Here is a 248,343-nt window from a genome sequence, read left to right as displayed (position 1 = left end):
TGGCTTGTCCTGAGTCTCTGGACATTATTTGTATTCCATTGTTTGTACAAAAGCCAAACTGGCAATAATTCTTAAAATGTTGAAAAGTTAAAGAACACTTATTAGTCCATGCATAAGGAATATTTATGAAAAATTCAGTTCTGTGGTAATGAACATGATCTCATTGTCCTCAATGTCCACATGGTCAAAAATATTTTCATTTCCTAAAATACTAAACGAAGTGACAGAAGTTCAAATTCACTGTTAAGAAAGGGAATCACAGATTCTTAAATGTCTGAGGGCTTTTCTCTCTTTTTAAACTTTTCTCCTGTCTTTCCTCTCTCTCTCTCTCTCTCTCTCTCTCTCTCTCTCTCTCTCTCTCTCTCTCTCTCTCTCAGTTTCTTTCTTTATATTATTCTTTTTCAGTGTACATGCTTCTGAATTTACTTTGAAATAGCTAAGTAGAAATAGGAAGGAAAAAATAAATTGTCATCAACTTAAAATGGAGCAAACACAAGGCAGAGAATTTTAGGCATTTCTTCCCATAATTCAAGAGAGAATAATGAACTCAAAGACTTCTTGTCTGGGCCATGTGTGTAATTGTTTAGTGTTTAGATTCACCTGCACCTTTAAAAGTATAATTTTATATGTTTATGTGTAATATCAATGTAACACATTCTAGAGGTTTTCTCGGAGTATATTTCTTCATGTGAAATACAAATTTTCCCCTAGAGTTTCATTGGCTAATTTACCCTGGAATTTTCTTCTCTGGAGACACATTTGAGCCTTCCAATTTTGATGGTGAAAGAATATAGAGGAAGGAGATTTAGAGATAATAGCTGAATTCCCTAGAAACTCTAATTCAGGGACTGCCAGGAGGGTGTTAAAACTTCCTGATAGAACACCAAGATTGTGACATTCTGGAAAATAGTATCCTGAGTTCAGACACAAATGAGGGAGAAACAGCTCAATTATCACTCTGACATTCTAGAAGAATTGAGAAGGCCTCTCTCTGAAGACAAGACCACAGGATTTAGGGCTTGAGATAGCTCTAGACCATGACCCTTACTGGGCCCTAGATTCTGGGTGGTAAGTTTCTCCTGGAGAAAAATAGGCCTATCCAAAAATATCTAGAATAATTCTCAAATCATTAAAAAGTCAGCTTTATCACTTCATGAAATATATACACTAAAGGAATAGCAATGATTTCTGAATATTTTCTTTAGTTTCATGTGTTGAATACGTTCACATAAATTTAGTTTTTTTTTAAACGCACATTATAGAAATGTTCATAGAACGCTGACGTGATGCCACTCTACAGTGATTTATATCAAGTTTTAGGATTTTTGTCTGCTTTTCATTGTCATTTATTTACAGTTTTATTAGTCCTAGAAAAATATGCTAAACATTAAAACATAAATCTGAATTAAGCTGGAAGTTAATTTTTTTAGGTTTTTATTTCAAAATTATTTCAAACTTTTATCTGGGTATGGTAATGAATACCTGTAATCTCAGTGGCTTAGGGGACTGAGGTAGGAGGATTTTGAATTCAAAGTCAACTTCAGCAACTTAGCTAGGCCTTAAGCAACTTAGTGAGATCCCCCTCCATAAATAAAACGTAAAAAAAAAGAGCTGGGAAAGTGGTTCAGTAGTTAGGTACCCTTGGGTTCAATCATATATATATATATATATATATATATATATATATATATATATATATATATATATATTTCAAACTCTTAAAGGAGATATTACAGTGGTACAAAAAACTCCCATATATCTTTTATTTATTAATTTTTATTATTTTCTTTCCTTGACTGCCACTTAGGTTTCCTGTATAGATACATGTTTTCCATTGAGACACACTTTTAGACCTCCTGTCCTGTTAACCCAACACATTTTAATATGGTTTCCTAGAAATAGTCATACTTTCATAAAACCACAGTTAGATTATATAATCTGGGAAATTTAACAATGACAAGACACTCATTTAAAATACAATCTGTTTATGATTTTATTTAATTGTCTTACTAAATCTCTTTTATGACATTTCCCCCCATGTTCCAAAAATTAAAGCTGAACCATACTTTGGGATATCTTTTCTTTTTTTTTTTTTTTTTTGTCTTGCTATTTCTTGACAATAGGGATACAACTTGTAAGCACATTTAATATTCAGCCAGGTTGGTTACACTCTCTTGACCATCAACCTCCAAGTTCAGTGAGCTAACAATAAGCAACCAAAGGGGGTTGGTGGTTTCAACAAAAAAATGCTGCATTTTAATGTGAATTATCAACTACTATCCGTCATGATAAAACAGAAAAGAATATTTATTTATTTTTATTGGTGCACTATAATTGTATATAATTTTGTTATATACATAATTTTGTTACATATTTGTATATTCACATAACATAATTTCATTCAAACAAAAATTTTATATACAGTGAAAAAATATGCCTTCTCCCTAAGACATTGTGGGGGAAAAATAGTTTTGTTTGCTTGAAAATATAGTATCTGTTTCTTGTAAATATTATCAAAGTATTGTCCTTTATATTTCATTTTCTAGCTTACTTATTTGAATACTTCTTTTAATAACAGATTGCCTGTATTCTAACGACATCTGGCGTGGCACTTTGGAATCAATCAGCTCCAAATCCCTTAGTCACATAGATATTATACTTTCCTTTCAAAGTGCAATTATGTTGGAAAGATCCTGACTTTTGGAGTCAAACAGTTGCTAAATCCCATTTCCACCACTCACTAGTGATATGATCTTAGCTTGATTATTAAACTTTTTTCATGGTGTAAATTATTCAGCAGATAATGGTGGCTGGTATTTGGGAAGCACAATCACATGGGCTCTTGGAACTCAGCAATCTGGTTTTCAATCCCTGTACTCACTGGCCTTTGGAATTTGGACAAATGACTCCACCTTTCTAGTTAGGATTCATTCATTTATAAAAAAAGAATGGATAATGATAGTTATCTAATTGGGTCATTCCATTAGATGAAATAATATTTGTGGAATGCTTAGCAACGTTTCTAGGATATAACAAGTGCCTGATACGTGTTGCTGATCTATATAATTATATTGGCACTAATAATTATTTTAACAAAAGTAATAGTTTCTTATAGACATCAAAGTTTTCCTCTTGACCTTGACATTGTATCTTCTTTCTGTATTCTCTTTTTCTCATTTTTCCTTTTACATGTTAGGCTAATCTCAGATCCCCAACATAATTGTAGTGTTTTGCCATGTTTTCCACATTTTTTGTTTAGTCCTTCTCTTCAGATAAAGGTTAAAATTCACTTTCAAAGAAAGAACAGGGTGGAGAAGAATGTGAGCCAAAAACTTGGCTTAAACTTGAGGTTAGAGATTCAAATACCTATAATACCAAAGTAGAGTTTGTTCTAATTAAATGAACCCAACTGCCTTTCACCGGAGTTACCAGTCATCACAATTAATCTTTAACCTAATAGTCAGAGACAGCAGGACTAAAGGAACACCAAACAGAAGAGGCCGGTTTCAAATGCAGCTCAGGAGGCCACAATGGTGCTGGTCACCCGCTGATTGATTCTGAGAGCCAGCCTAGGAGAATTCAATGGGAAGGATTAGGGGACTGAAAGGCACATGGCTTAGCATTTGTGCCCACTGTGCAGTCACCCGCATTCGTGTAACCACAAAATGTCAGAGCTTAAAAAGAACCAGGTATTCTTCTAGCCCAATAACTTCATTTTGCAGAGGCAAAGAGAAGTCAAGAGACACTTGAATGGTTACTAAATTATCAGTGACAGAGTCTGGTTAACACCCTTTGTTTTCCAAATCAGTTCTATGCTGTCTGCCTTTGTCCCATGTGATACTTCAGATATTTCCTTTAGAGTTGATTAAATATATAACATCCATTATTGCATTTTATTGGTGCATATTTTATTCATTATGTTTTATTCCTTTTGTCCAAAAAAAAGGAAAAGCAATGTAATACTCATTTTTGTATTTCATTTTTATGTATTTTAGTTCTTTAGATTTATTCATTTTGCCTAAAAAACTTAAATTATAGCTAATATAAACACTCAAATAATACAAATTAGCTTTGATCATTTACAAAGGAGTGTCTTGGTAATTTAGTTACAAAAATAAAAATCCACTTATTTATGTCATAGTGAGTGAAGAATCAAAATACTGTGGACAGAATACTGAGAACCATAAAAGAAACAATGTGTTTCAAGTCCTCATTATTCACAAGCATAATTGTAGATGTTCAGTGGTAAATTGCTTTACATAGAAATAAAAGGTACCACTTTCAGAATTCCTGAATCTATTCAAGAAGGTGAGAAGAACACACAAAACTTATAGAAATAAAAGACAAAATTCTCAGAGGGTAATAAGATTGATAGCAACAAAAATCAGCAAGTGTTTGGGGGAGGAAAATGGGCTAGAGTGATTTGAATGCCCTGGTCGGCATTGGCCTCACCTTTGATGCCAAGTAGGGCTTGAACATGTGCAGGTGAAGCAGGAAGGATATTGCAACCTGCAGATGAGGAGTAAAACTGGGAAGGGTTTATATAATGGAGGTCCCATTTGGTTGGAAGACAAGAACTAAACAGGCAGTTGAAGGTAAGATCATGGAAATCTTGAATTCAATGTCAAACCATAAAAACTTACTCAGACACAGAGGAATCTTAAGATTAATGATACATTTATTAAGGTTGATTTTTCACTAAAGTTTTACTTTTAGACAATTGCAGATTCATATGTAGTTATTAGAAATAACTAAAAAAAAATCCTATGAACATTTTACCCAGTTTCTCCCAGAGATAACATCTTGAAAAACACCAATAAAATGTCACAACTAGACCAGTAATGTTATTATAATCAAGATAAGAACATTTCTAGCATCACGAGGATTCCTTGATATTGTTGTTCTTTTATTGCCACACTCATCCCTCTTTCATACTCCCCCATTAACCCTCAATGATTGTCCTCCATTTCTAGAATTTTGTCATTTTAAGAATCATACAGTATGTAACCTTTCAAGATTAGTGGTTTTGTTTTCTGGGTTTTTTTCCACCTGCTCAGTATAATTCTGTAGAGATTTATTCAATTTGTTGTGTATTTTGAACCATAATACGGAGCCACACATGACTGTTTTTTAGTACTTGCAATGTAAATTGTCTTGCAGGTACAAAGACAGATATCTTTAGAGAATAGGTTCATTTTTTTTTTTCTTTAAGAACTTTTGGATAGAGTTGAAATGTCTTACCATGCCTGGCCAAGTATAATACAGAAAAACAATGCAGAGGCCCAGTCAGCAGAAGGAGAATCTGTTGGCAAAACATGGGATGTTCTATTTCTTCTGGAGTTCTGAGTTAGACGTGAAAAAACAAGACAGTTCTTTCAGCGTCCAGGTTAAAATGAAATGATGAAGCCTTGAATGTATGATATAGTGCAAGACCCCATGTCAGAGAGTGTGCCTTGTGTTCTTACAAGCACAGATGGATCTGGAAATTGTCAACCCTGGGTGTTTCTAAAAACTGCCTGAAGCAGGAAGCGTGTGACTTCTTCCCAGGGACCTTTTGACATAAGGATCCTTACCCTGCCAAACAGACTGATCCCTTTCAACATCTTCAACCAGACAAAGGTAGGTTTTCTCACAAGAACCTGGCTCTGTCTCCACTCACCCAGCTGATGAATTGGGCTAAGATGCTAGGGAAAACCCAGGGCATATCTGGAAGGGCTGACACAAGGGGAAACTTTTAAAGGCCAAAAGGAGAGACATGGGTAATTTTTTTTTTTTTAACAAAGAGAACAATAGTTAAAAGTGGTTTATCATAGAAGTTAATGCCTGGAAGAAGGCAGTGCTTTTGTGTATCTGGCTAATCTCCTTGTGACTTATGTAGCAAGTTGCAATTCAGAAAGTCCTTGAAAGAAGTCCTTGTGAACTTGGACAAGTCAGTAAAATTTTTAGAAGTTAAAAGATACAAGCATGCAGATGTTCTTCAGAGAGTCTTCATAATAGTTCTTATCATGAACATGGGCATGAAGGTCCTACGTTAAAACCTCCCAGATTTATTGTTATCTATTTTGTTAGTGTTTGGCATAAAAGTCGCTTCATTTAAAAAAAAAAAAAATCTGACAAACTTCATACTAGACATCAGGCCCAATGGAGCAATCACAAACCATAGAATATTATCAGCAAACCTTAATTTTGTTATTTTACATTCATTTTTCATAAAAAGTCATTTTGATTCTTCATATTTCGAGTATTTTATTTTTCTGCCCTTCTTTATATTTAAGTCCAGCTCTCTCAGAGAAGTCTGTCCTATTCTTACTGACCTCTGCAAGCAGAAAGATTCATAGCCAGCAACCTTGAAGGAAGGTAGACCCTTAAAATACAGAATCACTGGAGAAGACTTCCTGTCTCATTAGTGCCCATTTCCACAAAGGGGGAAACGGGAAGCTGTCATCTCCCTTATGCATTAGCCTGACCAGCCAAAAACTGACCCAAGTATTCCTCTGCAGTTGAGCAGTCACTTCCAGTCCCTGGTGCATCTCCCTTTTAGTTTTGAAAGTCCACACCAGTAAAACATTTATGGTGTTTTGAACATTTCAAAGCCTTTAAGATATTCTCTGCTGATTTTCAAATGGAGAGGGATTTTATTTGGGGCTTATTCAAAAGCCAAGGGATTGCCAGTTTTATAGCAGATCAGGTCTGGAGGAAAAGGGTACCAAAGCAGGTCCTTAGATTTAAGAGTTTTCTTATAGTTAAATTATGATTAAGGGAGAAAAATTAATCCAGAGTTTGGGGAAATAAGGAAGTCCTAAGAAGATTTCAAGCACATATAAAGAGGAAGAAAGAGGAAGAGGAGGAAAGGCGTTGGCAGTAAATGAAAAAGCAAAGGTGACATTTCAAAGGAAGACTACATGCTCACTGCTTCTGGAAATGAAGACCACATAACATCACTTTCAAAGAGTGCTCTATTTGCATATACTCTGCTTTCCATTCAAAAGTTCATGGTTAGAAGAAAAAAAAAAGTCCATAGTTTGACTTCCTAATCCTGATTTATTCTGTTACAATTTCAGTACTAAGCAGAATGTGGAGCAGGGCCGGTAGATATAGCCCAAGAATGGGGAATAGTGCTTGTCTATCACTCAGGGAGTTCCCTGCATGGGACTTGAAAATCTGATCCCAAATCCCTTTCTACCTAACAGATGGACAAAGACATCAAAAGAACATAAATAGTGAATCAGGTGGACCACTTCAGACATTATTGGATCTATCATCCAAATACTGGAAGTAAAATAATCACCATTAAAGAGCCACAGAGCCTCCCCAAATCAAGATTTATAGCTTTGAACATCCTGAAAGTAAAAGCATCAGACTTGCAGATCTGGGGACATTTGAATACAACTGAAAGCCAGAGGTCTGTCACATCCTGCCCCCAGGCACAAAGGGTTGTGGACAGACGAAAATGTTTAGTTACAAGATGCCTCTGGAATAATTGCATGTTCCAAACTACATCAAACAAAAAGACAGTCCTGACTTTACTGGCATGAAGTGCTATTAGGTTGTCATGAATCCTGTGATCTCACTCTGCAAGAATAGGCAGAAAATGGCTGTGTGGAGGATATTAAGGGATTGTAGATTATTCTCTTCATAGTTGCTTTTACTAGTTCTATTATCACCAATTTTATTTTCCCCAATCATTTGAGTTACATTCTTGGTGGGGGAAGAGAACTAGGTATGATTTTTCCCACAGGCAGATGCAATTTTTAGGTTTTGCTGGGTTTATGAAAGTCCCACTTGATCTTTTCCTCATCTAAAAGCATTTTTAAAGAAGCAAAAACATGTAGGCAGCTATGACATGATTATACCCAGCAGGTAAAAGTAAAGCTCTGAAATTACATTTCTATAAATCACCTTCATTTCAATTAACTTTCCAGGGCTTTGGTTATGACAGGTTGTTTTGCCATAGATTTAAGAAGGAAGTCAGAACAAAACGACCATGAAGCCAAACTCCTTCCTCTAGAAACATGCGAAGCCTTTCTATGCCTGCCATAACACTTATAAATGGGAAGGGATTTAGCGTGCATTTTGGCCCTATCTTTAAATAGATATTAAGGCTCTGAGAGGTTAAATGGGATAGCTGCATTCATGTAGCTGGTTAGCAGCAATGTTATGGCTGGGATCCAGGATTACTGATTTGTGGACCAAGACCTTTCCCAATATCCCAACATCTGTCATTTTTCTAAACATAAAGTGTTTGCAGCTCCAGGTTGGAAGTGACCTGAGCAATCCTAGCACACATGTTGTTGGTAGTTGTTTTGTCTTGTCAGCTTAACATATGTTTGAAGAACCAGCTTTTCTCTGTTCTCACTCCATATGGTTTGGGAAAGCCAGAACCCGCCCCCTCTAACTTCAGGGATGGGCATGTAATCCAGATCTGGCCAGAGTTCTTCGCTTGGCATGGGGATTGATGTAGGGTTAGTTAGGCACATATCCCAGCTAAGCCAGCCAGAACACTACCCAAGAGATTTTCTGGAACTATAATGAATCTAACATAGAAAATCAATTAGATATAAATGATCTAAATAGGTATATGGGTTTATTTTTCTCTTCTGTGTCAGCACTTCATATCCATGGCTTCCACATCCATAAATCTGGCCAACTATGGATTGAAAACATTCAATAATAAAAATACATCTGTACTTAACACATAAGACATTTTTTGTTATTATTATCTAAACAATATAGTTCAACAATGATTATAAGTAATCTAGAGATGATTTAAAATATACAAGGGTATGTATGCAAGTTCTATGTCAATGCTACATCATTTTATTATATAAGGGACCTAGGCATCGGCAGATTTGTTACCTGTGGGAAATGGCTGTATCTAGAAGGAGATGCTCTCTCCTGACTCAGTGTGAAAACACAATGACTTTTCCTAGAACCAGAGCTATGTCAGGCAAAAACATAAACTGTAGGAGTGAAAATAGGTCTTCTTCTTTTTTTTTTTTTCTCCAGTACATGGCTTTGCATCAGTTAGACAAAAAAAAAAAAAAAAAAAAAAAAAGTGTGCACACATGAAAGACCTTCAGAGGACTGAACAGGAAAATGACTATCTGCAAGCCTTGAAGAGAGGCTTCTGAAAAAAATAAACCTGATGACACCTTGATTACTGACTTTCATCATCTGCAACTTCCTTTACGCCACACAGCCTTTAGGATTCTGTTATGGCAGCCCTAGAAATTAATATGCGGTCCAAAGAAAACATTGACATACCATTGACACACCATTCCTCTTGTCCAGCTTGGGAAGTACAAACCTAAAGCAGTAGAACATATAATTTTGAATATAATTTCAAGGGAGTTACTCACTTCTGAAATATATTTATGAGATACAAAAGCTAATAACTTTGTAGATTGGACCTACTGACTTTCACTGACATCCTGAGCAAGGGAGGATGATTTTCTCTATTATTTTATATTTTTAAATCTAAGATGTTATCAAAATTTTATTAAGTGCTTATTATATGTCAGGAATTATGCAAAATACTTTGATTTTATATGAATTATCTCATTGATTCCTACCACATCTTCTGAAGTACATACTATTTTTATTCCTGTTTTACAAATGAGAGAGCAGGTTTAGTGGTATTATATAAAATCTGTGGCATACCCAGGTCAATGTCTCCAGGATGACATTATATTGCATTTCTTTAGGTATCCCCTTCTGTGAGTTTTTGTCACACGAGCGTTTATCTAATCTCCCTGATTAGTTTAATTAATCAGGAAAGAATATATTGTGCTGGCATCACAGATAAACTTCCAAATTTTGGTGGTTTGCACTGTGAAGGTTTACTTCTCTTTCACATAGAATCTCAAATGAGTATTGCAGCTTTTCTGCATCTTAGCCAAATGGAATATGTGGCCTTCAAGGTAGGAGCTGCCAATGGATAGAAAGAGAGGGGAAAGAGACACAATAGCTTTTACCAGTCCAGAAGAAATGCATTACATATACAATCTGCCTTATAGAACCTTAAGAAATCTTATCAGCTATGTAACTTTTGCTACCATTGCAGGAAAAGGCATATTTCAAAACCAGATCAAAGGAGACTAGTTTGCTAAATATTATATAAGCTCATCCATTTTTTGTATAATATTTTCCAATCCTCCCATTACTATAGTAACAACATCCCACAAAATACAGATAGAATTATCAAAAGAATTAGGAGAGGAAATCTTTTTATGACTCTAATTTGGAGTTCATTGGGTGTTCATTTCTTATTTTGAGGACTTGACTCCTCATGATGTATAATATCTACAGTGAACTCAAGAGAGATATATGTGTCTCCCTATATGATCAAGCTATGAAACTCCTTGTCATTTATCCTAAAGAATTAAAGTTATCATACTACAATGATATATGCACACCCATGTTTATAGCAGCACAAGTCACAATAGCCAAACTATGGAACCAACCTACATGTCCATCAATAGATGAATAGATAAAGAAAATGTGGTATATATGCACAATGGAGTTTTATTCACTCATAAAGAAAAAAGAAATTACGTCATTTTCAGGAAAATGGATGGAACTAGAGACCATTATATTGAATGTAGTAAGCTAGAGAGGAAAAAGGAAAAGAAAGGTGGAGGAACTGGGATCTCCTGAAAAATCAAGGGAAAATGACTAGACGAAAGGGACCAGGGGGTGGGACGATGGGGGAAGTGCTAGGGAATTATATTGACCAAATTATACTATCATATTGTATGCATGTACAAATATGTAACAGCAAATCCCATCATTATATACAACCATAATGCACCAATAAAAAAGCTGTAGAAGAAAAAAAGAGAGATTTATGTGTTTCTAATACCTTGACACCAAATAATGACACATAAATCCGAATAACCAGCCTCATGTTCAGCAGCGACATATCAAAATAATAAGAGTCTGTGAATCCCCTAAAGAAATCTAGGAAATGTTTTAAACTCGAACATCCTCTGAAGACAATAATCACAAAAAGATACTATCAAAAGCCCAAAGATGGGGGGTGGGAGGGAGAGACCATCAAATGTCAAATGACTCTATTTTTTAGTAAGAAAATACAGGATGTTGGAAAACTGCCTTATCAGAATGTAAGTGAAATGTTTTCCTAAAAATTGAAAATTATTTACTCATATTAATCCTGAGGGTTCTAATGCGATACCTATATCTATCTATCTATCTATCCTTCATTTTTTCCTTTTTCATACTGATTAACAACAATGTTCATTGACAAATAGGCATGGAACTAGGCTGTGCATGTGTGTGTGTGTGTGTGTGTGTGTGTGTGTGTATGTGTGCATATGTGTGTGTAGATACATATTCTAAACAATTTATAATCATTTTGGTAACATTACAAGGGAGTGAAGAATCTCTATTATATAATGAAGGAAACTGAAATCCAAGGAGGGCAAGTCATTCCTTCAAGTTCACAAGCGGAATAAGTTGTGAAACTAATATTCAACCAGATATGACTTCAAAGGAAGCTCCCTTCACCAGATTTCAGAGTTTGCACAAGACCTCCTCCAACACCTATTGAAACATTTATATAGCATATATCATGAACACATGTATAATATACATATATTTATCATATTATACAAACATGTATAACATAGATGTATACATAGAGGTAGGTAGGTAGGTAGGTCTGACGTTGTTTTATTTGTACCAGCTAATATGTGGTCAAAATAAGCAAAGAGAATGGGGTACAGATCTGTGGACATTTTTCTCCTTTCACAAAAGCCAGAAAAAGAAGCCAGGTTACTAAGGATGACACAATATATTATTTCTACCTTTGTGCACCTTCATTCCACCAACTAATTAATCCCTTTATTCATTCCCAGGTTTGTTTATTTATTAACTCTGCTTTCTTTTCTTTTGTTGTTTGCCTGATTTCTGAATGTTCTTCTGGTTGTTCCCTCCTTAGTCAAACCGCCACACCCACAAGAACTATATTCAACAGTATTCCTGCCTGGCCCTCTGAGTAATGAGGGTTCTGGACCCACACTACCGCACCCAGATCCCCAGATACTGTGACCACTGCTAGTTTTACAACAGGACAATAGGAAGAAACCAACTGGTAAAATAGCACTTGAAATTTTCCTTATTAAGAGATTGGAAACATTTCAATTGAAACTTTAAAGATGGGATGTATGCTTCTGTGCAAATCCTGGGTCTATTAGTTTTCATACTGCCATCTGGATCAAGTCATTTAAGTCCAAGGTTGTCACTTGTAATGTGGGCATAATGATGGTACCCAATACAAAGCCTGAGGAAGTTCAACAGGACCATATAGAACACACAGAACACACTCCAAGGCACATGCCTGTCACTGTTCTAGGTGTTAGAGACATGGAAAAGAAAGAAACTAGAAAATTTTATGCTCTTACTGAGCATAGGTTAAAATGTGTGTGGTGGAGATAAGAGAATAGAGTGGTAAATAATATATTGACTGGGGATAAAGACTAGGAAGAAACAGAAAGCAGAATATATAGTTAAGAGTAGCTAGAGAACAAATGGGTTACTCTTGAGGAAACACAAGGAAGAAAACTGGTCTTTTCCATCTACTACCTTAGGTTCATTAACTGGGGCCCCAGTTACAAGAGACAGATCATCAAGAAAAAACACCTAATTTTATTTAAGTTTTATGTGTCTTAGAAGTTTTCATTAGTAAATGGAGACTAAGAAACAATTAAAACTCTGTGTCTTAATAATAGGTTTGATAAAGAATGAACAATTGTGGAAAAAGGGGAGAAAAGAAAGAATTAGAAGCTAAGGGTAATAAAGTTGTGAAAAAGCAAAACCCATTAATCAGACTCCTCTTAGTGTCCCTAGTCTTGGAACTAAGAATGTTCTTTTCCTCCATGCATAGGAATGGCTTCTCTCATATGAGGGTCTTATCACCTCCATCAAGAGAGAAGGGCAGGGAAGCTCAGAGATACTGTCCTAAATGTACAGTTACTCTGATTTCTTTATCTTAAAGTATTTAATCTGTCAGTGTGTCAAATATTAGAGTAATTTGTTCTGGACTTCATCAGAAACATGAAGCAAGGTAATGCTAATACACCTGCTACCCATGTATGCCATTCCTAACTTAATTGCAAAGTCAGCTCTAACCATGCTTGCCCCAAACTGACAGGTCTTGTTGTAAAGGAGGGAGATTCAAAATCTTCATCATAAAATAAAGTAAAAGTTTGTATCAATCCCTGCTTGCTCCTTTCTTCCCATACAAAGAAGACTTCCTAACATCCCTGAATTTATCTGACTGGTTATTTTTGTTATATCCATTTCTGATCAAACTCACTCTTTTATCCATATTGATCAGTTTGCAGAACACAGAACACTTTCCTCATGGAAGGGTCTGGAGGGTGTGAGGCTTCATATTCATGTACTTTATTCTGATAACAAAGGCTACATCTGATAACAAACCAGAGCTAATACATTCTTAGGCCCATCCTTTCATACCAGGGGTGAAAGTGGCTTCCTTGGGTTTGTGGTCATTGAATAATGATAGTGAATTTGGGCTTTGCCCTACAGGGACCTACTCTAGTTAGAAAGACTCCAGAAGCACCTGACAACATCAGTGTCCACAATAAAAAGAAAAATATTTGGCACCTGTTCCCGTGGATTTCTTATGTCCTTCCAACCCTGATTTGTGGCTACTCACAAAGGGTCCTTTACTAAGAAAACACTCCATAATCTCTTTCCTCACTTTCTTGTGTGGGGGTACCATATAAGACAGAGATGTTCAGCCCTCACGTTCCCTTAGTGAGTCCCGAGGCCTCAGGAGTTACTAATATTTCTCCACATTGTATGTGTGGGCTCATATTCTCCCCCAGCCTTTATGAGGAAACCTGTGACCATACCAGCCTACTGCTCATACTAGTTGCCAACCGGAGGGGGAATGCTATTGGCATTTAGTGAGTCAAGACCAGGGAATTTTCAAAACATCCTCAAATGCACAGGATAGCTTCCAGCAACAACAACAACAAAAAAGAATCATCTGGTCCCAAATTTCAGTAGTGCCAAGATTGAGAAACCTTTCTTTAAAGAGAAGAAGTCAGGAAAGATAGTTTTGATAGCCATGTGCTCATCTTATAAAAGATTTAATTAGATTCCTGCTTGAAATTTTGTCATGTTGTTATAGTCTTTCCCGGAAATTGCACATTTTCTTTTCATCTCAATCTTGTCTTTTCATGATCCTAAGTGAAGGACCGATGTCAGCTAAAGGGCTGTCTCCTTTGATTTTTTTTAAATTATCATTTTTCTCCCGAAATAAGAAAGTCATGGTCTAAATATGTATGCAACAGGATGGGGAGGGGTTCTTTTTTTGAAGCAGAGCAGTCACTCAGGCATGTATAAAAGATTTCACTAAATTTTGGAATAATATCAACAACTCAAAATTGAATACCACCATGACAGTATTTAAAGTCCTTTTACAAAAAAAAAATGAACTTAACAACATACAAAATATATGTCAATGTGTTGCTTACCTCTTAGAAGTTGAGGGTGGGACAGCGATGATAGGAGACATTCATTTTCTACTTATAGATAATATAGACCTTAACTTTAACATGTTTTGCTTATCAGAGGAAAATTAAATGGAATCAACGAAATGATCCCTGGTAACCCAATCATCAGGAATATCTTATTTCTTCTTTACATAAATACCATCTTTTATTGGTGGTGATTGTTGATCGCTGGCCTACCCCAAGATTCTTACCTTGTCAGATTCCTTTATTTATGTATTTGTCCCTTCTTCCTTTCATTAGTAACCCAAATAGAATCCCCTGAACAGTACTTACAGAGCAACTGAGCTCCCACTCCCTCCCCATCCCTGTCACTGAATCCGTCTTAACATGTTCTGTCTAAGAGTATCATGAGTATGTTCTTTCAGTAAATAATTCTCTACCTTATATCTAGCAGGGAAGAATATATAAGCCCTTTAAAATTTCTTCCCTCTGTCTCTCTCTCTCTCTGTTCCTCCCTCTCTCTTTCTCTTTCTCATCCTTCTCCAAGTATATTAAAAACAATAGTAAAGAAATTTAATTTTTTTCTGATACAAATTATGGCACCCCTTTAGGGTTCAGTGATGATCACAATCAAGTTGACTTTCATGACTAAGTTTTTCATAGAGTTGACCTTCATCATGAAGTTGTTCTTAAGGAGATCAACTGCCAGAACAATTCCCTGTTGTTGTTTTTTTCCCACTGGACTTCAAAGAAGTTTTCATATTATTGATGGTAATGCCATAATTACTATCATTATCATTGAAGGTCAATGCTATGAGTCTCAATTTTTTTTTCTGAAATAAGGAAATCAAGGTCTGTTTCATCCATTAATACTATTTCTACTAAAGTGGATCTCACTTCATCTCACCCTATCTTTGTTGTTTTCTTCTCTCTGTTCTGCACCAATCCAAATATGGAGCTCATTAGGGAGGGGAGCCTTTCCTTTGTTTCCAAACACAACATTATTATATTCATTGAATGCAAACTATTATATATATTTATTTATTCTAAAACCTCTTAATAAGCACCAACTATATATAAGGAAAAGCACTCAGAAATGTGTAGGAGTTCAGGAGAAGCCACAGCAAAAAATGGTGCTTTGGTATGCTGTGTACCTTGAACTGTCTAGAAGACTTGAGTAATAGCAGATGAGAGCTGTATTATTCAACTTTCCATCACTTTAACAAAATACTTGAGGCAATTAACTTCTAAAGAGAAAAGAGTTACTTTGGCTCATGGTTCTGGAGGTTTCAATTCAAGATTAAAAGGCTCCTTCACTGTGGGCCTCTGGTGAGGCAGCACATCATGGTAGGAGAATGTTGGGGAGAAACCTACTCAAATCACGAGTGAGAAAGCAGAAGAGAATGACAGGAAGAGTCTGTATCCCCACAGTTCCCTTCAGGGGCACATCCCCAATGACCTAAGAACCTTCTACTAGACCTTACCTCCCAAGGATGAAGGAGCACATGGAACTTTGGAGCATACTTGCGCAAACAGCAGCATAAAGCAGAAGTGTTCTTTGAGTTCCCCTTTTTGCCTAAGGGTGGATCCTCCAACAGAAATTCATTTGTCATGAATCCTCTCCCTGGAATTTTACCAACCAGGGAAGATTAACTCAGGCCATACAGAGGAAACTGGAGGTTAGTACCACACCCAGAGATTACTAGCACCTATTCTGAAGGTTGCCTCGGGAAACTTTTATTACCAAGAGACTTTTTATGTGCATAACAAGACAAATGTCTCACCAAACGTTTAATCTGCTTACCACCCCCATATATAACTCCAGTCATCATCACCCCCTGGAAGCTCCATGTCCCTATTACTTTCTAGCTCAGGGTGCTGTGTTCATCATCAGTCATCTGACCCTGTACTTGTCTTCTAGGGTTGCAGTAACCAAGTACCACAAACTGGATGGTTCAAACAACAGAAATGTTTTATATCACAGTTCTACAGCCTGGAAATCCAAGATCCAAGCATTGGCACGTTGGTTCCTTCCGATGACCAGGAAGAGGAACCTGTTCCCGGCCCTTCTCCTAGTTTCTGGTAGCTTATTCACAATCTTTTGTTTTCCTTGGCTTGTAAATGCATCGCCCTGATCTCTGCTTTCATCCAAAGACACAGTCATATTGAATCAGGACCCACCCTAATGACCTCATCTAACTAAACACACTCTATTTCCAAGTAAGTTCTCATTCTCAAGTATGAGGGATTAGGATTTAAACATATGAATTGGGGGAGGGACACAATTCAACCCCCAATAGATGGGTTAAACTGAATATTACAGTTCTGTTTTTATAACATAGTAAATACAGCCCTTTGAAAGCCACAGAGGAGTGATACTTACCTCAGACATAATCCAGTGGGAAGAAGTATTCAGAGAAGACATCATAGCAAAGATGATCCCAAAACTGAGCTTCAAGATTCTGTCTGTTGGGTAAATAGAGACCTGTTTTGCAACAAACCCACCCCAGGGCCTTTGCATGAATCATTTTTTTTTTTTTCCCCTAAATGTTAGAATGTCTAACCTTCTTCATTTCCTTCAAGACTTTGTATAAATGTCACAATTTCAATAATGTCTACTCTGACAACCTAAATAAAATTATAAAAATCACCTCAGGTCATTCTGTTACCCTTTGCCCTATTCAGAATTTCCTTCATGGGATTTACTATACTTGCTATAGTTTGGATCTTTTTGTATTAAAGGACATCCTTTAATATCCTTCCATTTTGGAAGGTGGTGGAAGCTTTAATAGGTGGAGCTTACTAGTAGTAAGTCAGCCCCTTGGTGGCATGTCCTTAAAGAAAATTTTGAATCTCTGCCTCTTCTTCTTCTCCTCTTTGCTTCCTGGCCAACATGAGGTAAGCAGTTTCCTCCACCATGTGCTCCTGCCATGAGGTACTGTGCTGCCACCAGCCCAAAACAAGAGGACCAAGTGACCATAGACTGAAACCTTTGAATTCATGAGCCAAAATAAACCTTTCTTCCTTTTAAGTTGATTATCTTAGGAATTTTGTCATGGTAAAGTAAAGCTGACTAACTAGTACTTTATAAATTATTTAATTTGTTAATATTATTTACTTTTAAAGCTTATTATTTATTCATGTAAGCTTCAAAAGAAAAGAACTTGTTTTCTTTTTAAAATTTTTATTGGTGCATATTAATTACATAGATGAGGGTGTTCCATTGCGGCATATTTGTACACATACATGTTCACCCTCCAGTACTTCCACTTGTCCTCTCCTGCTCCCTCTCTCTGATCGTCTTCCTTTATCCTCATGGTCTCCCTTTTATTTTCTTGAAATACCCACTTTTTTCCACTCTTGCTTCCATGTATGAGGGAGACATGCAACACTTGTCTAAGGATGGCTTATTTCACTTCACATAATATTTTCCAGTTTCATCCATTTTCTTACAAATGACATAAGCCGTTCTTCTTTAGAGCTAAATAAAACTCCATTGTATGTGTGTGTGTGTGTGTGTGTGTGTGTGTGTGTGTGTGTATACTACCTTTTCTTTATGTATTTATCTGTTGATAAACATCTAGACTGGTTCTGTAAATAGGAGTGGTAGAGATGGATCATGTGGTAATTTCATTTTCAGTTTCTTGAGGAATCTCCATACTGATTTCTGTAGTGGGTATACTGATTGACATTCCCACTAACAGTGTGTAAGGATTCCCTGGAAACAGTGACACACTCCAGTCTTCTGCAGAAATAAAAACAATTTCCCATTCCTCTTACTCAATATTCTCTTTATATTTGGACACAGAACTCAACCCAGCCCAGAGTCCATCCTAAGGTAGGGGCAAGTGGGCTGACAGGGTTGTCTTTTAAGCTGTATCTCTGACCCTAACACACACACACACACACACACACTCTCTCTCTCTCTCTCTCTCTCTCTCTCTCTCTCTCTCTCACACACACACACACACACACACACACACTCACATACTCACACACACACACACACACACACACACACACACACACACAGTCTTATATTCCACGTGTGTACCTATGAAGTCTAAAGCTCCATCTCCCCGCCCCGAATGTTTGACATATATCACTTTTCAGTGTTTAAGCAGCTTCATGTATAATTTTTTTTAAGGGACAGGAGTAGGCAGTGACTATAATCATCACAATTTATTTTTCATTATCACATGAAAATAATATTTCTGGGATAATTCAATATTTTGAAACCTGGCCCAGAAACAAGAAAATACTATTAATGCCTTTTTCTACCAACAGGGTGACAAAAACAAGAATGTCCAAGTATTCTTTATAAATAAAGCTTTCACTTCAACTCATTGCTTTGGACTATAAGGAAAATATTTTAAAATGCCTCTCTTTGTCTTCGGCCTTCTTGTTTTGTGTCTTCCTACTACTCTCAGGAACAATGAATGAATAAGATGGAGTAGTGAAAAGGACAAGGGAGAGAACTATTTCTTTTCCTGGGTTCTTTGCCACTGAGATGAAGAGGTTGTAATAATAATTGTCAACCTTTATCAAATTCTGCTGAGCATATCACAGTTTCATGTAAACTTTCAGCATTCCACTTCACAGAGAGGACTGTGGCTGCGGAGGGCAGAGGAGGGAGAGGAACTTGGGTACATTGGTGGCATGTCCTACTTGCTGAAACTATTGTTTAAACTACAAACTTCCCACTATTTTAGGAATCCATTACAGAATCCCAGAATACATGTACTGTTATCAGTGTTGTTATAATTTTTGAAAGACACAAGTTAAGTGGTATGTGCAGGGCATAATTCAAACTGAGGTCTAACTCCTAAACACGTGTTCTGACTTCTGGACCACAAACACACTTCATCTTGTCGGGATGCGTGTTCTGAGCATTGGTCCAGAGTAAACAGTCACCATGCAATATCCACCATGTAGATTTAGCCCTTTACTATAGAGTTTTGAAAGGCAGTTTTTAAACACCCTTCAACAAGAATACACCAGGGCTTCTCTGGGAAGGCCTTGAGCTATACACTGTAGGCATGACTAGAAGACAGGTAACCCAGAATTTGCACTCCCCCCACCAAGAGCCCATAGACCAGGACAATGGGGGGAGAGGCAGAGAGTAAAGTGGAGAACATAGCACAAAGTCACATACTTACACAACACACACTCAGTAACAAAGAGGCCCACTAATTCCTAGATCAGGGCTTCTCAACCTTGCACTATTGACATTTGGGGCTGTATTAAGTCTTTGTTGTGGAGGCTGCTGGGGCATCGTGGAATGTTTTCAGCATCTCTGAATTCTACTCATTAGATGCCGGTAACACCCCTCCTCCCCCTGTGACAACCTAAAATATCTTCAGACATTGCCAAATGTTCCCCGGGGATGGGGAGCGAGGTCACCCCCAGCTGAGAATCTCTGCTCCAGAGGCATACCATGGCTGAGATAAGCAATGAAACAAAACCATGGGCCGTTAATAATGATACAAGATTTTAATAAGGGATTATTTACACACCGATTACTTTAGAAACCTGATCTTGTTCCATTCCCATAGTAATCTCATGGCGTATATAAACTGGAATGATGCCCATTTCATAGGCTGGGGCACTGAGGCACAAAGAGCCGAATTGACAGAGAGTTGCACAATAGTTACTGGTAGAGCTGGCATTTGAATCTTAGCCTGTTACTTTGATCAATGCACTAAGATATGAAAAGCATTTTCAAAATGTTGCTGGGCTCCCTCATTTTCTTTATGTGTACAAAGATTAAATCTAAAACCATCAGCAAAAGTGAGTAAAAATTTGTAATTTTATATGTAATGTTCTCCTTTTGTGACTATGGTCCATCCTGGAACTAATTTATCTAGTTAATTTTGGATGATTTGGTTTGTGAGAATGTTGCCCATATAGCCAAAGAAAATATCAATTAGTTTTCAGCATTGGGAAAGTTTTGTATCTTGATTTATTTTGGGGCAGTCTAACTGCTCTCTGTGTGGGTGCACATACACACACACACACACACACACACACACACAAATCTTAAAAATAATGAAATGCTTTTAGCTAAGACAAAATTCACTTACTTATTTCTATTGGAGTGTTATCATAAGAGATTTAAAAAAAAAAACCTCTGGATGCCTTCTTCCCCTTTAATAAATTCCAAGGGATTTAGGGATTAGTCGAAAGTTTTCATTTAAATTACTAGCTCTATCATTTATTCAGAAAACTTAAGCGGAACTTTGCCTTTATAGACAGGGTTTTTAAATGGTGCATTGGGGGGACTTAGATAGCTAGGATAAATAGTCATTATTTCTTATTCATTCTTTTACTCCACGAGGCTCCTTGTGACTCTTTTATCTATTGAGTACATTATCCCAAATCCAGTAAGTACATGAATATCAACATGGGGACCAGAATTGTCACTGACACACTTTACATCAATGGATTTCACTGTGGATAATTGTCTGTGCCATGGGTATGGGGGTGGGAGGAAACAGTCAGCCACACTGTGAATCAGAATGGCTGGCACACAAATTCATAAGTAGTCTGGTTTATATGAGTGGTCAGAGGGCATAAGAGGGGTATGTCAACCTCTGACAGTCAGCTGTGTATCAGTGTGCATCCTTATATCCCATACGCGTACCAAGTGGTGCGTTGTAGTCTCCATGACTTGATTTAAAAGAAAAGTAAATTGGACACTCTTTACAAGCTTGGCTCAAGCTTACTTTTGTTCCGTGGAGAGAGGCAGATCTGCTAGTTAAGAAACCTCCCACGAGAAACAGGGAGATTGGGCAATTTAAACAGAAGACAAATTATTTTCATTTGCTTGAAAATTGCATTAATAATAAGTATTGGGAAACATTGAACTCATAACGAATTGACAATTTCTACTTTCAATTACACATGAAGCAAATACAAAATTATCAGTCTGAAAGTAACTGAACTATATGCTTTTTTCACAGATATCTACAGTGCAGGTTTTTCAGTAATTCTGATAGGATTTCCCCCTTCATCACAAATGTGTCTCCCCTTTATTAAAGCAATAGGCTATTTAAATAATAAACTGAGTGCTCACTCATGCATAGGAAATGGAGTCATTCTTTGTTTCAAATCCTTTAGAACTGATCTGACCCATTCTCAATCTGGCAAACCATTGCTCATCCTTTTTAGGTCTATGCTTAAATGAAACTTTACAAATGTTCATTTCCTCACTTCTTACTAGTAATTAAGTTCCCACATTACAATCTCTCTTAAAAGCAGTACATTTTTATTCATAGTATTTATCATAATTTATAATCACAGGAGTGTGAGCTTATTTTATTCCTCACTTCACATTTAATGCCTGATCCTTCCCCTGTAAATCCAGGACCCAGAACTATAGTTGAGACTCCATGTATCTTTAATGAATGACTAAAACAGAAACAGAAATAAGAGTAACCAGTTGCTCCTTCAGAGAAGCAGAGAGCAGCCACTGCTCCCAGTCAGCTCTGGCTGTGTTTCATTTCTCCTTCAGAAATGTCTGTGATATTCCTGGTGTATATTTATAATAAAATTCTTTATTCTTGAGCCAGTTGGAATGAGTCTGCTCCTTGCAACCAAAGCATCCTAAATCCTAGCCAGAGAATGGGGGCACACGGACATAAGAGTCAAAGCAAATATGATGATAACAAGGTCACATTCCAGCAGGAACAGCTGAGGAAAGGAGTCCCCTCAGGAGGGCTTAACTTTTATTCCATCCTCCAATCTGAAACTGAAACCCTTCATCAAATTCACATCTTAAGTTTAACCCTTTAATAAACTGGCCTCTGACTCCACCTGGTGGAGATACATAACCTGTTAGAAATACACCAACCCAAATGAGGATTCAAGGGCAGCAGGCATCTTCCATGTTTCAAAAAAGAAAGACACCAGGATCCAAATAGATGAATTTCTGGAATGTGTTTTACTCACGAAGAAGCACTGCCTAAGAAACAGTTTGGGGAAAACATTTGCCTACTGCCCTGTTACATTCTGCCATGGATTTTAAGATTCCAAGGACAATGAATATTTCTTTTTCCTAACCAACTGGTTTCCCGTTAGTTTCTACTGGAAGTAGAATGAGAAGTACTGGCAGGAACTTAGAAGGCAGTACTGGAGAGAAGGTATTTATTCTAATTCCAGATTTCTATGGACATTTTCTAGCAGCAGTAGGCAGCTAGCTTTCCAATCTTCTTCCAGCATTTCCCGCACCCCCAGCAAGGAGTCCCATCACCTGCCAACCAGGCCTTTAGTCATCCCAGCATCTCTTGTAGGTGGAATTTCATTTGTAGTTTCAGAACTGGTCCAGGTAGTCACCTTCTCCATGATTCTGGACTCTTGTGACCCCATCACCTCCATTTACTCCTTTAATTAGAGAGGCTGTTGATGTTCCCAGCAGGTATTTAACATAGAATTACCTAAGTGTCCCCAAACTCCTGTATTAGATTCTTTCATTTGAAAACTTTAGAATAATTTCTGACCCACTTCTGTCTCAATGCCTGAATATCCTAATTCAGATGAATTTCATAAAATAAAAGAAAATAATTTGGTCAATAAAAATGTTAAATATTCTTTTTAGAAAACCATAATGAAAACAAAAACAACAGGAAGTGATCCATACACACATATATGTATATACAGGAACTGTAGAAGTGACATCATAAATAATGGCAAAAGATTGATATCTTTTCCTATATGGGTGTGTAAGCCTTGTAAATCTACATGATTTAATGTAATCCATTTAAAAACCCCAATGACTGTTCTTGCAGAAATAAAAAATCTATCCTAAAATGCATGTGAGATCTCAAAAGGACCTGAACAATTAAAACAATTTAAAAACAATTAAAACAAAAAAGTTGAAGCCTCACACTTCCTGATTTTAAAACTTATTAAAAGCTTCAATAATCAATAATGTATAATACTGATATAAAGACATACAGACCAGAGGACTAGAAATAGAAAACCCCAAAATAAACCTTCACATGTATAGTTGAATATTTTCAACAAGGGTGTCAAGATCATCCAAGGTAGAAATTTTTTAATAAATTCACATGCAAAACAATGATATTGTATCCCTACCTCACACCATACACAAAAATTAATTCAAAATGAATGAAAGACATAAGTGTCAGAGCTAGAACTACAAAACTCTTAGAGAATATATAGAGGGGAAATTTCAAGGTCAAATTTGGCAGTTTCCACTTGCTATTTTCAGACCATAATTGTCTATGGTAACTTGAATCTCAAAAAATAAAACCACAGATAGGGGAATTACTGTATATGTATATCATTAATGTCATTCAGCCTTGATAAGGAAGGACATTCTGACACATCCTATAACATACTTGAAATTTGAAAATACTGTTCTCAGTGAAATAATCCAATCACATAAAAAGCAAATACTGTAGCAAATACTTCTGTGAAGTACCTAGAAGAGTCAAATTCACATGGATTGAAAATATGCTAGGGGAGAACAAATAACCCAATCAACAAATGGGCCAAGGACCTGAACAGACACTTCTCAGAGGAGGATATACAATCAATCAACAAGTACATGAAAAAATGCTCACCATCTCTAGCAGTCAGAGAAATGCAAATCAAAACCACCCTAAGATATCATCTCACTCCAGTAAGATACTCAAACTAAAAAGTTTTCTCTCAACAAAAGAAACAATAAGAGAGATAAACAGGGAGCCTACATCCTGGGAACAAATCTTTACCCCACACACTTCAGATAGAGCCCTAATATCCAGAGTATACAAAGAACTCAAAAAATTAGATAATAAGATAACAAATAACCCAATCAACAAATGGGCCAAGGACCTGAACAGACACTTCTCAGAGGAGGACATACAATCAATCAACAAGTACATGAAAAAATGCTCAACATCACTAGCAGTCAGAGAAATGCAAATCAAAACCACCCTAAGATACCATCTCACTCCAGTAAGATTGGCAGCCATTAAGAAGTCCAACAACAACAAGTGCTGGCGAGGATGTGGGGAAATGGGTACACTTGTTCATTGTTGGTGGGACTGCAAAATGGTGCAGCCAATTTGGAAAGCAGTATGGAGATTTCTTGGAAAGCTGGGAATGGAACCACCATTTGACCCAGCTATTCCCCTTCTCGGTCTATTCACTAAAGACCTAACAAGAGCATGCTACAGGGACACTGCTATATCGATGTTCATAGCAGCACAATTCATGATAGCAAGATTGTGGAACCAACCTAGAAGCCCTTCAATAGATGAATGGATTTAAAAAAATGTGGCATTTATACACAATGGAGTATTACTCTGCAATAAGAAATGACAAAATCATAGAATTTGGAGGGAAATGGATGGCATTAGAGCAGATTATGCTAAGTGAAGCTAGCCAATCCTTAAAAAACAAATGTCAAATGTCTTCTTTGATATAAGGGGAGTAACCAAGGACAGGGTAGAGACGAAGAGCTGGAGAAGAAGATTAACATTAAACAGGGATGATAGGCGGGAGGGAAAGTGAGAGTTAAGGGAAATTGCATGGAATTGGAAGGTGAGCCTCAGGGTTATACACAATTACATATAAGAGGAAAGGAGGAGTAGGAGAAAAATTATATAAGTGGAAGAAATGATTTATAGTAGAGGGGATGGAGAGAGAGAAGGGGAGGGGAGGGGAGGGGAGGGGGGACAGTGGAGAATGGGATAGACAGCAGAATACATCAGTCACTAGAAAGGCAATTTGTAAATCAATGGAAATGTAACTGATGTGACACAGCAATCTGTATACCGGGTAAAAATGGGAGTTCATAACCCACGTGAATCAATCTGTGAAATATGGTATATTAAGAACTATGTAATGTTTTGAACAACCAACAATAAAATAATTAAAAAAAAAAAAAAGATTGGCAGCCACTATGAAGTCAAACAACAAGTGCTGGCGAGGATGTGGAGAAAAGGGTACACTTGTACATTGCTGGTGGGACTGAAAATTGGTGCGGCCAATTTGGAAAGCAGTTTGGAGATTCCTGGGAAAGCTGGGAATGGAACCACCATTTGACCCTGCTATTGCCCTTCTCAGACTATTCCCTGAAGACCTTAAAAGAGCATGCTACAGGGATACTGCCACATCGATGTTCATAGCAGCACAATTCACAATAGCTAGACTGTGGAACCAACCCAGATGCCCTTCAATAGATGAATGGATAAAAAAAAATGTGGCATCTATACACAATGGAGTACTATGCAGCAATAAAAAATGACAAAATCATAGAATTTGCAGGGAAATGGATGGCACTAGAGCAGATTATGCTTAGTGAAGCTAGCCAATCCCTAAAAAACAAATACCAAATGTCTTCTTTGATATAATGAGGGCAACTATGAACAGAGAAGGGAGGAAGAGCAGGAAGAAAAGATTAACATTAAACAGAGACATGAGATGGGAGGGAAAGGGAGAGAAATGGGAAATTGCATGGAAATGAAGGGAGACCCTCATTGCTATACAAAATTACATATAAGAGGTTGTGAGGGGAATGGGAAAATAAACAAGGAGAGAAATGAATTACAGTAGATGGGGTAGAGAGAGAAGATGGGAGGGGAGGGGAGGGGGGATAGTAGGGGATAGGAAAGGTAGCAGAATACAACAGTTACTAATAGGGCATTATGTAAAATTGTGGATGTGTAACCGACGTGATTCTGCAATCTGCATTTGGGGTAAAATTGGGGGTTCATAACCCACTTCAATCTAATGTATGAAATATGATATGTCAAGAGCTTTGTAATGTTGTGAACAACCAATAAAAAAAAAATTTAAAAAAAAGAAACCTGGGGACAAAATTGGCCTAATTCAAAAAAAAAGAAAATATGCTAGGGGGTTCAGGGAGAGAGAATAATGAGTCATGTTCTACATATTGTGGTGATAGTAGTATAATCATGTGAATGTACTTAGTGCCACTGAATTGTACACTTAAAAACGGTTATGATAATAATTTTTATGTTATATGTATCTTATCACAGTGAAATTTTTATTTGAAAAGTCCAGTAAAATAGTCAATTCATTATTTTAATATTTTATGATAGTTTTAAAAGAAATTTCAATGTAAAATTTGTTACTAGCCCGAAATATGAAGACATAACAATATTTTCCAATGCATATGAATGAAAGCCAGTATTTTTATAATTCCACAAAAATTTGCACTACTCATTTAAAAATAAGAAAAAAACAACAATTAAATATTTCAAATATAAGAAAAGCATAGAGACAGAGAAAGTAAAATGGATCCCTATTCAGAATGAACAAATGTTAACCTTCTGGAAAATTTATTCAGATCTTCTGGTTAATTTTTAAAAGAAATAAAATGTCAAATAAGTTGACATTTCACTCCTCTGTGTATTCCTTGTCATTTTTCCCAATAAGCAGCCATCATCTTTGGGTTGTTGTGACTCCTTCCCATCTACATTTCTATTGCTTTGCAGGCACATATAAATCAATAAAATTGTAATATTGCATTTTAAACTTATACAAATGATTTATTTATTACTATTTGTATCATTCATAAATTTGCATTTTCCCTTAACTGAAATTTATCTACGTTGACATTCATATTTTTTAGTACCACATCATTTGAAGTATAAGAATATTCCACAGGGTTACTCGCCGGGCTGGAGGTGGGGGCCGGTCTCCCACTGGGTTTGTGCGTTTTGCGCCCGCCGCAGCGGAGCCGAGCCCGCCGGCTTCTGATTGTCCTTTGCAGCTGCCTACTTGTCCCCGGGCTGTAGGGGCAAGAGCCAGCGCGTCTCCCTAAGACCACGGTTACCAGAGCAGAAAGGGCTCACATAACATATAAATCCTGGGCGACAGCGTGGCTGCAGGCAGTTGAACTGGAGCTCCCCGTGGCTTTCTGAGGCGTGAGTGTGTGGAGGGCGTTTCCTCACCCGCAGCCTGCATCATGCCAGCCCTGTCCACAGGATCTACTAGTGACACAGAAGTGAAATTTAGGAGATAGGGGAAGATGGCGGCGGGAAGTGAGTAAGCCGCTCTGAGCCCCGCGCCGCGGCGTCTGAAAAGATGAGGTAAAGATCATTAAAGGAGATCTGTCGACAAAAACCCAGCACCGTGTCAAGATAGGGGCCTAGGTGGAGTGAATCCGCCACTAATCCAGCCAAGGTGAAGGGAGTACAGCACGACTTCAGCGCGAGCAGTAAGGCTGCAGCCCGAGCCGCCCGGCTCCATCAGCCCCTTCTCCTTCTCCCTCCCCTTCTCCTCTCCGCCTTTCCACCTTGCTTCTTTCTCCCCAGCCGTCTCTCCTCCCAAGCTCAGTCTCTAAATTTAGATCTCAACTTCTTTCCCCCACCCCGCCCGCTCTCCTGCGTGTCCGGTACCCGGACCGCGCGGCCCTGAGGCGCCGCCTCCCCTCCCCCAACCCGCACCCCCTCCCCGGGGGTCCCGAAGGCCGCCGCCACTGCCGCCGCCGCTGCCGCCGCCTCCCACAGAGCACCACAGAGCAGACTCTTCACCGCGCAAATGAGCTGCCGAAGTATATGAAACAGCTGATAAGATGAGCGACAATTTAAAATCCAAGTGATCCGAGAACACGCACTGAGCTCTGGCCCGCTGAATTCAAACTCCCGGTCACCTGCTTCCCGCAGACAAACAGCTATGACTCGGCATTAATTCATCCCGCTGAAACAACTGGTCAGCCCTTCTCATCCTACGAAGGTAAATGCCTACCGAGCCTTCATAAGTAGTGGCCACAGGTTTGAAACGGGGCTTGGGAGAGAAGGACCCACCCGTTGAATTAGTCTCCCGGCAAAGGGAAACCGTGTCATCAGACTGCTGCGGAGGAGATAACTGCGTTGAAACAGGTGTGTGATCCCATAGCCTTGCCTCTCCACACATCGGGAAAACTCTAAGAGCCCCTCCCAGCTCTCCCGTAAGGGCACCTCCCAGCTCTCTTGTGAGTGCTTCAGCCAGCCCGAGGGAATCAGAGGTGGTGCGGGTCTCGCAAGCGGAAATACCGCTCCCACCAGGGCTGACTGCTGAGGCCTCTTGCACCACCTACGGGAAGTGGATACCAGAGGGCAAGTAAAAGCCGCTGAGGATTCTCAGCCCCAAACTCTACAAGCTTAGGGTCTGAGGGAATGGCAAACTGGAAGAGTGTGCCCAGTCGTTCATGAAAACAGGGCTCCCGGGAGCAGCAGACTTGGCGTGTAGCCAGTATTGTGGTGAGAGGGGCCTGGCTAGAGAAAAAGTGGGAAGTGACTAGACACAAGAGGAGGCCCTAGACACTCAGGATTGGAGACTCGCCCAGTCTGGGAAGAGCTTCTGCACAGTGATTGGTTCCCGCGTATTGACAGGAGAAACTTGACCTGGTGGGCACAGCGCCATCTACTGGAAGAGAAGTTAATCAAACTCTAAGACTGCATTTATTAGGTTTTCTTTTTCTTTTTCTTTTCTCCTTTTTTTTTTTTTTGATTTAGGTTTTTCTTTCATTTTCATTTTTTTCTTTCTTGTTGTTTTATTAATTTTTTTTTTACAAAATATTTTTTTAAATTTTTTTTTTCTACTAATTTTAACTTAAATTTTTTAATTATTATTATTATTATTTTTTAATCTTTTTCTTTTTTAGTTCCTATTCTTTTTCTTCTTTAGTCTTCTCATTTTTCTTATCCCCCCTTTTTTCTTGAATTCTACCTGCCTACTCTCATTCTCTTTAGAGACTTCTTCCCTTCCCTTCAAATACCTTTCCTCCCAAGCATCAAACTAATTTATAGGAGTAAACAGTAACTCAGCAGTCAAACAGAACAAGAAACAACATGAGCAGCTTCAAAAAACAAGGAAGAAAAGGAGTACAAACAACGCAGGACAGCCTAAATATTCAGGAGGACCTAGAGTCATCAGAAAAATGGTCATATAAAGAACTCAAGGAACACCTAAGACAGATGGAATGGAACCTTAAAGAGGATACAAGACAGCAAATTCAAGCAGCGAAAGAACACATTGAGAATGCATTTCACAAACAGATAAAAGAAGAAGTTAAGCATCTTTATCAGGAGATAGAGACTATAAAAAATAATCAAACAATAATTCTAGAAATGAAGGAAACGATAAACCAAATTAAAAACTCAATTGAGAGTATCACTAACAGAGTGGAGCAAGTAGAAACCAGAACATCAGATAATGAAGACAAAATACACCATCTTGAAAAGAGTCTAGCCAACTCAGAAAGGCTGGTAAAAAATCACGAGAAAAACATCCAAGAATTATGGGATAACATTAAGAAACCGAACTTACGAGTCATCGGGATAGAAGAAGGTGCAGAGATTCAAACCAAGGGAATGAGAAACTTGCTGAAGGAAATAATTACAGAAAACTTTCCAGAAATAAAAAAGGAAACAGATATACAAATTGAAGATGCATACAGGACACCGAGCACACAAAATCACAGTAGACCAACACCAAGACACATTGTTATGAAGATATCCAATATACAGAACAAAGAGAAAATATTAAAAGCTACAAGAGAAAGGAGACAGATTACATTTAGGGGTAAACCAATACGGTTAACCACGGATTTTTCATCACAGACACTGAAAGCAAGAAGGTCATGGAACAATGTATTTCAAACACTGAAAGACAATGGATGCCAACCAAGAATTCTGTATCCAGCAAAATTAAGCTTCAGGTATGACAAAGAAATAAAAATCGTTCATGATAAACAAAAGTTAAAAGAATTTGCAGCCAGAAAACCAGCATTGCAAAGCATTTTGAGCAAAACACTACACGAGGAAGAAATGAAAAACAATAACCAAAACCATCCATGGGAAGTGCCGCAGTAATGACAGAGGGCAAGGGGAAAGACAATCATGGAGAGACAAACTAAATTTTTTTTTTTTTTAAAAAAGGATAAACAATCAAACATGGATGGAAGTTCAAACCACATATCAATAGTAACTCTGAATGTTAATGGCTTAAACTCTCCAATAAAGCGACATAGGCTGGTATCATGGATTAAAAAAAACAAATCCAACAATATGCTGCCTCCAGGAGACACATCTGATGGGAAAAGACATACACAGGCTGAAGGTGAAAGGATGGGAAAAAATATACCACGCACATGGTCCTCGTAAGCAAGCAGGAGTGGCCATCCTCATATCGAATAAAATCGACTTCAAGACTAAGTTAATCAAAAGGGATAAAGAAGGTCATTATATACTGTTAAAAGGAACCATTCACCAACAAGACATAACAATTATCAATATTTACGCACCAAACAATGGTGCTGCGACATTCACAAAACAAATTCTCCTCAAATTCAAGAATCAAATAGACCACAACACAATAATTATGGGAGACTTCAACACACCTCTCTCACCATTGGACAGATCCTCCAAACAAAAGTTAAATAAAGAAACTATAGAACTCAATACCACAATCAATAACCTAGACTTAACTGACTTATATAGAATATATCAACCATCATCAAATGGATATACTTTCTTCTCAGCAGCACATGGATCCTTCTCAAAAATAGACCATATATTATGCCATAGGGCAAACCTCAGTAAATATAAAGGGGTGGGGATAATACCATGCATTTTATCTGATCATAATGGAATGAAACTGGAAATCAATGATAAAAGAAGGAAGGAAAAATCCTACATCACATGGAAAATGAACAATATGTTACTGAATGATCAATGGGTTACAGAAGACATAAAGGAGGAAATCAAAAAATTCTTAGAGATAAACGAAAATACAGACACAACATATCGGAATCTATGGGACACAATGAAAGCAGTTTTAAGAGGAAAGTTCATCGCCTGGTGGTCATTCCTCAAAAAAAGAAGAAACCAACAAATAAATGAGCTCACACTCCAACTCAAAGCCCTAGAAAAGGAAGAGCAAAACAACAGCAAATGTAGCAGAAGGCAAGAAATAATTAAAATCAGAGCGGAAATTAATGAAATTGAAACAAAAGAAACTATTGAAAAAATTAACAAAACTAAACGTTGGTTCTTCGAAAAAATAAATAAGATCGACAGACCTTTAGCCATGCTAACGAAGAGAAGAAGAGAGAGAACTCAAATTACTAACATACGGGATGAAAAAGGCAATATCACAACAGATGCTACAGAAATACAGAAGACAATTAGAAATTATTTTGAAAATCTATATTCCAATAAAATAGAGGATAGTGAAGACATCGATAAATTTCTTAAGTCATATGATTTGCCCAGACTGAGTCAGGAGGATATAGACAATCTGAACAGACCAATATCAATAGATGAAATTGAAGAAGCCATCAAAAGACTACCAACCAAGAAAAGCCCAGGACCGGATGGGTATACAGCGGAGTTTTACAAAACCTTTAAAGAAGAATTAATACCAATACTTTTCAAGTTATTTCAGGAAATAGAAAAAGAGGGAGCTCTTCCAAATTCATTCTATGAGGCCAACATCACCCTGATCCCGAAACCAGACAAAGACACCTCAAAGAAAGAAAACTACAGACCAATATCTCTAATGAACCTAGATGCAAAAATCCTCAATAAAATTCTGGCGAATCGAATACAAAAACACATCAAAAAAATAGTGCACCATGATCAAGTAGGATTCATCCCTGGGATGCAAGGATGGTTCAACATACGGAAATCAATAAATGTTATTCACCACATCAATAGACTTAAAGATAAGAACCATATGATCATCTCGATAGATGCAGAGAAAGCATTCGACAAAGTACAGCATGCCTTTATGTTCAAAACATTAGAAAAACTAGGGATAACAGGAACTTACCTTGACATTGTAAAAGCTATCTATGCTAAGCCTCAGGCTAGCATCATTCTGAATGGACAAAAGTTGAAGGCATTCCCTCTAAAATCCGGAACAAGACAGGGATGCCCTCTATCTCCACTTCTATTCAATATAGTTCTCGAAACACTGGCCAGAGCAATTAGACAGACGAAAGAAATTAAAGGCATAAAAATTGGAAAAGAAGAACTTAAATTATCACTATTTGCAGATGACATGATTCTATACCTAGAAGACCCAAAAGGGTCTACAAAGAAACTACTAGAACTAATAAATGAATTCAGCAAAGTGGCAGGATATAAAATCAACACGCATAAATCAAAGGCATTTCTGTATATCAGCAACAAAACTTCTGAAATGGAAATGAGGAAAAACACTCCATTCACAATATCCTCAAAAAAAATAAGATACTTGGGAATCAACCTAACAAAAGAGGTGAAAGATTTATACAATGAAAACTACAGAACCCTAAAGAGAGAAGTAGAAGAAGATCTTAGAAGATGGAAAAATATACCCTGTTCATGGATAGGCAGAACAAACATCATCAAAATGGCGATATTACCAAAAGTTCTTTATAGATTTAATGCAATGCCAATCAAAATCCCAACGGCATTTCTTGTAGAAATAGATAAAGCAATCATGAAATTCATATGGAAAAATAAAAGACCCAGAATAGCAAAAGCAATTCTAAGCAGAAAGAGTGAATCAGGCGGTATAGCGATACCAGATTTCAAACTATATTACAGAGCAATAGTGACAAAAACAGCATGGTACTGGTACCAAAACAGGCGGGTGGACCAATGGTATAAAATAGAGGACACAGAGACTAACCCACAAAGTTACAACTATCTTATATTTGATAAAGGGGCTATAAGCATGCAATGGAGGAAGGATAGCATCTTCAACAAATGGTGTTGGGAAAACTGGAAATCCATATGCAACAAAATGAAACTGAATCCCTTTCTCTCGCCATGCACAAAAGTTAACTCAAAATGGATCAAGGAGCTTGATATCAAATCAGAAACTCTGCGTCTGATAGAAGATAAAGTTGGCTCCGATCTACAGATTGTGGGGTCGGGCTCCAAATTCCTTAATAGGACACCCATAGCACAAGAGTTAACAACTAGAATCAACAAATGGGACTTAATTAAACTTAAAAGTTTTTTTTCAGCAAAAGAAACAATAAGAGAGGTAAATAGGGAGCCTACATCCTGGGAACTAATTTTTACGCCTCACACTTCAGATAGAGCCCTAATATCCAGAGTATACAAAGAACTCAAAAAACTAGACAATAAGATAACAAATAACCCAATCAACAAATGGGCCAAGGACCTGAACAGACACTTCTCAGAGGAGGATATACAATCAATCAACAAGTACATGAAAAAATGCTCTCCATCTCTAGCAGTCAGAGAAATGCAAATCAAAACCACCCTAAGATACCATCTCACTCCAGTAAGATTGGCAGCCACTATGAATTCAAACAACAACAAGTGCTGGCGAGGATGTGGAGAAAAGGGTACACTTGTACATTGCTGGTGGGACTGCAAATTGGTGCGGCCAATTTGGAAAGCAGTTTGGAGATTCCTGGGAAAGCTGGGAATGGAACCACCATTTGACCCTGCTATTGCCCTTCTCGGACTATTCCCTGAAGACCTTAAAAGAGCATGCTACAGGGACACTGCCACATCGATGTTCATAGCAGCACAATTCACAATAGCTAGACTGTGGAACCAACCCAGATGCCCTTCAATAGACGAATGGATAAAAAAAATGTGGCATCTATACACAATGGAGTACTATGCAGCAATAAAAAATGACAAAATCATAGAATTTTCAGGGAAATGGATGGCATTAGAGCAGATTATGCTTAGTGAAGCTAGCCAAACCCTAAAAAACAGATACCAAATGTCTTCTTTGATATAATGAGAGCAAGTATGAACAGAGCAGGGAGGAAGAGTAGGAAGAAAAGAGTAACATTAAACAGAGACTTGAGATGGGAGGGAAAGGGAGAGAAAAGGGAAATTGCATGGAAATGAAGGGAGACACTCATTGCTAAACAAAATTACATATAAGAGGTTGTGAGGGGAATGGGAAAATAAACAAAGAGAGAAATGAATTACAGTAGATGGGGTAGAGAGAGAAGATGGGAGGGGAGGGGAGGGGGGATAGTAGGGGATAGGAAAGGTAGCAGAATACAACAGTCACTAATATGGCATTATGTAAAATTGTGGATGTGTAACTGACGTGATTCTGCAATCTGCATTTGGGGTAAAATTGGGAGTTCATAACCCATGTCAATCTAATGTATGAAATATAATATGTCAAGAGCTTTGTAATGTTGTGAACAACCAATAAAAAAAATGTAAAAAAAAAAAAATAAATAAATAAATAAATAAATAAATGTAAATCCCAGAAGCGAGCCCCAGTATAAAACAAAACAAAACAAAACAAAACAAAAAAAAAAAAAAAACAAACAAACAAAAAAAAAAAAAGTACAAAAAGGGTTTAAGCTTAAGAAATTAAGTTTAATAAAGTGAAAATTGAAGTATGCATTTTCCATCATGGAACTAAAGGATCTATCAACATATACAACTCTTTCTGTAACATGCCAGACACAGATAGAATTATGTATTATGTATTTTTCATTGGAGCTAAGAGAAGGAACTGTCAGTACATTTATGTCTCCATGTACCAAATCTACAGATAATTAACTGCCAAAGACAGGAACCTAGTGGGCCTATGACTTCAGCTATATTAAGCTTCTTAGTATAGCCATGGGTTTTACATTTTATATTTTTAAGTTTTACCTATTGTTATATTTTTGAAGCTGATGGGGCATTGCAAACCTGAAAATCCAGTGCCATCTTGACTGAAATTTTCATGTATTGGATTTTTAAAATGTAAAGATATTTTTAAAGGCTTTCTCTTCTAATTAACCACACACTTATTTAGGCTTTATTTTTCTTTGCATGCTCAGGCTCTGACACATAGCAAATGTTCAATAAATATTTTTAAAGGATTTCCTGAGAAGGTAACATTCTGTAAATAATGTTTAAAAATATTGAAAAAGGAGTACAGAAGAGATAAACAGGCAGAGACCACAAATTCATATATTTAAGGATCATTTTTCATGATCATTCCTGCTAGTGAATCTTGTAAAGGCAATATGTAGCTGATTGGTTGAGAAACAGTGTCTTAAACATTTTTCAGAACAGTCTCACACTCTTTGTGGGTGGGGAAAATGCATCCAACACTGAGGCCTTTCTGGAAACATGGAAAACTCCTCTGGAGTCGGTCAGACTTGATTTATTTCCTCATACATTTCTGGGTAGTGAATGCTTTCCAGTCCATTGAACATCATCATGATGACTTTATTATCAAAGCTTTTGAATTTGAATTGAGTAATGACATTGACTTTGTGAGATAATTTAGCCCCCCCTTTTTAAAGAAGTGTATGATAGTACATTTTTTTTTTTATTTACCAATATATCAGACATATCCCTAAGTTCATACTAGTGTAATGATTAGTCAGGATTTAAAATAAATTTTACTTCTCAACTTTCTGATCACACCCCTTTGAATTCTAGATTCCATTTTTAAGCTGATGTGCCCTGTGGCTCAAGAGAGGAAGGATGCTTGTCATTAATCAATCATGTCATCATCTTTTGTGCTCCATATTGCCTTTTGATCTCCTGTTCTACAAAATTGATACCCAACCACTACACATGAATCCAAGTGTAACCAGTCCTGCTACCCCTTACTATTGTTGTTTCAAACTCTAAGATGCTCTTTCTCCTCAGCATCTATTTTTATGACTCTTATTCACACATGTCCTTGAATGAACCTTGAAATTCAACATTGCCACTGCTAGGGTTTAAATGTGTCCCCCAAAAAAGTTTATGTGCAAGTGTTGAGAGGTAGGGCATTTAAGAGGTCTTTTGTTCTCATTAATAAATTAATATCATGGTCATGAACGTGAGCTTGTTATCTCAAAGGTGAGATCTTTATAACAAATGAGTTTAGCCCCCTCTCACCCCTTGCTGTCTGTTTGATGCTTTCCGCCATGTTATAATGAAGCAAGAAGGCCCTCACCAGATGCAATCCCTGGATCTTGGAATTCCCAGCCTCCACAACCATGAGCCAAATAAATTTCTGTTCATTGCAAATTACCCAGCCAGTCATAGTCTCAGAAAAATATTATAAAAATATTTAGTCAAGGTATGTGCATTTAATATTTTGCTGTAGATATTACATAATTGTGGTAGATTGTTTATGAAGATGACCGCAAAGTTCTCCCATGTCCCTCTGCAGAATAACTTTACCATTTCTCACATTCAGAAGTGGTGCCTATTCACCCCTTGTCCATACTTTGGTTTAATATTTCAACTTCTTTTGACACGTTCCTGGCTTGGTAGCTTGGTAGGTATCCATTAGTAGATGAATAGATAAAGATAGTATGGTTATGTATACATGATAGAGTTTTATTCTTCCATAAAGAAGAACAAAATTATGCTATTTGCAAAAAAAATTGATGGAACTTGAGAGCACCTTGTGAAGCAAAATAAGCCAGATTCAGAAAATCAAATGCCATTTTTTTTTCTTGCATATGGAAGCTAGAAATTAAAGGGTGGGAGGGGACCAATTCAAGAATGGGATTTCATGAAAATAGGAGGAAGTCCAGTAAGTTAGAGGAAGGGGACCAGTGGGAGGGAAATGGGCATGAAAGGGAAAGTTCTGGAGAATGAAACTAAATGAACTGTGTTATGTGTGTAAATGAATGTCAAAACAAATCCCACTATTATGTATAATTATAATGCGCCAATAACAAATTTAAAGAAAAATCCAAAGCTTGGGCTTAAACATGTCATGAAGCTTTTTCTTTCATTTTCTTAGAACTCTGAGATCTCTATCCTGTGAAGAAGTCCAGTCTTGGTTACAGGAGGAGAAACCATGTGGAGTAGAATCAAGAATTTCCTGCACCCCAGCTGTCAAGCAGTTCCAACTGCCAGAGAGAGATGGATTCGATCCTGGACATTCCTGTGCAGCTTCCAGATGAATACAGCTGCTGGAGGGAATCTAGACCAGCAGAACTACTCAGACAATCCTCAGGGTCTTCTGAACTAATAAATCATTATAATTTCAAAACTACATTTTGGTGTGACTGTTTACACAGCAATAACATAAAGTCAACAAAGGTGGAGAAAATAATAATTTGAAAGAAAATTTTCAGTTGATTTAAATTTTCTCAACATACTTAAAGGGCAATGCAGACTTTGGAAAGAAATGAGAATATTTTTGTATCCCTTTCATTGGAGCTTCTAAGATCCTTCACAAAAGGAGTCAGAGAACGTGAAACATTGTCCCCTTCCTTCTTCTGTAAAACAAATAGATTGTGAGCTGTTTCCCTACCAGCAGATTTATGAAGTTTGTTTCTGTACCACTGAAGTAACTTTGTTGATATTTAGTTTTATTTCTCTCAGTACTGAACCTAAATCCACTGAAATCTTTCTCCATTTTGTCGATCACTAAATGTTGACTTGTAGACAAAATCAGAGTTTCCAATTGCATGTAAAAATATCAAACTTCTCCTATTTTGATAAAAATAAGAGTTCATTGCAAGGAAATTAAAGTTCACAAAATTAATAAGAGGCTTTCATTGTTTAATCCTCATTGTATAAGTATTGTCTTGGAAAATTAAAATGCTGGGTTTCAGGTAGCAAACAAATCTATAGCTTGCAATGCTCATTTGTCAACTGTGTGTAATGAACTATGAACATCCTCAGGCCAAGGATGTCTGCTATCCCATGCCTTTTCTTGTTGAGAGCCACAGTAGAGTTGGGATGGCACCTGGCATTGCCAGAAGGAGTGGTTGAGAGGTGATGCTGTTAAGATGATGATAATTATTTCTCTCCTTGTTTATTTTCCCATTCCCCTCACAGCCTCTTATATGTAATTTTGTAAAACAATGAGGATCTCCATTAGATGGGGTAGATAGAGAAGATGGGAGGGAAGGGGAGGGGGGATAGTATAGGATAGGAAAGGTAGCAGAATACAACAGTTACTAGTATGGCATTATGTAAAAATGTGGATGTGTAACTGATATGATTTTGCAATCTGTGTTTGGGGTAAAAATGGGAGTTCATAACTCACTCGAAGCTTATGTATGAAATATGATATGTCAAGAGCTTTGTAATGTTTTGAACAACCAATAAAAAAAGAAAAGAAAAAAAGATGATGATAATTAAATTAAGCTGTGTATAATTGCTGTGACTGGATGATGCTGGATTGAAACAGGCTGTGTATTCAGTTGTATATAGACCCCTGCTGTCCGGCAATAGGGTGGCTCCTGCTGCCTCAGGCGCCCACTACTTTTGAGTTCTCCCACGGAATTCCAGGTTGAGGGCCGAGAGAGTTCCTGGGGAGTGCGCGTGAGAGTTCAGCAATAAAGTAGTTCCTGTTTGAACCTACAAGTGCCTCGTGGCGGCTCGGTTATTTTGTGCCCAGCCAGACTGCGGCATTTTCTCATGAGAGAGTTAATTCATTCCTTCTTCCCCTACGATAAACCAAGGATGATAGAAACTTCTCTTGAGGGTGATAAAGGAAGGGCAGAGTGGGAGGGATTCTTCTCTCTCACTGATTTTGTTCCTTTAAAATGTTGATTATACATTAAACACAATGAAATATTACTTAGCATTAAAAGAGGATAAAATTATGGCATTTCAGGTAAATGGATAGAGTTGGTAAATATCATGCTAAGCAAAGTAAGCCAATCCCCAAAACCTAAAAGCTGAAAATTCTCTCTGAAAAGTGGATGCTGATCCATAATGGGGGTGGAGAAAAATGGAAAAACTGTGAATGGGCAAAGGAGAAGGTAGAGAGGGGAGGGAGCATGGGTATAGGAAAGATGGTGGAATGAGATGAACATCATTACCCTAGGTACATGTATGACTGCACATATGGTGTGACACTACGTCGTGTACAACCAGAGAAATGAAAAGTTGTGCTTCAATAGTGTATGATGAATCAAAAATGCATTCTGCTGTCATATATACCTAATTAAAATAAATAAAATTTTAAAAAGCGTTGAATATTCAAATTCTAATAACAAAGCAGTGAATGTCATAAAGAAATTAAGAGATGAAGATTCTGACAAACACCTGTTAACTGGAAGAGTGTAGGTCATGAGGAAGGTGTGAGCTTAGCAACTGTGAGCTTAGGAGATCTGAAGCAAAGAAAGTTGCCAACAGTTATATGGCCTGTCATTTCAATATCATAGAATAATGGAACCCAACATTTAATCAGAAAGTGCTGATTCATATGTTAAAGCAATTATTGCTATAAGAATGTTTCATTTTCATGTATAAAAAATAAAAATAAAAACCAAACCACTGGTGATCAAATTACCTCCCAGACACAAGCTAAAGAAACCACTTAATACCATTTCTCTTCTAAAGAACCTCCTTTGTCTCCAACTCTGCATTTGTAAGAGCCTCTACTTCTATCTGTAGTATAGCAATGAAGTTTGAAAATGGAAATGCTAAGCATATTTCAATTCAGTAGAAAGGATATGATCTTTCCCGGTCACACCAAAATCTAGCAATAACAGAATATATATTTTAAGGGATTCAGCCACACTGAAACATAAAATGGAGAACTTAAATGAGAAATTATGAGAAATTCTGGAAACACAAAAGGTCAACATCCTGGATTTATGAGGAAACTCATATTATGAGAAAAGTATGAGAACTTTCCAGCAGTAAAAGTGGGAATAGTACCCCAGACCTCCTATACTGACATTTCAATGTGGAAATCCTTTCCTCATTATTTCTTGGGAAATTCTCGTTTTTCAGAATCTCAAGAAAACCCCTTGAGAAATAAAGCAAAAAGGGAAAGCTATTCAATTTGTCTATGAGGATTGAAAACCAAAAATTATCTTAGCAAAAGTTAATAGGAGGTTCACAGGTTGTTTTAGTCAGCTTTTTCACTGCTTCAACTAAAAGACCTAACCAAAAAAATTGTAGAGAAGGAAAAGTTTATTTAAGGGCTCATGGTTTCAAGATCTTAGTCCATAGAAGGCTGGCTCTATTTTTCAGGTCTCAAGGTGAGGCAGACATCATGGTGGAAGAATATGGGGGGCGGAGGGAAGCAGCTCACGTCATGATCAGAAAGAGAGAGAGAGAGAGAGAGAGCTGTGTGGAAATATGTATCCCAAAGCCATGACCCAATTCCCACCTCCTCCAGCCACACCTTCTTACTTCAGTTACTACTCAGTTAATTTTTATCCATGGATTAATTCACTGATTGGGTTAATCCTTTCACAACCCAATCATTTCTCCTCTGAACCTTCTTGCACTGTCTTACATGTGAGCTTCTGGGGACACCTCACATCCAAACCATAACACAGATATTTGTTAGATATAAGAAAAGCAGAGCAAGGTTACTAGTCTTATTTTCTCATTATAAATTTTCCTGCTTATATTTACTATATATAAAGTTGTGGATTTTTTAAATTATTTTATTGTTGGTTGTTCAAAACATTACATAGTTCTTAATATACCATATTTCACAGATTGATTCAAGTGGGTTATGAACTCCCATTTTTACCCGGTATACAGATTGCTGTGTCACATCAGTTACATTTCCATTGATTTACAAATTGCCTTTCTAGTGACTGATGTATTCTGCTGTCTATCCCATTCTCCACTGTCCCCCCTCCCCTCCCCTCCCCTCCCCTTCTCTCTCTCCATCTCCTCTACTATAAATCGTTTCTTCCACTTATATAATTTTTCTCCTACTCCTCCTTTCCTCTTATATGTAGTTGTGTATAACCCTGAGGCTCACCTTCCAATTCCATGCAATTTCCCTTAACTCTCACTTTCCCTCCCGCCTATCATCCCTGTTTAATGTTAATCTTCTTCTCCAGCTCTTCGTCTCTACCCTGTCCTTGGTTACTCCCCTTATATCAAAGAAGACATTTGACATTTGTTTTTTAAGGATTGGCTAGCTTCACTTAGCATAATCTGCTCTAATGCCATCCATTTCCCTCCAAATTCTATGATTTTGTCATTTCTTATTGCAGAGTAATACTCCATTGTGTATAAATGCCACATTTTTTTAATCCATTCATCTATTGAAGGGCTTCTAGGTTGGTTCCACAATCTTGCTATCGTGAATTGTGCTGCTATGAACATCGATATAGCAGTGTCCCTGTAGCATGCTCTTGTTAGGTCTTTAGTGAATAGACCGAGAAGGGGAATAGCTGGGTCAAATGGTGGTTCCATTCCCAGCTTTCCAAGAAATCTCCATACTGCTTTCCAAATTGGCTGCACCATTTTGCAGTCCCACCAACAATGAACAAGTGTACCCATTTCCCCGCATCCTCGCCAGCACTTGTTGTTGTTGGACTTCTTAATGGCTGCCAATCTTACTGGAGTGAGATGGTATCTTAGGGTGGTTTTGATTTGCATTTCTCTGACTGCTAGCAATGTTGAGCATTTTTTCATGTACTTGTTGATTGATTGTATGTCCTCCTCTGAGAAGTGTCTTTACCCCACACACTTCAGATAGAGCCCTAATATCCAGAGTATACAAAGAACTCAAAAAATTAGATAATAAGATAACAAATAACCCAATCAACAAATGGGCTAAAGTTGTGTTTTTGTGTATGTGTTTGTGTGTGTGTGTGCGCACGCTCCAGCATTAGAAGGATATATCATATATGTATAAGTCAAGGTTTGTCTTATGAGTGCTAAATAATCCTCAAGATTCTTAAAAATTGGTGTTTTTATTAGTGCATTACAGGTTTACATATTTTTAGGGTTATATTCATAAATGTATATAACATAATATGCTCCATTTCAATCCCTATTCCCAATTACTACCCCCTTCACTCTCCACCACTCTCATCCTGATCCTTTTTCTCTACTCTGTTGGTCTTCCTTCTAATTTATTTTTAATAGATGTATAATAGTTACACATGAAAGTGCAATTCATTGGGATATCTTCAGACATGTTCATAGCATAATTTGGTCATTTTCATTCCACAGTTCCTATCCCTCCCCTGTACCCCTCCATTCCACTTTCTCTACTCTACTGTTTTATCTTCTATTTTCATGACAGTCCCACTTTTTAAAAAATTCTTTTATTTTTTTTCTGGCTTCCACATATGAAAGAAATTCCTGACACTTGACTATCTGAGTCTGGCTTATTTCACTTAGCATTATATTTTCCAGTTCCATTCATTTACAAGCAAATGACATAATTTCATTCTTCATTCTGGCTAGTAAAATTCCATTGTGTATGTATGCCACATTTCCTTGATCCATTCAACTATTGAATTCCTTAAAGATTCTTTACTCAAAACATAATTGACAGTAAAATACTAATAATTTCACTAGGCATTTTTTGAAAGTTTAGAAAACTGTCTTAAGAACTACGATATTTCTTGTAGAAATAGATAAAGCAATTATGAAATTCATATGGAAAAATAAAAGACCCAGAATAGCAAAAGCAATTCTAAGCAGGAAGTGTGAATCAGGCGGTATAGCGATACCAGATTTCAAACTATATTACAGAGCAATAGTGACAAAAACAGCATGGTACTGGTACCAAAACAGGCGGGTGGACCAATGGTATAGAATAGAGGACACAGAGACTAATCCACAAAGTTACAACTATCTTATATTTGATAAAGGGGCTAAAAGCATGCAATGGAGGAAGGATAGCATCTTCAACAAATGGTGTTGGGAAAACTGGAAATCCATATGCAACAAAATGAAACTGAATCCCTTTCTCTCGCCATGCACAAAAGTTAACTCAAAATGGATCAAGGAGCTTGATATCAAATCAGAGACTCTGCGTCTGATAGAAGAAAAAGTTGGCTCCGATCTACATATTGTGGGGTCAGGCTCCAAATTCCTTAATAGGACACCCATAGCACAAGAGTTAATAACAAGAATCAACAAATGGGACTTACTTAAACTAAAAAGTTTTTTCTCAGCAAGAGAAACAATAAGAGAGGTAAATAGGGAGCCTACATCCTGGGAACAAATTTTTACTCCTCACACTTCAGATAGAGCCCTAATATCCAGAGTATACAAAGAACTCAAAAAATTAGACAATAAGATAACAAATAACCCAATCAACAAATGGGCCAAGGACCTGAACAGACACTTCTCAGAGGAGGATATACAATCAATCAACAAGTACATGAAAAAATGCTCTCCATCTCTAGCAGTCAGAGAAATGCAAATCAAAACCACCCTAAGATACCATCTCACTCCAGTAAGATTGGCAGCCACTATGAAGTCAAACAACAAGTAGTGCTGGCGAGGATGTGGAGAAAAGGGTACACTTGTACATTGCTGGTGGGACTGCAAATTGGTGCGGCCAATTTGGAAAGCAGTTTGGAGATTCCTGGGAAAGATGGGAATGGAACCACCATTTGACCCTGCTATTGCTCTTCTCAGACTATTCCCTGAAGACCTTAAAAGAGCATGCTACAGGGATACTGCCACATCGATGTTCATAGCAGCACAATTCACAATAGCTAGACTGTGGAACCAACCCAGATGCCCTTCAATAGATGAATGGATAAAAAAAATGTGGCATCTATACACAATGGAGTACTATGCAGCAATAAAAAATGACAAAATCATAGAATTTGCAGGGAAATGGATGGCACTAGAGCAGATTATGCTTAGTGAAGCTAGCCAACCCCTAAAAAACAAATACCAAATGTCTTCTTTGATATAATGAGAGCAACTATGAACAGAGCAGGGAGGAAGAGCAGGAAGAAAAGATTAACATTAAACAGAGACATGAGATGGGAGGGAAAGGGAGAGAAACGGGAAATTGCATGGAAATGAAGGGAGACCCTCATTGCTATACAAAATTACATATAAGAGGTTGTGAGGGGAATGGGAAAATAAACAAGGAGAGAAATGAATTACAGTAGATGGGGTAGAGAGAGAAGATGGGAGGGGAGGGGAGGGGGGATAGTAGGGGATAGGAAAGGTAGCAGAATACAACAGTTACTAATAGGGCATTATGTAAAATTGTGGATGTGTAACCGACGTGATTCTGCAATCTGCATTTGGGGTAAAATTGGGGGTTCATAACCCACTTCAATCTAATGTATGAAATATGATATGTCAAGAGCTTTGTAATGTTGTGAACAACCAATAAAAAAATTAAAATTAAAATTAAAAAAAGAAACCAAAAATAAATAAATAAAAAATAAATTAAAAAAAGAACTACGATATACTTGTATATAAGTCTCATGAATACTAATTCAACAAGATTCATCCTTATCAAATGTCACCTGTACTAATTCTTAGCACACCGAGTTCCAGGGGCCAGATCCGAAACCAAATATCTCACGGATTTCAACTCACCACACACAAAATATTTGGTGCCAGGGGGGAGTATTGTCTTTCTCCAGGCTTTACAAGGAAGGTCATGCTTTACAGAGGAGGTCACAAAGGATAAAAGACAGTACACAGTAGATATTCCACCTTGACCTTGGCCTCTGGATTCTATTTATTTCACCATTGCTTTGTGGCACCTGCTTCTGTGCTGTGTGGAAAGCTTCAGCACTGGCCCCAGCTCATACAGTGACAAGACTTAGCCTCTGACCTTCAGGAGCTCAAATTCTAGCAGGGCAAATAGATACATAAATACTGTGATAATAATAAGTTATAAATACTCAGACAAGGCCATGAAACATGTATGCAAAATTTTAGGGAGGCATGGTAGCCTAGCAGATAAGAACACAGACTGGACCCAGCTGGTCCTCAGCTCCAGGGCAGCTACAGAGACTTGTCCCTGTCAGCCTCTCCCCCTCAAGGGCCTCACCAGTAAAACAAGGATGCTCCTCATGCAAGTTCAGGACTGGTGTGGGCTCTTAATGAGGGAATCTGTGCCAGGTGTTCATAACAGTGCCTGTGGTAGAGGAAGCCTAATTTAGTGTTATTATGATCACAGAAGAATAGATTATTAACCATGGCAGAAAAGATTTGGAAAAATTTATTTAAAAGGCTTTGGATTTCACCTGAATCTGGAAACAAAAGTTATTATTTGAAGACAAAATTTTCGAAACAACCTATAGTCTGGGTGCACCTAACAAAGCACTTTCCAGACAGCAGAAGCAACCAGAAAATAAAACAAGAAGCAAACAAGCAAACCACATCTCAGTATAAGACATGGCATGAAAAGCAATGTATTTGAAAAGTAAAGTCCACCAAAATTCCAAGGGCAGAAGAAGAAAAAACCTACAGAGGACATTGTCTAAGCTGGAGAGGGCTCTCTAGGTACATCAGACCAATACAGAGAAATCACTGGTTTCTCTTTGCCTAATGAAAACATATTTTTTGTCTTAGAAAATCATAATTTGTTTGGGGCTTATTTATTTTCTGTTTTAAATTGGAAATGTGTATTCCAAACCTACATAATTTCCAATAGTTCCAAATTTATTATCTTCTGGCTCTTTCATGTCTGCCTGCAGTATAAATCTATAAAAAGTAAATTAAATTAAGTGTACAAAATAAAAGAAAATTAAAAATTAGACTGATACTGGGCTTTAGGGGTATTTATTATTTGTTCGCTACTTGTTTTTATAGTCAGTGCGACGATTCTTAACAAAATAGGCAATATCAGCAGAAAATGACTTAAGATGCCATCAGATAATAGTTTCTGTATTTGCATTAATTAGTGTTAACTTCATATAAGACTATTTTTAAAAAGTTTGAGCTCCACCTTGTGGTAGCATATTTTGAGAGCCACCCTCAACTCTATGGTTTTTTTGTACAGGAAAAAAACAAATGTTTTAGGGAGCTAGGAATGAAATTGCATTTTTCAAAGAAAAGGATGAGGAAAGCCTTGACAAATAGTTTCTGAATGTGCGGAAAAGTGCTATTTATTCAAAGAACTTTTAATATCAGAAATATCAGTGTGTATACTGATGACTCTTGGACAGCAGCTTGCCAATAGACTATGTTTATATTAATTTGTACTAATTGTTAACATTAAAGCATTTTAATATGAACCATAATAATCGAGTGTCTAGCTTCTCTTTAAAAATCAGAAAACCCTGGAGCACTACATCTACAATAATTTGCAGGAATCTAAGTATAGTAGTCTTTCGGTATCTGTGGAAGATTCATTCTAGGACTCCTGTGGATACCAGAATCTGTGGTCCCTTATATAAAATAAGGTAATTTGCATATAAACTATGCACATTCTCCCAGATACTTTAAATCTTCTCTACTTATAATATCTAATATAGTGTAAATGCTGTGTAAATAGTTGCTGTATAGTGTTTAGTCAATAGTAAGAAAAAAGTCTGCATGAGGTCAGTATAGACACATTGTTAAAAAAAAAAATTATTTGCAGTGGGTTGAATTTGTGGATGGAGAATCTAAGGATGTGAAGGCCTGACTGTAGTTGGTGCTCCCTAAGATCCGACACCGTGATCAACATTTCGTTATAGCCCACACAAGACAGCTTCACTTTTTCTGATACTCTCTTGACTATTGTTGGCATCTTAGTTTGTGATCTCAGTTAAAGTAATATGCAGCAAACTGGCTCTCATGTGATTAAAAAAGCCTAGCATGTGGAATAGAGAACTCTTCTCTTTTTTTGTCATTTCTTGGCTTGGGTCATCATACTCATTCAATCATGCTGATTTTAATAAAACGTGATTTGTGGAATAGGTATGGATTATATTCTGAAACATTTTTAAAGTGATGTTTGTTTCTCTAAAATAAGCAAATTAGTGTTGATTTCCCAACTGTCTGGTGAGTGGTAATTTAGATCCCTTTTTATGAGATCCCTTCCACTCCCCACAGGGTCTAAAGTAATCAAAGTCACTCACAGAAGTGCCTTCTTATCTCAACTCCCTAGTCTCAGATAAGCTTCTCTGATAACCTTGTAAAGCAGCCCTCCCTGCAACTCTATCACATTGACATTATTTTACCTTTTGTAGTCATTATCTGTACAGGTTTTAAAAAATTTACTCATGCATTTATTCAGTTTATGTTTTTGTAATTATTTATTGTTTATATCCTCTTTGTTGAAAGAGATTGGCTATGTTCAATGCCAGATTCCAGAGGCCTGACGTTAATTACCCCACAATATTTTTTGAGTGTGTGGGTAGTGTTACCAACTTACCTGAAGACTGGTTGGCTGTCCAGATTCACACAGGTTATCTTCAGTGAGATCAGAAAGAGAGAATGAGGGAAATCATGGAAATCTAGCTGCTGTGAATAAGATCACTCACAGATGGCTTCCACAGCTCCACCTTGTATTCATCTTTCACCAATACAGCAGGTCACTCCTGAGCTCCAAGCCCATCAGGGCCAATAGAACATTGAGCTTCTAGCCCACCAGGGCCAATGAGACACATAGATAAGAACCTATGTAGATGAAAATGAGCTGGCTAAGTTTATACAACATCTACCTCCAAAAGATTTAAAGATTTTCAAAGATCATAGCCGTTCTATTAGCCAATTTTCTTTTTTAGTTGCAAATATTTTATTCCTGTTTTTGGTAGAAACAATATGGCACATGGAATAAAGCTGAGGAAAGCTAACTTTTGACTTAGTAAGTTTTTGAGTAGAATCTTCTCCTCCTTTCCAGGATTTTAGCTGAAAATGAACTCTAGTATCCTGAACTCTAAAACCTTCCAAATTCTTATTCAGGGCATTTCCTCCTACTGCAATGGGCATCATCTAATTTGTGCCTGCTTCCATTCCTTTCTATCTAAAAGAAGCACTGCTATATTCTGTCTTAATGGAAATCAGATGTTCAGAACTTTTCTTTACCTTTGAAGATCAGCCATCCAAAATAACTTTTAAGAATCTTCTGACAAATTGATGAATATGTTTTCCTGTCTGAAGCAATTTATCATATTTTAATTCTCTTCCAGTTTATCCTCATCACTCCCTTAAACATAATGTGTTGACTGTTGCATGATGTCTTTGCTTAAAAGGCAGTTAACTCAGAAGATGGACTGTGGTCTCACTTCTTCTGGACCTTTTTCTCCTCTGCTCTTAACTATTCTCTCAGCAATGGCTTTGGTGGTGAGAAAGTAATTGATGAACTTGATCAATTATTCTCAGATGATTTATGGAGAGTGACGATTTTAGAATTTTACAGGGAACATGGATATTCTAATCTCCTTTTATGATGGTATTTTTCCCTTAAAACTTTGGCAAAATTTCCAAATGGTCAATCAGAACTCAGTGCTCAAATTACTCTGGACAAGCTGGACATATTTGGATGTCATGATCTACTTGACGTGACCAATTACTAATGTGCTATTTTATGAATTATTTTAATTCCATTCAAATTTAGTTCATTGCTTTTGGTTCATATATAATGCAAAGTGAGTGATCCACAAGGAATTTGACTACTCATACGAATGATAGATAAGATGCTATGGTGCACCCCAGACTTTTTGTTTGAATCACAATAGTAACCTGAAAAATATGGTGTTTATGAATAGCACACACAAAAAAAAAATAAGAAAAAGCAGGAACTCTCTGTTTTATTTAAAGACATGATTTTGGAACTGCTATTTTTAATAACAATCAGAACATAAATGTAGCCCCGCACAGTGGCCTATGCATATAATCCCAGCGGCTGAGACAGGAGGATCACAGTTCAAAGCCAGCCTCAGCAACAGCCAGGTGCTAAGCAACTCAGTGAAACCCTGTCTCTAAATAAAATACAAAATAGGGCTTGGGATGTGGCTCAGAGGTTGAGTGTCCCTGAATTCAATCCCTAGTACCCAAATAAATAAATAAATAAAACTATGGCCAAATGTTTCATAAATCAAATAAGGAAAAAATGTTAATTTCCCAAATGGCGTCTTGGATTGGCTATTGAATGTGGACAGTACTTGATCTGACAAAGTATGTGAGATCTGGCTTCCAAAAAAATGATATTATTTTTCTTAAACATTCTTAAAAATTGAACTAGTTTCCAAAAAGAGCTTATTATGCAGGTACAAAAAAATGGTATCATGAGAAAAATTGAATGAATTCTAAGGATACTTGCTACAAAATAGGAAATATATTTTAAAGTAACAGAAAGTAATATAATTATATCAGTAAGTTCCCAAAACTGCCTTAAAAATGTGAATATACTGATTTAGAATTCTGTACCCATAATTCATCATTATTCACAAAATGTTCTTTAAAGGAAACAAGATTTAAAGTTAGTATTTAATCTTGAAATAATCAATGATCAATCTAACCATGCAACAGAAAACAATTTAACAACTTAAGCTGTAGTAATATTAAGAAACACTTTATAGACATTTTAAAATGTCCTAAAGTCACTTTGATGGCATTGGGAAATATTAAATGAAAATGTAAGAAAAAATAGTCATATATTATGAGGCAAACTATTTTCTTGAATCTGTATGTGATTATAATATTAACATTATATTAAATATTAAATGAAAACATATGATAAAACTAGGCATATGTTATGATGTAAACTATTTAATTGAATCTGTATGTATTTATAAGTCTGAAAAACAAATACACCATAGTTTGGCTATTGTGAATTGTGCTGGTATAAACACGTGTATGTACATAACACTATACTATGGTGACTTTAATTCTTTAGAATAAATAACAAGGAATGGTATAGGGGTGTCATATGGTGCTTCCATGCCTAGACTTTTCAGGAAACTCCATGCTAATTTCCATAGTGGCTGTACTAATTTACAATCCCACCAACAGTATGAAAGTGCTCCTTTTCTCCACATCCTCACCAGCATTTATTATTGTTTGTATTCTTGAATATGTAGATAATTGAGTTTTATTCATCTATAAAGAATGAGATTATGTCCTTTGCAGAAAAATTAATGGAATGTGAAAATATCATGTTAAGCAAAATAAGCCAAATTTAGGAATTCAATGGTCATATGTTTTCTCTCAGATGTAGGAAGTAGAAAATAAGAGAAAAGTGAGGGGGAGGGGCATCTCCTGGAAATCCAAGGGAGATCAATAAAGTACAGAAAAAGGACCACAGGAAGGGAAGAGGGGAGAGAAAGGGGAAATATTGGGAAATGATATTGGCCAAATTCTACTGTTATATTGTGTTCATGCATAAATATATAATGATTTCCACCATTATGTATAATTATAATGGGTCAGTAAAAAATATGAGAAAGCTGGGTGAAATGCTACATCGTGTACAGCTGGAGAGATGAAACGTTGTGCTGCAATTGTGTACAATGAATCAAAATGCATTCTGCTGTCATATATACCTAATTAAAATAAATTAATTAATTAATAGAAAAATAAAATATGGAGAAAAAATACCCCAAAATATTAATTAATGTTATTCTGAGTGGTGGAATTGCAAAGTTTCTTTCACATTTTTATTCTATTAAAAATTTCCACATTTTTGTAATAAATATGTATCATCCTTATAAATTTTTAAATAGCCATGAGTATTTGTATGAGAACTTTCTAGTGGTGTCTATGAAGGAGGCATGTATTAATATAATATCTAAGTTCCCAGAAGAGGTAAAGTATTTCCTGGGTACATTTTTTATTATTATTATTCATATCATGGAGTCATCAGACCAGTCCTGGAAAAGGTAGGTGGGTAAAGCTAAGTAGCCAAGGTGATTCATTCTAAAAAATCTTACTATGACTATTCTCTCTCTCTTTCTTGTTGTGTGGGTTTGTGTGTGTGTGTCTGTGTGTGTGTATTTAAGATGATTAAGTCTCAAAGTCTCTTCCAAAAATTCAACTGCACACAGGCACTGAGAGCAAAGAACACCTGCCAGTCTCATTCTTAAGTCTCTCATTTTTTTAAATCCTCAATTATTTATTCTTTTTTATATATTTCTGACCTTGAGACTTGTAGGGATCCAGCAGGATAAGAAAACATAGTTCAGGTTAAAGTTTTGTTACTATAAACCTCTGGTTATCGCTTAACCATGTTCTTCTCAGAAGCCAAAGGAAATAATTCAAAGTATGTGTTAAGTATTGCTTTTTGCATATTTTTGTCAGAATGGTTTTTTTTTTTATTCCTCTGAGAAAGAATAAAACATGCAGTCTAAATTTTTGTCTTTTTCTCTGCCTTCTAAAATTTTCCCTATGGCTTTGATCATAAAAAAGCAATACAGAAATAAGCCACAACAATCCGATCAATCTAGTGTAAGGTTTTTTCTGACCAGCCATAGACAGTTTTAGATATAAATTCAAAGTTTCAGATCCTTGTCAATGCAGTAATGTGAAAATATTTTGAAAAGCTCTCTTGAGACAGGGAAGGTTAAAATTTCTAAATTTTAAAACAGGAGGGTATTTAGTGTTATAATAATTCAAGTGATTATCTTCATGGGAAGATTTAAACTTGTCTATCATGTCTGAATGTTTATAACATTAACATTTGTTCTGAAAGTACATGGCCTTTAGGAGATACATGCTTTCAGAGACGGTTTGTCCTCTCTCATGATCCTCATGAAGCAGATCAAGAGCAAGGGGTGGCACCCACATTCTAAATTTGGCAACCCAGCAAATCAATTTTCTGATCTTATTACCACACATTGCAAAAATGATCCAAGTAGAAATCAACACTAGTTTTATTTACTCATCTGCATTATAACCTAATGAGATAATAAACTTGGTCTATTGATAAATAATTTATTTATTATATTATAGTAGCATTTTTGTGCCGATAACAGAAGTTTTTGTTTCAGAATGCAACTGCTGTAAGTTAAATTGATTCAATTTAATTAACAAGCATTTAGTCAGTGCCTACCTGTGCACAGCACTATACCAGGCATATAAAAGAGTTAGAAGGATACAACCCCTGCTCATAGCTTACAATCTACATAGGAAAGATGATTCCTACAGACAAGAAATAATAAATAACCTACCAATTATATCCAGTAACACACGTTACTGTATCACACCCATTTTTAAGCTCAATTTGTTTGGAAAACTGTGGGGGAAACTGAGCTGGAGAAAAAGCGGCAGTGCAGGGGAAAAACAAAAGCATAATTTGGAAGACGGTGGAAATCCTTCTTGCCCAGGGAGGATTGACCATGCCTTAACCTATAAGCAAGAGCTTGATAATCCATCAGAATAGAACAGGGAATCACCACTGCCCTGTGCTTGTTCTTTGGGCCTTCACACAGCACATTCTTCTTAAGCAGTAAGGTGTGGAGTAGTTCTGGGCCCCCAGGATAGCTCTGGAAATTACTGGCCACCAGCAGCTACAGCTGTTTTAAAGAGAGAGAATGAGATAAATGTAAAAGTTAAGCAAAAATTTTGCTTTCAATGTCCTTAATGGTTCTGAATGAGGTAACCTGAAATCTGTATCTTCAAAATGTGTTTCACTTTGCTATAATACTTAGCATTTTTATATCCAAAATAGTTATATATTTCTTATTTTACAAAGCCTTGACAGGTTCCAAAGACAGGAGAAGGAACATTTACTTTTTGGGGTAATATTTATTAATTACTGCTTACATAATGAATATTGAAATCTATTCCTTTCAAATTTTTCAGATAAAAGGGTTTCACATTATCCATGAACATTTAGAAGTATTCAGTGAACAGTTGTGCAGATTATTGGAAAATATCAGATAAATACATGCTATAGCATCTTACTATGATTTTAAACAATGAAAGTAACAATAAGCTTTAACTAAAATCAGATCTTATATGTCAGAATTTTCCACTCACCATTTTAAAAGCTAGGTTGATAATGTTAAATTATACAAAAGCCCCGTTCATGTTTCTCCCTGGTCATCTTCTGCAAAGACTTAGATAGTGCTAATCAATTTCCACCAAGGTATACTCTATCCCAACAGGTAAGCACTATGGATTGTGCAGAATCAGGATGGAAATAAGATCACTATTCCTCTTGGTGGAGGGATATGAAAGAAGTTTGCCTGGGGTGTGGAGGTAAATGCCTTGGATTTAACTTTTGCCTCTCCAAAACAAGATATTTAAGATTTTTTTCCCCCAGGGTGAGAATATGTAAAAACCTACAAGGAAGGAGAGAACTGAAACAATTCAGAAATCTTAGAAACTATCAAGCAGATAAATGAATAATATGTGACTTATCAGTTCAAACATCCTGAAATCCTAAGCCAGCAGAGGGAACAGATGAAAATCAACATCAATTTCAGTCAAATCTCCAAGGCACATAGGAATTTGCAGCTATGGTAATTCTGGAAGCGAAGAATCAATACAAAGAAAAGACTTTAGCTGTCTGAGAAGCAGTTGGGAATCCCTGTCTACTGCTCCACTTGGCACAAATGGGTAACTAACTGCCCCCTTCTTTATCCTGGATGAAAACTGGGAGAAAGAATAAAACAGACTGGGCTAGAAGACTACAAAGAGTAACACAGTAGAGACAGGGGACTATGTAAGCACTCTTCCATTCTCAGGTGCTATGATTTTGCTAGGCAGATCTTTACTCTCCAGGCAGAAGTTTGGAAGTGACTTTTCTGTCCCAGAGAGGAAAAACTTAAAGACACTGGCAGCAGTTCATCAAAGAGCCCAGATACTGCCCTGCAGTGAAGACCTGTCCTCAAACCCCACCCACAAGCTTAGAGAGTGCAAACCCTGCTTAGCATCCTGAGTGTCAAGGACCACAGACCATCCGAGAAAAAGCTCTAAAGGAGACCAAGAAAAGTCAAGTCAACTTAGAGAAAACAAAGACCATGAAAGGCAAAGAAACTTTACAATTTTTGATATTCTCATGAAGAGAAAACAAGGCAATGATGCCATTAAACAAGAAAAAGATGCTGCTTAAAACAATTACAGATCAAAAACAACTTGCAGAAATTAAAGTTATGATAGCAAAAGTGAAGAAGCAATGAAATACTGAAAATTAAAGTTAAGGAAATATTCAGGAGTAAAGCAAAGAGATGAAGAGAGGATAAGAAAGAAAAGTAAGAGAATGGAAAAACTGGTCCAAGAGGCCCAATGTCCAAATGATACAAATTCCAAAAAGAGAGAACACAGAAAATGAATGGAAAAAAAATCAACAAACAACTCCAGAAAATTCTATGTAACTAAAGAGTCTGAGTTTCCAGAGTGAAAAGGCTTACTGATAACTACACAAGGAATAAAAATGTATCAATGTAAGATATACCATTATGACATTCAAAACACTGGAGATGAAAAGAGCTTATGACTTTCCACATAGGTAAAGCAGACTATCAAAAATACGAGTCACTCAAGAAAGATTAAGATTCAAAATGGCTTTAGACATCCCAATAGTAATTCTGAGATCTAGAAGGCAATAGAAAGGTCTGAAGGAATATTATTCTAAAGGAAAAATATTTTTAATCTAATGATATGGGTATTTTCTGTACCCAAACTATCAATCAAATGGGAGGGTAAAAGACAGTTTCAGACATGCAAGGTCTCAGAAAAACTGCTTCTCACACTCCCTTACTTGCCCAACACATGTGAACAAACCAAAATAAGGGGAATTGGGGGGAAAACAGAAGCAAGGATGTTCAAACAAGATAGAGGACTAGAGTTCCTTCCAGGTGGACAATAAAGGGAAATCTCAGGGTGACAGCTATACAGCAGATAGAAAGAAGAACCACTTGAGATTTGAGAAATTCAGAAGATTCTGGAAGAGATGTCTTCAAAGAAATGAAATGGACAAAAAACCTAATGTCTAATATGTCTGAATATATTTAGAGCATAATTTCATAAATAAAAGATTTAGAGATTGAATCGCTGATAAATACATAGAGAAATAATAAAGTGTTTAAAAAGAGATAATTGTGAATCCTGACAAAATTAATAAACATGCACAAATAGCCAGAGTTTACTACATAGCTCAGCCAAGGAACATGTACATATTCGTATGAAAGGACATTGTCCCAACCAAAATAATAATATAACTAAATGGACATAATATATAGAGAGGTTAAGTGTGAAAGAAGCCAAATCCTTATCTCTATCATAGTTAATAGTTTTAATTGATAATAAAACTAAGAAATCAAAAAATCACAACGTGCAATTTGGAGACAAATACCTAAAGAACCAACCAAGAGTTGAAAGTGTTTGTCTTTGGGTACTGGGTGTGGGGAGCAGGGAAGAGGACACAACAGTCTAAGAGAGTGAGAAGAGATGCTATTTTTCATAATAAACTTTGTAGAACTATGTAGATCTAAACTATGTGCACATACAGAACTGATAAAAAAAATAAAATGTTTTATAAAAAGACTAGTCTAATAATTGTAAGTCACTCTAATCATTCAATTCAGTATCTAAGGATTGACCTTATTCTTCTGCTTGCTGGATAGAAAAATAATTTTTTTCTAAAAAGATCAACATAAAATAAGACAATAAAATTATGTATTGAAAGTAGGTTGTTTGAGGCCACCTGGCATCCTCTTCCCTTTTCTTAAGCAGATGTATCCTCTCCAATGCATTCCATGTGAAAATGACCAAGCCCCATTCCAAGGGCAGGTCCTGACGGGCTTCAGCAACTCTCTATGCATCTGAGAATTCTTAGGCCCTTTCTATAAAATGGCCTAGTATTTGCGCAAAACCTATACATCTACCCAATATATGCATCTAACCAATATTTCTAGATTATTCACAGTGTCTAATTCAATGTAAAAGCTGTGGGAATAGTTGTAATACTATCTTGTTTAGGGAATGATGACAGGAAATAATGACCTGTCTTGTACATAATATTGCATTCAGAGTTGGACACACAGGACCCATTTGGGGTCAAGCTTAAAGGAGGAGACACTGGGAAATTTCTGGGAAAGAAGTTCCTTTTCTCTTCCAAGGGAGCTACTTGGAAATCCCATTCTCAGTTCCTTTGAAAACTGCAGCCCAAGGACAGGGCTTTGAAAGTGACTGCATCCATTCTTGCTGTCATGGAGGTCAGCTAATGTGAAAGAAGCCTAGTGTTAGGAGATTCACAGAGAAATGGGCTCAATCCTAATCACATTCCAAATGTGGGATTAAAAGTAGCCTGAAGCCATACATTCCTCTCCCCTGCTCATTTGTGTGGACTAAAATGGCTCTTTTCTAAATGTAACTAATCAACTTGAGTTTCTTTGAATAATTTACATGGGGGGAAAGTTCTAATAATACAGAATTTTAAAATTAGAAATGAAGGAAAAGTTGGAAAAGACTTTCACTACATTTATTAGGTGTCCCCCTTTCCATGAGCGACTCATGGTACATCACAAATATTTGCAAATAGGAATCTGCTTTATTCCAACATAGTCAATCCTCAGTATCTGCAGCGGATTAGTTCCAGACACTCCCCACATACACAAAAATGGAAGGATGCTCGAACCCTTTGTATGTAGTATTTGCATATAACCTACATACACCCTGCCTATACTTTAAATCATCTATAGGTTACTTAGCATATCTAATGCCAAGTAAATGCTATGGGAATAATTGTAATGCTGTATTGTTTAGGGAACTCACAAGGAAAAAGTCTGTATATGTTCAATACAGACATAATTTTTTCCCAAGTAGTTTCAACAGACAATTGGTTGAATCTGGAGATGTGGAAGCCTCTCTGTTATTTTTAAAATTAAGGAAGGCTTTAAAAGAACATTTAAAGGACTATAAGAGCTATCTGGATATCAATGGTGGTTAGCTCAAAGTAGGATCTTTTGGAGATTTTCCCAAAGTGTCTTTCTATATATAAAAATAGTTAAAATGAACACTAGATATATTTACTATTTATATATAACTAGAGAGTTGTTTTCATCATATGTCACTCGTAGGTCACTTTTTATTTTATCACTACTGCTAAATTTACATTCCTGAATTTTTCCCACTATTGAAAAACAAACCAAATCCTGGGATGTGATGCATGAGAACAGCTAAAGATGGAAGGTGAGGATGTGGAACAACTGGCTCAGGGCAATATGCCATTCACCATTGAATGCCTCTTTGGGAGTAAAAACAAAATGTAAGACTGTCAGTTAAGACAAAATCGCCAGCATGAACCCATCTCCAACCTGCACGTGCAGCTGCCATCTTCTTGTTCCGCATTTTGTTTTCCAAAGCTTGCTGCACAATACAAAAAAAGGAGAGAAGAAAATGACATTTCCTGGTGTTTCTTACTCCTTGATATGAATGAAGACAATATTTTTAACGAAATAAATTGTATCTTACCAGTTTCATCTTCTTTTTTAGTTCCAGATTTGCTGCCTTCTGGCCCTTGGCAGTGGCATTGAGATAATAGATGGCCAAACTAAATTATGAGACAACAAGAAAATTGATGGCCTTTTTAGTTCCTCAAGATCCTTCTTCAATTTTTATTAACTAAATCATAGAATGTCAGCGCTAGAGAGAACATGAAGATATTTGCTACTAGAAATCTTTTATTTTGTGGATAAAAATTGAGGTCCAGAGAGGTAAAGATATGCACTCAGATTTACACAGTGACTAAGCTGAAGCTGGAAATTTGGGCCCAAAAGCTCCTAATCCACCAGCCAGAACCCTATTCACTATTCCACGCTGCCTAATATTAGCCTTTTCCTGGAAATGTATTAAAATCAGTTTACATTAAAATTAAAAACAGTTTAAATTGATAGTAATGATGTCTAAAAAAAATAGAAAGTCTACTGAAGCTTAGGGAATAAGTCAAATAAAAAGGAAAATGACATTCTGCCTTAAATTCCCTCCTTTGGCCTTTACAACTAAGAAAGAATATCACCCTCAGAGGCATAGTTAATTAACGTGGATTTTTTTTTTCCACAGAATGAATTATTTGCATTTCTTTCTCCCTCAAAAAGAAAACATTTTATAAAGGAGTGATTCTGGATTTCAAATGACATTTACATTTCTAGAAAGAGCAAATTTCAGCCCAACAATTCTGCAAAAATAAATATGCTCATCTTCTCTTAAAACAAAATGAACAAACAACAAAGAAAAAAATGCAGTTAAAAAAAAGCTGATATTGCTCTTTGTTGCAAAGAACTGGATATTGAACACATTTCCTCTGCTCATGCCAGATAATATCCTTTATGAGCCATCTGGTGCTAGCAGCACAATTATTGATATAGTTTAGTTGGGGTTTGTTTATTTCTTATATGATTAACTGGAATTTGACTGAAATTACACACATGAAAGCATCTGAGACAATATCTGGTATGAAATAGGTGCTCAATAAATTGTGTGTGTGTGTGTGTGTGTGTGTGTGTGTGTGTGAGAGACAGAGAGAGAGAGAGAGAGAGAGAGAGAGAGAGAGAGAGAGAGAGAGAGATTTAAAGGGTGAACTTGAAAATCTCATATATCATTTCCAATTCAGAATTATCTATGTATCCATCATTTTTTTCCTGCCTCTGAATGCACATTAAATGAGTATTCCTAACAAATCACTTCCTGTGCTCCAAGGGAATGACACTGCCCAGAGAAAAGCAACCTGAACTCTGCTCAGATACCCAAACACCATCCAAGTGGATTTAATATGGTCCACTGGGGAAATTTAAAAAGACTGTAACATTCTCTAATTAAAGGTAATAAAAAGCCAAGACAATTGCACAAGGCTTATAAAATAAGAGACCTCAGGACCTGAAAAAATAAAATCAGTAATAAACTGAAATTTGGGTTTTAAATCAAAACCTCAGAGCTAAAATCAGTGTTTCTGAACATCTTTTTGACACTCCCACATGGGCAGTTTTCATCTGGGCTGTCTGTATCAAGGGTGGGTAAACTAAGGCCTCCAGGTCAAATCTGGCTCCCAGACTGTTTTCTATGGCAATAAACTAACTAAAGAATGGTTTTTACATCTTAAGTATTTATACAAGTATTTCTATAAGGTCCTCAATTTTGCCTTGTTCAAAATAGCTGCTATTTGGCCCTTTAAAAGACACATGTGCTGCATCTAAACCATGCCTAAAGAGTGCTTCCCCACCTTCTGACAGTTCCAGGGATGCCATGCTCTCCTTGGTGGAGTGAATGAGTGGAGGGATTAAAAAGTAGGAGTGAGAAGACATGAGCTTTAAGTTCACTTACAAGTCACTTGATTTGGGGATCTTCCAAATATGGAAATATTTAGAAATATATCTGATAATATGATGAATGAAACCAATGTCTTAAGTTATTGTGGAAATTCAATGAGTCATCTATGGTTAGTGTCTAGAACAGCAGCAGCATTAATTATCTTTCCATCTCTTAAGACAGTTTTATTAGATCTTCAGATATTGCATTCAAATGATGTTTTTCCTTTGCTTAAAAACAAATCTGTCTCTCAATAAATTAAGAACACTGCAACAAAACCTAACTTTTCTGGTGTGTGTGTTGTACAAGATTTTATTTATATCACTAAAGGACCTTGACTATCAAAGGCCACAGGATACTTTTTAATGTGCTCTCAGAAGCCACTATATCATGAAAATGTAGAGAAAGAAAATCACTCCAAGGGCCATCTGGTGAAAGATGCTGCATTCAGCAGGTCATTTTCTAACAAATCTGTGCCAGAGATTTACTATCATGTTCTTAATACCACCTCATGATCAAGGTTCTATAATATATAAGAGTAATCTGCTTTACTGTTTAATTATCCTTATGGGTTATTAGCTTTCCCTTATAGAAGACATCATCATGTAAAGGCATGAGTACAGGATTTACTGTAAAAGGGTCTAGTACCATGTTGATCTTTCTCATTTATTGCTGGGTCAGTTTAACTTACACACTGAAGGTGACCCCTGCTGTCACAACCTACCCAGGATGGTGATAACAGGTTCATCATCCCAGCTTATTTATTTCACATCAGTGTGAGTGTTCTGCCTCAGATATCTCATTTCACCTTTATCTAAAAAAAAAAAACCCCAAAAAATCCAATCCAAGTGTCCTGGAGATGGGGAACGCTTGACCTCCTTGGCTGAAAGCACAGGCAGTTCCAGACTTTCTCCTTCTGGAGGGCAGGGCTTTGAAAGGAAGGGCACTTTTTTTTTTTTTTTTTTTGGCTCTTCCATAGCAAGCCCATATTTTTACTTGGATTATGTAAGTTTATCTGCTGTGGCCAAGAGTCAGCAGTCAATAAAAGCTAGATGGAAATGAAAGTCTCCTACCAAGTTCCCTTTTGGAAATCACTTCTGACTTTAAAGGGGTAGAGGAAAAAGATGTTTCTAAGACCTTTCTCTGATTGTGCTATTATGGACACAGTTTTTAACAGCCCTCTAATAACAAGGACAGGGCGCTTTTTAAGACCCCTTGAGCCATTAGCCCTAAAATACAGCCTGCAGGGCCCTCAAGGGGAATATCGACTTAGAGGCTCATCATTTCTGTATATTCACAACCATCTGCTTTATGGAACAAGAGGCGGGGGCTGTGTTGAAGGGGGAAGCTCAGTGTGCTGATTAGATTTAGCATTTAGCATTTATGTTTCCCTTGCTTTAGCTGTTTACTGATAATTATTTTGGTTACTTGGGAACAAATCTTATAATCCTGGGGAGGCAAAGACAGATGCAGATGGCTGTGAATTACATCCAACAGGATCAGAATATGGCTCATGAATTTCAGCTTCCACCAACATGTTTTCAGAGCTGAATTTGGTTAGGTTAGCGCAAACCCTTGGGAAAGGGAAGAAGCTGAAAATGGCTGAAACTGAAAAGGAGTCAGGAAACAAATTACAAAGGTTCTTTCTCTGAGAAGGGGAAGCACATACCCCATAACTAGAACAACAGCAATGACCAGTCCAGGGTTGGAAAGCTGTCTCAAAATCTTTGCCATCCAGCTTGGGAAATCATTCTCCAGAGTCTCACCAATGACTTCGAACATCCTGTTTTTGCCACTAGGAGGAAAGAAAGAAAGACGTTTGTGTGAAACAATTGGAGAAATTATGGTTACAGCAAGAAAACTAGAAATATTTCTCAAATATCGCCTAGATTTCAGGTTAGGAATCCGATGTTTAGCTCTAGCTCACAAATACTTCAACCTCATCTTGCCAACATGTTAAAAAAGTTACAAGAAATGTTATCCCAACACACATAGACACATACACACACACACACACACACACACACACACACACACAGAGTTACAGCAGTTAGGAAATTAGCCACAACATGGAAAGAAAAAAAATTAACACTGACAGATTTTGATTGAAATATATTTTGTATGCAGCTCCTAAGTCTGCTCTTCTGCTTGCTGTTCTTGCTAAAGAAGACTCTCTTTGAGCTGAGTGCAGAGAGCACTTAATTTTTAATTAGCTTTGAAAATGAGCACAAGTAATAGTTTAGTGGAATAAAACCACAAATAATCCAATATCTCTTTCCATGCAGTAGCTTCCACCTCATTTACCACCAGACTGACCACCTTCATCAGAGATGCTAACAGGTAACCCCACCGAAAGTGGATCCCTTTTCTTCTCAGGGTTTCCTTTGCTGGACAGCCCCTCAAGAATACCAGCTAAGACATATGTAGTTGACAGGAAAATCAGCTGCTATCAACTAGCACAATGAAATCAGGGAGTTTTAACAATATAGAATATTTAAAAGTGCAATAGAATATTAGTAATGTCAGGTTAGTTTTTTCTATATATTCATATTGATCCTATAATAAAAACATTCACTCTTCAAAAAATATTTGTTGTATTTCAACAAATTGTGTGGATCCTCAGATTAAAAGCTGGTGTAACATTCAATATGTTTTGTCTTCCTTTTGTTTGCTACTCTAAACATTTTCAGCTACTCAATATACACAACCCCCAGTCCCAAATCAGATATTATTTTCTCTGAATTCAACAAATATTGTCATTCAACAAAGTGACTCCAAGTATTTTGTCAGGAGTCATTGGACTATTAAGTGTTTTGGTTTTTTTTTTTTTTTTTTGCTTCACATATCATAGATAAGTCACATAAAGTCTAATTGCAAATGAGTGAGACATAAAAGCAGTGTCACAGCATAATGTTACAGTTAAAGGTCTACATAAACCTGTACATACACTAGTAGGACCTCAGTTATCTTAAGAATTTTTCATAAAAGGAAAACATGAATATAAAATGCCAAAATGTTGAGTCATTATTTCAGGTCTTTGGGTTATAGAACTTGTTTGTTTCAATGTTAAAATGTTTCTACAATTTCCAGGTTCTCTAGGATAATTATATGTCATTACTTTTACAGTAAGATTGAAATACATTTAAAAAGTTGCCAAAACATAAGTGAGGAGGCATGTGATAACCTAAAGAATGACAAATTGTTCAGAATTATTGACACAGCTGTGTGGGGGAAGTGTTGGAAAACAAGATGGAACAATTTGAGGAATTGTCTTGAACATCAAAGAAATCATTTCTAAGCGGGCCAACAACTTAAGGGAAATCTACTCACTATATTGAAACAATTTTCTACAAAAATCACCTTCTGTGGCTAGGTCTTACAGAATATGCCAGAATATCTCATCAAATTGCTTTGAGGAATGGAAAGAGGAAGATAGCCCTGAAAACTCATCTGTACCGGACAGCGGCTGTTTATCAGGGTAACTACTACATTAACCTGCCTCACAGTCATGTTTGCCACCTTGTTGCCCACCCAGGAGCTAGATGGGCTCAAGCAGCTTTCACTAAGCAGGGGAGGCAGACACTCCCAACTCAGAGTTCCTGAGGACAGCAAGCCTTGAGGAACACAATAAACCTGTCAAACTGGTGGAGCAAAGAAGCAAAGTAAACTTTTTTTTTTTCTCCAAAAGAAGGAAACCAACAGGCAAATAAGCTAAGCAATATAGACATACCCCTTTCCCAGTCCTCTTATGAAAATATTTAATTTTTCTTGACCTCAACATAGTGATATTTACCAAGCAATTTACCTAAATGTGCTAATCAAGAAAGCCTTGGTCAAAGTCAGATACCCTGCTTCACTGTAAATTCCACACACCCATACTCCTCAACCCCCATCCCTGCACCCTGGCAAAAATCAGAGTAACTCAGTGTCTGACATAAGGAAAGCTAAAGAGATCAAAGCTTACAGGCTAACATTTTGCAATTGCGCTCTGACTCAACGGTATTTTAAATCTGAATAGACCTGTGTAACCAGCAGCTTTGTTTACATCCTTGGTTTCCTTTATGAAACACTAAGGTCCTTTGTTATATGTTTTATTGAGAAAGAGCAACTGCCAATTAAAAACACGTAGCCTTAAATTTTACCCTGATATTAAGTTGTGCAGGTAATTTGCGATTAACTGAAGACTCTGAATATCATTTCTTGAACTTTGTACTCTGAGATTTATTAAGGATTTATTAAGATAAATGTCTCCTTTAAGACTGTAATTTCATATATAGTCTCCAGATGTCACTCTCTGCATTATTTATTTCAGCCCACTCGGAGCATACACACACACACACACACACACACACAGAGAGAGAGAGAGAGAGAGAGAGAGAGAGAAAGAGAGAGAGATATGAATGGGGCTTGTGGACATCAGTTTCCTGAGTTTAACAGAACAAACACCCACTAGTTTTGATATATCCTTTGGCTTAACATTTTCTTTCTTTTCCAGTAAAGCAATAACTCAGTGTATTATCAGAGTGAAAAAATGTCTCATTGTACAAAATCTGTGGATGATGAGCATTTTGACTTTAATAAAATAATGTGGGTCTGACAGCATGGAGGGAAATTAAAGTGGCCCTTACAGCATTGTGCTTGTCATTCATGTGTTTTTATATTCTCATTTCCTTCCCTTCAAATGCATGCTGGTCAGTAACTCCACATGTAGAAATTCTTGGAGGGACCTGTGGTAGATTCATTTCTAAGGACACTTAAAGAATAAAGTCCTATCCTCTAGATCCCAGGAACTTTGCTTTCCAATATGTGTCAGAACAATAACTTGACTCTAGAGGACTGTAGAAAGTACAGCTTTAACTTGGATCAAAGAACCTTCTTGACTCTTGACAGATGACTTACTAATCCTTTTTGCTTACATGTTGAATTCTGAATCATAAATTGTGTGACCCTCATTGTAACAGTCACTATTGTTCTTCACTGATTCCACCTCTTATGTAACATGTGGGCAACCTTCATGCCCCATCCTGGTGTGGGTTGATCCACATGAGAAGAAGCAATGGTGGACTATGTCTGGATATGGTGGTCAAGCATCAGCAAATCTCACATTCAGACTAATCAAACCTTTTGTTAGCTATCCCCTAATATGGAAATAGTTCAGGTACATAGTTTATAATTTACCCAGGCAGAGCCTACAGTAACAAAAATAATTTCCCCTTTTATGATTCCTGAATGAGAAAATAAATAGATTTGCCTAAGTCTTTCCAGGTCCCATAATAATGGTGAATATCTAAAGGATATCATTTCTACCAACACAAAATGCCATTGTTTGGGGGGAAAAAATCTAATTTATAAAATGTGTGACCATTCCCCTTTCTACCCTTGGAAGAATACTATGTCCAAGTCAAATTTGAAAGACCAGAGACCTGAAGGGACCACAATCAAAAGACGGCGGGAGAGATACGATCATGTACAGGACCGGCATGGTGGACAGGAAGAGGATGAGCAAAAGCATGCCCAGGTAGAAATTATTTGATCTGGAAGCTTTGAAAACCCTGGCTTCAGGAACATTGCAGCACATCACGGCCCAGCACTGGAAGTACATAGATGTGTGGAGTCGAAGGATATTGATGCCCGGAAGGCTGGGAGCGAAGAAGGAACCCATCCTAGAAAGAAAACAGAGCACTGCTTAATTTGGAGTCTCCACTCCATAACGAAGTCACACAGCACCTGCTTCTTTTACATTATGCCTCTTTTTATAGGCAAACAATGTACTATCGTATTCATCCACACAAAATCAGACTCATCTATTTCCATCTTCTACACATAGTTTGCCACTTCCCCCATTATTGTAGGTATTGTATATACAATTCTTTCATAGAAATTATGCTATAAACTGCCTATATCTGTTATCATTAATAAATGTAAACTATAAGAATAAAACATGTATTACAATTCTTTTATTTCTTCTAATTTTAAATAAACTTGATTTCCCCTAATATTCATATCATTAATATATACAAAATATAACTTTTTACAATTGTCCCCTAAAATAACTTATGATATTCAGATAAATTGTAGATTTGTAATTAACTACTTTTACATGCACCGGTAATTAACTTTTGCTTAGTGAAAGTGATAAAAATTAAAATGATTATTTTTCCTTTTTCTGATACCATTTTCTCTTTCTAGCTGCTCTGGTGTTTTAGAGTTGATGAGAAGATGTATTTATATTAAATATTATACTATATTTTCTTGATAATTTATATCTTGATTTATGTGTTTTGGAGATGAAAATTCCACACATCCATTTAAATTTAACTTATCTGCTTACTTTCTTACTGCAGTTTGTTCTAGAAATCCATTGCTTTGTGCATCTGACTTTTAAAAAGTATGGTAAAATACCATTTTAAAAAAGAAACTAGTGAAAGTGAGGTTACTTTTACTTGACAGCTTAGTTGATTGTTTCAACAAAAATATCTCAATTTTCTTTGATGAGAATAAAGTAATATGAATAACAATTTATTAGACCAAAATTAAAAGAAGATACATGTGTACTTGTTTTATACATGTAAGTGGAGCCCTATTTTTTAAACTGTCCCAACTATAATAAAGTCTTCAGCATTTCTGGTTAGGTTTAACATTTTATACTCCCTGAATGTGTGGAGTAGTTGTTTAACCAATCTAATATAAATCTGGTATATCATAGACATTTTTCAATTAAGTGAAAAAATAGTTTCTGCTATAATTGAACATATGTCAACCCAAAGTTAACTCCTTCCTTGGAAAGTGGCTTCTTGCCACAATCTGGATTATCTTGTTGGTAAGATTCCAGATAACAAATCTCAATGATCTTTGTCGTAGCAAATGAACCAAATATGTGGGAAGTTATTTTTTTCACAGATGGATAGAATTTAAAACAACCCAATGTACCTTTGTTATAAAACATCAAGAGAGAAGTTAAAACAAAACAAAAAAAAGATCAAGTTAGTGATAGTCCTAGCGAATGGGTCAGAACTGCAAAGTCCTAGGCTATATCCATACCTGCTGAGAACTGTGATACAATACAGGGTGGAGAATTTTGCTCACCTCATTCTGAAAGTCAGATTTGATCATGTGGCTTGTGCTGACCAACAAAATAAGAATAGAAATGAGATGCTCCCTGCCAAGTGAAAACTTTAACAGCCCTATATGGGTTTTGTTTTCTTCTTTCCCTGCTACTGTGACTAGCAATGATCCAGATGGATCTTATTCCATCCATCCATGTCTCTAAGGTGAAGGAGAGGTGTAAGATCAGAGCTATGCCCCAACATACACTGCACAGGTCTTTTTAGTAAGATGCTAACATTTGAGGATTGTGTCTCATTGCTGTAAGCCTAATTGAATCTAAAACAAAATTCTGCACAAAATTCAAATCCCAGAGTTTCCTAAAACCACATCTTTGTATCTATGTGCAGTATTTGTCTATATGTATCTATACGTACACACATATACATGTGTATTTACAAACAAATTACAAAATAAGTATTACATAGTCATCATGAGCAAATGACTCAAGAGTCATAACCTAGAAAAACAGGCCCCAGCACAATGATGTCTGAATCTTAATGTTCATCCCATCTTTGTTCATGACTCACTAATCAGCTCAGCTCACTAAGTCCCTTACCCAGACCTGATCCCGTCATCTGTCAGTTAAAAATCATTGTAATATCTTATCCTTATAAAATGCCTTTCTTCCAAGAAGATCAAAGCAAATGAAAGCTTCTTTTATTTAGCTCTCATTATTACTCCAGTGACATGTACATGTCAGGTAAATTATTCACATCTGATCAACTGAGAAAAGGAGGGGAGTGGGGGAGAGATGGGAGGGAGAGTACCCAATGGGACAGTGTTAAAGAAATGTCCAAAACTCATCATCTCTCTCACTGTTGTTCTTTGCCACTGTCTACCTCCTGCCATGATAAAGATATTGTGAGCTTTCATCATTTAAACATCTTTTTGCAAACACTCACAATCTCTATTTTAAAAAAAGTTTACTGATCATCAGCCAAATTATAACAAAATGGATTTTACCTATAACTCTTGACTTTAATAACATCTATTTAAATCATTTCTTCACTTGTATTATTTTTCTCTTACCCCTCCTTTCCTCTTATATGTAATTGTGTATGACCCTGAGGATCACCTTCCAATTCCATGCGATTTCCCTTCTCTCTCTCTTTCCCTCCCACCTATCATCCCTGTTTAATGTTAATCTTCTTCTCAAGCTCTTCGTCCCTACCCTGTCCTTGGTTACTCCCCTTATATCAAAGAAGTCATTTGGCATTTGTTTTTTAAGGATTGGCTAGCTTCGCTTAGCATAATCTGCTCTAATGCCATCCATTTCCCTCCAAATTCTATGATTTTGTCATTTCTTAATGCAGAGTAATACTCCATTGTGTATAAATGCCACATTTTTTTATCCATTCATCTATTGAAGGGCATCTAGGTTGGTTCCACAATCTTGCTATCGTGAATTGTGCTGCTATGATTTACAGTAGAGGGGGTAGAGAGAGAAAAGGGGAGGGGAGGGGAGGGGAGGGGAAGGGGGATAGTAGAGAATAGGATAAACAGCAGAATACATCAGTCACTAGAATGGCAATATGTAAATCAATGGAAGTGTAACTGATGTGATAAAGCAATCGGTATACGGGGTAAAAATGGGAGTTCATAACCCACTTGAATCAAATTGTGAAATATGATATATTAAGAACTTTGTAATGTTTTGAAGGACCAACAATAAATTTTAAAAAAAAATAACATCTATTTAAGCAACCTTCACAATTCAGCAATCTCTATAGCAGTAATTGAATGTCACAAACCAATGGAATTGAATACAAACTCCTCACACTTCTTTTACTATTTCTGCTCAAAATGGCTAAACTCAGATGTCACATCCTCAAGGCTCATGAATTAATGGAAGTACAATGTATGGCGACTCTTGCACAGAGTGAGCCTACCAGTCTTACGCTGAGCCCTCCACACCTCCCTGCCACACCACATCCCCACTCCTCACTACCCTCCTGAGAGTAGAGAAGAGTACTTGTGCAAAGTACTGACCTGAAGATGAATAATAGAACAAAAGTTACTTTGCTTCTGGAACTCTGAAAGTGAATATTTTTGTATACTCACAAAACACAATCATTCTCTAAAGTCCTTATCAAGCTAATCATAAGCAAGCTTGACCAATGCCCCAGGAGTGAATATTCAGAAAGCAATAGTACAGTGATAATATAGAAATTTTGATAATGGGTCTGCCCATGAAAGAACTGGAGAAATTTTTTTTACATTTTTCATAATTTCAATACAAACAATAGCAGACAAAATGGTTGCAAAATTGTAAGTAAAATAAATTAGGGCAGCAATTACAATAGCTTTTCTGGTGAGAAAAAATGAATTTCTAGGCCAATTTGTTATCTAAACTCTGAAAAAAACACAACAGGCATGTGGCATATGTTTGCACCAATGGCACCCACTAGGCCAAAGGGATTTATTACATTGCATGAAAACCACTGGTAGGAGGCAATGGTTTCTCATTACTCCTATAGCTGAATTTGTCATTTTCTGCCATGACAGCAGATTCCCTTCCAGGAAGGAAAAGATCAGAACCCATCAGAGCTGCTCCTCTTTCTGTGTCTGTCAATCAATATTCCATAGGTCCCCTTGACCTTCCTCCCTGCTTGGAGAATAAAGGATGTCTTCCCCTTTTTAATGACTCTCTGGATATGTGAGCCATACTTGAAAAATTTGGAAAGTGAGGGGACAGGAATTGCATTTTTAAAACATATCTGACAACAGAAAAAGTAATCTCTTAATAGTATTTTTTCATATTGATTCACCTAGGGAGGCACAGGAATTTGACAGACACCATGGCAGGACTCTAGAGCCCATGAGGCCAGTCTTTATGTTACTGAAATGAGATGGTTTTAAGATTTGCAAAGGAGTTCAGTTTCCATCAGCACACGAAGATTTAACAATTTAGGACAGCCACTACGATTGAAGGATTTGAGTAATATATGAAGCTTGTACAAAAAAAATGCAACTATGATGGCAAAAGTGATTAGACAATGGTGTGGTTGGGATAACGATATTGTAAATCACACATTCACAGGATAAAGTAGCTCAATTGCAACTGCTCTTGGGTTTTTAGTTAAGAGTGACAGATTTCCAAGACACCTGGTCCCTAGATGAAGTGCATGCTGTGATTCAATTTTTAAACTCAAAAACGGTTTCTGCTATATCAACTTATCATAACCTGTCAGAGTTTATAGTGAAAATGCTTCCATTTTATAAAAGATATGACAATCCATTTCATATCAAAACAATTCCAGGGGTTGGGGTTGTAACTCATTTGGTAGAGTGTTTGCCTAGCATATGAGAGGCACTGGGTTTGATCCTCAGCACCACATTAAAATAAAGGTATTTTGTGTCCAAAAAATATAATAATAATTTTAAAAAGAGAGAGATGATACTCAGAACAATTCCAATGTGCGACTAGCCCTATAAAGCAAGTTAAAAAATGAAGATCATATTTTTAACTTGACCTTACTAAAACATGTGTTTCATCTCTATAAACTATTGGGTTCAATAAGATATTATCTTTTAAAAATAGCCCTAAGATGTATTTTAAATATATTTAGCAGTGAAAAGAAAATTAAATCAGTTTCTCAAAAAGGACTTATGTTCATTTATTTCATATTTAACTGGTGGTGATATGATCACTAATGTTTTTCATTATTAGATCCTGGTGTCAGAGGATATAAAAAGATAATCTTCAAATAAATCTACCAAGCAGAATATAGACTCTGATCATTTGATGAAAGAACACTCTGCAAAATAAGAAAATGCCTAGAGAACAAGACATAAAATATGGAAAAAATAAATAAACTATCACAGTATCCACTTTTCAAGGGCAAACGGTAAATTAGAAGCCAAGGATCACAGTCTCTTCTGACTCCAAGCTACAGTGCTTTCTGCAGTCTGACCTTGAAGTTTTTCTATAAGTAATTAGCTGTCTAAAAACCGGCCTACCAGATCATGCCTTGGTTGAAGATCAGAGCCAGGACGTTGCCACTGATGTCAAATTCGGTGTAGGAAGGCTAGAGGAGACACAGGTGTTCATGGGATTAGCATTTCAAATGGTGAAAATCAAACAGCAAGGTTTTGCATAGGCACAACTAAGCTCTCAACTACCTTCCTTCAGTGACAACCACAGAACAATCAGTGGAATACATAAAATAATAGCAAAGTAACCTTTTAACACAGTGAGATTGATTTTAAAAGGCTCTCAGCCTTACAAAAGTATTGCCATATGTGCTCTTATACCCTGCTGGTAGAACTCAAAACTGTAGCAAATTTCTAGAAAAATGGTTTTATCACACACATTAAAAGCTTGAAAAATCTGATTTGCTTGGACCCTATAAGTCTACTTCTGGGAATCTGTCTTATAAATGCTGATAATTTTAACAAGGAATGATGAAACCATTTAAGTGTCCAACATTGCCTGAGTGAACACCATATGTCTGTACTGTGATATTTTGATGCAGTTAATTACAATCACTGTAAACTATATTTATACATGAGTGAAAACTATGCTAGAATGTTAAACAAAAACATATACTATTATATGTTCATTACTTTTAATAAACTCTACATGAAACTGCAAATAGAGAAGAAACTGGAAAGTAATTAGTGAAATATTAGTAGTTTATAGGAGGATGATGGACTATGATTTTTATTTTCTTTTTTCAGTTTCATGTATCTAACAAATTCTTCAACAAAAATTTGAATTAATTTTACAATTTTTTTAAAAAATGCAGAAAAAGAATAAGAAGTTCAAGAATTTACTGAACTCAATGTATGGTCTTTATGTCCTACATAATCCTATCTCTCATCGCAGGGCAGCAGCACCAGGAGGTTCACTGTGTCTAGGAATCACCACCAGGACCAAAGTGGGTACCTCCAGGAGGGCAGCATATCCAAGGACTTCTTGGTGACAGATGAGGCATCCCAGGAGGAAAGCTTCTACCAATACAGTTAGTGCTAATGAAAAGTAGCAATGAAACTATCTCCTATTTAATTTGAGATAGAGAATTAGGAGACTAATTGGTAGCAAGAGGGTAGGAGAGCAGTCAATATAAAGTGAGAGGGCCAAAAAGACCTTCAGAGAGGAGCTGTTATAGAGTGAAAGGACTCTAGCAGTGCCCCAGATTCTAAATCTGCAGACGTGCATTAGTCCATACACATCCCCGTGATAACTCCCTCCCTAGCACACGCGCACACCCACATGTGCAAGAGCACACAACCTGAGAGAATATCTGTAATTTTTTCCCAAGAACTCAAGAACATACTGACAAAAAGAGAAAATAGATCTCTGACTTGGGACCCCAACAAAACTATCATCAAATTTCAAGTGCTCCTAAAGCCAAACCTCAATTTCATCTACTTCCCCCCAAAGGCAGTAGCATTTTTCCTGTTCAATTGAAAGAAGTAAGTTATCTGCCTTGTAACAGATTTAGGAAATAAATAGCCAGTGTGTCATCATAAGAATGGTTAAGTCTCAGGAGGATTGCAAGTTCAAAGCTAGCCTCAGCAAAAGCCAGGCGCTAAGCAACTCAGTGAGACCCTGTCTCTAAATAAAATACAAAATGGTGATGTGGCTCAGTAGTCAAGTGGTCCTGAGTTCAATCCCTGGTACAAAAAAAAATGGTTAAGTCTCAAAATTAAATGATAATATGATAATAATAGAACAATAGATATTGAATAGGACAAAGATGACCTGGATAATTTCAGCATAAATTCAATCAAGATACATGTGAAGTATTTAACCTAGTTAGCTTGTTTCCTAGAAGCATAATGTCTGCAGGATGCAAATGATTTGGTTGATGGTTTTTGTTCTAAAATTAACAATGAGAAGAAAAGTTTCCCTTCAAAAAGAAAATGAACTGCTGCTTAATAGGAGAATCAATCCTTTTGTGGGAGCACTCTGCTCTGGATCATCTACACTCTTCTGTGACCACACAATACATTTGAAAAATGCTTAATCAAGTGGCCAGTGCCATCTGTGGCCTCAGAGCATTTCTCTGTTTCATCTCAAAATTAAATCTTCAATTTTGTCCTCCTTAGATTGGTGTCATGATACAGCCTGCTTATCTATTGAACACGGGAAAACTCAACTTTTTGAGGGGTTGTTTTCTTTCCTCTCTCACAAACACATAAACCTCTTGAAGGTCATTTCAGATGAAATATTTCATAACAAGTTGACTAAACTGTATTTAGGACACCCTGGGTATCCCTGGCCTCATATTGTTTGTAGCAGAAACAGCTGGAGGAATAATACCCTGATATCTAAATTGACCTGATAAAGAAAGGATTCAGGGTGGCTCTGTGCTTCAAGTGGTCTTGTGGAACAAGTCTATTACCTGAGTATTAGACTTTGCCCCACTATTTCCTAGCCAAGTGAGCTGGGCCAGTCACTTTAGGCCTTAGTTTCCTTAAAGATAAATTAATAAAATGAACTAGATGGGGGTGTTGGCATGCTGTGGTCCATGAACCTAATCTGGACTGCCACCTGTTTTTATATATAATTTTTATTGTAACACAGCTATATCCATCCATTCATATGTGGTCTGTGCCCACTTTCAATTGAAACAATAGAGTTGATTGGTTGCAACAGAAACCACAAAAGCTAAAACACTTCCTTTTTGATTCTTTGCAGAAAGAAAGTTTACCAACCTCGGAACTATGTAATTTCTAAGATCCCTTTCTCATCTAAAATCTGTTATTGATTAAAAGTTACAGTTATTAAAAAATTCCTTCTCTGTGAACATATCAGAATTTAAATTTAATACTTTATGTATTTAACACAGAAAACCCAATTCCAGAAATTAAATATACATTAGAAGGCCAAAAAACCCACATATATACATATAAATTCAATGTTTGAAACATGAAATTATATTTTAAAATATTAAAGCAATACTTCAATAAATATAAATTAATTTGAAATATATTCAATGGCCTCTATAGAAAAAAAAACTTAAAGATAAATGATGCTGAGGATGGTGGAACAAGTTTTCTTGAAACCTGAGATAATAAAATGAGAAAAGCATAATGAACTTCCTGATGGCTATTCATCCCTGCCAAGATTGTTGGAGGCACAGAAGAACTCATTTAGATTTAGGAGAAGGTCCATCGTATTCAAGGGATTAGGAATGATCTCTTTTTATTTTAGACCTTTGTTTTTGGTGGGATACTCAGCCATCTCCCCAGAGGGAAGATGTTTATTGAACTAAAAATCCTGGGGAGTTCCATAGTCCCCCTGAAAGTTTAGTTATTTGGAGCAGATTGCCAACCTATGGATATTGTGAAATGTAATTCAAGATCTCAGAGAGGATTAATTCTGTCTTTGCAATGACCTGCTGACCTTTTCCACACAAATCTCAATTTCCAAAGACAGATCATTCTGCTTGGAGCAGCAGGCTGACCTAGGCTGTGGCAGAGCAGCAGTTCTCAAGTGTGATCTCCAGACCAGAGTCAGCAGCATCACTTGGGAACTTGAAAGAAAAATTAATTCTTGGGCCCTGCCTAGAGATACCCAATCAGAAATGTTATATTTTCCTGGTTCATCAGGGACTCTGATGCATGCTTAAATTTGAGAACCACTAATATAAGACAAATCCTAGCCTCAGCTACTAGGATGATTCAGACTTAGAGTTCTGCACTTCCACCCTAGTTGAGAGTAGGATCCTGTTAACTGCATGCAGGTGGGTTCTATCCAAGGATTCAAGTGGAACTTCAATAAAAGCCATCCGCCTGTCTCTGCTTCTACGTCTTCAGCTCCTCAAGAGATGTCCATTACTTTTTATTAACTCTTTATCTTGCTATCCTCCTCATATCCTCATTCTCAGCCAGGGAACACCAGTTTATTATCTAATTCTATATGCCAACCCATCCTGCTATCTCCATTCTACAGCAAGTAACTTATGTAAGCCTAGGAGCACCTTGAATATAAAAAGCCATAGTTTGGTTCATGCTTTTGCAGTGTTCTTGAAATTTCTAGGGTTAAGCATGACAGTGAAAACATGGTGGAGATCTAGTTGATGGTTTTGAAGTTGATCAGACTTGGGTTTAAGGCCTAAACCTACCACTGGCCAGGCTATGTATCTTTGACAAATTATTTAACATTCTCTAAGCCTCAGTTTACTGTAAAGTAGGCACAATAGTACCTACCTCATAGCATTGTTGGTATGTTTCCATGGAATAATAAATGTAATGTACTTATAATATTTCTGACACATGTAATACTATTTAATATGACTGGGAATCCACTTGGATGGTCTGTCAATCATATGTCTCTTCTGCATGAATAAACTTGAGCCTCTTCATCTGCTCTTGAGAAAAATCTCCTATATTTTCTATTTATATAATTTGAGCAAGAATCCCCTTAAGCATTCAACTGTGAAAAAGGTTGTAAGTTTATTCAACATGCTGTCATCCCATGCCCTGCATTCTATTCTGTTTCTTCTTGAGTATTCTCTATTTACTTTATTGATAAGTTCTGCAGTTGTTGTCTGTGAAATTTTAAATTTTATTGAATTGTTAAGAAAAACCTGAAGAGTTTACAAGAGGCCTCATCCTGGACTGAATCAGAGCAGCTGAAATTCCTCCTGAGAACAAATCATTCTACTCCCCAAAAGTCAGCAGACTCTTTAGAAACATTGAGAACTACCATGTGCAGAGAAGCCTTGGGAAAAGTAACTTGCAGTACATAAGCTAATAATCTACTTCATACAAGTATTTTTCCAATCTCAGTTTATCTTCATAGATTTGCTCTGATAATACTTTGGTCATAAGTTTTGACTGGAAAAGTATATGGGGATCATTTTCAACCCCACCTACTCAGATGGAACAAGGATATAATCCAATATACTTAATGTAATGTTTTTGTTGAGAAATATACTTTATTGTCCTTACTTATTCTCTGTCTGCATAAACTTATGAACCTCACTTCAATTCAAATAATCAATTTTTTTAATTTGTAAAATACAAGCATTATGGATTACTATGTCAAAATGCAGTCCAACTTTAGCATTCTATGGGTCTCTGAATCTAATGGTGAAGTCTGAGAGTTTAATTTTTACAGAGGTTGTTGCAATAAAAGACAGTAGGTTTTTAAAAAGGCACTTTAGGACCAAAAAATTCAACATAAGGAAATGTACAGGAAATACTTTATGTATACCTCCATGATTTATCTATGAAGATATTTATCTATATCAACATAATTAAATGCTATCATAACAATTATTATAACAACAAAACAGACACAGTTCAGCTGACAAATTTAAAAACTGATTAAATATAGTAAGCCCATATGTAGATTATCATACAAAAATTTTAAAAAGTATATTATGGGGGCCTGGGATTGTAGCTCAGTGGTAGAGTGCACACTTAGCATGAGCAAGGCCATGGGTGCCATCTGCAGCACCAAAAAAAGTGGGGAAGATGTAATAAAAGAGTAGTGAATCACATGAGAAAGTGATTAATGTTGAGTGCCAAAAGGTAGGTAAACAGATTATCTGTTTCTCTGTATACACACATACATATTACATATACAAGTACATATGTGTGCACATTTTTTTTAAAGAGAGAGTGAGAGAGGAGAGAGAGAGAGAATTTTTAATATTTATTTTTTAGTTCTCGGCGGACACAGCATCTTTGTTGGTATGTGGTGCTGAGGATCGAACCCGGGCCGCACGCATGCCAGGCGAGCGTGCTACCACTTGAGCCACATCCCCAGCCCCTGTGTGCACATTTTTTAAATCTATAATAATATACTTTAAGATATAGTACTTGTTTATCTACATATAAATAATATTAATGTTACTTGATTGAAATAAATCAAATAATATCATTAGTGTTGAGATTATCTTCTATTTTTATTTTTCTGCTTAGTTTTATCACGTTTTTCAAATTTTCTACAATGAACTCACATTATTTTTGGAATTCAAGAAGACAAAGAAACAAAATTATATAATATATAATATATATATATATATATATATATATATATATATATATAGTGATTGAAATGGCTATATTTTTCTCTTTATTTCTGAAAGAATTCTTGAGTATCTCCTCTGCCCATCTCAGATTCTCTTTCCCTTCATGACAGGTACTTTATGAACCATACCATCAACTAGCAGACCTAGGAGAACAGCAGAGAAACATTCTCATAAACCTCTTCTCCAAAACAGCCCTAGCTCAGATTTCCGCACTGCTCACACTTTCCAGTTCTAGGGCCTTACACTTGTCTCTCTGCTAGGATTGCTTTTCCTCCATCTCTTGAAATTCTAAGCATACTTTGGGACTCCATTTGAATGCTATAATGTCTTTGCATTTCTACTGAAGCACACCTCCGCTTTCCCCCATCTCCTTCCCCCTGGTGGCCCCCATCTCTTTCTGTCTCCCCACTGTCTCCAAAATCCCATGGCTTAGTATTTACCTTTTTATGCCCTTTATTGATATTGAAAGCTTGCAATGTGAAAGAGCAATGGAGTATTAGGGACAAGAGAATGAATATCTACCCTCTGTGGACAGCAAGCTCTCAACTCCGCCATTTCTCCCTATGGAGAACATGGATTGAATATTGCCAGGTCTTCCAAAATGTCAAAAAAAGCAAGAAGTACAAAGTCTTTAAATATTAGCATGTAAAAAGGCAAAAACAACAGGAACACTGAGGAGATCAAACAAAAACCAATATCTGCTATTTGAATCCAGCCTGCAGTCCCAAGTTCACAACATCTCTGTAGGCTACATCTCTACACCTCCATGTTCTCTCATCACCTAGCACAGGAGTTGCCCATAGGTTTGCTCCTGGTAGGCAGTAAACAGAGTGAACTCTCCTCTTGTGGGGTCAATGATGATAGGATCCACGTCAAAGATACATCATCCAACATTAATATTTTAAAACTTGTTTTGATTCTGAGCTTTTCTCCAAAGAGCCTTCCAAAGGTAACATGAGAGAAAATTCTCTCTCTGTGACCTAAAACAGAAACTTGTTTCCTGTATTTTGTACTAACCCAAGAGCACTGTCAGCACTTAATAAATAATAAATTATAGTCATTTAATTACAGCTTTTATGCATCCAGGTCATGTTTTATTGACTTCATATTTGCAGTCAAATTTTCTGCCACTTAAGAAGAAAACAGCAAGGGATAAAAGGCAAATAAAAGCCAGGCAATGGTCTAGGAAAAGAAATAGCAAATTTTATGTCTGCCTCAGAAGAGCTGAATCAGGAAAGGAAAATAGAAATGAACCAATGCCAGCGAAATACCTCATAGCAAGGGCTGGAAAAGCAACACACCAGCATCCTGGATCCATAGCATTACCTCACTATTGCTCACGGAAGAGCATTACCTAACTACTTTTAGACCATCTGAGGAGGCACTTCCACTTGCAATGGATGTGATAGCAATGACCTAATGAAAGGCAGATAGCCAGAGGATCTAGCCTGGAGTCTTTGAAAACAGCCTTCAATGTAGGCTTGTCTAGAGATTGGAGGGTATGAGATAGAAGGCAGATCAGCTATAAAGAACTCATTCACAGGTGAGGACAGAAGCATCTCTGGCTCCAGAACCCTAACCCAGAATTGACTCCATGAGCACATCCCTGGGAGGAGGCACGGTCTGTCAACAGCTAGGGATGCCTGGGAGGTAGAAGTTCAACAGTCAACCAGTCAGTCACACAAGATGCCTGCTGCAGGATTAGCATGGTTCAAATAACAGAGGTCAAGGGTTGTGTCTCATAGTTTTCTTTCAAAAAGAAGGAGACAGATAATAAGCATATTTTTAAAAAGGGAATGCCAAATAGTTGTACAATTTATGAATAAATGAAAGAGCACATTGTAATACAGAATGCCTAATGGGCCACATTAGAGTGGATGGTCAGAGAAGAGCTCTGAGGAGGTGAACTATTAGCTGAGTCCTTGGTAATAAAAAGGAACCAACTGTGTGAAGCTATAAAGTAACAGTAAGCCTTGAGAGAGAAACAGCAAGAATAAATGCAAGGACCGTCTTGTGTTTGAGCACAAAAAAGGCAGCTGAAGCCTGTGGACTTTACAAAGCAAGAGCAAAAGTGGTAGCAGATGAGCTCAGAAAGAAAAGCAGCAGGTCATATAGGATACTGAAGGCCCTAGAGAGGGATTTGGAATTCATTCCAAGTGCTTACAAAACCACTGGAGGATTTTAAGCGCATGGGTACTACCAAATCCCCAGGTCATATTTCCCAGCATAAATGAAGATAGTTTCATTTGCAAGAGGGACAGATGAAACCTGGTGCTGTGTTAGCCTACAGAACCATTGTGCTCTGCTGCTTCCCTTAAACTTGTGGGGGACTTAGAGTTGGTAATTGAGTCATCACTAGTGAGTTCAGATAAACCCGAACCATTGTTTCAGGAAAAGAAGCTGCCCCTGCAGGATTCCAGCTCCACCTACCAGCACCATGTGCTGGATGAACCCACTCTTCTTAAAACTGCCACAGTCCCCTGTTGGTGACTCTGTCAAACTATTACTAGATCATGAGCTTTATGAAGCAAGCACCAAATGTACTGAGTTCTTTTAGCCCCCAGTTTACAGCATAGTAACTGGCACATAATGATGATCCAGTAGTACAGTGGAATGTAAAAGAATTGAGAGAATGTGAAGCTGATAGCCATCATGCCCTGCTTCCGGAAACACACCAGTTTCAAGGAGAGAGGGATGACTATGGGCCAAGATTTCCTGAGTTCAACATTTTGACTGCCACGTCATGGTCCATTACGTTAGCTATCCTGTGCTGACTTCATTTCAATCTTAGAAACCACGTTACTGAGTCTGATCTCTTCTGAGTTATGACAGTGTTCACCAGCGTTTATTTATTGATATCTAAAAAGGTGATCAAACCTATCAAACTGTGAAGTGTATGAAAGAAAAAAGTGTAGAAAATAAAAATCTGAAAAAAAATTAATATCTTACTTACATATCCATATTCCAAATCCCAGCACCAGCAGTAATTGCAAAACCTTACAAAACATGCCCTGAGAAAGTCACCGATGAGAATTGTGACATAAGTCGTCAGAACATCAGAAACGGTCAGTCGCACGAATTCCTGTTGGGACATTATTTGTATTAAAATACTCATCTCAATATCAGATAATCTTCATGTTGGCATCAGATCGTCATGTTTCTAGAACATTATTGGTTTGCAGACTGCAATTAATGGTAAAAGAAAAAATAACTTCTAGGCATATCTAGTAAATTAAAAGTGTTTCATCTTTATTTTGATAGTCTAAAAATAATTATTCCTCATCCCCAAATCAATATGTCAAAAGTCTTTTACTAAGATATTTTCATAAGTGTGACACAAGAATAAAAAAACAAAAACAAAAACAGGAGAATATAGACCACAGAGAGATTTAAGACATCTGGCCTTGAAAATATTTCAAATGGGCAAAATTGTAGGGTGTGAATTTTATCTTAACAAAGTGCTTTAAAAAGTATCAAAATTCTCTCAAAAGAAAAAGGTTTTCAAAAATGTATAATACCATGGCTGGAGATGTAGCTCCATGGTAGAGCTCTTGCTCTGTATGCACAAAATTCTGGGCTCCTTCCCGAACACTGAAAAAAAAAAAAAGTACCAAACCAGGTATGTGGTGCAAACTCATGTGTTGATTAAAAACATCCTCCGCATGTTATGGATGCAGCTATAAAGGTATATAATATTATTTAAAAATCTGGGGCCAGGCACAGTGGCGCATGCCTATAATCCCAGTTGCTTGGGAGGCTGAGACAGGAGAATCACAAGTTCAAGTCCAGCCCCAGCAAAAAGCAAGGCACTAAACAACTCAGTGAGACCCTGTCTCTAAGTAAAATACAAAATAGGGCTGGGGATGTGGCTCAGTGGTCGTGTGCCCCTGAGTTCAATTCCTGGTATCTTCCCCCCAAAAGAAAAATCTGGAAAATTCAAGACTAGTCACGTCAGTGGCATGGGTTTGAATTCAGGTGCAAAGTATATGTGCTGTCAGTTAAGAGAGGAAGGCCACTATTTCCTCATACAAAATCACGTAACAATAAGCAATAAATGTAATAATAGATACACAATTGTAAATATTCATCACCATAGTTTATTTCTGCTGTTCCCTTTCTGTTTCTTTCCAATAATTTGTGACCTAGCACTGAAAATACTGAGTATCATATTTTTGTAAGGATTCTAATATACTGTGAGAACATTTTAATTTTTATTTCCAGCTACCTGGTAGTCTCCCTTCTAAAATAACCAGTGAGCTATCTCACAGAGAAAAGGAGCATTTAACCAGTAGCCATTAGGTGAATTTCCAGCCTCATTCTCCAGAGCTGTGCTTCCTAAGCTGCAGGCCATCACACATAGCTTCATAGCACTGCACTGTCCGAGTGCCATGTGAAATATTATCATCTACTATCTTGTTTAGCTTTAGTAATACTTCATTTTTCAAAGATGACTACTACTATTAGAAATACAAGGTATATATTGACTACCATAAATAGAAGATACTATATATAAATGTAATAAAAACAAAAATTAGTGAAAACAATATAAATTTAAACATTTGTTAGCATTAATTCTCACCAAAAATAACACCTGTGACAGGGTGTGTAAACAGAGTCTATTTGAGAAAATGATCTTTGAAAGGTAAGGATGATAGAAGAAAAGAGAGAAAGTATTTCCCCATGGATGTGCTAAAAGCTGTCCCTACTAGGCAAGTTTTTGTCATTTTGGGAATCCCCCCATCTAACGCTCCGTATTTTTCTTGTGTTGGTCTTCCTTTTGTCATCTCCACTCCTGTCTCACTGCCTTCTTTTGGATCCTCCAACTCCACACTTTCTCAGGCCACGGGGTCTTTGCATATGACCTTCACTCTAGTAATCACCTTTAAGATGCCTCTTGGCTCAGTTTATGTCAATGACTACACATTAGGGCAGCTCTCTCAAGAAATTCTCAGATTTCATACATTTTATCCCTGTAGTGCTTTGTTGTTGTTATCTATTTGCAGTTTTTGTGTAATTATTTAATTTATGGCCTTGAGCCTCTTTACTCCCAATAGCTTATAATTTTCATAAAAGCAGAGAACAGGTCCGTCTTTTGTTTTTCTTTATATCTCTAGAATCTAGCACAATGCCTGGTATTTAGTGCCTATTCAAAAAACATGGGATGAATGAATGAATGAAGAGTGAGTGATAGAAAATTCCTAAAATTATTTTGGGATATTACTTTCCTTTTCCCTGTGATGATTCTCCTTTCATTCCTCAGGCAACTTTGAGTTCAGATCCTAATAACTAGCTTGAATGAAAAGTAGGCTACGAGAGATACTTTCAGTTTGCACTGCCAGGTCAGGAAGACTTGTTCAGGTAAGAACATTTCAGAGTGGTCAAGAAGTCCTCCACATCCTCCTAAGCATCCTCATCCCAGGGGTTGAAATTCTACTCTTTCCCAGGAAATGATGCAACTTTTACATAAAATGCCTGAGGAGGATTCATACCTTATATCATAAATTTTAAGTATCTAATTCACAAAACATAGGAGGAAAACACTGCTCCAGAGGAAAGAAGAATTCCAAAATTGGTGGTCCAGTCCACCTCAAGGACATCATTCAATCCCAGTTCCTAGCATGCTAACCCAATGGGACACCTGGCCTCCACATAAGCCTGGTATTGAGCACCACGCTTCCCACAGAACAACTTCACACCCATGACATTGAGTTGTGCAGGCACCTTTGACCAATTAATCTAAGGGAATCATTAATAGGAAAAGCCAAAATAACAGGCAAGGATGTCACAGAGGACCACACATCGCAGAGGTTCCAAGCAGGGAACATCTGTCCTGATGCTGATTGTTTCTGGAGAATGAGTCCACACTGTGAACAAGGACCCTGACTATGTTGGTTAAATTTGGCTCCTGGCATTGACTTCCTAGAAGGTTTTGACAAGTTAACTTTCTCAGTCACAGTCTCCTCATCTACAAAATGAGAATGATAATACGACATGTCTCCTAGGGTAATTCAAAAATTCAAGGAGGTAATACTTGTCACATTAGATGTATCTAATAAATGTTAGCCATTGTCATCATTATTTCTAGCTCTTGACTTCTTTCCTTCTCCAAAATGCAGACTTCAGTAAATGTTTTCCAACAGATGTCCCCACAAAAGGCTCCGCTGTCTCTCTATCGAGTGCCATTGGAGATGAGACTAAATGACAACTTGGGACTCAACTGCAGACAAATTACCTGTATTTATAACTAAGAGAGCTTTGAATTCCACAGCACCCTTCAGGAGAAACGAAACAGAATGCATTCATGAAGGAGAAAAGGAACTTGCGGAATCTCCTCACAGAACTATCGATGACCCTATGGGGTACATCCTTGCCATTATGTACCCTCTTTTCCATGTTTTTCATTATTCAGTTGACTAAGCAATAGCGATGTCTCCAGATACAACAGGACAGACAGATATTGATCTCATAAAGGCCAAACACACCAGTCCTCAGTGGTTATGACCAGTGTGTTCCCTTCCTTCCTGTAGATTCCACCTAACACATCACCATTTCTGTTCAGAGCTGGCCCTGCCGGCTCTGCAGACTTTCCTTCATGTGCTTAATGCTCCTTTGGAGAATGGAGGGCAAAAGAGAAAGAGGAAATCCAACTATACAAATGGCAGTAAGGAAAGATGAAAAAGCAAGAAAAATCACTAGACACAAGACTTTTATAGGACAAGACAAGCACCATGGTCCAGGGGCCTCCAAGAAGAAGAACTGAATCGATGGCTTTGCCTTTATTTTAAGTCATTATGTGTGGGACAATTACAGAAATTTCTTCATCAGAAACATAAACATCTCCTAAAGCAATATCCATTTTCTTTCTTCAGAAGTGGCCATTCCAGATCTTATTCTTTATAGTTAATTTTATAAATCTTGTTCACTAGGTGCTTGCCGGGTTGAAGGGTAGGTTTCTTAGCTCTTGTGCCAGCCTGAATTCTAGGATGTATAGAAGGGAACATCTCAAAATCTGAGTTAGTGAAATCTGTACTTCTTAGTTTTTTCATTTCTTGAAACTTGTACTGAAGATTCAGAGGTCAGCTTAGATGTAATAAAACAGACTTGTGTTAGGCATCATGACCATATTTCATGACAAAAAGCCTTGAAATATGAAAGCCCATGTACCCATGAGCATTCATTTCCAATGACTGCTATAACAAATTGCCACAAACTTGGTGACTTGAAATGGTACAGATTTATTTTCACACAGTTCTAGAAGTCAGAAATCTAAAAGTGCAGATATGGGGGAGAATCTGCTTCCTTGTCCTTTCTAACTCCTAGAGACTGTCCCCATTCCTTGGCCCATGGTTCCTTTCTCTACCTGTGAAGCACATTACTCAACCTCTGTTGCCATATCTCAATTTTCTGACTTTGACCTTTCTGTCTTTGAATTATAAAGACTCTAATGATTTTTACTAGGTTCACTCATCATTCAGAATATTTCTTCCAACCCAATATCCTTAATGTAATCACATCTGTGAAGTCCATCTTGCCACATAAGGTAACAGCACATTCACAGGTTGCGGGGACTAGGATACGGACAACTTTGGAAGTTATTTATTCTGTCTACCACTCACTGGATCACAAGTATCTCTCTTCTAAATGCTGCCAACTTTTGTTCAATGTTATTTTAATTATCATTTCATATACAATATGTTTTTTAAACATGTGTGAAATGTTCATGGCTGAACACCAAAAATCTAATAACTAAGAAGGCAGGAATTTATCTTATCCCTGAAACCTTCAAAAGTAAAGTAAAATAAAAATCTTTCCCTCAAACCATAATGTGTACTCAATTTTTAATCATATATGTCTAGCATTATACACATTGATTTTTTTTTCTTCCACAATTGAAATCATAGTTGATTAGCTTAAATCCAATGAGCATCATATTGAGGCTGAAGATATCTATTTGTTTAAATTATTTTAGTTTAATAAGATAAATACTAATTCCCCAATTTTCCTTTTATCTTATAAAAAGTAAGTACACTATGAAAATTATTCAAATAATTTCACAAAAAAAATACATTACTACTGACCTTGAACTATCATCTGAAGGACATACAATAATATATTTAAGTTCTTCTCTTCTCAGCGATAAACTGAAGTCCCAAATTAGTTTATGAAATTCACATTAGGGATGTCAATTATAAGAAGATAAAATTATAGGTTTTTAAAATATAAATTAGATCTGTACAGAAATAAGAGACTCTAAAATAGATATTCTTAAAAGAAAAGTTTGTAAAAGATTTTGTTTGGTCTGATTTGGTTTGGTTTTCCTTATTGCACAGAAGTCATGTGAAATATCAGTTCTTTTCTCTGATAAATGACACTGACCTTGGACTGGGGTCATTTATGTAATCATCATGAAAACAAATAGTGTTTCCTTTAAGGCTTATGGAAAAGGTATTTAATAAAAATTGAAGTTACTAAAATTTATATATGATCCCCAAAGAACCTACTTTTGCTTTTTTTTCTTTTTTATATGGCAAACAAGTAATACTAAATAGAACTTCATTTAAATACTGATTAGAGCCGGTATCTAAAACTTGGTGCTTTATTAGAATGTCAGTAAATAGTAAACTTCTTATATCATTTTAAACTCTCCTTCCTTTCTATGCAACTGTAAAAGGGGCAAACAAGAACTTATCTCAAGGGATAGATGTGAGGGCTACATGAGATAATATACATGAAGTTCAGAGCCAGCACGTGAAAAAGTGCAAGTGATCAGCTATTTTTATTAATAAGCAACGAAAAATAGACTAAACTTATGGAAGAAATATCGACTGTCCTCTTTCTTCAATTGACTGATTGCACGTACTTCTGTTCGTGGGATTACCTGTCCCACCATGGTTTCCCAGCACGGTCCTCGAGGCACATCTGCAGGATGAACAAAAAATGGTAGCCCAGTGGTATTCTCAGAGAGGGATGCATTGTAGGCCTTGATCATGTTGGCTTCCCACAGGGTGATGTTGGCCTTCACAAGCTTCTCCTCTTCAATCTAGAGAGCAAAGAGATGGAAACAAACAAACAAAAAAAACAAGACAGCACCATTTCCAAAGGCATGTCAGGCATTCCTGAGGCTAGGAAATCAAAATGCTGGTGTAAAGGACAATCCAAACACAAGGCTTACCTTGTTGTTAATCTCATCCATTAAGGCAAGAATAAATACATACAGGTTGCCTAAAAGGAGAGCAAAAATGCGTCCCAGGAGCCATTTCAGAGCGATGAGAGGATGGTAGTCTTCCAATTCAGCAAATAAGTCAAACAGTGTTGGACAGAACATCCCCAGGAGGGACATAACCATATTCATCTGCATGGAGATGTGAGGAATGGACCAGGTTAATGGTACTTAATAATCGTTGGTGTTTTCCTCCAGAATTCTGAAAGCTTTTCAGCTCAGTTCCTTGCATCTTTGATAAGACTAAAGAAGATTTCTTCATGCATATCTAGAATTTGATCTCAATAACAAACAAAAAAAAATTCAACTTACATTCCAAGATGTACATGTGTGTCAGAGTGGGTGTACCAGTAGTGATGATCTTTCTCCTGGTATGAGGAGGCCTGCAATTTACATCACTCTCTACCCAGAGAACACATACTGCTTCTCATGGTAACTGATTCTGCTATAGAGATGTACTTCACTATACGATTTCCAAAGGAAATGGAAAATGATTTGCTTAAGGATGAGACCCAAACTGAGAATATTAACTTGGAAATCATCAGCATTCCTGAGCTAATTAGTAAGAATAGATGAATTCCCCAAGATTGGTTAGGACTACATATTAAATTTTGGGAATGCAAACTTTTAGAACACCCAGCATAATTTTATGGAAGCCAAGGCAAGAAAGTTCCAAAAATAAATGACTGACTTACAAAGCCATAACCAAGAGAAGATGCAAGAGGGCATGGGAGAAGGAAGATGGGAAGTGAAAGAAAGAGGGAGAGAGACAGGGAGGAGGAGGAGATGGAGGAAGGGAAAGGCATAAAGTGAAAGAGACAGAAAGAGAAAAAAGAGAAACAGAAAAAATAGAAAATGTGCCATTCAGAGTATCTCCCTCTTACTGTTTGACACTCTAACGATTACATTAATAGGCTACATTAAGTCCAAGAAAAGAATTCCAAATATGTACTACTTTCATAATGAGGAAACACTCATGCTTATCTTTCTGAAATACCTGGCTTATTGTCACCACAAAACATTTCCTCTTTTCCCCTGTGGACTCCGTGCTTTAAATGATAATAACTACCAAACTATATTTAGAAAATAATTATTAATATGTCTTTGTTGCTTTAAGAATGTCTCATAAGTATGATAAAGAAGACACAAAACTCAGCAAGACATAATATAAAATCAGCATGATATAATTTCAGTCTAACATAAACACTTAACAGATCCTGTGCAATCATAAAGTCAAATTTAAATTTTGTCTCATTAGATTTGTAAAGTTATTCATGAATCCCCATTATTCCTTTCATTGGCCTCTAGGACTCAGGGGTTCCCTAAAATGTTTTGGACGTCAATGTCAAACACCATTTTTTTTTTGTTTTGTTTTGTTTTGTTTTTTGGTGCTAGGGATTGAACCCAGAGGTACTTTACCACTGAGCTATATCCCAAGCCTTTTGTTATTTTTTATTTTGAGATAGGGTCTCACTAAGTTGCTTAGGACCTCACTTAGTTGCTGAGGATGGCCTCAAACTTGTGATCCTCCTGCCTCAGCCTCCCAAGTCCCTAGGATTGTAGGTGTGTGCCACCATACCTGGCTCAAGCATCTTCTTACAAGAGTGATCATTTTAATAATAATCAACCACTCCTTCTTTAGTATAGTTTGTTTATATAGAATATATGATAAATATGAACCATAAACCAAAGCTGCATGATAATTTTGCTTATATTTACTGTTACAATTATAAGAGAATATTGAAAGCAAACTTACTAAATAAGCTTGGAAGTGTTCCTTTGTTTTAAGTTTAAAAAAAAAAAAACTCTACCTAATGACTTCTATTTTCCATGAAATATTTTCCACAAATATTCCTTTTCTCTACTATTACTACTTCTAAAATACCTAGAATGTTTAAATTTGGATCCTTTTTTTAATAGACTGTTTCATTTGCTATCCAAGATTTTTATAGGAAATTAATCCCTTTTAAAGGGATTATTATTATTATTATTTTTTTTTTGGTCTGCAAAGTTCTGCAGAAGTTTCAGTGTGGGAAGTCTACACTTCTCTCAATCTAAATCTGCACATACTTTAAAAATCCCCAAGTTCAAATTGATGTCACATTGTATACAAGGACATTTTATGGAGGAAACAGGCCCCAGCAACAACTCATGACCAGTGATTTCCCGATTTTAAATATTTACCTCTATCCTCCTTTCTCTACCATTGAGTGGACAGATACTCTGAAGGCAAACTTGGCAAAAAGCCCAGGCTTTCTCATTTGAGTAGCAGCAGAAGAAAGGCTTCTAGAAGAAAGATGGACAATTGAGCTTCCTGAAAAACTGGGAAGCCCAAACTTGCCCAAAGACAGGGAGGAATTCTGAATGCTTTCAATGAGATAAATGTAAGAACAAGGGCTTTATCATAGCTGTTTCAAAAATTCAGGAAACTGGATCTTTCAGTGGCAGAAGGGGGATCTTTGAAGAAAGCAACATGGGGTCATGCAAAGAGCATTAAACTTGAAAGAAAGACTCCTGGGTGCTTAGCCTGACTCTTCTCCTAACTTTATGACCATAAAGCCATCACCCTGAGATTTCTCATTCCATCTGTAAAATCTAGTGGTTGAACTATACGCTTTCTAATCTTTTCTTTTTCTAATTTTTCACCACATCACAAAACGAAAAATAGCACAAATTTGGAAATATAACTGGGATAGTGTGGGAAATGTGCAATCAGGTTGACTCACTACAAAGGTAAGATGCAGGGACGGACAGGTGAAGAGTGGCCTTATATAATGTTCCCCCACAGAAACAAAGCCTGCAAAATAGCAATTATCAGGTGGTAAGCACATAAAAAACATGCAGAGACGAACTTCATTTTTTTCCCACCACCCAAGGGTGTCAGGATCTTGCTGTGCAAATTCCTGGGATCTCTTCACAGCCCAAAAGATGAGGTATCCGCTTGCACCAAGTGTTAGGAACACGAAGAAGTTAGCAAGAAACCTCAGGAATCTGATCAAGTGGACATTTTCTTCTACTTGGGCTGCTCTTTCTTCTGTTATAGCTTCCTGTACCCAAGCAAAACAAACCAGGAAACAAACAAAAATCTTAGCTATGAAAAGCTTTAAGAACCAAGGCATGTAAAAAATAAAAATGTAAACTAAATCTGGAATTCCACAAACCCAGGTCAACCGATGGCAAATGAAAGGAAGAAGGGAAACTTCTTGCCAACAAACTCTAAAATACTAGGATAGCCTTCATGATTAAAGATTCTTCCAGTACAATTTTTTAAAGTTATAAAATAATGCTGTAGAGTCATTTTGAATATTAAGCTAACTCATGCCTGTAAATATTTAGTGAGCATTGTTCCATTACTTAGACTATCTGAATCTGATTATTGATCTTTTTCATCCAGGTAGCAATTCTTTTATCACTAAATTTAAAGAAGGAAACTCCTCCAGGGATAATAATGTTGTCACGGGTCATGGGTCATAAAATACCTCCCGGTTCTACTGCAAACCACATCCACATCCAGTGCGCAGAAACGATGAGTTTATCTTCCTTCTAACCATGGAGATACTTCACTAGCTAGACTGCCTGGAATGCCTCCAAAGCTATGCTTATTTCCCCCTCTACTTTTTATCTATTTCAACGCTACTTTTAGAAATAGATAAAAACATGCTTCAGGAGTTCATGTCTTTACCCTAAAGTTCATTGTGATGGAATTAAATTTGTTGTCGGCTGTTTCGGGGTTGCCAATCAGGTAGTCCCAGCTGCAGAACATCTTCCAGCTGAAGTTGAAAGTGTTGTCATCGCCCCCTCCATCATCACCAATATTTTTGGTCATCCTGTCAAAACAGGGAGTTTAACCCAGCAGCAGAATAGAAAAATAAAGAGGGAGGGGAGGGGAGGGTGTGACAAAGCAACACAGTCACAGTTAAGTCAGAAAGGCAATACCTAAAAGGGCATGTTTTTCAGCAGATTTGTTCTAACAAACCAGAAAATAGAAGCTTTATTTTTTAAAGTTTGTTTGCTGAACTTTTTAAACTATTAATTTTATAGAACTTCCAGATTAAAAGTTTACTACCCATTGATGATGTTAACAACAGGTACACAAAGACAAATATTTTCTATTTTTTTAAATGACACATTAATATCGTGGAATTGTTTCTTAACATTTTGTGGGATAAGGATCCTTTTAAGAATCTAATGAGAACCACTGAGTATGCCCACACACACAGAAAAAAAAAATATGTGTAGACTTCCATGTTTTTCCACACCTAATTGGTTCCCAGGCCCTCTGAAGCCAGTGGATGAATTAACTCAGGTCAAGAAACTCTTAGGTAAATTTTAATTCTCCCTAGAGTCTCCTCCCCAAAAGGGATTATATTCAGTGCATTAAAAATTCTATCCACTCTACAACTACTGACCAAAAATCAAGATTTTTGTATGCTCTAATCCCAAATGGTACATATATTCTAATCAGTGATGTTTTAAAGTTTCGTTGTTGTCATTTTGTTTGGAGAATCTAAAGTGCATTTACTATAAGTTTATTGCAGTGGTTGAAGATCTATAGCTCACTCTTCCACACACTCCACTTCCTTTTTTTTCTTATCACTATAAATAGCAAAATCAAAATTTTATGTGAACTACTAAAAAGCAGTCCCTCAATGTTTGGGTTTTCTAAATTTAGTGATATGGAACCAAAAGGAGCCTAATGATATAATGCTGACATTGTAGGTTGACAGGCATTTCTAAGGAAATCTAGATTGCCCCACCTCTTTAGGGAGGCTTATAAATTTTATACAGGCTAACATGTTACGCAAAGTCAAAATATAATTATTCCTTTCACCAGTCCACCGCTACACACTTTGCAAATTTTAATGACACATATTTTTCATAGTTATTCTCCTCAAAGTCTCAGTAGGAAGTCAAAATCTTTACTGTCAGAATTATTCTCTTTCTTATAGATGAGGAGGCTGAGGTTCAACACCTTGGTCAAATGATCCAGTAGTAAAACCAGAGAGATAGGCCAAGAGGTCTGGTTGGACTTTACTCCAGTATCCAACCCAGGACATCGTGAGGAATGAAGAACCATATATAAAATGCCTTTATTTTGTAGTTAAAATGAGGTTGAAATGGGATAGTTCTTATGATGTAACCTAGAACCTAAGGGGAAAATTATTTACTTGATTAATATTGCACCATTTATATTCCACACTGTCATTAATCAATGGGCAGGTTCTCTAGGCAAAATTCCACTCAACAGGTAAAGGCTGAATAGTGCTTTATCACTACAAAGGCTAATAGCTTAAGATTACCTTCAGGCAAGGAAACCCTAGTGGGGTGGACAAACAGGGAGCATATCACATGAGAAAATGATGAGAAAAAGAACACTAAAAGGGATAAGGGGTGGGGGAGACACCAAAGACTAACTCTCCCCAGTAACCATTTTAATGAGATATGGTCCTGATAGCTATAAAACTCTCCATGCACGGTTCTTGTCTATAGATGAAAAATGTACATAATTATGAAAATTCCTTCATTTTCAAAGAGGCTGTAGTTTTGAACTTTTTTTTTTTAATCCATGAAGAACAATCTCAATGCATCATTTTCTTGTCTAGAGGAGCTGGAGAAGGCAATTGCTGTGTTTATCTGTTGCCTAAAGTTTTTAAACTGGATTTTTTGCCTTGGACCACAAGTCTGCAGCTCCATTTATACACAAGGATCATTTGGTTATTTTATGGTACATGGGGAGGTTTTTAATCAAACACGTGCCTCCATAAATCTTAAGCCAGCTAGGTCAACTATCATGTAGTCTCTGCTAAAATCAAAGCAGGGGAAAGCGGGAGGGTTGAGATAGAGGGAGGAAACAACTTTAGAAGTTCACAGGATGAGATCACTACACACATATAATCAAAAGAAAGTTATTCCAAGGTTGATATGAAAGAGCGTGTCTTACATTCTTCAGAAAGAAGAAACCAAGGCAAATATTTGACTGTGAAAGATAATACAAAAATACAAATGGATATATATTGACCATACTACTGATTACTGTTTTGTTTGCCATCTGTTTCCCCAATCAAGCACCATAAAAGCAAGAACTTTAAATCCCCACATGCTAAATAGCTCCCTTAGACTGCCCTTAGTAGATACTCCATAATTAGTTATTAAAGGAATGAATAAAAATATTCAAATTGTCATTTTGGAAGTCAACAGCACTGGAAAGAGTCTCACTAAATAAATGCATATAGCATAAGTACTTGTACATGGTACTATACACACCATATATGCTTGTCAGGCTATTATTGTCCTGTCATCTTGTCATCATGCTCAGTTTGGTCCATATCATCTCATTTCAAAAACTGTTTCCATTCATTGGACACTATGGTCCCTGGTCCATGTTTATAGGAGGAGAATTTTTCATTTTGCATTTCATAATCATAGATGCAGTTCACAAAGCAGTAATGAGACATGGAACATGGTGACTGTGAGTCTCTCATACCTCCATGCCTTTCAGCTCTAAGCATTTTTGAAAGAAGGCCAGTGTCATTTGAGGAAGAGGAGACAATCATGAATTGTGGGATCTGCCAGGACATTGTGCCCTGTAAGCCAGCCCCATTTATCCATCCAAAGCCTACTATGTTCTAAAATTTGTCATTTGAGAAATCAAACATTAGAATTTGCAAAGAAAATATTCTGAGAAATAAAATATTATGCTGGGGTCTATAAGGGCTCTGATGGCTTTTCTCTAATGAGACAAGAGAGGGAGATTCCTTCAATAAAGAGAGGTTTAATTGATGATGAGGATGGAGGGGAGGAAGAAAAAACACATTTGATATTAAGACTCCATATAAAGATGTCAAGAGTCATGCAAAAAGTTTGGGCAGGGTACCAGGCAGGTCACCACTATCTGAATAAGCATGTACAAAAGAAGTGAAAACAAAGAGGGTGAAGCAATAGAAATCCAGGTGGAAGGGTGTCCTGTTGGCCATGATTCTAATGTGATCTTGGGAGATGTGGGTGTCATATAAGAAGACCTGGTTTTGATAGGTTTAATAATTGCCTTGGTTTTTATAAAATATGGAGGCATATGAGTTATATCAAGGCCATATAACTCCAAAGGAATTTGATAGTAGACAAGGAAAAAGCTTGTATAGACTTTTAAAATCGAAAAGGACCACCCAAGTCAAGTTAGAAACAGGTCCTTGTTGTCATCAACATAGAAGAATCCTCATCAAAAACCAGGAAAAATAAGACTGGAATTAGAGAAGGGTATTCAAAGCTCAGTTCTGTAAAGTACTGGCTATCTCAGTCAAATCATCAACATATGCTGAACCTTACTTTCTCCTTAATATAGGAATAACTAACTAATATCTACTCAACTCACTATTCAAGTTTGATAGGAGGAATAATTTGATCTATATATAAGAAGCAGCAAATACAGAAAGTGGCAAGTTGTAGTGGGTAAAAGATATTTTTTGAATTAGAAAAATCTAGGTTCAAATAGGTCCTAAGGTTGAATGACCTTGGGTATGCCATTTAGTAGTATCTCTGAGTTTTATTTCATTTTATTTCTGTGAAATGTTATAATAGCACCTTTGTAATATTTAAGGGTCAAAAGCAATATTGATATATTAAGCATTCTTATTTCACATATAAATTATAGTTATTGTTATAGATTCAGAAATATGGGTGAATATATTGCCATTTGCCAAATTTAAAAACTTCATACACACATGTTGGATCCAGTTTATATCTAGGATTATTATTTATCTAAGATACTCTGCAGGAACAAATTTGAATATCATGTGGAGGTTACACATGACACATGATTAAAGTATTTGAGGATATTGTGAGTCTATTCTATACATATTAATATTTCCAGGCTGTTTTCAAACATAGGGGAAAATATATATCTAACCCCAGGAAACCCTGCAATAGGGAAAGTCCTAGAAAAACCTATTGGGATAAGATAGGCAGCAAAGAGTTTCTCATTAAGACGTGCAGTTTCTGAATCATTCAGCTGTTTCTAGTAGTTTATGCTACTGTAAAATACAACAAGAAAGCCCAGAAATTTTAGCTTATAGCATCACTTTTAATGGGAACAATTAGGTTTTTGCAACCAAACCACCTTTGCTCTAAGATATTAAACTTCAAACTGATGAGGACAATGTATGAAGGACAACGTATGAAGACTTCTAAACTTCTAATGTGGTTAGGAACATACACAGAATTGAAAAGAAGGAGGAAGGAAAAGCAGGAGGTGGGAACAGAAGGGAGGGAGGGAGGAAAGAAGAGAGAAGGAAGAGGCTTAAAACTAAGGGGATCAACATTCCATCCTTCTGGGACTGAGGAGATTAACAGAATCCAAGGCTTTCAGTGCTAAAACTGGAAGAGTGCCAGACCAACAAATTCAATCACCTTATCTTAAAATCTCAAACTATTTTCTTGGATTTCTTTCTCACTTTACCTTCCAATTTCCCTATTAGATAATTAAAAGTATAGGGCTGGGGTTGTGGCTCACTGGTAGAGTGCTCGCCTAGCACATTCGAGGCCCTGGATTCGATCCTCAGCACCACATAAAAATAAATAAGAGTATTTTTAAAAAGATAATTAAAAGTAGATATTTGCCCCATTTTGCAGATGAAGGTGCTGAGATTAACAGCATGCAAGATGACAAAGCCCCAAGGTTATTTTAGAACTCATTTTAGAACTCAGATTCCCTTCTATTCAATTTCAGTAATCTATCTCTTAAATCCACTTGTATTCCTTCCAAGAGTGTATTTGATTGAGGTACAATGTAGAGACAGAAAGAGAGGATAAAAGGGTTCTATACAATCATTTATATCTCATCCATTCTTTTTCTACCCAGTATTGTTCCTGGAGCTGGGGTGGGAGTCACATATTGATTTTTGAATTATCTTCCTGTGTAGTCCAATGACTGGAAGAGTCTCTTACCAATCAAGTAACAAAAAACAAAAGATACATGCCAGAGGGAGGAGCTAAAGCCAGGCTGGTTTGGGAGCATAACATGCATAACATTGAAGGGAAAAATGTGGAGTTGCTACCTACCAGCTATCCTAATTGGGACCTTTAAATAAATTTGAAAAATTTTCACCTTCTCTAGAGTTACTTTATCCAATTTGGTCACCAACAGCAACTTGTGGTTACTGAGCACTCAAAATGTGACTAGTGCAATGCATAACAGAGAGATTTCAGATTTAGTAACCAAAAACATAATTGATAATAATTTTATGTTGAAATGATGATATTTTTGATATATCAGGTTAAATAAATTATATTATTAAAAATTAAAATTAATTTTACCTTATTTTTTAATATGGCTACTAGAAGTTTTTAAATCATACACCTGACTTGCCTTGTACAATGCTTCTCTGGAGACTTTAAATTTACCTACAAAAATTGTTATATTAGACATAAAAATCTATTAATGTTCAAGTGTATGAATGTATTGACTACCCAGTTTTGCGGGGGCTATCATGGGCCTCCTACCATTCAGATTTTGGTTCTTCAGTAAACCTATGAATTATAATTCTAATAAAATGGCTAACATTTGTTGTACACTTTTTACATTCTGGCATGTCTATTAACTTATTTCATTCTCATGTATATTAAACCTCAATCAGAGATGGAAAACAAGAGAAAAAAGTGATTGAGAAATTTGATGATGATCTTATAAACACATATATGGTAGAGCTTGGATTTGAACCTAGGCAGAGTGACCTGAGAGCCCAATTGGGCACACACCCACTGAAAGAAGCTAAGCAATGAAATGTGCAAAGACAGTCTTCCCCAGTGACCGTGGAGACCAAAGAACCAACATGTAAATGATACTCATGAGAACTCAATAATGGAAATGGTACCTCTGACTTTTTAGTCAAAAAAAGCAAGATCATCAGAGGAGCAGAAAATGTCTGAGATTTTTGAAATGTGCTCATGTTATATCAGTTGATCAGCTATTTTATATTTGGGATCTCTGATTATACTTGGACAAGTTGATAAATATCTTAGATATGGGCTTTTTTCAAGTCCTAAAGGAGCTTGAAAAAACTGAATATAATGTTTTGTTTTGTTTTGTTTTTCAGAAGAACCTGTAAGCAAGGCAGGGAAAGGACAAAAAGCCTGTCATAAGCTGCTCCAGAAAGCACTGCTTAAGATTACCGTGTACTTTATCCCCCTTGGATCCTCTAGCATTCACCATATTCCTAGGTGAATGAGGCAAAATGTCCATTCACCTTGCTTATAGTCAAATAATGAAGTTTGCTTGAGCTGTTTCAAATCTTCTCAAGCAAGTTCAGAAAATTAGCTAAAGATTGGATTTTTTTCATAGCCACAAGTAACTGTGCAAAATTTATGCAGTATCCTTAAGTGGTATATTATAAATTTATTTCAGACAGGAGGAAAAAAAATGAACTGCAGTTTTATTGGTTCCCCAATGAAATTTTTTTCCCATGCTCTAATAAATCCTTTTCTCAGACAAAACATGATTATACAGTTGATCATGATGGTCTCATTGGGGGTTATTCATATTTTCTGTCTTACAGAGCTAAAGTTTTTGGATGAGCGATTGTTCTGGCTTTTAAAAATGAACAGAGAACAACAGATTCTGGCTATTGAGCTGATTCTCTGCAAGTTGCAAGCCTTTTCGCATGAAAAAAAAAAAAAAAAAAAGGTCAGCAGCTCTTTTCCTGTCTTGGAAACATTGATTCCCACCTTGCAGTACAAAAAGACCCAGTTTAAAAATGTACTTAAACACAAGATACGTAGGCACTCATAAATCTGACCCAGTGGGATGGGCAAAGGTTTATGTTTATGTTCATTCCTTTTGTTTTGAGGATACAATAATCTAACATCACTATTGGTATTAAAACTACATTTCATCTCTTTCAGATCCTGCATCCTCTAGACATGAAATGGCAACAAATCATATCTCATTTTCATATTCATTCCCCATTTGATTCCAGAAATCATTATTCACTTCCGAAGAGACAAATGCAACTTACGCCCTGAGGACAACCAGAAAGCTGTATCCGATGCACATAATCCCCACCAGAAAATAGGAGAGCGGCAACCTGAAATTCATCCATCCAATCGTTCGTTTATTGTCGTAATAGCCATAAAAGAGGACGGAATATTGTGCCAAACCCTAAAATCCAACAACAAAGCCTCTTAGATTCTGTGAAGAGCAACTCAAAGGAAAAGATAGGCTCCTAAGAGGAATAACAAAATGACATTAATTTTCAAAGTTGAGTCATGGTTCTGACATAAGCCCTGTTGTTTTGTTCCATGGAGTGAACATTTCAGCTGCCACAATAATTGGCAGATTCTTGGTTTTCTTGAAATTTCATGACTTCTAAATAGACTAAATTGTTAACCAAATATAGGCTTTCTCAACTGTGGAGCCATTACTGTGAAATGCCCATTGACTTAAACATCAAAACAGACTTCATGGTATCATTAGATTTACAACTTCAAGAGCTTGCTTAATATGTGGTAGTAGGAGCGGGGTGTTCTGAAATGTGCTTCCTCAAAATGCTCTGGCAGGTTTTCATTTCTAGTCACCTGAGCCATAATTAGATTGATTCTCCTTAATCACAGCAGCTATATCTCAGCTCCCACTTAGCAAATATGAGGGGCAGGTGAGACAGCATTGGAACCTTCTGCACTGTCTTGGATTCATCAAAACTGTTATGGCATTCCCTCATAGCAAGCATGCTCATTTGTCATATGTTCTCTTTTCTAGAATGTATGTGTCGGGGTTGGAATCACCACCTCCCCAAAATACCCAAAAAGCACCCAAATATCCTCTCTATATGCAGAACATTGGCATATTCTGATGCTGCTTCCTTTTTTTTATCTTTCTCACATTTACTGTGCTTTTCCCATCACTGAAGCATTTTTCCACATTATCATATGTCCATTCCCCAGCTCCTCTCCAACTTCTTTCTGACAATCACTTAAAATCACTACACTTTGTGAAAGAAGAAGATAATTACTTGCCAATCGGGAAAACTTCTTGAGATCAGGTGAGTTGCCTTTGAACCTTACAGAATTGAATTTGTTGCCTTTAACATCATTATACCAACAGCATTCATACCAAACTAGTAGTGAGACTTTGAAACCCACTATGAAGAAAGCAGAAGTGGGGAAGAAGGGAGACATGGAGGAGGAAGAGGAGGAAATGCCTCTGATGCTGATTTCTAGAGGAAGAATTAAGAATTTAGAAAGTTGCCATAAATAAAGTTTATATATCAAGTCAGAGGAGGGATCTGGGGAAAAACGGAAAAGAAACAACTGGTGCTTTCTTTTTTTTTAATTTTTTATTTGTTATACATGACAGTAGAATGCACTTATATACTTTGATATATCATACGTAGATGGGATATAATTTCTTATTCTTCTGAGTATACATATTGTAGAATCACATTGGTCATACAGTCACATACATACATACAGTAATAATGTCTGTTTCATTCTACTGTCTTTCTTATCCCCACATCCCCTGCCTTCCCCTCCTTTCACTTCCCTCTACCTAATCTAAGGTAACGCTATTTTTTTTTTGCATTACAATTTTTAAAACACATATATACCACAATTTTTGTATCTCTGTTTATATATAAAGTATGCTGACACCCAATTCAAGTCTTCTTACCTGTACTATGTATAATGATGTCCATCACATTCCACCATCCTTGCAAATACCGACCCCCTTCCTTTCCCTCCTACCCCTCTTCCCTATCTAGAGTTCATCTATTCCTCCCATGCTTTCCCTCCCAATCCTATTATGAGTCAACCTCCTTATATTAGAGAAAATATTCGGTATTTGTTTTTTTGGGGAATGGCTGACTTCACTTAGCATTATCTTCTCCAACACCATCCATTTACCTGTAAATACCATGATTTTGTTCTTTTTTAATGCTGAGTAAAATTCCATTGTGTATTTATGCCACATTTTTTTTATCCATTCATTCACTGAAGGGCACCTAGGTTGGCTCCACAGTTTAGCTATTGTGAATTGTTCTACTATAAACATTGATGTAGCTGTGTCCCTGTAGTATGCTGTTTTTAAGCCCTTTGGATATAGTCCGAGAAGAGGAATAGCTGGGTCAAATGGTGGTTCCATACCCAGTTTTCCAAGGAATCTCCATATTGCTTTCCAAATTGGCTGCACCAATTTACAGTCCCACCAGCAATGTATGAGTGTGCCTTTTTCCCCACATCCTCTCCAACACTTATTGTTGTTTGTCTTCATAATAGCTGCCATTCTGACTGAAGTGAGATGATATCTTAGAGTGGTTTTGATTTGCATTTCTCTGATTGCCAGAGATTATGAGCATTTTTTCATATATTTATTGATTAATTGTATATCCTCTTCTGAAAAGTGTCTGTTCAGGTTCTCGGCCCATTTGTTGATTGGGTTATTTGTTTTTTCAGTGTTTAGCTTTTTGAGTTCTTTGTATACCCTAGAGATTAGTGCTCTAACTGATGTGTGAGGGGTAAAAATTTGCTCCCAGGATGTAGGCTCTCTACAACTGGTGCTTTCAAAATTTGTAGCAAACTTATTTTTTAGTACCCTAAGAGTTAGCAAGAAATAAAATCTCTAGAAAAATCTCATAGAATCTTGAGAAATTAACAAGAGCTGGGATGGAATTAAAGAGTCATAGATAAATACCGAAGTGCTGTGCTTCCTTGCACCTGTATCTTCATTTTTCAGTTTAAGAAAAATTAAATCTGTGATGTTTAATTTTGTGTTGTCAACTTGAATGGGCTATGGAGAGTCCACACAGTTTCTGGGTGTGTCTGTGAGGGTGTTTCTGGATGAGAGTAGCATTTGAGTAGGTGAACTCAGTAAAGCCGATTGGGAAGGCCCAATGGAACTGGGCATCATCCAGTCCATTGAGGAACTGAATGGAGCAAAAGGAAGAGGAAGAATTCGCCACTTTTTTTCCTGACTGTTTGGGCTGGAACACCTCATCTCACTTCTTCCTGCCCTCAGATCGACATTCACATCATCAATTCTCTGGTTCTCAGGTCCTCAGACTTAGACTTAATTACTCCACTGGCTTCCCTGGGTCTCTAGCCTGCAAATACTTATGTGAGTCCATTCCTCGAAATAAATTAATTTTTATATATAAAATCTATTATTTATATTAATTAATAAGTTATGTATGTAACATAAATATTTATATGTAATAAACCTAAATTAATTACATATAATGAATCTTCATACAGATTTAGGTCTCCCGTTAGTTATATTTCTCTGGAGAATCCTGCTTAATGTTCAATTGAAAAGAATATTTGGGGCCCAACAAGTAGTACAGACTTCAAAATAAGTAACTAAGGAGAGGTACTAGGGAATGAAATTGACCAAATTATGTTGTGTGCATGTACAAATATATAACAATAAATCCCACTAATATATATATATATATATATATATATATATATATATATATATATAATTATAATGCAGAATAGAAAGTAAAAAATAAACCAAATATGTATGGATTGGCCAAATGCCCCAAACTAGAAATCTTTATCCTGGGAGGAAATGATCTGTCAGGATTTCTCAGTCCCCAGTCCATGTCATCGTCACAGTTCACATTCATCTAGTTAAGGTCTGTGCTGCCCCATGACGATGTTAGATCTAGCCTCCTTCTACCCTCCCTGAATCTTCATGCTGGTTTCTGTCCCAGGGCAACAGTAACACAATCCGTTAAGTACAGACACCAGCCTCTGGTTTAGTCCAAAGGTTATATCCTGAACTGTTTATTTTTTTTCCTCATGGGACAACACAGATTATTTTCCATGCCCCTCTGTTTTGCCCAGCAAGTGATCCTTTACTCTATTTCTCTGCCACAATGCAGACACTTAGGGATAATGGTTGCAGTAATAACATCAATCAGTATGTTTTACTGATGATCCAGAACCTGTCTGACACTTACTTCTTCCCACAGAATCTTCTCCAAAGCCCTGTGAAGCTCCTGCTACTGGGGGCAATGCTCCCCCCACCCCCTGGATGTTTCACTCCGTGTGGAGAGGATCCGCAGGTGTAACACTTCAGCTGTTTTCCACTACCCTACGCCAGCTGAAGGACAGGCACTAATCCGAAGGAGAGCATAGGTGACAATAACAAGGGGAGCCCCCTTCTCCCTCCTGAGAGAGCACGCGCTGTGCTCTGCCTCATCAGGGGAGGCCTGTCCTGGTAGAAAGTTCTGGCTGTGAAGCCTGTCTGTCCAAAAGACATTGCACATACTTTAATGTCTGCCTTCATGATACAGGGGGCATACTGACCTCCACCTGTCCTACACTTTGTTTTATTTCTGGTTAGGTCACAACATGATTGCAACAGGGAGAAGTGTTATTTAGCATGATACAATACACACACAAAGATGCAATAGTTACTGTCCCCAAATGTACCTGTTTTATACTTAAAGAAACAGAGCCTTAAAGAGGTTAAGTAACTCGTCCAAGTTCATATAGCTTGTAAATGACAGAATCTAAATTCGAACTGGGTCTAATTTGAATCCCATGTATTTAGCCTCTGTGCTATATAGCTCCTCATAGGCTTTCTTTATATCCTAAGACTTGTATCTCCTAGTGCCATAACTTCCCAGGGAGAGAAGGACACATGATACCTTACCAACCCAGCATGGACCTTTATCTATACCCTGGATGGTCCCCAGTGGTGGTAGGGCTTCTTGGAAAGGACTCTGGACATCTTTTGAAAAGATTTCAGAGGGCTTCATCTTCACATCTATAAATGTTACAATTTAACATTTTTATACTATTCATCATTACAACAGTGGGATTAAAAGAAACCCTAAAAAGAGCCTGAAAGGGGAATGTGGATGTATAAGGAGCATCTGGTGTGCTGGGTAGGTTAGCACAATAGCTACTGGGCAGCTCGTTCATCTGGTATCCGTAACATTTGACATTTGTTCAATGGCTTGTGTTCCATAAATATTAGATCACAACCAAAAAGGAGTAAGATCCTGCTTATTCACAAAGCCTTCAGATTGCCTATCTGCACCATATGTAGCCAAGTTTGTAAAGAGGTATTATTAAAGAATATAATTTTAAAAAGCATTATCAAATCCATCTCAGTAGCATATGAAGGGCTGGTTTTAAACATGAATTGAGAGTCCTAGAAGGGGCATCCCTCCCCTCCCACCCGGGGGCATATCACCCTCTACATGTCTTCCCCGTCTCTAGAAACTATAGCAGCAGACATCTGGGAGTAACTAAAATAGCAATGGCTCCTAGCTAGCCAAGTTGCTCTTCATATTCCATGTCAATGCACCCTGTTTTCCCAGTGGAAGCACCCTCCCTTCCAAATCCATGATAGAAACCACAGCCAGAGCCAACTTTAAAATGAGCACAGAAATTCCTGTCCAGTCCTGGGGTTCTATGTTTACATACTGTCTGTCTATTGAGAATAATTTCTGTTCTAATGCTGCAGCTGCTCTAGTCCACAGCTACTGACACATTTCCACAAAAAGAGGGCGTTTTGATTACGTAGTCACCAGGAATTAATTCATGTGTCTATTTACCTAAGGAACCTTTATCAAGAACTTACTATTGGACAAATACTATACATAGATGGAGTGAGAGACTGGATTACAGAGGTCTCCAGAAGAGTTCTGCATGTTACCAATGTTTACAGCAACACAATTCACAATAGCCATGCTATGGAACCTGCCTCGGTGTCCCTCAGTAGAGGAATGGACAAAGAAAATGTGGTGTATATACAGGATAGTACTCTACTCAGTCAAAAAAAAAAAAAAAAAAAAAGAGCAAAATTGTGCTATTTGGTGGTAAATGGATAGAAGTGAAGGACATCATGCTAAGCGAAATAAGCCAGACTCAGATGGTCAAGGATCAAATATTTTCTTTCATATGCAGAAGATAGAGAGAAATAAGAAATGTTTTTAAAATGGAGTCTCAAGATAATAGAAGGGAGGACAGGGAAGTGAGGCAGGGCATCAAGGAGGAGGGATGGGAAAGGGGAGGAACTTGCAGAATAAAACTGACCAAATTATGCTATGTACATGTATAAATAGAATATATCACAATGAATTCCACTTTCATGTATAACTCCAATGCACCAATTAAAAAACAAATTAATATAAGGAAGACCAATAGAGTAGAGAAAGGGATCAGGGTATGGGAGGACAGGAGAGAAGAGGGGTCATAACAGGAATTGAAATGAAGCAAATTATGTTATGTGCAGTCATGAATATGCCAAAATGAATCCTACCATTATCCAAAACTATACTGTACCGATAAAAACAATTTTTTAAAAGAGTTCTGCATGCAGAATATCCACTTCAGAACTTTTTGTTCCCTGAAAGTATAACTCCATCCTTTGGGGTTTCTTGTGATTACAAATAAATTGTCACTTAGAAATTTATTTACTGAAAGACAACACTGTATCCCTAGGATGGCAAATGAGTTTCATCATCTTTAACAATTCTGTGATTCATACTGTTAGACCATTGTTTTTTGTTTTTTTTTTTAAATCCATGAAGTAAAAACTAGTGGTGAAGAAAGGTATGATTTTTGAAGCGTGTTCGCTGAAGGACTTGAGGGGAGGTGACACTACAGGAGTTTAGTCAAGTACATTTCTACTTTCCTCTGAATTATCATCAGTCATTTTTACCAGCATATTAAATATTTCACATGTGGGTGAAAGATAAAGATGATGGCATTTAGTATCTAAAAGAAAGGCACCCAGGAGAGAAACATAGACTGAAGAGGCCAATGATATCTGGTAGGACCTCAACTGATGGCACAAAAAGAGCAGCCCTGTCTTCTATGGGCTGCATGTTGAGATCAGGCCATGGCTACCTCCTCCTCCTCAACCAGGCCCACCAGGCTTCTGCAGATCCTTTGCTCACCTCTGAGTTTCCTTTTACTACAACCCAGATGCAGAGACATGAAGCACATGCTCTGTATTCTCAAGGAGGAGCAAGTGAGTTACAAAGAGGAAGCTAGGCTGAGCCTCCACAGATCTAGTTTTCAACAGAAAGTATAGAGCTTTGCCAAGGTCTCTGCCCCTCAAAGAGCTATGACATAGTTTCTTTGGTGCCCGTCCATGTTCTCATGCTTTCATCCCTCTGTCTGCTGCCCAGGCAGGGGACACTGCTGCCATCCCCTTTTCCTTCCTGACTGATGCATACATCAGAATTCTTATTCCACATCAAGACTCTTTTTTCCTGTTTTCTTATCTCTCCAACAAATGAACATTTTTATGAGCTAGTACCCTGAGCAGATGTGTGTTAAACACCTAGTGTGCTAGGCATTATGCTAATAATTTACACATGTAAATTATTAAAGCCTGATAGGTAGGTATAAATAGTACCATTTTACACACAGTGAGGTGGTTGCTTGTCTAATATCTCACATGCAGTATGTGACAAGATTCCAACCCAAGCCTGTCTGAATTCCAAGACTGAATTTCTTTCATTAACTTACACTGCATTTTTAGCTCTGCTGGCTTCTGTAAAGTGTAATTCCATTTTGCTCTTGTGTGCTGGCCCACAGCTGATAAGAATGCAAACATGCAGAGAAAAATCTAATCAGGAGGGATAATTTCATTATGCTAGGAGATATTTTGTTCAGTAAGCTGTGGTGAGCACCAAAGTTTTGAGGCAAGATGAAAATACAGTTAGAAAATTCTTGTGAACATGACACAGGCTTGATTGGCCTTCATATGTGAGCGCAGCAATACAGAGAAGGGATCAGTATCAGATAAATTAATAAGGCTTAGGACTTAGAGTGTGCCTGGATGTAGGCTCCTGGTGAAAATGGTTTGACAATGCAAATATCCATGTTTCTGGCTGGGGTGACTTTGGTAGGTTGGCTATACAATTCCCTGAGATCAGAGGAAGAAGCAAGTTTGGCGAAACTTTTGACTGTGCTGAGTTCATTGCCTGTGGGACATTCAAGTGGAGTGAGATGTGTCATTGCATTGGTCACAGGATCTAGAATTTTCACTACTGTGTCAGAAGTGAAATGCCATGGCATCTCTACTAGATGAAATACCCCTCAGCTTCCCATGTCCTTCTACTCCCTCCACTCCAGGGTGATGGGGTGATTTCTCTGCTTGCTAAATGGGAAATGAATTAAAGGGGCTGACCCAGTTAACAAACATAACTTCTCCCTCTAGAAAACAAGCTGTCCCCAGAGTAAATTGGTCAAATTTGTGGTTTCATATTAGCAAGACCATTTGGCTAAGGGTCCCAGATTAGTCCTCCAGTTTAGCCTGTTAGTAATAAATGTGGAATTTTGATGTCCATTTGCCTTTCCTTTTAAACAAATCATACAGAACTCAGATGGGAACTGGTCTTGTTTACCAGGCCTTCTCAGGACTCCAGTAACTTAAACTCCAGTAAACCTATTCCTCCATTATGCCTCCATGTGCCTAAAACGTCTGTTATCTTGAGATTTTTATATTGTATGACAACTGTTTGTATGCATGACCAAGTAGACAATACCACCCCTGTGGGCAGGGAATGTGTTTGTTGTCTTGGTATTCCCAGGATCTGATACCTAATTTTTGCTTGTGGAATGCCTGATAATGCTTCTGGTGACCATTAGCAACCAACCCTATTAGATTAAGCCGTTAGACTGCTATCAAACCATCCATTTCTATTCTCCTATCTTCTATTCTTTATTTTAATAAAATAGAGTAAATTTCAAAACAATAACATGACAACAATAATCTTACAATTGAATTTAACAAATCAAAACACAAAAAAAGTCTGAGAGACACTAAAGCTAGAAAAATGCTATTATTTTCCTACTCATTTGCCTAAAACTCAGTTGCTCACTGAAGCAATCTCAGAGCTATAAAACAAGATACTGTGTGCAATTTATTTCCACATGGAAAAAGTGATCTAAAGCAAGGGGTATTGATCAGTGGTAGAGCACTCGCCTAGCAAGCACAAAGCCCTGGATTTAATCTCCAACAACAACCACAACACACACACACACACAAACATACACACACACACAATATTCTTTTGTTTCACAAAATGGAGATGGAAAGCATCATATTAAGGGATTCTGTTGGTTGATTGACTTCTGAACTTGAAAATCTGCTTTGGTTGTTTAAAATCATGAAGAGAGGAGTTTTGTGAATTAACACAGGAAATATAAGATGTGTGCTCACTGGGATACAGCCTGTACTGGGAACTAACTTTTATCTACTTAAAAATGAGTCTTTGAACAAATAAAATATTTAAAAGGTAGAGAAAACATTGAGGCTACTTGGGGAAAATTGAGTTCAGAAATTTTTAATTCTATATGAAGAGTACAAATTTTATTTCAGATATTTCTAAGTAAATATAATGAATTTCAAGCACAAATTACCAACAAAAGATGTCTACTGAAAGCATGATGCTACAACACAAAATAGAGTTTTTACTAAATTGCTTTCAAATATTTGTAAATCTACGCAATCTATTTGTCAGAGCAACTGCATTAGATATATGCTTTGTTGCTATGCATTTGAATTACAGAATATAATTTAATAGGCTATGAGATGCTAATCTTACTAAATGACTCAGCCTTTATTAGGTTGTCAGCCAGTATTTAGTTATCAGTAAATCCCTGCCAGCTGAACTTAGCACTTGCAAAAATCTCAGCCTCTCATCTGTACATATTAATAGACTCCTCCTTGGTCTCTTTACATTCTTCTTGCCCTTCTTCAATCTTGTCAATCTGTTGATTTTTTCAAAATCCAAGTCTGATAATGTCACTACCCATCCAGTGTCTGCTTAAATTATTTTCAGTTACTCTAAGAAAAAAGAATTCATGGTCTAGCTTTTAGAGGCATCCATAACTTTTGATGCCCTCTTATCTCTCCAATACTATCTATTCCTACCTTTCCATCACATCTAGTATCACTGGCCTTCATTTGGTTCCTTCAATAAGGTAACCTTCTTTGCCACAGGGTCCTTGTACTTGCTGTCTACTACCTAGAATAGTTTTCTTTTCTTTCAGATTAGAACCTCATTCTGACTCTTCAGAACCCCATTCAAATATTATTTTCTCAGAGAATAAATTTTTTCAAGTATTCTTCCCCTTCCATTAGGCCCTAAACCATGTCAAGCTCCTGTTATAGTTCTCCTGATGCTGTATACCTTTCATTCATAGCACTTGGTACAGTTGGAATCCAGATTTCCTTTTGTGATTATTTGAGTAGTCCACTAGAGTTTATGCTCCTGAGGGCAGAGACTTTGTTGGACTTTGTTCACCTGTGCTAAATGCCTCAAACCTAGCATGTGCTCAATAAATGTTCATCAAACTAATGAAAATAAGACTATTGTATCCAAAGAAAGAATGCTGTCTTCATATTTTAGTATAGCATCAGCACAAAAGGCATCCTAAATATCTGTTTTAAAAAAGCTTATCTTGATTTGTTCAGGTGTAGCTTGACTGGGGTAATGAAAATCAGAATTTATTCCTGAAGTAAAGGAATAATTGATCAATCCTAAGAAATCAGCTCCCCAAGTTTAGGATCCCAAGAAAGCTAAAGTAGACTGAAGGATCTGTCTTATCACAAGTTACTGCTGGGTCATAAAGAAGTTCTGGAGTATCAGGTTAAGAAGTATCTGAAGCAAGAGAAAGAATCTAAGACCCAGAAGAGAGTATTAGATATCTTCTCTTAATCAAACTTAAGGAAACCAATGAAGAAGAGAGAATCAAACTGGTTGTTCAGGAAGTGAAGCAAATATGAGAGACAGGGATGGACAGCCCCTAGATACTGCCAACCCCAGCACCATTTGCCTGGGCAGTATCCTAGTTCCGCTCAATGAAATCCTCAAAGGAATTTCACTGTGTCAGTCAACTTTTTATTGCTGTGACCAAAATATCAGACAAGAACAAATTAGAGAAAAAAAAGTTTATCTGGGGCACAGAGATTCAGAGGTTCAGTCCCAGGTCTGTCAACTTCATTGCTCTAGAACTGAGGGCTAGGTAGAATATTATGGAGCAACTGCATGGTGGAAAAATCTGCTCAGTTCATGGCAGCCAGGAAACAGAGAGACCATGAGGAGCCAAGGACAAGATATAAAATTCCAAGGGCATAGCCCAGTGACCTATTTCCTCTGCCACTATCCATTTGCTGGTAGGTACTACCCAGTAATTCATTCATATTATTAATCCAGATTGGATTAATCCACTGATGAGGTTATGACTCTCAAAATGTGATCATTTTACTTCCTGCCTTAATACAGGAGTTTTTGAGGGACACCTTATATTCAAACCATAACACTCACTATATATAGATGAGAAGGTCCTCAACAATTCCAATCTTAAAAGCTCTGTTCCTAAGAGAATAGTCAGATCTTTCAGTGGACTTGGAAATTTACAAGACTGTATGTGTCTCCACAAAGCTTGGCAGTCTGGTTTGGTGTCATGTCCCCAAGGGATTAGGTATGATCTAGGAGTTTAGTCTGTGGATACAGCCCTGGTCTAGGCGTGAGCAATGACTGTGGAAAAGAGGTCATGCTGGCTGGATTTTAAACTTTTTGAAACCAAGTGGCAGCAATGAGAGTAATATTAACAACTGATACAAAATGGAGGAGTCAGTTCACATTTTCAGGGCCAACATATCCCTGTATCAGCCACAGAGATGTGCTTCTAAGAGCTCCTTCCAGGACTGCCTCCAGCTGCCACTCCTTTGATCCACCAGAGTGCATTAAGGTGCATCACACTGGAGCCTTACATAATGCCTGCTGTCAGCAGCCAATGACTGAGCATCACGGAAAGTTGATAGAGCTGAGTTATAGTTCACCAATATAAAACTCCTCCAATAGACATACTATAGATTCACCATTACTCTGGTCAAGCCATTTTCAGAGCAGCATTGTAATCTGAGACTATTCTTAAAATCCTTCCTTCCCTCTCTTTTTCACTGGTGTCAGACCTGCATTGCCACCCAGGGCTTGCCTCACCTATCCCTGCTTCCTTGCCCCTTTTCTCCTTCAAGGACAGTTTCTCCTAAATATCTCCAGCATGTAATATGGTTTCTTAGGAAATCTGAAATGATTCACCCATTTAAAAGGACTACCTAAAAATAAAGATGCATTTAAACTACTGAAATCCTTTTACAATAAAACATGTTATTCTATATGTAGATCACAGAACTGTCTCTCTCCTAAATGTGGCTAGTACAATAAGAAATGAAGGAACTTAACAGAGATGAGATATATTGCAGAGTACACATACTTGCTTTGGGAGATCATTATTTAAAAGACCTATTGATACTGGTTAAATAAGAAACTGAACTCCTGTTTATCAATATTCATACTATATCTGACCAAGGTCCTTTGAGGACAAACTTCAAGGATGGAATATGAAAGAAGAAATAGGCTTAGGATGATATGTTAAAATAAAACAAACAATTGGGCATGAAAGTCATCCAGATTTCAGTTATAATTTCAGTGCTTCCTTTAATTATCTTCACTGTCTTTCGTAAATTAACCAACCTCTTGAAGCCCAATTCCCTCAACTTTAAAATTTTTAATAATAATCCCTATCTTGAAGAGTTATTATGAAGATAAAATTTAATGTAGGTGCCTGCTTAAAACATAATAGGTCATCATAACCTACAATTTTGTACAATTAATATGCACCAATTAAAAAAATAGTGGGCATTAGCTCTCCTCTCCTGTACCTTCCAGTGTCTCCTCTACTTCCCACATCTATGAATGACTGGTAGAAAATGAAAGGCAAAGTCAACTCACCATTTATCCATTTATAACATGATCTCAAGCTGAAAAAATGAATGCATTTGCCTCTATTAGCAACTCATATCTTTATTCATATGATCTCATTGTCTGCTCTGAGCTTAAGCTCCTTCCGTATTCCATCTTGTTCCTCCTCTTTCTCCTAACAAGGATTATCATTTATCATTCCTTCTCCATCCTATACACCCAAGTATCTTGCCGACAGAGATTCTGTTCTTATTTATTGCGATAGTTTAGACCTTGACTCTACCCCAGAGGCCATGTTTTAAAGGCTTAGTCCCCAGGGTAGTACTTGTGGAAGGTTGTGGGACCTTTGGTAGGTGGTACCTAATTGGGAGATTGGTCCTTAGATTATTGGGGCATGTCCTTGATGGGAATTGTAGAACTACAGTCTCTTCTTTCTCTTCAGCTTCCTAGCCATGAGGCAGGTAGTTTTTTCCACAACATATTCCTGTCGTTGTATCCAGTACCCCCACCAGAAGCCTAAAGCAACAAATCTGGCCAATCTTGGACTGGATCCTCCAAAACTGTGAGCCAAAATAAACCTTTTCTCTTTATAATTTATTGTTTCAGGTGTTTCCTTAACGTGACAGAAAACTGACTAATACACTGACTTAAACTTATTCTGATTATGTTAATTTAAATTATACCATTTCAGCCAATTTGATTCATAGCATTTATGTCAGATAATCTCTCATTTCTTCCTATTTTAATAAAATACATTTACCTCTTGGATCAGTAAGACTGCTTACTAGGCACCTAGTAAAAGGATCCAAAATAAGGTGCATTGCAAATTGTAAATTATTACTTTGATAAGCTGTAAGACTGGGTGACCTTGCCTGTACTATATGGTACTTGTCTACTAATAATTAAAAAGAATCTGGATGAGTTTTTATACATTCTTGTAAGTGACAGAGAGATCTGGGATTTCATAGGGATGGAAAGATTCCAAGATTCCCAGATGAAGTTCAGTTCCTCACACCCTTCCTACCTCCACTCAAGTTTTTCTGACCCTTTCTATTCAGTAGGTTCTCCTCTACCACAAGAGGTCATGCTTGCATCTATTTTTATAGTGTTCTGTAAACACAGACTTATTTTTTTTTCTCCTTCTCTTCACCTACATTTATATAGAATGCCTTGGCTAAGTTGGTACATTAACCTTAGAACAAACCAACTCATGGCTCAATTAGACTATCTAGCACCACATTCATCTCTGTCTTGGGCTTGAAATATGACTTTTCTTCTGGGTGTCTCTGGGCTTTCTGAAAGTTATAATTGTGAATTTTCAGAAAACTTAAGCATTTGGGGATGATGGCTTCCTCTATGGTACCATGATGGATGATATATTGGGTTCATCTTATAGAGTGGGCACCTCTATGAGGTCATTGTTTGGAGGATCAAGTAAGGAAATCTGGCAAGAAGAAATATTGACCCTCTCATTCTATTTGAGAATCTGATTTTGAAATTCCAAATTTATTATAAAAGATGAAAAGGGGATTCAACTACTTTAATTTCCCCACTTTGAAAGAGAGAAAGCATTACAGTCAATGTTCCAGGAACAGTCAGTGAGAATACTATTGAAAATTATAACAGGAAAATTACTGATGGAATATAATACATTGTTTCTGAGAGGTCTCCCTGGTTTTAGAATGCAGATCATAGGATGGAAAATCTCTAAGGGCATTTCCATCTCTAAAATTTTCTTATTTTATGAATCCATAATATAAAATTATGGCCATCTCAGGAGTATCTGGAAGCATATGTAGAGAGATTTTGTTCTAGGCTTCAGAGTCAGACAGAGTAGTAAGAATCCCAGGTCTATCATTTACCGCCTATGAAACTTAGGAGAAAATATCAGTCCCATCAAACCTCCGTCTCTTGATAAATTAGGGATGAGAAGGACTACTTTGCTAGACTGGAATGAGAACTCGATTATAACATAAACAGGATAATATACCAGCTATGAAGCTACTCTTTCAGCTTCAGACCCAACTTTTTTGTCTGATATAAGTATTTGTTACCCCTGATCTCTTCATTTATTCCAGGATAAATCAAATTTTTCTTCTGACAAAAAAAAAAAAAAAAAGAAAAGAAAAACAGAACATCCATAACATGGATCAAGCTCTTTCCCTGCCAAATTTAGAGTAGAATCTTTGTAAAAACCAGAAAAGTCTCTTCAAATTACAAACTCATAAAATTCATGCATTACATAAAATTCCTTACAGCAGCAATAACTCCTCTGCAAGAATAACCATATTCAATGAGTTATTTGATAATCATATCACTTCCTGTTCCTGAATCCTTCCATGATTTCTCATTAGCATCAGAATGCATTTATTTATTGTGTATTTAGTTAATATCATAGAAGAGAACTTTTATTTCCTTTCCTTATCTACAAATCTAGCCTTGTCTGATACAATCAGCTCAGCTGTTTTCTAATAGCTGTTTGCCTTAAGGCAAGTTATGGCTCTTTTAAAAAATGGAATATTTAATATGTGCTGTATGCCCTGTGCTATATGCTTTTTCATGCATTATCTTACTTAATGCCCTTTGAGGTAGACACTAGTATCTTCCCCATTTTACATATGTCAAACTCAGTTCCACATAAAAATACTCATCATAAAGGGGGCTGTGAGGTGAATGATCTTACTGAGAAATCACAGTTCACCACTAAGTGAAATAAGACAAACAGAAAGATAGCACTTGTTCTCACCACTCAATTGAACTCATGGAAGCTGGAAGCTGAGTGGTCCTTACCAGAGGCTGAGGAGGTGGCAGGAATAGGGAGATGATAATCAAACTGTACAAAAACTTCAGTTAGATAAAAGGAATAAGTTTAAGGGTTGTTTTTTAGATTTATTGCATATGTGGTCAATATTACTAATAACCTAGTACTGTACATTTCAATATCAATAAGAGAATAAATCTCAAATGTTCTCATCCCAAAATTGTCAGATATTCCAAGTGATGGATAGGCTAATTAACTTGATTTAATCACTCCACAATGTATTAAGAAATCATAATATCACTTTGCATCCCATAAATAATACATCTATAAATCTGTCAATATCTAGTAAAAAAAAAGAAAATGCAAATTAAAACAACGAGAGATACCATTAAAATTCCAACAGGATAGGCTATGATAAATAAGATTAACGATACCAACTGTCAAAGATACAGAGAAACTGCAATCCTCATGTGCAGCTGTGGAAATAATCAATGGCACAGCCAATCTGGAAATCTGATAAAACTTTAAAATTTAAATATACACTTAGTAATTTCCCTCCTACTTATCTACCAAAAAACTGGAAGCAATGCAAATATCCATCAGTGGTGAATGGATAAACAGAGTGTAAGGTAGCCAGACAATGGGACACTCCTCTGTGATATAAAGGAACAAATAGCTTGCTCTGCTCCCTCAGAAGGTGACAACCTTTCTTAGGGTTTGCATGTTCTGGTACTAATGAACAAACAGATTTTCTTATTTCTTATCTCAAGGCTCTACAAATCATCCCCTCCTCAGGTTTTCCGGTCGACACAGAATCATTAAGGCTCCACTGAGTGAGGATTAGATCAGGGGCTAAAAGAGGATGTAGCAGGCCTAATCCCCTCTTTAGGAAGCTCACATTTTAGGGGTTTATGAGTAGAAATCAAAACATCTGTGAAATGTACATATTAACACTGTAAAAAAGTAGTCTATTCTCCCCTCCTCCTTTATTCTGTAGTCTACATAAAAATTTTATTCTCATTGGCTATCCTATAAATATTCCCTGAACTATGTATGAATTGCCCAATATCTGCCCTGCAACTTTTCCACCCGTATGTTTCCAAACAGATCTAATTTGGTCATAATTTTCTTACCAAAAAAAAAAAGAAAGAAAGAAAAATAAGTAAGTCAGTCAGTCAGTAAGTCTGGAATTGCATCATTGTCATAGACTTGAATCATAGTCCAAAACCATTTCCAATGGTCAGGAATAAGTCTCTGTGATAGTAATTGATAGTAATTGGGCTTTGTTCATATCTGTACTTAGTATAACAATACTCATCTTCGTATCATTTAAAATTAGAATTTGGTATTTCTTAGTACTTCGTGTTTAGCCTTAACTCTTGACTAATATTGAATAGAAGGCTTGTCTAGGAAGTGAAGAGGTTAATATTAAATGGAAAAACTAATTCCCTAAGAATCCAACAAGATTTTCCAATAGGCACATTTGCAAATTCTTCCTTTGTTCTTTTCCAAAGCCAGAGATAAGAATATTTGCTTCAAGTCTTTGAACTCTGAGCTCACCTTCATTCTGTAGCCTGTATTCCCATTTAATCATATTACCATATTTATCAAACTTATTCACATTTTACAAATACTTTCCCCACTTTTTTTTCTTTTTTATACAGGAGGTATGGATAATTCTTTTAAAACATCCTGTCAGACCTGGTTAAAGAGGCCTTGGGGTTTCAAAAAAATAAATAAATAACATAAGGAAAAATCTGTTTCCCTTCCACTATGGTTGTGTGGAGACACTTACATTGAAGTCGTACAACACACCAAAGTTAGCTGCAGATGCCTCTTCAGCTCTTGGGACTGTTTTCCTAGGTAAACTTCCATATGGCAAACCCCAGAGGTACTACATGGAGAAGCAAAAAAAAAAAAAAAAAGCAATTAACACTTGGAAACAGAATCTGAGCCACACATGTGATCACAAATGGTTTTGTTTAAAATCACTCCAAAAACTTTTTCATGGGGACTCTGTGGTTTTCCATGTGGGGTCCCATTTTCTGGGAATGAACTAGATCCAGAGTTAAGAACAAAGGAAGCTCTAAGGACCCTACAGTCTGGGTTCAGTATACCAGAAGCAGGGTGGGCAACCACAGCCCCAGGCAGCTTTCTGAGAAGCCCCTCCACCACCTCCAAAGTGGTTTAATTTAGAGGAGGTCTGAAAAGTAGTGAAGAAGCCTTTGGGGACACTGTTGCATTCAACAAAACTACCCACATCTCCAAATGAGAATGTCCCTTAGGAGTGGGGGTGGAGGAAGATCTCTCCCTCATGAAGCCTCAAAATAATCAGTTATGTAATTTGAGGGTACCCACCAGGAGGAACACTTGCACCCTGCTTATAGTATATGCACCATGCCTGATTCAGGGTAGCTGCCTTGAATCTGTGCTACTAAACTAGGAGACAAGCACATTAGTGTAGAATAGTCCTGGGAAGCAATCAATCAGGGACAGGGCAAGAAAAGGGTCCTGATGAGAACTGAAAAAGCACTCTCAGGCCTGCCAAACTCGAATTCCATCTTATGAGAAAGGGAATCTTCCCTCCCCTTGAGCTGGGGTCAGAGAAGGGATGTGGTTTGAAGTCTCTGTGTGCAGAACTTGATGGGTAAGGGTGGGAAATTAGTCCCTCCTCATCCTCTCTGAACAAGCAGCATATCTTTCCCTAAAGCCCTTGGTCTCTTTGGGCGTCCTGGTTTGAACAGAATAGAAGATACTTTCTACCTCTACCATTTCACCCCAAAGTTGAGAGGCACAGAGAACACAGGCAATTAAGTATCAGATTTGACCAGGGACACAGAAGTTTGGGACAAAAGGGAACAATTCTCAAGAGAGATGCTGAATGAGGCTGTTGGGTAAAGGCAGACAAAAAGTATAGTCATGTTGCCCAGAGATGCTTAGCCCTGATCTCTAGTGGTTCTGTAAAATTAACATGCAGCAAGCTCATTCTCTTCCATTCTTAGGCAGAAGTTGCTGATCGCTGCCCAGAATACAGGACGCTTCTCAGCATCTATCACAAACCTATGAAAAAGCATGCAATATTCCCCGGCTCTCAAGGCACATGCCATTGAACACATATTTATCCATGTGTCACAGAATGGGTGTTGGGTAATTTCATAGAGTTCATGTGATCTAGTGACAGCCTTTTATTTCCTCTACATGGAAGCAGCGTAGTATTGGGAAAAAAGCAACTGCAGTTGATCAGACTCCATTTATACCTGCCTCTAACACTAAGTAGTGCTATTGTAGGTAGTAATGGAATGGGGGAATTTCAGGTTCCTTAGAGAGAAGAGCAAAATCAAAGCTAGGATTATTTTGAAATAGATGAAATACACATTCTATTGCATCGCCTGAGTTTTCACTTGGGAAACAAAGTAAACGGGACTTTTAATTTACATCCACTGTCTTCTATGAGCCAGACAGCATTATTACAAGCTCCAGAAATATCACAGGGATTATAAGACTAGTTAATTAAAATGCAATCTGGGGACAAAAAAAAAAAAACAGAATCATGGGTCCCAGTTCTAGGACAGATTGATAAATATATATAAATTAATAATTCTGGAACATTAGCTAAGTCATCTAACCATTATTTAACTTGGTCTCACGTGTTCTAAGAGAGGGATGAAAAATTCTTCTATAGTTTACCTCCTAAATTTGTTGTGAGCCTCAGTATGTAAAGGAAGTGAAAGTGCTTTGCACTATTACAAGCTACATAAAGATGTACTCATCTTTGTCACGAGCCATCCCCGGGCTATGTGTGGACTGTCAAGTATATCGCAACCTAACTGAATAGGAAAATCCCGTATCTGGTAACTTCCAGTAGACATTTCCTCTGGTTGACGGCCCAGAGACATTGTGAGCCATATTTAAGCTCTGCCAGGTCCCACACAGCACTGGAGAAGGGGTGACCCACTGTACCTACACAGCTCCTCTGAGATGTGTGTGACCTGCCAAGATGCAAATCAACCTGCTGACTACAAGACATTAAAGCAAGACTCCACCCTTGAAACCTTACCCCTGCCTTTGGTGTAGACTGGATCTATCAGGGGCACCATTTTCAAGGTTAACCTTGTTACAAATCCTATGGGCATAAGTGAATATCTCAAGAAAAAGAGGGGGAAAAAGAAAAATAAGTGAACATAGCAGTTGGTCATTCTATTCACAAAAAGAGAGATAAAAGCTTTTCTAGGAGAACTATCACATAAGAGTCTTTCATTAGTATGTTTTGTAAACTGGAAGTCAGATCTCACCTCTGGCAACATGATCAGGCTGAACGTCAGGATAAAAAGAACCATATTTACTCCATACATCCATCTCAGGAAAAGGAAGTAGGAGGCCACTGATGAGCCAAACTGACCTATTTTCAAAGAAAATAAAAATGTTGAATGGGGAGTCAAAACAAAATGAAGTAAATGCTCTTTCTTGTCCAAAATAAATCTGCAAACTGAAACACATTGGCCCTTTCACATTTATAAGCTGTAACATTCTTCTTTCTCCAGTAAGAGAGCATGATAATCATGATGGACGTGCTTCCTGTGGTGTAGACTGGAGGAGGTGTGAACGATGTACTCTGTGAACGATGTACTGTGCGTACACCTTCAGGGTCCAGCAGAGGGAAAGCTACCTTTTGCTTAGCAATAGTGATTGGTACCTGCAGGGCTGATTTTATTCCTTCAGTTAATACAGGAAAGTAAGAAAATATATATATAAATTGGTGAGGACATTTCCTAGCCTGTCATTTGTTATAATTATAGCTTCTATAATCCTTGTAGCTTACTCCTCTTCTTTTCAGGCAAACAATGCCTTTCTCAGAAAAAGTTCCCCACATCCCTATGAGTGGTCATCATGTAGACTATTCTGAACAATTGCCCCTCACTCTACTGGCAGGAGTGAAGCTGAAATATACTCCATACATCTTTACTAAGTATTTCCTTACAGGACTTATTGAAAATGTGAAGCACACGGTCATAAACCAGGTGCTGCTCTGAGAACTTCATTTTAGTGAGGTGTGGAAGGAGCAACTATTTTATATATGTGTGTATGCACACATAGATGAAGATTATCTGTGTATATAGATATATATAATACTTATAGTCAGCTAGGACCTGCAGAAAGTCCTGCAAGTATTGAGAAGGGATGCTTCAGGTTGTTTTGTGAAAGAAAACATATTAAGAAAGAGAACAGAGCGAAGAACTGAGGAAGTGACCACAACACAGAGAGCTGGACAAGAACAAAAACAAGAGAGTCAAGAGCTTGGGACAATTAAGGAACAAAACTAAGGCCTGTGTGGCTGGAGTATAATGAATGAAGGAAAACTGTGACAGATGGAATTGAAGGGAGGCCAAACCACATTGTGTAGGACCTGCTAAGGCAATATAAGAAGTGAGGATCTCATTTAAAATGTGATGAGAAGTCACTGACAGGAGTTAAGTAGTGGGCAAGGAGGAGTGGGCATAGGCATGATATTTAAAAAAAAAAAAAAAAAAACACAGTTGGGGAATAAACTGCAGAACAACCAGCAAGAATGTTTTGTCAACTCACACTCGCCCAAAACTGAAAAGTAAAGCAGTCTGTCCAATTCTTACTGGGGAAATAAAACAAATAAATAAAATCATCCTCTTAAAGCTGAGAATGAAAGAAGAAACAAGAATAGGAATTTTAAGTCTCAGGTTGAGATGGGATAGAGGTACAAAAGCCAAAATTGTCTTGAGGATCACTTTTAAGGGTTCCTCAAGTTGCTAGCTTTTCCAATCTTTCCAATTACCATTTCCAGACCCAAGAAAAAACAATGAACAGCCTCAGCCACCCCCTCACGCCCCCCTTGTCCTGTTTCATTCAGTAAATGCCCTGCAAGGACCCACATTGATCTTCGTCCCTCTGGTTTTGTGTCTAGTGGGGCAGCATGATCACAGGAGACGGAAGGTTCGTGTGGCCTAATGTTTTAGTCAACTTTTTCACTGCTGTGGCCAAAAGACCTCACAAGAACAATTTTAGAGGAGGAAAAGTTTATTTGGTGCTCATGGTTTCAGAAGTCTCAGTCCACAGACAGCAGCTCCTTTGCTCTGGGCCCAAGGTGAGACAGAACATCATGAATGATCAGTTCATGGCCACCAGGGAGCAGAGAGAGCACTGCTTACCAGGTTCAAAATATATACCCCAAAGGTCCATTCCCAGAGATCTACCTCCTCCAGCCACTCCCTACCTACCTACAGCTATCACCCAATTAATCCATTCAAGTGAATCGATGAATTGATTAGGCTAAGGTTCTCATAACTCAAGCATTTTACCTCTAAACTTTCTTGCATTGTCTCACACATGAACTTTTGAGGAACATCACATAACTGAACCATAACAACTCACATGAATTACACTTCCACATCTGGAACTTAGTTTGTAGGTGCCATTTTACTTTTTCCCATAGTATAGTAGCAGATTTTTTTAGAAACTTACAAAGAGTTTAATCTCTAAATGGACATTTTAGAAGAAACCTATGATTTTGAAGTATGGGTATTTGTTTTTCTTTAAGCTAAAAAGAGATGTTTCATTCTTTTCACATTATAGAGGGGTATAATATTTGATAAGAATTCTAAGAGTATATAGTTTTGATACACCCTGCCTCCAGATGCTGCAACCATGTGCACTGGTCCCTCTTCAAAAATTCTGAAGCAAACTTGACCTTTCTAGGATATCTGATTGTCCCTCTGGCTCCCAGTGAATTCATATCATTTCATGGCTGTTAGCTATGTTCTCTGGTAACCACTACCCTAGGACTACTCAGCCAGGATTACTCCCTTATGTCTGTCAATCATTACAGTTACATTACTCATTTACTGGAGAAGAATCTCCATCTCTTGTAGCTAGGACATTTTTCTCTGGAAATATGTAAGATCTTTTGGTACAGAGTTGCAATTACAGGACATGGATCTTTCATTATTTATTTTATTCCTTCCTTATTCCCCTTCCTCCCTCTCTTTCTTCCTTCCTCCTCTTCCCTCCATCCTTTCTCTTTTTTTCCTTCTTTTTTCCTTCCTTCCCTCCATCCTCTTCCTTTTTTCTGTTCCCTCCTTCCTTTCTTCCTTTGCTCTCTAATTATCACTCTCTCAGAACTCATTACACAATCCCTGGCAAGTGAGTTTCTTTGAGCACACATTTTAAACATACTTAATGCTAAATACAGAAGTAAATGAAGATGTTTCAGGAAATATCCCCTCCTCCAACACACATATTCATTATGGAAAAAAATACATTTCAGAGTCCAAAGCCTCCAACCATCAGTTTTAGGGATAGAAAATGGCTTCATAACTATTTTGTTTAAAGGTAGATCCTTTACAGAATCCTAAGTGTGAAGAAAATGAATTGCAATAAAACAGATTTCATTAAAACTAAAATGATTTTATGAACAATGTAGACACAAGTCAAAGAGACTGAGGAGTCCAGAAGACAATGCTTCTTCTACATTCAACCAACAAGTGGCCGAGGGATAAGAACAACAACAAGACAAAGATGAGGGAAAATAAATCATGGTTGATGTCAAAGTTTCATAGGATCTCTTCCCACCTCAACACAAAGGGGAAAAAAAGTCTTCCCAATTAATTCACATTTATTCTAGCACTTCTATCCTAGCAGAGGTTATTAATAAAAGCTGATGTTCCCTAAAAAGAAAAACCTTATATAGTGTGGCTGATAGAGCATGAATAAAAAGAATAACCATTTGCACATGCTCAATTCTTCTGAGATCAAAACTGATTTGTTCTTGCAAAGAAAAAAAATGGGTATATAATAGTTTTATCTTGATGGCCAAATAAGTGCACTAAAATCCTTGTCAGCATCCCTTCATTTAATGCCATTGGAACCTGATGAGGTTAAGTATTTTTAATCCTACTATATTGGTCCCAAAACAAAAACTTAAACACAGCAGTTAATTGAACCAAGATTTGATTAATAATAATTTACATTTAACAAATCTTCGTTTCAAGGACCTATTTTATCTCCATGTATTCACTTATTTAATCATCATCAAGTGCCTATGAAGTGAAAACTATTGTACTCCCATTTTGTAGAGACTTGGGCCACTTGGTTGCATAGGTAGTCAACAATGGAGCCAGGGTTCTGAGCCACATGGTCTTCATCTACAAGTTTTTGACTCCACATCTACAAGGGTTTGATCTCTCTTATCACAATATTATGGCCCCTATAAGTATAACTCTAGTTAATTTTTTTAAATATGATGTTTATAATAAATGTAGAATGTGCATTTCTGACAGAAGAGCTAGCTACAGCTAATATCCATCAATCAACTAAGGCTATTCAAATTCACAAAAGAAAATGAATTTCTTTGAATGGTGTTCATAAAGGACCAATTTTTTTCTTTAGCCCAACTGATAAATGCTGCTTTCATAGTAAATTATTAATGTATTAAAAGAGTCTTTGATATGTATTAAAGTGAGAAATAAGTTTATGCATATTCTTGCTCATGAATTTCTTGTTTCCTTGGTAAAAGCTTCACCTCTCCCTCTCGTTATTTATTATTTAGGCAAAGTAATTTGTAGTCTGTCATCATATATAATTTCCTCTTGAACAGATGGGTAATAAGACAAGCAGATAAATATGAGCATATCTAAATGGGAAAAGACCAATTAAATGAACTACTGTATGAGTAAAACATAAATATCATTTTCTTAGGCTCGGATATGAAGCACATTTTTTCAAATGAGTCTGGGGTAGAGAACTAAATTTGATAAATTTGATTTGTATTTTCTAGAGTCCTTGGGCCAGTAGAGAAACACAAAGTTTAAATTCTGTTCTCTGGTTTGTCTACTGGAAGCTATTTCTAGTCTAGGAAATAAATCTGTCATACCCTATTTCTGATGCTGTGATCTACTATTAGAAAAAGGTAGATTTTGATTCTGAGAAAAATTTATAATCTCCAATTTGAAAACATTCAGTCATGATTTTAGTAGTCACGTCAACATCAGGGTGGGTATGGATTATATTTTCATGCAGGTTTGTCAGTAAAATAAGCAAGCAATGTGGTTAATAATGTGGACGGTGGAGGGTAAGCCTGGGATTTTAGGCACTGACTCATTTTCAAGGCTGGCTGGTAGCACTCATGGCATTCCTGTGTGATGTAGAACTTCACAGCATCCTCTGTGGCAGGAATTATCAAATCAATGTTTAAGTGAAAAAGAAAAAGTTTAGAGTCAACAAGTGAGTACCTTGTCCGTGATTATAAAGAAATCCAGGTCTTACTGCAATCAAGATGGTAACAGCATGAGTTCCAGTCTAATTTGAATTCCTCTCTTGATTCTATCAGATATGGGTCAGGGGAACTCATTGAAGGTTGGTCATGTGGGTCTCTATTAAAGTCACATTTAAAAATGTTTGCTAAGTATTTATTTAGAGAGTGAGAGCAGGTGGATTAGAAAGATTGATGGAAGTAGAAGGCAACTTCTCCTTCAAACATGCCACTTCTTGAAATCCTTAATCATCTTCACTGTTTATTTACATTTTATGATCTGTCATTACATATATTAACATATATTAACACATTTGATGTGAGATCAATGAAGGTAGAGTATTTGCTAATCTTTGTCAGTAGCGATAGTATCTAGGAACACCTCAGACATGGTCGGCTTTTCATTAGGATGTGATCAATTATTCAATAATGTCAAACTTATTCTGAAAACTAAAAGAGATTGTTATGGTTTTAATGTGGTGTCCCCCAAAAGCTCACGTCTGAAACAATGCAAGAGGGTTTGAAGGAAAAATGATTGGGTTATAGTCTTGGCCTAATCAGTGAATTAATCTCTGATGGGATTAACTGAAGTGGCTGGGTGTAGCTGCAGGAGGTGGGAATTGGGGCATGGCTTTGGGTATATATTTGTATCTAGAGAGTGGAATCATCTTTCTTTGCCTCATGGTCACCTTGATGTAAGCTGCTTTCCTCCGCCACCCTCTCTGTGATGTTCAGTCTTACCTCAAACCCTGAGGAACGGAGTCAGCCTTCCATGGACTAAAACCTCTGAAACTGTGAGCCCTCAAATAAAGTTTTCCTCCTCTATAATTGTGCTAGTCGGGTCCTTCAGTCACAGCAACGAAAAAGTTGACTAAAACAGAGGTATTATGTATTACTGACACCTAAAAGGAATTAATAATATTTCTGAAGCTTTTCTATGATTAAATGGTCATTTATTTTTAAAGAAAAACATTTATATTAGTTTTACAATTAAATACATGTTTTATAATCAAGGTAGATATTCAATCAACTTTATTCTCAAATTCAAAGAATCTGAGAAGATAATTAAACAGACATCTATTAGTAAAATTTGTGTTTCATTTATATTTTTTCACTAATTTATCACTCAGAAGTATAAAGATATTTTAATGCCTAACTATACAACTAAAACTTATTGTAAACTCTACATCATGGAATACTGGGCTGAAACAGACCTTGCATAATAAGTAATCAAACCCCAGATTTTACATGAAACCCTGAATACAGAAATTGAGGGCCAGAGATGAAAAAGATTGTCCAAAGTATAAGACCAATGGAACAAAAAGTCCTCAACCCCATTTCTTCTAATTTTCCATTCAGTTGAGCTTCAAAGTCCAATCACAGATACACACTTCCCCTAGCTTTGGTAGACACTTTCTAAGAGATACTTGGGGATTCTAGTAACATAATCTTCATTAGATTTTATACTTTCTGACTGATGCAATAGTTCAAAAGCATATGATCTGCTTATGACTAACGCTAATATCTTAGTACATCTTACATCATGAAATATAACGAAATAATTCATTCAAAAGTAAAATCATGAGAAGATGCAAATTAATTCCCCAAATAGGGTAACTATCAAGGAAATCTGTAACTATTTATCCTGTTATTGACCTGGTAAAATCCTCTCTAGTAACTGGTATAAAACATATTTTAAAAAGAAATAAAAAGCTTATAAAATTTCCCTCAAAGGAAAAAAACTTCATAGACTTGAACCTTGACAGACTTTGCCTTCTCCCTCTCCTCTGCGACTCACTAATTCCAAGACAGTTATTTAACTGCAGCTATATAATAGGAAAGTTAGTGTGCACACTGATGGCATAAGGAAGATTAGAAAGAAGAATGTTTTTAGAGTGTCTGACTCATACTGATACTTGGTGTTTCTGGTGATGGTTGACAGAATAGAAAAATAAGGTTTGACTCTTCACATTGGAGGAAAAACATCATGAACAGTGACAAAGTCAACCTAAGCAAATAATAAATTACACATAAAAAGAAAAAAAGTATACATTTGCTTAATTGCTTGTCCAGCTTGACTTTTGCATGTTCCGTGGAGGAAAATGGAAGAGAGACGATAATTGAAGGAACTATTGAGTATTTCTCAATGTCTTTTCTACTGACACTCATAATAGATAATGAACATATGTAACACATTCCTGTTTGCATCTTTGGTCAATAAAATAATCCCATCTGTTTCTATCCCACACTAGATAGGCTACTGAAACAAATGAGCAGAACTCATTATCAGAATGGGCTGGAATCTGGTTTAGTGTGCTTTAAGACTAAGTAATTTTCAAAGTATGATTTTTTGACTATACGTAAAAATTATAAATTCCCCAGGATATATCTCATAACTGATTGAAATTCAAACCTATCATTTCATAAATCAGTAGACTAAGGCCTAGAAGGACTAAATACCTAGATGAAAGTTGAACAGCTAATCTGTGGCAAGGCAAGGACCAAATCTGGAGTTCTTGACACATATATTGATCAGAATATTAACACTCCAAATGGCCTTCTGTACCTCAGTGCATCTCTAGGTAACATGTTTCAGGTGTAGCATTGAAACCTAAGGATTCCATGACATCTGCTCTCTTCTGATATGTCTAAAATTCCTTTGTCTACAACCTAGAATGGGAGGCACTTGGGTAATGTGTCTACACTTTTATTCAAAACATTGTTATTAAGTGCCAAGTAGAATCTCAGAATGAACAAAACAAAATACCTGCTTTCATGTCTACTGGAGAAAATGGGCATAAAATAAAATAAAATGAAATTATTTTTAAAGGTTAAATTTGGTGTGCTATAAAATATATCTAAAATGCTAGATTTCATAGTCTTTTAGATAGGGACAGTGTTAAGGACGAAAATAAAGAAAAAAAAGAGGTGAGCCAAAGAATTTGTGAGAGGGGTGCAGTTAGTAAGCTGATGTGTTTTACTCATTTCATTTAATAATGAAAATCAGAGAAATGAGAGACAGCCACTTCCAAAATATGTCCAATCATGTGAGAAACAGTCATCAGCTGTGTTATCTCCCTATGGAGCCTCCATTCTAATTATGTAACACCACATTTAACCAGGAGGAAAATCTGCCTAGAATTTGAAAAAGTATGAAGGAAAATCAGATCCTAGTCAAAATCTTTAGGAACCAGATTATGGCAAGATCGTGTGCAAATTTGTTTCAAATTCATCCATTTTTCTTCACATACATTATTACTTTTAAATGATTTATTATTTGTTGACAACATTTTTTTTCCTTATTCTATGCCAAGAAGAGCACTGTACTAAGGAGGTTTCTGACTGGGTACATTTGCCTGCCTTCATTGTACATTATGAACATTGTACAAAATGAAGATGTACTATGAATATCCACAGAGCAAATTCCTGAATGGCTATTTTTTATTCTTCTTCACAAGCTTGAAAGTGAGGTTTTAAGTCTTCTTTACTCTTTTAAAATATTGTTTATTTTGACCATTGTCTAACATTCATGAGGATATATATTTTCCTGTTCACTACCAAAATAAGACCACTGCCTTGCCTATGATAGGACTCAATGTAGCTAAGCACAATACTGACTTCCCTGTCTGAGAAAATGAGTTCACAATGGGGAGGACTTGTCTAACACAGGAATGAAAGTGGGGTCTCCAGTGTTGTCTTTGGTAAGTCAAAGCAAATTGGTATAGGTTAGATCTGGAGTATCCCCCAAAGGCCTATGTGTTAAAATATAAAATCAATTAAAAAAAAAAAAAAGACTTGGTCCCAAGCCCACAGAGCTGTTGGGAGGTGATGGAATGTTTAGAATGTTGGGCTTAGTAGAAGAAACTAAGGCCATTGGAGGCAGGTCCTAGAAGGGGATATCAAACCCATCCCCTTCCTGTTTCTCTCTTTGATTCCCAATTGTCATGAGGTGAACAGCCTCCTCCCTCAGCCATGCACTCCTGTCATGATGTACTATGTTGCCACAGCCACAAAATAATAGGAACAAGTGACCCTTGACTGAAAACTTAGAAAATTTGGGCCAAAATAAACCTTTTCTCCTTTCAAGTTGGTTATCTTAGGTGTTTTTCACATTAATGGAAAGTGGACTAACACAAGTCATCACAGTAATCAAAGGAGTAGGTCATATTTTCGTGTATTTTTCATCTTTCTAAGAGTCTAGAAACTGAGAAAGGTATCCGACCTTTATCTAGGGCAATTTTTTCATCTAATGAGATGTGATGAACACTTACTTTCAATCGCCTTGATTTTATTTTCCCATGGGATACAAGCAGCTTTGAAGTTCTCAAAATCACGAAGGAATTTTACCCATTTCTGAAAAGGAAGTCAAGTACAGTAGTAAAACCCTACTTCTTCAATTGTCAAAATGTATATTCCCAACCCAAATCTTCACAAGACAATGAGTTTGGAAAGCTCTCACCAATACATAATACTACTTTTTTGTAAAAATGGATAACAGTAGGTTTCACCTTTGCTTCCCTGTTTCCCACTATCCCCAGGTCAATTTAATTTAAAAAAATTAAAAACAATATTTGTTGATCTCCAATTTTAGAGAGAGTATACTGACCATTCATAAGATCTGTTTAATTCTACCAACAATAAGAGAGAAGGAACTGAGATAACCCATAATAAGGTGATTGGCACATGGTGTGTATTTAATTAATATTCCTTGTATGAAGGAATTAATTAGATACTAATAAGACACAGTGTCTGCCTTGAAAGGCACTTCCTCTTCTAGAGTAAACTGTGTATAAATAGAGATTTCAATACAGGATGGTAAGTTCTATGACATGGGACATTTCATTATGATAGAGGCAGAATAGTCAGCTAAATGGAAAGAAATGGTGTCACAGGAAAGGAAGGAAGAAACAAATCAGCTTACTAAAAATCTTCCTTCTATTTTACTCCACAGCATTATCCATGGTCAAGGGACCACTGGGAAGAATCAGAATGGGCAGATCATTTTGCATATGTGTACTTATGCTGGGATAATGAGAACACTAAGCAAGCAAAACAAGCCTAAATAACAGCAGTGTAAGTCTAAAGTTCGAAAGGTTACTCACAACTAGAAACAGCCCAAATGCCCATCTACAATAGAATGAATCAATAAACAAATTGCAGCATCTTCATAAAATAGAACACATCAATAAAAATGAACTAAACTCCCACAGTAACATGAGCCCCGCTCATTATCCTAATCACGCAACAAATTGAAAACAAAAGCAGAAACACTGTAATGACACTTATATAAAAACTATAAAGCAAAATAAATTAATATATTGTTTGTGTGTATATATATAAATATATGAAAATCAAGATATATGTGAAATTCATTTAGCTTACAGTTGGTGTAACATTTATAAAAGACAGTATAGTAATACCTATGAACCTACTTTACTGTATTGACTATAACTTTACAGAGGAATTCAATTCCGTGCCTGGTGCATAGTAATACAAATAAACATTTCTCTTTCCTTTTCTCCAAAATCAATATTTTATCAGTATATCATTTTTTCTTATTTTTTTTTTTATCCAATGTACATGTTTGATGTTCTTGATACAGAAAAACTATACGGTCCTGCAATTTGCAGGCATTTAAAAAAAAAGAAATCTTGATCAGACCTCTTAACTTCCAGAAAATTAAAATGGAAAGTATTTTATACTTGGAGGTGATAAAATATTGTAAGTCTTTTGCTATAAATCAGTGTTTCTCAACTTATTTTCTATTTTCACTCCTCTAAGGATACTATTTTAATCCCTTCCACAAATTTTAATAACACAATACACTTGCAGGTGCTGTATATATCGTACATTATACATATAAATTGTAAGGTAGTTTTTCACCTTCTTAGAACAGAAGCAACGTTCTCCCCCTTGGGGTCAATATAGCACAAAGCAGACTGAGTGAATATTCTTACCTTAGTCATCATCATCTTAAAGGCAAACCACCGCTTTCCTTTTCCCTTCCCAAGAGCTCCTTCATTTTCACTCACAAATTTTTTTGCTTCCCTAAGAAAATAAAACAAAACAAGAGGTAGGTGGAAGTGGGTTAAGATTAACAGCATACAGATGGAGAGGACATTGAATTTTCTTGGTCTGCAAGAATATTTAAGACAAATGAACCTAAACTGTATCTTATAACCTAGAGACTCAATGCAGGCTTAAATTTTAAAATTCTGATCAGAAAGAATAAGATATTTTAGTCTCACTTATTAATCATTTGGAGTCATTGAAAAGCAAGGAATTTATGCTATTAATAAAATCAGAGAACCCTAGCTCTTCTCATTTTTACCACATATAAAATTGAAGCTGAAGTTTATGTCAGATTCTGGCAGTCCGAATATTTATTTTAAAAGACTTTCTTTCCTTCTCTCTTAACAATTCTTTGGGGGGAAAAAAGCAAGAGAGAAAAAGAGAGAGAACAAATGGAGAGTTTAGGACTAAATGACATACTTCCTGACCTGGTATTTAATCCCTTGAAAGCAATTAGTGCTTAAAACAGAAAAATCATACTATAAAGAAAATGAGGTTGAGGGAAAGGAAAGAAATACTTTTGGCCTCACAGTCAGAAAGGCTTTAAATTTAAATTTTAACATTATTCCTAAGTATTTATGTACTTATAGTAATCACATTAGTGCTTATGTATGTATTTAAAAAAACAAAAATTCATCAAAATGGATAATATTAACATGTTAAATATATTATAATTTTTGTAACTTTATTTGGTCATGGTTGTTGGATGAATGTGTGTGTCCCCTGCCAAAAAAAAAAAAAAAAAAAAGTGTATGTTGAAGTCTAATGCTCAATGATGGCATATGGAGGTGGGGGCTTTAGGTTGTACAGTCATGTGTTGCTCAACAATAGACGTACGTTGATAGGGACAGATTCTGAAGGGATACATGTCGAGAAATGCATTGTTAAGCTATTTTGTCATTGTGCAAATATCATGGCATACACTCACACAAATTGAGATGATAACGATGTTATTACTCCATATAATATTATGGGACCACCAGTACAGGTCATCTGTCATCAACTGAAATGCCATCATGAAGTAAATGATTGCAGTTAGGTAACAAGGTTGGGCCCTCATGAATGAGATTGGTGCCCTTATAAGTAGAGGCCAGAGAGATTGCTAGCCCTCTTCCCTCCACATGAGGATACAAGACATCAGCTATCTGCAATGTGGAAGAGGGCCCTACCAGACTCCAACCACACTGGCACCCTGTCCTTGGGTTTCCAAACTCCAAAAGTGTGAGAAATAAATGTTTATTTTTTAAGCAACGCAGTCTATGCAATTTGTTCTATCTGTCCTAACTGATAAAGATAGTCATTTTGGTTGCTATTATGTTGATGTATGAAAATAACTTTACAAAAAGAGACAGCATGGGCTTTTCTTCTCTTCTCAGGAGCCAGACAACACATGACCCATGTGTTGCGGAGGCACCTCTGTCACGATAAGAAAGAAATTTCAAACCTGGTTGTGTGTGGATTCCACAGGTGTAACACTATCATCAGTTGGATGGTCCTGAAATCTGTGCTTTTACAGTCAAAACCCTTCCACAAATGGCTATAATTAAGTTTCTTCTTAATACACAAAGTAAACCTTAAAAGATGAAGGATAAGTGCAGAAGTTTTGTGTAAGATGCTTCTAAGTACCCATGCTACACTCGTGATTTTATAGTATGCTGTGATCAGAAACCGACTCGCACCTGCTGATTTATCCAATACCAGGCAGGACTGTCTCATTACTAACCTATGGATGTGAGCCCACCCATATTCTGGCATATAAACAAAAACACAATGATAAAGAATATCCCCAGCCATCAACCAGAACCCTCAAAGCAGTTCCTTGATAGCAAGGACAATGCCTCACCCTTTTCTGTCTCTCATGACAGTGACCACTGCTTTGACCATAAAGGTGCTTGATAAAAACGTTAACATTCTCAAAAGAAAACAGACTGCGTAACTTGGGGTAAAGTCACCAGAAGAATACCTATAATTGTATTGTCCACATTGAATAATGCTTGAGGGCAAAGTCTCTTTAGATTGCACCCTTCATCATTATTCTTTTCTGAAATTCAGGTGCCAGCCTTCTAGAAATGAAGAACAGTTACTAGACTGGCCTTGTCAAATACCCTGATATTTGACACGACCTCTGGGGCTGGGAAGATTAGTTGAAAATAATTTCTAAAATATTCTACACATTAGAAAATATTCAATTCAAAAGCCGAGTCCAAAATTATAAACTGACTTCTTATAGCCAAGTTTTCAGAATCATACAATGAAGAAAATATATCATGTTTAAACATTTGTTTAGTCAGTTTTCGCATTGCTGTGATCAAAAGATCTGAAAAGAACAATTTTAGATGAGGAAAAGTTTATTTTAGGTCAAGATTTCAGAGGTCTTAGTCTACAGACAGCAGGCTTCCACTGCTCTAGGTCCAAAATGAGGCAGGACATCAAGGTGGAAAGGTGGCGGGGGTGGGGAGCAGCTCAAGATATGGCAAATAGGAAGCAGAGAGAGCTCTGCTCACCAGGGACAAATATATGTTTGTTTGTTTGTTTGTTTTTTTAGTTTTTGGCGGACACAAAATCTTTGTTTGTATGTGGTGCTGAGGATCGAACCCGGGCCGCACGCATGCCAGGCGAGCGCACTACCGCTTGAGCCACATCCCCAGCCCAAAACCAGCAAAATTTAAAAGAGAAAGAAGTCAGGAAATTAAAATCACTAAAAATGGCAATTCCCAACATGGTGGCGGGCGCAGAGAGATCAAGTCTCTGACCTCTTCAGCTGTGCAGGCATAGGGAGTTGTAAACAACCTAAATCTGTTTGCTCAGGATCACTAGGCAATGCTGAGCTGACATGGATCTGGGGCGAACAGTCTGGGCCTCTCAGAACACACTCTGAGCCCGGATCGGCTGAATTCAAGCTCCCGTTCGCCTGCTTCCCGCAAACAGCTGTGACTCAGCACTAATCCATCCGGCTGAAACAACTGGTCAGCCCTTCTCATCCTACGGAGGTAAATGCCTACCGAGCCTTCATAGGTAGTGGCCACAGGTTTGAAACGGGGCTTGGGAGAGACAGTAAGGACCCACCCATTGCATTGGTCACCCGGCAAAGGGAAATGAACTGTCGCCATTTGCAAGAGACACCACCATGGCAGAGAACTGACGTCATCAGACTGTGGCGGAGGAGATAACTTCATTGAAACTTGCGGCTACAGGTGTGTAATTTCCTAGCCTTCCCTCTCCACACATCGGGAAAACCTTAAGGGCCCCTCCCAGCTCTCCTGTAAGGGCCCCTCCCAGCTCTCCTGTGAGCACAATAGCCAGACCCAGGGAATCAGAGGTGGCGCGGGACCCGCTGCGCGGAACTATGGCTCCCACCAGTGCTGACAGCTGAGGTCTCTAGCACCAGCTACCGGGGGTGTGGCTACCGGAGGGCAAGTAAAATTCGCTGAGGATTCTCAGCCCCAAGCTCAACAAACTTAGGGTCTGAGAGAATGGCAAACTGGGAGAGTGTGCCCAGTCGTTCATGAAAACAGGGCTCCCGGGAGCAGAAGACCTGGCGTGTAGCCAGTATTGTGGTGAGCGGCACTCATGAGAGGGGCCTGGCTAGAGGAAAAGTGGGAAGTGACTAGACACAAGAGGAGGCCCTAGGCACTCAGGATTGGAGACTCGCCCAGTCTGGGAGGAGCTGCTGCACAGTGATTGGTTCCCGCGTATTGACACGAGAAACTTGGCCTGGTGGGCACAGCGCCACCTACTGGAAGAGAAGTTAATCAAACTCTAAGACTGCATTTATTAGTTTTTTTTTCTTTTCTATTTTTTTTTTTTTTTTGATTTGGGTTTTTCTTTCATTTTCATTTTTCTTGTTTTTTTAATTTTTTTTACAATTTTTTTTAAATTTTTTTTTCTTGTAAGTTTAATTTTAATTTTTTTTATTATTTTTTTAAATTTTTTTTTCTTTTTTATTTCCTATTTTTTTTTCTTCTTTTGTCTTTTCATTTCTTTTCAATTATCTTATCCCCCCTTCCTTGAATTCTACCTGCTTACTCTCATTCTCTTTAGTGACTTCTTCCCTTCCCTTCTAATACCTTTCCTCCCAAGCATCTAATAAATTTATAGGAGTAAACAGTAACTCATCAGTCAAACAGAACAAGAAGTAACATGAGCAGCTTCAAAAAGCAAGGAAGAAAAGGAGTACAAACAATGCAGGACAGCCTAAATATTCAGGAGGACCTAGAGTCATCAGAAAAATGGTCATATAAAGAACTCAAGGAACACCTTAGACAGATGGAATGGAACCTTAAAGAGGATACAAGACAGCAAATTCAAGCAGCGAAAGAACACATTGAGAATGAATTACATAAACAGATAAAAGAAGAAGTTAAGCATCTTTATCAGGAGATAGAGATTACAAAAAAAAATCAAACAATAATTCTAGAAATGAAGGAAATGATAAACCAAATTAAAAACTCAATTGAAAGTATCACTAACAGAGTGGAGCAAGTAGAAGCCAGAACGTCAGATAATGAAGACAAAATATATCATCTTGAAAAGAGTCTAGCCAACTCAGAAAGGCTGGTAAAAAATCACGAGAAAAACATTCAAGAGTTATGGGATAACATAAAAAAACCAAACTTACGAGTCATCAGGATAGAAGAAGGTACAGAGATTCAAACCAAGAGAATGAGTAACCTGCTGAATGAAATAATTACAGAAAACTTTCCAGAAATAAAAAAGAAAACAGATATACAAATTGAAGATGCATACAGGACACCGAGCACACAAAATCACAGTAGACCAACGCCAAGACACATTGTTATGAAGATATCCAATATACAGAACAAAGAGAAAATATTAAAAGCTACAAGAGAAAGGAGACAGATTACATTCAGGGGTAAACCAATAAGGTTAACAACAGATTTTTCATCACAGACACTGAAAGCAAGAAGGTCATGGAACAATGTATTTCAAACACTGAAAGACAATGGAGGCCAACCAAGAATTCTGTATCCAGCAAAATTAAGCTTCAGGTATGACAACGAAATAAAAATCTTTCATGATAAACAAAAGTTAAAAGAATTTGCAGCCAGAAAACCAGCATTGCAAAGCATTTTGAGCAAAACACTACACGAGGAAGAAATGAAAAACAATAACCAAAACCATCAGTAGGAAGTGCCTCGGTAAAGACAGAGGGTGAGGGGAAAGATAATCATGGAGAAACAAACTAAATTTTTTTAAAAAAGGATAAACATTCAAACATGGATGGAAGTACAAACCATATATCAATAGTAACTCTAAACGTTAATGGCTTAAACTCTCCAATAAAGCGACATAGGCTGGTATCATGGATTAAAAAAACAAATCCAACAATATGCTGCCTCCAGGAGACACATCTGATTGGAAAAGACATACACAGGCTGAAGGTGAAAGGATGGGAAAAAATATACCATGCACACGGTCCTTGTAAGCAAGCAGGGGTGGCCATCCTCATATCGAATAAAATCAACTTCAAGACTAAGTTAATCAAAAGAGATAAAGAAGGACATTATATACTGTTAAAAGGAACCATTCACCAACAAGACATAACAATTATCAATATTTATGCACCAAATAATGGTACTGCGACATTCGTAAAACAAATTCTCCTCAAGTTCAAGAATCAAATAGACCACAACACAATAATTATGGGTGACTTCAACACAACACACCTCTCTCACCATTGGACAGATCCTCCAAACAAAAGTTGAAAAAAGAAACTATAGAACTCAATATCACAATCAATAACCTAGAATTAACTGACATATATAGAATATATCAACCATCATCAAATGGATATACTTTTTTCTCAGCAGCACATGGATCCTTCTCAAAAATAGACCATATATTATGCCATAGGGCAACCCTCAGTAAATATACAGGGGTGGAGATAATACCTTGCATTTTATCTGATCATAATGGAATGAAACTGGAAATCAATGATAAAAGAAGGAAGGAAAAATCCTACATCACATGGAAAATGAACAATATGTTACTGAATGATCAATGGGTTACAGAAGATATAAAGGAGGAAATCAAAAAATTCTTAGAGATAAATGAAAATACAGACACAACATATCGGAATCTATGGGACACAATGAAAGCAGTTTTAAGAGGAAAATTCTTCGCCTGGTGGTCATTCCTCAAAAAAAGAAAAAACCAACAAATAAATGAGCTCACACTTCATCTCAAAGCCCTAGAAAAGGAAGAGCAAAACAACAGCAAATGTAGCAGAAGGCAAGAAATAATTAAAATCAGAGGGGAAATCAATGAAATTGAAACAAAAAAAAACCATTGAAAAAATTGATAAAACTAAAAGTTGGTTCTTCGAAAAAATAAATAAGATCGACAGACCTTTAGCCATGCTAACGAAGAGAAGAAGAGAGAGAACTCAAATTACTAACATACAGGATGAAAAAGGCAATATCACAACAGATGCTACAGAAATACAGAAGACAATTAGAAATTATTTTGAAAACCTATATTCCAATAAAATAGAGGATAGTGAAGACATCGATAAATTTCTTAAGTCATATGATTGGCCCAGACTGAGTCAGGAGGATACACACAATTTGAACAGACCAATATCAATGGATGAAATTGAAGAAGCCATCAAAAGACTACCAACCAAGAAAAGCCCAGGACCGGATGGGTATACAGCGGAGTTTTACAAAACCTTTAAAGAAGAATTAATACCAATACTTTTCAAGTTATTTCAGGAAATAGAAAAAGAGGGAGCTCTTCCAAATTCATTCTATGAGGCCAACATCACCCTGATTCCGAAACCAGACAAAGACACCTCAAAGAAAGAAAACTACAGACCAATATCTCTAATGAACCTAGATGCAAAAATCCTCAATAAAATTCTGGCGAATCGAATACAAAAACACATCAAAAAAATTGTGCACCATGATCAAGTAGGATTCCTCCCTGGGATGCAAGGATGGTTCAATATACGGAAATCAATAAATGTTATTCACCACATCAATAGACTTAAAGATAAGAACCATATGATCATCTCAATAGACGCAGAGAAAGCATTTGACAAAGTACAGCATCCCTTTATGTTCAAAACATTAGAAAAACTAGGGATAACAGAAACTTACCTTGACATTGTAAAAGCTATCTATGCTAAGCCTCAGGCTAGCATCATTCTGAATGGACAAAAGTTAAAGGCATTCCCTCTAAAATCTGGAACAAGACAGGGATGCCCTCTATCACCACTTCTATTCAATATAGTTCTCGAAACACTGGCCAGAGCAATTAGACAGACGAAAGAAATTAAAGGCATAAAAATAGGAAAAGAAGAACTTAAATTATCACTATTTGCAGATGACATGATTCTATACCTAGAAGACCCAAAAGGGTCTACAAAGACTACTAGAACTAATAAATGAATTCAGCAAAGTGGCAGGATATAAAATCAACACGCATAAATCAAAGGCATTTCTGTATATCAGTGACAAAACTTCTGAAATGGAAATGAGTAAAAACACTCCATTCACAATATCCTCCAAAAAAATAAAATACGTGGGAATCAACCTAACAAAAGAGGTGAAAGATTTATACAATGAAAACTACAGAACCCTAAAGAGAGAAGTAGAAGATCTTAGAAGATGGAAAAATATACCCTGTTCATGGATAGGCAGAACTAACATCATCAAAATGGCGATATTACCAAAAGTTCTCTATAGGTTTAATGCAATGCCAATCAAAATCCCAATGGCATTTCTTGTAGAAATAGAGAAAGCAATCATGAAATTCATATGGAAAAATAAAAGACCCAGAATAGCAAAAGCAATTCTAAGCAGGAAGTGTGAATCAGGCGGTATAGCGATACCAGATTTCAAACTATATTACAGAGCAATAGTGACAAAAACAGCATGGTACTGGTACCAAAACAGGCGGGTGGACCAATGGTATAGAATAGAGGACACAGAGACTAATCCACAAAGTTACAACTATCTTATATTTGATAAAGGGGCTAAAAGCATGCAATGGAGGAAGGATAGCATCTTCAACAAATGGTGTTGGGAAAACTGGAAATCCATATGCAACCAAATGAAACTGAATCCCTTTCTCTCGCCATGCACAAAAGTTAACTCAAAATGGATCAAGGAGCTTGATATCAAATCAGAGACTCTGCGTCTGATAGAAGAAAAAGTTGGCTCCGATCTACATATTGTGGGGTCGGGCTCCAAATTCCTTAATAGGACACCCATAGCACAAGAGTTAATAACAAGAATCAACAAATGGGACTTACTTAAACTAAAAAGTTTTTTCTCAGCAAGAGAAACAATAAGAGAGGTAAATAGGGAGCCTACATCCTGGGAACAAATTTTTACTCCTCACACTTCAGATAGAGCCCTAATATCCAGAGTATACAAAGAACTCAAAAAATTAGACAATAAGATAACAAATAACCCAATCAACAAATGGGCCAAGGACCTGAACAGACACTTCTCAGAGGAGGATATACAATCAATCAACAAGTACATGAAAAAATGCTCACCATCTCTAGCAGTCAGAGAAATGCAAATCAAAACCACCCTAAGATACCATCTCACTCCAGTAAGATTGGCAGCCACTATGAAGTCAGACAACAATAAGTGCTGGCGAGGATGTGGAGAAAAGGGTACACTTGTACATTGCTGGTGGGACTGCAAATTGGTGCGGCCAATTTGGAAAGCAGTTTGGAGATTCCTGGGAAAGATGGGAATGGAACCACCATTTGACCCAGCTATTGCCCTTCTCGGACTATTCCCTGAAGACCTTAAAAGAGCATACTACAGGGATACTGCCACATCGATGTTCATAGCAGCACAATTCACAATAGCTAGACTGTGGAACCAACCCAGATGCCCTTCAATAGATGAATGGATAAAAAAAATGTGGCATCTATACACAATGGAGTACTATGCAGCAATAAAAAATGACAAAATCATAGAATTTGCAGGGAAATGGATGGCACTAGAGCAGATTATGCTTAGTGAAGCTAGCCAATCCCTAAAAAACAAATACCAAATGTCTTCTTTGATATCATGAGAGCAAGTATGAACAGAGCAGGGAGGAAGAGCAGGAAGAAAAGATTAACATTAAACAGAGACATGAGATGGGAGGGAAAGGGAGAGAAACGGGAAATTGCATGGAAATGAAGGGAGACCCTCATTGCTATACAAAATTACATATAAGAGGTTGTGAGGGGAATGGGAAAATAAACAAGGAGAGAAATGAATTATGGTAGATGGGGTAGAGAGAGAAGATGGGAGGGGAGGGGAGGGGGGATAGTAGGGGATAGGAAAGGTAGCAGAATACAACAGTTACTAATAGGGCATTATGTAAAATTGTGGATGTGTAACCGACGTGATTCTGCAATCTGCATTTGGGGTAAAATTGGGGGTTCATAACCCACTTCAATCTAATGTATGAAATATGATATGTCAAGAGTTTTGTAATGTTGTGAACAACCAATAAAAAAAATAAAATAAAATCACTAAAAATTCAATTCCAAATTCTTTTAGTTGTATATATATATATATATATATATATATATATATATATATATATATACCAAAGCATGTCCCAGTGACCTACCTCTTCCAGACACAGCGTACCTGTTTACAGTTACCTTCCAATCAAGTGGATTAATGAAAGGATTTTTCTCCAACTAATCTTATCATTTCACCTCTCAACATCCTTGCATTGTTGCACACATTAGCTTTTGGGAGACACCGCAATCTAAATCATAACAAGCATTAAGCATTATTATAGAGAAGATAAGACCAGAGCAAGTGTGGCATCTAGAAGATACTTTATAAAACGTTGAATTGAAGTGTCTAAAAAAGTAAATCAGGTGGCTGGTATTCCAAGCAGCCTCTGCGATCCATCTCTGTGGACTTGCCCACGTTTTGGAGGCCAGATATACCCATATTCATGAGAGTGCTGCTTTTCAAAGGAAAACACACTTGCTCAAGACTCAAATAGATCTGAGCAGGTCTGGCACAGGTTTGCTCAGTTACTCCATGGGTTTTAACAGCTCAGGATTTTCCAACAAAGAATCAAAAGATCAGGCAATTGCTTCCCTGCTATCCAGGGTGCTGACAAGAACAAGGTGAGCTATAGATATGAAAATATTAAAAGAATCATTGAGCAGTCAATTTTTCTGCAACACTTATTTTGAAACCTCAAGTTTGTTCTAACATGATGGATATATTACAGAATGAGCATAACATGAACTTGGGGCTTCCTTGTGTGTGATTTGATTCATGAGAAACACTAGATGACTGCAGAAAACTGCATCCCCTAAGTCAACCAACATAGGAATGTGAACATCTCATCTCCAGGCCCTGCCTCACTCCCCAAGTAAAATAGAAAACAACACCCATTCCCAGCTAGAATTACAATGATCCTCCCTTTACACTTGACAATAACTCACAAGTTGCAACCCTTCTGAAAGCCACTTCCACTAGCAAACTTCTGGTCTTTTCAAAGTAAGCTGCCATATTTATTTTAGTATTTATGTATCCCTTAACTCGTGTAAATGTTTGTTTTCTTTTTTCCTCCAGTTCTGGGATTGAACCATTGAGCAACACTTTTAATTTTTTTTTTGTTTTGTTTTGTTTTGAGACAGTATCACTGTAAGTTGCCAAGGCAGACCTTAAATTTTGGATCTTCCTGCTTCATTCTCCCAAATAACTAGGATTACACCATGCCTGGAGTTGCCACTATTTTTAATAAATCCCTATCCTTTTTACTTAATACGTCACTAATGATGTTTCTAAGTATTGTGCCCCATTCCCACTTTTTGTAGAAACCTTGTGGGTTTTATTGCCAAATTTGCAGAACTAACTGTAATTCAATTATTTGGTATAAAGAATTTTGAAATATATAAAACAAAGTACATATAGGAGTTATTATTATCAGTCTCTATTATAATGAACGTATATTGAGAGAACAAAAACTCTAGCTAGTAGTAATGACAAAAGTTGTTTTTCAAATGTAATAAAGTTCCCACTTTATGGGCATATCCTCTGCTCTATATACTTAGCATTTAATATAAAAGACATTCAATTTGGCCTATTAGAGTTCTATCATATTCTGTGCGAATGGCTAGTTAGAAAGCATGACACTTTCCTAAGCACCCAGAGTTTAAAAGCAGCTATTTTACTCCATATAATTATTTTAATTTTGTGAGCTGATAAACATTAAACCAGCAAAACTTAAAAGAAAAAGAAGTCAGGAAATTAAAATCACTAAAAATTCAATTCCAAATTCTTTTAGTAACATTAGGCCCTATTTACATGGCATTAATAAGCTTTTGTCAGTTATTTACAGATATCAATTTTCCTTTAAACAACATATAAAGTTTTTATTTTTGTTTGTTTCTTTAATTGCTAGATGTTTTCTCTGACACTAGATATAGTTTCAAATTTGTCTTTCAATCACTATTCCATCCTATTGTCAGATGTCCTGACTCTGGTTTTCAGATGAAAGTCCAGACTTCACTCTACATCATATCTCAAGTATGACTTTCAGTGTCCTTGAGGTGATAACTAGGTCATGCAGGTCATTAGAACAGAGTTTCCTGTGTTCTAACATGTATTTAAGTAACACCATTGGTATTAAGACTTTGGAGTCTCACCTGTGGAGAGGATGCTCTGCCTAAGACTTCCCAGCTACAGGGCTTCCCCCACTCTGGTGATGTATTTTCTTCTCTTTCTCTCTCAGCTATCACTTTTGCTTTTGTTCTTGCTTTTCTATTATTACTCAAATAAATGCTAGCCTGCATAAAGAAAGTGTCTTAATCAGATCTGACTGGCCAACTTCAGCAGTGGCACACATACATAACACTTTGATGTGACACTTTCTTCTTTGTCTTGATGCCCCACCCCCTCTTCATTTTCCAAGAGATCCCCTCCACAAGTTCCAAACCAAAAGAGTATCAAATAGCAATCTTAAGTACTCCTTGCTCCTCACTGTCCAGCCTTGGGCAAAATGATTGACTTGTTAGAAATGTTGGGATACCTTTAAAATAAAGCCCAGGACCAGAAGGTGGGCTGAGAATAATTGTTTAGCAAGAAGAGCTTCTTAACCTCCCAAATCTGATGCTCATGGGACATCAGGAAGCACCCTGACAGCTTGCAAACCCAGAAGAAGGGACACGGGGCTGGACAAATCAGTGACTCATCAGTGAGAGAACATGCCTTGACATTATTTTCAAGGCTGACCTTTGCAATAAGCTGGCATAGCTTCAGAATAGAGCAAACTAGTCTCATCCAATCCTGTCCTCCCTAATAATAGACTTCTTAACCAGAATACAACATCTTTCATTGCACAATTGGAAACAAAGTACAAAAACAAAACACATAATATGGAGATAAATACAGACAATATACAATTACACTAATGTGCCCCTGACCACATGCAAGGAAAAAAACAAGTCTTAGAAAATAAAAAAGCAAAAAAAAAAAAAAAGTCTTTGTGTTTTTCCTATTGTGAATCCATTTCCCCCCAATTTGTATTCATCTGGATAACTTAAAGGGACTTCACTACATGGCTAAAATGAAATAGGCTTTTGTGGATAGACTTCGAATATCCATTGGCCCTAAAACATCCAAATGTCTGACTGAAAAATGCATGTCATCCCCTTGAATTGCATTCAACAAAAGCTGCCTGCCAAGACTGTAATCTGGTCTCCAGGTCTCAGAGCTCAAACAAGCCCTGGTACAATATGCACAGCTCTCTGAGCTGTAACCCCAGACCCAGGCATAAATAATTGAGTGAGGTCTATTTAATGACAATAATACCTGGCCTCATAATTCATTTATCAACCCCTTGTGTTGGTAATTAGAATAATAAGGTTTCATGGGCTTTCAAGAAAGCTTTCACAGTTAGTTAAAGGAGTACACTTTGGCCTAACTTACAAAATAGATAATTTACCCATAACACATGATACAACCCTGATTACACAGAAGAGTTAGGACATGCTATGCTGCTTTTGACACGTTCTCATCCCAGGAAACATGCTCCCCTTTTGAGTTGGGTTAAGCTGACTTTTCTTCCTCTTGTTTTCAATTTGATAGAACCATGGAGCAAACCAATTTATTGCTCAAGTAATTGAAAGACATTTCAAAACTGGTGTTTAGTAAAACTGTAATCAAACTTGTACTTATGAAGACTTCTCACTAAAGAGATCTGAAGAATGAAAGGGCTTTTTTCTAGTAAACACTGCCATTTAAAAAATTAACCAACAGTCCAAAGAACGCTGACTTTCCTTGAAATATTTCTGAGTTTCTGAGTAATTAAAAGAGAGTCAATAAAAAATTTAAAAAAAAAAAAGAGAGTCAAAAAGCCAAGAAGCTTTTTAATGTACAGATTACATTAAGATTGAAGGTAACCCCAGGCCTCTTAGATAAATATAACTCCATAATCAGACTAGAATAAGAATTTAAAATCTTCCCAGTATTGGAAGCAATAATTCAAAACAAGTGGTATTTTAAAGGGGATACTGGTAGCAGAAGTCCTAATGATTTAGATGCTTAGTTATTGCATCTATAAAATGAAGATGGTCACGTAGCTACTTTAAGGAAATAAAATATGCACTGGGTTTACGGCAAATCACAAGAGCACTATAAATAGTAACTATTATTAGCAGCAATTGAACTAATAAGGCTAACTTTGTCCTAATTTACTAATATTTAATACAACATATGGCCCAGAAATGAATTTCAACACTTCCAATTGAATGATACAACATCAGTGAGAAGACTGGATGGTAATCAAATTGTGGTTCCTGACTGCTTTCACCCTGGAATTACTTTGGGATCTTTTAACAGTTCAAAAATCTGTCTTTCCACCCCCAGATTACTTAAATCACAATATCAAGGAGAGCAGCAGCAAAATATTTTCTTAAATTCTACCAGATGATTCCGAAATATAAGTCAGGGGGAAAATGTGGAACTAAGCCAAATTTCGTTTGTTGTGACTACCAAATTTAAGACCAGTTATTGAAGGGTTGGGCTAAAAAGGCACTTTCCAAATGCAGTTGTTTTGATGTCCCCTGGGATTGGCAGTACTCTATATATTCTGATGTCTAATAATATCTCTATAGGATAACTTCCTGACTGATCATCAGAAAACAAGAAATTAAGTAGCAGCAAAAAAAAAAAAAAAAGTGCATGTGCATTTCTATAACTTTCTAGTTTGTATCTCTGACTTATTTTCATTTATTTTCTTATAGATGCTACCATTTCACATCTGTCTCTGTCTCCCTCACTACACACACAAATTCACAGCATAATTTCCCCTCCCACATAATCTCTTACCCTTTGTTTCTTTCAGTCCAAAAATAGGTTTATAAGTTTTCCTTGAGTAATGGTCACATAGTACAATTCTGTTCTGTACACCATCCAAAAGGTAAACAGAACAGCAATGAATCCACCAATGACATATGGATGTGCATTATCTTCTCCTACCCTGCGAATAGGAAGCCTAAATTCCCAGTGCACATGCCTTGTCAGTGTGTTTGCCAAGATTTGCACAGTTTGTTGAGAGCACTGCAGTACTAAGGTATTGTCACTCAACCCAATAAAGAGCGTAGGCCCAAGGGAGCAGGCGGGCAGGCAGGCTAAGATGATTAGTCAGTCACATGATGTGGTAAGACTTTTCTTTCGACAGCTAAACTGTTCAGTTTGTCTGCCAGCAATACATTAACGTGAAACATTTCTTTCTGATTATGGATAAATTTAAAAAGTATTCTGTTGGGCTGGGGCTGTAGCTTAGCGGTGGAGCGCTTGTCTTGCACGCGCAAGGCCCTGAGTTTGATCCCCAGAACCACATAAAAATAAATAAAATAAAGTTATTGTGTCCAACTACAACTACAAAAAATAAATATTTTTTTTAAAACTATTCTGCTAGCTTAAAGCCAAAAGTGATTGTGTTTGCTGAATAAAGTGGAAAACAACTTATAGAAAGTTTTGAGTAATTTTTTTTTAATTTCACATAGTGATCACATCCCAATTTTTGAAAAAAAAAAACATAAAATCTGTGATGATTATGCAGTGAAATGTATTGCATTTTAGACTACTACTAAGACCTTGAAAATATTATCGTCAGCAAACATTGGAGTGACCTGTGTACAAAGGGTTCTTAAGGCAATTTTTTTCTTAAGCTCTGATGACACTCATGTTAAAGTCATGTGTTGGTATTGGTGAGTAACTAAAGCAAAGCTTGGGCAGATCAAATTTGTATTAAATTCAAAGTTATTACCTACAGAAATACATCAGACCTGGGATGACTTCTTTGCTTCCTTGGGCCTTAAAACAATGCTAATTTTCACAACTGGCTTAAATGTCAACTAAAAACTCAAACACATATTAGTCATTCCCCAAAGGTCAGTCAAGCATCTCAGGGCAATTTTAGATGAATCAAGGGAGAAAAAAACAGCTAGGCTTTAGCAGTTCAATATATTTTTTAAAAAGCATACTAGATCCTCTTTCTACCTGCTGATTAAGTTTTTTCCTAATTCTATTCTCTGCCTGGTTGATTTAAAATTCAATTTGTACTTTAAAAACTTTTTTGTATTGTAGTAGCAGAAGAGAGAAGACCATACAGATTTCCCCCGGAGCCAAAAGCTTGTGCTGAGTTTTAAATACCAGTCGCAGCTCAAACTGGCTTTCCTCCACAGAATTTCCTCAGAAAAATTTTAAGGCTGTACTATTATCAGCAGAGATGACTGAAGGACAGCAGAATATAACACCCCAAAATATGTCACCTAAGTATTACATGATATATTATGCAAAAACATGTCCAAAATGTGCCCAAAATATGGCATACCAGTTATTTTGAGCTGAAGGTAATTAGAAAAAGATATAAGAGAAAAGTTCTCTGCATTCCTATTTGCCTTAAAGCAAAACATACATTTGTAAAGACATTCCTCCTTCTCTCTCTAGCAGGAAAGACACTCTTATTACCCCAGGAAGGGCACTAGAGCAACCTGCTCAACAAACTTTACTAACTAGTTCTTGTCTTCCATCAGTTCCCCCAAATATTCAACTCTCCACAATTTGACACCCTAGAAAGTCCTTCTGCTGTGTCTTGTCACTGCTCTGAAAAGGTTCTGTTCTTTTGTGAGGATGCTATGCGAGCCCAAGTTCTAACCACTCCCTTGAGTTACTCATCTCCGCGTGGTCCTGTGTGTGAGCGTGATACCCTTGGCAATAAACAGTTTTGTTCTCATTAGTCTTTGTTAGTCTAACTTACAGGGCCCAAGCCAATGAACCTAAGACAAGGGGAAACGAGGGTTTTTTCCACCCCTACACTTTATACAATCAGATTACTGAAATGAATTCTTTCTCATTACGAGAAGTTATACAATGGTAACTTTATAAATGTCTCACTGAATGTTCTAACTAAGTTCTATGGCAACAATTTTATGATTTTTTTTTTTTGGTCTGTGTTTTAATGAGTCAACTGAGCGTGTGATTAACAACACTACTATCTGACATAGGGGTATATGTGGGCTGTAGAGGAGGAATCATATGCAAAGGCATCCAGGAATTCTCCAGTATAATATTACTACTTTGGTGTTTGAGTAGAAATGAAATTTGAGAAGAATGTGACCTTAAAGCCACAAATGAATCTTCAAATCAGAAGCCCTAGACTAAGAAGACAAGCTCAACCTAAGGCCTTACTTTATCATCCAAGATTTTCAAAATGATAGTGTTTCTTCTCCCATTATAGTGAGAAAATTATTCTTAGAAGTTGGTAGACATGGCACTGAACAAGTAGATTGTTGTATATAACTATAAGGAAGACTGTTAGGTTTGGATATAAGGTGTCTACCCAAAAGCTCCTATGTTAATGCAGGAATGTTCAAATCTGAAACGATTACATTATGAGAGCTGTTACCTGATCAGGCCATTCCAGGTTGAATTTGCTAACTAGGTGGTAAATGCAGGTGGGGGGGCATGACTGGAGGAGGTGGGTCACTGGGGGGCGTGCCCTGGAAGGGTTCATCTGACCTACTCTGAGGCCCCTTCCCCTCTCTCTCTCCCTGCTTTCCAGTTGTCATGAGCTGCTGGGTGGCTTTCCTCTACATTGCCCTTCTGCCATGATGTTCTGCTTTACTCAGGCCCAAGGAATGGACTCAGCCAACCATGGACTGAAACCATGAGCCAAAATAAACTTTTCCTCATGTTACTTGTTCTTGTTGGGTATTTTGGTCACAGCAACAAAAAGCTGACTAACAGACCCACCTAAAATTCTAGCTCATATGTAAATTTATTTTATTTCTAACATTCTTTTATTCTTCCTTTTACTTAACAACTTTTTCCAAATCTTTACTATTTTATGTTCTTAGCAATATATTAAATATCTGAAAGAAATAAAAGAGACAGATACATGTTCCTTCCTGCAGCCTAAGCTGTACTTAGAATGAGATATAGGATCATAAAATAGTTATATAACAGCATAAGACAGGCTTGAAGTAAAAAAAGAAAGGAAAATGGAAACTTGAGGGTTGTTGAAGACATTGCAGATGATGTTGGTTAGATGGGAATGAAACTGGACTTTATGGGGCTTGTAGGATTGGGGTAGGCAGAGAAAGGCATGCCAGGCATTGGTTTGCAGGAATTTCTCTAACAGAGGACATATTTCCACCATGAGTCACACATACTGTCTGTATCTTAGATATACTAGCGTGCAACTTTTTGCAAGACCATGTACGTGGCTTGGTAGGCAGAATGTGCAATTTTGCTTGGCTCATATGCATTTTAATCAAACATGTCCTAATGAATTCTGAACACTGAAGCAGAATTCTCAGGGTGTTGCCTCTTAAGTGAGAAAAAGGATTCTGTTTTTAAAGTTTGGTAAAATGCTCCTCACAATACTTGTGTGTTCATATCTATACCTTTTAAGCATTTCTAAGTATTTTGAATTTTTTTTCAAAATGTACAGTAATATTTAGGAGTGCTAATTCTGAATTGTTGCAACAGAAAGCCTTTGTTTTCTTTTGGTTCTGTGTGTTTTTTCTTTTGATGCATGAATGGGCAAGAAAGTTAAAATAATTTCAAACCATGGTGGTTCAGTCAGCCCTGCAAATAGTCAGGACAACCTGGTAAATTTGATTGCTTACCACATGACAAACTTAGATCTGGAGGACTGTCCTAAGCATTTGGGAAACAAAACTTAGGTGAGGTTGCCCACAGAGCACACTATGTCCCAATGTGAACTAGTCATTCTGCTGAATTGACTTGGAACCTTAATATTTCTCTGTGTCCTTCCAAAGCCTGCCTTCTGGCTGATCCTGACCCCTCTGATCAAGTACTGGTCAAGAAATACAATAACAGCATATGCATTAAATATAAAAGTTAATTCATCCAAGAGTCATGTATCTTTATATAGCTATCTGAATGCCTCATTTTAGAGACATTATATTGAAAATATACAAATATTTCTCTTTTTTACTCTTATCAATACATTTTATGATATTCTAATATAATGTTCTCCATTTATTTTTAGTATTACATTTTAATAAAGCCTAGCTGTTTTTATCCTGTAGCAATAATCTTATTTAAGTTCCCCCAGATTGAGTGAGAAGAACTATTCTGCTTTTAAAGTTTGGTAAAATGCTCCTCACAATACTTGTGTGTTCATATGTATACCTTTTAAACATTTCTAAGTATTATAATTTTTTTTCAAAATGTACAGTAATATCCCTTGCTATTCTGTTATCATGTATTCTCCAAAATGCCTTGGCACTAGATAAAACAAAGGGTTATCTTTATAATAAGCTCCTTACCTAAGATTTGGAGAACATTTTCTCAACACAGCAAGGGCACGCTTCTCTTAGTTCTTATTTTGTGCTTATCACGTGCATATTAGTGTATTATTATGTCAAGTATATTTAAAACCATTCCTAGATCATTTTAAGTGATAACTAATGCATTTCCCCTTTAATCATCTTTCAAAAACAACATATTTATAGGTAGTTTCATAAATATTATGAAAATTATCTATTACTTATATATATCTAAAATTAGAGTGCAAGTTTGATAAATTGCTATTTCTCAAAAATTATTGGGTGGTAGGATTCTGGCGAGATAAGAAAACTGATTTGGTGAGTCTTACCATATGTAATATAATAATGGATCACTGCAAGAAATAGTGTATGACAAAGTGCAATTACGATGATGATAGTGGACAGGGGGTGGAGCTTGGTGGCACAGATGTGTTTAGAATACAAGGGCCTTGGGTTTCATCCCCCTTACCAAAAAACAATAAAATAATAATAATAAAAATGAGATAGTAGCCACATCTCTCTGAAAGAAAATTTAAAACTTTCTTATGTTTAGTATTTATTATTATAATATTGTACATTTTAAAAACTCCCTGTTTTTTGATTTTTGGATAAGTGAATGTTTATGGCAGTTAGTAAATAAACTTGATTGCCAATAATATTGGAAAACATCATTAAATATTAGCATGTTTTAGACCCACTTTTCTAATTCATTATTATCCTTCCACACCCATTTAGCCGAACTTCAGGCTGACTTAACTAGGCCACGTAATTGAGATTTTGATGCTGGTATAAGAGCAATAAAACCTTCACAGCTTTCTAGAGCAAATAGGAACAGTTATTCTGTGGGCCATCTGCAAAGTCTGCCAAACCAAGCTGAACACAAGAACATCTTCAGATAAATGTGGTAAAATGGCATAGCAGAAACTAGAATGATTAAATCATGAAACATAAAGGAGGAGAATCCTCAATCAATATGTATTTCATAGATGACTTCTTAACAATTAAAAAAGTTTCCAAAATGTGCAAGTTCCAAAGAAAAAGCAATAATTTTTACATTGATTCCTTTTAGTATTGTTTAAGGAGGAATTTTAAATTATTTAAAATCATTAATAATATTAACCACAATAGGCAGGAGCTCAGGCCCAACCTAGATCTGCCCACATTAACCTGAGCAGGACCAGGCCCACAGTAGGCCCGGGTCCATCCCTCCATCAGCAGACACACTGGAGCTCAGGTTCTGGCATAGGACTGTCTCTTCCAACTTGCATGGGACCCAGGCCCATGGTAGATCAGAGTTTGTATACCACCCCCACTCCCCCACTCCCGAGCCTGGGAGCCTAAGCCTAACCCTCTTTCACTTTGGGACACTGCACACATCACCATTACCTTACCCACGCAGTAGTCCCCCTTTTGACAACAGACAGGGCTTAGAAGCAGCTGCTTCTCAGAGTGGGCATCCTAAAGACAGTATAAGGCTTATGCTTTTAGCCCCATCTCTGTAAAACACTGCATCCATGTTGGGTACCTCCACTATTATCTCAAGTTACCTCAGCTATTGCTGTCACCATCTTTAGTTGCAATAGCGTACAGTGAGGTACACCAGCAAGGTCTGGAAGCCCAATATCAAGTGGAGGTACAGACAATCTGCATGGGTACTACAAGAATATAGGGTAGAAACTGTAATATGTCAGATCCACACTGCAGGAAAGAAAGACACATAGACAACATGAAAAAACAAGGGAGGAAAGTGCCCCAAATAAACCAGGACACTACAATAACAGAATCCATGCACAGTGAAGTTGATGAAATGTTAGAGAAAGAGTTCAGAAAGTTCATAATTGAAATAATCTGTGAATTAAAGAATGACCTAAATGAGCAAATACCGGCAAAAAAAAAAAAAAAAAAAAAAAAAAAAAAAAAAAAGATCATTCCAAGAAATAAGAGAGCAAATACAGGTAGCAAACAATTACTTCAAGAAAGCAATAGAGACTCTGAAAAATAAGCCAATCAAAAATCCTTGAAATGAAGTAAACAATAAACCAAATAAAAAACAATAAAAAGCATTATCACCAACAGACTAGATAACTTGGAAGAAAGAATGTCAGATAATGAAGACAAAGTATATGATCTGGAAAATAAAGTTGACCACATAGTGAAGTTGGTAAGAAACCATGAACAGAATATCCAAGAATGGGACAGCATCAAAAGACCAAATCTAAGAGTTATTGGGATAGAGGAAGGCATAGACTTTCAAACCAAAGAAATACACAATCTCTTCAATGAGATAATATCAGAAAATTTCCCATGCATCCAGAATGAATTAGAAAAAACAAATACAAGAGGCTTACAGGACACCGAATGTACAAAATTAAAACAGATCTATACCAAGCCCCATTTTAATGAAAATGCCTAGCATACAGAATAAGGATAGAGTCTTAAAAGCCTCAAGAGAGATGAATCAGATCATATATAGGGGGAGACCAATTTGTATCTCAGCAGATTTTTCAACTCAAACCATTAAAGCCAGGAGACTATGGAAAAACATACCAACCTTTGAAAGAAAATAGATGCCAACCAAGAATCCCATATCCACCAAAACTAAGTTTTAGATTTGATGATGAAATAAGAACCTTCTATGATAAACAAAAGTGAAAAGAATTTACAACTAGAAAGCCTAGATTAAAGAACATACTCAGCAAATTATTCCAAGAAGAGGAAATGAAAAACAATGATGAAAATCAGCAGAGGGAAGGATTATGCTAAAGGAAAAACTAATCAGAGAATAAACCAAGTCAAGTAAAATACCAAAAATAAACAAAAATGGCTGGGAATACAAATTATGTCCCAATAATAACCCTGAATGTTAATGGATGGCCTAAACTCACCAATCAAAAAACATAGACTAGCAGATTGGATCCCCCCTTCCAAAAAAAAGACCCAACAATATGCTGCCTCCAAGAGACTCATCTCATAGGAAAAGACATCCACAGACTGAAGGTGAAGGGTTGGGAAAAATCATTCCACTCACATGGACTGTGGAAGCAAGGAGGGGTTTCCACCCTCATATCAAATAAAGTAGACTTCAAGCTAAAATTAATCAAAAGAGATAAAGAAGGACACTACATACTGCTCAAGGGAACCATACACCAACAAGATTTAACAATTATAAATATATATGTGACAAACAATGGAGCATTTACATTCATCAAACAAACTCTTCTCAACTTCCAGGGTCAAAAAGACAACAACATAATAATTTTGGGTGACTTGAACACACCTCTTTCACCACTGGATAGATATTCCAAACAAAAGCTGAACAAAGAAACTATAGAACTCAATAATATAATCAATAACTTAGATTTAACTGACATATACAATATTTCATCCTTCAACAAGCGAATAGACTTTCTTCTCAGCAGCAAATGGATTCTTCTCTAAAATAGACCATATATTATGCCACAAAGCAACTTTTAGCAAATACAAAAAAGTAGAGATACTACCCTTTCTTCTATCAGATTATAATGGAATGAAATTATAAATCAATCTTAAAATAAGAAATAAAAGATACTCCAACACCTGGAGACTAAATAATATGCTACTGAATGAACAACGGGTTGCAGAAGACATCAAAGATGAAACTAAAAACTTTTTAGAGATGAATGAGAACACATATAACATATTGAAATCTCTGGGACACTATGAAGGCAGTTCTAAGAGGAAAGTTCATTGTATGGAGTTTATTCCTTAGAAGAAGGAAAAGTCAACAAATAAATGACTTAACATACATCTCAAAGCCCTAGAAAAAGAAGAACAAATCTACACCAAAAGCATAAGACAGGAAATAATTAAAATCAGATCTAAAATCCATGAAATTGAAACAAAAAAAACAATTAAAAATAATTGGCAAAACAAAAAGTTGGCTCTTTGAAAAAAATAAATAAAATTGACAGACCCTTAGCCATGCTGATGAAGAGAAAGAAAGAGAAAACTCTTACTAACCTACATGATAAAAAAGGAAATATCACAACAGACACTACAGAAATACAGAATATAATTAGAAATTATTTTGAAAACTTGTACTCCAATAAAATAGAAAATATTGAAGGCATTGACAAATTTCTAGAGTCATATAATTTTCCCAAATTGAATCAGAATGATATGTACAATTTAAACAGATCAATTTCAAGCAACTAAATAGAAGATGCCATCAGAAGCCCACCAAACAAGAAAAGCCCAGGACCAGATGGATACACAGCCAAGTTCTACAAGATATTTAAAGAAGAACTAATACCAATACTCTCCAATTTATTTCAGGAAATAGAAAAAGAGGGAGCACTTCCAAACTCATTCTGTAAGTCTAATATCACCCTGATTCCAAAACCAGGCAAAGACACATCAAAAAAGAAAAAAAACAATTTCAGACCAATATCTTTAATGAACATAGATGTAAAAATTCTCAATAAAATTCTGGCAAATCAAATACAAAAATGTATCAAAAAGATAGTACACCAGGATCAAGTGGGGTTCATTGCAGGGATGCAAGGTTGATTCAACATACAGAAATCAATAAATATAATTCATCACATCAATAGACTTAAAGATAAGAATTATATAATTATCTCAGTAGATGCAGAAAAAGCATTTGACAAAATACAGCACCCATTCATGTTCAAAACACTAGAAAAACTAGGGATAACAGGAACATATCACAACATCATAAAGGCTATCTATGTTAATCCCCAGGCCAACATCATTCTAAATGGAGAAAAATTGAAAGCATTCCCTCTAAAAACTGGAAAAAGTCAGGGATGCCCTCTTTTACCACTTCTATTTAACATAGTTCTTAAAACACTGGCTAGACCAATTAGATGAAAGAAATTAAAGGAATACTGATAGGTAAAGAAAAGCTCAAATTAGAACTATTTGCTGACAACATGTTTCTATACATAAAAGACCCAAAAAATTCCACCAGAAAACTTCTAGAACTGGTACAAGAGTTCAACAAAATAGCAGGATACAAAATCAACACCCATTAATCAAAGGCATTTCTGTATTTCAGTGACAAACCCTCTAAAATGGAAATGAGAAAAAACTACCTCATTTACAATAGCATCAAAAATAAAATAAAATACTTGAGAATCAACTTAACAAAAGAGGTGAAAGACCTCTACAATGAAAACTACAGAACACCAAAGGAAGAAATTAAAGAAGACATTAGAAGATGGAAATATCTACCTTGTTCTTGGATAAGCATAATTAATATTGTCAAAATGGCCATACTACCAAAAGCACTATATAGATTTTATGCAATTCCAATCAAAATCCCAATGACATTCCTCATAGAAATAGAAAAACCAGTCTGAAATTCATCTGGAAAAATAAGAGACCCAGAATAGCTAAAGCAATCCTTAGCAAGAAGAGTAAAGCAGGTGGCATCACTATACCAGACCTTAAACTATACTACAGAGCGATAATAACAAAAACAGCATGGTGTTGGCACCAAAATAGACTTGTAGACCAATAATACAGAATAGAGGACACAGAAACTAACCCACATAATTTCAGTTGTATTATATTTGACAAAGGTGCCAAAACATAATGGGAAAAAAGATAGCCCCTTCAACAAATGTTGCTGGGAAAACTGGAAATCCATATGCAACAAAATGAAATTAAACCCATATCTCTCACCATGCACAAAACTCAATTCAAAATAGGTTAAGGACCTAGTAATTAAACCAGAGACACTGTCCATTAGAAAAAAAAAAGTAGGCCCAAGTCTCCATCATGTCAGATTAGGCCCCAACTTCCTTAATAAGACTCCTATAGCTCAAGAATTACTATTAAGAATCAATAAATGAGATATATTCAAACTAAAAACTTCTTGGCAAAGGAAACAATCAGTGATGTGAATAGAAAGCCTACTAATTGGGAACAAATTATTACCACATGCATGTCAGATAGAGCACTAATCTCTAGAGTATATAAAGATCTCAGAAATCTTAACACCAAAAAAAGCAAATAGCCCAATCAATAAATGGTTCAAGGAACTGAACAGACACTTCTCAGAAGAAGATATACAATCAATCAATAAATATATGAAAAAATGTTCAACATCTCTAACAATTAGAGAAATGCAAATCAAAACTCTTCTAAAATTTCATCTCACTCCAGTCAGAATGGCAGCTATTAAGAATACAAACAACAATAAATGTTGGCGAGGATGTGGGGAAAAAAGGCACACTCACACATTGCTGGTGAGACTGCAAATTGGTGCAGACAATATGGAAAGCAGTATGGAGATTCCTTGGAAAACTGGGAATGAAACCACCATTTGACCCAGCTATCCCACTCCTCATCTATACCCAAAGGACTTAAAATCAGCATACTACAGGGACACAGCTACATCAATGTTTATAGCAACACAATTAACAAGAGATAAACTGTGGAACTAACCTATATGCCCTCCAGTAGATGAATGGATAAAGAAAATGTGGTGTATATACACAATGGAATATTATTCAGCATTAAAAGAGAATAAAATCATGGCATTTACAGGTAAATGGATGGAGCTGGAGAATATAATGCTAAGTGAAATTAGCCAATCTCGAAATAAACATATGCCGAATGATTTCTTTAATTTAAGGAAGCTGATTCATAATATGCTGCATTTGGGGAGTGGGGATGGGAGGATTAAACAAACTCTAGATAGGGCAAAGGGGGAAAGGGGAGGGAGAAGAAGGATGGGAGCATAGGGGTAGGAAAGACGGTGGAATGTGATGGTCCTCATTACCCTAAGTACATGTATGAAAGACCAGAAGGCTGTGACTCTACTTTGTGTACAATAAGAGGTATGAAAAATTGTGCTCTATGTGTGTAATATAAATTTTAACCATTCTGTTGTCATATAACAAATTAAAATTTAAAAAAAAATTAAAATCCTCAAAATTTGCTTTACAATACAGAAAAATACTAATATTGTTATTGTCCCTTGAACCTTATTCTAGTATGCATATAATGCCTACTTGCAGCATCCTCATGTGGCTGAGTGACAGATATCTCACATCCATGTTCTTATAAGGCTACCTTCATGACTCATCTAAACGTACAGAGAATAAATTCAAATAATATCCCACTTGGAATTAGGGCTGCAACATATCAAAATTCAGGGGCAGGGACAAATACATTCTCTCTATATATTACTCTTTTTTGAGGAAAGTTTAATAACTCCAAAGTGTTTTATTCATTTGTAAAATATTCATTATAATCTTAAATTTGAAGATAAACCTATTAAGTGTTTCTCTTTCGGTGTATATAAAATAGATGTTTAGGTGTTTCACAAAAGAACTGGGAACTGTTTCTCACATACAAGTTTTCCTGTAGTGGATAGTATGTACTGAATATTCAAGAAAGACTTTTTCAAATATTCATAAATAATGCTTCTGCTGTTTCATCTGTTCATGGTTAAGATAATTTTAAAAGCTAAAATAAATATGTAAGCTGAATAAAACAAGGAAGATCAAAAAGAATTAACCACAATAATTTGCTAAATACAGCAATATAGCATGTATGCAAAGGCTAAATCCTGTGACAGAAAATTTTCTGGGACATTGTTCTTGCTTAATAGAAGTAAGTAACATGAAGACTGGTTATTAACTAAAAGTCTGATTCCAATGCAATGAGAATAATGAGTCAGATTATTGATGAGCTCTAACATGAATGTTAAGCAATTGTTGACCTCAAGCAAGAATTGATTTATCTTGAATAAAATGTTCTCCTATTTAAGGTGAATTAAAAAAAAAAAGTAGAGGAAGAGGAAGAGACAAAAAAAAAAGACAAACTATGGAGGCTAAAAATTTGGGAGAAATTTTTAGAATATAAAATAAAAAATATTTTGCCATGTATTAAGATTTAAAAAATAGCCTAAGAAGTCACTAATACACTTTCAACCTTTATATGGAATCCTGAAGTTATAAAATAATATTTGTCTTTCTTATAGGCAGCTGTAATTCAAGCATTATATTGTTGATTACAGACTAAATAACAAGCAAAATTCTTACGTTAGTCCCTACTCTCAATTGTTCCTGATTAGTTTCCTTTAGCATAAACTTGGTTAATCAAAGGACACATCTAGATTTCCCAAAGGCATACTGGAGTTGATTCATACTGGCTCTCAAAAACCACTGATTATTAAACTTTCAGGAATTTCTTAAACTACTATTAAACTGCTGGTAGTTTGAAATTGTTCATAATGGAAGGATTTACACCATAGAAATTGGCAAATACTATAAATCAGGGCATTTGAACTAGGACATTCCTTGTCCTTTATCCACTTAGTCATCCAGGGCCTTTAAACATTCCATTCATGTTCATGGCTCTCATGCCCTGCAAGTTACTGTCCAGCAACAACAACAACAACAAAAATCTCCATTAACATGATCATCCCCACACAGGAAACATTAGTGCTTACGATACATGGGATGCTATGTTAGGTTTTGAGAAAATTAAGAACAATAACATACCTTTCATGTTCTGAGAAGTTCAAAATCTCTTCTGAAAGGAAGAGTTGTAATTCAAAATATGTAAAAAAATGCAGCAAACAAGAAAATCAAATGAATAATAGGATCTTTTTGAGTCTTATTTCTATAGGAATTAGCAGAGAAAGGAGCTCTAAGGGAAGTTGAAGGCTCTAAAGCCTGCAAGAAGCACAAGATGTCAAAAAGTGAAGAGGAGACTGGAAAGAAGACCTAAAATATACCTAGCATGTCTAGAGAACGTTAGGACTATTTTATTGGGAAATGTAGTTAAAATGAGTAGTGTGGCACAATAGAAAAAGTAGGAAGTTTTGGATATGTAATTACCTGGATTTTAATCCTCACTTAAACAGTTTGGGCTGTGTGTGGCCACTTTATCTATCAATCTCAGTTTTCTTGTCTTTAAAATGGGGATTATTTTCTATTTTACATGTTCTTATAAGGAATAAAGAAGTTAATGTGTGAACATCTATTAGTATAAGATCTGATACACAGTAGACATAACACACACACACACACACACACACACATACACACACACACACACACACGGAGATGATTCTATCTCCAAGACCTCATGGTCACCATCATCAATAACTGAGAAGTCAATTTAGAAAGGAAGCTGGAATTCAAGTTTAGATGAAACTCATAGGCAAGGTCAGTTTTACGGGACTGTGACTTATACTGTTGGGACCATACACTCAGAAGAGCCCTGTACTCAATCTAAGTCTCTGCCATTGCCATCTTGAAATTGTTAATAATTGAAGTTTTAAATTATTTTTGAAAAGGAGATCCCACATTTACATTTTTCACTAGGTTCTGCAAATTATGCAGCTGTTCCTACACACAGGATGTGTTAAACATAGCTAATAAATAAATAGGTAGCATATGATATACAGATATAATTGATATGTTTTGTACAGGTAAGTTGGTAACCTGTAACACATACAAAAGAAAGACAAAACAGAAAATATGACTAATAAGAATATTATGATTAGAAAAGGATGGAAGAACAAAGTCATGATCCTGCCTCTTTGGGAATGAATACCTGTCTCCACTAACCTCACCACTCAGTGGAGTCATTACATCTGGTTCTGTTCCTCTCACATGTGCTCTGTCCAAGAAATACAGATACAACCCATAGCACTATAACAGGTCAACTGACAAGCTATCATTATGTCAGGTGTACTTGTCCCACGTCATTCCAATACAGCAAGTGCCTATCCTTTGCCCAGTTCATATTCACTTTGTCAGCCCCTCTGGAACCTCAGTCCTTTTAGCAGCACTATCAGCAGGATTGAAGTGACTGGACAAAATGACATTACCAAACTCAGGATAGAGCATTGAGATTCTGTTGCTTATGGCCCAACTCTAAAGCCACTCTATCTGCATCCTGCTAATTGATCCCTTTCTTTCCTCTCATTTCTCACTGTGTTTTAAATGATCTTCATAAACCATGTGATTCTTGAGCATTTGTAATTTGTTCTTGAAGCTTTTTAGATCTCTGACTTCTGGGAGAGCTTGTCTGTTGATGCACCAGCAAACTGCATCACAGCAATTTTCCACCAGCCAAGTTCAAATCAAAGCTCCATCCCTTGTTAGTTATCTGAAAATAAAGAGTTACTTATCCTCTCAGAGATTTAGTTTCCTTATATGTAAAGTCAGAATAATAATATCTTTCTTGAATTAGAATTGAGAGGAATAAGTGGAATTGTGAAAGTAAAATAATAAGTAACATGCATTCAAAGATTACTATGTGCCAGACACTATTTTAAGTGCTTTATGTCTATTGACTGATTTAATCCTTTCAGTAACTCTATGGAGTAGTGCTATTTTTATCCTTACGTAGGGTGGGGTCATTGAAGTTGAAGAAGCTAAGAAACATGCCCACAGCATACTGCTTAACACTGTGTATGAACTTATTAAGTAGTTGAAAAATTGAATGTTAATGTTACATTTTGAAGAACAAAATTCAGATTTGTTAATTGTCTACAGATTCTCCCTTCTTTCCATGAAAAAATAAATAAATAAATCCCTGTCTCCTAGATAATGTGTTGTGCAAGAACTGAAGACCTACATTTCAGTTGAGCTATTATTTTAAAAAGAACTCAAAACCGTTGAAGTATGTGTTAGCGTGTACTCATATTTAAAAGTCCTCTTGAGTGGAATCTTTTATTCCTTCACTATGTCAGATGAAAGAAAGGCCTTCGTGAACTAGCAATATAAACCATGATTATTGCTCATGAAAATCTCAAGTTCCAAGAAAGCTAGTGAGGAAGGGGGTAAGAATGGGAGCCGAGAAAATAGTTTCCCCAAAGTTCTCCCAGGTGACTCCAGCAGAGGAAATCAACAGTGGTTTGTTCTCACTTTTCTAGAAATATATTAGTTCCCCCTACCAAAAAATAAAACAAAATTGGATTTAAAACAAAGAAAGTACTACCGGATGAACAGAGACAGAATAAGGAGAAATGTTACCTTAATGGCTCACTGACAGTTTCAAGCACCTGTTAAGTGTAAGTGAAGTCCTAAGGGTAAGTTTCTTGGCTTTACTGGGCGTCTCATTAATAAATCACCAGGCATAGTCAGCCAACAGACAACTCCCAGAAACACTGAGTCAGGGTGCTACAAGGAATTAAAACAGTCTATATATGTATAAGAGCCAATTTCATGAAAAAGCATAGTTGGAGTACTATACCTTAATCTATGGATCCATGAAATGTCAGAACTGACTTCTTCCTAAAATCAACATTTAAAAATATCCAACTCAGTGTTGTTTTTCAGTTGCCATAGAAGTACTCCTTTTTTAAATAAATGTTTTATATGGAAGTATTATGGTTTAGATGTGAGGTGTCCCCCCAAAGCTCACATGTGAGAAAATGCAAGAAGCTTCAGGGAAGAGATGACTGGGTTATGAGATCCTTAACCCAACCAGTGGATTAATCACCTGATGGGATTTATTGAGTGGTAACTGAAGGCAGGTGAGGTGGGGGAAGCTTTGGGTTATATTTTTGTATCTGGTAAGTGGAGATCTGCTTTCTGATTATCATATGAGCTGCTTCCCCTTACCACACTCTTCCACCATGATGTTCTGCATCTCTTTAAGCCCTGAAGAATGGAGCCTACTGTCTATGGACTGAGACCTCTGAACTTCCTCTTCTACTATTGTTCTTTCAGTCATAGCAGCAAAAAAGCTGACTGAAACAGAGTATCTTATAAGATAGACAAGTCTGTTCTGGTGGAAATTGCCATGTGGCCAAGTGGTCCTCCCTCATAACTATACCCTCCTTGCCCTGAACGGATCCCACCAAACCACCTGACCACTGAGGACAACAGGTTGAAAATTATAAGCCACAATCTAAACTCTTCACTTTATAAACAAACAAACTGGGGTTCAAAAGGTGAAGTCGGAAGTAGCTCTGAAATCACAATCGATTCTCTTCATTTTCAGGACTAAATCTATTCTACTATAACAAAATCAGGTGGTTGTTTATTTAGGTTTAGTCATAAAGGCTTTTAATTTACTACACATAATGTTCTGATATAGTTAAAGGTTTTAGGTTTCAGGAGAGTAATAAGAAGACCAGTTATTTTCCACCCAAGTGTTATTTTCCACCCAAGTGTTTTATTTCAGCTGTGGTAGCTGCCACCATGTTAGAGCTGCCACATTTCACAGGTAGGAAAGATCTAGTTATCCCCAAGCCTATGAACAACAACAAAAAAAAAAAAAAACCCAGAATATACTTAATATTTTCATTAATAGATATGTTTAAGTGAAGTAATTTAAAAATTGAAATTGACATACAGGTAAGTGGAAGCAGTACTGCTATTTCCCTTTTTCCCACCCCTGTCAACACACATCTGATCTGTTTAGTAAATTGCCCAAAGAATAGCAGAATGTTTTCTATTCTCAGCATGGAAGACAGTGGTTCTAAGTCCTCACCTTTTGCAGTGACTTTTAGAATAAAAAATAAAAATACATATTTGGGGCCAGCACAGCTGCCCCCCTCCACCCAGAGATTCTCATTTATGAGGTTTAAGGCTACATGTATGTGTGGAACAGTGTAACTACTTACATTAACCATCTTATTACCTTGATCCCTGAGGACATTCCTGTTTAGAGTGGTAGCTGTTCTTGAAAAATGTGGAAGCAATTCCTGAACCTCCCATAGCATCCTCAGAATCACAGCTGAAGATTCTCTGTAGCTTTACTCTATATACCTCCTTGAAACTCTGACCCTATTTAAATTCTGTTTCAGAAGTTTCACAAGTGTTTCAGAGTCCAGAAGATAAGTCTTGGAACCCAGATACTGATCCAAACCTGTGATAAAAACCTCTGTTCCAATAGTATTGAGCCTGGTGTCTTAGATGTCATGTAATCAGCAGAATAAAACTGGAGGCTAATTCTGAGAATCATAATAATTCTTAGAAAAACTCTCAGGGTAGATTTCTCTGAAAGAAACAAAGGGCGAAGGGAAAGCTAGCTGACACCCCTGCCTTAGCAACACTGGGAAAGAGGACCAAACCCCACCCGCCCCATCTTCCCCCAAATGCTATGAAATGACTGGAATCCATAAGGGATTCCAATGCTCAAAACAGCATTCAAAAACACACACAGGAAGACAGGTCCAGCACTTTACACCAACAGCTTGATCACCAATGAGGCTGACACCAAGAGAATCAGGCTGGCTGTGAATATTAGCACCCCTTTGCAGAGCAAGGAAGCCACAAATTAAAAACCAGTCCTGGCCATGAGGAAGCATCAGAAGACAGTAGGCCTTACTGACAGGTGAGTAGCCTCAGTGGTTTTTTCTCTGGGCTTAAATGTGCACTTCCATTCTGCAAACCAACGACTTTGGCTTTGTTGTTGTGACTCACTGTCTTGGTAACATGCCTAGCTTGCTCCCCAGATACCCTCATGGAAGGCAGCAAATTCAAATGCCTACAAGGTCCAGTCAACAGAATAAACAAGTGATGTGGACGCCTTGGGAACTCTGCAAACTGAAGAGTGAGTGAATGTCTTATTCATAGGGGGTAGTCCTTGCTTAGTCCCAGCTGTTGTAGTAATGTGGGAACCAATCTTCCACTTGTCGATGAGAAACTGAACTTGTGAGTTTTTCAAATGTAAAATCTCCCACAATTAAAAGCTAGACAAAAAAAAGAGTATGTGGGCCAAATAAAAAAATACCTACATCATTGATTCAGCTGTTGACTTCCATTTTCAACCTCTATCCTAGTGCTAGAGTCTTGAGTTGTCCTTCTTTTCATGTCAATTTCTATTTCTCCACATTTTTAAAAACTCTTTAATTTCTGGACTCCAGCCCAGGGCCCCAGAACATGGAATCTGACACAAGACTGCCCTGAGGGTATGTTTTGGAAGATCTAAGAGGTCTGGCCCTGGGTTCTGCCAAATTGTCAAGATGCTCTTTCCTTCCTTTTGTTGGGACCTCAAAATCTGATAATTAATGCAGACTACAACTAACATGTCTCCATGCCCCCAGGTCTGCCTGTGGCTAAGCCTGCTCCCACCTAGCCCTGTGAGATCTCAAACTTTCTCCATCTCTCCTGCCATACTGCAAGTAATAAGGCATCACTAAGTCTATTCTCAGAAGAAATAATAATTATAATTGGGTTTTCCAGCCAGGTGCTGTGTTCTGGAACCATGATAAATATTTCATGTGAATTACCCCCACTTTATGTTTCCTATAACTTGCAAATGCAATTTCATAAGAAACCTGAGGTCAAAGGAACTACATAGCTCATCCAATTTGGCACATCCATTGAGTGGATGATCTGAGATTAAACTCAAGTTTGAAGCCTGTATCTACTCTACTGTCCTACATGGGAGATAAATACAGGAGAGTTGGGGATAGGTATCTCTACAAGGGGAGATACTCTTTGATGTTCTTCCTCAATTTTATGCTTTGAAACCGTACAATATTATCATTTTACAACTTTATCACTTTGTATACATAGTTACCTGTGACTTTTGCATCATTACTATTTCAGAATATATTGGGGATTTTATGGGGCATTAATATCTCCAAATATATTTTATGGGCCAGTATTGGGCTGCCAAATTTCCATTTTGCCAGGTAATGATGCTTATACACCTATAAATTAGCATCATTAAATGGAAATTATTTTAATGTACAAAGATACACACATGCATGTGCACACACACACATACATGACTAGTATTTCATGAAACAAAGACTGCTATTAATCACTGCCTTCAATCATGATGGATGTGTATGTGTGCACATGGAGTTCCCAGTAAATTGTGCGATGTTGCAAAAGTTTTCCAGGGAAACTATTATTTGGAACTTAAAAAACCTTATTTCACAAAATAAAACAAAGCTATAATATTATGACTACAAATATTATTATGATTAGATACCAGAACATAATAGCAGAGGATAGATCTAGTATATCTTCAGGTTTGTTTCTGTTTTTTTTTTATTTTTTTTATTTTTTGCTGTTTTGTATATGAGATAACTGAAACTCTGGGAAGTTAAATGATTTCCTTAAATAACACACAAGTTTTCGCAGAGTCAAGGACAGATGTGAATTTTGCTGATACCTACTTCAGTTCTTTTATATATCACCAGAGACAATAATAGTATACTATCATTTTAACAGCATTATTAGTCAAATAGACTGGGGAGAGAATAGTTTTGAAAATTAACCAAAAATGGTTTGTGGAAAAATTATAGAGATGGAAACATAGCTGCCAACATAAACACATGCTCTTCTGCACACACCATCTCCCCCAACTATTCAGGCCAGGGAATATAGTATAATTCTCAAGAGAGAATCTGCTCCCATCCCCCAGAAAGGTAGACTCCTTTGATTTTTGCATGTGAGAGGTTTATGAATCTGTGTGCTCTGAGTATGTTTGCAACCATATCAGCAGTCAATTAAGACTGAAATTGGGTCACTGATGCGTTACCAGGGAATAGCTATTAGCATAACCCTTAATTGGAATCCTATTTACTGTTCTGTTGGCTTAGCATCCTCCCTCTGCTTTCATCAGAGCTGTAACATGAAAGGATCATTTGAGTCCAGGAACCTGCAGAGAAACAAGAGCACACAACTGCACACACTTGTAAAATTCAAATATATTATCTCTTTCAGGGGATGGTAATCCATGTATTAAACTAAGAAAACTTCAAATTAAGGAATAAATGTGGCCACAGACATTAAAAGACTCTAAACAATGAATTTGCTTATAATCATTCTAAATTTATAATTATTAGCCCAGTCTCTCTTATGATATGGGACATATGTGTGTATGTATGCATGTATATACATATGTACACAAACACACACACACACACACATATATATATAATGTGTGCATATATATCACATATGTATATATGACTATAAGCCATATATAAGTGTCATACATATATATAACACTATCTATAATATATAGGTAATAAAGAGGGATTTAGGAGATCAATAACAGGGAAAGTGTTTATACATATGAAAAGTACCAACATACTTGAGAACTTCAATTTTCTTCTCCATCTTCCAAGGTTTGCATTTAACGGTCGCAATTATTTGTCTCTTTTCATCTAACTCTGCCTTCAGTCTTTCCAATTCCTCTGCATCAATTTCCTCTTCTTCTTCCCTATAAAGGAAAGAAAAAAACATAAGATAGGCTTTGCTTGACTTTCACACTTACAAAGACTAATATCAGATGCTTAGCCTTCCCCCCACCCACGCTTTTTTTTAACTCATCTGGAGACAGTGCTAAGACCCATAAGCATTACAACCCACATCTGAACACTGTCACAGGTGACTGGGATTCTCATGACTTTAAACAATAGTGTTGACATGCTGATGTCCTGAGAGTAAATTCTTCTTTTATATCTACAGCTTTGAGTTGTCAGAAATAGAAAAATCAATGGAAAGGATAGTTCCTGATCTATAAGGATATTTCCCTCTCCTCTCTGTTCCCTATATACCTTTCCTCCCCAACTTTACATTCAAATTTTAAAATTTTATTTTTCAACAAAAATTTAAAAATTAGAGGTGGAGACGTATTTGAAATGCCTTCAAATTTTTTAAGTTAACCTTGTCTCAAGAAAAAAAGGGAAAAAATTGAAATAGGGAAAAATAAAAATCTGTTTGTCAAAGGCAACCTAATCTGTTAATTAAACTCAAAACCTCAATTGATAAAATTCAATTTTTAAAATATATTTGGGGAAGAGCAGGAAGAAAAGATTAACATTAAACAGAGACATGAGATGGGAGGGAAAGAGAGAGAAAAGGGAAATTGCATGGAAATGAAGGGAGACCCTCATTGCTATACAAAATTACGTATAAGAGGTTGTGAGGGGAATGGGAAAATAAACAAGGAGAGAAATGAATTACAGTAGATGGGGTAGAGAGAGAAGATGGGAGGGGTGGGGAGGGGGGATAGTAGAGGATAGGAAAGGTAGCAGAATACAACAATTACTAATAGGGCATTATGTAAAATTATGGATGTGTAACCCACGTGATTCTGCAATCTGCATTTGGGGTAAAACTGGGAGTTCATAACCCACTTCAATCTAATGTATGGAATATGATATGTCAAGAGCTTTGTAATGTTGTGACCAATAAAAAATAAATAAATAAATAAAAGCTGACTTAAGTCCCCCCCCAAAATAAATAAATAAATAAATAAAAATAAAAATAAATAAGTGAAATCAAGGTATTGTGACCAACTACAACTAAAAAAAATAATAGATATTTAAAAAAATAGAGCTGGGGATGTGACTCAGTAGTGGAGTTCAATCTCCAGTACTCCTCCCTGCCAAAAAAAAAAATATGTTGAGTTCTAAGTTTACAAAAAAAAAATTATATTTTTCATTTTTGTTTACAAAGCATCTTCAATTTTTATTATCAGTTTTCATGGTAATTGTGATAATAAAATTTTGAAAAATACAGTAAAAAAATAAAATAAAATATATTTGGTGGAAGCAAATCCTTTGAAGACACTTTCAAAGAAATTTAGTCTCTCACCAAGCAAATGAAATGTTTCTTTTTTGTGTTCTTAGTATTACAAAAACCTTAGAGGGTCCAGAAATCAAAGAAAACAAAACCTAAACATGAGTGACATGATTTCCACTGGAGGAATATAACACTATATTGTAGAAATAAATTTTTTTGATCATAGATTGTTTCAGTTATGAAGCTACTGTCTCAAAGCCAACATAACCTTTTATATTTACTATTGTGATAATGGAGTTGGGACTGTAAATGACATTTTTTGCTTTAGCACCTGGCTCAATTTTATACTTAGACAGCAGGGATACTAAGAAGTGACTCCGTCTTGTCCAGCTGCTTCCTGTGGCTTCCAGGGCTACTTCCTGTCTGTTCCTTGAGTAACACTTCCTCCTCCACTCCAGGAGCTGAAGGGGCTTTCCACAGCCGCAGTGAGTCTAGTATGCCAGTTGTGCCAACTCTAGCAGAATCCACTTCACCACCTTTCCCACAGGGACCAGTCCTCTGAGCTTCAACCCTCTGCAGAGGTCTTCATCTCCCGGGGGTTAGCGCCCTAGGTCCCTCACTATACTTCCAAATTTTCATTTCAGTCTTTCCATTGTTCTTTCAGCCCTTGGCTGGCTGTTGCTTCCTGTAGTTGCTACCACCATACTCTAGTTGTCTTTTTGCCTTTTCAGTAGGCTAATTAAAAATTATTTTATTTATAACTCCTAACTCTTAAGTTCTCTGTTCAATTAGTTGTTGACATATCTCTCCTCGCTAGACCCAGACTGATAAAAAATTATAGATTATTCAGTGTTATTCAGAGGCACGCTTAGTTGTTCACGAAACTTATGATCAGACAGTGGGAATATGATAAATCTATTTTTAAATTATTAATCGTAACACAGGAGGACATATCCATAGTTTTACCGCCCACCCTAGAAAATGACTATGCAATCTTTTCTTTGCTACCAATCCATAGTTTTTAAATTATTCAATTTTTGTTTATAAAAACAAAAATTTGTATTAACCCTCTAAAATAATACCTTCATTCATAATTTGTATTTTAAACAATTTAAATATTTTGGCTAGAATAGTAATTGTATTTCAAGAGAACAATGGAAGTACATTCTACTAAGATCCAATGCTGGTTGCCATTGGGTTGTCTCTGTTTTAATTATTTGGTTCTTCTAAAATCATACGGCACTACGTAACCAAGCCATAAAATATTTACTATTTTTTTTACTACACCTACATTCATAGTTCTATGTATCTTCCTTGTTTGCCAATTAGAATCATATGTAGGCTGGTTTATCTTAGGAGGGAAAAATATGTTTTAATAAGAATAATTGAAATCATCACCCTATAGATGTATTTACATCAAAATTAAACAGATAAGTATTTTACTAAAAACAAATAAAACTAGAAAAAAGTAGAATTCCAAGAAACTATCAATAATGGAGTATATTAGAAAAGAAAAAGAGCTTTAACCTTAATAATTTTATTATTTGATATTTTAAGCTCTTAGCTTGCTTACCTTTCCAAAAAAGTTCATGATATTTGCATGTAAACACTTAAAACTTTACATTGCCAAGCTTCCAGTAAGAATCATATATAAAACAGCATCTTATTTAATTCAACATCATCAAAGAATAAGACAATAAGCTATTTAATATGTAGATTTACCACGGTGCCAAATCATATTTCTCTATATGCCACTTTTCAGAACCATTTAATAGAAACCTTCTAACATTAATGTTTTATATGCTTAGCCTATCCAAATGCTTATTCCTTTAAAAATCATAGGAAGTATCTTTAGTAGCCTCTCTTCTGATTACCCTTGTGAGAATGGTTTTTACTTCTCTAAGACTCCACACCGCTTGTTTTGTACTTCTTTGGCATATAAAATTATTTCAAAATAATGTGTGTTGAAGTGGCCTCTTCTTGTTGCATTATGAATTTATGGAGCTAGAGAAATATTATTTGAATAAATGTATGTGTATAAAACTTTCTTGGATGATTTTGAGTTATCATCCTGAATCAAAGTGCACTAAAATATAACAATGCCCTGAAAGATTAATATGTGTGGAAAGACATTTATTCCTGTACTAAATGATCCCAGACGGGTATATTTAAAAAATTTTTTTGTTGTTAAGTGTTGATTGCTGTCAGGAGGAGCATGCTATGCTTCAGGGTACCGTGGCTGAAAGATAAGTTACCTTCAAATATGCAAGTAATTAAAATATTACTCTCACCAACATTATAGAGAAACTTCTTCTCTAGGAACCACTCAAAGAAAGGGCTAATCATATGAAGAAGATCTAACCTACATGTTTCATCTTCTAAAATATAGGGCTAATCTATGCAAGAAAGGCTCTCTATCTTAAGTTTGATTAAACAACATTTGTTAGGAAAAAGAAGACATAATATGCTAAATTTCTCTCTACTATAAATATATTACTTATTCTCTTAAAACTGGGTCAGGAAAAGTATGTAATATTATTAGAAATACTCCAAAATGTCTAACAAGGCAGTATTTTTTAACTGTCTCTAAAGATAGTTAGTTTCACAACCTTAGTTTTAGTTGGTTTAAAATGTTTTGTCAGTGCAAGAGAAATTCTCTAAGGCATTACTTAAACATTTAAATAAAAGAGACCCTGAATTAATTAACCTAAATAAATGTGCCCTGATTTGCCTACTAATTTTCTTCAAAATATATTTGCTAATAAATTTTATTTAAAAAAAGATTCTTACCTTTAAAATAAACAATAGAAAATAGACCCTAAAATATTGATCAGAACTATCAGTAATCATAAATAACTGTTGATACTATTTGGAATAAATACAAATTGTGGCAATAATAATATAATGTGCAAAATCTATGGAAACAAAGCTCGGCTATGTGGAGGAATGGAAAGATAGGGAGGCACATATGAGTCATGGTGGGCTTTTTAAAATCAAGATAGATAGAGTGGGACTAGCTAAAGAGACATTGGCATAGCAACAAGATTCAGCTGACTCATGTGGCTCTATTTCCTAGAGGTAGAGCATTTGACATGAGGTTCCTAAGCACATTAGAAAAGCTAAGAAATTCCCGCCCAGCTTACCTTTTTAGAAGGAATTTTTCATGGGTATAAATAAAAAGGAAAAGCAAATTCTGAAACATAGCTAGAATCATGCATATATTTATTAATGATGCTTTTTTAAGTGAACTATCACTTTCTGAAAGCATAGACTTTGCTAATATGACATATTTCTGTATCATAATAGCATTAACAATCATAATATGAGGGACTTAAAATTGCATTACAATTTATTTTTGCAAGGAGAAAATCTTCTTGAAAAGAAAATACAAATAAAAGTATCAGATTCAAGTTTAAAGCAAGTGATGTATTAGTACTCAGAGAAGGACGTGATGGAGTTTGGGGAGAAGTAGGGAAAAAAAGAAGATACAAGAAGGGACATGTAAAAATTTAAACTACAACAAAGTAGAATCGGGTGGGGTTGCTTTTGTTCTAAAAGCAAAAATGGTCTATTAATCCTAAGCTTCTCTACCTATCACAAATTTTAGATGGTTACATTTCACAGCCATTATTTATGAGGAGTAATATAGTAGAGCTATAATATTAAGACACTGGAGTGTCTTGGGAGGATATTTAAGAAAGTTTTTCATCATTTTAAGTCCAAAGCGTATCTGAATTCTACTACCTATTATGATTCACACAGCCCTATTGCCTTTGTGTAGCAACTAGGTTGGCAGGACCCTTTAATCCTTTCCAAGGGATCTGATTTTCTATCATGGAAGTGTTTTATGGGCATACTTTCCCTTCCTACCTGCCAACTGAAAATTTCTAGAAAGACAAGTGTACTAGTCAGCTTTTAATTGCTGTGACAAATAAATGAGAAAAACAACTTAGAGGAGGAAAGGTTTATTTTGACTCATGATTTCAGAGATTTCAGTTCACCATCCATTAACTCCATTATTCTGGACTGAGGTGCATCAGAACATCATGGTGGAAGGGTGTGGCAAAGGAAAGCTGCTCAGTTAATGCAGCTATGAAGCACAGAGAGAATGGAGCCAGGTATAAGAATATTCTTCCATAGCATGCCCTCAAGGAACTACTTTCTTCAACTATGCCCCACCTGCCTATAGTTCCTTCCAATCATCCATTCAGTTATCAATGACTTCATCTACTGGTCCAATCATTTCATCCTTCATGATCCAATCACTTCCCCCAAAGCTCCACCTCTGAATATTGCTGCATTGAGGACCATGAGATTTGGGGAACATTCAAAATCCAAACCATAACATCAAGAAAAGTAAATAATTACCTTGAATTTTTTATAAATAGCTTTAAATATATTATTCTTTACAAAATCAGCATTCAGTAAAATATTGAAATTAAAGATGTTGGGCTATATTAAACAATGAAATGATAACACCAATCCTCTGTAACAGACCAACACAATTTCTTTCTGTCAATATCCAAGTTGTTAATATGTTATGCTTTGACTGATACATATAATTCTGACCCATATTCTTTTCTGCTTTTTTATTATTATTAATTATGCCTTTAAAACTATAAAAAAAAAAAAAACATTCTTAGCTTTTAGACTACATTTAGCTATCGTATGCAACCCCTTCTCTATAAGGTAAAGTTATTTGACTCACTCCTTAGAGTTTTCTACTTAACTTAGATAACAATGTATACAATTAATGGGATAATTTTCAAATATTTGAATTATCTATAAATTCTAATGACCTATGACAACTTGAATCTTTCGTAAGGTAAATTCTCATAGTCCATTTTTAGTATATCTTCATTTTCAAATTTATTTCAATTATTAAAATCTGTTTGATTAAGTGAAATAAAATGGCAGGATCAGTTTAAGCCTGTCTTTCTAAAATTAGTTTTAATTACCAGCTTGAAGACTACCTAAAAGGAGTGTCAGTGTCCTTCAGTGTCAGGTGCTTTTGAATCACTAATGCTTTCAGTTATATATCAGGACTAACTTACGCTCCTCTTTTCAACCTCCTCCTTCTTTCTTTTTCTCTTGCCTTCCTTGTTTCTTCATCCTCTGGTTCAGGTATTGGGTCATCCTCATTGATAACATCTCTGGTCCGTTTCCTCTTTGGTCTCAAACTCTCTCTTCTAGGTAGCTTTTCTTCTTCTTCTTCACCTGAACATACAAATTGATGATTCAATGAGAAATATCAGAAAGTTATCTTTTTCACAACAAAGTTTATTCTTACTTTTTAATAACTAGTGTCACACATCTGAGACCACAACCCCACAATTAATTATCTAAATAAATTGTTTAAATAAATGTATCTAAATTTTCATTTCTTTTGTGGGTCTTTTATTCAAATATGTGAATATGGGTCTCAACATATTATTATTTCTTAGAGTTCCAGTTTTTATTTATTTGGATAACTAGATGACTTTGAGTTTAGTATCATACCACGACTTTTAAAACCATGTAAATATGAGAGGTTACAAAGCCAACACAAGTGGATGAGTTATAACCACTATGTGCATATTACTGCCACAGTCTTAGAATAAAGAATAGGAATCACAAGAGAGTGATACAACTAGAACAATTTTAGAGAAATTCAGTCAGCCTATAGATAACTTCCAATTCAGATTATCCATGTCCTTCTACTGGTTTTTTGTTTGCTTTGTTTGTTTCCGAGATGGGGAGTGGGGATCTTACTATGCTGCCCAGACTCCTAGGCTCAAATTCCTAGGCTCAAGTGATCCTCCTGCCTCAAGCTCCCAAACAAATAGATAGGACTACAGATGCACACCAACACACCCAGCTTTTCTTCATTTTTGACTCCAAATATTTCTTTCCTCTTTTTTCAAAATACTTCTTGTCCCTTCCCTTTAAAAATAAATATATCAAGATCATTGTAATGTTTTGAGCAACTAATAAAAAAATTTAAAAAAATAAAAAATAAAAAAATAAAAGTGGTAGTATACATATTTACTTAATTCACTGGTAAATTCCACCAAACATTCGAAGAAAAATTAAAGTTAATTCTTCTGAAATACTTCATTAAAGTGAAAAGGAGGGAGCACTTCCAAACAAATAATGTGAGGCTTGCATTACCCTAATGCCAAAGACAAAGATACTGCAATTAAAGAAAACTTCTTGTCTAATATTCCTGGTAAATAAAGATGCAAAAATTATGAACAAAATTCAATAATTTAGTAAAATGATAATACAGCACAACCAAGTGGGATTTATCTCTGGGATGTGAGAATTGTTGAACATACAAAAATCAAATAATAGATACTCTACATTAACAAAATAAAGGATAAAAATATAGGTTATAACAATAGATGGAGAAAAAGTATTTAACAAAATTGAATACTTCAATGCAAGAACTTTCAACAAACTAGGAACAGAAGGAATTTACCTCACTATAATGAAGTCTAAGGCCAACAAAATATTTGTTTTTGTTTGTTTGCTTGTTTGTTTTTCTAAGATCAGTAGCAAGGCAAAGATGCCCACTCTCAACATAGTACTAAAAGACCTAAACAGAGCAATTAGCCTAAAAAACAAAAGAAAGAAAAAATAGTATTCAAATTGGAAAAGAAAAATAAAATATCTGAAATAAAAATTTGCAGATGACATAAATTTTGTATGTAGAACATCCTGAAGACTCCACAAAAACCTATTATAATAAATAAATAAGCTTGTTAAAAATTTTACAAAAGTAACACAAAAATTGTTGCCTTTCTATACACTAACTATGAACAAACTGAAAAGAAAATTAATGGAGGAATTACATTTACAATACATGGAAAAGAATAAAATATTTAGGAACAGTTTAACCAAGGTTCAACTTATACTTACAATTTAAATACTTATTTACTGGAAATTATAAAGTGTGATGAGTCAAGTTAAAGATGGCACAAATAAATGGAAAGATATACCATGTTCATGAATTGAAAAATTTAATATCATCAAAATGATCATACTATTTAAAGATTCAAAACAATCCCAGTCAAAATCTGTCACCTTTTTTACAGGAATAGACTGAAATTCCGAAAGTTTATATGAAACTAAAAATGATCCCAAATAGCCAAAACAATTTTGATTAAGAATGACAAAGATGGGAGCATCACACCACCACCTTATTTCAAAATAAATTACAAATATATATTAAATATATAAATATATATATATATACACATATACACAGAATGTTACTGACATTTTTTAAAATATACGTATAGATCAGTAGAACAGAGCAGAGAGTCCCAATATAAATCTATGTATATTTGAGAAGGTTGTGCGGAATACACAAAGGGGAAATAATAATTTCTTCAACACATGGCATTGGATGTGTTGAATATCTATATACAGAAATACTGAATATCTATATCCAGAAAAACTAAATTAGATGCTTATTTTATATTATACACAAATATCAATATATTATACACAAATAGCAATTAAAATATATTAAAGATTTAAATGTAAGACATGGAATTGTAGAATTCCAAAAAGAATTCATGGGAGAATATAATATTGATTTTTGTAAGGATTTCTTGGACATGACAACAAAAACAAAAATAGATAAATAGGACTTCATCTAACTAAAAGCTTCTGTACACCAAAGGCAACAATCAACAGAGTGAAAAGGCAACCTCTAGAATGGGACTAAATATTTGCAAACCATATATCTAATAAGGGATTTGTATTTAAAATACACAAGGACCTCTGTAATGAAATAGTAAAATGAAAATAAGAGTAATAGTCCATTTTTTAAAAATAGCCAAAAGTCTTGAATAGAAGTTTCTCTAAAGAAGAAATACAAATGACCAATTGGTATTAAGAGATGTTCAATATCACTAACCACGAGGAAAGGCAAATCAAAACCACAATGAGATGCTAGCGTACATGTTTTAGGATCCGTCAATTATTTATCCAAAAGAATTTAAATCAGGATCTTTTAATTTATTCTAATTAGTTATACAGGACAGTAGAATATATTTTGATACATCATATATAATGGAGCATAATTTCTCATTCTTCTGGTTATACATGATGTAGAATCCTAGGGGTCTTATAGTTAGATAAGTACATAGGGAAATAATGTCTGATTCATTCTACTATCCTTCTTACCCTCATACCCTCTTCCTTCCCTTTACTCCTCTCTACCTAATCTAAAGTAACTCTATTCTTCAGTAGCACACCTCCACTGTTGTGAATTAACATCTGCATATCAGAGGAAACATTAGGCCTTTGGTTTGTGGGGATTGGCTTGAAATCAGGATCTTGAAGAGGCACTCCCAAGTTGATTATAACACTACTCACAATAGCGAAGCTATAGAACCAACCTAAATGATGATCAACAGATAATTGAAAAAAAATGCAGTATATGCATACAATGAAATATCCAGGCTTTAAAATGCAGGAAATTTTACTATATGTAATAATGTGGATGAACTTTAAGGATATTATACCACGTGAAATAAGTCAGTCACAGAACAAACAATGCATGATTACACTGATATGAGGCATTAAGTTGCTTAAACTCAAAAGCAGAGAAGGGAATGGTGGTTGCCTAGGCACCAAGGAAAAGGGAAATTATTGTTCAATAGAAATAAATTTGCAATTATCAAAAAAAAGTTATTAAGAATCTGCTATAGGGCTGGGGATGTGGCTCAAGCGGTAGCACGCTCGCCTGGCATGCGTACGGCCCGGGTTCGATCCTCAGCACCACATACAAACAAAGATGTTGTGTCTGCCGAAAACTAAAAAAATAAATATTAAAATTCTCTCTCTCTCTCTCTCTCTCTCTCTCTCTCTCTCTCTCTTTAAAAAAAAAAAAAGAATCTGCTATAAGTCACAGTGCCTATACAAGTTAGTCATCTGTTTCCTTATGTTACACATCCACAGATTTAACCGATCTCAGATTGAAAATATTCAGAAAAATAACTGCTTTAACTGAATGTGTACAAACTATTTCCTATTGTTATTCATAAATGACAGGGTATAAATGCTTAATTAACAACTTGAGCATCTGAGGATTTTAGCATCCACTAGGATCCTGGATCTAATCCCTGGCAGGTACTGAACACTATAGTTAGCAATACTGTTTTGTACACTTTTTTGTTAAGAAGATAGATCTCATATTGTGTGCTGTTATAACAATTAAAATTTTAAAAATACTAAAAGCATATTAACCAATTTGACCTTATATCATTTATAGAAAATCTACCTAACACCACCAAAACATACATTCAGGGCACATTGAACATCCACCAGAAAAAATCATATTCTGGCCCATGAACAAGTGTTAGTACATTTACGGTTGGCATCATATAAGGCATTATTTCAACCACAGTGAGCTAAATTTTAAAGTAGCTGTAAAGAACTTTTTAAAGGGTAACAATAGATGGGTGAGGGAGATGGAATTCGGAAATAAATTTGCTTGGAATCATTAAAAAAAAAACTGAACTATTAAACTTGCAATATTTTACCCATGGATGAAACATACATCTGAAGTCAGAATTTGTCAAGGATCTGACTCCTATATAAGGAGGCACCTATATTAGGAGGCAAGTGTCAGATCCAAAGAATGGAGGAATTGGAATGTTAATTCTTTCAGAACCCTTCTTCCACCCTTATCCAGATAACCTTCCCCTGCTCCAACCTGTTGCTAAGATAACCTGTCTCAGGGATGTCCTTCCCTACAGGGAGTTGTTAATTATGCCCCCTATCTGCCCAGATCACTCCAACTTGTCCCCTGCAGCCCATCTGCTGCTCACCTTTTGTCCATCCCACAGAGCATCTCCTGGGCCTAGTCAAGTACGCAGGAAGGAGTGAGATAAAGGGAAGCAGGAAAACAAAGGAAGCCTAGGACCTATAAAAAAGGCAGAACGCCTCACTTCTTGGGATACCAGGATACCAGATATGGCCCCCTTATCCCTCCCAGGAGAAGTCTATGTTACCCCTTTTTAAATAAACCCTGCTTTAAATGCTTGCCTTGGCCTGCTTCTCTAATGTTATACTTCAACATGTGAGGGAGCAGAACTCGTCACTGGTAACCGTCGGTATCACATCGTTCAATGAATTATTATTTAGAAACAGAAAGTAGTCTTTAATACCTTATCTGGATTACATGTTTTAAATTCTAAAAAGTGAATGTTTTATGTTTACCTACTAAATGCAGACTGGTGTGCAATGCTACCCTTTGGAATGGACTTGGTTCTCTACTCAGGTCATGCTACAGGATCTATGTGAAATTCTGGGCTCTTTTCATTTAGGAGGCACCTATATAATCAAAACAATCGGCATTGGGAGCATTCATTGGCTGCCTGGCTATGTTCTGGATACTGAACTGATAGTTACAGTGTCCCCTAATTGAAATCTTTTTTAGAGGCTGCTTTTTTTTTCTTTATTTTTTTTTTCAAAAATCAAAGCTTTTGCTCATATAATGGTCAATGGTCTTTCTCATGTTCCCGTCCATGAATGGTCTGGGTACCTGAAAAGGGGTCACAATTCATGCTCTGGAGCTGAGCCAACACAAAGTAAAACAGAGCAATTTGGAGACAATACCCATGAATTTGGTACCAAAAAAATAAATAAAACATATTCTTTCATTTTAATTGAACCACCTGGTCAGATCATTCAAAATAGCCAATCTGTTCTATTGGATAGATCCAGTCTGAGAAAAACACATTTTATAGAGAAAGGCTTTTCCAGGGAAAGAAGGTGAGTAATAAAAAAGCAAAATGTTATGAACTACCATCTAATTGATCATGGTCAAATTATAAACTGTGTAGATGTTGATGTGTACCAATTGAATAGAACCTAGAGTGAGGATCATTTTTCTGGACTTAATCCCTTTTGTGAGACCATTAAAAACCACTCACACACTCCTGTCCTTGTATGTGATGATCCAAGCCCACAGGTGACAGCATCACCCCCCTGAATTTATTGCTGTCCACAGGACACATCCCAAATGGCCTTATCCCTTCTTACTTGAGCTTTCCTCCATGTCATCTTCTTTTTCTTCAACTTGGATTTTCACTGTTGAAGAAAGAATAAAAGTATAGCAATTACTTAAACAGCTGTATGATTACTTGTAAATGGTCTTACTTTTATTATTTTCATTGTTAATGTTTTTGTGCAGTTAATAAAAACATTTTAGCTCACTTGTCAAAATGAACATTACCTTATACAGCCCTACATAAAGATTCTGTAAGAGTAAAAGAAATTGAAGTTAAAGTGTAAAAGACCAGGCATTGTAAAGTTTCTAAGCTGCAAAGCCTGAGTTAAAATGTAAAGGACCAGGCATTGTAAAGCTGCTTCTAAACTGCAAAGCCTGGGTTAAAAAGTAAAGGACTAGGTATTGTAGAGTTTCTGAACTGCACACAGAACCTGAAATTCCTGAGGCAGTTAAGACAATGCCCTCCTGGCCATTTAGTTGATTAATAGCCTAGGACCCTGTGCAGCTTGTCACGTAGGCATACAGGGCCCGAACCAATCAGTATAAATGTAACCCCCTCCTTAGGAATGACCTATCACTCCAGCCCGCCCTGTTCCCGCCAATGAATGTACTAATCAAGTCTAAGAATTGTTGTTTGATTTTCCCCGCAGTGTATGGTGATTTGTTAAAGGAGACTGTGATGTGTGTAAAGTCCCCGCCCTCCCCAAAAAGTGTACTTAAGCACTGCTCAACCCCTGCCCGGGGCTCTGGGCTGCTCTCCCTTCTTGAGTGAGCACAGAGCCCCAGTGCGCTGGAATGGATCCCCAATAAATCCCCTTCTGCAATTGCATGAGTCAGTCTCTTGGTGGTCTCTTCCTCCGACGTTTTGCAGGACCCTTACAATTCTATTTCCTTGAATTCAGAGATTTGCAAAACATACCAGCCATAGCCTATCAGCTCAATACAAAATAACTTCAATGAAAATAAATTCTATATTACAATAGGTACATTGGGGTTTACTGAGTCATTTCATTTTATAAGAAATTGAATTGCTAGCAAAGCTATAGGCACATGCCCAAACAAATTAGGTTATTATAACCAAATTAACTACTTAAAAATAGAAAATAATTTATTCCAACCAGTTTCACCAAGCATCAAAAAATCTGTAGGAAAAAAAAATGCCTAAAGTCTGGGATCTTTCCTATTTCAAATATTCCTACAGGTATCACATTGATCCAGTTTAAATTTGCCAGTACATGATTCACCTTGATAATATGAAAATTGGTGATTTTCTAGTTCAATATAATACAATACTTCTGCTTATTACCCACCTCAAACTTGTACAGTCTGTTTTTTTCTGTTTTGCTTCATTTTTACAAAGGAACATATAGGTTTTATAAAAACGTAATGTTTTCACTAATGTATGCATTGGTCACAGTTCTAGTAAGTCACCCAGAGACAGAGCTCTATGACTTGCCTTGGTTAAAAAATGAAAAGTACACCATTCCTTAAAAAACAAAGTCTAAATTGGACTCAGTAGTTCACATCTATAATCCCAGCTACTTGGGAGGCTGATGCAGACAGATTAGTTAAGGCTAGCCTGGGCAACTTACTGAGAGCATATCTCAAAATTAAAAATATTTTTTAAGGGTTCAGTGGTAGAGCACCTATGGATTTATTCCCCAGCCTCACTCCTACCCTACCCCCCCACAGTCTATTAACTTACTATATTAATTTTACTAATTTTTATATAATGTGAAATGATATAAATCCAAAAAAGCAAAGATGACAATGTTACCATGAGCGGATGAAACAACCCCTGGTTTTATTTCTGCTTTAGCACTGTCAAAGGTTATTATTCAGAAGCTGATAGGCATATGGAAAAGGCAATGCATGTCAAGAGTGTAAATTCCACTCACAAAGCAGATTATTATAAAAGCATTCAAACAGTATTTTCATAAAAATTTTTAGGATATGCAAAAATGTTATCACTCAACATCAGCCTCAGGATGTGAAAATAAATGTTCTTTTGTTCACAGTGGACATATGTCTTCTGTTGCTAGCGGTAACTGGATCTACCCAGGACAAAGAGTTTTGTCACTACTGAGAATTTGCAGTAATGAAGGCAGACACTTTTAAGATGATATTCTCCATTCTACAATAGGTCATGCTTTCTTATTTGCAATTAATGCCACCACCAAGCTTCAAAGAATTCCTGAGGAAGGCATTTTAATATCAGATTAGCCTTGGAGCAAAATCTTATCAGTATGTACAATAGAGAAAGAGCTAAGGAAAAATAGCAAATGCTAACCCCCAGACTACTCTGCAACACAACTAACCAAAGCATTTAAAAAAACAAATGCACAATTTATTATGCTGATTTGTAATGATTGATTCATTGAAACATAATTAAATAAAGTAGGAAACACTACTAAATGAACAAAAATATAAGGGCATTTTTCAATAGGTTCATACGTTAAATAAAGGAAGCAAAACCAAATGTCCCTAGCCATGGAGATGAAAAAGAACGGTTTTCTCTAATTTCCAAGTGACAGAAAAAGCCAGGCTGGAGTCGTGGACCATCTTCTCCAGTACAAACAGAGTAAAACTTTAAAATTCATAAAAAAAGACATCCCTGTGGTGTCATGTAGAAATAACTAAGAAAGAACTGTGATTTCTAAGTGGTACAAGAAGTGTATTGCGGGAACAGCCCATGCCCTCTGCTTGAGTTGACATTCCAAAGTGATACTGCTCTGGGCATGATCATCATTGCCATATTCTCATTACTGCCTTCCCCGCCTGATAGCACTCTTTTGTCTGGCCAAGAAAAAGTCATTTTTATGCTCATTGGAATAATAACTGTTTTGTTCTTTATTCAAACCTTCAGTTAAGGCATCATCAGCATCAAGCAATGAATAGCAGCACTGTGACTGGGAGATTTAAGACTCCATTAAAATCCTCAGAACAAGCTTGATTGGAATGGAATAGTATTTTGCCTGAAAAGTAAGTATCAACATTGGTCTGCATTTCCTTCAACTCAAAGCAATGCTGAAGAAACAAGCTAAAAACTTTTTCCAAGGCAAAAGCCTGTGCAAAAGGCAAACTCAGCTGTAGATTGTCTTTCCTTTCTTGGACAATTTTTAAGATGGCCTATTGCCATCCCTTCTTTTAGCAATCCCTATTAGTTTATTTCTAGTCATATGACTCCCTCATGCTTTGGCTGCTTCCCAAAGCCTATTGATCTTATGGTTTAAAAATAATCCTCTCTCCTGGGATGATGGGAGGTCAGCGAAACCAGAGGAGAGGGAGATCTGTCAAGATGTTGGAGGCAGCAAAGCAAAACTGCACTGAAGGAGAACAGGCAGTGGGAGCAAGTGAACCGTTTCACCCAGCTCTCCTACTCCCCAGTTTATAACCCAAAGGACTCAATGTTCAATATTTTTAAAACATCCCAGGTTAACAAAAATCAGGCCACTTTCAGTTATTTGTACTACCAATACTCCAACTGAGAATTTGAAGGTTAGTAACTAGAAAATATTAATAAAATAAAGGTACTTTTTATCTTAAGATGGTGTGTTACAAAGTAAAATGTCCTCATTCTATATATAAATTAACAAAATAAAAGTATAAAGAAGTTATAAGACACTTAACACAACAAAACCATAAAGAGAGAGAGAGAGAGAGAGAGAGAAAGGAAAACAGGTCAGTAAAACTATATAAAATAAGTGACAATTTTTAAAATTTTTTCTTTAAAATATAGGATCCTTAAGAATAGACACTATGAAAATTTTATGCTCTCAAAATGCTAGGTCTGTGGATGCCAAGTAACCATCAAATTTCTGGGGTTTTTTTTATTATAATGTTAATTCTGATAGTGATCCAGATTATGATATGGGGAAAATTGTGTGTGTGTGTGTGTGTGTGTGTGTGTGTGTGTGTGTGTATGCCAAGAATAGCATTTAGATTCTTTGCTTTTTAAAAAGCTAAACAAAAAAGTAAACCAATCCAAATTTCAAAAGGAATGGATGAAGTTATCCCTAAAGAAGAATGGTCCAACAGTGAACCACTTGAATGCGAGATGGTCACCAAACAATAGTGAGAGATGATCTCCCCTTAGGGAATGGCCAAAATTTCTGCTTCCTTCAGTTATCCTAACACTGTTAGTGGATGTGAGGACCAGGACAGAAGACATTGGCTACAAAATGGAATAATAATAATGGGCTGTTATTCTTCCTCCTTCAGGTTAATATCTATGCAAGACCATGAATCTGGCTCACATTAACAAAGCAGCTTCCTTTATTTTTGCTACTTTTAAGTAAGGACCAGAAGATGTCCATGACCTTCATATATAATAATTCTAAGTCTTTCAAATGATGGAATTAAGCAGGATATTTTGGAAGACTTTGAATGAAGAACCATTTAATTATCAAATATTTGAATAAACCTGTAAATTAGTTAAGACACTTAAAAAATTCTTAGGAATGGGAAACATGGAATGAGATTACACTTAAATATAATCAAAGTGGCTGGGAAAAATACGTAACACAACACAGCTAGGCTGATATTCCCTTTATGTGTGCCAGTAACTTTCTTAAGACCAGTTTTAAGAAGACCATGGAGTTCATGTGTTCAAGAACACCCTAATGGAAACTTGTTTAATAAATGCCAAGAAAACCAGCCTTATTTTCAAATATTAATATGTCTTAGAGATATGAAATATTTATTTTAAGTTCCTGTGGTCTGAAAATTACAAAGAGAATAAAAATTTAGGTTTTTTGTTAAGACTCAACCACCCAATAGAGAGAGGCAGGCAAAAAAATATAACTATTATAGTTGTAGTCATTCTTCTGTGATTTTCCTTCTAGATTTCCCTTCAGTTTTGAGACTCTGAGGCCCCGAAGAAGTCAAGAATAAAAAACAGTTTATGGTTGCTTTATTAAAAACACAATGTGAATTATTGTAGTTGCCAAATGGAACATAATGAAATCTACAGAGAAACACATTTTACAATGAGGTTGCAGACAGAAGATGGCTAACTCTTATAACAGAGAGAAGAAAAAAGAAATTCACTTAAAACAAAGATACCCTTTCTATCTTTTTAGAATGAAAATACACACACACACACACACACACACACACACGGGGAAATAAGGGATGCACACAGAATTTTCTTGCACTTTTTCTTTTTGCTTATATTGTACAATAAATTATAATTAAACCTAGGCTGAGCAAAATGAGTAGCTGGTATGCTTCCAAATTCTCCCCTCCATGAGCTAGAAGAGCAAATATGAAATGCTGAAGCACAGTTCTTCAAGTGGCGAATTATAGGCTGGAATATTTGTGAGAAACTGCAATTATATATTTCACGACACCATCTGTCTACAAAAAGAACAAAAAACATTCTTATTCTATGTGGTTTGGACAGTTGGCTTTTAAAAAAACTATATATATTCAATAAATAAATAGTTATTTACAAAGGCATTTAGGGTTCTCTGAAGTTACAAAGAAGTAAATGGTGAGTCTTTCTTTCTTTGCATTTATATTATTTGGGGGAGGAAACATTTTTTATTTAACCATGCTATCATAATACATACTCAGAGTGTGTGCTCTCACATTTCAATTTCCACCAAAAAGGCCAACCACTGTAAATAAGTGTGGTGGAACCAAAATATAATTCCTCGTGCTGCGTTTTTGTGGCTAAAACCTATTCTAGTAATAGCACACCAAAATAACAACCAGATGAAAATACAAATGTGTATTATAAACCCTTAGTATCCATGCTTTTTTTCTTGGCTTACTCAGAACAAAAAGAAATCTTTCTGTTCTCCATAGCATCCCTGCAATAGTCTAAGTGATGAAGAAGAATGGTTGTCAGGGTCCATGGATAAACAAACAAAATGAAAACACAAAAAAACACTACAGAATTGTGAGGCAGTAAAAGCAGCCATTGTTCAGGGGCATAAAGTATCACGGAGAGGGTGGCTAAACTCTGAGGCATCTTTACCCTTCCTCTGCAGAGCTGCTTATGGTCCCACCAGAGATGGTAATTAATGCTCATTAGCATACATTAGCAAATGTTAATCAGTGTCTTCTAGAGAACAAAAGACAGTGGGGGCAGGGAAAAGTCACAATTAAAGGCTTAGTGGTGAGGGAGGTGTTGTCCCATGGAGATGCAGATGGAAGACACAGGACTGGGATATGTAATTTCCTGGAATTTGGAAGTTCTGTCTTTCTGACAAATGGTAACAGCTCTGAGAAAGATAAAATAATATAGTTCATTTTTTTCCTAAAAATAGAAATAAACAGGAAAAGAAAAATCAAGTCCTAAACTGAAATGAATAATTTTTTTTTCCTGTCCTTTAGTTGTTTAGGGAATCATACTTGATAGGATTTGCTACCCAACTAGGAGAATTACTGAACACAGTAATCATCACTTAATAAAAAGGAATCTAAATGCTAGGTGTCCTCAAAATTTATAAGAATTATGACCATCCATCCATCCCAATTTTTTTTTTACCACAGACTTAACTTATAATGTTCAGTAAGACTAAACCAGTAAGTAATTTCTAAATGGTCTGTAATGTAATTAAAATAGTTGACATAGAATGTAGTATACATATTAATTTATATCTCAGGGGAAGCTAGTGGCATCTGAGTATTCTACTTAGCATTCCACAATGTTAGAAAGGAGACTGAACCTCTGAAAAACTAGTCAGAAACACTTCAGCCATCTCTATCCCAGCTTAACATCAAATGATTTGATAACTGAAATAATGCCGATTAGAAATAAATTTTATGAATTAAATGTGACCAAAACAGGTAGTTTGGGTAAAAATATTTTTTCTGCCCTATGTCCTTAGCAGAACATATACTAACTTTGACATCCTTTTGGAATAGTAGGTACTCTGGACCTAGGAGTCCCAAACATTAAGTGCTTTGTTTTGCACTTAATGAAGGAATTTGTTTTCTAATAAAACTGTTATGATGGAGATATATTATTCCCACTTTCCAGATGGGGAATCAAAGAGATAGGGTGTGTAAGTGGGTAGATAGCCTCGGTTCACACAGACAATAAATGACAGATTTGTCACCCAAAACCCAGTACCAAGGCCCACTGATTTTATATCTGATAGGGAATATACAGGTGTGAGCATTAGGAACATAACATTGAGGGAATAATTCTACAAAAAACTGAGCCCACTGTGCTGATCCCCAGGTTTTCTTTTTTAAAGAGATTTACCTGCAGCCCTGCCTGGCTTAAGTCAACAGGCTATACATTCCTCAGCAAACAACCTGTTATCTGCAAGAGAAATGCAGGCCCCAAATGCCAATAAAAAGCACACAAGCTGCTCTGAAGGGGACTGAGCGGATTTTTGTGACCTTAACATAGACCACAACTCAGGGAGATAAAGATAATTCCCTCTAACCATGAAATCTGTAGAAACAGGCTCCAATTAGATCCAGTCAGCATGGACCAAAATGACCTAGAGTTGTCAAGTGCTATATGAACTTGAAAGTTTGTCATTCTGCTGACAAAAGCCAGGAGTGTTCCAGTGTGGAACACTCTGGAAACTCTCTGGAAATGTTAGGGAACAGACAGATGAGGATAGTGAGAACATGAGGTTAAGAGAATAATCCTACCAAGTGGACCCACTGTGCTGACTGCTACATGCTTTCTTATCCAAGAAGCAACTTACCTATAGCCCTGCCTGGCTTCAGTGAACAAGATACGTCACATTCCTCAGCAAACTACCTGTTTGCTACAGGAGAAATGCAGGCCCAAAACAATGTTGATAAGAGGAACCCAAGTTTCCCTGAAAAGGAAGACTTTTGTGACCAGATCCTGAAACTCTGCAAGATAAGGATAATTCCTCCTAACCATACAATCTGTAAGAATATACATTTAAGAATCCATTTAGAACCAGTCAGCACGGGCCAAGATAACCTAGAGTTGCCACGGCACCGAAGACTTGAAAGTCTGATGTCTCCCTGATGTCAGTCAAAAGTCAAGAGGTAGACCTGGACAACACTCTCTGGGAACTTCTCTGAGATCCCCAATAAAATTGGAGTTCAGAAGAGGCACATTGTCCTCCCTCTCCTCTCTGAGAGGGTCCACTCTCGCCCTTGAGAGAGTCCCTTTCCCCTTTCCTATCCCTCCAATAAACTTATTCCTATCACTCTGAGTGACATGTTTGAAATCTGACTTGGTTGCAAGAAACAGGGTTTGAAGAGGGGGGTTTTCACATTGCCTCAGTTTCTCAAATTGCCACAGCTCTGTAACACTGGAATCCCAAATAAAACTGGAAGGCAGGAAGGGTGTGCCTTCCCCCTCTTCTCTGATAAGACCCCCTCTCTCCCTTGAAAGTGTCCCCTTTTCCCTTTCCTATCCTGTTTTAATAACTCATGACTGTTTCTCTGAGCAATATGTCTGAAGTATTTCTGGCATGATTGCACCTTGACTATATGCAGTGGGATGCATCCTGGAGAATGGTTTTCCTAGGGCAAGAAGGGATAGTCAGTGTTCCAGGAAAGAAGAGATGATAACTTGCTTGCAGTGTTCACAGTGGTTACTATGAAAAACAGATCGAGAATATTGTTACAAACTGGGTGTTAATTTTATATCCTGCTACTTTGCTGAATTCATTTATGAGGTTCTAGAAGCTTTCTGCCAATTCACAATAGCTAAGCTATGGAACCAACCTAGATGCCCTTCAACAGATGAATGGATTAAGAAAATGTGGTATTTATATACAACAGACTATTACTCAGCATAAAGAAGAATGAAATTATGGCATATGCCAGTAAATATGTGGAACTGGAGACTATCATGCTCAGTGAAATAATCCGATCCCCCCCAAAATACAAAGATCTAATATTCTTTCTGATATGTGGATGATTATACACAACAAAGGTGGAGGAGGGAAGAATAGAAGTTTATCTGAGCAGACGAAGGGAATGAAGGTAAGGAAGGGAGAATTGGAATAGGAAAAATAGTAGAATGAATCAGAGCTTTCCTATGTAGATATATGAATACATGACCAATGAATTTCCTTATCATGTACAACTGCAAGAATAGTATCCTAATTAGAAGCAGTTATACTCCATATATGTATAATATGTCAAAATACACCCTACTGTCATGTATATCTAAAAAGAACAAGTAAAAAAGCAAAAACAAAAGTTTAGTAATATAAAACACAAAAATGGGGGGAGAGATTGGAGAAAGATGGAAGAATGGAGGGGTCGCTTCACTGGTAGAACAGTGGCTTGAACCAAGAAAAACAGGCAGGTGAAAAGCAACAAGGTGAGTGAATGATCAAGAATTAGGGGGAGACTTTACTGGAACTTAATAATGGACACTGAAAACACATTGGGAACTCAAGAGATCTTGTACAATAAAATAAGAGAGAAAGATCCCAGCCGCACAGCTGCAATACTGGATAGAGGCACAAATCAGAACAGTCCCTATGTGAATACAGTAAAGCAATAAAGGAATTAAAGGAACTGCTATTATCAGGAAAACTGAAGCACGTTGGGGTACAGAGAGCTTGTAGATAAGAGACACAGCTCAAAAAACAAAACAAAACAAAACAGTAAACTATACTGCACAGCATCTGTGTGTGGGAGGGAAGCCAGCATCTTTCTCAGTGGCATGCATGGCATGCATGGAGGACAGTGGAAGGAACCATTCTTCAGTGGCTGCACAGGGGCCAGCAGCTGGGAAAGCTGATTACTGGCAGACCGTAATCTGGCCCCCAAAATGAGCCTGGCAAACATAGGTTACATGACAGAGAGTGTGCCTAAGTGACCAGGAGAAAATCAAGTGTGGAGATATGTTTACACAGGGGAATGCTGGTCATGGAAACCCACCTAGTTTTCCCCTTCAATCTATCTGCTTACAGGATGGGCTGGGAAAATAGTACCTGACCAGGAATGTGAAAGGTTTGGAGTGGGAGAGATTATGTCTGGAGACTGAATCAGACAACAGGAATTATGGGATCCACAGATGAAGTAGTGAGCTACGAACAGGCTCCTACTCCACACAGGTGGGACCCAAAGGAGATTCCTGGGGTGCAGTCTTCCAATGTGGACTGGCAATTGCTGGACCTTGGAAGTATGCTGACTTAAAATCTCCAAACCAATAAGCATCAAGCAAAGAGACCAGAACATACCTAAACCTACATTCCACCTTCAGGAGTTCCAACTCCAGGACTAATCCTTTCACTCTAGCAACCCCAACCATACTGAGGGTGGTGCTAGCATAAAACCTCCAGACAACACCATCTAACTGCTGAGAAGGGAAGCTGAGAAACTTTTAAACTCCAATGGAAAAAAAATATATTAATTTTTTATTGAGATCCTTTTTTTTCTTCTCTCACTTTTCTACCATCATTGTAACCAAGAATTTTTTATTCAGCAGTTTATTGAGGAATGGGATGTCTGAATAGTATATTAGAGTTTTGTTGTGTATTCTTTTATTTTTACTTTTTTCTTTTTCTTTTTAATTTTTTCTTTTTTTAATTTTTACTTTACATATAATTTTACTCTCACTTGCCTGTTTCTATAGATTCCCTCTCTTTTCTCCTACTAATAGCCAACCTCTTTTAATTCTTTTTTCACTCTTCCTGTAATTTTTTACTACCATCTTCTCTCTTCCTTCCTCATAAACATCACATCCTACACTACTTCTGCTCTCTCTTTGTCCACCAATTAAAATTATAAGACCTTTTCAAACTTACTATTTATATTATAGACAATAATTGAACATATCACTTCTGATTAATGCAACAAAACTGTGAATGTTGTAATAGGAGCTATTTGGTTTAAGGATGTATATTGTTTGCATTGGGTGTTGTTATTATTTGTTTCCCTTTTGAAGGCAAGCTACTGAAAACCTTCAGGGACACTATAAGTCTACAGGTAGAAACTGTGCTGTCTCAGATCCCCACTGCTAGATGGGCAGACACACAGACAATATGAAAAAACAAGCACCGCAAACAAACCAAGATGCTCCAATAATAGAATCCACTGACAACACAGTAGAAGATATGTCAGAGAAGTTTAGATTGTGCATAGTTAAGTGGATCCACGATGTACCAAAGATGTAAGGAATAAAATTAGAGATAAATTTCAGGAGGCAAAAGATCACTTCAATAAAGAGATAGAGATTATGAAAAAAATCAAGCAGAAATCCTTGAAATGAAGGAATCAATAAACCAAATTAAAAATTCAATGGGAAGCAACAACAACATACTAGAACACTTGAAAGACAAAACCTCAGGCAATGAAGACCAAAATATATAATCTTGAAAATAACATTGACCATCTAAAGACGGTAAAAAGCCATAAACAAAATTTCCAAGAATTATGGGATAACATGAGAAGACCAAATTTAAAATTTATCAGACTATATGAAGACATAAAATATAAGCCAAAGGAATGCACAATCTTTTCAATAAAATAATATCAGAAATTTTCCCAAACCTAAAGAATGAAATGGAAAATCAAATACAAGAAGCTTACAGGACCCCAAATGTACAAAATTACAACAGACTGACACCAAGACACATTATAATGAAAATACCTAACATACAGAATAAGAATAGAATTTTAAAGGCTATGAGAGAAAAATATCAGTTCATACACAGAGGGGAAACCAATATGGATCTCAACTGATTTCTCAACCCAGATCTTCAAAGGTAGGAGGTCTAGAATAATATATACCAAGCACTTAAAGAAAATAGATGCCAACCAAAAATTCTGTATCCAGCAAAATTAAGTTTTGTATTTTAAGATGAAATAAAAACCTTCCATGATAAACAAAAATTAGAACAATTCACAACAAGAAAGCCTGCACTACAGAACATTTTGAACAAAAGATTTCATGAAGATGAAATTTTTAAAAAAAGTAAAAACCAGTAAAGAGAGGAACTACACTAAAAGAATAGTAAAACAAAGAAGAAACCAATTCAAATTAAAAACTAGAAATAAACCAAAATGATTGGGAATACAAATCATATCTCAATAATAACCTTTAATGTTAATGGCCTAAAATAATCAATCAGAATACACAGATAAGCAGATTGGATTAAAAAAAAAAAAGACCCAAAAGTATGCTGTCTCCAAGAGGCTCACTTCATAGGCAAAGACATCACAGACTAAAGGATGGGGGAAAAAAAAAAAAACACATCATTCACACGGATCACATAAATAAGCAGGGGTTTCTATTCTCATATCAGATAAAGTAGACTTCAAGCCAAAGTTAATCAGAAGGGACAAAGAAGGACATTTCATACTGCTTAAGAGAATTATACAGCAACAAGACATAATAATCATAAATATTGATGCCCCAAATAATGGATCACCTATGTACATCAAACAAAACCTTTTCAATTTCCAGAATCCAATAGACCACAACAAAATAACATACCTCTCTCACTACTGAATAGATCCTCCAAACAAAAACTAAACAAAGAAACTATAAATAATACAATCAATAATTTAGAGTTAACAGATACATATAAAATATTTCATCTATCAATGACAAATATTTTCTTCTCAGCAGCATGTGGATCTTTCTCTAAAATAGACCATATCTTTCAGGGCATGGTGGAGCATGCCTGTAATCCCAGTGGCTCTGAAGATTAAATCAGGAGGACTGTGAGTTCAAAGCCACCCTCAGCATCTTAGGGAGGCCATAAAGCAACTCAGTGAGACCCTGTCTCTAAATAAAGTATAAAAAAGGGCTGGCAATGTGGCTCAGTGTTGAGTGCCTTGGATTCACTCTCTAGTACAAAAATAAAATAAGGTAAAATAAAATAGACCATATCTTATGCCACAAAGCAACTCTTAGCAAATACAAGAAGAAGAAGAAGAAGAAGAAGAGGAGGAGGAGGAGGAGGAGGAGGAGGAGGAGGAGGAGGAGGAGGAGGAGAAGAAGAAGAAGAAGAAGAAGAAGAAGAAGAAGAGGAGGAGGAGGAGGAGGAGGAGGAGGAGGAGGAGGAGGAGGAGGAGGGGGGGGGATACCATCTTACATTCTATCAGATCATAATGGAATGAAATTAGAAATCAATGATAAAATAAAAAATAGAAGCTATTCTAACACCTAGAGACTAAATAGTACACTAGTGAATGACAAATGGATAGAAGGAAAAATCATGGATGCAATAAAAAAATACTTAGAAGTAAAGGGGAATAGTGATTGCACATATCAAAGTCTTTGGGTTACCATGAAGGCAATGCTAAGAGGAAAGTTCATTGCATTGAGTTTATTCATTAAAAAACTAAAAGTCAATGAATAATGCCAACATAACATCTCAAAGCCTTAGAAAAATAAAAATAAATCAACACCAAAAGCAATAGAAGACAGGAAAAAATTAAAATCAGAGCTGAAATCAATGAAATTGAAACAAAAGAAACAATCCAAAAAATTAATTAAAAAGTTGGTTCTTTGAAAAAAAATGAATAAATTGATAAACCCTTAACCACACTAATGAAGAGAAAGACAGAGAAAACTCAAATTACTAAAATTCATGGTGAAAAAGGAAATATTTGGACATTACTAAAATACAGAAGATAATCAGAAACTAATTTGAAAATTTATACTCTAATAGAATAGAAAATCTTAGACATTAGCAAATTTCTAGAGACTTATGACCTACCCAAACTGTATCAAGAGAACATACCCAATTTATAAAAATCAATTTCAAGCAATGAAATTAAAGATGCCATGCCATCAAAAGCCTAACAACTAAGAAAAGCCCATGACCAGACATATTTCAGCTCAGTTCTACAAGACCTTCAAAGAAGAATTAATACCAATAATCCTCAAATTATACTATGAAATAGAAAAGGAGGGAACCCTTCCAAACTCATTCTATGAGGCTAGTATCACCCTGATATATAGGCTAGACAAAGACATATCAAGGAAAGAAAATTTTAGGCCAATATCCCTAATGAACATAATTGCAAAAATTCTCAATGAAATTCTCACAAATCATATACAAAAACATATTAAAAAGATAGTGCACCACAATCAAGTGGGACTCATCCCAGGGATGCAAGGTTTGTTCAACAAATGGAAATCAATGAATGTAATTCATCACATCAATAGACTTAAAGACAAGAATCATATGATTATCTGAATAGATGCATAAAAAGCATTTATATTTAACAAAAAAGCATTTATATTTAATAAACTACAGCCCCACTTTTTGTTCCAAACACTACAACAACTAAGGATAGCAGGAACATACCTCAATGTTGTAAAAGCTATCTATGCTAAACTCAAGGTCAACATCATTATAAATTGATAAAAAATGAAAGCATTCCCTCTGAGAACTGTAAAAAGACAATGTTGCCCTCTTTCACCATTTTATTGAACATTGTCCTTGAAACTAGCGAGAACAATTCGACAGACAAAATTCAAGGGATACATACATAGGAAAAGAAAAACTTAAACTATCCCTATTTGCTGATGACATGATTCTATATTTAGAAGAAAGAACCAAAAATTTCCACCAGAAATCTTCTAGAACTAATAAATGAATTTATCAAAGTAGCAGGATATAAAATTAACACCCAGGATTCAATTCATTCCTATACATCAGTGATAAACCTACTGAAAGTGAAATTAGAAAAACTATCCCATTAATAATAGCCTCAAAAAATATTGACAATCAATTTAACCAAAGAAATGAAAACTACAGACCACTAAAGAAATTGAAGAAGACCTCAGAAGATGGAAAGATCTTTCATGTTCTTGGATAGGCAGAATTAAAATTTTCAAAATGGTCAAATTACAAAAAAACATTACACAGATTTAATGTAATTCCTATTAAAATCCCATTGACATTCTTAATAGAAATAGAAAAAGCAATCATGAAATTCATTTGGAAAAATATGAGGCCTAGAATAACCAAAGCAATGCTCAGCAAGAAAACTGAAGCAGGAGGCATCAAAATCCCAGATCTTAAATTATACTACAGAGCAATAATAACAAAAATGGCATGGTTTTGGCACCAAACCAGACATGTAGACCAATAGTACAGAATAGAATACATAGAGACAAACCTACATAAATACAGTTATCTCATACAAGACAAAGGCGCCATAAACATACACTGGAGAAAAGATAGCCTCTTCAACAAATGGTTCTAGGAAAACTGGAAATCCATATGTAGCAAAATGAAATTGAAATTCCTTTCTCTAACCCTGCCCAAAACTCAACTCAAAGTGGATCAAGAACCTAGGCACCAGAACAGAAACTTTATGCCTAATAGAAGAAAACGTAGGTCCAAATCTCCACCATGTTGGCTTAGGAACTGACTTCCTTTAACAAGACTCCTGAAGAGCAAGAAGTAAAAGTAAGAATTAACAAATGGCATGGAATCACACTAAAAAGCTTCTTATCAGTAAAGGAAATAATCAAAAATATAAAGAGAGAGCCTGTAGAATGGCATAAAATCTTTACCATATGTACCTCTCATTGAGCATTAATCTCCAGGATATATAAAGAACCCAAAAAACTTAACACCAAAAAACCAAATAAGCCAATCAATAAATGGGCTAAGGAACTGAACAGCAAAACAATAAATATGATCAGTCAACAAATATATGAAAAAATGTTCAACATCACACTAGCAATTAGAGAAATGCGAATTAAAACTACACTGAGATTTCACTCTAGTCAGAATGGCAATTATCTCAAGAACACAACAACAATAAATTTTGGTGAGGATGTGGGGGAAAAGGTCACTCATACACTGCTGGTGGGACTGAAAATTGGTGCAACCACTCTGGAAAGCAGTATGGAGATTCCTTAGAAAACTTGGAATGAAACCACCATTTGACCCAGCTATCCCACTCCTGAGTCTATACCCAAAGGACTTAAAATAAACATACTACAGTGACACAGCCACATCAATGTTTATAGCAGCTCTTTTCACAATAGCTAAATTATGGAAGCAACCTAGATGCTTTTCAATTGATGAATGGATAAAGAAAATATCTATACACAATGGAATATTGCTCAGCCTTAAAGAAGAAAGAAATTATGGCATTTTCAGGTAAATGGATGGAACTAGAGAATATCATGCTAAGTGAAATAAGCCTATCCCCAAAAATCAAAGGTTGAATGTTTTCTCTGATATGTGGATACTAATTTACAATTGGGGGATGGCTGGAGAAAGAATAGAGGTACTTTGGATTAGACAGAAGGTAGTAAATGGAGAGGAGGGGTATGGGGTTAGAAAGTATAGTAGAATGAATCAGACATTATTACCTATGTGCATATATGATTTCACAACTGTTGTAATTCTACATTATGTACAACCCAAAGAATGTGAAGTTATGAAACATTTATATACGATGTGTCATAGTGCATTCTACTGCCATGTATAACTAATTACAACAGATTTTATAAAAGAAAAGAATTTGGGTATTCTCAAAGGAGGTATATAAGGGTTTTTCAAGAATCATTGAAATCACCATTAATTGTAAACTGGGATAAGAATCATTAACATTTTTTCTTAATGATTATTGCTATTGATAGAATGTTAATATCCTCCCAAATTCACACATTGAAACCTGACTTCCAATATAATGATATCAGAGGTTTGGAAGGTAATTAAGTTATGGAGTGATTAAGTTATGAGCCTTGATGAATGGACTAGTACCCTTATAAAAGAGACTCCAGAGATTTTCCTTACCACTTCCACCATGTAAAGACACAGCAAAAAGATGGCCCTTTACAAATTAGAGAGTAGACTCTCACCAGACACCAAATCTGCCAGTGACTGGATCTTAGCAGTCCACAGAAATATAAGAAATAAATTTATTGTTTCTAAGCTACTCATACTATGGTATCTTGTTGGAGTAACCTGAGCAGATAAAGATAATTTATATTATATTTTGTATAAATAACAAATGTCTTGTGCTAAGTAAAGTCAGAAGGAGAACAGGGAATAGAAGATGGTACATGACCACAGATCACAGACATGCAGGTAAAGGGGCAAGAAGTGACCATAGGTCTACAGAAATCTAGAGTCAGAAAACAGAGGTTCAGAAAGAAAATCTTAGGGAAGCAAAGAAAATAGTTATATTTTCTAACTTCTAGGGTGCGTAATTACATCTTAAACTCAAGGGGGGGAAAAATGAACCCATTAAAAAGACTTCTGTAAATACAAGGAAAAAATGGGGAACATGCATTGGCATATGCTCACCTCTGAATAGCAGGGGCAAAATGAGAGACTTTTGGGTCAAATATGTTGTGAGCTTGAAAATTAAAGAACATTGAACAAACATAATGGATTTTATAAGAAAAATTAAGTAAGAAATTAGTTATAAATAGATTTTTCTTTAGTTGGATGAAGTTGAGAATGTCACACACAAATGTACTAATAAATTGATTTTCCCAACACACACATATGTAACTAGCACAGACACTATGGGTACTATCATGAGAATAAAGAAAGGAGTTTCTGTTAATGATACTATTCCTGTGATCATTTTGGCTATGGCTGTTAAATATTTTACTTGAAGAGTACAATCAGGGATTTATTTATTTGTTTGTTTGTGGTACTGGGGATTGAACCTAGAGGTGTGTAACTAGTGAACCACATCCCAGCTTATTTTGAAACAGAGTCTCATTAAGTTGCTTAGGCAACTAAATTGTTGAGGTTGGCCTTGAACTTGTGATTCTCCTGCCTCAGCTGCTGAGATTATAGGAGTGTACCACCACACCTGGCACAATCAGGGATTTCTAATTGCCTTACCTTCTGAAGCATAAGAAAATTAAAAGTAATTAAACTGTGTATCCCACAAAAGTCAACCAATTCCTAGGCGAAATTGATAACTCAATAAAAAACATAATATAGTCCATAAGAATGGATATATATATATATATATATATATATATATATATATATACATACACACACACACACACATATATAAACATATATATTTGTGATGAGTAGTTTTTAACTACTCTCATTTAATTTCATTTTCATAATTAGTTAATTATTTAGCATTACTTTACTAGTAATAAATATGAGGTTTGGAAAAATTAAGTAAACTGCTAAAGCTTACAAAGCAAGAAAGTGGCTAGACTAGGGCTGAAACTCATAACCATGAGTATAGATTCCCAAGACTTAATATAATTCATGTTTCTTATAAGGTATAGCATTGTCTTCAATACAGAAATAGTTAAACTAACTCAGATATATATTAAGATTTTTCTGTGCCTGAAAAGACTGTATAGAGTTCAGTACATTCTAATTCACCTCCTCCAACGTGTCAAAGAAATTGAATATACACAGGTCTAGTAATTTGCCAAAGATCATATAACCAATAAATACATAAATCAGATTTCATGCTGGCCTTCTATTTCCACATCCAGTGTTGTCTTCACACCACGCTGCCTCAGTACATTCACTTTTGCAAAAGACGGAACCCTGATTAATTCTGAGAATCTCTGCCTTCAAGATTACTTTGATGGAATCAGGCAAATCCACTAAAAACAAACTATAAGAAAGAATGTGGCAAATTCCACCAGAGAAATATAGGCAAAAGGCCTACAAGAAAGAGAATGATGGGGGTGGGAGGGGGAAGCTTCACCAGGAATTTCAGGATATTTCTTTTGGTTATTTTTCAAATATTTTGGAAAACAAAACATAATATAAATAAGCATACATCTTGCTATCTATATCCTTTGTATTAATCCTAATTTCTTCATAGTCATGGCAATGAAGAACAGAGTCTATTTCCACAATTGGCCTACTTCTGAGGAATATGAATAAGAAAGGGTACTTTTCCAGCGGGTCTTTAAGATGATTCATGTTGGCAGTTGGCTCTAATAGAAAGAGTCTGTGTTTGAATCAGCTTTGTTTGAGTTTGGGCCTTGCCACAATTTTGTACCATCTTATATTTATTTTGGTAACTTCCTTAGTGAAAGAAAGGAATAACAACCATCATAGTGTGTTGCTGTGAGAACTAAATATAACAACAAATGCATGTAATATGCATAGTATAGTACCTGGCATGGAACAAAGGTTATACTGGTCTACAAGTGTTAATCAAATGCCTTAATACGTGCACGCAAATATTTGGCATTTTTTATCTATAATTCTAGGTAAGGAAGACACATCTACTCTGAGTTTTACCTTAATACCATGGACTTAACAAGTAGGAAAAAATCATAATATTTAGTCTGAGATGATACTAATTGGCATTTCACCAAAAGATAAAGAACAGAAATAAAATATTGTTCCAAATTGTCTCCTGGTACTTTTAGCTCCTTTGACACTCATGCTGGTGTCTGATGCCAACAAACGTTGAAAGTAGAGGCAGTCACATTCAAACTTTTGCCATCTGAGCCAATGGTGAACTTCATCATTTACATTTTTTTTGTTGTTGTTTTTGCTATTAGCAATTGAAGGAGCAATTGTAGCACCGGCTTAGGCTAAACAGTTAACAAGGGACTAGCAGCCACTGAGTCTTTCAGTGCTACAGAAATTGTAAAATCAGTTCCATACAAAGGAGTAGGTAGGAGTCAGTTCCGTCTGGACTGAGAGATTTGCATGGTCTCCCTCACCCAACCTCAGAATTCCTTTTGTTGGCAGTATTCTAAGACCCAGAGGACAGATCGTCATGACTGTGTAGCAATGGAAAAAGAAGAGGTACTTGACATCCTAAAAGTGGGACTTGTCCTTGCTGATATATTCTGTACGTTGATTATTGGTGATTTTTTTTGTTGTTTTTTTTTTTTTTTTTAGTTGACGGTAATCAATTTTATCCTGATTAAAGGCCAGAAGGTTGAGACTATAATTTGTGACTGTCCCATCCTGCAGGGAAGGACAATGGTATAAGATCTAATCTAGTCTTCTAAAAGCCTGGTAGAAAAGAGGAGAGAAAGCTGATGTTGATGAAGAGAGAACCCTCTAAAGAGCAAATAATGCAAGTTCTCATTACTTTTTAATTTCCCATTTTTGTTCACATGGGACGGTGTGTGTCATCCTCAAAGGAAAAGGCTGAGTAAAACACTATGTTCCTGAATGCCTCTTTCTGTTCCCAAAATCGAGCCAAGTTAAGGGACACTAGTTTTCTCTTATGTATGTTGGGAATTAGGACAAGTTCCCGTTATCTGTAGAAAGCTGCTTCCTTGAACATCTGACAGGATGGTTCTCCTTGGGATGATGACCACACAAGGACCAAAGCAAATTCAAGTTTATAAAACTCTTCTCTCGGCAGTAGCCAGTGCAGATCAGAGGACCATGGAGAGTGACATGCTCATCCAGGTGGCCACTCCAGGAAAAACCATGTGAGGGATAGGTGGAATTGCTTTCCTGTGAGACCAGAGGCACTTCAAGGAGAAGAGATTCACCTGTTCAGCCCATCACCACTGGACTTTCCAGCATGGCACCAGAGGCACTATGTGAGGCAGAGGTACGTCTGTCTAGCTTTTCTAGCTTTTCCATAAGCATTTTCAAAAACCCTTCAATCTCATATGCCATATCCAGGTGTCTTTCTTGGCTTCTCAGCAACCTGCCTCACTGTCCTAGGACAACTGGGCTGCGAACAATATAGAGAGAATCACTTTGGTTATTTGGACAAGTCATATCACAATTCCACCAAGTAAGACCACAGTACACTGTTATGGTTTAGATGTGAGGTGTTCCCCAAAAGCTCACCTGTGAGACAATGCCAGAAGGTTTGGAGAAGAAGTGATTGGATTGTGAGAGTCTTAACCCAATCCATGATTTAATCCCCTGATAAGGATTAATGGAGTGGTAACTGAAGTGGTAGGGTGTGATTGGAGGAGGTGGGTACTGGGGGGGCATGCCTTTGAGGTATATGTTTGGTATCTGGCCAATGAGGTCTCTCTCTGGGCTTCCTTATCATCATGAGAGCTGCTTTCTTCTGCCAAGATGTTCTGCCTCAACTAGAGCCCTAAGGAAAGGAGCCAGCCTCCTATGGACTGAGACCTCTGAAACCGTGAACCCTTAAATAAACTTTCCCTCTTCTACAATTGTTCTGGTTGGGTCCTTTAGTCACAGCAGTGAAAAAGCTGACTAAAACATACAATAAGTCCAGTTTCCTAATTCAATACATAATATTTCTCAGATGATTGATGATAGGACTAGAATTCTCATGGTAGCCTCAGAAACTACTCAGATTCCTAAGTGCATTCAGGTGTTCACAAGAAACTAATTCATGGCTCATAGAACTTCACCTCTGGCTTTTCAAACGCATCTTACCACTCAAACATCAAAATTCCATCCTGTCTCCTGAGTCATGGAATCTCAGTGTGAATGTATTTGTGTATAGTTGCATGCATGTAGGGGAGAAGACAGAGACACAAGGAGAGAGAATTTTTGAAAGAGTAAAAAAATTCAGAATCCTGGCTATCTTTTCACAACTTTTTTATTATCTCAAGTATCTCTTAACAGTAAGTTAGTTCCAAAGAACAAATTGTGTCAATTGTCTGTGCTTGGTAAAGCTGTTTGCTTGCCCTGAAGCAAAATCATCAATAGCTTGATGGATATGAGATTAGCTTATTTTTTATTCATCAGTTCAGCCTGGCAGCACTGAGAGTATATTTTAATGGGTTTCATGGACAAAGGCCCTGAGTTTTCCTCTTCATTCTGTGATGCTGAACCTTGCAAATGTCTCCAAACCTCTTTCTTGTCTCCTAAATCCTGGAGGATTCCCAGTAGGGAGAAGCCAGGCAATGCTTCTTAAAATCTAATGTACACAGCTCTCCTTGGAAGCTTATGAAAACACAGACTCCTGGGCCTCCCAGGAAAGTCTAGCCTCAGTAGGTCTAGGGAGGACCCAATAGTTGACTTTTCTAAAAACTACCAGGGGATGCTGATGCTGGTACTGGTTCTCTGGGAACCACTGCTTTGGCACATCCTGATGGACAGGGGAAAGTTAATAAGCACCTGCCACCTTCTTTTAGGGTACATAATTCTCATGACCTAGAAATTATATTTCTTTGTCTATCATTATGTCAATCTTACATCATCTTGATTACTGTACTTTTATAATTAACCTTGAGGGCAAGTATATGCCTTCTAACTTGGTTCTTTTTTTTCAAAGACTATTTGCCTCTTGTAAATCCTTTGCATTTTCATATGAATCTTAGGATCCATTTGTCAACTTATGCAGACATTTTAAAAAGCTACCTAGGATTTTAATCAGAATTGTGCTGAATATACAGATCAGCTTGGGGAGAACTGATATCTTAATAATTCTGTATCTTTCTATCCACAAATTGTATTAATGCTGGTCACAGAGAAAGTTGGGAAGTACTTCCTCCTCGATTTACTAGAAATGTTTATGCACAATTAGAATTACTTCTTCCTTAAGTGCTTGGTAGAATTCTCTAAGGCATCAATCAGACCTTGAAATATTTTTTATGGGAGAGTTTTTAACCATAAATTCAATTTTAAAAATAGATACAAGGCTATTAGGGTTGTCAATTTCTTATTGAGTGAGTTTTGTTAAGTTATGTCTTACCAGTAATTTGTTCTGTTTATCTAAGTTGCTAAATTTATTGGCAAGAGTTTTTCACAATATTACCTTATTGTGCTGGGTGTGGTGGCACACACCTGTAATCCCAGTGGCTCGGAAGCCTGAGGCAGGAGAATCCTGATTTCCAAGCCAGCCTAAGCAAAATCCAGGTGCTAAGCAACTCAGTGAGGCTCTGTCTCTAAATGAAATACAAAATAGGGTTGGGATGTGGCTCAGTGGTCGAGTGCCCCTGAGTTCAATCCCCAGTACAAAAAAGAAAAATCTTATTGTTTTCTTATCTGTAGAGTTTTTGATCTCACCTCTTTCATTCTTGTTTTCTGTGATTAGGTGAATAAATATTTCATTAAAATTAAATTAACAATTAAAATTTTTACCTTTTGATAAATTCCAAAATCTGGCCAATGGTTTTCTTTTACTGATCTTAGCAAGTTTTTTCGACCTTAATTTTCTCTTTGTGTTTCTGTTTTCTGTGTCATTATTTCACCTCTGGTCTTTGTTACTGAGATCACAGACTTTTCTGATATAGGTATAGAATACTACAGGTTTTCTTTTTCTTTCTTTCTTTTTTTTTTTTTTTTTTTTTTGATACCAGGGATGGAACTCAGGGGCACTCGCCCACTGGGCCACATCCCCAGCCCTTTTTCATATTTTATTTAGAGACAGGGTCTCACTGAGTTGCATAGTGCTTCACCATTGCTGAGGCTGGTTTTGAACTCTCAATCCTCCAGCCTCAGTCTCTGAGTTGCTAGGATTACAGGTGTGTGCCATTGCGCCCAGCTTAGGTTTTCTTTTAAATACTGCTTTCACTATATCTTTAAAAATGTAAAGTATTTTTGTGCTTGTTTATTTTAATTCAGTTCAAAGCACATTCAGATGTCTCTCTTGAATTCTTATTTGACATGTGGGTCATTTACAAGTATATGATATTTACTTTCCAAATATTTGGGGATTTTTCCAGTAATTTTCATATTGATTATTGATTTCCAATTTAATTTCTTCAGTCAAAAATATATATATATATTTAATATTTTTTTAGCTATAGATGAACACAATATCTTTATTTTATTTATTTTTTATGTGGTGCTGAGGATCAAACCCAGTGCCTCACATATGTGAGGCAAGCGCTCTACCACTGAGCTACAACCCCAACCCCAAAATATATTTTTTATTATTTGAATCTTTTAATATTTATTTTTGGCCTAGGATAGTTTTTCTTTTCAAATTTTCTGTATGCACTTGAAGAAAATGGGTATCCTGCTTTTCTTAAGTGAAGTGTTATATAAATGTCAATTAGCTCAAAGTTGTTAAAAGTTTTGTGGAGTTATTCAGTATGCCTACTGATTCTTTTTCTTTGATTGGTCTATCAGTTATTGAGAAAATGGCATTGAAATCAAACTATAATAGTTTGGTTATTTATTATTTATCTGTTCACTTATTTTTGTTTCAAACATTTACTTAGGATACCTTGGTCCTATAATTATCGAATTTTTAAATTTTTTTGCAGGCCATTCCTGCTCCTAGATTCAGCAAAAGCCTTCTTAGCAGTAGCAGCTGATAGCATCTAGTGCCTTCATTTACATATAGATATAGACCAGAAGAAATTTAGTGGGAAATAAAAAGCTAAGCAGATTTTTGTAAATGAAACATATTAATTACAGCCCTGTGAGATTGACCCACAAATCTGGGAGCTAAGATGGCTTCATGGTGCCAGACATCATGTTCAGGCCTCCTGACCAGAGGCTGAGTCACCAGTTGCCAGACTTGTCAAGGTTTATTTCAGGTACAGGTGCTTCCCCACCATGCCACCCAGGCCATCTGAATGCAGTGCTAAAGCACCCTGGATGTGACATTCTGTGTGTGAAATATCTTCGCACCACTTTCTACAGCAGCCTACCTAATAAGTATTGTATCTTAAAATAGACTTTCTTCCTTGAATTCTGCCTTTTAATCCACATAACTTAATGATGAAATAGCACCAGAGGTCAACCTCCTTTTCTAAAACCCCCATAAGCAGGACTAGGAACCTAAAAAAGAAATGCCTCTACTTACGACCCTTTGAACAAGTCTCAGGAGGCAGCTTACAAAATTCAGGTTCACGCCACCGCCACTCATTATTCATACCGTTCATCTTCCACTCAATAAATGTTTACCAAATCTAACTGTTCTTTTGGCAAACAGGAATATGTGGTTTAAAAGGTTAACTCTATCCCTGCTGTCCCAGATTCTCCAGTGTAATTAGCAGTCCAGTAATTCATCCTGTCATTTCTGGAGGAGTCTTGATGGTTAAGGTATATTGTTGCAGAATTTTTTACTGTTCTTTCCTTAAAAATGGCAACACATTTCTCCTTACACAGCTTATAAAGTGAGCACCTTTGCTTTCATATCATTTTAAACAAAACCAAAACATTTGAGGGTATTAAACATCAAAGAATCAAAGATGAAATCTGGCACACACTCAAAGGCTTCCTAAAGAAACAAAATGGCTTTCGGGGCAGAGCAAGTAGCCAAATCCATGGTCCTGGTACCCATGAAGGAAAACAAGAGGAATCAAAACAGAGCTTGCAATCAGGAAAAGCAACATGGAAAATGGAAGCCAAAAAGGAAACAATGCCAATTCTTACTAAATATTCCAGGAAAGAGATTCAAGTTCTGGAGAGCACAAGCATTCCTGTGTGGATTTTATTTTGTTAGGGATTTTTAAAATTTCTTTTCCTGACAAAACCCAAATGTTCCATCAACTCTGGCTGAAACACCCAAGACTATTTACCTATGTTGTCTCTGATGGGCTGGGGGAGGGGTGCTCTGCAAGCCACATTTGCATCATGAACATGTGTCCCCTGTATGTAGATTTTCTCTAGAGCAATAGTCCACTGGCCAGCAGATTCAAACCATCAGTGAGATTAGCAACTAGAAAACTGAACACAGCAAGCTTCCCTCAACTTTGGGCTTTGTCAGGGTCACAATCTAACAGAATAATGATTTAATTTCATGAATGTGTAAAATAATTCAAATGAAGAATCTCACAGAGTGGAAAAAACATAATCTGATCAAGTGTTTCAGTATTTGAGGGAAAAAATGGTCAATATTCACGTAAGGAATGTAAATAACATCTCTACACCAAAGCACTTGGAAAAGAATGATATGTAAATGAAGAGTACTTAAGACCCCAGAAAGTAGGAAGAGGAAGAAGTCATGCTGGACTGAAGAAATTCAGGAAAGCATTAAGAGGAGGTGGTAACCAACTGAGGCTTGAAAGATGGGCCTTGCAGTTAAGACCGAGGAGGGCTAAGGTATCATTTCAATCAAATCAAATTTATAGCTTGGAAAATGTATTAGACTAATAGGGAATGGAGAGTACATCAAGCAAATTAGATAATTAAACTTAAAAAGTAAGACCAAGTTCAAATGGCAGCACAATGACACACCAGTGATGTTTAGACTTCTCAAACTGGTGTGTCATCATGTCTGCCACAGGCACTTAGTCTTACTTTAAGACTAAGATGGATGCTTAGCAACAGGAAACCATCTCACCTTAATGATGATGGAAGAGACACAAAGGAATAATACTCTTGGAATTAGCCAAGGTCTAAGAAAAATATAAGGCATGGCTGAAAACTCAAAAACACATCTTAAGTAATGATTTACCCTCCAGTGTAAAGTTAATGTGTTGACATTTTTTCATCCAGACACTTGGATGAAATAAGCTAAAATGAAAAGCAGAGGACAGAGAATTCCAGAGCACTGGATCCTGGATCACAATGGTATTATTACCACAATACAGGGAAGACACAGGAGGACACACTTCTTAGCTACTTGATAATTTTGACTAAGACTTTCAAACATCTCCAACAGGGTCCAAAGATGTTTTTGCAAAAAGAATCTCATTTGTTCATATTTCCACCAAAGTATTAAAAAAGTAGAAATCTATTTTTCTAAGAATTCAGTGGGAGGTTAATATTATCATTTATGTTGATGAACCCAACCTAATTTTATCCTAAGATTGGGAGTCATCTTGTCACAGAGTTATGAAAAGTTCATTTTTTTTTTTTTTTACTAAGATTTCTATTTGGCCTGCCCATACTGTGAGGGGTAATCTTGTTTGGAATTCCTGCCGGTGCTCTAAACTCACCCATGCCTAGCTCTCCTTGACCAGATAACAACCCTCCCTAGGACCTTAGCAGCCCCTCATAAATTCTGATGTTGGAATCTCAATTTACTCCCTACCTTGAAATGTTAAGCCATGTAGTCATTAATTTGCTATCTGCCTTTGTATTATGCTTGCCAGAACCCTGTTAGCTAGCTGTAAGTTCCCAAGACACCCCCCTTTGTAACTTTTTGTGCTATAAAACCTTTTTCCTAGAGAGCTGGGGTATTGTCCTCTGGCCCTGCATTTGGGGTGAGGCAGGTACTAACCGACTCTCTCTTATGTACACAATATAAGCTTGCTTTAATTTGACTTAAAATTGGAGTTGGTGGTCTTTTCTTTGCATTGTGGTTCAACAATGTGTCTGTTGAATAAGAAAAATTCTGAAATTCTCTGAAAAACTGTCTATATGGGGAGTTGGAACAGAACTAGAAAAACAAGAAAACTTTTTCTCTGAGTCTAAAATAAAGATTATTTTTTCAAAAGTTGACAGAATTGGGGGTAGAAATGGTTTTTTACCGTATTGCATCTCAAAAAGCAGATGTTTAAAATTGGAGAACTGACCTAAATATAATTCAGTAAGCTCAAGGAAAAGGAAAAATATCTGAGGTAGAAAATTGTGTTTCACAAAATCACTGTATGTAAAGCCTGGACTTGCACATGATATTGATCATGAAATTAAAAAAAAAAAAAGCACTATTGCTAAGAAGACTTTTTAGTACTTTATTACTCAGGAAGTGCCATGGCTTTGCATAATGAGGGTACATATTCAGTTCAGACTTTAAGCAGAAGAGAACAGTAATATCAAGGGAGTATGAAGGATTCTCAATCTACGGTGCATGGACCACCCTTCCTTTCAAGGAAAAAGGACAGACATGAGGAATGAGAAAGATCATTACTTTTCAGGAGTAGAAAATGACTGATAGCACTATGCAGTTATTCTCAAGGTCAGAAAGCAATGACTATATACTCTCAGCCACCAGCAATTAAGGATCAGAAATTACAAATAGAAATCCTCACTTACATCAGAACTTAAGCAGAATAGACTGCAGATACCAATGTATGAACAACCCATAGGAAGTATCTTAACTATCTTACTTAAAGCTTCTAATTATTTTCTTGAAGAGAAAAAAATGGGTATTTCATCAAAACCTGCTTTGTAACCTACTAACTATAAGTATAGTTCACTTTATTAAGTGGAGGTCATTTGTTTAAAGGGTGAATGAACACACCTGTAATCACTTTTCTAACCCTAGATAACACCTCATATAGATTCTGTAGCTTTCTGATAATTTTCAGTTATCAGAACCACTTTATTTTGATAATTCAGATTCACTTGCAGGTAGTAGGATATCAGTCCAGTCTGCATTAAAACGGCAATCTCAGAGCCCGCCCTTCCTCCTCAAGAACTGAGGCTTGGAGACCTAAGTGGGGAAGGTAATGTAAGACTCCTCCTGACCATTTCTTCTGACTCCTCTTTCCCCACTCACCATGTAGCTTCTAGTTCCTACATGACCTAGACTAGCAGAATGAGATTACTAAGAGCAGAAGGGCAAAAAGTTAAGCATCCTCACTCCCCCTGGGTGGCCCCCTTGAGCTTGTTGTGACTGTTGCCTGGGAAAACTTGTGAGTTCTTCAAAACCATTCCATTTAGCCCTGAAGGAACCTTCACACTATTGTCACTTGACTTAGTTAATGCATCCTCTTGAGGGCCTTTTCACACTCCCCGGGTGCCATGCCACCTCAAAGTTCGCCCCCCGCAGGCTGCCTCCATAGCTGCACAAACCTTGCCCTAGCAAGCAACTTTTTTCAGAAAACAATCAGCAAAGTTACTCAATCCTGCTTCTTTCCACTGCATGTTCTTGGCTCAGGAAGAATATGTGAATCCTTGCCTTAAATATGCTAGAACTCTAAGCTGTTTTCAATAATTCTACTTCATGAAAATGTATTCCTATTTACAGGTAACACATTAATACCAGATTTAGCAGAAAATCATCTAGGAAAGAAAATGAAAAGTTAATTTAAAAAAAAATGGAAGGAAGGAAGAAGAGTTAAGGACAGAACCTAAGAATTATTTTCTGTATATCAGGTCTTACACAGTAAAAATAGGCATTATCTCTATTCTACAGGCAAGATAGACTAAAAGCATTGAAATATTTAGTGATTCTGAACAACTATCATTTTATTTTTCTAATTTCCTGTGTTTTGCCCCATTTTCTGTGAATGGAACCCTGACATATTTATCCACCTAGCTGAGAAATAAAAGTTTAAGGCACATTTAGCCTCATCCTTACCCATCACATCTCCTATATAGAGCCAGAAAGAATGAAGCAGATTAACAGAAGGTAGAGGCAAAGAAAATTCCCTGGGTTTGCTACAGTGTTTTCTGGTTCTACCTGATCCTGAGGCTAAACTTCATTTTTGCCTTTGAGTGTCATGAGTCATTTTCTACTACCTGTAGCTTAAGCTAGTTTAGCTGGAATATATTGTTTTCAACTGAATTGCCCTTTACTAATACAATGACTCAAGGTATAAAGCTTAAAAGAAGTGAAAAAAGGATTCAAACCTGGTACTGCATGATCTCAACATTTGTTCTACTACCTACATTGCAAGAAAACCAGGCACAGGTCTGGGATGCATGTACAGAACTCCAGCAGTCAGGATTGGGAAGTCATCACCCAGCATAATCAAAACTGATACGATTTCTGAATGTTTCTGCTACAGCAAAGGGTTGATAGAGATAACCTGAAAAATGTTCATTAGAGTCAGAGAAAAAGATTAAAAGATTTGGAAATGAGAAAAAGTGCATCCCCAGCCCTATCTTATTTATTTTATTTAGATTCAGGGTCTCTGTGAGTTGCTTAACCCCTCACTTTTTGCTGAGGTTGGCTTTGAACTTGCCATCCTCCTGACTCTGTTTCCCAAGCCGCTAGGATTACAGGCGTGCGCCACCGCACCCTGCAATCTTGTATTTTTAAAACTTTTTATGTGTATTTGTCTGATCTATCAAATAGATTAAGAGCTTCTTGAACTCAAGAAGAATCTATTGTACGTTTTGTTATATTTAACAACCAATAGATATATTGGTCATTGTTTTAAGTGAGTTAAAATTAAAGGTATACAGTTTGTTCAAACACAAGGAGATAAGAGAATACTTATAGGTATGACCCTTGTGTATACCATACCACAATCAGAAGAGGAGGAAGAATTCTTACATGCTAAAATGAAATATTTAGGTTAACATTAAAGATAAATTTTCAAATTGAAACAACTGTTAAACAGAAGAATGCATTAACAGGAGAAAAATAAGAGATCAAACTTCTTCAAAGGGACATATTTTACTACCTATATCAATTTGGGTTTAGATCATGTTAATGTTGTCTCAATTAATAAACAGGTATAGACTTTAGGACCCTAAGTCTAAGACCTACAAGGATATTAGATAAGAGTGGAATTTCATCCTTCTTTTCCCATGATAACAGATGATACGGGTATACCTAATATTTATGGATATTGACAAATTGAACTCGGATACTGAAAAACTATACTCTTGACAAAAATCAAGATTGTAATAATTATCTTAAACTAGAAAAATATGATTTAAAATATAAAAGCATGTTTACCTCTTTATATCACCCAAAAGTCATAACTAGAGGGAATCCTCAAATAATTAAGTAAAAGAATTATAAAAACAGTACCAGAATTTTGCTTCCAGCCACAATGGTGTAACTAGGAAGGGTTACCTTCTTATATTAAGCAACTAGAAACCCAATGAAACATCTCTCTTAGATACTACTCAATAAGCAGCCCCAAACAATGATCTCTCAAAATACAAATGGGACTGAGATCAGCCCAGACAGATTGAGGAGAGTTTCTGGGCTACAGCACACAGAGGAGAATCTCAACAGAGGCTCATGGTATCATCGAGTTGAGGCGACAGTTCTAATTTCAGGTAGTCCAACACAATTAGAATTTGCAGGGTAAAATATCAGAAAGAAGCTGCACACAGAAAGATCTGGAGGTGACTAAATCCTTTCAAACTTTGGCTGAGCACTGCTCTTGGCATATATGTGTAGTAACCACCAAGACCAGGAAAAGACCCATCAGAGAGGACTGGGAAAAATCACTTCTAGAGCTCATAAGATGTGGGAATAGCATGGCACAGTAGCACAAATCCTATAATCCCAGTGGCTTGGAGGCTGAGGCAGAAAGATCCCAAGTTCAAAACCAGCCTAACCAATTTAGTGAGGCCCTAAGCAACTAGTGAGACCCTGCCTCAAAATAAAATAAAATAAAAGGCTGGAGAAGTGGTCCAGTGGTTAAGTGCCCCTGGGTTCAATCTCTGATACCAAAAAGGAAAAACAAATGGGGAAATAGTTTAGAATATCCACTAGTCAGAACACAGAGATTTCCTAGTTCATAGACATTGTTTAGAGTCCTCAGAGGGTTATTGCCCAGACCAAAATAGCCCTGCTATGAACGCACCCTAATTATGCTTCAAAGCAAATCTCAAAAGTATCCCACTCATTCCAAGAAAAAAATAAAACACAACAACATTTTAAGAAATACAGAAAATCTCAGAACAAAGTTCAACATTTCAACATTGAATAAAAATTATCAGGTAAGCAAAGAAATAGAAAAACAAATAAAATAAAAAAAACAATGCCTTCCAACCAGGAGAGCAATCAAATCAATCAATGAAAGCATCCAGATGACACAGGTGATAGAATCAGCAGATGACCAATGGCACAGAATAGAAGACACAGAGACAAGCCCACATAAATACAGTTGTCTCATACTAGACAAAGGAGCCATGAACATACATTGGAGAAAAGATAACCTCTTCAACAAATGGTGCTGTGAAAACTGGAAAACTATATGCAGCAAAATGAAATTAAAACTTTATCTCTCACCCTGCCCAAAACTCAACTCAAAGTGGATCAAGGACTTAGGTATTAGACTTGAGACCCCACGCCTAATAAAAGAAAAATAGGCTCAAATCTCCACCATGTTAGCTTAGGAACTGACTTCCTTAACAAGTCCCTCAAAAGGCAAGAAGTAAAATCAATAATCAATAAATGGGATGGGATCAAACTAAAAAGCTTCTTCACAGCAAAGAAAATAATCAAGAATATGAAAGAGAGAGCCTACAGAAAGGGAGAGAAATCTTTGCCACCTGCACACCTCAGATATAGCATTAATCTCCAGGATATATAAAGAACAAAAAAACCTGTAATACCATAAAAGAAAATCCAAATAACCCAATCAATAAATCGGCAAAGGAACTGAACAGACACTTCACAGAAGAAATATGACTGGTCAACAAATATATGAAAAAATGTTCAACATCTCTATAGCAATTAGAGAAATGCAAATTTCATCTCACTCCAGTCAGAATGGCAATGATCAAGAATACAACTAATAAATGTTGGCAAGGATGTGGGGCAAAAGGTATACTGATACCTTGCTGATGGGACTGCAAATTGGTGCAACCACTATGGAAAGCAGTATGGAGATTCCTCAGAAAACTTGGAATGGAACTACCATATGACCCATTTATCCCACTCATTAGCATATAATCAGAGGACTTAAAATCAACATACTATACTGATGTAGTCATATCAATGTTTATAGCAGGGCAATTTACAATGGCTACACTCTGGAACCAACCTAGGCACCTTTCAACAGATGAATGGATAAAGAAAATGTGGTACAATACACAATGGAATATTACTTAGCCATAAAAAAGAATGGCAATCTCAAAAAACCAAAGGCCAAATATTCTCTCTGATATGCAGATGCTAACACACAATAAGGAAGGGAGAAGGGAAAAGTAAAAGCTTAGTGGATTAGACAAAGGGGAATAAAGAGAAGATAGGGGGAATGGGAACAGGAAGACAATAGAATGAATTGAACATTATTTTCCTATGTTCATATATGGATATACCACCAGTGAAATTCCACATCATGTATAACCACAATAGGATTCTAAGTTATACTCCATATATGTACAATATGTCAAGATGCACTCTACTGTCATGTAATCTAAACAGAAGAAATTTAAAAACCACATTCATTTACAGATCGATTTTTATCCATTTTTGTTCATTTTATCTTATTTCTAACTGAAAATAATAATTATAAATACTAGATATTAAGGGGTACAATGTGATGTTTTGATTTATATTTACATTATGTCTCTTATTAAATCAAACCGAAAACATCTGGAGGATACCTAAATACCATTCTTTTGATGGTGAGATTCTGTGGTTTTTGTTTCATCGTTTAATATATTTTTTTCTAAAATTCATTTATTTTTGCAACTATAAATATTACATTCATAATCAAAATAAAGCTACTAAGTGTTGAGACCTATAACTGAAAAAGCAATATGATTAATGATAAATAGTAGACAGCATTAATAATCATTAATAATAATTAATTCTAGCCAGGTGCAGTGACACACACCTGTAATTCCAGCGGCTCAAGAGGCTGGGGAAGAAAGATCGAAAGTTTAAAGTCAGCCTCAGCAACTTAGAGAGACCCTAAGCAACTTAGCCCTGTCTCAAAACATAAAGGAGGCTGGGGATGGAGCTCAGGAGTTGGTGAGTGCCCCTGGGTTCAATTGCTGGTATAAAATAATAATAATAATAATAATAATAATAATAATAATAATAATAATAATCAGTTCTAACATTACTTGTTTAATGAGATGATTGGCCTTTAAGACAGCCCTTCAAAGCTGTATTTTATGTTTCAGTAAGAATTGTAGGAGCTCTAAAAAAGAAGAAGGAGGAGGAGGAAGAGGAAGAAGAGAAAAATAAACTCACTGCAAATACCAAGACCTAGCCTGAGAAGATTGGGGGCTTGAGGACCCTTAATTGGGGAACATAATAAACCTGTTACCCGGGCTGGGGATGTGGCTCAAGCGGTAGTGTGCTCGCCTGGCACATACAAATAAAGATGTTGTGTCGGCCAAAAACTAAAAAATAAATATTAAAAAATTCTCTCTCTCTCCCTCTCCCTCTCCCCCCTCTCTCTCTTTAAAAAAAAAAAAAATGTTACCCAAGATGTAAATCATGTCCTTATTAATGGAAAACCAATTCCAAACTGCTGAAATCTAATATGCAACTCTGGACTATTTCAGTAGTTTCTTGGGGCAAGTGAATAGACCCTCTTGAGAAGTGTGTATTTTCTATTTTTGATTTCTAAAAGCAAAGCCCCCCTTCAATACAAATGCTCCCAGGATCCCCTGATGTTGGAGGTTAACAAAATAGCTGAGCATACTAAACAGGATACTTCTTAGATGCCGAAGATACTGCCCTGAGGCTAGATGGCTTTAATAGATTATCTCTAAATGAGGTCTCTGTCTCCACTTTCCAGCCTAAGATTAAATGAGTCAGCTAAAGGAATGACTAATGGCAAGACTACCTGGATTACATGAGATATTCTGAAAGCAAATATGTATGTCCAGGTTTTTCCTATTTGAAAATTCTACCAGTTTATCTTTGAGGACTGAAACATTGCTAAAAACGAATCCAAAGGTAAGCCACAGGTAAGCCACATAAACATCACAGAATGACTGCTGACCATGCCACACATCACCACATGGTCCTGAAAATGCACTCCGTGGTGAGTCACAGCAACCAAAACCATATGGTATGACAGTTCTCATCTCTCCCCACTAATATCCCCAGAGGTGTGATTTCAGGTATCTTTTCTGGGCTTTCCCTGTCTTAATCTGTTTCCTCCCTTCCTCAACTTTAATTAACTCAGAACCTTTTCTGAGTTAATGCATAAACTGAATGCACAAACTGAAACAGAACAAGTCCCCTTCAAGAGGCTGTCCCATGCACCACTCTGATGATAGGTCACAGTTCTGAACAGAAGCTGAAGTTCGAGTTGCCGTGCTGGAATCTCAGTGGATTTTGCTTTCCCCACTGTCTTCTTGCACAAAAGGGAACTTTGAGCTATTACCAGTTGGTAAAATCATACCTCCATAAAGAAAAGAAATTGAAGAATACTAAACCCTTTGCAATTTCTCAAGAAACAAAGGAATCTATCTACAAAAAAAAAAAAAAAAGTCTCACAAAAATCAGGAAACAAACTTTATAAACAAACTTATACCTCTTAGGAAGGAATACTATTCCACAAACAGGTATCTATTTTGACATACCTTTTTTGGGTGGCATCCTGGAGGTGTTCAGTCAGGACGTCTGGGTGGGTGGCCTGCCGGCTGGCTCAGCTAAGTATAACAGGTTGAAGGAACAAAGGTTTCAGGTTTGATCCACACACTTCTGCCTGCCACTGAAAGTCTCCCCTGGTGCCATTTCACAGTCTGAAACGTAAGAAGGTACTAATTTCCTCACCATTAAATTTTCATGAATGTTTAGTTTACCATTTAAGGATGGAGTACTCAGGTCAAAAGGGTCGCATTTGGGGCTAAGGGTTGAAACAAAACTACATAGATCACCTCAGTCTCATTCAGCCCAAATCTGGCTCCATCCCACTCTGCATGTTCTTGCCTCTCCTTTTTAAATCCCTCCATTCTTGGGGGCACTGTAAGTTCACCATAAGATGAGAAATACCAACCACAACTAAGTATACTTGGTAAATTAAATGAGTAAGTAAGAAAACCACTCCTACGCCCGGAGTTCACTTTAAGCAGCAAAGTATAGAAGCATCCAACTTAGCAATAAATCTCCAATGTGGGGAAACCTGAAGACACTGCACCCCATTTCTCAACTTCTGTGAAAAATAAAACCTGCTATAAGAGGAAATGTCTATTTTTCTAGGTAAATACATTTTTTTTTTCTCTTTCCAAACTTCTCATAGGAAAAGTTTATCTTGGTTTTAGAATGATAAAAAAAAAAATATTTCCATCATTGAAAAGAAAGAACCAAAAAAAACACCCTAAAACCCACTGAAATATGATGTTGCAAACGAGGCTGCCTTTTTTGAGAGAGAACGCTGGCATTCTCTGGTTACTTCATGAGAGCAGGCATGGCTGTCCTGACCTTGGCAAGAGAAAGCAGTGTTTTGAAATGGATCCTCGTGGCACATTTACACCAGCAGCTTTTGGCTTCACAAATCGACTTGCGCACATATATGATCCTTATGGAATATTCAGAGCAGTGTGTAGATTTTTAACCAGAGCAGTATAGCAAACTCCAAATTATAGCTTAAAACAAGCTTAAAACAAAACTGATGTTCACCAAGGTTTTCCCTTTTCTAGGCACTAGATCTTAGCTAAAATAGCAAGGTAGAAGACTGCTGATACAAATACTTAAGTTTAAAGATACCCAGAGTAGTTTTATAATTTGAGAATTAATAACAAATGAAATTTCAATTTTTTTCACATTATGAAATCTATAATCTAGAGTGAAAATTATGTACAACTTGACATATTTACTTAAGCATAAATATGAAATAACTCTAAATACTATTCTGGCAAAACCCATAACAAACATATGAACAAATTTTAAAAGAAAGAGGTTCTGCAAGGCTTGCAGCCACAAAATTACAAAAATAATACTAAAAATTAAAGACAGAAAGCATTAACAGAAAAAAAAATTCTGAACATAAAATTGACTACTTTAAAATAAGAAAATTCTATTCATTAAAAGATGGTCCAAGGAAAAGTAGAAGGAGCTATTTTCAACTCACTGAGCACCTTATAGGATTAGTATTGGAGGTCCAATATTTATAGAGGGGAAGTAGTTGGGGCTGGATGGGAGATGGAGCCAGGGGAATCCAGATAATTTCATGCCAGTTTTCCCTGCACTTGTTCATTTCCCTCATTTTACAAAGGCATGAACCAATAGCACGTTGCTCAAGAGTTAAACAGTTTCTGAAGTCTTACTGCATCTCAATGGCTTATACTCATTTCATTTGAGACTCATTATATCTCCTTCTTTATCCTAAACACCTATCTAAATCTCATCTAAGGAATTAGAAACCAAGATGGCTACAGGCATGGATATCAATTTCCCCCTATTTAAACTGGCTAAATTGATAAGTGTGACAATTCCAAATACTGGAGAATGAGGATGAATAAAATCTCTTATATATGCTGATGGAAGTATAAATTAACTAGAAAATTGTACCAAACCATGACTCAGCAAATTTGCTACCAAGACTGCATACAAGAAACTCCTGCACATGTTCCAAAGAGGCAAATACTATTCATATTAGCAGCACTGTTCCTAATAAGAAAACAATGACAAAAACACTAAAGCATCCTCACCAACATATACATTACAGAATACTCACAAATATATAAATTATGAAATATAATAATTTTGAAATAATCACAGTGCATAATGTTATATAACAGTAAAAGTGAATAAATTGATATAGAGCCACATTTTCTTTATAATTTTTAAATTATCTTGGTTCTTCAGTACCAATAAATATCTTTACATAAAGCCTCTTTATAGGTACATTAAATATTAAATGTCATGGTATTAAATGCTGTGATAAGCTAATTTTCAAAATTCACGAATAAATAAAATTACTTTGACTATAAATCTCAATGTTGAAAAAGTAGAAAATAATTGGAGGACTTATACTATCAAGTCTCAAGACATTACTAGAAAGCTATTAGTAATCAGGTCAGTGAAACCAGAGTTTTGGAATGAAACTAAATTCCCCTCTTCTGTGGCTTATGGGGTTTGTGTAGGTTGCAGGCAACACAAATTTCCTTCTGGGTTCTTTTCTCACAAATTTAAAGAATAAATCCACAGACAATGAAAGGAAGAGTGAATAGAGTAGAATTTATTTATGTGAGAAGACAGAGTGTTATGCTCGAATTCGGGGGCCCCCAAAAGACCACCAGAGACCAAGATCGATGTAAACAGCAAAGAGGTGTTTATTGCGAGCTAGCTCGGTCCTCAGCGCGCACGCGCACACACACAGCAACTGGTGACGCTGAAAGGCCCCAGCCCAGGGTTTGCAGCAGTTTTCAACATTCTTTGGAGAAGGCAGGAATCCCCACATACATCATAGCATCTCTTAGCAAATCATCACACACCGCGGGAAAATCAAATAACAACTCTAAAACATGATTAGCACATTCACTGGCGGGAACAAGTTGGGTAGGGGTGATTGGTTAGTACAAGAGGGGATTCACTTGAACTGATTGGTTTAAGCCAAGAGGGGTGTTCATGCTGAACTACGTGGTTTCCTAACACATTATCAACCACCATAAACTACTGGGAGGGTCATCTGGTATCCCAGGTATTTCCCTGTCTCATGCTGATTGGTGGCTGCTAGGGGTTGCTATGGGTCCTCATCTAGCCTGAGTCAGGGACACCTGGTGCAGCAGATCTCTCCAGTTATTTGTAGATAAACAACTCAGCAGGGTGGGAATGTGCCTAGGAGTGCTCTGTGGGTCTTTCCAAGGACAAAGGTCATGTCCCTTCCTTGGACAGGCTTTACTCTGAGGTAGAGGCTGGTTTTTCAAGAGAACTCCCCAATATGGAGGTGGCCTGATAACAGGAAAACCCATTTTGGTGTACTAGGTTAGAGGGCTTATATGGTTTGGGGGTATGAACATTGATCAAAATCTATGTTAAACAGGCATTGAAAAAGTATCAAGGATATTTGTTGTATCCATTAGCCTGAGCTTGAATCCCTCCTATATTTCCCATTCGGGTTCACTCTCACCTTCTATTTTTTTCCACTTCTCTTTTGGCTAGAGCGTTTCCATAGCTGAGCCTCAGTCTTTTACATTTGAAAAAAACCTTGATGGAGCCCATAGATATTTCTATTCATTAGTTAGTCTCTTAGTGAGGTCTCTGCCTTTGAATGAGACCTTACTTAGGTCTGAGTTCTGGGATCTGGTCTGTGAAGAGTGTTAGAAATACCGGGGTGTTAATAGAGGGACCCAGATAATTTCATGCCAGTTTTCCCTGCAATTGTTCATTTTGCAGAAGTATCCTTGATACTTTTTCAATACTTGATACTTAGAAGTAGTTTCCCAAGGCAAAATTTACTTCTGCAGAAGGGCGATGGCTGCACTACTGAATAAACTGGGTCAAGCCAGCACACCTAGCAGTCCACTCCTGTTTATCCCTAACACAGCAGTTCCCCTTACTCTGATAGGAGGAGTTTTGAGTTACAAGCTATGTGATTGGGTAGTTTTTAAATTGACAAAGGGTAGGGCTATTGTTAAAATCACTATGATTGGATACACTTGGGCCATCCTCAGGAGACTTGATCCAGGACTGTAGACTTTAGATAGATAGGTTACAGGTTGCCTTTCTTACATCTCAGAGTAAGGCTAAATGCTATATTCTGAAGATGAATCACTGGACTGTTTCTCACAAAAGGGTCCCAAAAGGCTCCCCCTTCAGGATAACTTGGATTTCTCTTATTTCAGGCTTGAATTTTTCCTGCAGATAACAGGTAGTTTGATGAGGACTGTGAAATATCCTCTCCACTTAAGCCAGGCAGGGTTGCAGGTAAATTGCTTCTTGGAAAGAAAGCATGTGGAAGTCAGCACAATGAGTCAATTTTATAGAATTATTCCTTTAACTTCATGTTCTGTTCCCACCATTTACATCTGTCTGCCTCCTATTAACAGTATAGTACTTATTGCATTAAGACAAATGGATTATGGGAACAGAAGACATATATATGTACATCTATATTGTGTGTGTGTATGTATATATATGATAAAATGAACTTCAAAATTAAAAATAACTACTCCTCAAAAGCCCCTGTTAAAATAATGAAAAGACAATCATGGGCTGAGAGAAAAATATTTGCAAATCATATGTCTGATAAAGAACCTATATTCAGAATATATACAACTCTTAAGAGGTACTAAGAAGAAAACAGCTCATTAAAAATATGCAAGGGATTTAAGCAAATCATTGACCAATGAAGAAAATGATGGCAAATAGAGAAAAGAAAATCAAAATCTCAGTGACATATTGCAAAACAAGTATTAAAATGGCCAAACTTTTAAATATTGGCTATACCAAGTGTTGAAGAGGATGAGGAAGAACTAGAACTCTCATATACAGCTAGTAGAAATGCAAAATGGTACACATTATGGAAAACAGTTTTGTAATTTCTTAAAAAGTTAAACATCTACCTACATTATGAGCCATTTCACTCTAAGATGTGCAGTTTACTGTACATCAATTTTATCTCAATAAAATTATTATAAGTCAAAATAATGAAATGAACCAAAATGATAGTGCTATGAAATAAATACCAAAATTAATCCGTTTTTGTATACTTGATAACTAAAGGAGAGAGAGGAAAAGTAAGAAGGAAAGAGAAAAGGAAGAAGGGAAGGAAGGAAGGAAGGAGAAAGGAGAGACAAAGGAAAAAACTGCCTGTGGAAATTAGAAACAAACCTAGTACACACATTAATGTAAATGTAATGTTGATAAGTTTCCATTGTTTTATGTTAATTGAAGGAAGCCTGTCTCCACAGGCTCCAAGCAGTGTGATTCCATTTATATGACATGGCATGTTGGTGACTGCCAGAGCTAGAGGAACTGCCACAGAGACACCAGGAAATTAGGAGGAAATAATGAAATTAAACAACACCTTGCCTGTGGAGGTTGTTTCACAGATGTATTTTTAAAAACTCATAGAAATTACACCTGAAGAGTAAATTCATTGCATGCGAATAATACCTTCATAAATTTTATCAGAAACAAAAATTTAGAAGGCTAACACTTCTGGGGTCAACCTTGGTCTGCAGCTATTTTTCTCAACCAACATTGAATCTTTTTATATCTTCAATTAATTGACAATAGAGAAATAAAATTCTACACGATTTTTTAATTTCTAAATTTTCTTTAAGAAGATTTGACAGCATACTGTCTATGTTCATATGTGGGAGAAATCCTCTATGGCTGACTAGGCAGCTGTTATCCTCTGCAGGCATGTAGTCAGTCACTACCTGATGGTTTTACTGTCTGTGGTATCATACCTGCCCAGTTCCTTGAGATGTCTGAGTTAAGCCTTTGCCTAAAACCTCTGTCAACACCTTTACTAGCATCATCCATTCCCAGCCATGAGTAAATTAATCTATGCAAATGAACACACAAAATAATGGTCCATAATTGTTTGAAAAGAAATTGAAAGAAACCATTAGATGAGAGATTCAAGCAGAGCCAACTGCATAGGTATAAGCTCTATGAAATCATGAGAGTCTTAATCATAGAAGGACTCCATGCTTGATTGAATGCTCCACTGTTATCATATTAAAAGACTCAATAATCTTTTAACAAAGCACCCTACATTTTCAACTTACAGTGAATTCCACAAATTATGTAGCCAGTAGTAAATCTGGGAGTTTTGAAGCCACCACTAAGCTTTCTCTAATGTAGGATAGTAAAGAAGACTGATTTTCACATGATATCTATTTGGCATTGCCATAAAGATTTAGGTAACAGAATAAAGCACAATTTCAAGTTAAAATACTTAATTAGAAATTGGAATATATTGAGAAATCACAGCAGCAACAGATAGACCCGATTGGAAGGTGGCAATCAGATTTCGTAACTGTATTGAATTGATGGACTATATGGACCCTGGAGGGAAAAAGAAGAAGGAAGAGGAGGAGGAAAAGGAGGAGGAGGAGGAGGGAGAGGAAGAAGAGGAAGGAGGAGAAGAAGAAGAAAGAAGGAAGGAGGAGGGAGGAAGAGGGAGGAGGAGGGAGGAGAGAGGGAGGGAGGAGGAGAAGAAGTAGGGAGGAGGAGGAGGAGGAAGATGAGGAGGAGGAACAGGAGGAGGAGGAGATGAAAGATGAAAGGAGGAGGGAGGAGGAGATGAAAGATGAAAGGAGGAGGGAGGAGGAGAAGGAGGGAAGAGGAGGAAGAAGATAAAAATAAGAAGAAAAAGAAATAGTGCCTGTAACCTCAAAGTAAATCACAAGAAATCGGTATGGAAAAGACTGCCACTCAAGTGTCACCGGCTTAGGCCAAATCTACAAACAATTGTGACCACTATAGTTCTAGTCCACCCTGTCTACCACAGGAAAAGAAAGGTAAGTATCTGTAGTTTCAGTTCCTTAAGTGTTGTCTGAATCTCAACATGAAAGGGGAGAGAGGCATTGGAATAATTATACCAGTTTTAAGTACACATTCCCTTACTTGGAGAGCTACTCAGCCTGTCATGGGACCTGCATAAAGTTCAGCTGGAATCCATAGATGATTACCATACTGTAGACTTACCGCTGTAACTTGTGTAAGGTTTAACTGCCGAGAAAAAAGACCGCACCACATATAACAAAAAGCTTTATTGGAGCCCACTGCCACTGGACACCACAATAGCGGAGTACCACTCCTGTAGAAATTTGCAAGGGGTTTTATAAAGCAGGGACAGTCTCTAGTTGGAACAGCCGCTGCTGCTTCTTCAAAGGGCGGGGTTAACATTTTTGGTCTAAGGAGATTTCGAGGAAGGGCAAATTTCTATTGAGTTCAAGGCCAGTTCTTGCTGCAAGCTAGGCTTTGGTTATGGAGACTGGGGGTGGGGGGTGCATTTCCCTAACACCTTGCAGTGATATATTGGTGACCATATGATTTATCCTCCAAATCGAGATACTTTGGAGTGCTAAATGTTAAGTTGAAGAGCATTAAGACAATAGACATTAACCAGGATTCTTCCAAACTAGCTATGACAGATGGTCACCCTAACTATAATTCTATTAATCTTTAATAGAATCGAAATAGTTGCCAAGAAAATGATAGTCTCAAAGACGTGACCATACATTTAGCAAGCACTTTTTGTGTCAGGCATGTGTTAAACACTTTTAAAAATCAATTTAGATTGACAATATTAGAAATGTATTATGTTACTACTATATATTGGCAGCATAATGCTTTTGAAAATTAGGTTATGCAATTGGTTCTTTGATCAATTTTAAATTATTTTGATGTAAATTGGAATTGATTATGGTTGTTGGAGTGGATGGTTAGTATCTAACGAATTAAGAGTCAGGGAGAATGAAAAAAACTATGACCATTTTAAAATGTACGAAATGGTAAATTAAATGACATTTGAAGACAACTCAGGTATGGCATGTAATTTTAAAACACATGCATCCTTTCTGCTTAATGATGAGAGGATAACTCTGGTATTGGATTCCCTTTAATTTATTCCTTTATGTATTAGGTAAGAATGCTTATTATAATACCAAATGTCAAAGTAATTAAACAAATTTCAAACATATATTTCACATGTGTGACTGCCAACATGTGTAAAGACCAGTGATGAAATTTATAAGTTGCTTCAGGGCTTTATATATATATTAAAAAAACCCTTCTGCATAAAAAAATCCATAGAAAAATGCTTAATATTATATATATATTATGACTTTAAAAGAGAAACATAGTTATGCATTGCTATCTGAACCTAATAAAAACACTATACAGTTTCTTTTTCCTTTTCCAAAAGACCTAAGAAATAATTCGATTTTTTTAAAAGTCTATGAACATTTTGCAGTTTTTAAAAGTTGTTATAAAAATTCAAGGGATTAGAAGAGCTAAAAGCCTATGTTTGTTAATGGTGCAGACAAGGTTTAAAATTATAATGTCAATTTTCTTAAATCTAAGGTTACTGTCCTCCAAAACATCTTTTTCATACATTATAGAAATACATATCACACAAATTATAAATATATTATATATATATGTGTGTGTGTGTGTATATATATATATATATATATATATATATATATATCAGAATGAATTACATTAAAAATCACCAAGTTAATTCCCAGTAATAAAATTCTCAACAGTTTATAAAAAATAAATGCCAAGCTGGGCGTGGTGGCACACGCCTGTAATCCCAGCAGCTTGGGAGGCTGAGGCAGGAGGATCACGATTTCAAAGCCAACCTCAGTGAAAGCAAGGTAGTAAGCAACTCAGTAAGACCCTGTCTCTAAATAAAATATAAAAGAGGGCTGGGGATGTAGCTCAGTGGTCAAGTGTCCCTCAGTTCAATCTCTGGTACCTAAAAAATAAAAATAAATGTCAATTTTGGGTTAAAAATGTAACAGTAAAGGAAAATATGGAAATTTCATGCATGGTGAAGAAAAGTTCTTCCTTATTACCCTTATTTCTTTATGTTCTTCAATCATTTAGCAATTTTCAGCAGCAAATGGGTATCAATCTTCCAATCACAATTTAAATGATTATACATTAAAGTAAAAATTAAATGCTGCTCATTTTTTGGAGTGAGAAGGAATGAAGAGCTATGGCAGCATGCTTCCTATAGATAAACCCTTGACCATTCTCAGAAAAATTGGGTTTAGCACCAAATCTCACATGTAGTAGCTCTGTGACCTACTAATTGTCACCAGCCATCTCTGTAAGATGTGACTGGAAAAGACTTTCTATCAATTCATTCTCTCTGCTCATTTGCTTCTTTATGCTCATTCATTGAGCTAATATTATAAAAAAGCCAAATATGTCAGGCCCTGAACAACATGACCTGTATTTTTACCAGCTCTTTTTTTCCAGGCCCTGTGTTCAGAAGGGGTTGGAGAAGGGCTACAGTGAAAGTGGGGCAGCCAACAGGAAGCCACTGCAGTCCAGTGAGTGTCAAGGTAGCCTGGAGCTACAACAACAGCAGGGGACATTAAGAGAGTTCCCAACAAATTTAGAATTAGAACTGTCAAGATTAGCAGATGATTTGGGGGAAAAAAAAGTTGTAGGAGAGAGCAAAGAAAAGGAGGTTTGAAAAATGACTCCCAGACCTCTTGGCTTACATTGCTCATGGAATGAAAGCAGACATTATAGAGTGTGGGGCATAATTGATGATTAACATATTAGCAAATAAATAAGACCTTTAAAATAGGAAATAAAACAGAGTGACAGTTGTGCACTGTGGTGTACATTTGTAATTCCAGCAACTCAGGAGGCTGAGGATGGAGGATCACAAGTTTGAGGCCAACCTTAGTAATTTATTTTGAGACCCTGTCTCAAAATAAAAGATAAGGGGGGTTCAAGATGGTACATCAGATGAAAGCTGCATCCCTAGTTGCTCCATGTTTGGGATGCAAACAGTAGAGTACCACTTCTCAGCAAGGTGGATGAAAGAGGGATTTCACTAAAATTCAATATTGGACATTCAGAAAATTTTAGAGATTCAGGTGTATTGAACAAAGAAGAAAGAGGACATTGGAGCCAAGCCAATTGCAGCAGCAGCGACAGCAGTGGCAGCAACCTTGGCTTACCACAGAGGGGAGGGATAACACACAGAGAGAAACGGCAAGAAGATTTAGTACAGAAAAACCTGTAGATCAGAAAAGCATCTTGAACCTACCTCATCCAGAAGCTGCACCACAAACTGGTGTTTGAAAAATGCTCTGTGTCTTTCAGCTGGCTGCTGGGGAGCTAAAGCTGGAGCCATATTGAGGAGGCCATGCTGCTGCTTGCTGATGCTGGAGCTAAGGAGATCACAGAGTGCGTTGCCAGACCACCCAGCAAGCACCTACTGTGTGGCATAGGGTGTACCCAGCAGAATGTGAGTGAAACAGGCACAGAGAAGAGGATACCCTGGGGATTCAAGTTAGAAAAATAAAATGAAAGGGAACTTGCTTTTCCTTGGAGTCTGGCAGCCCATGTGACCAGTTGAAGAGGGTTGAGAATCTGAACCCGTAGGTGTGAGTACACTCAGGGTTTAAGCTTAGAAAGGCTGTGTGTGTGGGCAGCAGAGTGTGTGGAGGATTGGCTCCCCTGTTTCATGGGAAGAATTATTGGGAGGCTCCTGAGATCCAGACCCCAAGCAGAGACTGGCAACTGCAGAGCCCTAGAGATACGTTGATCTAAACTCTCCAGAGCACATACCACACACCAGAACACCTAAGGCCTGATTAGACCTAAGTCTTAACCCCTGGAACTCCCCTCAGAGAACTCTGCAGCAGCCCCACCCCGAGAGTGCATCAGTCTGGAGTCTGTGCAGAACAAACTCCAATTGATAGTATTTCCCACTTCATCCCACCTCATACTGGTAAGAAGGGAAGCTGAGAGGTGTTTCAACTAGCTTCAGTCCTAGCCATACCAACTGACAGCTCAGTAAGCAATACAAAAAGAGGAAGAGGTTAACAATCCCCAGCCCTTACCTCTTTACACTCATAAAATCACGCTCCGTACCTCAGTAGCCCCTCACCTCTCTGTAAGTATATAGCCCAAGAAGAAATGGAAAGAAGGACAATTAGGCATAGGCAATGACCATCCATTCTTGTCAACTCTTTTGATCACCTCAGTGGAGATGATTACTTCATTTTTCATGAAGAGATTTTTTTCGCTTTTAATTTTTTTGGTGGTCTTACTACTGCTGATTGGTTCAGGGACATATATACATATTTGTTTCTTTTTTCTAATTTTTAGCATTTTTATTATGTAGCTTTTTGTTTTGTTTTTGATTTTGATTTTTGTAGGTTAGAATTTTGGTGTTGTTTATTTTTGCTTTCTTCTGTTTTTCTTCTCATTTATCTTTCTTTTATTCTCTTGCTAACACATTCTCTTGTTCTTTCTCCCTACCTTTACTTTGTTTTTCCTATTTTTTCTCCTTCCTTATAACAATTACCTGCTACATCTTCTATGTTCTCTCTGTTCATTTATAAAACATCTCTTCTACCTTTCTATCACACTTTATTATCTCTTAATGAACTATGTCTTTACCATCTTTTAGAACCTATTGGTTTGTACAATTCCTGTCCCCACCATTCATTTTGTTGCAATTATTACGGCCGTGGATGACATTGTGGAAAACCACAACTATGAGGAGGGATATCAACTTAGATCACTCTAGAGCACTTAAGCATGTGAAGAGTGTGCCCTACAAAGGCTCACACATAAGAGCAGAAAAGAAATACCTCCAACAGATGCATAAAACTCAACACAAGAATACAAGAAATATGAAAAAATCAAAGTAACATGATACTTCCTAAAGTTCATAATTCACCAGCCTCTAACCCCAAAGTTATGGAAGTGAATGAAATACCAGATAAAGAATTCAAAAGAAAGATTATAAAAATGGTCAATGAATTTCAAAAGAACACAGAAAAACAACTGAATGAATTAAGAATGTCTGTATGTAATATGAATGAGAAATTCAATAAGGAGATAGAAATATTGAAAAAGTAACAAACAGAAATCTTGAACATAAAACAGACATGCAAAATAAATAAATAAATAAAATGTTCTAATAGTAGAACATGGTGAAAACAGAATCTCAAAACTGGAAGAAAAAGTACCCAACCTTAAACATTCAGAAAGTATTAAAGAATAGAAAAGAAGCAACCATGATCAGAATAATCAAACTAAAACCTCAAATGACAGTATCACTAACAGAGTGGAGCAAGTAGAAGCCAGAACGTCAGGAAATGCAGACAAAATATATCATCTTGAAAAGAGTCTAGCCAACCCAGAAAGGCTGCTAAAAAATCACGAGAAAAACATCCAAGAGATATGGGATAACATAAAAAAAACAAACTTAAGAGTCTTCGGGATAGAGGAAGGTATAGAGGTTCAACCCAAGGGAATGAGCAAACTGCTGAATGAAATAATTATAGAAAACTTTACAGAAATAAAAAAGGAAACGGATATACAAATTGTAGATGCATACAGGACACCGAGCATACAAAATCACAGTAGACCAACTCCAAGACACATTGTTATGAAGATATCCAACATACAGAACAAAGAGAAAATATTAATAGCTACAAGAGAAAGGAGGCAGATTACATTCAGGGGTAAACCAATAAGGTTAACAACAGATTTTTCATCACAGACGCTGAAAGCGAGAAGATCCTGGAACAACGTATTTCAAACACTGAAAGACAATGGATGACAACCAAGAATTTTGTATCCAGCAAAATTAAGCTTCAGGTACAACAACGAAATAAAAATCTTTCATGATAAACAAAGTTAAAAGAATTTGCAGCCAGAAAACCAGCATTGCAAAGCATCTTGAGCAAAACACTACACAAGGAAGAAATGAAAAACAATAACCAAAACCAACAGTGGGAAGTGCCTCAGTAAAGACGGAGGGCGGGGAAAAGCTAATCATGGATAAACTACCTAAATTAAAAAAAAGGATAAATAATCAAACATGGCTGGAAGTATAAATCATATATCAATAGTAACTCTAAATGTTAATGGCTTAAACTCTCCAATAAAGCAACATAGGCTGGTAACATGGATTAAAAAAACAAATCCAACAATATGCTGCCTACAGGAGACACATCTGATTGGAAAAGACATACACAGGCTGAAGGTGAAAGGTTGGGAAAAAATATACCACGCACACGGTCCTCGTAAGCAATCAGGGGTGGCCATCCTCATATCAAATAAAATCGAATAGAGGACAGAGAGAATAGAGGACACAGAGACTAATCCATAAAGTTACAACTATCTTATATTTGATAAAGGGGCTAAAAGCATGCAATGGAGGAAGGATAGCATCTTCAACAAATGGTGCTGGGAAAACTGGAAATCTATATGCAACAAAATGAAACTGAATCCCCTTCTCTCGCCATGCACAAAAGTTAACTCAAAATGGATCAAGAAGCTTGATATCAAATCAGAGACTCTGCGTCTGATAGAAGAAAAAGTTGGCTCCGATCTACATATTGTGGGGTCGGGCTCCAAATTCCTTAATAGGACACCCATAGCACAAGAGTTAATAACAAGAATCAACAAATGGGACTTACTTAAACTAAAAAGTTTTTTCTCAGCAAGAGAAACAATAAGAGAGGTAAATAGGGAGCCTATATCATGGGAACAAATTTTTACTCCTCACACTTCAGATAGAGCCCTAATATCCAGAGTATACAAAGAACTCAAAAAATTAAACAATAAGATAACAAATAACCCAATCAACAAATGGGCCAAGGACCTGAACAGACACTTCTCAGAGGAGGACATACAATCAATCAACAAGTACATGAAAAAATGCTCACCATCTCTAGCAGTCAGAGAAATGCAAATCAAAACCACCCTAAGATACCATCTCACTCCAGTAAGATTGGCAGCCACTATGAAGTCAGACAACAATAAGTGCTGGCGAGGATGTGGAGAAAAGGGTACACTTGTACATTGCTGGTGGGACTGCAAATTGGTGCGGCCAATTTGGAAAGCAGTTTGGAGATTCCTTGGAAAGATGGGAATGGAACCACCATTTGACCCAGCTATTGCCCTTCTTGGACTATTCCCTGAAGACCTTAAAAGAGCGTACTACAAGGATACTGCCACATCGATGTTCATAGCAGCACAATTCATAATAGCTAGACTGTGGAACCAACCCAGATGCCCTTCAATAGATGAGTGGATAAAAAAAAATGTGGCATTTATACACCATGGAGTATTACGCAGCACTAAAAAATGACAAAATCATGGAATTTGCAGGGAAATGGATGGCATTAGAGCAGATTATGCTTAGTGAAGCTAGCCAATCCCTAAAAAAACAAATGCCAAATGTCTTCTTTGATATAATGAGAGCAACTAAGAACAGAGCAGGAAGGAAGAGCAGGAGGAAAAGATTAACATTAAACAGAGACATGAGGTGGGAGGGAAAGGGAAAGAAAAGGGAAATTGCATGGAAATGGAAGGAGACCCTCATTGTTATACAAAATTACATATAAGAGGTTGTGAGGGGAATGGGAAAAAAAAACAAGGAGAGAAATGAATTATGGTAGATGGGGTAGAGAGAGAAGATGGGAGGGGAGGGGAGGGGGGATAGTAGAGGATAGGAAAGGTAGCATAATACAACAGTTACTAATATGGCATTATGTAAAGATGTGGATGTGTAACCAATGTGATTCTGCAATCTGTATTCGGGGTAAAAATGGGAGTTCATAACCCACTTGAATCTAATGTATGAAATATGATATGTCAAGAGCTTTCTAATGTTTTGAACAACCAATTAAAAAATAAATAAATAAATAAATAAAAGTGAAAAAAAAAGAACTCTGAGAAAACTCTAGAATACTCTGAGAAACCAAATTTAAGAATCATAAGAATTGGGGAGGATTGTGAGAGGCAGACTAATGAAATGAATAACCTCTTTAGAAAAATAATGATGGAAAATTTTCCAAACCTTGAGAATTAGATTGTCTTTCAGATACAGGGGGCATTTAAATATCCAAATGGAAAAAACAAAAAGAACTTCTCCACAACATGTTATAATTAAACAGAAAAAGGAGAGGATTTTAAAAGGTTCAAGTAAAAAAAAATCAGGTAACATTTAAAGGTAGGTAAGTCAATGAGAATTATTTCTAATTTCTCAGTACAAACTCTCAAAGCCAGAGAGCTTGCAATGATGTGTTCCAGGTCATGAAAGAAAATAACTCAATCAAGATTGCTATAACCTGCAAAGCTATTCCTCAAAATCAAAGGGGAAATAAAAACCTTTCAAGGAAAGCAGAAATTAAAAGAATTAACGACTGATAAGCCAGCACTACAGAACGTGCTTAAAGAAATAGTCCACACAGAAGAAATAAATAACAAACTCAGTGCCCACAAGTGAACAAAGCTCATTTGAAGATTAGCTAAGCAAATGAGAAACTAGGTGAAATTAAATATTAGAAGTAAATCAAAATGGCATGAGTTAATAAATATCTCTATAACACTGAGTGTAAATGATCTCAACTCTCCAATTAAAATACATAAACTGCCCAAATTGATTAAAAATAATATCCAATTATATGTTGTTAGCAAGAGACTCATAGGCAAAGAGAGCCATAGGCTGAAAGTGAAAAGAAGAAAATGATATATTATGCAAATGGAGTACCAAAAATGCAAGAGCAGCAACTCTGAGCTGAAAAAGCAGACTTCAAACCAAAGTTAGTTAGAAGAGACAAAAAAGGTCACCTCATCCTGGTAAAGGGAACAATCCAATAAGAAGATGTGACAATAATATATACTTATGCCCCAATGTGGATGCAACATGGACTAATTACATAAAAGAGATACTACTCAAATTGAAGACTCACATAGCCCTCAGTACTAGAAGATTGGGTGATTTCAACACACCTCTTTCATCATCAGATAGGTCATCTAGACACAAACTCAGTAAAGACTCTTTGCACCTGAAAAATATTCTAAATCAAATAGACTATATAGATATCTATAGAAAATTTCATCCAACAACAGCTAAATAAATTTTCTTCTCAACGGATCATGGAATCTTTTCTAAAATAGAATATACTTTAGGCCACATACCAATTATTAGCAGGTACCAGAAAAAAGTGATATGATTGTTTTCATCTTATTATAGCATGATAAATAACATTAGAAATCAACACCAAAAACCCTACAGAAAATACATGGAGATTGAACAATACACTTTAAAAAAATTTATTCTAATTTGTTATATATGACAGCAGAATGTATTTCAACTCATATTACACATATATAGCACAATTTTTCATATCTCTGGTTGTAAACAATGTAGAGTCACACCATTCATGTTTTCAAACACGTACTTAGGGTAATGATGCCATCTCATTCCACTGTCTTTCTTACTCTCATACTCTCTCCATTCCTCTCCTTCCCCTGTGCCCTATCTAAAGTTCCTCCATTCCTCCCATGCTCCACATCCATCCCTATTATGAATCAGCATCCTTATATCATAGAAAACATTCAGCATTTGGTTTTGGGAGATTGGCTTGCTACACTTAGCATTTTGTTCTCCAATTCCATCCATTTACCAGCAGATGCCATAATTTCATTCTTCTTTATGGCTGATTAATATTCCATTTTGTGTGTGTGTGTGTGTGTGTGTCTGTGTTTGTGTATGTGTGTGTGTGTGTGTGTGTGTGTGTGTGTGTATATATATATATATAATTTTCTTTATCCATTCATCTATTGAAGGACATCTAGGTTGGTTCCACAGTTTAGCTATTGTAAATTGTGCTACTAAAACATTGATGTGTCTGTGTCCCTGTAGTATGCTGTTTTTAAGTCCTTTGGGTATAGACCAAGGAGTGGGATAGCTGGGTCAAATGATGGTTCCTGAACAATGCACTTTTTTAACAATACACTTTTATTTTTTTTTTAATTGCGTTTTTTAAAATACATTACAGTGGAATGCATCACAATTCTATTTCTTTTTTTTTTTTGAGAGAGAGAGAGAGAATTTTTAATATTTATTTTTTAGTTTTTGGTGGACACAACATCTTTATTTTATTTTTATGTGGTGCGGAGGATTGAACCCGCGTATGCTAGGCGAGCATGTTACCACTTGAGCCACATCTTCAGCCCCCACAATTCTTATTACACATATAGAACACAATTTTTCATATCTCTGGTGGTATATAAAGCATGTTCACACCAATTCATGTCTTCATACATGTACTTTGGATAATGATTTCCATCACATTCCACCATCATTGTTAACCCCCTGCCTCCTCCCTTCCCCTCACATGTTTCTGCCCTATCTAGAGTTCCTCTATTCCTCCCATGCTCCCTCTCCCTACTCCACTATGAGTCAGTCATCTTATATCAGAGAAAACATTCACCATTTGTTTTTTGGAATTGGCTAACTTCACTTAGCATTATCTTCTCCAACTGCATTCATTTACCTGCAAATTCCAGGATTTTATTCTCTTTTATTGCTGAGTAATATTCCATTGTGTATATATGCCACATTTTTTAATCCATTCATCTACTGAATGTGTTAGCTTTTTCACTGCTGTAACTCAAAGGCATGACAAGAACAAATTTAGAGGAGGAAAAGTTTATTTGGGGCTCCTGGTATCAAAGGTTTTAGTTCATGGTAGACTGACTTCATTGCTCTGGGCCCAAGGTGAGGTAGAACATCATGGGGGGGGAATGCAGAGGAGTACAGCAGCTCAGAACATTGCCACCAAGAGGCAGAGACAGAACTCTGCTCACCAGGGACAAAAAGTAAACCCTAAAGTCACACCCACAGTGACATGTCTCCTTCAGTCACACCCTATCTACCTATAGTTACCACCCTATTAATCCATATCTGAAGATAAAGCCAATGATTAGGTCATACTTCTCATGACCTAATAATTTTGCTTCTAACCATTCTTTCATTGTCTCACACATGAGCTTTTGGGGGACACCACATGTACAAACCATAACAATGGGTAATAGAAGAAATCAGGGAAGAAATTTAAAAATTCTTAGAACCAAATGAGAATATCAATAAAACATACCAGAACTTCTGAGCACTACAAAGGCAATTCTAAGAGGAAAGATTATATCTAACACTTAGTCATTTCAATAGATGCAAAGAAAGCCTTCAACAAAATTTAACACCAACTTATGATTAAAAAAAAAACACTGAAGAAACTCAGCTATGAGTGTCTACAAAAGAAAATCAGAAAAATTCCAAATAAATCACCTAAGCATGTATCTCAATCTCCTTAAAAAAGAAGAACAAACCAATTAGAAAACTGGTAAAAGTAAGAAAATAATTGAGATCAGAGTCAAAAATCAATGAAGTTGAGAATTAAAAAAAAAAAAGTACAAAGGATCAATGAAATGAAAATTGATAAACAGTTAGCCAAGCTAACCAAAAGAAAAGGAGAGAAAACCAAGTTAATAAAATTAGAGATGAAATCCAGTGGGTCATCAGGGACTTTTTTGAAAATTTATATTCCAATAAATTGGCAAACATAGAAGAAATGGATACTTCCAGACACATATGTCCTGCTAAAATTAAATCAAGAGGACATAGAAAGCCTAAACAGACCAATGACTAGCAATTAGATAGAAGCAGTAATACAAAGCCTTCCAAGAAAGAAAAGCCCAGAACCAGATGGATTCTCAGCTTAATTCTACCAGACCTTAAAAAAGAACTAACACCAATGCTCCTCAAATTATTTCACAAAATAGAAACGGATGGGACACTTCCAAATTCATCTTATCACACTTATACTAAAACCAGATAAGGACACATCAGAGAAAGAAAACTTCAAACCAATACCCTTGATAAACTTAGATGTTAAAATGTTTAATAAAATCTTAGCAAATTGTATTCAACAACATATTAAGAAGATTCTACATGACGACCAAGTTAGTTTTATCTGCAAGCGTAGTTTAACATACCTAAATCAAAAAATGTAATTCATCACAAAAATAGAATTAAGGACAAAAACACTTAGTCATCTCAATAGATGCAAAGAAAGCCTTCAACAAAATTTAACACCCACTTATGATAAAAAAAAAAAAAAAAAAACACTGAAGAAACTAAGGATGGAAGGAATCTAGCTCAACATCATAAAGGCTTATACAATAAGCCCAAAGTCAACCTCATAGTAAATGGAGAAAAACTAAAAGCAATGCCTTTAAGATCTAGAATGAGAGTGTCCGCTCTCTCCACTCCCATTTAATATAGTGCTAGAAATTCTAGCCAGAGGATTTAATAAAGAGAAGGAAATAAAAGGTATACAAATAGGAAAGAAAGAAGTCAAATTCACACTGTTTGTAGATGATCCTATATTTAGAGGATACAAAAAGCTCTACCTGAAGACTGTTAGAGCTAATAATAAACAAATTCAGTCAAGTATCTTTTACAAAATCAACATGCAGAAATCAATAGCTTTCCTATATACCAACAATGAACCTATCTGGAAAAGAATTCCATTAATGATAGCTTAAAAAATAAAATAATATAAAATAAAATAGCAAAGAAACCAAGAAGATAAAAGATCTCTACAATAAAAACTGGAACATTGAAGAAAGAAATTGAAGAAGACCTCAGATGATGGAAAGACCTCCCATGTTCATGAACAGGAAAAAATAATATTATTAACATGGCCATAATACCAAAAGCAATATACAGATTCAATGCAACTCTCAACAAAAAAATTAATGACATTCTTCACGGAACTAGAGAAAACAGTACTAAAATTAATTAAATAGAGTAAAAGACCCAGAATAGTCAAAGCAATTCTTAAGTCAAAAAAGCTATGCTGGAGACATCACAATACCTGACTTAAAAACATACTACAGAACTACAGAAACAAAAACTGCATTGTGTTGGCGTAAAAACAGACACATAGACCAATGATGCAGAATAGAAGACACAGAGATAAATCCACACATCTGCAGTCATCTGATCCTTGACAGGTACCAAAAATATACATTGAAGAAGACAGCCTTTTTAAAAATATTTGCCAGGAGAACTGGTTGTCCATATGTAGAAGAATGTGACTAAATCTTAATAGATCATTTGCAGATTATACTTATTCTGTAATTTGTAGATTGTTGATCACATATTACCATGATTTTTTACCTTCCCAGAAAGTCAAGGTTTGGCAGGGTGGGAGGGGAAAAGATCTAACTCCAAATCAGCAAAGCTATCCCAAGAGAAATCTTGGTAATGCTGGGAATTTTAAAGAATTATCTACCTGTTGCTCAGTTATAGATTTGAGAACAGGAGATTACCAGACATCAGAGAATATTAAATAAAATTGGGCATTATAATGCATCTACAGAGATATTTGGTAATTTAAATTTTCATTAGAAAAATTTGAGGGCTGGGGATGTGGCTCAAGAGGTAGCGCGCTCGCCTGGCATGCGTGCGGCCCGGGTTCGATCCTCAGCACAACATACAAACAAAAATGTTGTGTCCGCCAAATACTAAAAAATAAATATTAAAATTCTCTCTCTCTCTCACTCTCTCTCATTCTCTCTAAAAAAAAAAGAAAAAGAAAAAAGAAAAATTTGAAAAGTTAAAAAATACCAATTTTATATATAATTTTAAAATATCCTTAAGGAAAATGCCTAAAAATAGATAGAAAAAAAATTATCTGCAGTTATATCATCCAAACACATCATTAGCATTCTTTGTATTTCTTTCTAGTTTCATTTTTAGTGTATATAGTTTTGATTTGTAATTTTAATGTAAAGCTTTTCATTTATAGTGTTACAGGAATGGGAGTGTATGTGTTTGTGTGTTTCAAAATGTGTCGGTATCCTATTTTTTAGCTAGAATTGTATTAAATGCATCTTAAATGTTATTTGTAAATATAGTTGTTAATGATACATTAGATTTTACCAAAGTGGTGTACCATGCTACTTAGGATGATTCTAATGACTCACTATTTTTTAAAAAAACTGCAATAAATATGTATAATAATTTTCTTATTATAGAATTCCAAAACTAGTCCTATAAAATCAAAGGGCATAACATTTACAACATCTTAATATGTATTGTGTATAGTTTTATAAGTGTGGAACCAACGTCAAGACCAATCAGCAAAATACCAAAATGCTTATTTTATTTTGTTCTAACCAATTTTGGATATCTTTATTAGTTTTTTTCTTTGGCAAGGGTAATTTACTCTTTATTCTGATTACCAGTGAGACCTATTTTTACCACGTAGTTGTGTGTTAATTGCAATTCTTCTTTGGGAAAGTACTATGACTATTATAATGTGTCTTTGAAAGATAGATAAACAAAAACAGATGGAAAGTCTCTACTTTAGCAAGGAAATTTTGAAAGCATATGATCACTCCCAAAACTAAAACTCCTGACTTCACCATTGTCAAAGATTTTTATTCTTATTTCTCATCTCTGCCACATATAACCACTATTTTCTAGCAAAACCAAATAATTTGGGATTTCTCATATAAGCTCTAAGCTCTCAACCCCTTGACTCCAAAAATGCTGCTTCCTTGTCTGGAATGTTCTTTACCTTACCTCTCTCTCTCTGTCTCTCTCTCTCTCTCTCTCTCTCTCTCTCTCTCTCTCTCTCTCTCTCTCTTATGCATATGCATACACACACACATACACCACACACGTACATTCATGCTTACATGCACATTGAACCTGTGGCCTTTCTCAGGCTCCAGTAACACCCTTTTTCCTTTCATAGGACATTCTGCATCATAATTAATACTCTTACTAGACTTTCCCACTAGCCTGCCGGTCTCTTGAACATAGAAACACCTCATCTTTGTTTCTAGATTTCATGTCATTTATCACTGTGATCAAAAGAAAGTGGAAACTCAATAAATAGTTCTTTGAGTATGGATGATCTTGAGTGATAAACACAGTTGCCTTTCCTGCAGCAGAAGTGAGCCGCATTCTCCGTGATGCCCTAACTTGGAGGAGTAGCTTGTTGGAGCAGAAAGGCTAGAAGTTTCAGAGTTAGTCAGGCCCAGATTGAAGACTTCCAGGTCTGCCACCAAGAGGCTTTGTGGCCTTGGAATAATACCCTAATATCTTGAGATTCCAAAGGAATAAATGGGGATGATAAAGGATACCTTATAGGATTATGCTGCATATCAATGTGAAAGTAAACATATAAGGAATCTCACACAGTAGTGCTTCAATAAATAGTAGACACTTTTCTAGCTCTTCATAATTAATAAGACTATTTCCATTATAACAAATATTAACACATTCAAAGAATTGGATTCCTCCATATTATTCTTTGTATCCTAAAGGCTGAGAGACAGGGCAAATTGTACCATACATATTCTTGCTACCTAAGCAAGTATAGTCTTTTTAGATAAATCTGAGCAAAGAATTGGTCTAATCACAGTTTGGAAAAGAAGCTTTATATGTTCCAAAGGCAAGAAAAATAACACTCTTTGTAAAATAACATGTTCTAATCATCTGCTACTTAGTTTTTAGTTGTTTGCCCCATTAATACTGCTGAAAGTTTTGTACAAATAAAAATAGTAATTTCAGATCCCCAATGACAGAAGAAAAGAATTTTTGGAACACACACTACTTTCCATTTCTAAACACATATTCACTTGGGCCACACTAAAGAAGCATGTGAAATCAGCCTGGCTGGAAACCAAGTTCAAACTGGTGGCACATTCAGCACAAGGGTGTGCCCACACACATGCACTCACATACAAGCACATGCATGAACTTGTGCACATGGTCAACAGAAACCCTCTGAGATTTTTCTTCTGTTTATCATACCTCTAGGATTCATACATGCCTACCAGAAAGCTAAAAGGCATTTTGCATCCATCTGCCAACCAGATGAAAGAGTCACAAAGACTACATGAACGAGGATGACATGAGTATTTCTGCAGAATGTATTTGCCAAGATCTCTCTATCCTTACTCCAAGTCCCATCACAAGTTGTTTTTTTGTCTCACATGCAGTTTTTCTCTTCAGATGACAGTTCAGATAACCTCTCCCATGATTATATGGTCCCAAGACTCATTCCGTGCAATCCTACATAATTGAACATAGCATGTGAAAGTTCCTCGTATATTGCTAAGAGTTGAAATGTACTCAGTAAGTTTAACTATTTCATCACAACCTTTGCAAATATTTCTGATGGTAGTCCACAACCACAATTCCTTCCCCAGAAGATGAGAGTTGCTGTGCCAAGAAGATGCTGAGAAGTCACTTTAGAGGTTTCTAGCATCCTAGAATATGAAGAAATTCCAAAAGAGAGTTTCAAAAGTAATAGCACCTTCTCAACTAGTAACAGCATGTTAGTTGTTGTTATATGGTGCTGAGAATTGAACCCAGGACCTCAAACATGCTATACAAGTGCTGTACCACTAAGTACACTCCAGTCCCTAAAAGAGTGTTTGTAAATGCAATGTGCTATGAAGTGATATTTACAAGATTTCTAATTTCTAGGATTTGTTAAAAAAAAAAATAAGCTACAAAGAATATAGCCCAGGAATGCAACAGGAGTTCAAAATGCATGCTACATGTTGTCTACCAAAGCTATTTATCAAATTCTTATCTGTATGTACAGCCTCACTCAGAAGTGATATTTGAAACACAAATTTCAAAGTCTTTAAAGCGTAAACACTTCATGTAAACACCTTCCTCTCACCCACTCCCATCTTTGCCATGGGGCTGCCTCTATGCATCTGTGGCAAGGCAACCACAAGCAAGTATTGAAGGAAATGGAGTAAGAGTTGCCCTAAAAAGAGGTGAGAAACAAAGACTTAAAGGAGGCAAGTTAGGTCACTGTAGTGTGATGCACTTGCGAGTTGAACAGCAGGGAATTTCTCTCCATAATCCCTGGCAACTCATTAATATTGCTAAGGAGGCCATGACCCCCTAGTTGGATAAGCAGAGTCCCACAGTAGCCTCCCAGGAGAATGAACTGGGACAGGAACCCTGGCAATCAAGCCAAAAAAGCAAAGGGTATGACCAAAATAATGTTCCCCAGCCTTCTCAGGCAAAAGGAAGTCATTCCTCCTGCAAAGTTTATAACTTTAAAACCAAGACTGTTTTTTTGAAGTAATTGCAAGGCACCAATGAACCACGGAACACTGGGACTATTTTAAATGATGAACTACTTTAATTGCAAGAGAAATAAACAATAAGAGATTTAAAGTGAGTATAATAACAGACCCAAAAACCCAGTAATACATTCATGACTGGAAAGTACAGGTTAAAGTAAAGCATTAAACATACACCAGAAGAAGATCTACCCATGCTCTTCTGGAACTGCAGGGTTTATGACATGATGGGATTGTTTTATAGGTTATTACATTGTAAAAAATAATTTATGCATGCACCAGAGTATGGAGAAGGCACTGTGAGATAGCAAAACAGCATGAAACTTGACGTCCTCCTTCTCATTTTCTTCCCTCCTTATCCCTCTGCAATCTGGCTTCTGCCCCCTATTTTTGGTCAATAATGAAAATCACTGTTGCTAAATCCAAAGGACACTTTTTCATCTGACCTTAATTGATCTCTCTCCATAGCATTTAAGCCTGTGGACAGCATTCTCCTTTCTGAAATGCTCTCGTTTTTGGCTTCCTGGACATCATCTCTTGGATGTTATCCAATCTCTTTATCCACTCCTAAGTCTTCTTGCAAATGAGTTTTTCTTCCTGGTCATTTCAGCATTGCTACTGTAAGAGCTACTCTAGGTCGTTTGGTTCTTCTTTCCCTGTGTACATTATCTCTCTGCTGATGTCATGTTCTCAAAGACTTCAAGTGCTTTCTCCTTTTCAAAGAACGTCCTGATCTATAACTCCAGGCCAGACCTTTCTCATGTGTTCCAGAATGCCTGGTAGACATCTATATCAACTATCTATTGCTATAAATGAAGCACGTTCAGAAATGTAACTCAAATCAATGATAATCATTTATTTTACTTATGAATCTGGAAGTTAGCTAGGCTTAGCTAGGCAATTCTCACTCAAGAGACTCTCATGCAGTAGTACTCAGACAGTGATTGGGGTAAGATTTTTCTCAAAGTTGTCTTCATTCAAATATCTGTCAAGGGGGCTGGGAAGACTTGAAATTCTGGGGACTTGAACTCTAAGTCATCTATCTTTACATATGTGCTCACTCCATTTGGTGGTGCACGGTAGCCAGATTTTTACCTAACAGCTGAAAGCTCTCAGAAGAAAAAAAAATCCCTCTTGTGTTCAGAACTGACCCAATACTCACAGCTAAGCCGTGTTATTCTGCTGGACATAAATCACCTCATACAATATCAGACAAAGCCACTCCAAGGCTATGATAAAAAGAAACAAAATAAGTTCACTTCATGCTTTTATGTAAGCATAGACAAAAATAAGGTCAATTTGTCACCCACAAAATAGCCAATCATAGAATTGCCCCTACTTTCGGATAGCATTCAAATCTAGACCACACCTCTTCTTCCTTAAAACTTTTCCTAAATCATCCATCCCAAATCCAAATACTACTTATTTCTAATACCTTCTTACTGAGAAACCCTATGACCTCCCATAGTGTATATTCCCTCTTTCCACAATGAGAATAAATTCAATTTGTTTAGCTACAGGTATAGTCTTGGTGGGCTACGGTTGAGGGGCACTGATGGATCCCAAGTGTCCTCAGGGAAACCCAACATCATGTGGTCTTTTCTACACTGCCCTGGACATCACATAGCAGCACTTCTGAGGCATCTTTTACTCAACATTCTGATAAAGTCCCATCCAGGAAAGATCCTACCTCTTGATGAAAGGAGTTCCAAAGAATCTTCAGATTTAAGACCACCACATCTAAAATCAAATGCCCCAAAGATGTACATAAATCAGTCATTTCCAAAACTGAACTGGTGACCAATCCCTCTGCTGTATGTCTCTCCAATATTTGCTCAACTCTACCTATCCCCAAGACTAGGCCCCTTCCTCAATGGAAAATCCACGTCATCCACAGTACTTTGTACTCATCCCTCACCAAATTGTTTTTTAGATGCACTTGAACCACACATACATGCTGTTATCAGAATGCACCAGAGGTGAGTGAGGGGTTGGGCAGTTGTGTTACTCATGCCTCCTCAAGGGGTCCATAGAAGCTACCCCAGTAGCTACCTAAAAACAATCAATGATAGAGAAAACAGCTCAGGTCCAATTCATTATTGGGCTGGTGTGATCTTTTGGATCTGGCCAGAGATAGACAGATTCCCCTTGAAGTGACCCCAAAGGATAGAGGTGAAGGAAGATCCTTCTAGTAGGCAAAACTATGAGCAACAACCTTAGTTGTCTACTTAATATGGAAGAAAACACCAATCCTTAAATATATGTGAGCTTCTAATCAATAGTGAATGGCTTGACCATTTGGGAAGGCAATTAGAAGAAAAATATTTGAAATCAGAGAGAATAAAGTCTAGGAAAGAAGTATATGGTGAAACCTTTGGGAAAGAATACAAGACAGATTCCATATTAATGCCTGCCAGGGATCATCCACTGCAGAGGTGACACTCCTCAACCATCCACAAGAGATGCTCTGTCTTAGCCACCCCTGTCTTCAGCCACCCAGGTGTTTATGCAACAAGCCCATAAACAGTGTCCCTAGTGCTTCAATAGAGACTATGCATGGCCCAACAATATGGGCTCCTCCTCACAAAAGATGACCCAACTACTGCCACTGCTGAATTCTCAACCTGTTCAGCAGTAGGGTCTGAAGCCACACCCTTAATACAGCACCGTGGCTCAGGGAGATGAGCCAAGCTATCTGGTGGGATACTAATTCCATCAGAGTCATATATCATGGAGGAGATAGCACTATGTCCTTACCAAAATCGATACATAGTCTGGATATGTATTTCCTCTGCTTCCTACAATGTCTCTACAAGTACTATCATCCAAGGCTTACAGGATACCTAATTCATAAATATGGTGTTCCCTACAACATTGAATAAAATTATGGCACCATTTTACAAGTGTACTACTGTGCTCATTATTATGAGAGTCACTGTTCTTATCAGTTACTCTAAGTCCCATAAATGCCTAGAATAACAGAATGGACTGTTGAAGGCTTAGTTAAGGTACCAACTTAGAAACAAATCCTAGTGGGCTGGTAACTATCCTTCAAGATGTGGTATATACACAAAACTAATAGCTGAAATATGTCTCTCTTACCAATAACTAAAAGGCTTGGTTTTAGGAATTAAAGGGTAGTTACATGATTGACTCTATTCATTAGAACCCCTAGTGACTCACCACAAAAATTTGTGCTATCTGTCCCTACAAGTTCAGGTTTACTAGATTAAGGGTCTTTTTGTTGTTGTTGTTTTTGTTTGGGGGGATTTTTTGAGGGAGTACTGGGGATTGAACCCATGGGTACTTTACCACTGAACTACATCCCCAGTCCTTTTTATTTACTTATTTATTTTAATTTTGAGACAAGGTCTCAATAAGTTACTGAGGGTCTCATTAATTTTCCCAGGCTGACCTCAAACTTGTCATTCTCCTGCCTCAGCCTACCAAATTACTGGGGTTATAGGTGTACACCATTGCACCCAGCTGGATTAAATATCTTATTTCTCAAAGTAGGGTGATATTTTTACCAAGGATCTTATTAATATCCCCACTTCCCCAGAAGCTGAAATTACCAACTGATTATCTGTGTTCTCATAACAGTGGGCTAATAAACAAAGAAATTGCTGTTTGGCAGATGCCACAGACCACTATTTCTTTAACAAGCTAGCATTACTCCATAATAGGAGCAAGGAAGAACATGCCCCAAATCAAAAGGATACCCTGAGGCACCTCCTGAATGTCGCGTCTACCCGCCGGCAGGAAAGACGACAACAGCAGGATTCTTCTTTAACACACTTTATTGGAAGCTTCCATGAGGTATAGATGAGAGAAAAAGGGCCCCGGGCCCGAAAAAACCACCCCTTATATACTTCAGCTGCAGCCCTGCTCGTACACCATTGGACAAAGAGTGCATAGCAACACAGCAGCAGCCAATAGAATGATAGACCCAGCACTTGCACATAATGCAAGAGACACCCAGCTCCAGCTTGTGCAAAGCAACAAGCACTTCTTGAAAACAGTTTGTTCCAGGAGCTGGACAATTGATACATTGTATTCTAGGGAGTGGCTGAAAACAAAGAACTGGGTCTCAGCCCAAGAATTAGGCTCACGCCCACACAAGGCAGCACAGCAAAATGGCTCTCTACAGTTCCCCCCTTTTGTTTTCTAAAAACAATACAGGCAAGAGTAGAGGTGAATTGCCATTATTCATGCTAAGCCTTCAACCAGGAACCTTATCAGACCCAAGCAGGTCAGGACGTTCCCGCATGACCGGTATTGGCTGAATATGAAAACAGACACCACAGATCTTACAAGGCCTTGTGAGCTGGCCTCCTTGACGTGCATAAACTTCAGGGCTGGATCCAAGCCCTGGGGGCCGGGGGGAATCCACTGCCAGCAGTGTTTTCCTTTTGTTTGTTGCACGTCAAAGGGAATCAAGTAGCCCCTGTCTTAGGTCGTTCACTGCCCTTACATTGCTTACCCGTCCTTGGGGAGGCCCCATTCCCCTGTCTTAGGTTGCAGTGCAAGCGTGAAAGTTGCCCGTCTCTGGGTACTACAAGATCAGCTCGTTGTTGCCAAGGCGTTTAATGGTATCTACTCAGCCAGTCATTATTAGGTCTCTGAGGCTGAACTGTGGCTATAAAAATACAACGACAAACAAGTTGGCAACACCCTAAAAGAAAGGCACGGGTCCTAAAGCGATAGAAAAGCACTAGTGTGGAAACCCATCTGCGTGCAATGGCAGTAAAGCCGGCAGAGTGCAAGGGCTTTCCAACACTAAGAGAATAGCAAGAAGAGACATGTCGTTCCCAGTGCAATGTCCGTAAACTTGGGGTGCAACGACCATGTCAAAGATTCACTGTTTAATTTGCGCAAGCCAAACTTGAGGTGAGTTGCCATTTTCTAAAGCTGCAAGAGCTTGTGTGAGCATAGCCTTATCATGAGCATTGCGGGCCTTAAGGCGACAGAGAAACCACAAGCAGAGAACCATACCAAAGCAACACATTGCACCAATCTCTGTAAAGTGCTATGCTTCACTTTCAGGCCCTTGGAGCGTAACAGACCATCTAGGGCCGAGAAAAGCGGACTTGAAGGTGCGGCACCCCTGACACAACAACAAGAAAAACACAGAAAACAAAAGACACAGACGACAAAAAGAACACAGAAAACAAAAGTGAAAGCACACATTGCAGCTGCAATAAAATATGAGGCCTACGGGGTCCCGCTCTCGGGGACGAGGGGTCCGCTCACGGACGAGGGGTCCACTCAGGGACGAGGGGTCCACTCACGGGACGAGGGGTCCACTCCGGGACGAGGGGTCCACTCCGGGACGAGGGGTCCACTCCGGGACGAGGGGTCCACTCACGGGACGAGGGGTCCACTCAGGGACGAGGGGTCCACTCCGGGACGAGGGGTCCACTCCGGGACGAGGGGTCCACTCACGGGACGAGGGGTCCACTCCGGGACGATCGGTGCACCACTCCTGTCGACTGAAAGTTCTGATTTTCCCGGGTTTCGGCACCACTTGTCGCGTCTACCCGCCGGCAGGAAAGACGACAACAGCAGGATTCTTCTTTAACACACTTTATTGGAAGCTTCCATGAGGTATAGATGAGAGAAAAAGGGCCCCGGGCCCGAAAAAACCACCCCTTATATACTTCAGCTGCAGCCCTGCTCGTACACCATTGGACAAAGAGTGCATAGCAACACAGCAGCAGCCAATAGAATGATAGACCCAGCACTTGCACATAATGCAAGAGACACCCAGCTCCAGCTTGTGCAAAGCAACAAGCACTTCTTGAAAACAGTTTGTTCCAGGAGCTGGACAATTGATACATTGTATTCTAGGGAGTGGCTGAAAACAAAGAACTGGGTCTCAGCCCAAGAATTAGGCTCACGCCCACACAAGGCAGCACAGCAAAATGGCTCTCTACACCTGAATCTTCCAGGTATACAGATATTAGCAAATAAGCAATTATAGCAACTATGGGTCACCAAAGGAGAAGGCAAATAAAATCCTTTCAAACAATGGCCTGGGTCACCTCATCAAGCAAGAAATAGATAACCAACACAATATTATAGCAATATAAAGGTGCATCTTTATTTACCTAACTAATCTTTTACTGCTGAGTCTTTAACCTCTATATCATTTAAGGTTCAGATGGGAAGGGAAAAAAGACAGTTATTTGAACAGAGAAAATATAATAACAAGATAAATAAGTAAATAGATAAATAAATAATTTGTTAACTACAAAAAATGGTTAAAGAGGACTCTAAAGGGTCTAGGAATCACAAGTTAAAAAGGAAAAATAAGTCCTAGAAGAAACCCACCTCTCCCTGGCTAAGGTTAAAATTTCCTCAAAGAGACAGCAGCTACCACAGGCAGACTATGGTAACAAAGGACCTTGACTGAGAGTACAGGCTGGCAGTGTTCTGTAACAGCAGCTCATCAAGCTCATCAGGGCTGGCGGGTGCAGTGGGTAGAAGCTGTTTTGCAGGAGTGACCTTCCTTGACTGGATGGTATGGAGGAGGCACCGCTGGTCTATAGAAGTGGTCCGTCATTGTGGAGGGAACAGCAAGCTGAAGCAGCTGCTGAGTGACTTCTGGTAAGGAAAGAGAACCTGGGGCTGCAGCTGGAGCCTGTACTACACTGCGGGGTCACTCCAGTGCCTTCTCTTGATGAAGCTGGATATTCTGCTGCTGGCAAAGAAAAATGGTGACAGAGTCCATCTCCAATAACACCAAGCAGGATAAGGAAGGGTGAATTTGGCATCCAGAGACAAACCATTATCAACTTGCAAATTTTTATTGTTGTAACTCTGCTTATTATCAATGTTCACATAATTATTTGGGAATATGATATGATTATTTTCCCTAAGATAGATTCCCAAAGTTGAAATTATCAAGGCAAAGATTCAAACATTCAAGAACTTTTGGATATATAACAAAATGTTTTCCCCATAAACACTGTGCCAATTTTTGCATATATGAAGCATAAGCACATGGCGGACAGATCTAGGGGATTGATGTGCCAGAAAAATCTTTCCACACGAGTGATCTTAACTGACCACCCTGCTCAGACAACTCTAGTCCTCTACTCATTTCCTGTGTAAGCTCCTATAAAGTGATTTTAGTGATTTTGCTTTCATATTTATTAAAATGGCTATTAAAGTAGAGATAAAATAAGTAATAAGTTCTAATAGTTGGAAAAAATTTTATTTGTGGCATGAGAATATACACAAACAACATCCAGTTTAAAAAAAAAATACAACTCAGGAAGCCAACTAGCACATGGACTCTTTTGGAGTGAGACTTGGGAAAAACTCAAGATTCCTCCTCACAAGTGTAGGGGTTCTCAGGCACTAATTTCCATGGTGGTTGTTAGGATCAGTAACAGCATGTATAAAGCACACTGGAGGACTCAATAAATATTAGCTTTATTTCCCAAGAGCACTGCCTTTAAATTGCTAAGAATTCAGTAGGATGTGTTTTTCATTTTGCCAAGGTTGTTTTCATTACAGATGTAAATATGCTCCTCATTTCCAAGCTAAAACTATGTTACAATACAGTGTTATGCCCTGCAATGACTATTAGTTACAGATTTGATGGTATTTCTTCCCAGCTTCTTAACAAATACCATTTGTCTTCTTTAACTGCTTTGACTGCAATAAAATCTGAATGCAATGAACAGAAGTAGAAGAGAATCGGATAGTACATGATCTTTGTATTTGTCTTTGTTTCTAATACACTTCATTTGTATTGCCATTTTAGCACTTATCCTGTCTATATTATAATAAACAACTTATATTGCTTCTCCAGCCAAAGAAGACTCCATATAGCAAGAGCCCATTTGGAGTAAACTATGTAAGCATTGTGCTTTGCATATAAAAGCACCTTAAAAACCAGGGAACTTCTATGATACAAATGCTTTCATGGACCAGGCAAGTATCATGAACCAATGAAGCAGGAATAACATAAAATAATAGGGATCCATGAGGGACATACAAAATTGGAGAGCATATATGCCATCCAAAGACAAAATAAGAAAAGAAACCAATATCAAATAAAACACTGAGCTCAGGAAAAATATCCAGACCACACTTAACTAGCAGGCAATTTATTCCTTCTGTGTAAATAGCAAGTAAATTGAATTAGAAACTAAAATATTGCTAAGAAAGTACAAAAAATGGAGTAGCCAAAGAAAATTCAGACTCAAATTCTGAGCCAGAAGTCCCATTGATTCTAGTCAATCTCTACCATCCCTTCCTTTCTATTGGCCTTTGGCCTCTGTGATGCCAGAGCCTCTTCATTTTTTCTTCATATCCTTTTCCCCAAGGGGCTTCATTTGAGGACATTTTAATTGTGATAAAATTCATAAAACATGAAATTACTGTTGTCACCATTTTAAAGTGTCCAGTTCAGTCATGCTTAGCACTCCCCAATGCTGTACAACTATCAATGCCACCTGGTTCCAGAACATTTTCATCAGCCCAAAATGAAGCACTCACTTCAGCCCCCACCCCACTCCATCCCACCCCACCCCACTTGATCCTTGGCAACCACTACCTGGCTTTTTGTGAGACCTTTATTTTTGCTTTCCCTTGCAACCTCAATCCAGGCAATAACCAAAGAACAGAGCAGACCATAAGACTGATAAAGTATGAAAGCAGAGGGGCAGATTAAGCTCTCTGGTGGTACTCTCTGGGCTTTTGTTTCTTTTACTTTTGTGGTATTGGGGATTGAATCCAGGGGCACTCCACCATTGAGCTACATTCCCAGACCTTTTTTAGTTTTTATTTTGAGACAGGGACTGCTAAATTGCCCTGGCTGGCCTTGAACTAGCACTCCTCCTACCTCAGGCTCCCGGGGAGGTGAGATCACAGGCATGTGTCATCACTGCTGGCTCATATTCTGAATTTAAAATCAGAGTTGAAGGAGAAAAGAACTAGTTACAACTTCCTTGCTCTGTCTTAAAAAAAAAAATCATTCCATCCTCAAATCAAACGATGTGACAGTTCTCTGTTTCCTCAGTTTTTAACTGCATTGGCTTTATTCTATCTCGTTTTTCTTTTTTGTTGTTGTTCACTCTTTTTAAGACAAATGTATTCTAAACCGCATCTTTTTAAAAACACAATAAATTATTTTAGGATCTAAGCCTAATGAGATAATTTACTTATTTAGGTGTCTTTCCTCTTCTTTCCTGGGTGTTTCTCTTCTTAGCACTCTAATTATGGCTGATTATATTCTTTCACCCTGAAAATATTCTAGCTTTATGTTTCCTTCAGTTGAAGATGAGTTTAATTGGCCCAGCGCAAACACTCAGACGGCCTCGTTGGGCAGAACATTTTTCACATTGACGACAACAGGAATAATTGACTTCAATCTTCTTGACAACCAAGTGAGGCACTTAGAAGGATTCCTTCAAGATCAGTTTCTCTAAAATGATGAACTGTCCTTATTTCTTAAGTCTTTTCATAGCTATTCACACCAACATAGACAAGAGACCTCTGGAGGTATGATAAAATCACAGTAAATCTGCCACCAGTCAGATCTTGAGATCCTTGGAGGTCAATCTTTAGCCACTTATTAATCCATCAGAATAATCTACCTGTACCAAATTTGGTCATTTTCTCCAGCTTTAAGAAATAAGAGCCAGGCATAATGGTGCATGCCTGTAATCCCAGCAGCTCAGGAGACAGAGGCAGGAGTATCACAAGTTCAAAGCCAGCCTCAGAAACTTAGAAAGGCCCTAAGTAACTTAACAAGACCCTGTCTCAAAATAAAATATAAAAAAAGGGCTGGGAATGTGGCTCAGTGGTTAAGCACCCCTGGGTTCAATTCTTGGTATAAATAAGTAAATAAGTAAATAAGTAAATAAGTAAATAAATAAATAAATAAATAAATAAATAAATAAAACACAGTTTGTGCCCACTGATGAAATATCAAAGGTACCTTCTGAAAGGAAATCCAGGAACCTGGAGATGGGCGAGAAAGAAAAAGACAGAGACCAGGCAGAGATACATATGAACGTTTATTTGTCAGAGCTGACAAATAAAGGCACATCTCTCCACAGATGGAGAGAGGCAAAACAGGCTTAGGGTTAGGGACTTTTATGGGGCAGGCTCAGGGATTAGAACTGGGCAGGTTCTAATGGGGGCAGTTAAGGGTAGGATTGGTATGAAAGAGTGGAAAACCTTTCTCAGAATTGCTCTTGGGCTGGAAAGTGAAATTTTTCTTAAAATGATGGCTGTCACTTAAGATGGCTGTCCAGATGCTAAGCAAGGACCCTACACCTTCAAAATACACATATCTAATTTTTAAAATATAACCACATGCTCTACTTTTGACATTTTTTAAAAATTTGGTAAAGATTGCTTTAGGAAAGTTACCTCACTTTTTTTGGTGACTTTAAAATAAGAAAAGTTGAACTAGATCAGTAGTTTCTACCTGGGGTATTGAATCATTGCACATAGGCACAAATGTCTATAATTTTTAAAAAATGATATCTCCCTCTGTTATTTTGTGAGCTACCACGTTTTAGATATTGGAATTGTTTTTTCACTTATAAATATTTGTTAACTGTATTTTTGTATTAAAAATATTACATTATACATGTTAATTATAGAAAATTGGAAAATAAAAAGATAAAATCAGCTGTAATCCTGCCACATATATAGTAACTATTTATATTTTGCTATATTTATCTTGTATGCCTAATTACACAGTATGTAACAATTAGCAAATTGGTTATACTGTAAACATAATATTTTATAAGATTTAAATGACATTCCTGCATGTAGTACATATTGCTATTTTTCAATATTTTTATTGTGTGTTAATCAGCTTTTCATAACCGTGACAATACAACTGAGAAAAATCAACTTATAAGGAGGAAAAGTTTATTCTGGCTCACAGTTTCAGAGGTTTCAGTCCATGGCTTCTTGGTCCTGTTTGCTTTGGGCCTGTAGTGACGTAATATGTCATGGTGGGAGTGCGTGGTGAAGAGGCCTGGCCACCTCATACAGCAGAGAAGCAAAGAATAAGAAAGTAAGCAGCTAGGGTCTCAATATCCCCTTCAAGGTCATGCTGCAATGACCTAGTATCCTTCCATTATGCCCCACTTTCTAAAGGTTCCACCATCTCCAAAACTGCTATGGGTGGGGGAGGAAGCCTTCAACACATTGGTCTTTAGAGGACATTTCAGATGCAAATGTATATAGCATGTTGTTTCTAATATTTCATTATTTTCTATGGACAATGATGCGATTAAATCCATATAATTACTAATTAAGAATTATTCTTATTATGATTAAATTATTCCATCTCTGGATGATGGGAGCCTCTTTGTGGTGGTTCTTGAATCCTTTTGATAATACTATAGTCTTTTGTAGCTTCCCTCTTTCCCAGTATGATAAATGTTCTAGGCACATTTTGGATACATTTTGCCCTTTATCTGAAAACAGCCAGTTCTCCAAGGAAGCCCTCATTCACTTTTGTAGGAAATGTTTAGAGAGCACTATCTCTAAAATAGCCCACACAGGGGTTGCCTAGTGTTAATGCTACTGACTTAGTAATTGTTGCTAGCTCTTTTCAGGAAACTGAACTACAAAATATTTTAAACCATAGGGCTGGGGATGTGGCTCAAGCAGTATCGCGCTTGCCTGGCATGCACGGGGCGCGGAGTTCGATCCTCAGCACCACATAAAAATAAAACAAAGATGTTGTGTCCATCGAAAACTAAAAAATAAATATTAAAAACTTATCTCTCTCTCTTTAAAAAAACATAGATCATTTTGCATTTTTATTAATATTTCCAGTTTCAATTCAGGAAAATACAGTGTTAACTAACTTCTATAATTTAACATTTTAATCTCTTTCTTCTTGGTCTGTAATGACATTGACAAAGCCATGTTTATACATTACCCTAATATCTATCTACACATTCATATGTTAAGAGGAAAGAATAAGCATAAGCATGTATGCATATATATATATATATATATATATAATATTCTATTATATTTGTTATACATAAAATAGTTTTAGAATATCAATATTATTGTTAACAACATAACTATTGAAAACTACCTAGGATTGTTATATTTATTTTTATCTTTTTATCACTAGGGATATGCAGTTAGGTCACTATGTTTTTGATGTCTCTGTTATTATGCTACCAAACCAGCTCATAATTAGGTTGATTTGTTTAGTGTCACTTTCTTTTTAGAAATTTCTTGTGGTTTTTTGTTTGTTTGTTTGTTTGAGATGGGGTCCTGCTCCATTTCCCAAGCTAGTCTCAAACTCGTAAGCTCAGTAGATCCTCCTGCCTCAGCTCCCTTAGCAGGTGGGACTATAGGCCAGCACCATCAAGCGCAGCTTTTGTTTTGTTTTAAATAATAGAAAATACCAACTTAGTTGGAAAATCAAATGTACTAAAAAGTGTACCCACAGAAGTCTTGTTCCTATTCCTGTCTATTTCCTGTTCTCCCTGCCCCCCTGGAGATAACATGTTTTAAAAATATATAATACTATATCCTTCTTTATGTTCTTTCTTCTACTACTATCACCACTATTACTATTACTACTACTACTACTACTACTACTACTACTTCTTCTTCTTCTTCTTCTTCTTCTTCTTCTTCTTCTTCTTCTTCTTCTTCTTCTTCTCTCTCTCTCTCTCTCTTCTCTCTCTCTCTCTCTCTCTCTCTCTCTCTCTCTCTCTCCCCCCCCCCCTTGGATAACTTGTAACTCTGTCCAGTTTTTCTCTTCTTTCTCTTTCACTTAACAATCTCTCCTGGAGACTTCTGCTATTGGTGTTCAGGTGTATAGAAATATATCTCATGCCTTCTCTTATCTGCCCTATGAGAATCTAATATCATGGGTTCAAAGTACCTTGATTGATAGACATTTGGGTTATTTCCAATCTTTTGCTCTTAAAAATCCTGCTGTAGTGACTAGGCTTGCATACAGTTATTTTTATGTTTTCAGGAGTTATTGCTTTTAAAATGTATGTACATTCCTGCATAATGAATAGAGTACAAATTATTTTGAAACACTGCTGAATTCACCCTGGTATTCCACTGTTTGGTATCATCTTAGTTAATGTATTTAAAACTTGCAGATGTCAGTGGAGCGTGGTGGCACACACCTGTGATCCCAGCGGCTCAGGAGGCTGAGGCCAGAGGATCTCAAGTTCAAAGCCAGCTTTAGCAAAAGTGAGCTCTAAGCAACTCAGTGAGACCTTGTCTCTAAATAAAATACAATATAGGGCTAGGAATGTGTGTGGCTCAGTGGTCTAGTGTTCCTGAGTTCAATCCCCAGTACCCACCCCCCACTTTGCAGGGAAAGAAAAAAAATCTTGCAAATGCCATCATGTGAGGGTCTGAGAAAATATCTAAAACAGAAAAGAAAGCCAGGAGAGATGGCACATGCCTGTAATACCAGCACCCCTGGGTTCAACCTCTGGTACTAAAAAAAAAAATCTAAAAAGAGATCTCATACTAGAATATATAAGCATTTTAACACCCCCAGGAAAATGCATGAATAATTCTTAAAGCAAACAAATTGCATCTCTCTGGAATTTTTATTTAATTGTGCTTAAATGTTAATATAAGATGAGATAAACACCATATGATTAAAAACCCTTATATAATAACAAGACTAAACAGTTTTACAAAATCAAAACAAACAGATCTATGAAGATGATAACATTCAAGTCAACAGTGCTATTTTGATTTGATGGATCATGTGGCTTCTGTAAAAGCTAGCAAGCTCCTTCCTTGTGAACGAGGTACTAACTGTGGGGTTGGAAATAAGGGACCAGCAGTAAGGAAGGGGTGCAGATTCTTTGGAATTGAGTTCACCATCCTCTTGTGTCCTTGTAATGATTGATTGTCCCACTATTCTCCACTCAAAGTACTGTGCAGCTGCAACACTCCATTATTTGTTCTTTAGTTTAGGCAAATGTAAACTTTGGTTGCCTTCTATTGTGTTCCTTCAACAATTCAAGATATACTGCTCAGTAGTAACACTGCAACCTTGGTTGCATATTAACATTTAGATATGCAGTTCGATCTAATAATCCCAAATATTATACTTATGTGTATATAGAGATATACAGATATAGATTTACCCAATGTTTGATATCTAAAAAACAAGAGAGCTGAGATTCAAACTGATGTCTTTGTATTTTACTACACAACCCAGACTAAAGCAGACTGTTTTTTTTTTGTTGTTGTTGTTGTTGTTGTTGTTGTTTTAATAACTTGAAGATACGAAGGCAGAACTAGGTGTGATCCATCAGGAGATCCCTGAAATCTGAATTCAGATCATGGTAGCCCAGCTTTGCCATGAACTAGATTTGTGAATTTGGACATGTTCCTGAACCTCTCTGGGTTTCAGATTCCTCATCTGTAATGCATGGAGACTTCATTATGATCATTGCAAGGCTGCCTTACAGTTCCAAACATCTTCAAAAACTTTTTCATACTGGCAAAACATCGTATATATGACAGAGGAATGACTCAAGCAATATTCTTCCTTTTTGCTATATATTTTCTTATTTTATCACTAAGCATTAAACAATGGGACCAAAGCAAAGAACTGAGAAATTATCTTCTGAATGTATCTAGTCCAGATAATTTAATGCTAAACGAATGATCATTTAATGAAAGCTGAAGTAAAAGAACAATAAACAAAGAAAGAAAAACCCTATACACTCTCTTGAATCATCATATTGG

General features: G+C 36.6%; 1 protein-coding gene across 1 annotated transcript; it reads right to left on the bottom strand.

Annotated features, from left to right (window-relative positions):
* Positions 1-27,107: 27,107 nt before the first annotated feature.
* On the bottom strand, positions 27,108-219,793 carry TMC1 (transmembrane channel like 1; the record flags this gene model as incomplete). The annotated part of the gene is made up of 24 exons (XM_081280207.1): positions 27,108-27,299; positions 45,763-45,826; positions 52,545-52,563; positions 57,313-57,364; positions 57,470-57,548; positions 60,969-61,094; positions 64,723-64,962; positions 70,367-70,434; positions 79,352-79,480; positions 85,277-85,438; positions 85,571-85,750; positions 88,471-88,665; positions 89,301-89,445; positions 96,625-96,767; positions 113,904-114,002; positions 116,401-116,507; positions 125,657-125,738; positions 127,343-127,433; positions 162,310-162,438; positions 168,800-168,962; positions 174,786-174,833; positions 174,960-175,002; positions 218,885-218,998; positions 219,707-219,793. The coding sequence occupies 24 exons, from the start codon at positions 219,791-219,793 to the stop codon at positions 27,108-27,110; spliced, it is 2,757 nt and encodes a 918-aa protein (XP_081136333.1).
* Positions 219,794-248,343: the final 28,550 nt, after the last annotated feature.

This window comes from Spermophilus citellus, assembly GCF_964194105.1.
Source record: "Spermophilus citellus genome assembly, chromosome: 2".
NCBI lineage: Eukaryota > Metazoa > Chordata > Mammalia > Rodentia > Sciuridae > Spermophilus > Spermophilus citellus.
The sequence above is the reverse complement of the archived record's forward strand: the minus strand, read 5'-3'. Positions and strand labels throughout refer to the sequence as shown.